The following is a 254,110-nucleotide window of genomic DNA, read 5'->3' on the forward strand; positions in this document are numbered from 1 at the left end:
TGTCCTTTACACCTGCTGGTCAAGGAACATAGCAATAGTTGAGTAGGTTAAAGGTATTATGTAACATTTCAGCATTAAAATGTCTAAAAGCACTAGACCTATGTTTTATTTGTTGAATTGTCTACTTACATTATATCAAATGTTTCCAACAATGGGCAAATTTCCCACATTGCCTAATGCATTTCCTTGCGAACCACTACTTACTATAAGTTCTGGATATGTCAGAGAGTGAGGATGGAAGTTGGTAAACGTAACAAGAATAAAACTTAATACATTAGCTTGTCCATGTCCACAAGGACAGCTGAAGAGCACACAGGAAAGGGGGTAGAGAGAGTGGGGATGGCGTGCAGCAAAGGACCAAAGGCAGGAGTCAAACCTGCAGCCACTGCAGAGGACTGATAACTTCAGTACATGGGATGGAATTGGTTTGCGTATGCTCAAGATCTGTAGCTCTGTATCCTGCCTGGTACTTGACATTGCTGCCACACTTACCTGCAGTAATCCACATTGTCATTTCTTTGCACACGAAAAGTCACCAGCAGCTAATTACGCAGCATGATTTTTATTAGATAGCTCCTCAATGGGATTTGATGTAATATATCAGTTTGTCTTATGGGCACACCTCCCCATTGTTTAGCTAATTACTATGAGACCGGCATTTGAGTGGCAGCGCAGCGAAGTAAGAGGCCAATATGTCAGCCAGTCGCCTTGTTTAGATAACAGACAGAGTAAATGATGAATGAACTGAGTTCATTAGCTGGTAAATTAAAATGAATTGATGTTATGATGAGACAGTGAACGGTCTTGAGAGATGAAGACATAATAAATATCATGTTGTACCCCTTTCGCCCCTCACCTATAGACTCAGGCATCTTGGTAATAAATGTCACATGGATTTAAAATCTCTACACACAATGCTGGTTTGTTTTAAGCTAGTTAGCAAGCTAATGAAGACGTAATTGAGTATAGCAGAAAGGAGACACTTGTTATTATCAGACAATGAGTAAATGAAGCAGAGATATGGCCTCTGCAGTGAGGCTATCATGGCCAAGACGAGTGCAGCATGCAGAGCACGCAGTCTTCTGTCATCTGCCTGATGAGAGACTGGAGCAACGCCTCTCCCCTGAGAGCTCCCCAAATGGTCCAGGCTAACAACGCTCTCCCAAGGAATTAGCTGGCTCAACCGCCCAACACACGCACCCGTCCAACACCACACACACACCATGCTCAATTGTCAGATTCTGACTGGGTCTTACATAACTGAGGCCAGTCCCTGAGCCCGGATCAAGGACTCAGATCTCTGCTTTGTTATTCTTCTAGAACTCACCAAAGGCAGAACAAGAAGCTTGAACCACAAAAGGAGCTGCTGGTGTGAAAGAATATCTCTCATATGACACCACTTTAAAGTTGTGAGATATTTATGTAAGCCATAAATACTGCAAAATCATTTTTCAGTTACTTTGTTATTGTAACATAACAGGACCGTAAACTCTGATCTGATCTGCAGCAGCACTAACCATTGACTATAACAGCTTCAGCTTCATTTTACCAGCTGCTACTGCAGGAATGGTATTGTTGTCACCTTGTGAGTCTGTGTGCGTGTGTGTCATCATGGTAAAATGTGGTGCTGGAGAGACCTTTAGCAGGAATTACCACAGAACAGGTTTTGAGTAATTTGCCAGGTGTTTATATATCTGCCCGTCTGTGTGAAGGCCAAGTTTGAAGATGGGTGTGTGGACTGACTCATGAGTACTGGACGCTCATGTAATAATGAAATAATGCCTACTGAGTGATCATGGATTGAAGCAGCAACATGCTGGCATTGTGGCTGATGTGATCCTATTGCATCATGTTCACTAGTTTAGCCACGCTGGTGCCGTGTCTCTAGGATGGTAGTTTCGTCTGTCAGTTGGTCCATTACTTTGGTTTTGACTGAAATATCTCAACAACTATGGGATGGATTGCTATAACCCATGAAATCTATGTGCAGACATTCATATCCTAGTGATTTAAGTGATGCCGTGGTATTTCCTCTAGCGCAGGTGTTTTGATGAAAGTGATGATGAGCAATGAATTCACCTGTTTGCAGAAAAGGAAGATCACTTCCACATTAAACTGCCATCTTGTCCACCGAAATTGTTAACTAACAAGTTAACACCTCTAGTATTCACAACAGAACATAATGCCTGAAACATCTGTGACTCTTTTGAAAAGTGCAACTTCAGCAAGACATCTAACCTTCAGCATACTGACTGGTTCTGTCAGGCGAGCGTCACTGTCTGTGACACTTGTCTATGACTCATAGGCCAGACACAGCCTTGACAATGATACCAACTGATTGACATACAGACAGATTTGTGTTGAATACAGACAGAACATGATAAACATATTTGTAAGTGCTTAAATAGTAATATTATAATTATTATTTTAATTGTGGTGAAAACCAGAACAATTTGGTAGTGAATGTCAAAAGCTGAGACATTTTATTGTTCACAGATACTTGAAACCGGGACAAACTGGGACATGTGGTCACTATGTGTTAGCGCTGACATTGTGAGCATTTTATCATGCTGATACTCGCATTTAGCTCAAAACACAGCTATGCCTAAGCACAGCTTATTAGTATAGCTGCACTCTCTGAATGTTGTTTTGGACTTGAAAAATGTTAGTGATATTTGTAACTACCAATAGACAAGTTTATCTTCATGATGCAATCAGCATTTTCAGCAATCAACATATTGGCCATATTTTCTGCTGTGTTTACAAAAACAACTGATGTAAACAAACATTTCACAGCATCAGAAAATCATTAATAACTGTAAGTGTTCTGTGGGCCTTAAAGTGAAATAGATCTAAGATGCAATGCTCAGCTCACTCAGGAGGAAATAAAAATAACTACTTTGTAAAAGTCATTAGTTCATTGGAAACATTTGAATGGCTTATTTGGATTTTTGTGGCCGCTGTTACGTAAATCCAAGTCTCCACCTATAGCCATGTCATTTCCTGTTTTGCCCTCCGACTCCCCAGACCTCATTGTATGGAAGAGGAAACCAGTGTAATTATTTTTCAGAGGAGTTCATTCCCAAAGAATGTGAGTCATCCAGCCTTCCCTGGACTTCAAATGAGCCATTGCGTCACTGCTGACTGGGGATTTCTTGACGCCACTTCACCCTTCCTCTTTCAACTCAGACAGACAATTTACTAGAATTCATTACTGAAACTTAAGCAAACAACAGAAAACATATCAAAGAGCCCAAATGTAGTCATAACTCCATTTCCTGCATTATGGAGAGCCTCTGTACTTTAAATAATGTCCAATTTAAGCACTAGTTATATATTGAACACCACTGAGAAAAGGGAGCAAAAACAGGCCGTGAGAAGATGTGGCTGTGTGAAGGGAAGTGACAGTGAACATAGTTTTAGCAAATGCCATGGGCTACCTAGTGGGCAGGAAAAACGATGTTCTTTATTGCAGTGTACCAGGGTAGTAAGTTGTCAGTCACACACAAGGAGGTCTCAGCGCATCTTTACAGCGGTGAAAGTGTTTCCAATGTGATAGCAGTTTCCAGTCAAGTGAATAGAAACAAATGTGTACAATTTTTAAGATCCAAAAGTAGACATGAGAGCTGCCTGTTGTACCCTGAGAGCCTTGCTGCCGAATTTTCTGTCTGTTGCACGGGTGTGAAACATTTTTGTGAATGTGATGATGGTTCTTTCCAGTCCACAGTTTCTCAAAGTGCGACTGCCAGGCAATGGCGGCCCTCAGAAACATGACGTGAAACATACACATTATATTTTAATAATCTGTCAGCCCATTTCAATATTTTTGCTTTCAGTAGCTTCCATTTAATACACTACTTGGCTACTGAGTCAAACTCCCTGCACTGCCTAAAGCTGGGCATACATTTTACAATTTTATTATTGTTGTTGCTCTTTCTGTATGAATAAATTGAAAAAAGTTTAATTAAAAGTTAAAAGTCTGAGGCAGGTTTGCTACAAATGATGCTTACAACCTAGAAACATGCTGCCTTTATCATCTGTTCTGTGTGATGAAACTCCTAAAATAAGGGAGGCACCAGTGTCTATGGACTTGCAGGTGGTTTGGAAATGGCTTGTCCATTTTGCACAGAGAAATGTAGGTAAGCTAGCTACGTTAGTGTCCATATTTTCCATCCACACGATCTGTTATGTGACGAAGCTGGCTCAGAAATTGGCTCAAGTTGTACCCTGTATGCCCTGTTTGGAATGACACCTTAAGCTGCTGGTTGCATGATAACAAGTGGCACTTTGTGAGTGTCATGGGAAATATGTGCTCTCATCAATGTTAGCTCTCTTAGCTAAAGTTTGTGATTTCAGTGGACAACTTGGCAGTTTATGGAAAGGCAACACAGAATAAAAACTGTATAGTTGAGGAGGTGGGGGGGAGATAAAGTGATCTTATTTACAGACAGGCACATCTAATGTAAAATACTATTATGAGACCAATCACAAATCCTGCGACAAGTTCATGGGTTTTCCTCTGCAGCCCTCAATCATATGCTGACTCCCTAAACTGCCACTGACATCCTTATGCCACAACTAATTTCTTTTAAACAGGAACATGATAGTAAAATATCTGACAGTAAAACAGGAACTTGAAATCTATTTTAAATCAGGATGTGTGAAAATACACTTGTTTTCAATTTGCGTAAACACTTACAGAAAACTGACTCCTATTTTGAGACGTGCTGGAATCCAAATTTGATTCCCATCTGCAAAACTATTTCATCTTTAAAAAGAGATTTGTAAAAGTTTTATGAGGTCAGGCACTTATTAAACTTTATGATTAAGTATCTGGGTCTATTTGGGTGAAAATTGTCACACAAACATCTATTCGGTTTGTCAGGAAAAAAAAAAAGGAGAATTCACTCCACAGGACTAACATTTGGGCATCACTGACAAATGAATGTCTCTGCCTCTCAGGGTAAAAATAGGCTTAACTTCAAAGGATGTTTCCAGTATTTCACAGGAAAAAAAAGGGGAGCAGATTTTTTTTTGGAGTAAGCTCAGATACCGGAGTCAAACTCGCACTGTATTTGATCTGAGAGATCTGTGAAAAGCCTGGTAGCATGGATTAGTGTTTAGGATCAAATTGGTGCCCCTGAAAGTCATTGTAATGTGATCCAAGTGATAAGATACTTTGGGGAAGTCCTCTGGGAGTCCTCTGTAGTCTGCACTGGAGCGGCACAGGCCAGGGAGTGAGTTCAGACACCAAAGGTCCACTGACGCAACCTTCCCCTGCCACCAGTAACCCACATCTGAGAAAGGCATTAGTGGACTGCCATCTGATGGTGAACTCCAGCTGATGCAACTGAGAGATAGCGCCGTCTGGGCCTGGCCTCAGCTGGCGAGGAGCATCTTTGCAAAATAGCTTTGGTATGTGTGAGATAATGCTGTGAATAATGAGAGCAGTTACAGCAGAAATGAAACATCCTAGAAGTTGTAAAATCTTGCCCTGAAACTTGTTCTCTCGCCCCACCATTGTCATCAAAACTGGACCAACTAGTAGAAAAAAAATTAGCCGTCAAAGAGCATCTCCTGGTAACAGGGGGTTTCTGGACAGGAAACAGGATAGGTACCGTGTAGAGGCTTAAAATATGCTTGTTGCCCACTGTTGTTACTCCCCTCACACACACACACACTGGGAGCATCCACGCTTTAGTCTCAGCAGCCTCAGTGGTATCTCCAGGCCATCCATCTTACAGAGGGCAGATCATTATGTAGTCGACAGGCAGCTTTAGGCCGGGGGCAGGTGGGACTGCTTGTACTAGATGAACTATAGGCTGCTTCTGTTCTTTACTGGACCTCCATAAAAACCAAACCAGCCCCTTTTACTGGTGAATCGTACATTAAACTTGATCTTCTTCCATTCTCACAGTGCTGCTGCAATTTGCTGGTCCAAAGCTGCATATAAAGGATCACAGTGGTGCTATTTTGTCTTTTTATTTTTATCAACAAATCCCATTATGGGGATAGTTTGGATTATTTGATGTGGGGTTGTATGAGGTACTTACTGATTGTCAGTGTATTACCTATAGTAGATGCCTGTCCGCATGCCGCAGTTTGGTGAAGCAGAGAGGAGTACCAGCAAAGAACTGCTGTGCACAGGCTCAGCAACAAAGGGTATATTAGCCACTTAAAAATGTCCAGCTAAAACAATCAGCATCAGTTTAAGTTTATGCTCTTATTTCTGGGCCAGTTTTGGGGGGTTGGGGAACCAACAGGGGCCAATGTGTCCTCTGTGGCCCCCCCTCCAAGAGTTGACAATAGTAATAGAATTATAATCTTCCTCCGCTGATACTGTTTTTGCTTTTGTTTGAAACAAACACTGTCACTGAAACAAATACTAATCATAGTACTTTATATTGCTTTATACTAAGCTAAAAATTTTGAAAGCCTGAACAATGACTTATTCTTTGTTTTGTCCTAGATCAAAACAACTGGCCCCAGCCTGGCTCAACAGTAAAATTTGCCTAGAACCTCCACTGGAATATTTTCACTGCTTTCCTTATTGTTAGCCAGCCTTCTCTGATGGGAAACCGCCTTTATATAAGTCACATATAGCTCTCTACAAACCAACTAAACTCCATGGGTGAAATCAGTAATTTTACATCCCAGAACATGGGGCTTGCTGGTCCACCAGTGCACACAATAACAGAAACAAACTGACAGATCAAGGCAGCGATAGACCAACAACTCACATGTTCTGCAAGCTACAATGACTGATTTTGCCTCTGAAATTTGTGATATTTGGCTTATATAACAGCAGTTTCCCAGCAGAAAAGCCTGTTTCACGGCAAAGGGGTGAAAATATTCTAAATATAGCGTACACTGAAACTGATAATGATGTTTTTTAGGTGGACCTTTTTCTATGGAATGGAATATAATATTCAAGATTATTTTTCTTTAGTGTATAATTGCCTGAAATAAGAATTGTTGTGTGGTTTTTTTTACCTTAAAACAAGCCATTTTTATCTACATAACCCAGGGAGGCCACCGAGCACTGACTCTAGATACGGCCTTTCATTTTGTGGCCATTGAGGCTTCTCTTACACGCTTGGCAAATGAGTTGGTTGAAATCGACTTTTTCACCCCTAGATGCCATTAAATGGGATACACTGGTCCTTAAAGTGGCTAAAATACCTTTTGTTGCTGACCCTGTCCACAGCAGTACATTGCTCAGCTTTCAAGCTGGTGCCCCTCTGAAGGCACACACTATTGATAAGCATGTCACACAACCACACTTTAAAAACTCCAAACTATCCCTTTAAAAGGGCAAAAATAGCACTGAATTCATCTCGCTAACAAGTACTGTCTGTGTAGCCACAGCTTGTAGCTTATGCCTCTGTGCCACAGGACTCCGTCGTCATTCAAAAACCATTAAAAACACATAAAAAAAGCCATACCATTGGGTGATACTCTGGTTTATTTTGAAACAACTCCGCCGCAGCATTTTCTCTGGACGGTATAGCTTCATGTTGGGCACACGTCACTGAGCATGCTTTGGTAGTTTGACGAGCTATGAGGGTAGAACTCCACTGTCTGTGTTCATTGTAATTAAAGAATATGTCACCCAGTGCACCAGTCTGCCTCTTGTTTGGCTCTTTTCTGTGTTAGTAATGTTTTTTTGATGACAGCGACACATACGCTACATCTGGCTGTGACTCCACAGTCGCTACTTGTTAGAAGGATAAATTCATTGTTGGTTTTGGTCTGTTTGTGGGATTTGTTGATAATAATAATAATAATAAAAAAATTTAAAATATGCCAGCCTTATCCTTTAATGCAAAAGCTGTGTGATTTTCCTTTTTGGGAAGGAACAGAGCACTCAGATACAGCACTTACACAGATGCTCTCTTGGATTGCGATGCTCTCTCTATAATCATTTTGTCGGATGAAAAATATACAAAACAGTATTATCAGGGCCAAACTTCTTGGTCTCGCGCCGGCTGAAAATGGATGTCATGTTCTATATTCATGAGAAGCACAATAAGATACAGAAAGAATAGATATTTTATTTTGATTACTCCAGTTTGCGCGATTATAAATACATTCTATGGACATAAACATAGAAGTAACAGGGCATCTTTAGTAATCTGTACAATGACACTGAAATAACAGATTTATCATGACGTATTTGGGCTTGAACACTGTTGGTTTTGTTGATTTCAGTAAGTTCTTGTGAAAAATGTGTTACAGTATATGGGTTTGATGGCACCATAAAAGGATAACCTGAAACACATGCCAATGATTCATCTATGCTCTGTGGGCAGAAAAGAAAATCAAGAGTGCGTTTTTCACATGGAAATAATAGATTATTGATGTTTTGACAAAATGCAGAGTGATTTCCCTTTGGAGAAAAACAGGCTATTTGAATTCAAACTACAAGAGTTTTGGTTCAGTGACTGGTTCTACTCTGCTTCCCAATAAGTAATGTTAATTAGCTCCTTAGTCCACAGAGAAACTCCAGTAAATCAAGAAAATTAGACGTTAAATGACAGGAAATGAGTGAGTAGTCCAGATTATGGCACTTGCAAAGTAGAAGAAAGAGAAAATGGGCTGTGTGCGACAGAGGTAGAGCTGCTCAGATTGCATTTTGTGCGAAGGAGGATAAGAAAAAAAGCTGCATGAAAGAGGAAGAGGAGAGCAAAGACGAATGAGATGCAGGAAGAGAGAGATGAGGGTGAGAAGAAATATAGGTAACAACACGTCCACCGTGGTAGAAATAAAATTCTCATATCTCCACACACACACGGACACACAGACACACACACACACACACACACCTGCAGCTCTCTCCCAGCGGGTGGCACTGTGTAATTTGGCACATCCATTTTCTGGGCTGGGTTTGTCTTCAGTGCTGTCGAGGCAGTCACAAACCCCCATCGGGGTATTCCAGCCAATCCTTGAATGATGTCACTTTGGAAACACACTCACTGAAGTGCAAACAAATCTCGACTGTGGAAAAGTGTCTGCCTCATAACTGTCCCATTTTTTTTCCAACTGGTGGCGATTCTTGACACAGGAAGTTTGGACTAATTTCATCCGGCCTTCAGGTGCCTGATTGCTGAAGGAGTCTGACCCCGTTTTGCTCTCGCTGCACCACACCACTGCACTCAGTCCATGGTCTTCCCCTTTGGTCCGGCACTTAATTATGTGGCTCTTCACAGGGCCATGTATCCCAAACCGTGTCCCCGAGGCCACCAGGTCTACCCCTGCCAATACTCAGTGACATCTGCTCTGCTTTAACGGCATATGGGAAAATTACATGGCAAAAAACAAGTTGCCCTCCCATGACATTTCTTCCCTTTGATAGTTCGCTCTCAACTTCACCACTCAATTTTAGCCCTGTGCCACTGTATGTGTGTGTGTGCTGGAGCCAATGGATACTGACCTCGCACCACTGCAGACGGATTAGACGAGGGGACAGTCTACTTTGATTCATGTTCTGTCTTCAAGCATCGGTTCACCCAAATTACAAAAAAAAAAAAGGCAAACAAACAAGGCGCACTTGCTGTAAAATTTTCCAGAGATTTCAGGCACATCTCACGACCCTCATCATCAGATGACCTTTACTTATAATAAACAATGAATCAAAAATGAATTGAATTGTGGACGAATTATTGTTTGAAGTGCTAACAGCATTAAAAATGATATTTATCACCACACAACACTGCAGTAGCGCATAAAGTCCTGCCGGAAAGGGTCCTAAAACCCAGAAATGAGTATTATCACCTGTTTAGTTTATATGACTGACTTGTTAACTGCTTTTCTACACATACAGCAGATATAGAACAACACTGATATTAATTTTGACTTGCGTTTCTCACTTTTTAAACCCAATTTTCACTTATTTTTTGCTCATTGTTCATCATGTTTACCATTTAGTAAAGGAAAAGTTGAGGTTAGTATAAAAAAGTGATTAAACTTTAAAGAATTCAACAGCAACTATTTTATGAAAGAATGTCCCTGATAGACAGAATAATCCACATACCTCACCTTTAACAACTTTCTATCAAAGGAATTGTCCCTAAAAACATTTGAACAGGTGTATATTCTGTGGTTTATCTGGAAAAGGGCATAACGGTACCAAGGACATTTTTTATTTTACTGGAAATAGATTATGGAATAGAATAGTAACTTTAAAAAAAATAATTTAAAGTTTCCCTCGAAACACTTTTTAAAGTTTTTAAAGAAAATACTCTGCTATGATTAATATCTTGTTTAACATGGTTTGCCCTCATAAAAAAAAGAAACTCTGAAAGGGAAATTTTGAAACTTTGGCTCACCCTCCACTGATGCTGGCACCATAGCTTGATTTAAAGGTGTGCATCAAGATGGCTAGAGCTGGCATTACAAGAAACACTGGAGATATTCAGCCATCCATGTTAAAGCCTCAGTCAAACCCAAAATCAAATGAGGAGTCAATTGTGCACCAAATCTGGCAGCTAGCAGATGTATCAGAATGGTAAGTATAGTTAGCATGGTTTATTTGTTCATGTTGTTTGTTAGCTTGTAACTGGAAGTGGTTGACACAGTTAATACTAACGTTAACTCGCTGTAGTGAGAAGTCTGCTCTATGCCAGAAGTTTCAGGTTTCTTTGTAGATGGCATTCAGATTTGTTGCATACCAAATCTTGCTTGGCTGGGTACATTTGAATCTTAGATTTTAGAGAAGTACATAAGCATCCATCGCCTCAGTAGAGGATGTGAAAACAGCCATCTAGTGACAAACTTTGCACAGAATCAAGTCAGTATAGTCAAGGACATCTTAGTTCAACCACTGCCTCCGTGGCCCATTAGATGGCCACCAGTAGGTGTAGGTTCAGTGACCAGTTACATTTGAATATCACCATGCCAATAACCACGCATCATCATAGACAAACCCTTTTTAGACAGACACATTTTTGAGTGGAAAGGATCTTTAAAAGAAACATCATATTTCAATGCTGTGAGCACTACAAATGAAAATGCACTCACTCCCATTATACTGGAGAGGCTGCAGAAAGGGACACATTTCTCAAAATCTTGACGAATAAAACCCAAACTTCCTGCACGGTTAGATGCCACAGTAGGTTAGAGACATGTTCTTAAGTAATTTGGGTGAATCAAATATTTAAGGACATAGTCAAACAAGAACAGTCCCCATCCCTGCAGTCAGAACTATTCAAAAAACATTTCCCCTCATCAGAATGCCACCAACCATACCAAATTCTAATGTTTCTTCCTTTTAGTCAGGAAACAAGCTGATATTATTGCTACTGAAACAAGTTTGACTATTTGCATAGTCTACTTCTAACACAAACACAAGCACAGACACAGACGTTATTAAATGTTTCTGTATGTATGAGACAGCTCCAGGTATCAACCAACTGCTTGTTTCTTTCTTTAGTGTCTGCGGCTCGGTTGAAGACGGTGGCTGATTAGGACACGAGTGCCATATAAGGCAGGATGAGCAAAAACAAGATGACTCATATAGATCAGTCTCCGAGCAATTTCCCTCAAATAACCCCTTCTCTTTTTCTGCTACTGGCAGGATCGGTGATGAGCTGACCAGACTGTGCTTCTCGCTCTGCTGCGTCTCCAATCATTAAATACCAGGGGAAGTTGTAATGGAATACTTCATAAAAATGTTGAGGTCCATGTGCATGAAGTAGAATTGCAACACTGCTCTAGGATCACTGGTCAGGTCGCATTATGGCACCTCGCCGTGACGCGGGAGACAATCTGTGCTACGCCAGGATACTTAATGAAAATTGTCAGTTTTACTCGCAGAATCAATAACTCCAGTTTTCTCCTCGAGAATAACATAATATAATAGGATGCAACGTGAGTACATCAAGGCAATCTCTTCACAATCTCCCATTGCTGCAGCACTACTTTGCATGAATTACAGTAAAATCTGGAGTTATGCACGCAGATAGGCCCCAAGCTGTTAGCCTGTTTTTCTCAAAGGTTTCAGAGAGAGAAAAGGGGAGAGGGAGGAGGAGGAGAGAGAAGGAGGGAGGTAGAGAGGAAGTCCTGGGGGGAGACTTGCACTTGCTGCAAGAATATTTCTTTTTTAACTCATTCAAAATGGAAATAATAAAAAGTCATAAAAGGGAGGAAAAGAACTTTGATCAAGAGAGGAAAAAAAGTTTTGTGAAACTTTATATTCTTCATTTTTTACAGTTTTAATTTGGCACATGGCACAATCAGCATGTATGCATCTGGTATACATAAATAAATATTAAATATTTTATACATAAATATACATATAGAGCTCTTACAAAGACACCTAGAGCGTTCTTGGCTTAGGATGTTTCAAATGACAACAACGATACATAGAAATTACTTGTGTTGGTGCTTTCTTGTCTTCTGAACAGTGTTTGAATTGTTTTGTAAGTGGGAGTGATATCTCCATAGAAGCCCTATACATATATGTATGTATGCCCATATTTATATATATATTCAAAGAAATACAAGTGTGCACTGATGTAGGTTTATTCAGTGCAAACAGGCCACTGTCTGCTTTTGAAGAGGAACTCTTACAAAGTCAATGGAATCATGTCAGTTAGTTCAGTTGAATCTTTAGCTATTTTTTTCTCTTACACGTAAAATAATAGATTTATTTTGTAATCTTTAAGCAAAATTAGACATATATAACTTTGAAAATAACAAAAGTGCTATTTCGCAAAGACAGACACCCAGAGACGCAGCAGAAACACTACTGGTGGTGAACCAAAATCAACAACATGAGAACGTCCCCCACCCCCCGCCCCAAAACCACATTGTACGACCTACAAACAAAAAAACAGGTGCACGGACACACACACACACACACACACACACACATACACACACACACACACACACACACACACACACACACACACACACACACACTCTTTCTCTCACACACGCTATCGCTTGCACCCACACAGACTCATACGCTCACCACTCTTGCTTTTGCAAGTTCCGACAATGTGTCTCTTCCTTCATCTCACCCTCTTTAACCACGCTTGCAAGGAACGAGAAATCATTTTCACATGCACACAAACACACAGGTGCTCTAAGCAGCATGTGTACGTGCACACTTTGTGGAGATAATATCAGATAGCTTAACAGATAAATTGGCTGTAAAAGATGCACTTTTTTTCTTAACAAAACAATCACAGTAACATAGTATTTATCTCTGCCTTCTCATCTCCCGGCAAGAGCTGTCCCAGACAAATTATTTCTATACGAGATAAAAATTAAAAAAAAGATAACACCATTTGTGTGGCTGTTGTGTTGGTATACGCAACAGAAAGAAAAAAAAATGAGTTGCCCAAAATGGGTTTTTAAAATCTCTACATCTGCATATCCTCTAGGTTCCCATCCTGGATTCAGTCTCTCATCTTTGAGTCTCATCAGCTTGTAACACACTCCACTTGGAATAGTCTCAGGGAATAGAAATCATGACAAAAAAGAACAAGCTTTGTAAGGCATTGAAACGTAAAACAAAACAAAGAAGCAATTAAAAACATTTTGCGAATATTGACGTAGAGGCCATTGTTCGAGATGTGTCTCCCGCAGGAGCAAGGGATGGGAAATAAAAAGCACTTCTCTTTGTTTTTGTTATGAATTCAAGAAAAAATGTGTTGATATCTCCTCAGTCTGCTTAAAAAGGCTTTTAAAATGATTATTTTAGAAAAAAACACTGCAGAAAGACCCCCTCCCCTGATCAGGAGAAGAGAAGCAGTTTGATTTTGGCAGCTCTGCACAACTTGACATCCATAGAGAGCTCTCAGCAACTCTCCTCGTAGTAAAAGTCTAGTTAAATCTCTTCACGTTTTAATCCGACTCATGCCCTTCCCCTCCCCTCCCCCTCGCAGCCCTCCCCCTCCCTGTGATATTTATAAAACACAATCCTTTTCCTCCGCTCGTTCATCCTCCTGCTCCTCCTCCTCCACCGCCGCCACCGCCGCCTCCTCCTCCCCCGCCTGCGCTGGCTGCCCCTGGCCTCCTTAAAGCTATACGCGGGTGGTTGAGTGGGAGTGCGGCAGGCCGGTGGAGTTGAAGCCAGTTGTGAAAGTGTTGTAGGGGTGCAGGTTGGGCATGCCCACCAGGGAATTGGGGATCATGGTGATGGTGTTGGGGGTCATGAGGGGAATGTCGTCCGGAGAGCGCCGCAGAGTGAGCGTGTAGTCGGGCAGCGAGGCCAAGCGCAGTGCCCCCTCGTTGCTGTTTCCCGCCTCGCACTCATGGTGCGTCTGGTTCATCTGCAGCGACATGATCTCCTCCTCGGGCGCGTGGTGGCCAATGTCGTTGGAGGTGGTCTGGCGCTGCGGGCTGGGCTGCCCATGGCCAGAGTCCTGCCGCCGCTTGTCCTTGCGGTAGTAGAGGGCCGCGAAAGCCAGCACGTTGAGGAACAGCAATGAGGCTCCCACGGCGATGGTGACGCTGAGCTCCGTGGAGTAATCCCGCGGATTCTCCACCACCAGTGGCCCCGTCTCCTCATCGTCGTTCCAAGAGTCTTTGTCCTCACTGTTGTAGGCCGGGGACATGGGAGGCCGCTTGGTGTTGAATGGCCAGGATGTTTTCCCATTGGGCCTCTTGGTGGACAAGGTGTTCTGGGTGGTCTCAGGTGGGGGCACTTTGGTGGTGGTGGAGGTGTAGTGGAACATGTCGTGGAGGTTGTACAGGTGCGGCACTAGGTGTTTCCAGAAGGCCACTTTGGTGGCGCGGTAGTGGTCACGCACACGTGGCTTCAGGCCGATGTGCAGGTACAGCTGGTCCTGCGGGTTATACTTGGACCAGGCAACCTCTTCGAAGCGGTTGGCCTTGGTGTGGATGAACTTGGTGTCCTGGGGAACTGGTTTGTTGGGGTCGCTACAGAAAGAGAGGAGACAGAACAATGTTATTATTATAGTTCACTTAAATAAAACCTAAAACTGGTGTGGAAAAAAGATTTCAGTTACTACAAGGAGTTTTCAACTGGTTACGAAACAGTCTGATGCCTTAATATAACCTACAAAAGCAAAGAAGACCATCCGCATGAATACTGGCTGTTTCTATATAGTTAATTACTTAATGGCTGCCACCAGGTCAGATTCTTTGGGAAATCCAGGGTTCATACACCGTTTTCAAATTCAAATTCAGGCACTTTTCAAGCATTTTCAAGGTGCATTTTCAAGCTCTTCCAGCACCTGTATACATACTCAAAATGACTATTTCTCTTCTTAATCACATTAAATCAGATGTAATTGTGCTATAGACAACCAAAACCATGTTTCATGATAGCACTGTACAGAAGGATGACAAATTAAAAGCAAAACGTGTCACACTCTCTTCGACTTATTTCTTTATCTGTGAAAAGCTAACTGTTCAGTCATCATCCCACCACCACCAGACGAACAATAACATACAAAACACAACACAACACAACACAACACAACACAACACAACACAACACAACACAACACAACACAGGGCGTAGCTCTACTCAGTGAAAAAACAAAAGACTTTTATGGAGATATAAAATACAGATATCTCATATTTAAGTTATTACACAGGAATGAATAAGTCCAGATCAATATGAAAATCAAAATGGCCTAATAGTAAAGTCTACAGGCACTCCAAAAATCTCTAAAAGGTTTCACACTGCTTTCATCATTCTACAGCATCATTTCATTACAGTGAACTATAAGACATATATCTCACAGCAGACATGTAATTCAACTATTATTCTTCTTGTAATATATGCGATATAAGATCCTTTACAATTGTATACTCTTTAAACTTATATACTTGCTAGCTAATTATCGTTAGATGAGGAGGTGTTTTACTGATATTTTAAAGCACTCTACAGTTTTCTTGAGAGAAATGCTCATGGAGGCAGTTCTCTGTAACCACCTCTGTACATTACAGTGTTCTTCAACATACTAGATTTCACTATGTGTGGCGTAAATCCTCCAGCAGCCAATGTGGTATGGTAATTATGTACAGCTGAGCTTAGTTTCTAAAAAAACCCAAAACAAACAAACAAACAAACAAACAAACAAACAAACAAACAAAAAACAGTAACACCTCCTGCTAACCATCATTAATAAGTGGTAGATTTTAGTTAATGAAACTTTAGTTCACAAGCAGTATCAAGTATTTGTTAATAATTACCAAATGATTTGTAAACCTTTAAGAAATCATTACACTTAAACATTAAACATTTTTAAACAATAGACTGATATGAGCAAACCTACTCCAGAAACTAACTGAAAGTAAACTGGTCTGAAAACAAAACAAAAATGAGAAATAAAAACAAATTAAAAAATACAAAACTATGGGCTAATAACTCTGAGTCAGACGTGACAGAGTGTTAAATGAGATTCTGACAGTACATTTAATTATTCATGCTCTCATACCCATGTGGGGATAGGAAGCACATAAAAACAGTAAAAAGAAAACATAACAGTATCAGTCACAGCTTATATTCTGGCGTGAAAGGGGTTCAGCCACTACTGGGGAATTCATTAATCTTGCTTGGAGAAACCCACCACAGAAACACACAGCAGCAACCGACAGACTGCAGTTAATAATTGATCCAGGTGTGTGTGTGTGCGGTGTGGTGTGTATTACACTCGGACTGACACTGATTTCTCCTATCAATTTATTTTATTTTTATTTTTACCACAAGATCTCCATGCAGCACAACCTCGTCGCTCTCCTCTTCCAGCCGCCTCTCTCTGAGCATAATGTGCCTGTCTGTCTCCCATCTCCCCAGATGTTGTTCTTAATTCAGTTGTGATGCAGCCCACCCACAAAAACCAGGGCAGAGGCTTTTAAAGTAAACACATATGAATAAGTCAGCAGGCTTTAGGGCTCGCGTCAGGAGGCATCTTGTTGTTGATAATCCAGCGCTGGTGGAGCCCCTCCGCTAATTGCTCTGGGAAGGCAGCACAGTGTGCATTGGCATCCAGTGTACTGATGCAAAGTGGACCATATTAATCAAGACACTAAGAGGAAACTGCAGAGCTGCGCGCATGTTTGTGTGTGAATATAAGGATGTGTGAGAGACTGAGAGCGAGAGACAAAAGGGATGAGAGTGTGAGACTGAGAGAAACAGAGATTGAAAAATATATATTTTCTGGATGTAGTTCCTCTTTTGATCCACAGAGTTCACTGTTCCACTTTTCAGCTTCTCAACACGTTGCCTCAACACTGGACGGCCAACCATTTCAATTACAGTGAAGCTATTGATTTATTGAATGAATTAACATATAGCAATCTCCCACAATCACACAACTCCTTGTTGCCTTGTTGCCGTACAATGTCAGGGAATGGGAGTTCAAGCTATTGCTTTCAGAGCTGATGAAATGACTTTCTGTGGAAGAACCCTGAAGAATGGCGCCGCGGCCTTGAAAACACAATAATTGATGTCGGAGCTGGGATGTTAAAACTGTGTTGTTGCAAGGAAAGCCAGGCTGTGCGCGACATTTCTCTAAATGTCATGAAATATCCCTTTGTGGGTCTGATTGCGATGTCAGTGGCAAGCAAAGTTCAAATTTAGGGGATACGGCAGCTACAGTGTTTTTTTTTTTTGGCACAGCACTGAAAAACCTCCAAACACGGCCAAGAGAATTAAAAGCCATGCCAGAAGAATTCACCCTCCATCCTCTCTCCTGTTCGTTTCTCTGCTGTCAATTTTTCTTTTTCAGGTCAGTGCTTCTGGGAGAGGTGAGAGAGAGGGAGAAAGAGAGGGAGAGAGAGGGGGGGGGGGTGAAGCAAATTGAGATGGCTGGAGCTGAATCCCTGGACCTGGGCCGGTGTCAGCAGAGCAGCCCGTAAATAACCTCTTTTATTAGGCCCGTAATGATCCCCGATGAATATTGACAGCCAGACTATGATGACTTTGTAGCTGAATATCAGTAATTAAGTTTCAAAGGAGTGGGTGGTGGAGGTAAGGTCATATTGATCTCCCCCTGCGCAACACGCCAAAGAACAGGACGTCAATGGAGCAGCCTGAGACGTGGTTCTCTGCAGCCTGTGTGCTTCATGAATTCTCACAGCAGGATTGTGTGCATGCCATCACACACTCGTGCAGGCAAATTTTCCCCCCTTCTCTCTCTGTATCGCACCACTTTAAAGAAGCAGCAGGGGCTCTGGGGTAGGAAGCTAAGCTAATGCAGCAAGAGGTATTTAAGCAACCTAAGGAAAGGCACCTAAAACAATCGATATCAGTTCAAAGGAGCAATATGTAGCAGCTGAGCATCCAAAAATGAGCACTGCAGTCCAAGCCATAGACTGTATGTTAAATAAGCAAAACCCCTTTTTAATATACTGTCTGTAGTTGAAGAAAATTGTTTCCCCTTACCCCCTCCTGTCAAGATGCAAAGAAGCTCAGGCAGGCTGCAGGAACACTGCAGGAGCACAAGACCAGTGCAACATCGCAACTTTGTACACTGACAATAACAAGTGTCAGGAGTCCTACACTGTATGTTGATCAGCTGTTTATAACCGTCAATGTAAAGCTAAGCCTGTTATCCTGAAAACACGGTGTACATTTACATTACATGAGCACCAAAACCCCCAATAATTTGCTACAAAATTTCCTGATTTTACTGAATTCAAAACTATTTTTTTCTCCTCCAGAGGCTGTGATCAGATCGGTACCCAGAGCAACTATGTGTTCTTCATAGTAACAAAAGACTGTTGTAATTAACTAATCGAGTATTTAATGAAGCCGTGTAATAGTAAAAGGTATTAAATGTATTGTTTTTGTCTAAATTAAGTTATACTGACATGATTCCAGTGCATTCACATGCATTCACAAGAATCCAGGCAAGTCCAAGTAAATGTTTGTACCCAAATTGAAGAAATTCTGTCAAAGCATTCTTGAGATATCACCATCACAAGAATAGGAGCAACAGGAGGTCACAGTGACCTTGACCTTAACAAAATTGAATCAATTTATCCTTGAGTCATGATAGATATTGTGCCAAGTTTAAAGAAACCTGCAAAAGCGTTCTTGAAATATTGCAGTCACAAGACTGGGGCGTATGTATATATGGACAGACAACTGGGTGTGGAGGCATGCTTAGCATCCTTGCTGGTGCTCCTCTCTGCTTCTACAAACTGGGGATGTGCTGACTATAGCAATATATATTTATATATGCACGTAGACACCACATCCACCTTTGGATCATACGTCAACGTTACTGGCATAATGGAGCCTGAGACATGGTCATCTGCAGCCTGCGTGCTTCATGAATTGTCACAGCAGTCATATGCATGCCATCACACACACGTGCAGGCATATTCCCATCTCTCTCTCTCTTTCTCACACACATATACAGCACACACAAGCACACATGACAACAATGACGGAGCTCGGAGCAATCTCGGTTAATGGGAATTCCGGGCATTTCCATAACACTGCAAATGCTCTCTTTTCAGGAGGGTCAATTTGCTGGATTGTGATGGCGAAAATATTGAAAAGGTGCTTGGATAAATCTCACAAAACAATCAGTGTGTGCAGGGAGCGAGGGAGCAGCGGTGTAGAGGAGTTAGAAAAGCTCTTCGGTGGCTGGCTGGCTGGCTGGCTGGTTCAGTGCAAGTGAAGATGAATAATTTAAGGAACACAAAGAAATCAATGTGGCATCTTTAGTTAATTTGATTTGCCGCATTAGAGAACAACTGGCTGCCTTATCTAATTACACACACATATGCTTGGGTAATTGTTGCAAAGTCAATAGTAAACAGGCTACATTCCTTTGAACAATTTCTACCACTGGTGCTCAACTTTGGGCTGCATGCTGGCTTTGAAGTCCTGCCCTGAGCTGCAGAGTGAGAGAGAGAGGAGTGATCTGAGCTTGGTGTGTGCTGCTCAATGTGCTGGTGAAGGCTACTAGGTTACCCTGCTCTATTTGTACCAGAGCGCATGGGCACTGTGTGATGCAATGTAGTTAGATCGACTTTATAATGTTTCCTGACTGCTGTGTGGCTGTCTTCCATCTGAACATGAAAAACTAGTGCTGTAATTGTTGCTGAAGTTTTCTGAAGGTGGTTCACTTTATAACACCTGCACAATACAATCTAATACAACGGTCTGCTAATAAATACAGAGAGAAGCTAATGATTTACACTTTTTGTTGAAAAAATCGTACAAATATTTCACAGATGTTATTTTGTCTCTCACTTGCATATGCATATTAGTACAAAATATGAAAAACATTACTGCAAACTGCGTTTTTAAATTGGGGTTGTATGAGGTATTTATCTGTAGTTGGTCAGCAGCAAATTGCAATTTTAGCCATCTAAAACAATCAATATCAATATAAAGGCATACCATGCAGGATCTTCCTAAAAAGCAACGTATAGACTCATATAATAACCCCTCAATCATCACTTATGACCCACTGGAAGTGTGTGATGGTGGCTGTATCTGCCTCTCTGGCCTCTACCTTAATTTCCCCCATTTCTCATTATTTTGCTGTGTTCAGGATGCTTTACTAACCCAAAGCTTTGGTGTTTGATGACCCAAGAATGAGACTCCTGCATATTTTACCTTTCAAGTGTACGCTATATTTAGAATATTTTCACTGGTTTACATTGCTGTCAGATCGCCTTTACCAATGGGAAATTGCTGTTCTATAAGCCAAATATCACTCTTTTCAAACCAACTAAATTCCATTGGCAAATCAGCCATTTTACGGTCTTGTGGAACATGGAAATTGCGGGTCTACCACTGCCTCCTCTGGTTCGCTTGTTTGTGTTATTGTGTGACTGTGGTATTTTAAAAGCATAGCTCGGATCTGCTGAAGTCATGCAGTAACACAAACAAACTAACAGATCGAGGCTGCAGTAGAACGGCAACTCGTAAAATTACTGATTTCACCTATGGAGTTTGGTTGGTTTTGCAAGAATGATGTTTAGATTATACAACAGGTTTCCAATTGGAAAAAAGTTGCCTGATGGCAAGGTAAAGCAGCAAAAATAGTCTAAATATAATGGGCAGTTAAACTGATATAGATTTTTTTTTAGGTGGACTGTTTTTATGTGGCTAAAACATACTATGTTGTTGACCCCATCCGGTGCATTGCTTAGCTTCCATGCTGGTACTCTGCTATTCTTCCTCATATAGTACCTCATATAATACAGTACCTCATATAACACCACTTCAAATAATTCAGACTATCCCTTTAATATATACTTAGGTACAAACAACAACAAAGCTGACATGCAAAAAAGTTATAAGCTTTACAAATTATTATTGTGTTCACCCTTTGTAGATAATAAATAAATAAATAAATAAATAAATAAATAAAGTTTGAAGCTGTTCTACCTATAGTCTGCAGAGTGTCTTAATCTCTACAGTGAGCTCTGTGAGTGTGTGAACAGAGACATTTTGTTTTGGCTCTGTTCTCTTTTTATTTTTGTATGAGGAACAATGTAATGACCATGAAGTCAGCTGAGACTATAGTCACAGCTGAACACTCAGAGATACAGACAGAACAAAATAGAATTAAATTGGCTGGAAAGCAAAACTTGACGATAAGATATCAACAGTCTGCTGATCTTGATGGGCCGGAGTCTTTTAGAAGTCACTGTGCAGTAAGGGATTTTCATTAAAGATAAAAAAAAAAAGCCTAAATTTAAACCATTTACTGAACATTATCTTAACCTGTCAAAAAACTTCTGACGAGCTGAAATTAAGGGGACTGCATTTCCTTGCCTGTTCATTTGATGTGCCTGAATAACCTCAAATTAAAGCTGACACTGGTACCTCTTGGTCTTCATGTCATTTTACACTCAAATATTATAACACTCCGGTGATAAAACAGTGCGTCGTTGTCCAAACACTTCCCAAACTCGCTGCTGTATGTGTTCAGCTCTATAGCAAACGGCTTGTTGCGACTTGTATGAACAGCCCCAGCATAATGTGATGTTTGTGGTCCTGTTGGGCTCTCACAGCTCCCCTGCATTAGCTGATAGCCTGCCTCCTGTCAGACCTCCCACTTAATCCGGATGGTCATTGGAGCTGTGGCTGGACTCCCAGGCAGAGCACAAGGATTATTACACCCATAAAAGCAGGCGTTTTAATGGCCTTTCAGATTCCCTCTGATGTGTTCATATGGCTGTGCTACTATAAACCATCGCCTTCATCTCCTCCTCAGACCCCCACCCTCCTCTCATGGTGACCTGTTGACCCCCGCTAACCTTGGCCTGCCATGCGTGTTTAAGTGCTCCGAAGTGTTTGTATGTGTGATTGACTGGGAGTCTGTGAGTGTGTGTATATGTGTGTGTGTGCTTTATCTCCTGTCAGCTTGTGTACCTGTGTGTCTGAGTGTGTTGATGCATCATGGTGTGATGACCTCTGGGGCCACTCATGTGCAGTACTTGTGTGCCTGCGGGCTTGGTGTTACATAATTAGTCGAGATGGACCTGAATACAAATACATTATTTGGGAGAGCACAAAAAATACCTGTACTTTGAGTTTTTTTTTTAATTATTTCAATTTAAAACAGAATCTTTTGATTTAAAACTTTTTTTCAATTTCTTATTGCTCATTGCACCCCAATTCAAGGCGGGGTGGAGGGGTTCAGCTCATAAAATTTATTTTAGTTCAAGATTAAAATAAAAAAAAGACAGAAAAAAGTACTGGAGAATGTGGAAATATATTTCAGAATTATTAATATACCAATATTAGGTCAAGTTAATGCTTTGAAGGCACCACAATTACCAGAGAATATTTAGTTGAAAACTCAAATGTGCCAAATTTAACCTGACTGCCAATATAAACCAGATAGAGACACAGATCATTTTGTTTGTTGAACAGATACAACTAATGGTGACTATGTGCACCTCTAATAATTAGGATATAAAAAGTTACATAATTCAATTATATATACATTTAGTATGAATGTGAATTATTAGGATTATAATTTTAAAATGCATTTTAAACTAAAGAACAATATACTACCATGAGCAGTGCACACATTACAACATTTCACAGGTTTCACAACCACCCTGGTCTGAGACCTTAATAATTTTACAGTTGCCAATTGATTATCATGGTCTCTGAAAAAAATGCTTTCACTGGGTGGAAATTTTATCATTCTTATGTCTTTAACACAAGAACCGCCAGTGGTCACTGTGTACCTAAAACAGCCAATGGGTAAAATTTACCCGCTATCAGAATGCATTGATTTTCAAGCTACAAGCAGTCAGTGATTTGTTCATTTTTAACTGGGGGGGCGGCTCAATGGGACCAACCCCCTGCCCCCACACCACCAGCATTTTAAAAATGCTTATGTTTTTAAGCACCCTGTAGTTCTGACAGTATAAACTTTCCCTCAAATTATGCAACTGTAGCAGCTGAGTACGGTGCGGTCAGTGCACGTTAATTTCCTCAGTCACATTACCTGCTCCACTGACAATGTTACACCCTTATAAAATAAATAAAACCTCTGTCATGCTCCATCAGCAGTAGACAACAGGTGTTGCTAATAGCAGCACAAAATGTTTATCTCTAGTGTAAAATCAGTAGTGTGAGAATCTGGACATTTTTTAAAAATAGCACTTGCTACATAACACACTTTTAAGAAAAGTCAAAGGCTGTTGGACTGGAATATTTTATTAAAACTAAGTTACATATTATTAAAAAAACAGCCATGGGTATATTTTTTTAAGTGTTGAATCAGAAAAGGGAAACAACCTCACAAAACAGGGCAAGTTCTGCCTTCCAGCCAAGAACTCGACATCTTATCTCAAGAAGCACTGACAGGGGAGACCAATCGCTAACACAGAAATCCAGTTAAATATCTTTGCTGTCAGTAGCATAGACAAATGTTGATGCAGCATTGGGTTTTCGATAGTATGTCAGTGTCATCACCATATTGGACAAGCAAGACTGGCCTGTGAACAAATACATGTAAATGGCAGAGCCACATTTCTTCTGAATAAAAAACTATATAACATTTACATTTCTCAACCAATTTCAATGAGCCATTTTTATATTCAAGGGTTGAGAAATGTAATTGTTGTAGTACTTTTTTATCCCGAAAAAGAGCAGCTCCTCTGTTTATTTGTATTTACTAACAGGCCAGTCTTGCATGTCCAATATGGCGGCAATGTTGACCTATGGCAGCAACGGGCCAAAGGGGTCAATACGGCCTTCACGTATGTGTGTACTACTGCTGCTACCACTGACAAATATTCTGGGACTGTAGGTGGTGATGCTGGTGTCTGGGATGGTTTGTGGGTAAAAAAAAGAGCCTGAATAAGTTTATGGCAGTTTATGTGAAGTTTAAGTGTGAAGATTGAATAGCGTACTTTAAAATAGCACATTTAAATGTACATTATTACCACTATTAATCTAATGTGCATTCACACATAATAAAGGAAGGGACAGCTGGACAAACAATTAATAAACCTAACAGCAAACAAAAAACATTATATTAGGCTAAACAATTTCACATTTGATATTGAGGTAATCCAAAAGTAATGGAAAGTAATTACGTTACATTACTTAAACATTGTGATACTTACTTACTAAGTACATTTTTAGCAGGTAATTAGTAACTGCATCAGAATACATTTTTAAAGTAATCCTTCCAACCCTCCGTGGATGTGGACCAGTGACAGTCCTGTGTAGTGTGTGTATTTATGCACTGTGTTACTATGTGTCTTTTAACAGCAGATACTGTAGGTGTCCAAGACAAATTTCCTACGGGACAATAAAGTCTGTCTTATCTTACTTGAAGACAAGCCATGTCACATTTCACAGAGCCGCACAGGCTTTGTAGTGGTGACTACGAGCCTCTCCAGGCTGATGAAAGACAAAGGCTTCAGCGAGTGTTAAACTGCTCTTCTATAAGATGCTGCGCCACCTGGATGACAGACGCGACTCCCAGCTCTACCTACATATGTGGCATAACGGGGCCTTGAGCTCATTACCTATTCCAAGCCCTATCTGCGAGCACTGATGTAAAAGGTAGATAAGGGGGGAGAATGAATATCATTTTCTTTCTTTTTTTCATTTCCCATGTACCTCCTTCCCCTTTTCATCCTGATGTAATTTGAAGCGCTTGAATGATCATAGACCTAGCCATCACCAAATCTGAAAAGACATGTTTAGGTGCCCTAAGGCAGAAGACAAGAATCTATTTTCACTACAGTCAAGGTCTCTGAATCCTGAGCAGAGTATAGCTTCTCAATATAAAACAAGGAACACGCATTAATTCAGTGGCACTGATGCTCATTTTGCTAAGCTGCTAAAATATGCAAAGTTGAAGCCTGTTTTTTTTTCCCAGTTATTGTTGTTACTGTTGTGTAACAAATTCATCCCCTGCAGTTGTTTATCTACTTACCAGGTAACACAAAGTAAGCAGCTAATTGTAATTTTGAACTCCAACAGAAGGTTCTCAGCACCTTTTCACTTCAATCTGTGTAAATTTTTTATAAACGCACTCAATCTAATTCTGTTTGGAGAGTTTGTCTTGGTGCGGTGTCTGCACTGAGCGGGCGAATTATCAGGCTGTGCTCCTTTACCCTTCATGTGGTCTCACACTGGGGCAGGGGGCTGAGTGATGCGTGGTTCATATCTAATGGCAGCCTTCGGTTCAGCGGGCTAAGTGATGCAGGGCGAGGCGCTGTGACTTTGGGGCGTGCAGAAGCGTTGGAGGACACAGCTCTTGGACTGCTGCTTGTTATGGATGTTATTGATTTGTTTGATTAGATGAGTGGCAGGAAACAAAACACCTTCTCTACATTCCCCTTCTGTCTCTCTCACTTAATTTTACTAATTAGCAGCTTTCTACCACTTCTAAATTGCTTTTTTAGTATTTATGTCCAGCAACCACTTACTTATGGACAGGCTTGGGAAGGTTACTTTATAAAATATATTCCAATACACGTTACTAAGCCAGTAACTAATATAAGGTTTATGTTTGTTGCAAGTTTATTAATTGTTGGTCCCCTTTGTTATGAGTGAATGCACATTAAAGTAATGGCAGTTATTATGTACATTTAAATGTACTTTGTTAAGCAGCTACTCACACATCACACTCCAACTACAAGTTAACTGAGAGAAACTTATTCTTTACTCACAAACCATCCTGGTCACCAGCATCACCACCTATTTTTCAGTAGCAGTCGTAGTACTAACAGATTAGCGAACTACTTTTACTAATGTTGGCAACTGGTCAGTGTAGCTAACGTTACAGGTCGGTCTGTGTAGGTAAACCTAGCGGTTAGTGTTTGTGGTCGTTTTATCGTTTTAACGTTTTAGCATTTTTTATTTTAAAATTGTAATCCTGCTAATAATCCCAGTTTTTACTAAATGTGTCTGTCATCGGATTATTTATTTTCTCTGTACCTGTAACAGAAGCAGTTACCTTTTATTGGTATCCTAATTATGTAATCCCATTACATGTAATCCGTTTCTCCAGAAGCCTGTTTATGAATGTACACATGCAAATCTACATCCTCTCTCCTCCTCCTCCTCTCCTGCTGTCCTCCTCTCATTACATTCAGCACACAGCATGGACACCGATCAATTGCATCCAGGCCCCTTAACAAGCCACACCAGTTCCTTACCTTCTCTAATGCAAATCAGGATATTGGCTACAAATCTCCTATCAAGTGAGTGCCTATTTAATGGAGTAGGTAGGGTGCTGTCCGGGGCTGTGCTGCTCCACAATGCCGAGCCTTCACACTGACTTGTGGCGCAGGTTGAGTCGGCCCTTAACGAAGGAAACTGAAGGGGATAATCCACAGAAAGGACAAGAAGGGGGGTAAAGGATGAGTGATGTAACTACTAGACAGCTGGAGTAAAAAAAAAAAGAGAGGCTGAAACAGTGCGTGAATGAGGTCAGACGGGAGAGACGGTTGATGTATACGTGCTGTTAAACCTACAGAGGAGGGCTGTTCGATTGACAAGCGGGAGGAAGACAAAAAAAAATCAACAAGCAGGGCTGTAAATCAAAGTGCTGGCTGTTAAACTGCACTATAGACACACTGTAGTTGCTTCTATCTACATTTGTTTGGTCGACAGCCGTTGTCACTAAAGACAAAGCAATCAATACTGCATATTTTAGCTCATGTTGTGAATGTAAAACATGAGTAGACTTTCTCTTTTTTGTATAGAATAATGAGAGAGAGGGTGGATGGAGGAGCAGCGGAGGAAAGAAATTCAACACATGACAGCGCTCTGCTCTTTAACTACCTAGCGAGGCCCCTGCACAGCGTGGGGCACAGCTCACACACACAGAACAGGGGAAATGAGCACCAGCCAGCAGGAAAAAAAACAAGAACAGTGAAGACGGACCGACGTATTTATAGCACTAATGATATATAATGATTGATCTTTTCTGGGCTTTTCATCATTCTGTCTTTTCTGAAGTGTTCTGCCGGAGTTGTTTGTGTATCGCCAAGCTGCTGTGCTCGCATTTGTGTTTGACAAGGTGTGGAAGTCGCAGTATGTGGACTTTTGGTAAAAGTTTTGGGGGTAATTGATTAGCAAGGTTATTATGAATAAAACTAAACTGCAAACTGAAACTAGGTGTGAAAAAAAACATTTTATTTAACAGAAGTAAACATGAAAATTAACTGCTCATAAAAACGAGATAAAAAGTTGAGAAAAATCAAAATTAATAATAATTTATTTGATAGATTTGAGGAGTTTCAAGCCCGAATCAAACTGTTAAGTTCTGAAAAAGTTTTACCACCTCATAATGTTCTGTTGAGATAATTTACTTTTCTTCTTTAGATAAACTTTCATCAAAATGTTGAGTGAACTCATTTAAGTAAAAGTGAATAATAGTTAATAATTCAGTATTTTCAATTGAAACTACTTAATAATAATGACAAATCAGGTTCACAGCTCACAGTGAACAGTTTGATTCAAAACTCAAAAATCTAGTGAAAGCAGTTGCCTTGAAATTATGTTTTTTTACAGACTGATGTATACTTACAAAAGTGGATAAAGATATCCAAGAAATGTCTTCAGTTTAGTGTTTGTCAATTTGGTAAAAACTGTCAACACAGCAAGCATGAGGAGGCATTGGTGCATAAGTTTATTGACACTGAGAAGACTACATCCGAGGCTGACATTTCTTTCAGGAATCCTGTGGGACACAGGATTCCCGTGGGATGGTAGTCAATTTTACTGTTCGCCATGGGACTGGGAAAGGATAGGGAAAAAGTCAACAGGAGCGTGAATCATAATAACAATAGGTCTGTTTTTTATCTAGAAATATGCAGCTCTAATATGAATGGACACTCTTTACTTTGAACATACTGCTAGTTGTACTGTTGTATTTTTCTATTCTTTTTTCATTATCTCCTGTCTGCCCTCACGTCTGGTTGCAGCATGACAGTACATGACATATTTGGACTGATGGGAACAGGATGGGACAGGAGTCATCGTTCTGGGACTGGGATCGGACAGCAGTGAAATTACACTCCTGTGTCCCCCTCTAGTCTACATGATTATGAGTCAACTATCTTCATAAGGTGTTGTGTTTGTATTGTGAAACCTATTCTGAACTTATTAAATTTTGCCCCAGACAAATAACCCCAATATAATAACAAAAAACTCGGGCTGTCCCTGACTTCAGTGAAGTCAGATTTGGTTGTACAATATAAATATTCAAATATTGATTAATTCTTTTTCATTTCATTGCATCACACTAAATTCTTATATCAGCCTACATGAGTATGTTTTACCAGTAAGATTCACATTTTCATGCCTTTTTTCATCATCTGTGATGTCAAAACATCAGATTATCTCACAGTCGGAGAAAAGTAAAATGTGCGCCCTCCTATAATTTAGTTATAAAATCCCAACGCACCGCAGAGCTTCTCTCCCAGGGCTGTTGACAACGCTGTCAGCCACAGTGTGGCATCACCTGCCCTGCACACTCCACATTCCTTCATGCTCTGAATTAAAGGTTTATTTCAACCAAATCTGAGTTGGTGATTGTTAAAACAGTGGAAAGACAAACGAACATGTTTTTGATTAATGATGATGATGTTAAAATGACAAAGGGTCTGGTTTGTTTGGTGAGAGCAATAAAACAGCTGTTTCTGGTAAAAGGAAACACATCATTTTTAGGGGAGCCCAAAAAAAAGAAAAAAAGAAATGGGTAAACACACTTAGGGAACTAATGGAACTAAACTGAACTGAAAACAAAAAATAAGAATGAAATGAAAATAAAAACTGAAACTGAAAAAACTAAAAGAAAAATACTATAATAACTCTGCTGTTCAGAAGAAGTTGTTGTGGCAATAAAGTGCAGGACAATTTTGCCCGTCAATAGTAAAACAAATGTTGCATCCAAAAAATAAAAAAAAATCTCTGAGCTGAGTAAATCCCCGGCTTCCGAAAAATCCCTAACTCTCAGGAAAGAACAGCCTCATAGTGTAAACACACACTGTCACAATCGCACTCACACACATGCGCACACACACACTAAGAAGATTTGACAGCGTGCACTCTCTGTATGCTTTTATGCTTCACTGACACTGATGGAGGAAAGAAAAAAAAGCGCATGGGGCAGGGATTTGCCCCGTAAAGATGACACATGAGAGCCAGGGACAGGAAGAGCTTTGGGGGGCAACGCTGCTATGATACACAGTGTTGACACGCAGCCCAAGTGTCTCAACATCGTGTCACACATGTTTCTACAGCCGATTTAGAGAGGGGCCAGGAAGTGCAATCTGGGTCAGTTCATTACGAACATCTGGAAGGGGAAGCGAGAACAGCTTTACTGATACAGGGAAGATGGTTGTTGGACGGACGACGAAGATGGCAGAGTGAATCCAACTGTGCCTTAATTAAAAGGATGTCCTCTAGAACCAGATTGGGTTGCGTGGTGTGGTGTTGGAGGAGAGATCTATATCCCCTAGTATGATCTAAATGAGGAGGATGAACTTGAGAATCTATGGGAAATATCTAACATCCTCAGCCCCCCTTCTCCTGAGGAGTTGATGGTATAGTCCTTTACTTGGACTGGGGTAAAATCACCCTTTGGAGCAGCACACTGAGTTTTCTATTATCCTGGCATCTAATCCCAGGCTTTTTACCATCTGAGTGCCTAATTGTGGTCTGCATGTAATCCTTCAGTCTGGAGTTACGCCAAGGCGACACACCATAGCATGGAAACTATACCCGTAACACTGTGAGGGTGGCAGAGGGTGGGGAGTAACAAAGTACAAATACTATATTACTGTACTTAAAGGTACTACAAATAGTTTTTAACTGGTTATGCAAAAGCCTCAATTTAATACCGATGCATCTATACGACCTTCATAAGCACATGAGACTATCAGCAAGATGACTGGCTAAATTTACTTACTTTTACTTTTACTGGGTTGGATTCTCAGTGAAATCAGATGAAACAGACCTGTTTGCACATTTGTCCAGGCAAAGTTACAGTGAATCAATTAAAAGAAAGAAGATTTTTAAGATTTATGTTATATATTGCGCGTATGGTGGAGAACACACTACTGCTTTTGTCCACAGGGGCCTTCAAAATCAATGGAATATTAAAGTTTTGTGTTGTAGCTTTAAATAGGGTTTTTCGTTATCTGAACTTTATTTGAGCATTTATTTTATTAATAACATTTTATTTTTATTCCCTACATTTTAACTTTCTGGGACTTACATTTTCAAAACAGGCTTGTTACTTTAGTTTTAATGCATTTGAGAGGAATTATTGATTATTCTTATTTTGCATCTTAGTAAAACTCAAAGATCAATTTGAACCTAAATGGATGGGACAACAACAGAGAGAAAAACCGATTCCATGGACTGTCCATCAGTGCATATCACACATGGCAGATCTTATAACACAAAACAGTCCGTTTTCATTCCCAATTCATCAAAAATGAGCATTTTGCCATTGCCCTTTAGCGACTCAAACAGACAGATAGATCCAATAGCTCAGATCACATTGAAGTCAAGTCAAAGCCTTTACTGTCATATGCACAGTTATAAGCAAGTTTGCCTGTACAAAGAAATTCTTCCTTGAACGTTGATTCTTCGTTGAACAATGAGACAAATATAAATTCAGAAGTGGTCTAGGCTGCATATGACCACATCTTTTTAGCACTGTGTGTGCAGTGTGTCCTGGGCCACACTGAAAGGCTGCCTACTCAACTGACATCGTGTAAGTCCATCAGTTAGTTCATTACAAGAAATTGTGCCCATTTGAGAGTTGTTGAGTGAAGACAAACTTTATAAACTTTAAAAAATGCTGTCTATGACAAGTTTTTAATTACTTAGACCCCTCTGTAACTTTGGCAGATGTTATACATTAAGTTATTTCTTTCTTTGTGGAGAAAACATTGTGTCTGTTTGTCCCAGTTATGGTTACTACTGTTGAGCCACTGGTTAAAAAAAAAACACATTTTGCAAATTTAATTAATCATTCCTGCCTTCTTGTAAATTTGGCATTAAATGCAGTACATTATGTTGTTTCTTTCCTTGTAAAAAATATTGTATTGTTGTGCTTGTGAAGAGCAGGCAGAAAAAGAAGAAGAAGAAGAAGAAGAAGGAGCTCTGTGGTGCGCTGGGATGCACACATTTCCTTACTCTGATTCTGTCATTAATGCCTTTCTTCACTGTCCGTGATGTGAAAACACCAGAGTTCCACACAGTCAGAAGAAGTAAAAATGTGCAACATCCTGCATATAGCTCAGTTATAAAAGTGCAACACAGAGCGTGTCTTCTGCTGAGCCGCTGACAGCGCAGGTAAAACATGAGGCTCCTGCAGGCTGATATAGAGGTTTGGTGAAGCAAAAACAAGGAACAAATAGTTAGAATCGAATCCTTGTATTGAACATTCAAATGGACATTCAACTGACGAAACAGCCTTAGTGTTTATTTGTATAGAACAGTCACTCAAGACACATCTGAAGATGCACTGTAGTGCCAGGTGGGAACTCACACACTCAGAGCTGTTCACTTGTGATTGGATCACCCAGGACGCATGTTAATACCAGGTTGAGAGCCGGTAACTTTTTCACTTTTACTTGAGTAAAGAAGTTGAATCAGTACTTCTACTTTTACCAGAGTAATTTTACTCGAGTGTCTGTACTTCTTCATGAGTAAAGATGTTTTTGTACCTTTTCTACCTCTGCAGGGCAGATCTAGAACAGTCCCGTCTACCGTGCTTCGCTCTTTGTCTCAATCAATCAGTGATGCGGAAGTCTACAAAGCAGACATGGGGTCAACAGTAAAGTGCAATTTGTTTCTTCGACTTCTGCTGCTCGTCAGGGTGAAGGCCAGGTTAGGGTGAAGCCCGGCTCAGTGCCTGTGGCGCTGTGTTGAATGTGAGCGTTTGTAAGTAAGATGGGCAGCCTGTCATCATCTATCAGAATTAATTTCACTGACATCCAAAGATCCAAGTAGGGAGTGATTCAGTGATTCAGACACACTGTGCATTTTTACCTTGAGGCCTAAAACTTTTTCCATCATAATTAAACACACCCTCTCCTCTTAGAACAGCGGATAATATTCTCAAAAGGATAAATAATAAATTCTAGCTGTATCTACATATTGCAGCTTTGTGTGTGTTGACACAAGATGGCTGCCAGGCAAAGTAGACAGCTGTTTAGTCCGAGCATCACTGATGAACCTCAGTGGTTTCCTTGAGAAGCCAAAGCAGCCGACATCAGTCCATCTGCACTTGTCTGCCATTTAGCGGTTCAAGGATTGAACAGAGCCGGAGGCCCTGGGACTGAGCCTATCAGCTAGAGACGACTGGATGTAAATGCCACCTGATTGGATGGCTGATGATATAGAGACAGATAAAAACAGAACAAGATTTCAGACTGCATCCCCATTCAGGAAGGGATCAATACCTCTCTGGTAACGGGGATTGTCAAATTAAATTTCAGTTGTTAGAAATGATTACTAGTAGTCATACAAAATGGCCAGGCTCAGTGATGGGTGGGGGTGAAATTGAGCATTGTGGGGAGCGGGAGTCACCCAGGGCACGAGTGATCGACTTGGTCCACGCTGAGGGAATCGATACCGCTGAGGGCAAGAGTTTGATATGTCTGCCTGATAAGTCTCTGTGTCTTTTGAGCCTTGGTATAATAGAGCATAGATAGTATTTCCAGCCAAACACACACACACAAGCACATACACACACACACGCAGAAGTATACAGAAAGGCAGGCAGCCATGCACACACACTCAACCCAAACAGGCAGCCAAGCACAAAAAGCACAGCACACACTCTGGAGGAACATTTAATCTTCCTCAGATTCAATATGTCTCAGGTTTTCAGACGAGGACCCAGGAAGTCCAGGCAAAAACCGCCTCTGAAAAAAATGTCTTTGTTGAAAAATGCCTTTTCTGTCCTATACCATCCATTGTAGAGCTTCCCTTCTCCTGCAGCTTTCTTTCTGCGGCTCACAAGTGCTTTTAATAGGACTCAGACAGGATTTCTCACTGTGACTTTCTATTAATAACGAATAAGTTTGTAATTGTGTGATCGCAGGTTTTACTAATTTGCAAGCACTGTTGCTTGACTCATTTAAAAGACAAATGAGTAATATGTGTGAATATGTTGTGTGGTTGCTATTAACAGACGATTAAAAACTCACAAATACTCATTTAAATTGGGACTGGAGAAGGATACTGTGGACTGGTGGTCTGAATCATAATATTATTAAGATCCTGCATTTCAATACTGTTATCAGTATTTGAATCAGGGTTGAGTAATTATGGACAAAATAAAATATCACAATATTTTTTGACCAAATACATCAATATCACTGTTTATCAATATTCCAACAATATTGTAGGGATGACTGTTGATGCTTTCACAAAATATTAACACAATAAAATTTTTGATTAAAAAAAAACATTGTTAATGTGGATATGTGATAAAGACAAATAACAGACCAGTTAGAACAGTTTGGCAAGTTCAAAATAATCAGTTACTTTAATGTAATGTAGCTTTCAAAACCAGGAAAAGACAACACTTCCGCCAATCAAAATATAATGATATCAAGACGATATCAAGTCTCATATCATGATATTGATATAATTTGAATGTCACTCATTCATTTGTTTAACATTCAACATTTTCAGTTGGCCTACTGTTAGATTAACTTTTTTCCTGACATGTAGCCATCTAATAATGATGATGAAAGTGTCCCTTTGCATTGGGCAACTACATTATTGTTGTGTTTACATTTTGCAGTACTTTGCAATAGCTGGTGGGATGAAATGACAACCCAGTGTGATGAAATGTCATATATTCACAGTATTTGACTTTCTAACCAAAGCAGCTGCTGCTCTACTGTCACTGCAGCCAGCCCACTCCTCCTGGCTCGAGTTAGCAACTGGCTTCAATGCCCAGAGTAAAGCAACAAGTCTACCTCAAGCCAAGATAAAACTCAGGTATCAGGCAGGACTGGTCAACACACCAATATTATAGTGATATCACCATATCAGACTAGATATTCCCTTTAATTCCCATTTAATATTTATCAAAAATCTCATTGTGCTAAAAGGAAAATTCTGCACTTTTCATGTGTATGTCCAGTCAGTGTTGATGGTAAAAGTAGTCCACTGAAGCAGTAAATTCCTCAGTACATGCTATATTGACCAAGAAAGCTGAGTTCTCATGGAGATGTACCAGCAGTGCCTACATGCACCAGAATGCATTGCACACAAGCTCTTGACCCCCACTCCTGTGTTGGTGTATAGCACCACCCTGGCCTATAGCTCTTACGTTGTTGGTCACAATGTAGCTCTAGGTGACAAAAATAAACATCTAGCCCCTGATTACTCAGAGGTGGAGACTAGAAATCCAAGCTAAAATAACCTGTAGTTCTTCCTTAACACCAACTACATCACTGTGACATCACTGGATGCAGGAGCAACAGGAAGAACAGGTTTTTCAGCTTTCTCTGTCAATGTAGCACACACTGATGAATTTATTGCTTCAATTGACTACATTGACCATCAACAGTGACTGGACAGCCAGATGACACGAGCAATTTTTAAAAAAATATTTTGTGAAAGCATCCCTGTTGCAATATTAATAAATATCTATATTTAGGTGTTAGCTAAGAAATATTGAGATATTTCTTTCAATATCACCCAGCCCTAATATGGGAGGAAACAGCTACAGAATTATTAACACTGCCAGTTTAAACAAAACATTTAGCTAGCAAGTCCATCCATCCATCCATTGTCCGACACTGAGCGAGAGGTGGGGTTCACCCTGGACAAGTCGCCAGTTCATCTCAGGGCTGACACAGAGACAAACAACTGCTCACGCTCACATTCACACCTATGGGCAATTTAGAGTTATTGATTAACCTATTACGCCCACGTCTTTGGATTGCGAAAGGAAGCTGGAGAGAACCCACACGGACACGAGGAGAACATGTAAACTCCACACAGAGAGGTCTGGCCTCAAGCAAGGTTTTGGTCTTAAATGTATGACATACATTTTAAAATGATTCCTTGCAGCTGTTGTATTTTTGTAGAGCTTGGATACCCGTGTGCATTTATTGAATCATACTGAATCAATTGAACATATGTCAGAGATGATGTTGTTTTTCATTTACCAACCAACCATATGTGAGGTAATCAACCAGCCATCGCTCTAGATCTCATACAGGAATCTTGCACACTAATTTTCTCCTCCTCAGGATGAACAACAACTAGCAGTATACCACTATCGTACTAGAGGAAAACACATAACAACATATAGACCAATAAATTTAAGGAGGTGTACCAATAAGAGTACCAAGTATCAATATTGATAAAATCCTCACAATACCCAACCCTAAAAGGTTTAACAGTTAAAAACAAGATAGAGCGAGTTTACTCACCCAGTCTTGGCAAAGTTGGTCCAGTAGGTCATGACCACTGCGCTGAGCATGACATCGTTCTTTGAGAAGTTACAGGGGAACAGGTCGGTGGGACCAATCATAGGAATTCCAAAAACATAGGGCACCTCGTCCCCATGGGCGGCGTCTGACCAGGCTGGCTTCATCAGGCTCTGGCAGTGGTGGTAGAAGGCGTAGAAGTAGGTGGGTGAGCCGTAGCGAGCGTGGAGATCAGCCGTGACCACTGATGGCTCCACCCACTGGTGGTCAGTGAAGAGAGCCACTAGTGTCTTCCGCCTGGTCTCTGGATTGTCTCTGTCCGCCCAGTCTGTGTACATGAACTTAATGGTTTCCCTTAGTGTGTCCTTGCCCTCCGGGTACCCATACAGACTGTCCACAAAGTCCGACACGGAGAAGTCAAAGTCATTTCCGGACACGCCGTCCTCTGAATCCACCACGTTCTCCACGAACCGCAGCCCCTCACCCTGGTTGACCCCCAGCATGATGTCATAGTTGAGGAACTCACCCTGCTCCATCAGGATCTCGGGGTCGTCAGGGATGACGTCGCCGTCGATTACAGGTCCAAAGGCCACGTGGTACCTCGCTGGTTGTATGTCCTGCTCCACTAGCTCCCTGGAGCTCTTCTTCCTCAGACAGTCCACCATGTCCAAGGTGTCCAGGACATTACAGCCCACCTTCTCCGCCAGGAGACGAGTGTACTTGACTGGCTGGTAGTTCACCGCCCAGCTGGAGAGGGCCGACCCGCTCTGAATGATGGCTCTGTGGAACAGACCTGCACAAGGACACAGGAAGAGGAGACACGATGATGTTTAGTATGTCACCATTATAGAGGATAATTCAGTTACGTGCTATACGACATGATAGTTTTTAATTTTGTTGCTGCCATGATCAAAAGGGGGCTGTCAGCTACACAGCTGATAAGAATAACAAAGGCCAGCAGAACAAGTCCTTGTTGCCATACAGAACAATAATGGAATCATGGCTACGATAATGAATGTGCAGATGGCCTGGTCTCACAGACAGCTCGCAGACAGAGAAGGGAATCAACTCTCTGTCTGTCATCTTCTCTTCTTCCATCCATCTCTATATGCTCTCTCGCTAATCATCTCTGTATGTTTGTCAGGAGCAGGAGGCTGCCAGTATTGCTCTGTAGGCTTTGTTGCAAATAGAGGGTGCATTAAAAATGGCGAAACCAGACTACAGCACACAAAAACTAGAATTACTGTCCTGCCATCCCTGGTGAAAAATAAAGATGCTTAAGTATATTAAATTTTAGCATACTTGGTGTACTTGTTGTTAGACTTATTATCTGTATACTTCAAATATGTTAATGATTTGTTAACTTGAAGTTTGCTATTTTAGAACAATCAATTTTGTAACAAAGTATATTTTAGTTTTAATCAAATTAAAGAATAGAAAATCACAATTTTAATTGTATTCAGTGTACTTTGGTAAAGGGCAGCCACCTTAAGCAAGGTAAAGTAAATGACAGTATATGACTGTGTGTGTACTAATATGCATGCTTGATTAATTAAATTAATTTACCTTGTTTGTGCTACTTTTTCAAAGTACAATGAAGTACAGCTTTTTAATGAACTTATATTGAAGTGCATATTGAATTTTTGTAAGCATACTTCAGATACACTTTTAATGAAGTGAAATTAAAGCATCCTTTTTAAAATACACTTTTAATATACTTAAAATTAAGCAAGAATACAAGTATAATTTTGTGACCTAAATAAGCGTAAATAAATGTATGTATTTCTTAATTTACCAGAGTGTTCTAGCTTTTCTATTATTTGCCTTTATCCACTTAGTCATTACATCCATATTAATTATTATTTATCAAAAATCTTTTCATGTTGATATTTTGTGAAAGCACCAATAGCCATTCCTACAATAGTTTTGCAAAATCAGTAAATAACAATTGCCCTTAGTCAGAAATAATGTGATATTTGATTTTGTCCATATCATACAGCCCTAATTCCAGTGAGAAACATACTGCCTTTACTTACAGGCAATATTTACAGAGGTCTGATCACGTCATAATTTTATTGAAATAGGCATGTGTGTGAAATTTTGTCACAAACATGAACTATATATAACATTGAATTCTTGAGTTATTGCCAAAAACATGTTTTGTAAGTCCTCAGTGACTTTTGATCTTTGGCCTCCAAAATCTACTCAGTTAATTCTTGAATCTAAGTGGTTTGGACCAAATTTGAAAACATGATGTTTCTGGCCATGGCTGTGGGGAAATACATTTCAAAATAAATAACAATATACTACCATGCACAGTGTGCACATACTACAATTCATTACTATAGCCTCTAGTGAAAAAATGCTTTCAACACTACAGCTACTATGACTACTACTACTGCAAGATATTTTGGGACTGTAGGTGGTGATGCTTGTAACTGGGATGGTGTGTTGGGAAAAACACAAGCAGCAGACTGGAGTAAGTTTATGGAAAGTTACTCAAATTTTGAGTGTGAAGAGTGAATAGCATACTTAAAGCTACGACAAATAGTCTATAACTGGTTATGAAACAGTCTCAGTTCATTACTGATGCCTCTATATGACCTACATAAGTTACCAGGACCATCCAGCTATCAGTATACAACTATCTTATCCAAGAGTGGCTATTTCTATATAGTTAGTCTTTATGCCTGCCGCCGGGTTGGATTCTTCATAAAATCAGAGCCTGTCTTTACATTTTCCCTGGCAAAGTTAAAATGACTAGTATGTTAGCTAGTTAAAAAGATTTTTATTTATTTTTTAAGTTATATTTTAGTAACCAGCATAAAACATTATATTAGACCAACAATTTCACCACATTTGGTATTGAGGTAATCCAAAAGAAATAAAGTTACATTACTTTAACTTTGAGATACTTATATTAGGTTACTGAGTACATTTTTAACAGATGATTTGAATCAGAATATCTTTTAAAGTAACCTACTGAACTCTGACTACACCATACTACAAATTCATTTCCTTGCATTGAATGTAGAAATGCAGAAGGAGTCTTGAATATAGGCTATGAACCCTGTGCACATGCCCTCCCCCCGTAAATGTACTTTTCAAGGTAGCTTAAATTGGATGAACCTCAAACACGGCAATTATAGACACAGATGCTCTTTTTTGCAGTCATCACACACACATGCACTCTCTCTTTCTCATACACACAGTACCTCTGTATCAGTTATGCCTTGCGTAATTTAAAAGTCATTTTTTTACCTGAAAGATCACTAAATTGCACAGGTTGGTGGGTGGATTGCTATAAATAAATAAAAATAAAAAAAACACTCCTACTGCCTACATTTGCAGAAGGAATGGAGCAGCACATATTCATCCGACAATACAATGCAACATGGTGGCACACAATGAAAGAAGACCAAGGTGAACAGAACACCATGGTCTCCTGCTTGTAATATACAGAAATAGAGACTAAGAGTCAACAGACCATCTATTATGTGAATCTACTCAGGAGTTTGTTGTTTGTGTGTGGGCGTGCTTTAAACAATATATTTTGGAATATTTTCACCGCTTAACGTTGCTGTCAGACAGCCTTTTCTGACAGGAAACTGCTGTTACGTAAGCCAAATATCCCTGTCTCAAAACCAACCAAACTCCCTAGATGAAATCAGTCATTTTACCTTGCTGAACAATGGAGCTGTTAGTCTACCACTGCATGGTTCTGCTAGTTAATTTATGTTGTTGTGTGACTTCTGTGTTTTAAAAGGATAGTTTGGCTTCACCAAAGTCACACAATGACACAATGAAACCAAGAGACTGAGGCAGCAACTCCTGTGATTTATAAGGTAAAGTTACTGATTTTACAAATGGAGTTTGGTTTATCTAAAGACAGTAATATTTGGCTTATACAAAGGCATCCCATCAGAAATGGCTGTCTGATGGCAAAGCAAAGTGGTGGAAATATTCTAAATAAACAATAGTATAGTGTACACTTGATATTGTTTTTTTAGTTGGACATTTTTTTAGGTGGGTAAAAAATACCCTTTGTTGCTAAACTTGTCCACAGAAGTTTATTGCTTAGCTTCTTTGCTTGTACTCGTCTCTGTTTCTTAAAACTGGGGATCATGCCAACTGGCATCCGCTGTAGCTAAACACACTATCAATAAGTACCTCAAACAACCCTTCATCAAATAACCCGAACTATTCCTTTAAAGAAAGTGGAGGGGGCGACTGGGGTGAACACATCTACAGTCTTATGGTGTGCTCTCACAAATTAAATTACATTCTAGTTGCAGTGCAGTATGGAGGGAATCTAAAATGACTTTTCAACACAAGGAACAGACCCCAAATAACAAACATCATTTCCTCAGAAATAATTGAATTGCGTTCCCCTCTCCTTACAGACAGTCGAGTGAAGGTGACATGACATCCTCTCTGTCTCGGGTTAGGCCTCCGTCACATCATCGCCGCCGTCTTGACAGCACCACTCATCCGTCCTCCTGATACGGTTTTCAAAATCTCAAGTGCTGTTTTACAAATCTCAGAGAAAATCAGAGGCAAAGCTCCCACCACTTGACCATGCTGCTTTATTGCTCATGGCAGTTTCTCTGCCAGAGTCAAGGAACACCACTGAACTCCTGATATTGAAAGCCATGGTGGATAAAACGGTCCCAAAATGGCACACATAAAAAAAAAAGAAAAGTCATTAGACCATTCCGCATTTAAGCCACAAAGACTCACAGAGAAATATACAGGCACGCAGACTCAGTTTGTGATATTTCAGCATCAGTGTGGGTGACTGTGTTGAAGTCTTTGTGTTTATGAGGTAAACAGCAGACTTAAGTGCCAGATATATCACTTTGGTAGTCTTAATCAGAGGCGGCGGGGGGCTTATTTCTTCTTGGAGAAGATGAAGTGTTTATTTACAGAGCTATTTACATTTATTTGTTCGCAAGTAGTAAGTAGAATTAATGTGTCTGGGTGAGTGAACTGTGAAATGTTTCCGTGGAGAGCGTGTTTACTAGTATAAGCCACAATTTGAACAAAGATTTTAGGTTTGTATGTGATTGCAGGCAGCAAAGATTTCAATACATTCCTGAATATAAGTTTTTGATTTAACCTCAGTGGGAGAAATGTGTTTCTGTTTCTGCATCATGTATCTCATTCTGTGCGGATCACGGGAACGTCGGCTTGCCGTGGCCTCGCCCCGACACTGCCCTCCGAGCTGTCCTGTGGTTGTGCGTCACTGCAGGACGGTAGCCTGCGCCGTGTCCCAGGGAGCGGAAGCAGATGTCGAGGGTTTCACCCACTTGAAAGCATTAGCGGGGCAGCCGCAAGATGAAAGATGGCCGCTTGGAGGCAGAGAGGGGGGCTGGGACTTAATCCTGCCATCCCTCCCTGCTCCTCCTCCTCCCCCTCCCTTCACTCTTTAGTGGTATTGCCTCTCTTCACATCTCAACTCAGATTGCGCTGTGCAAACAGAGCCAGTCATGGTGCAGGGAGTCTGTCCTGAATCCCAATGCCGCCAGCCACGCCACAGCCACTTTCTAAATGTCTTTGATCAGAAGTTTCTGTAGGAAAGCGTTCGCCGGCAGAGCAGCTCCTCTGATTGCTGAGGTGATTTGACAGACATACCTATATCAAATCCGTTTGCTGTAATTGAGGAGAGCGGCTTGAATGCAACTAGGCTTGGTCCCTCGATCTGTCTGTCTGCACCAAACCCCGCAAGATGGCCAACTGCTGAGGAGGCTGCAACCAGGTTGACACCATTAGATTTATCTCCCGCTTTGGTTGATGAAAGGGAGGAAGAGTGACTGAGGCTTTACTATTGTTTGTGGAGAAACATATAAATCCAACGCACATGGGCTGTCACCGGACCGATAAATATGTATTAGAGCTGCATGTGATGAGCCCCACTGTGGTAGGAAGCTCACTGGGGAAGGTCAGAGAAAGAGGAGAGAAGAGCATGGGCTCTATCACCCACTGAGGGAATCCACTAATTATCCACACTGGGAGGTGTACGTGTGTGTATTTTGAGTGCATGTGTGTGTGTGTGCATGCACTGACTTTGATTGATAAGACGCAGGGATGATGAATAGACCGACAGACGACAGGCATCATCATGATGGGGGTTAACCATTTCTGACATTGTTTTGTCTTCAGTATCGACTCTGACATCCACGTAGCGAATGATTACTCAACATCCTGATGAATTAAACAGAAAGAGCATGACGCAAAACCGTCAACATGTGTGCCACATTCATATCTAGCATGTTTTACTTTGTGAAAAGCAACAGATAGCCCTGGAATTATCTGCCCGTGTTTGACATGCGAGAACCCGACACCCAAACTGTGAGCAGATCCATCAAACCATAGCGTTGCTGGCAGATTGAGGTCACGCTGAATTATGACTGGAGCTCCGAGGTAATCACTCATTGGGTGCCTGCTAAAATGCTGTCGCGTCGCTCTGCAGCCGCCTCTGCGCTGCGGTTTGCCGACCTCGACCGCGCTGCCCCCTCACTAGACACCCGTTAAACGGGCAAGTGGTTCAGGCCCTGGTTTGGTAGACTGGCTTGTAGAGATAATTCACTGCTGATAGGGAAGAAAAAAGCTTGACCTTGGGGTAGGATGACAGTGGTGGACTCAGGCAGTCTGAGGGGCAGGGGCAAAAAAATAAAAAGTAAAAAGGCACCCAGCCATATGTGGTGGGACAGCAGCGAGTCAAAAGTCCTGATGTATTTATAGTGAAACTATTCCAGTCCCAGGTTTATTTTAAAATTATTTTATGTAACTTAAAGTACAACAAATACTTCATGTCCGTGATAAAAACACACAGGGATCTATTAACAATTGAACCATTTATATGCGAGCAGCAGCCAAATAATTTTCTAGCACATAGGCCAGCCTATATGGGACTGCATCACAGTTTCTCCACCGGAAGGCACTTTATTGTGTTTTTTCCATTGGAAGGCATCCTAGAGGACACTTTTCACACATTTTGTCCACTAAAAGGGCACCCTAAAGGGCACTGAATCGCATTTCCTCACATACAAAGAGGCTCAAACAAACATACTAGTTTAGGCCATGTTTTGACAGCATCAATATGGATGAGATGCTGATATCAACGTGCCGAGGCTGCATCACTGGAGACAGAGTAACATGATGTGGCTGTGCTTTGGATCACTGCTGATGTATTACGTGGCAACTACAGGCATGTGTGAGCGTCGAGTCCGTGTTAATGGACAAGGATGTTCTGTTGGTGATGGTGCCAGTAAGCGCCATAAATGACTGTACTTTGTAATCTGGAACAGCTGGCAAAAATCACTGAAGCATCAGCGGCGAGTTTTATCATTCTGGCCCTGAGATAAATGCGACCGTAAAGTGCATCCTGCAAAACCACTACTACCTCAACAGTGTCATCCAAATTTAAATTAAAAAAAATAAATTAATACAGACAACACCGGGGTTAAAGTGACATATGCCAGATAACCTTGAAAAGGCTGGATTGGCGAGGTCTTGTTTTATAGGTCAGTGCTTCATTTTCTTAACAATATTCCACTTTAGGAGCTAATAGGGGGTGAAAATATGTAAAGCAGCAAAATCAAAATTCCCCTCATACACATAAAAGCCATCACAAGAGAGGAATAACGTGGCCACAGGGACATGTCTTTCTGTCTTTTTTCTTCTCTTTCCCATAACTCATACTAGATCTTTTTTCCTACCCTTCAATCTTTCCTCTGCTCTGTTTTTCGGTCTCTCTCTATCACACTCTCACCGTTTCTTTTTCCGCGGGACCATGCTGAGTCCCTCCCTGCTGATTATTAGACATAAGCCTGCGTTCAGCGGAGCCTGAATCCTCTGAGCCATCTTACCTCCACCATCTCTTCACTGTAAGCAAATCTCCACAGACCCGAGGACTATGCAGAGCCCCCTCTGCTGCAAACATTCCTCTCCGTCTACACTCAAACTAGGCTAGCACTCAGTCGGACACACTCAATAAATGTTGCTCTGCCTCTATTACTGCTGCTCTTCTTTTTACTTTCTCAGTGCTGTTTTTTTTTTCCAATTCTTTCTTAACTCTCATTTCCTCTTGGGTATCCACTGCAAAAAGAGAATTGTTGGGCCAGTTTTAAAAAGAAATACTTCAGTTGGCAACACACAAATGAATTAGTTTTTTGTTTTTTTTGTTTTTTCAAATCAAGTTAACAAGTTAAAAGAATTTCTTAAGACATTGAAATTAATTTAAGTGCTGGAATCTAGTATTAGAAGTAATTAATGTCCCTCTGCTCTGTATTCTATAACAAAACATATTTATCCTATTCATGATGGCTCAGCAGAGAATTACTTTACTCAGTTCATCTCAAAAAGGCAGACATTTAAAAGTTAAACCTCCTAAGTTTACACCGGATCATGTTTTAAATTTTAACATTTTGCTGCAAGAAAAATAAATTTAGTCTAGGTTTAGCATAACAATTAAACTGAGGTTTAAATTTAATCTTTGTTAATTTTAATCTAGTATAAAAGTTTGGTGCATCATAAATTGAAGTTAAACCATAATTTAATCTTTGTTGGTGCAACCCAGTCTTCCTGTGTTATTTCAGTTTATTAAGTATGATGAATATGATATGATATTATTATATAATATAAATGAAATAATATCAGCCTGACTTAACAATAGCTAGTTTCGTTTGGTGACCTTACAAAAACTTTAACATGATTTTATGTCTAACATAATAAATTATTTGATAACAGAATATAATTTTTGTCTTGCATTAGACTTCAAACCTTCTTTCTAACTCACAAAGAGAAAATAGCGGCTCAAATGCAGGGGGTAAATTTAGAAAAGACGTAGACGTCATGTCAGCACAGGTACAATACTAAGAGAAACTGACAACTACTTCAGTAAGAATAGCATGTGAAGGGGAACGGGATGTAATTTCAAAAACAGAAAGCTGAATAGGACTCATTCAGAACATTACATTACTTCAACTGCTACTGAAATACATTTTATAAAGTGCATTTTGTCCAATATAATAAAGATACATGAAGTAGTCTCCACCTGGAATATTTAAAAGCAGCTGGGAGATGAATACTTGTAAAAATCTGCCTAATTGTACATCCTTGGCCGCTTCATAACATAGGGTTAAAGCTGCCGTCTCCATGGCTACAGCCTACAGTACCACAGCCTGCATCCACTTAAACACAAGTGCCTCTGGTCTGATCATGCATTAGTCCATGGATAATTTCACATTGGTCTGGCAGCCCTGAAACAACACCTACATTGTTTTTCTGTTCCATTACAATTTCCGCCCATCATCGAACTCGTCAACTCCAGAATGAATGATGCTGATGGAATCAGGGAAAGGCCAAGGCGAGGCTTTTCGGAGACAGTAGTAGTGTCAATGAATACACTCCCTGGATTCCCTCAGGCTACAGGGAGATATTGCAAGTTAAAGCACAAAAGCAGCCATGCAGTATGTGTGTGTGTGTGTGTGTGTGCATGTGTGTGTGTGTGTGTGTGTGTGTGTGTGTGTGTGTGTGTGTGTGTGTGACAGAGAGAGAGAGAGAGAGAGAAAGAGCATTAATCCCAAGAAGTCTGTTATTTGCGGTACTTGTTTGCTTAAACATTAAAAATGAAACATGACATAAAACAGCCCAAATGGGACTCACTACTTATGATTCACTGCATGCATGATTTGTTTTCTTACTCTTTTATTGCTGCGACTATTCTTGTTACCTGGCTTCACATGTTTCCTCTAAACCAGATTTACTCTGGAATGATTTCGTAACAGATGATCCAACAGGACAGCTGCCAAAGAAAATGCATCTCCTTCCCAGAAACCGACTGTTTTGTTTTGCATGGATCAGGACACAAAAGCGAAGGCTTGCCTAATTCCTACAAAACTTAAGTCTGTCTGAACATCCCGGGAGGTGTTGTAGCAATGTTCAAGTGAAGAGCAGTGGGCTTTGAAAAAACAGAAGAGACTGCCCTGCTCCTGTTTTCATCATGTCCATATAGAGGCAGTGTCTGAGGGGCTGGTGTTTTCATCTATCAGTGTGAGACATGCTTCATGCCAGCCCTATATAATGTTGTTTGAAGCTGTTGGTCTTCTGCTCCAGCCTCTGTAGAGACTGCCTGCTTGCCTGCAGGCTGTGGCTTAGGCCAAATAAAGAGTTTGATCCATGAGGGTGGATGGTGGATGGAGGGAAGAGGGAGGGAATGGGAAAGCAGAACAGAGGAGAGGAGACAGAGAAAGGAAAAAAGGAAAAAAAAAACAAAAACAAAAAAGATGGGAAAAGAGAGAGGAGAGGAAGGAGGAGGAAAGATGAAGGTGTGAGGATGTGAAATAGTAGGTATGAGAGGAGAGGTGGGGAGAAGAGAGGAGGATAAAAATGACCCCATTGACAGGCTGTACCCAGGTTCCAGGATCGATGTGCATCTGAGCCCGGCGAGTGTGATATCTCCTACTAATCACGACGTGACATCCACTGGTCAATACCACACACTCCAGGCCTCATCATCACACGCACGCTGGCCTCCCTCCGTCTGCACGTACAGCTCAACGGGGCCACCGCTCCTCCCTGAACTCATCAATATGGCTGCTAATCACAGGCACACACACCATACCTGAGTCAAACAGTAATTGTTGACTAATTCACAGAATTTATTTCAGGCTAGAAACTGGCGTGGGTGGAGGGTTTTACTACATCGGGACATTTCAGATTAGTTGTCATTTGCAGTAAAGCAGATTAGACTGAATTTTAAAACACGTCTCTCTGATTGTCTAAACTTTTTTGGTGTGTGTGTTGTTTTGTCCAGTACGACAAATTGGATCTTGTACTCTTAGTAGGATAACACGGCTATTTATTCTGAAAACCCTAATAGGTCCGTTCCCATTCACTTACTACTGGTTAAAAAGCATCTCATGTGAAGGTTAGGGCAGCTCTTAAGTACTCTGCTGTAGCTGTCGGTGAAAAGTGTGGAAGTGTGTGTGAGGGACGCAACAATCACAGGGTGCAGATAGACTCTTTTCTTTATCTGGTGACTGAAAAGTTCAGGGAGAATCTATGAATAGAGATGCTATCAAGGAACAAAATCTTCTCCATGATTCAAAAGTTTCAGCAATGGAAAGAGGAGATCCCCCAGAAAAATTCTATTATTTGAGCTCATATGCATTTAAACCACACACAAAAAAATCGTACAAGAATTTAGTGAAATCCACAGCTCAACACAAAGGATTGCCTCCTCACTGAAAAAAACAAAACAAAAACAAAACAACAAAAACTAACAAGGCAAGTAGACCTGGCAATTCACTTGCCTGACTGGGCAAGTAGTAAAAAAGAATTCAACTATATTGATAATTGATCAGTTGTTGAGGTACTTTTTCATCCAAAATGGCAGAAAAAGCTGTTTTCGGCCTCTAAAATATGTAGATTTCCCATTTTTCTTTTGTTTATTATCATATTAAACAGAATATTTTTGAGTTGTAGCCTGAAAAAAGTAGACATTTAAAGTATCACCTTGGACTTTTAAAAACTGTGTGGAAATTGTTCATGATTTCCTGACGGTATTGCGGCCCTAAAATGAGCATGACAATTAACTGAAGTCTTTGTTATTCTCTGTTATTATTTAATAACTGATAATAAAACAGTTTGTACAGAGGGAAATAAAAATTGACTTAGGGCAAGTAGATTTTGGACCAACTTGTCCGACTGGGATAGTGAACAAAACATGTTGAAAACTGAAATCAATTCATCTTTTCTCATTAGAGGAAAAAAATCTGTAATGTATTTACTGTAATAAATCATAAAATTATCATGATATGTCATCAGAGATCAAGGAAAGATGTTATGTTGAAATACTGGCTTCTGTGACAACGCTACTATAGCTGCAGTGAGTTCAAATTAATGCAAAATGTTTGCTGAATGAGTTAGTCTGTTTATGAGTTGTAAGAAATCATTAATAATCTTGTAGAAGGCTTAGATGTATATAACATTTAAATTGAGCAATTTGTTAATGGAGTCTGGCAGACAGTGACACAAGCAGACACTGAACTCAAACTGTATGTATTTTCAGAGCAGTGGGCTTTTGTTTTCAGAATAACAGGCTGAACTTTACATTGACAGACAATTAACAGTTATAAACAGTTGACAGTGTGGGACTCGTCCTTGCTTGTTATTGTCAAATTGCAATGTTGCGCTTGTCTTGCACTCCTGCAACCTGCTCAAGCTTCCTCCAGTCTGAGGAGCACGACTGACTTCAACTGTATATTAAACAGTGATTCAACAGTTTATGGCCCTACCATGTTATTTTGATAGCCGCACGCATTTTAGCATCTGCAGTTGTTACATATTGCTCCTTTAATGTAAATACACAAGTTTAATTTATTCAAGTTAATTAAACCTCAAATTTCTGGTATTTACTTTCAGAACTTAAAAATGTGAGTTCTTCTAACTTGAAGATCATCCAAATCAAATGAAACAAGCCTGTGTTTAAATATTCCCAGGCAAAGTCATTGAGTAGCCAGTTAAAAAGAAGCATTTTCTGTTATATTTGTGGTCATTATGTGGTCGCTTTTGTCTACAAGGGTCCCAAAACCATCAAACTAAAGTTCCTTGTAGTAGCTTTAAGTTAAAACACATTTTGAATGTTTTTTTTTTTTTTTTTTTCAGTGCATGGCAAGAAAATGCCCTTTACTGTACTTCCTATTCATTCAGCTGTTTCCTGTATTTTTTTGGGGGGACGTTATCTGTGCGTCTCATGACTACACATGCATGCAAGCACACACACTGAATTGATTTCTCTCCTCCTCCTCTCTTGCAACCTCCCTGCCGAACCAAGAGAAACAGAAAGCCTGCACGCTGAATTTTTCCATTTGCACTCATGCATGTGTCACTAATGCTGCAGCCTCTGAAAAGCACAGAATGCTATCTCCGTGTCCTCCTATTGCTAGCTCTTTTTGTGCTGTGGCATTCAGGGCGGTATTCGCCGAGCTCACTCCACACCACTGCAGTGCCTAGATTGGCCTGATAGCTGTGTATGCACAACAACAACACGCACTGTCAGCGAGCCTTGACTAGGCGTCGATGTGGAAATGGGAAGAATAATGAGTTATTACAGGGTTATCTGTGTGTATCTCCATGTCATGACTGTGTAAGCGGCTCTGCTAATCTCATTAGATGGGACAAGTTGTTAAAGATGTTTTCTGATTTCCTCTCTCTTCTCCTACTGCGTCCACAAATAGATTTCAGATCAGTGTGCTGAGAGGAAATGATTAGTGCCTTTAGCTCCTGCAGAAACTGGTTTTCATGGGAGAATTGTGCAAGTGGCTGCTGTGTGGTAACAGTGCAAACATCTGACTCCTGTTGTTTCTAAATATATGCACCATGTTTTACACCCCATCTGCATTGTATAGCAGCCCCAAAGCTTGGTTCATTTTTGTATATGCAGCAAGCGGTGACAGGCAGAGACAAAGAGTGCACTCACTTCAAGGAAGCCAAGCTCCATAAGTACAAATCAGATGTAAAATATGTCTACCATGGGAGGGTCAAAGACATAAGTCACACACAAATATGACAATTCAACCATGAAATGTGGAAGGATGGGAAGCTTCTATTCTTGGCGACATCTTGCCTGTGAGAGCCAGATGGGATGGCTCAAACTCATTTTTGGGCCAAGGAAAGCCACGGAGAGGGCGCAGTCGCATTTGTGACAAATTATCGCAAGGGGTGTACATCCCTCTGGGGGGGAATCAGAGGGATTCAGAGCAGAGACGGAAAGAAAGAGTGACAGCGAAAGAGAGAGCCGGAGAGAGAGAGAGACCTCGGTCTAAGTGCCTAAGCCTAGCAGAAACAAATTAGCTGTGAGCTGTAGGGGTACGGGAGGTGAAACTGAGATGGATACGCACATGCTGGTTAAAAGCAGGAGGTGGGTGGAAGCTTACTGCTTACCCTGGCCCTTTTCACAGTCTTCCAGTACAGCAGATCACTGGCTTACAAGCCTTTGAGTCTGGTTCAGAAAAGGATACATCCCCGATTACATCTGATTGTAGCTTGCATACAAAGCAAACAATGTGCATGATGTTTATACACACACACACACACACACACACACACATAAACATGCAGGCTTAGCTGCACATGATGTGTATCCTCTAAATATCAATTGTTTCTCCAGGGAAGTCCAAATCCTACTTCAGATACACAGGAAAATACTTACACTCTTAGAAATAAGGACTCCAGAAGGGTTATTCCTGAAAGACTAAGGTTCTACCCAGGACTATTTGTTTCTGAAGAAAGGCATTGTCAAGGGTTCTTTGTAAGCTCCATTAAGAACCCTTTTTGGATGAAAGTTATTCAAGCGTTGAAATCCTTGAAGAACTGTTTCGTCAAGGTTCTTTGGACCATAACGTAAATGCGTTTTTGGTAGAACCTCCTGGGGTAGTTTCTAAATAAAACCCTTGGGATATAACAAGGCTCTCTGTAAAACCCCGTAGGTGGGTTTCGTGCTTGCACCCTTAGAGGGTGGAGAGAACCTCCACAATGGCTTCTGGGTGGAACCATTAAATGATTGTAGAGTCTCTGTATAACCTCTCATAGGGGATTCTGGGCGAAACCTTTCACAGATGGTCCTAGATATAATGCTTTGTGCTGGGTTCTAGGTAGAATTTTCTGAAAGAGTTCCAACTGAAGCCATTATTGAAGGTTCTACCAGGAACAAAAAGGGTTCTTGTCTGCGAACAAGTTGGAAAACTCTTTATGGTTCTAGTTAGCATCTTTATTTTTATGAGTGTACAGGCAACATTTAACATCCAATAGCCCCACGCAAATAAATGCTACTAGCATGCATGCATGCATGCACCTGCACACACACACGCACACACATAATTCAAAAAGCTCATTAGGCACCACACACAGAGAACCTTGTAGGCAGCAACCTTTTTTCTCTGACCAAGAACATCAACAACTCTTTTAATCTAAACCACCATTAATGAAGCAGAACCAGAGGAGACGTTAGAAAAAAATACTCCCCTGGACACGCTGTAATTCCTGCGCCCCACTCGTAATTATAGTGCTCTTCCTATTAGAAAGAGTCCCCCTGTTACCGATGCCTTTGAGGGTCAGTGGTCACACCAGCAGCAGCGGCGGCGTCCGAGCCGATTAACTATTGTACCAGGCATGAGCGTGTCAGGCTGGGCGCTGGCTCCAGCAGCGTAAACATATTCTTCTAGCTGTGCCTGTGTCACTATGTGTGCTCCTCTCTCACAGCATCTGACACCACTGTTCCCCTCCTCTGCCCATTGTGCTAGCAGCCCTGCAGCCAGAAGCCACACAACCTCGGTCTAATTCAAGGCGGCACACCATGCAAACAGCGGACAAAAATAGGATGGATATGTGTCGCCCTCTCCTCACCCTTCTTCTCGGGCACACATTAAAGATTGAGAGCGAAAAAACTCTGGGGCCTGGGAATGGGACGGCACTCCGAAACGTGATCCTGGCCCCTGACTGTGGAATTACCTGCAGAGAGGGAAGGCTGCTGTGTTTGTGTATTTACTGAGTGTGCGAGTACATGTGTGTGTGTGTGTGTGTATGAGTGGCCCGCACACTGTTAGAAATAAAAGTGCTAACTAGAACCATAAAAGGTTCTTTAGCTTTTCCCCATAGGAAAACCTTTTTTGGTTCCTAGTCGAACCTTTTATAAAGGTTTTATTTGGAACACTTTCAGAGAGTTCTACCTAGAAACCAGCATAAAGTGTTAGAACCTAGAACCATCAGTGAGAGGTTTCACCCAGAACCCTCTATAAGAGGTTTTACAGGTGACCTCTCCAGGTTGTGATGGTTCCACCTAGAACCCACCCAGGGGGTTTTTACTGAGAACCCTTTTTATATAACAAGGGGTTAATCTAGAACCCACCCAGGCGGTTCTACTGAGACCCCATTTATTTTCCAAGAACTTTATGATGTACCTACCCTGGAGGTTCCAAAAGAAATGTTTTATTTTCCAAAAGTTTTACCTAACATCTACCTGGAAATTCTACCAATAACCCTTTTTATGTTACAAGGGTTTCATTTAGAACCCTTTCATTTTTATTTTCCATGGTTGTTACCTAATATCCACCCAGGAATTCGACAGAGAACCCTTTATTATGGTACAAAGAACCCTTGACGAAAAAGTTCAAGTGTTTCAGCATTCCTCTTTCTCTTTCTTTCAAAAACGGTTCTTTGAATGAAAAGCGTTCTTAATGGAACCCTTAGTCTTACAGAGAACCCATGATAAAGTGTTCTTTGAGTTAATGCAATGTGTGATTGGCTCACTACTGCAGCTAGCAGCTCCATACAGTCTGTGGCGGTGAAGTCAAGTGCGATGTATTTGATGGAGGCGGCTGTTCAACATGCCAAGATGCCACCAAAACAAAAGAGACGGTATTGATACTGGCATGGGTATCATAATTTTGTAAACGATACTCAGGACTTCAGGACGAACCCTTTTTGAACCCTCCTTTGTAAGAGTGTAGAGCACAGTGGAGATATAGCAGCACTGTCACAACAGCCTATCCCTGGAGAGCGTTGTGTCTGCCTTCCCTGCCTCATGCTTCATACTGTAAACTCCCATTGAGTCAATTACTGTGGCAGACTCTTTAGCCACCACGGCCACTTACTGTAAGTGGACGTTGAAACAATTGGGTTATGACATGTCCTGCTGTATGTCCATTGGCAGCAGCGGCTCCCTGAAAGTCGTACAAATCAAGTCAACTGGAACTCTCAACAATTAAGAGCTATTTGTGCGGCCTGTCTGAACTCAGCATTCAGGCTGCTGAGAATCGATCTGCTGCAAAACTGATCTGAATCAATTATTTCAAATCTTTTTATTTTGATTAGGAAATACACAGAGTTGCTGAGATGTTGACTTTAGTAATGGAGATTAAAAATGTGTTGACCAAAGTGTGTATCAATCTGAAAGCCGTCACTTCTGCCTCCTCTGAACAAAAGCGTGCTGACTGCACATTTATCTGCGCCGCAAACTAGGAAATACATCTTAGCAAGACAAACAGACAGACATATGGATGAACTGAGCTGTCGACATCTATTCTCATTGTGTCACAGACGGTGAGAGGAGGGAAGGAAGAAGGGAAGTTCACAGGAGGATACGAAAAGAGGGAAAAGAAAAGAAAAGAAAAGAAGAGAAAAAAAGCATGAAGACTCTTAAAATTCCTCAGTGGGTGCTATTGTCCCTGGAGAGTATTCAAGGCAGGCAAAGGCTCTCTGCATAGGAAAATGGCACTCCGCATGCTAACTGTGACTTTGCATTCATTGTGAGGAAGACACAGGCATCTCAATGCATTGGGTGACTCATGCAAACCATTTCATCTCCAATATGTGCTGTTCTCCAGCTCAATACACAGGCTCTAAAATGATTTCGGAGTGTGATTTGCTTGAATTAAATTTCTTAACGGCGAGATATTTCTATAAGGGTGAAAAATATACCTCAGATTCATCAGTGGAATTGAAGACAACAATTTTCTTCCTGATGTAGTCCTGTCAGACCTATTCAACAACAATTTGATTTGTATTGAATCTAAGACAATGAGAAAACCTAAATTGTTATTTGTTTATCGGGCTTTGGCAGTTTTATTCCTTGTGACAGTTTTTAAGCCCATGCAGTGAAGAAACAACTACATTCTGAGCTAGTCCACAGCTAAGAAGCTTCGGATGGCTTTCGGAACAGTTTGCTCAAAGCATTTTCATTTAACCGTATTTTGCGCAGCTCCGCCACCCCTCTATAGGGTCATATTGGCTTATGATGCTCTGCAACTGTGAGTAAATATAAGCCTGTGTATTAGATTTGGGGCCTGAGATGAAATCTAATTTCTGTGAGCTATGTGAGAGAGATTGCTTGCTGATACACATCCACACATCCAAGGCCACATCTGGCAGGCCCTATCAAATATACATGAACCCCGAGATCATGATATGGCTGCACTCCCATTATTCCCTCAAGTCCACAACACATTCTTGTTCCTTGTAAGGTTGTTTGATATCGACACTGACATTTGCTTTGATATTTACCAACTTTGCGCAGATAAACACAGCATGACATCTATAACTCAATAAAAACATAAACTCAGTACTTTTGTTTTTGCTTTGCTTGTTTTTTGTTCACATGTTTTTCTGTGTGAGTCTGTGTTAATGAGCACCTCCCCTTTACCAAGAAAATCCATTGACCTGACAGGTGTGGCATATAGAGATGCTGAATAGACAGCATTATAATTGCACAGGTGTGCTGTGTACTGGTCACTCTAAAATGTGCACCATAATCTTTAAAAAAAAGCAATTTAATAGGCACTGAACTTTGGCTATTCCACTGGGCAACAGATACCATTTTTTTCCCAGGAGGGCAAAGTCATGACCTGCCCTACTCTGCCTCTGATTAGCTAGTACTCATTACCTTTGTTGGGTGGGTTGGTTAGGTTTTGGCAAGAGGAGTGATTGGTTAGGGTAAAAATATCAGGATAAGTCAATCAGAGGCAGAGTATGGCTCGTCATGACTTTGCCTTCCTGGGAAAAAAAACTTGGCATCCATAGCCCGATGTGAAATAGTTAGGTGCCTAATAAATGTCTGTCTCCGAGATAAAACTGCCCATTTTAGAGTGTCTTTTTATTCTGACCAAACCAAGACACACCTGTGCAATGATCATACTGTTTAATCAGCGGCTCTATATGCCAGAGGTTCTCAAATAGAGATCTGGGGACCAACCAGGCATCTGTGGTACTCTGCCAGGGGTCCCTGAAAAGTTTTCAGATGAATTGATTTAAATGATCAAGACATTAAAAAAAATGTATTTATGTATTTACAAAAGGCGTTATTGTAGCCTGTGTTTATTCTGTGATTTGACTTTTAGCAGTCATTACTTATTTACACAAATCTCCTTTCCACAAACAACTTTGTAGACCTATTCAAGTTCCAGGCTAGGCTCGCTGATGTTCCTTTTTCTTTTCTGTAGGCCTATTCCATATTTTGTATTATTCATAAACTCAGTATCTTTTTCAGATTTTCACTTGTATTTTATCTAAAATAATCACAATCTGCATTGTATGTACTTAGAATTAAATTTCTTTTCTCGATGTGTGCAGGTATTCTGTGTTGACATGGAGCACATATTTGTAATACTTGTCTAAAATCCTCCTAATACATTTCTGTTGTGTTGCCCTTTCACATAACTAAGTAGAAGTGCAACATAGGCTATGTGAAATTATTCCAAGGCACATAAATGAGAGGGCTGCTCTTATAGTTTCTATTTTGTGAGGGCTCCTTGGCTGAGAAACAACTGAGAACCTCTGCTGCACCCCCCACCTTTCAGGTGAATGGATTATCTTGGCAAAGGAGAAGTGCTCACTGAAAAGGATGATAATAAATTTGTGAACAAAAATTGAGAGAAATAAGCCTTTTGTGTGCATAGATGAAATTGTAGATAATTTACTTCAACTCATACAAAATGGGAACAAAAACAAAAGTGTTGCATTTTTATCTTCTGTATTAGTGTTTGCCAACGTCTTGGTTACTGTCCGATCTCATGAGGATACCATTTAAGAACTGAATATTATAATGAAGGCAATAAAGCATGGAGATGACTTGGCTGATATTGAGAAGTGACAGTTAATTTGAGTCATTGGTGTAGCCAGCTGATAACAGATTGATAGTGTCGCAAACTGTAATGGACAAGTAATTAATATCTATTGCACAGACTCCATTTGGAACACTAATGTATCATATTGAATTTCAAGTGAAACAAAAAAACGGAATGACAGAAAACATCTCAATGTCTGGCGCCGTGTCAACCTCATTTCAGACCAGCCGGCCCTAATAACAAGGACTATATACATTCTCCTCTCACAGCGGCACTCAAGCCGTTTTCAATTTTGGCAAGTACAGAATGCAGTGTATTTTTACCTCCGGTCCTTCCTGTCAAGCTCTGAAAAGGCCAAACGGGTAGTGGTGGACAGTTTCTTCACCACCTCAATATCCAAAATTGTGTTGGCTGCTTACAGTGGAGTGGTGGTGCGGGGAGTAAAACGCAGAGTGACAGGCCGAGGTCCCAGCACAAGGGCAGAGAGCTGTGAGCTGAGCTATAGTGAGGAGCAGCACATCCCCGCCCTGGCAGTCTCATTCACTATTTATTTGTATGTCTGTATATGTGTGTCTGTGTGTGTGTGTGTGTGAGAGAGAGAGAGAGAGAGAGGGCGCGCTGCCAGCTAGCGTCATTCTATTTGCTTATGTTGTGTTTGGGTCCTTGTGCGTACACACGCGTCTGCATTCTGGTGAACTTTGTGGAGCTTGTGTGACTGCCTCACTGAAGTAAGAAAGGCATTCAATAGTTGCCTTTCTGCCTCAGCGGTCACACTTCAGATTATCAGTCTTTTACATTCAGGCCGGGCTGTAGGCAGCCGAGGAGAGAGAGGAAAAAAGAAAAGAAAAAAAAATATCACGCTCGTGTGAGAGAGTGCACAGGTTTCTTTCTCATGTTTTTGTCCTCTTTTCCATGGTAACATGCCTTTCACTGCAATCTGTCTGTTTCCATATCTTCCCCTATATTCTCTCCTCTCTGTTGTGTCTCTTGCTGCCAGAGCCAGTAGGCACACAGCTGTAACCACATGAAATCCCCTGGAGTGGCAGAGTATGTGGACTTACATGTACACATGGCCTCTGTGTGTGTTTGTGTGTGCGCGTGTGGAGATGAGCTGAAGTGAGCTGAGCATGGAGGGGAATATTTACGCAGGCCAACCTTTAACGACAGTCAATCCCATGAGCCTGGACCTGCCATAGCCAGAGCCGCGCGCGCGTGTGTGTGTGTGTGTGTGCTGTGTTCAGAATGTGTACAGCATGTGTTTGTGCAGTATCGATGTGAGTCTGCAGAGATGAGTTATGTGTGTGTACGGGCGTGTGTGTGTGTGAGACTGAGAGTGCTCGTCGATCAGTTAGGCCGCATGCTGGCACGCTCCACTTTCTCAATGTCAGGCTAACACATATTCAACAGCAACTAACGTCACAACACTTGACACATATCTCACCCACAGACATTCTTTTCCAGCACACATTCAGAGTGGCATCGGTAAGCCTATTGCCATTACTATAGAATGTGTCATTGTCAGCCTCCATCAGCACATAAAGCAATGACACACAGGTCTAGGCTGCAGCGCACAGATTAGAAATATATACTCGAGTTCTCTCTATGGCTCTCAAGTTTGAAATTTTAAATACAACAAATTATCATGATTAAGAGCTCCACAGCATGAGGGATATATGCATCTGTATAGAGTGCTGCAGCAATGAGTCCGAACCCCTAGAGATGAGTTAGCATATTAGCACTTCCGGTCCTCTCATCTTGAAGTCAATGGGTTTTTTTTGAATGGGCTTTTGGTTACGTGCTGGAAATAAGTTATATAATTTAAATAATAATTTACGTGTCTTTAAAAAGATGGCTAAATGAGACTACAGTGGTTGTTTCAGACATTCCTCGTCATAAAAAAAAACACAAGTCACGCGGCTGTGGTGTAGTTCGTTTGTAGCCAGATGGTAGCCTCTGGTGATTGCATTTATAAAATTTTGTTTGCTACAGATTTTATTTTCTGCGCTACTCCGGAATCCAATGAAAAGATCACACTGGCTTTTTGTGGAGGGAACCAGTTTAAAAGATAAGTTGGCAAGTCAAGAGAGCTGCACTTTACCCTAAAGAGAGTAAATTTAGTTTTGTGTGAAACCACTCAGCTCTTACAATACACACCACCAACACCAACATGGCTGTGACCTTGGTACATTTCCTCTTATTCTTCCAGAAACACCACTAAAGTATTAAAAAAGGTTAAAATCACTACAACTCTGGCCATGCTGGAAGCTGCAGCCATGTGAAAGCAGAGTTAGTCAGTTCTGTAAGTGCTGACTATGTGGTATTGAGTGTTAATGAGTGACGTCACTTTAGTAGCTTTTGGGTTTGTAGTCTAATTATGTATATTCTTAGTCTTATAATTCAGACGTTCAACAGACGTAATTGACAAATATCTGTGTAATTCATGGCACTATTCAAATGGGATCAAAAAATGAAATGCATATTTTTCCCATAGTGGAGGACGTTTGCCTCTCTATTGCCCTTCTAACACCAGCAAATCACTTTTGATATCAGAGGTCAAATATTATTTCTTCATAATTACTTTTACATTGTTTGCATAATCTTATGACTGTTATCATGATTTTATTTTATCCTATCATGTGATTATACCGTAGGTATATATGGAACATATAAGGCCCTGGGTCTGTATTTGTGATGACAAATGATTGCAACAGGCTTTTTTCAACACAACAAAGTTGAAAAAAGGACAGATGTAAATAATAAAATTAATGATGACTGAATTACATTCAGCTGCTTCACTGTTGGAGTCCTAGTAATGTGCATGCTGGCTCACCAGTTATTGTGACACTTGAACAGAACAGAGCCATTGTGAAAGTTATTAGTAACACCTGTGCTTCCCCAGCGTACGACAAGTCAGAATGTCTGCTGTGAAAAAGGCATATTGTTTGAAGGTTGTTGATTTTCATGTAATTAAGATCTAGAATAGAGATGTTTGTTGCAGCTATAAATCGCTTGTATTTTATTTTTTATTTCTAACAAATGATAGAAAAAATGATTACTTAAAAACAACTCCACAGACCTTTCTTACTGCACCCATATTGATATGAAATATCAGGGTAACACAGGTGTTACCAGTGAAGGTACCTTTCCATGTGGCTGCTGTGAAAGTGGTCTATTAGCTGCTTTTTAGTGTTGATGATGGTTAATAAACAAATGAACACTCGTTAATGCTGATTGGATATCATTAGTCTTTAAGCATCAAACTTTATTCTTGACTTTGGAAATAGTACAAAGGAATCCTAAATTAATGTCCACTTGTAAGCTTTTTCAAACAAGCTACAGGGCAGTATATCAATATTATATCAATATCATGATATGAGACTAGATATTGTCATACATTTTGGATCTCATTAAATCACATATTGTCTTTTCCTGGATTTAAAGGCTGCAGTACAGTAAAGTGATGTAATTTCCTGAACTTACAAGACTGTTCTAGCTGATCTATTATTTGCCTTTAGCCATTTAGTCATTATATCCACATCACTGATGACTATCTATCAAAAATCTAATTTTTGTTTTATTTATATTTTGTGAAAGCACCACTCTTCCCTACAGTATTGTCGCAGTATCGAGCTATGTAAATGTATAATGCAGCATAGGCTAAAAATAATATAAGATATTATTTCTAAGTGTATTGATGATCCTGACTGCTTGTGTGTAAAAGTGGGAAGTTTTATGTGCAGCTCTTTAACAATAAAAGAGCAAAACAAAAACGGCAAATGGTAAATCTAGTGAATTAAATACCTGATAAATTAAGACACTTCATTACATTGATGCAAAAGAAAAAGAAGTAACAATCTAATTTGACAGAAAACATTCTTGCTTATTGATTTGCAACATTGCCTACAGTTAAATATGACGGTTATGACAGTTTGTCTTACTTTACACATCATTATCTTACCCAACCTTAATTTAAATGATTTGCAATATATAAATCTGTCTGCCTTGTTGTAATCAGAGTGCTTCTTATCTTAAAAAAAAGTATTTATCAACACACATTTTTCAAAAGGTAGCACTGTAATATTTGAATGGCTAGGCCTATGTGGTATTATTATTCACAGGTGAGAATATTTTGTATTCTCTGTTCATTTCCAGCTGACTGCAGCATCTACAGTTGTTGTCACTTACTGTAAACAGCATGGAGCTTGGATCAGTTCTGTCACACATTGTCTCTCCTTATGATACTGTACACTTGCATCTGCATTTCTGTGTGGTGAATGTCTGCGTGGGGAATGTCCGCCACTGGCCTGCGTTAATTCAGTGAAATACTTCCATGGTAACATGTTTTGCTGTTTGAATTTTAATCAAACATTGGCCACCCTTTTTTCAGCCAGGGATGTATTTTGGCTGTGACGGGGAGGGGGCAGTGTTTTTGGCTCTGATCTGTAGCTGTTCCCATGAACACCATCAGATATTCACAGTGCCATCTCTGATGTCGCAGCTTTCCCTCCTCCTCGCCAGCTTCATCAGTTTTGACACAGAGAAAAAGACGTGCGCTTTTGGGCTCCTGACAAATTACGGCAGCACAGTCTACAGTGTTTGAATAATTTAACACCACACCGCTTGGGGGAAATTTGAAAACCTACACGCCGAACTAACCTCTTCTCTCTTTAGGGCTTGAAGCAAAAGGCATCATCTATCTGTCCTCTGGGATGTTCGAATCTTGTATCTTTCAGTATCTGCGAGTGTGGAACATGTTTTTTGGTATCACACGGCTGGTGGCCGTCTCACAGGAGAACTCAGATACCCATACACCCCCTGTCTTTCCCACGAGGTCGAGGTGAGAGGTCAAGATGGGCTGGATAGGTAGCTGTTCCACAGAGGAAAGGTTTATTCCATACAGCTCTTTAATAGAGACCAGAGGGAGAGGAGGAGTAGCGGAGGCTGGTAGGGTTGTAGCACAGTGGCGCCGTCTCCCTCCCATCTCCTAATGAGCATTCTATTAGCAGCTAGGGGACGGATTTAGGCAGTTAGGCATACGGAGAAGGCTGGCTAACAATGCAAGTGGTTAGCTAAACAGCTGTTCTCTCTCTGCTGCCACCTCCCATCCCTGGCTAATGAAGCCCTCACCGATGAGCAGGAGTCCCGGGACATGCCTGAGAACAGCCACATACACCCAGACAGGGAATCTCAGTCACTCACAGGCCTCATAAAAAAAACCCTGTGTGGAGGATAGCTTCACCGATAAGACAACCAAGGCTCCAATTAGATAGTGGCTCTGAGGGGAACCCTAAGAATAGCACATTGGGCGAGCGCAGACATTTTTATGAGCACTCTGTGCAGCTCCGTGTTTGGAAAGTAAACACTCCTTCGCATTGTTTTTTCCGAGTGGAAAACGGCAGAGGCCATGATGCCTTTCATAATGGATAATAAACAGATCACTGTGATGATTTTTGTGAAATGTTGCATTGCTACATTTCATTATCCTCTACAGTGTGAGTAGTGTTCACAGTGGTGGGCATCCATCAAGATTAGTGGCATGCCATATGGGTTTGTCAACATCTGAAATACTGCGGAGGATGCATGCTCTCCAAACAGCCTTCACTTAAACAAGGAGAAATGTTTCATGAGCGACGCCGATTTTTCATTTTCTAAAAAACTGCAGCATTATGTTCGGCTAGCAAAAAGCAGGATTTGTTTTAGTTAAATGTAGAGTCTGTCAAAGGTTCGATCATCTGTCAAAGGCCCAGGTCACCTTCAAATAACAGATGGGTTAAAGGGATAGTTTGGATTATTTGTCGATTAGTCAGTGTCTTAGCTACAGTAGATGGGGGGCAACATAATATTGCTCTCTCCAAACTGACCAGACCTCATAGGCGAAATCATTAATTTTACTTCAAATAATACAGGAATTGTTGGTTTATTGCTACATGGTTCTGTTACTTTGTTTGTTTTTTGTGTTTGTTGTTGTGTGGCTTTGGTGTTTTAAAAGAATAGGCCAGATTCACTGAAGTCACACAACAGCACAAACAAACTAAGAGAATGAGGCAGAAGTAGACCAGAAACACCTGATAAAATGGCTAGTTTGATCTATGGAGTTTGGTTGGATGGGGATTTGGGCTTTCCCATCAGAAACGGCTGTCTGATAGCAAAGCAAAGCAGTAAAAATATTCTTAATATAGTGTATCCTGAAACTGATGTGCCTAAAATACTTTTTTGCTGACCCTGTATACAGCAGTTGCAGTTGCTTAGCAGTAGTTGTTGTTGTTAGCTTCCATGTTGGTACTCCTGTCTGCTTCTCCAAACTGGGGGAGTGTGGACCGGAATCTACTGTAGGTAATACACTGGCAAGTACCTCATACAACCCTGCATCAAATAATCTGAACTATCCCTTCAAGGTTTACATTGCAGGTTTTCTTTTTGTTTTTGTTCAGCAGTGCTTTAAGATGAAACGTGTGGCTGCATCAGAGCTTCTGAAAGTCTACACTTAAATTTTACAGCAATTAGCCAGGTGTGAAAGCTTAGGTGTGAAAATAGGCAAGAGAGTCTAGTACTCTGCAATTTCTTTTCTGTTCATTCTTCACACAACTACGTGTGCCACTGTGTTGAATACTAAACTGCTCATCATGAACAGCTTTGAGGGAAAACTTTGCTTTTAGTGTTTGCTTTAATCTGCAAGTGTTAGCTCATGGATATCGAAGGAGTCGCGCTGGGAGTTTTGTTTTACTCCTACATCCCTGTTCTTACTTTTCATCTAACAGATAGGAGCCTCGCTGGTTTTCTGATCCACTTCATTGCTGTGCTTTGTCAGCAAAGACTTCCTCAGCACTTCCTGCAGCTGCTTCACAATAAAAGCCTTCAGGGGGCAAAATCAATTTTGTCGGCAAAACCGTTTTTTTGTTGCTTTATTTCTGAATGTGATCCTATATTCTGCTTTCTATTGAAATCCTATGGGACCAAAACACCTTAAGAAAGCCTGACCAACAGTTTGAAGACACCTATGATCTATGCGCAGATTTTTATGTGATAGCATCATAAAAATGGATCTTATGGTATATGTTTTTTAATTCTTAAACAGTTAAACAGTCTTGGTAAAAAAAAAAAAAATGTTGCTTGTTAATTATCAAAATGAAGAAGTTTTACTTACTTTGAAAATTAACAGCTACTTATAAATTTAACACTCACTAACACTCACCATTTACTCACCAGTACCAAAATACAAAATTCTTTTGAGGAAACTTCTTAGGAAATTATGAACCCCCCAAAAAATGAAGCATTACTGTTCTATCTCTCAACATAATAGTCTAAGTGATGTTTCAAAACCCTCTCCATGCTGCAAGAAATAAAATTCTGGTGAAGAGATACTAAATTATTCCTTTCTTAATCATTTATGTGTGATAAGCTTATAAAATACTTTTACTGGCTGTAAAACATTCTCCACCACGTCACAAAAAAATACAAGGACAGAACCTCAGTGTTCTCAACAGTTTGCTACGGCCTTGATGTCCCTCAGATTGGTTTTTCTAATAACCAAAATCAGAAATTTACAAATCATACACGTCAGGGCTTTAAGGTGCCCTCCGATTGTGTTTTTTTTTTCTTTTTTTCTTTTTTTTGTTAAGCTGCAGCACTAAGCATTGAATTGTAGCTCCAAGGTTTGCTATTGCAGGCTAATCTGGTAAGAATCTTAATGCTGTATCATTTCATTTCATTTCAAAATTTTAGGAAGAGGTTAAACCTCTGGAGACGCACCATCTCGTTTTCCAGGAGGTCCTCAGGCACAAAACAAACATTAACAAACATTTATCAAAAACAACTGGTGTTTTCTGAACATTTCTTTTTGGGCAGATGTTGATTTCTATCTAACTACAAAAAAACACTATACAAATCTCCCACAGTAACTCCAGAGCTGCACAGGTTCACTGCTGTTCCTGTTTAAAATCTGACTCTCTCTGCCAGACAGCCTCTCACCCCACCTTCGATGTAGCCAGTTTGGAAAAGGTGTGACTGATTCAATGTCACATGTGGCTGGATGATATGCTGTGCAAGCTAGTTTGTTAAAAGCATGCAGCACCTGAGATAATACTTAAAGGGATAGTTCAGATTATTTGATGCAGGGTTGTAACACCAATAGTAGATGCCAGTCGAACCAGAGAGCAGTGCAGAGCAATCGACTGCTGTGGACAGGGTCAGCAACAAAACGTATTGTAGCCACTTCGAAAAGGAACACCTTAAAAAAATCAACATCAATCTAAGTGTAACCTATATTTAGTATATTTTCACTGCTTTTTCCTGCTGTCAGACAGCAACAAGAAAGCACCATCATAAAGCCACATTCTCTCCAAATCAACTCCACAGGAATACATAGTAATTTTACCTTGTTGCTGGTCTACCACTGTCTCAGTCTGTAAGTTTGTTGTGTTCTTGTGTGACTTTAGTGCTTTGAAAACATAGTTTAGATACACTAAAGTCACACAAGACCACAAACAAACTAACAGAATGAGGCAGCTGTAAACCAGCGACTCTTGTGTTCTGCAAGGAGAGATCAATGATTTTGCCTATGGAGTTTGGTTAGTTTTGGACAGAGTGACATTTGGCTTGCATAATGGGAGTTTCCCACCAGAAAGGGCTGTCTGACAGCAAAGTATAGCAGTGAAAATATTCTAAATATAGTGCTAATTTCAAATAAAGTTCAAGTGTCAAATTGTATTTTTGTCTTTTCCCTCTTCCGCCTGCAGCAACAGGTAGCCTCTCTGTCCAGATATTAAGCAAATATGGACACTGTAACTTGGCATAGAATTTCTCTCCAGTAGAAGGAAATTGTCTCCAAGTTGTGAAATAACACATTGGTAATATTGTTCTCTGCCAGTTGCATTCGATTTGGAGAGTCACTCTCTTTTACCACTGAAAAGGATCTATAGCTTATGTTACCTCTCTAAGCTAAAAATCTATTACAGCCTTGCGGGCCTGAGAGCAAAAGATTTAGTCTTTTTGTCAGGTTGCACAATGTCGGCCCTTTATAGTAGAGGTTTCTGCTTGTCAGCATGTTTGCTGAAGTTCCTCTCATTGGGGATTTCATTGTGCTCAGACTATGCAAATTTCACAGCTAAGGCTAATGCATTTGCACTGGCCCGAATTGAATGTCTTGGGATGCAGGCTACAGCTTGTGACTTCATGTGCATGCACACACACATACACACACACATAGTGGACAGTAAAACACTTACAGCACATTATGTCAGTGATAGGGATCCAGATGGCAGACATGAATTCCATTCCTTATATCACATTGTTATAGGCTCTCGCCAAGCTTAGTCCTACAGCAAAGTAATTGGACTGATGTTTCTCCTATGCGACACTTCTTATCACACACTGAAAAAAACAATTTTCCTTCCAAATCACTCTGTCTGTAAGCACAGACTGTAGCAAGCAGGCTCTGTGTAAACAGAATGATATATTCCTGGATGCCTATAATCACCCAGTAAACAAGTATTTTTCCTCTCTGTGCAGATGAAGCCGTTATACCAGAATTAACTGAACACAAAGTCAGACATTTCCTATTTCAAAATAATTCAGAAGTTTCAAAAAACATCACCTGAAACAGTGTGACACACCTGGTAATGTTCTCTTCCCGCTGCAGAAGATTTATATAAATCACATGTTATGCAAACCTGTGAAATTGATGAGGAATGCGACGGTGCTCTCAAGCATGGTGGGGCTTCATTGCAGCTCCACAGTACACTTCTGTTATTCATGCAGAGGCATTGAGCACTTCTCCCTCTCAGCAGAGATAAACAGATGTATGGGTACCGAAGGACTGACCTAGCTAGCCACAGAGGTGAACTGTCAGCAACAACAAGCAAACACAGAGTGCTCGTGGTCATCACAAAGGGCAAAGGTCGGCTAATTACACCGTGGTTGTTCATCTGGCAGACAAACGTGGAAACAACAGTCTATTTAACAACACATCCAGGCATCCTAGTGTGGAATGCTTAATGAATGAAAATACTTATACAATCATGGGCAAAAAAAATAGAAATGTGCAACGAAGAGGACAAAAAGACAGAAAAGACAGAGCAAAAATAAAAAGACGGATGGACATAATGAAATGTGAAAATAGCATAAGGGAAGCATAAGGTTCTTCCAGAAGGGCTGAGGTTCTACCCAGAACCATTTGCTTCTGAAGAATCCTTTTTTGAAGAAAGGGTTTGTCAAGGATTCTTTCTATGACTAAGGGTTCCATAGAAAAACCCTTTCTTTAGAAAAAAAAAGAGTTCTTCAAAGATTGTTGAAACCATGAAGGACTCAAAGGTTCTCATTAGATCCCTCTGAGTGGGTTCTAGAAGAAACCCTCGGAGTATAAAAAGGTTCTTGGTAGAACCTCCTGGGTGGGTTCTTCTTAGCAACCAACACGGAAAGGTTCTTTGTAGAACCCATCAAGTGCGTTCTCAATAATAACCTTGGAATATAAAAAGGCTCTTGGTAGAATTCCCTGAGAGGGTTCCTTTAAGCACCTTTAAAAGGTGGAAAGGTTCTGGATACACCATATGAGGGTTATGTGTAGAACCTCTCACAGGGGGTTCTGGGTGAAACCTTTTATAGATGATTATATATAAAGCCCTTTATGCTGGTTCTAGGAAGAACTCTCTAAAAAGGGTTCCAAGCCAAACTTTTGTAAAAGGTTCTACCAGGAACCAAAAGGGTTCTTCTATGGGGATAAGCCAAAGAACCATTTCTGGTTCTAGTTAGCATCTTTACTTCTACAAGTGTAGCAAGTGGTGGGAGAAATTGGGCCAACATGTGTGGAACAACAGGGAATAAAGGGAGGGTGAGGGAGAAAAGCACGAGATGGAGAAGGTGTGAGAGAAGGAGGGAGGTCAGAAGAGATGTGGAGATAGGCGGAGGAGGAGGAGGTGGAGGGGGGAGGGACGAGCTCCCAGTGCTCAGCTGTCAGTGCTTCCTCTGCAGGTGGGGCAGGAGGAGTGCCAAGTCCCTCTCTCCCACTCACACAGACACCCATGCATCACTCTATAATGGATGCTTTACACTGGTGCCAGAGAGAGAAAAGAGTGAGGCAGAGGGAGAGCGAGACATGGTGAGAAGACGAAAGAGAGGCGTGGGGGAGGGGGCGGGTACTGGAAAAAGAAAGAAACTGCTATGAGGTACAGGGGAGAAAGGGAGCTGAAGAAAATGCCTCGGAGATTAAGGCGGCGGAGTCGAGGGGAATGGATAGGGAGGCAGACAGACAGAAACCTCCATCAAGTCATTATACCAATCAGGAGAGGAAACAGACGAGACAGTCTGGGAGCAATATGATGCAGCTATTGGTTTAATTGATCTAAAGACTAACAGGATCGAAGAACGATGGGGCACAGCTGCACTGTAAAAATAATCTACTTGCTACTTTTTTAATTTAAAAAAGTTGGTGTCATGGCTGCCTTAAAATTTACATTGATTGAATTAGAAAAAAAAAAAAACAACTTGAAGTAATTTTGTAATGATTCAAGGCAAATAAACTTAATTCAGTTTTACTTGAGAAAAAAACTTGAGAAATACGTAACAATTATGGGTCCATAAAATAGTGCTGCAGTCCAGAAATCTTATTTATAATTTATTTATATATAGTCTTATGTTTGAAGTGAGTTGTTTCCCTCCACCCCCTCCTGCAGTCATACAGAGTCCTGCACTGTAAGTTGATCAGCTGTTTATAAATGTCACTTATCTGTCAATGCAAAGCTAAATCCAATAACATGAAAACAAAAGCCCAGTGCTCCTAAAAAACACTCTAAAAAACAAAAAACATTCAGTGCTTGATTCACTCAACCAACTTTAGCCGGTCTAAAAATGCCAGGGCTGATTTTTTACCCCAGTCCACCCCTGAACGTGACTGTAGTGTTATTGTCACAAAGTGATTATTTCAACTTGGCATTTTTCCTTAATCTCTGATGTCATATCATGGTCATTTTATGATTTATTACAGTAAATATATTACACATTTCTCTCTTAAGTTTTAGAAATTCAGTATTAACCTTTGTCATTTCTTGCAATGCTTTCACTTTTTGTGAAAACAAGCAACCATGATGTACATTAGAGACACACAGCAAGTTTTCATCATATTCAAAACTATTTAACAAATGGTTTCAGGAGACTTTCAACTCTCATGCAATGCATGCTGGGAAGTCTGCTTATATGCTGATCATGCTTCTTTAGAAACTTAATTAAAAGAGTTGGTTGAACTCTGTACAGTACATTCGTTCAAGGCATCATTTCAAGACTTCAAGTTAGAAGAACTCATTTTATAAGTTCTGTCATGTTGTAAAAAATAAATACTAGAAATTTTCAGTTTAACAATCTATAGGATTTGTCTGTTCCTATGTGCACCAGAAAGATAGTTGATTGATGAGGCTCATTTTCAGGATGTCAAATACCAACACTTTGGGTTGGTAAAACATCCAAAGCACAGCAAAATAATGAGAAAGTAAGGAAACACGGGCAGAGGGCAGGATCTCTGCATATACAGTCACCACCACACATTTCTAAGTGATGATTTAGAGGAGTTATGTTTATATGAGTCTATATACAGTTGTTGGTGAATCTTTTACAGCACAGGAGCTGCAGCCACCGTTCCCCACTCTACCCCGACTGTCACTGTCCATTAGGAGGTGTATGAATACGCCCTTGACAAAGATTTATCAAGAATGATTCATAGATGGCATCTACCTGAACTAATGACTTGTCTGCATCTTCACCAGGGACTGCGGGTCATCAACAGATGACATATTCTGTAGTCGCCTCGTTCATCAGCTGCGATTAGATTCCAAAAGCAATCTTGGCGATGCATCACCAGATGGGTCTCATTGTATTGTCTCGGAGAATATTGCTGAGACAGCCCATGTGTGCCACATGTCGCTCAAGCTGCCGGTGCCCATTCGTACAGTTGTGGATCTGGGGCTACAGGTATATGCAATGCTCTGAGCTATTACCTTGGTTGATGGAGGCATGGATTTAGTAAAGTACTCAATTATCCTCTGCTTCTTTCTCTGACCTGCTGCTCGGCTCTTTAACACCTATAACTCCATGCTTTATAGGCTCAACTACCTGCTGGAAGCACAGACAGACTGATGGCTGGACTACCTGAATGAACTGCCTCCACCGTTTTCGAGCCATTTGTCAATTCTTCATTCCTCTGCTCTCTTCTGGCGAGGGATAGGTAAAGCTGCCTCCCTCTGATGGACAGCCTAACTGGATATTATTTTCTAGAGTGTTACCTCACACTGGCTATCTGACCTCAGAGGAGTCATCTTTACCCTAATAACACCCCTCCTACCTCGCATTACTCTGCGGAGCCTCCTCTTTTTTCTCCTGCTCAATACAACTTTGGCTTCATTTTCTCTTTGCAACGGTGAGTAGTGAAGAGAAAAAACCTATTTGCTGCCTGAATTAGGCCATTTCCAATTTCTTTCGAGTTCAAAAGAGAGTAATACCTTTTAGTTGGTAAATAATCCTCCATCTTTGTTGTGTTAAAAATAAAGCAATTTTGCTCTGCTATGCAAAGTCAAAGACACCCCCGCTCAAAGAGTGACTGAAAAATGCCACATGGGCCACTTGTTAAAAGCGGCCTGCTTTCTCCACACAATGACGGCCACACTATATGGCAGACAACAAAGCAGAGTAGTCAGCGTAAATAAATACAAGCATTCTTGCTCCACAGAGATGGCATCCCCCTGGTTTAATTATCGCTCTTGTCAATCGAGGTGGAAGAATACGGCACCTGACAAGGCGCGTCCCCATTCTCTCATCTCGCATAGGCCTTTTTCACACCCTGAGATGCAGAGACACCCTTCAGCAAACAGCCAAATCAAACCTCGAGATGGAGGCATTCTGTTACCCCAAACACCCAGGTAACTTTACAGTGTCGAGTTGCTGAATGCCTTTGACACCTCAGAAATGGGGTCTATTCAACTTCGACAATTGTCCCTGGTTTTTCTCAAGCACGAGTCATTTGCACAACAATGGCAGCTGCATCGTGTATGAATAACATCCCAGGGATGTGGTTATGCAGCTATCTTTCCCGGTGACTCCAATTCACATTCCCAGCTCTTGCAAGGTGCCTTTATTTGATGCTTAAAACTCCACGGGCGGCGGATGGCAGCTACAGGATGCCTGAGCCCACAGAAATGAAGTCGACACACGGAACACGGATGGATCGCACCTCCAGATCCACACAGCGAGAGCTCAGCACATAGACATTATGGAGGGTGTGCAGGCCTGAAGGCCATTCCACAAGGAGAACCTCCCATGGGTCTCGTTTCAGAGATGAAACCCACACATGTTATTTTCAAAGGTCAAAGCCAGATGTACCACCACGGCTAAAGCAGTGATGTAGTGTAACACTCACACACTCGTCATCTGTACAGCCTGTTGGCCTCCGTCTTCACTCTGTAAAATAAGGTAATTTGGCGCAGCATTTATATTAGCCTTAGACTACGTGTCGGTATGTCAAGATTCAGCAATGAATGAGTACACAAGTTGTCAAGGCTCGCCACGTCCTCGCAATTCCCAGCAGCCGTGCTACAGCAGCGTTTGTGTTGTTCCCTCTGAGGACGACTACAAGCCCGCGTGTACATGGTAAATGATTGTCAGAGCAGAGGTTAGGTGCTCATGGCAACTCAGGCTTTGAATCCCACAACAGCAGCACTGTATCAGCAAGATTGACAGAGGCAGATTGATTCCAGGTCCAATAAACATTGTTGTCAGTCTTGTTTCCTTCCTTTATAGGTCTACCAGTTAAATACATGCCAGAGACAGAACAGCAGTCATTTGCGTTGATTTGAGCGGTCAAATCACACGAGACCTTGTTCCCTAACCTGCCATGTGAAGTCTCGTAGGCGGAGTCACACACAATGACGTTAAACCCCAAAGTATTAAGAGATTCAAATACTATAATTATTAAAACGATGACACATAATTCACTGCTTCACGTCAGATGAAGATGATCATTTTAATTATCCTGATTCATCGATTAATTATCCCATATGGAAAAGAAATAGAATAAGAAAAATAGAACAAGAGTAATAGAATTTCCAATTGGCTCAAATAGTAAAAGATTGCTTTACTGTATGTCTCAAAAGATTTATGTTTAATACTATGATTTAGTCATCAAAATGTCCACTTCTGTCTTCTTCTCATACATCATAATTAAGTATGATTCCAGTAAACGATGTATGTATATATATTGTTTATAGGTAAAGTGCATGGCAAATTATGTTTTCCATACATGTTCCACAGGGAGAGAGAGGGGGAGACATGCAGCTTCATGCCCAGGCTGGAATCAAACTCAGATTCACAGACTCACAGATTTTGAGGTGTGTTCCCGCTATGTCAGCGAGGGCTTATGTCTGTCCCACTGTAAGATTGTCAAGTGCATGAGGACTCCCTTGTGGAATTTATGCACACTTTCTTTAAGAATTAGCCACACTTCATAGCATTGTGACGTTAAACAGGGGAACCCCAAGGAGCATTTTTTGTATATATATTTTGGGATTTTCATACCTGAAATACAGAGGACAGCTGAAATGAGGACAGGAAAGAGGGAGGGAGAATGGAGGGATGACATGCAGCAAAGGGCTGCAGGCTGGAACCAAACCAGCTCAGTCTTAGTACAAGCAGCACACACTCATGAACTGAGCCAGTTCTCATATTTTCTCCTTAAACTGAATTCTTGACTGAAATCAATCTGTCTATTAAACAACAACAAAAGTAAGTAAGTAAGCTTTTGAAACATTTTTACAACATTTTTCCGTGAAACCTTTGACTAAATATGTTTATATTTGTGCATATGTGAAGTCCTGTTTTTTTTTTTTTTTAAGCAATTGTGATATTTTCATTTTATGTGTTTGTGTCACTTTGATATGTTGCAAAGTGCTCCCCACTTCTGTTTATACCATTTCAGGCCCTGTTATGAAGATATATGCTTTTATATATATATTTTTCTTTTGATTATGTCTTTTATACATGACATCTTGCAGGGTTTTACACAGTACTTCCATTTCCATGTCAATAATGGCTGCTCAACTCATGCAAGTTACACATATCTGCTAGGAGTATTGTATCTAGATTCGTTGTCACATATAGTATTTATAAATTCCCAAATTACATAAATTTCAGATTACACAAATATCCTTAAGATTTCAAATAAAAAAATAGAAACATTCAGTAAAATGTATCTATTTTTTTCCATATGGGATTAGTCTATTAAATATAATAACATACTAACATAATACTCACCCATATATTGTAAAAATCACATACAGTGACACTTAAACAGTATACATGTAGTGCTCAAACTGTGCATTAAAACTACTATGTATGAAAATGTAGAAATAATTTACAGTTATATCTCATATGCTCAGTCGAGCACTATACTGTATGAAAGAGGACAAAATGACAAATGACATAACTATTACTACTCACTACAATTTAAAAATAGACCAAACTAAATAAAAAATGACGAAATCAAATACACTTTTTTCTTTCCAAGCAATCCAGCTATACACGAAAAAATGATCAAAAAATGAATAAATAAAGAAATTAAGCCTTGAAGCCTGACTTTAGTCGTCACCTCCTGAATCAGCTCCATCAGACTTGGCTGTATCTGCACGCTGCTTGCCTGGCATTTTTACACAAATGTTGAAAACTACTCAAGGCGCTCATGACACACATTTTAGATTAATGAAGTTGTAGTTGTAATGTCCATATTATGTAATATGTAGCCAAAACACGTGGTTTAATGTGTCACAAATTATTATTATTATTACTTACTTGTTCTACTACCTTGTTATTTGCCTCAGTATCAGTATCACTTCTACATCAAATATTTGTTTGGTTTACACCACAGAGGAATGAATCTCGTGTTGTCCACTGAGAGGATGGTGGGGAGGAGAAAAAGGTACAGATGTTTAAAAAAAAAAGTCAGACCAGTGTAAACTCAGTGACAAATGTTGATGTGTTTGTGACAGGTATCACAAAGTTAATAAAAGCTATTCGGTTTTCATTAAATTATCTTTGTCAAGTCAAAATGTAAGACCAAATGTATCCATTGAATTATATGTCAGCCGTTCTGTTTTCTCATTTAACCCACTAATCCTCTAATAAGTGCAGTTTTACTTTTCTTGCTTATAACATACAGTAATAATAGTAACAGTTTATTGCGAGGGTACTGTAATATAAGGTGTGTGTGTCGTTTTGTTTTATGTTATTAAAGCTTTTCTTGGAGAGCCATCTTGCCTCCAGATGACTCACTGACAGCACACACTTGACCATAAAGGACTCATGGCAGCTTGTGTCTCACTGTAATCATTACATCACAATAAGTCGAACAGAGGCTTCTGTTTCTTTCCCAACCGGCTGAAGGACAGTAATACATCAGGTCCCATGACTTCCAAGTCACATCCTGCCTGAGACTGCATGAATCATAAATTTCAGTCAGAAAATCCACAGCAAGTTGTTCAGTATGAAGAGCAGCCATTAATAAAGTTAATGTTTCAGATTTGATTGGAAGAAAATGTCCTGTCACACCCTTTGATTTCTTTCAGTCTCTCTGATCCTGGATTTCTACACATCCCAAGATGCATTCCTTCACTTAATCACCTTCTACGCTATCCTTCACACTAAACAGCTTCAAAAACTTGTTGCCCAAACTGAGCACCTGTCACGCTGCCCTCTTAATACTCATGGTCCAGGGGGTTTCAGTGTTTGCTGGGTGGTGTCTTGCGTTTAAAAAGCCTTGGTAGTCATTGCACTGCTGCAATAAAACCCAAGCATTTAACATGCACATTTATGGTCCTCAATAACCCAGAAGTCTTAATAAAAATGAAAGCTGACATTGGCATGAAGGATCCTCCACACTAGCTGTCTTTAATGTCCAAGACGTTCCATTAAAAGGGGAGCACTTCCTCAGAAGCGGAGCTTTTATCCTGATTGCTTACAGGAAGAGAGGGGGAAAAAAAAGAAACCAAACGACCTTCAGCGGCTCCAGCCATGAATAGACATGGTGTCGTGCACATACATAGACGAATGAAGCACTGACGCAGACACATGACTATAGCTATAAGGTGTGTTTTCTGTTTCTGTGAATGGAGAAACAGATTTATCGGAGGGATATATATGTACACATACACACGTCTGAGTCACTGGCTATTTGGTATTCTGCTCATGTGCAGAGAAGCCCTCTCACTTTTTATACCATAATGATTATTAGGAGATAGGGAAAAAGCCAAATCTGCATGTTCAATTAGTGCCTGTGCGATGCCAGATAGATAATACATGGGACTGGCTAATGTCCTTGCTTCTGAACTTCTTCAGCCGTTTTCTCTTTGAAGCCAGAGAAAAAGAAGATGGGGACAGATTTCCCTCTGAGGGAACACAACTGTTGAGCTACATTTAATAAGCTGGTCAAAAACACTCTCCTGCCGAGAGAGACTGTGCTTTTAATGACCATTCTGCTTCCAAAGTCTCAGATGTGAAGCTAGATTGCTCGCCACATCGCAGACAAGGCAGCCATCTTATTAATAGCAACACACCACACACGCTGCAGACTAGGGAGCCGAAACCCAGAGAGGGAGAAAGAAAGCGACAGAGAGAGGCACACGCTGGCACATGGAGGGAAAGCGTGTGTCCCTCGCATGCTTTTACTGTCTGTGAAGGCAGGGAGACAGATGGGTGCAGTGAGGAGGAGATTAGATGGAGGAGGCAGGGCAGGGACCGGGGTCTAAAAAATCCAGCCCTCACGAGAGGACGTCCAGGCCAGCCTCCACGCAGGCCAGAAGGTGGAGGGTGTGTGTGTGTATGTGTGTGTGTGATGGATGTACACTGTGACTGGAGCCCTCGGCACGCCCACATGGAGACGACACCAAGGCCAGGCCAGAGGAGCAGGCAATCAAAGAGAGAGGCCGGAGGGCTGGGATGATATAGGAGGATCCAGCTTATTAAATAGGCTTCAGGAGGAGCACGGAGCATCTGAAGTAAGTTGTCACTCTGCCACCAACAGGCATAAAAGGAGCCTCTGTTAGATCGAAAGTCTATGCACTGTAGGCAGTAATGACAGACTGTGTGTACAGTAAGAGTGGGAATACTGTCATTAAATACACCGACACACCAGGGAGCTCCAGAACAGTGTGTCATCACTGATTTACCTTTCTTTTTTTTTTTACCTGCATGGGCCTCGTTATCCTGCATTTGAGGAGCAGGTGAAGGAAAATGTTTGCGTGTAAGTCTGCAGATCTCCTATGCAATGGTATCACATTGTACCTTCTGCCAGTGTTTCTCAACCTATGGGTTGGGACCCACAAAGTAGTTGTGAGATAATTCCAGGAGTTGTCGGACGGTTCTAAAGAATAAAATAAAATATTGCACAGAATGAGAGTCAAGAAGCAACTCTCAGCCTTGTCAGCTCCTTAAAGACGTTCAACATGAGGGACAAGACACTCAAAAATATATATAACACTCATCTCACTAATGGTTAAAACTATAAACCAGTTCAAAAATGACAATTACCAACATAAAACATCATGTTGTGAATAGACACGTTACAAACACTAAACTTAAAGCTACTACAAGAAGTTATGAAATAATCTCAATTTATTACTGATGCCCCTACATGACCTACATAAGCAAACAAGACCATCCACGAGTAGATCGACCATTTCTATATAGTTATTCTTAATGTCAGCCACCAGGTCGGATTCTCCTTGAAATCAGATGAAGCAAACCTGAGTTTACATTTTCACAACCACAGTTACAGTGAGTAGTATGCCAGTTAAAATGAAGGAGGAGAAGATTTTTATTTCGATCATTTTATTTTTGACGTTATTTTGTGGTCATTACGGTGAAACTACTGCCAATTTTGTCCACAGGGTCCAAAATCAGCACAGTAGCAAAGTTCCTTGTAGTAGCTTTAACTAAGTCTAGCACTAGGCATGATGAAAAATGAGGGCTGTATTTTAGTTTCTGGAATATTTAACATTGCCTGTACCAGGGACAGATTTCTTAGAGCACAACTGATTTATCAGTCGATCCTTTATTTTAATTCAGGTTTAATCTATACATATACTTTACTTATTTTGTGTTTTTTATTCAGTTACAGTTGTATTTATAATTAAAAAAATATGATATGGTTTTCAGTAACAATAATATCCTGCCTCCATTACACATCTTTGTCATACATACTAACCACTTTTGAGAGATCACTGAAAAAACTGTTTATGTGTTTATGTCTATATTCTGTATATTATATTCTGTCTAAATATCTGCTGATTATATCTTTTTAACTCCTAATATCAGAATCAGCATCAGTCCCAAAAATCAGACACAAACACTAACAAAAAGTAACATTTGCATTTTGTAGCATAAAACAGCAAACCTAATGCATTAATCAATCCAGCACTAGGCATGATGGGAAATGAGGATTGTGTTTTAGACAGGGAAATGTTTTTTACATTACATTGTCTGAACCAGTAATATAATTTGCCTTTGAATAGATTTTAATGTGGTTGTAAGAATGTGTGTGCACATGAAGGGAAAAGCTTTCAAGGTCACCACTCGGGCCAACAAGAGACAGGACAGGAAATGAAGACTGTCCCAGGGTGGGTCACCCGAGTGTCCGACAACAGCACCATCAACTGCTGAACACAAAGCACCGGCGCTTCCAACAGAGCTCACACCAAGCTCCGGAAAATATCACCCTGACTTTCTACAATATGGATTTTTGTGGGGGTCACAAACACCAATCTGATTATTCTGGGGGGTCGTGACTCGAAATGGTTGAGAACCACTGCCTTATGCTACTCCTGAATTCACAAACGTCACATTCACTTTCACTTTCGTCACATTCAATGTGACATTCACCACTACCTCTATTTCTGCAGGGAGAGCATGATTTGTTTTTGTCAACAAGTCAAAAACAAAAAGTCAAATCAGCAAATGAGGGTGGGGCCATGGTTTATTGTTCACAATCTGGTTTCCTGATTTAATTTCCATTCTAGTGCAAAGCAGGAAACTCTACATAAGGCTCTCCTTGTGAAATGCAACAGTCAGCTAACGTGGATAGGAGATAATTACACAAATCCATTGCTAGAGGCTACCTGAGTCCAGGTGTGCCCATGTCACAGGGTATAATTCATTTGATTATAGATCTTTACTTCAATTTTCAGCACGAGCTGCTTTGAGTCCTTTCTTGTTTATTGTGTTGTCCTGGCAACAAGGACACCCTACCAGCCGTCACTCCAACATTTAAGACTATAGGAGAGGAGGAGGAGGGTGAGGAGAGGAGGAGGGGGAGAGTACAGTGGATGTTGTGAAAGCAGGTGCAAAAAGACATTTCTTCACTTGGATTTCCTGTCACATCCTGCAGCCCACTCCAGTCCTAAACTTTATATAATTACAACAATCTGTGCTCCGAGAGAGACTGTGTGAAATCTGATTGCCATTGGTAACATTCGCAGCAAGAGTCCTGGCGTGATAGAAGGCTTCCTGTTTCAATTTCCTAGGATCCCTCAAGTTTTACTGGCTCCTTTTTTTTTTATATCCCATCAGCGGGGCATACATTTCCATTCAGGGGAAAAAACAGACCCGGTAATATCCAATTTACTAGGAGGCAGAGGAGATGGTTTCACTGGCAGTATAATAACATGCTACATGGAGCGTAGCATTATGGAGTATGAATAAAAAAGGCATTTACGGTAAAAATTCAATCCAAAAGCAGTCATCATTCATCGGAGGAAATCAAGGCAATTAGTAACACTTTAATGCAAATTGGAGAACGCAAAACACATCCCAAATCCCTGGCACTGTAATGGGGAACCAAAGAAAGAGCAGCTCAAATGACCTCTTTCAAAATGCATGTTGATTTTACTCTGCCTGGTGACAAGAAGAATGAAGAATAGTGTGTGTGTGCGTGTGTGTGTGTGTGTGTGTGTGTGTGTGTGTGTGTTAGTGGTTAGCTTCCTGACCACTGTATTGCCTAAGACCAATCCTCTATTTAATGCAAGACTGGTTTCTTTAATGTAATTCACTGCCATCTAATGTACAGTAAAAGCTCCGTGTTACATTTCCAGCCACGTGTGTCTAAAGCGGCATGTTTGTGGCTTGTTAACACATTCACAAGAAGGCTACATGTGAGCGTGGCTGCATGTAAAGATTTCTCATTTGGAAGATTACCACCATATAAACAATGCAGGAAAAAAAATGTGAACATCGCCATACAACAACAACCTGTCATGTACACAACACCACTATCAATTAAGTGCAAAACAAACAGCCAGCTTTTAATTGGACAGACAAATACGTGACTGAGTGTAATAACTCCAGGTTAAAGATGATGCCTTGTCCATAAAACTCTGCAGGATGGAGCTCAGAAACACTTAAGCCAGAGCACTTCCTGCAAGAACTTACCTCCATCTTCATTCAATGATGCATTAGGGGAGCATGAGTATGAGAAATGTTTATCGCATGTCCAGGTTAAGCACGCATGCTGCATTTAGTATTAAAGACATGGCCAACATGGGCAGTAAATCATCATGAAGTAGCATTAAGGTAGCCAGCAGATAAACAACATCGCTTACAAAGTGAGCAGTGTGTGTGTGTGTGTGTGTCATTTTGCCTGACTGTGGCTGCCACTATAAAAGCTCTCCCCTGGTACAGCATGTCCTTTTTTATCTTGCTTACAAAGACGCATTATACCCACATATTTATTTCTGACATTGAGAAGGATACTAGCAAACCAGTAGACCCACCATGTGGTTGGAAATCTGCTGTGGAGTTTCAATTTCCGGATGGGAATGAACACCGCAATCATTTCAATGCAAACACCTGCTCCTTAAAGAATTTGCTATGCTGTATAGTACAGTAGAATACATTACTCAATAACTCGCTCACTGCACGGCCAGTTTCTAATATCAAGCAGCCTACACACCGGCAGGCAGGAGCCCCACAGCTGTATCACCCCCCCCCCCCCACCCCCCCCCCCCACCCCCACCCCGCCCTGCCTCCCCTCGTCTTTCTGCTGTACTGTACCTTCTGAGTGGTGGGAGAGGGTGAGCAGGCTGACGCAGGAAGCTCCGATCCCAGAACCGAACACAGTGATGCGGTTGGAGTCTCCTCCAAAGAAGCCGATGTTCTCGCTGATCCACCTTAAAGCCTGGATCTGGTCCAGTAGCCCATAGTTCCCTTTAGCAGCCTGGTCACCCGTACTGAGGAAGCCTGCGACACACACACACACAAATTAAGAAATTAAAAACTCAGAAATAAACTCAAAGAAGAAATGGAGAAGCATCCCCCTGGACTCGCTTTTGTTCTTAATGGAACAACTCTTTACAACAGACCAGTGTTGTATATTGCATATTTTGTTGATGGTTGCAAGAAAAATAATTACCATTAATTGAATGAAGCCGAACCCCTCCACAATTCACCCTTCCTGAGTCTCACCTGTTTGGGAACCTCTGCCAACTTTTTCTTTCCTGTTTGCTTTATTTAGATATGTTATATGTGATGCTCATGTATGTAAAGAACATTTTGAGATGATTAAAAGATGTTGCTGGGGACCTGTTGTTACTGTGTATTTTTGTTGTTGCTGTGTATTTTAATCCATCTAAAGCACTTTTGTGAAAGGTGCTACATAAAAAAACCTTGACTTATTTATTCAAAAAACAACATACATATTGTATATATTATCACACCTGAAATTAGCCAATGTACAACATCACTAGCTAATTAGCTAGTTAATTACATCTTATAGCTAAAGTTAGCAAAATGTTGGCTAACTAGCTAGCTAATCTACATCAGCTGTTAGCTAGTGTAGCATCTGAGGTGTATGGGCTTAAAATACACTCTTTGTGTCCAAAAACTCACACACTTGCACTTTTGGAGCACCAGGAACAATGCTGCCATTTCTTCTTTTATCCACATTGTGTATGACAAATTGACGTGCCCCATGACATCATCAAACTGCACCCACTGTCTCCTGGCGTTGTCAATCAACAACTGCTGTGTCCTGTTTCCAGTGCTTTCACAAGCTAGTTATATATGTCAGCCATTGTCAGCCAGTTTGCTAGTGTTTTGCTAACATTAGCTAACTTGAGATGTTAGTATAGTCTATGTAAGTTGCTTTAATTCATACTTTTGACATTTTTTAGTGAAGTGAAGCCCAGTTTCAAGGTGGTTTTGTTTTGTAATGTTAATTGCCTGTTAATGTGTGACATGGTGTTTTAAAGAAAATCGCTGATAAATCCCTTTGTTTTACATACTGAAAGTGCACTTGATCAAAATAAAAAGTAGGTGGTCTGCAACTTGCACATGCAATACTCCATGGCTATTTATTTTCTGTGTGCACCTGCAGGATAAAAGGTTATCCACAATGGCTGACCCCACCCAGATTTTTTCAGAGGAACCATCACGCCAGGTGACAGCAGCGGTGAAATCATGACTTATTGGATGACATGGCTGTTGGTAAAATAGAAGCGCGTGTGACCACATGTCATCTGCACCTTATGGGAAATCAATGGCACGTCTCCCCGGGTGAACACCCATCATCAGATATATTGAGCAGTTCTGATGAAAACCCTACAAATCTATGAAAACTCTGCACACAGAGAAGGAGAGAAAAAGACGTGATAATAAGATTTACAATAATTCTGAGGCTTTAAAACCCTCCGTGTGGACAGCGACCTCATTATGTACCCTATCAGAATCACCACCTTCCTCTGACATATTTCCGATTCTCTCTCACACTCTAAACACTCACAACAGCCACTACCCGCACACATTTTCCTCCGTGTCTGTGTAATCTGCTACATGATGTCTGAGTTGGACAGTGAGTCTCTCTTGGGTACATCAGAGCTCATGTTAACACACCGCCCCTCTCCCAGCTGCTCTCCGGGGCCTAAGCCCTGCTGAATGATGGGTAATCGAGAGTCGTGGGAGAAGATCAAAGGCAAGCAATCCCTGAAGTCCCCACGGTGGACTCAGTGTCCATCAAACCCCTGAGCATGCATGCGAGGTGACAGCTAGGAGACATGTGTGGAAGGCGAGACCCCCCCCACCCCCCCACACACCCACCCTCTCTTTAGTGGCAACACCACCAAACATTTCACAAGCGATAAATGTGTTGCAAGCCTGCAGTGATGGTCCTTCAGCATCTCAGCATTGTTTCTAACATCTATTTCATGGTCTATGCCTCCATATAATGATGAACTCTCTGTGTTTAAGTCCTACGGGGGGTTGAATAGTTTTGATATATAAAAAAAACCAAAACAAAACAAAAGATCTGATGTGTGTGTTTTTGGACTCCGGTCAGCACAGCCATGCTCGCTCTAGATAAACACAGATTAGAAAGCAGCTGCTCCAGGCTCATTAGCCGTTTATGGTATGTACGTACAAAAAGGGATGCATGTCTGCCAATCCCTATTTTCTCTCTTTGAGACTAGAGGGCACAACCTCCTGCCCCACCCCCCACAGCCTTCCCACCTCACCCAGAGTGCCTGTTGGCAGCGACAAAGAGGGTGGGCAGGGGAAAGGCCAGGCCTGATCATCGATAGGAGAGAGGCGGTGGCACAGGAAGCAAAGCAGGAGACAAATGGATCAACAGATGGTCTCCTTCAGACGCATCCCTGAGGATGACAGAGCGGCAGGGCACACGCAGAGAGAGAGTGAAAGAGACAGGCAGAGGAACAGAGACGGACACAGACAGACAGAGAGAGGAGAGAGGAGGACTGCGATTGAAGAGCTTTCCCTTCTCTTTTTCTCTTGCGGCTCCTCCTCACGTTCCGTCATAACTAAAGGACAACAGCTTTTACAAGCCTCTCCTGGGTGCTGTGGATAGAGAGAGTGGGGGGAGACGTGACTCTCCCAGAATAACCCTCATTTGTGAAATGGTTCACACTTCACCAAGTGTATGTCAGATGGGTTACAAAATGTCAGGAGAGCGGCATGTGAAAGGGATTCTGTGCGACTGTTTAGCCTAATTGAAAAGATAGTAAACATTATCCATTTGGCATTGTAATGTGAGGAATTACTGAATGACAAAAAGCAAATCATTAGAGTTGAATACCCAGCTGCCAGAATAAAGCCAGCTCGATGCACTGGTCTTTTGTGACTTTTTGTTTTCACCATGTTGAATCCTCTGCATCTATAAATGAAACTAGTCATTAAAATGTAGAGGTGGAATCCAATATCTTAGACAACAAGACATGCTGCAGGCACCATTTAAAAATACATCTAATATAGCTGCTGGTTATGTTTTAATTGGAAAGGTGACAGAAAGTATTTTCTTTGGAAAACAATTAAGATAGCAAAGTAATTGTTTTTATGCATGGCTATTTCTATTTTTATATTTATAGCAGACTGCTGCTTGTGTTCCAGAGGTTTTGTTTTATGGCTACATGTTTATGTCCATCACCTATGCATCACCTCTGGACTTCGGCTCACTTTGCTAGAATAAGGGCCAGGGGCCTCATTCCAGACATTTCCTAAGTCTGAAATCCTGTCTATGTCAGTTTAGGATGACATTTAGGACGTGGTATTACAAAAACATGTTTCCTAACTGTATTCCCGAAACATGTTATCTTATTTTAGGATGAAAATTTAGTTGTTATAGAACTGTCCAAACTGAAGACTTTTCAAAATTATAAATCCTCAGTCAGGACGGCATTGACCCTGTCCTAAATTCAAAATAACAGCCAAAAATGGCAGCACCACTGTTGTTAGGTCTGTGTGGACATGACCATGAAGACGGTGACCAACAGGAACACTCAAATATTAGGATTGAAAGGCTACTCAAACCATATAACAACGCTTTACATTTCCACGTAGACCATGTAATAATGGGTACATATCAATTGCCAAGACAATCAATGGGGAATTTGACTGACACGCTTACATCTACTCAAATACCTTGGGCCATCAAGTGATAAGAAAACTTCCCTAGAGGTTGGAGTTTCCTCTCCTCCACTGAACCGTAAAATGGCTCAGGCACATTGCTAAATTGTAGATTGTACATTCTTAACACAGATACAGGCGTGACAGGACGAGTGCAGACTGAAGAATTAAATTTACAGTTCTACTTAGGATTTATTCTGAGACAAGATAGGACACAGCAATGAGTTTGGGTATTGCTGTGTAGCTGTGATAGAAATTTTTGATTTATCCTATCTCTGAAACTTAAATTAAGGCAGGACAAGCAGTTAGGAAATTTTATGCAGATTCTGTCTTAACTGTTTTAGAACCATGGTAAATACAGTTAAGACCTGAGAAAAAAGTCATTTACAGATGAATAGTTCCATCGATGTGTCTACCCTTACTGAAGATAGGAAATGTGTATTACACAAGCATCCTAAATTGCTAAAATCTTAAATAAACTCTCCCAACTTCAGAGTAAAGAGAGTAAGAGTTAAGCTGTCCTAACTTCTCCATTTTCCATAAGTAGTAGTAGTAGCTTAACCTAGGGCTGGGCGATATATCGATATAAAAATTATATCGATATATTTTTAAATGTGATATGGAATTAGACTATATCGTATATATCGATATAGTTCAAATTTGCGCTGTGATCCTTGCTCTGCTGCGCTGATAACCCGGAGCTCTCTGCACTGCTCCGCGCGCCCCTCCTCTTTCGTGCACAGAGGGGAGAGGGGCAGGGAGAGACACTCCGGCACTCTTCAACAAGCATGGAGGAAGCAACAACGGCTGCAGAGCGCGCGACGGAGGAATTGGTTAGTACACGAATAAGCAGTGGCTCAGTAATTTGGAGATGGTTTGGTTTTAAAGTATCAGATGAGCAACAAAATCACGTTATATGTAGGGAATGCGCTAAACAAGTTACAGCCAGGGGTGGAAGCACTACAAATCTTTTTCACCACCTAAAACAGTGGCAAAACTGCAGTACGAAGAGTGTGTGAAGCTGCGCGCTGCAGAAGCCCCAGCTGCAAGCCATCCACAACCCGAAAAAGCTCTAGCCCCGAAACAAAGCCCACTGCGAGCCTCATTTCCCGCAGTGTGCCTTATGAAAAGAAAAGTGACAAGTGGTGTACTATAACGAAAGCGGTGTCCTATCACATTGCAAAAGATATGGTCCCTGTTGCAACTGTGGAACAAGTCGGATTCAATTTCAATAAGCCATTTATTGTTGTCAAACTAAAAAAAATGTTTACTGACTTTTCTCATGAATAGATTTATTTCAGAAAAAGATTGGCCTATTTTATTTTATAGGCTATTTTTATTTAAGATATATTTTTATTTAAATGTGCACAGAGCTTTAATTTCAAAAAAGGTACAGTATTTATGTTTAAATTTTATTATTTGAACAACTGAGCATTTTTTTCATGAACCAGGTGAAGAAACCTGTTTATTATTTATTCATTTGATTTTGCCACTGTTCACTGAAATAGCCAGTTTCAATAAAACTACTTGTGACATGTCATATTTAGCTTTGACCTTGACTGAACATTTGCTCTCACTTTGCGGAAAAAATATCGGGATATATATCGTATATCGATATTCGGCCTAAATATATTGGGATATGATTTTTGGTCCATATCGCCCAGCCCTAGCTTAACCTACTAACTAGCTAATGTCAGTGTTGAGTAACAGTAGCTAATTGTGTTTGCCAACAGTAGCTAGCATTAGTGTTAGGTAAGAGTAGCTGAACTTAGTCTTAGCTAACAGTAGCTAATTAAAGTGTTAGCTTACTCATTTAATCAATATTGCTGCTCTTTTAGTGCTTTTCCACAATGGATGCTGGATACAACGAAGACTGTCAGTTACCTTAGCCCACTCTCTGTCTTTTATTTCCCAGGTTTGTGTTGCTGTAAATTTTTCCAAAAATAACATTTTTGGATTTCTTTACAGATGTTACCAACAACTCTAACTCATTTGTCTTAAAGTTGAGTGCCACTTGCTGGTTTTGCTCCACTTTTGTATGTTTCAATGTATGTTTTAGTATGTTCCAAAGAGAAAAACTAATGAAATGACGTTGTTTAGCTTGACGAGAAGAGAAAAGAAGTGTCGGTTGCCAGGTAACAGACACCAAAATTGAAATGCTATGTTGAATTGAGTATCAAGATTGAGATAGGATGAGGAAAGATAGGGTAGATTTTTTAGAATTAGCTAGGATTTGCTTCTGTAATACCAACCCAGAAAAATCCTATCTTAGACTCTTCCTATCTTAACTTAGGCCTGATGAGTTTCCTTATTACAGTCCCAGGCCCTGACTATTTAAATAATGACACATACTACACTTTCCCCTTTCTCATGTTTGAGTTGCCTAAATTTCCAAATCTCTTCACTCAGGAGGGTTTTGGTTATAGATTTCCAGATCTAGCAGATGATCCTCGTCTCATCACCACTGCGTGGGCCTTGGCGGCACATGAACCGTGATGTGCAGTGCACTATCTGTTCACAGCTCACTCCTACACAGGACCTTGGGATTCTGGGATGCAGCTCAGTGCTTCTGAACTGGTTTGGTCAGGCTGGTTGTGTGCTTGACTGCGCTACTCAACCTGACGTTCAACTGAGACTTTTAATACACACTAGGTGCCGCTTTACAATAAGCATTTAATTATAAAGTGTAATCACATTATATCCATCTTTGTTAGCTGCCTGAATTCAAATTAATATGCAAATTTTCTTTTAAATGATCTGACCAATTAACTTTGGCACAAACACTATACACAATTACAGTGTCCCAAGTCAAGTTAATTCAACAAACATAAAATAATCATTAAACTGTAAATAGTTGTAGTTGATCTGATACTTTGAAAGTTAAATGCACACAAATTCATCTGTGCTAATTTAATTTTATCTGTCACATTATTAATCTTGCCTGTTGTGATTTCTGTTACAAACTGTAGATTAAATGCGGGGTCTTTTTTTTCACTCCGCTCTTAATAACTGAGGCAAAGCCTAATACCCTGAGGCTGAACACCAACGTCATATATGGATTGTCTAACACTTGCTGTTTTGTGCATCAAGCACAAATTGTTTGGTGGAAAATGTGTTTAGATAAAGGAGAAGTGCCCTCAAGTTGAACTGCACAGGGGACAAGGACTCACACAACTGATCTTCATTTAAGTCAACCTTCTTAAATCATGTATGCCAAATCCAGAATGTATTTAATACGATCAGTTGAGAGAAGTGGTTACATAAGCACCACTTGCAAAAGGTCATGCCAACAAATAACATCTCAAATTGTCTCAAGGCTTGTAACAAAGACTTCCAAAAATGGAATTTAACCTGTCTACACATGTCAGCTGAATGAGACATGAAATTTGCATGAGTTTCTCATTCACAGCAAACAAACTGTATGAGTTAATAACAGTGATTCTGCGCTCTTTCTCTGCATGTTAGAACTGTAATTTGTCCTGACTGATTACATGATGTGTTTTTGTATCGTGTCTCAATGCTGCTCTGCCCTGACAGTGATGTGGTGTGCACTTCAGCTGGATGAAGAACTGGTATTTTCTCCTTGTGGCAGCACAGACTCAGAGATTCAGCTGGAGTGGCAGCGGCGACTGTGGTGTGGTCGCAGGCCGGGTCAGGTCGCACCTGTCACCTTGCATCGTCCTTGCTGGGACAAAACACTACTGTGTGTGTGTTGTACAGCTCCCCCTCTGAGGAACTCGGTCGGCCTTGTCACCTTAACATGACCAGAGGGTCAGTTAATGTATACGGCATGACAGCGTCCCCTCTCTGCAGTGTTTGAGCCGCCATGCCGGAAGCAATACATGAGCTGCAGACGCTGATGTTCAGAGACCAGGAGATCAGCGCTCAAATCCAGCACCTTTCCATTTCCACACATTTTCGCACACGAGCCACAATCATCACATCACCTGAATGTCAGCGAAAGTGAGTTTATTTTTCCAAAAAAGCCAGCACAGAGCGTGATGCCACATAATGCATTTTCCCGCTTGATCATATTTTATCAATAAGCAGGCACTGCTATCTCAGTCCATACTGAGCGTCTCCGTTTCCTCCTGAGCCGCAGCAGTGATTTCCTTTAGCCATGCCTCTCAGCATTGATATTGCTCTATTGATTATGATTTAAATGTCTGTTTCCTATACGGTGGGCTATAACTCATGGTGTAGCGGAAAAGAGGTGATGATAATGATCGCTCCGACCCCAGACATCTCTCTTAGCCTGGTCTCCCAGATAATGGAATGTGTGTAAAGTAATGGCGGAGGGTGAGAAGGGGGTGAGGAAGGGTGAGGGGGAGGGCAAAAGCTTGTTATTGAGCTGAAGACCGAGCTTACTTTGGGACAGATGGAGGGAACGGATAGGGAGGAGTAGAGGAAAAGAGAGGCGGAGGATGGGAATAACAGCGGTGACGTAACTGAGGGAACGTTTTTCTGGCTTTCTGCGAGATCCATTCTTGCTTTTACTTTGCCTTTTCCCTGTTTCTTTCTCTCTCTCTCATCCTCTCCCTCTTTGGGGGTGCTGCTTAACAAGGCCCGTCTGTGTCCAAACTCTCCTTTGGTACTCCCCCCTCTGTCTCCCTCTTGCCCTCTCCCTCTATCTTTTCTCCCCCCTTCTCTTCTCTGGGGAAATAAAGGCCCACACAGTCGCAGCCTTGACAGCCTCCCCTAAGAATCCCCCACTACAAAAGAGCTCCAACTTCCCCCCCAGCCAGGCCCGGGCTGAATGGGAGCCTCTGGGGTGTGGATGAGAAGCAGAGGAGGGGAAGGGGCCACCCTCCTCACAGCCACATAAAGGGCCTGTGTGTTAGGCTCACGATGAGCAAGGGACATACCCAGCGGTCCATCCTCCGCACAGGGAGTCATTCCCACAAGATTTTTCATCCTCTTTTCCTTTTTTTGAGTGAAGATTTCAGCATGACTCAAAAAAAGAAGGGAGGGTGAAGGGAAGGGGGCAGGAGGGGGGCGTGGGCCTGAATGAAGGTGATTGCCACTTGGATCAGAGTACAGCTCCTGTTTACAGCTCACTGCCCAATAGCATGGCTGGATCTGAGAGCAGGAGAGCAAGAGGGATAGAGATGGAGAGAAGGGCAGGCAAGCACAAGAAAGCCTCTTTATGGCAGCCTGAACACTGAAGGCCATTTACCCAACACCACATCCTCGTTTCCGGTGGGAGTGAAAATAAAGACTTGGAGGAAATAAAAAACATACTTTTTGATTGTCACCCCTACAAATGAAGTTCCATATGAATGAATATAACATGACAGCAGAATCAAGCTAGAAAACAGTGAAAAAGAATTTATGCATGAGCTCCTGATGCCTGTTGGGCTCATTACGAATCAATAATTAAAGGAAATATCAGACTGACTTGAATGGAAACACAGCTGTCCGATGTTTCAGGGGCTTGCCCCTTGACACTAGGCAGGTTCAAACTGAATGATAACACACTCACTCAACTGCAGGTCTTTGCTGAAAATGTGAATAGGGCAAAAACTAAAAGAGACCAAACAGAGACCTGTGCACTGTGTGCACAGTAGGGGTGTTGCAATATACAAGTGATAAGTGATATTAACTAGTTCAACCCAAAATCAAATATACATGTTTTCCCCCAGGCCTGTAGTGCTGTTTATCCATCTAGATTGTTTTGATGTGAGTTGCAGTTTTGGATGTAAAGGCCATAGAAATGTTTGCCCTCTCTCAAATATAACGGGACTTATGGTGCTCAAAGCACTAAAAAATATATAGGAACTATTTCCACCCTAGTAGAAAAAAAGTAATTCTACATTCCTACATGAAACTGTTCACAACAAGGTCTGTGGATTATCTTGAGTAATCAGGTCATGATTTTTGGAAAGAGACACTTGTTTTGAATTTTTCAAATGTATTTTTTGGTGCTTTGAACACCACAAGCCGAGTGCCATTTAGTCCTATTATATTGGAGAGAAGGCAGACATCTCTACAGCTGATATCTCAAAACTCTGCCACTCACACACACAAAAAATCTAAATGGGTAAATAGTACTACAGGCCAGAGGAAAAATATGTTTTTTGATTACAGGGTGAACTGAAATGAAATACTGATATTATGATAATAATACACATAATAATAATATCATGTATATGATATATCACCTCTTGAACATACTGTAGGCTGTTAAATAATTTCTGTTTCTTTCCATTCTAGCTTTGTCTTCCTAAAGCCCAGCTCAGATCAAAGAGTCACTATGATTTTTAGAACGTTGCAGTGAAAAGTTTCAGCTCAATTCAAGTCAGCTGATAGCGTCGCTTGTGACTCAGCTTGTCAAGTGTTAGAATGTGGGGCTTCACCTTTTTCAACAGCCAATCAGCTTATAGCAAAGTCAGTTAAAAGTAGTTACAAATGGTCAGTAATGGCAGGGTTTTGGACAAAGGAAAGAGAGGATCCACCTCATCAATTTGCTGGAGGAACAGTCGTGTCTGGATGACACAAACCTTTAGGCCACATTCAGACAGAACCAGGTGTGGGTGTTCATTTGTGCTGAGAACACAACGGCTGTGAAACAATTAGAAAATAACATTTTATTTCTCTGACTCACTCACTTGTTCGCTACCAGCACTCTCTCACCTAATTCAGACTCTGTCTTGATAGCCCACAGCTGCACACACTCTCCCTCCCTCGCTCCACTCAACCACACTCCCTTTGCAAACACATTTTATGTTTTCGCTGTTTAATCAATGCAACTGTAGCAGTAACTCACTATCACCGTGCTCATTCATGTTTTATGATGCTAGAAATTATGTACAGCTACAAAAAAGAAAGCTGGAACAGTCGGCAGTTAGAGCTGACGAACAGAGTCGCTGCAATGGAGATGATGCAACATTTCCTCCAGTCGGTCCTGAGGTATTGGTGTAAACTGTCAGGTTTAAGTTAAAGATAATTCGACTCAAAGCGCTATTTAAAAAAAATATGACATTGCAATAATAGCGTTATGGTGATTTATTTTGCTCCTTATAATTGTGTCATGAAAATCTGATATCTTGTGTGCAGCCTGAACCAACACTGCGACTACACTGTACTCTGAAAGGTGGCTGGATGAGCTGATGCATGATGCTGAAGATAGAGCATCATGCATACTGTGCTGCTGTATACAGAGCCAGTCAAATGGAAAATGTGGTTTGTGTGCAACAAAGCACTGAGGAAAAAAAAAAACAACAACAACAAAATGTCAAGAGAGAAAATCTGCACCGCACAAACACCAAAAGCTCATCTGACACATATCTGAGCCCCTAAAACCCAGATCTCTTACAGACAGACAGACGAGGGCCTGTTGTAGCAGACAGGGCTGAAAAACAGATACTGTAAGTCGGCACTGGTGGTGCACGTGGCAGCTGCTGGTCGTCCTGCATGTGACTTCGGGGCCGCTTAATCTGATTGTGTGATGTGTCCCGGTGGCTGGGCGACACAATTCAAGGGCTCTGGCGAACAGCAGCCCTGGCAGCAGCTACAAATGAGCAGTTTGCATATGTATGACCCCTGGCATCTGAACACCACTCAATCAATCACACATTGGCTATGGCATCGGCTGTCAGCTTTCGGTTTTGCTTCTCCTCTTTTTGCTTCTCTCTGCCGTCTCTCTCTTTGCTGGATCTTGCTGTCATGTTTCCTGTCTTCCTCCGCTCTCAGTGTCTTCCTCTGTTCTCCCCACTACCTATCACCTCCTCTCTTCTCTGTATCTCTCAACATCTTCCCTCTCAGTGACTAGCGCAGACAGTGTCTTCTCAAAGACAGCGAAATGCTTTTACATTAAGGGGAGCTTTGCATCTCACAGCTGGTGCGGAGGCGGGCCTGCATGCTTCCACAGAGGGAGAGGGAGAGGCTGGTGTTGGAGAGTCACAACTGTGAGGTTAAGCAGCGCTTTGGTTCCACTCGGAGGAACATGCATCGTGGGAAGATATTTCATGAACAATTTGCCTTACTTAAGGCTGATATTAAAAAGGAATATTGTCACACTCAGCATCCTTTGTTCAATAAAAACAACACTGCATGCAGGGTGCTCTTTCTTACTTTTTTTGCCCATTGCTGCTCTAGTTCAAAGGCAAGGTGTTGAACATGACATCAAACCTTGGTGATGTAATTCGAGGGCGTGGTGAGAAAGTTTAGCACCACCCTGCTCCGGGAGGACGGGGCAGTCAGTGTGCAGTGATGCACTGCGATACCACGGAGGAGATCAGAGGCTGACTTATCAAAGCACATCAGCGGAGCAGGGCAGGAGAGAAAGGTCATCATTTAGAGGATCTTCAAAGCCCAGCTCCTCAGGTTGGAGTAGCTCTGATAGCCGGACATAATGAGCTTAGTTTGGAGTTGACCCATCCTCACAAGAACTTGTGGAATAAGCCCAGGCAGCCCGTTCTACAGCTTTTATTCCCGATACTGTAAATCCTGTCTTCTTATATTTGTTCATTTGTAAAACGCTGCCAACTTTGGTTGTAAATCAACGGCAGCAATTTAAATGAACATCTGTTTTCCTGAGGTTTAGCACTGTGGTGTATACTGTATGAGTGATGTTTTATTTGTCTTCAGACGGGTATAATATTTTTGGCTACAAAAAGTAGTGCTGCTGCCAGTGGGGTTGTGTTCTGATTTGGAACTGGCTCCAAATTTACAAGAAGCGAGGATTTGTGAGGAAACATGCTTTTTGATTCTGCTCATAGTATACTGAAAGCAAAGTTTGGACGTGCTCCGCTTTTATCTAGATTTCCAGTTACACATACGCCGATGTTGGTGTACACTGTTTACAATATACAGGAGAATAATGAGCTCAGAGTAAAGTATAAGTCTGATTATCTTCTATATATTTTTTTTTATTGTCAACAGATCTCATGAAAAGACCAAAACCAGCAATAAATTGATCCTACTGAAGGACTGTCACTGTAGCCAAAGCTTGATTTAGCTTATTCCTCTGTGCTGCAGAACTCCATTATTGTCCAGAAGCAGTAAAAACACACAGATGAGCCACAACATTGCACTGGATGATGTTCCTTCATTTTGATGAATTGATACTGTTGTTAATTTTGAATCAATCGTACCATCTCATCCTGCTGACTTAAATACCACCAAATACTTTTTATTCTTACATAACTGTTGATGCTATAATGCCCAGATGTTTCAAGAAATGATTTGACCTTCTTTTTAAGAATTAAATGAACTTGTGCCTGGTCTGTGCAGCCATGGGCAGTAGGTCAAAAAATGAAGAAAAAATGAAGCCGTGGCACAGCACATTTGCTACCTTGTCCTCGGCACACTGGAGTAAAAACCACTTGCACTTCAGACCAGCTAAAACCTGATCGAAGCACAAAGTCTCTGGTGCAATCAGTCTGTCTGCTGGCACATTTGGCTGAAGCACACACACGAATCCACAGTCACAAAACATCTTCATTCATGTTTAGTCTTTTTCTCACACAGGAGTTTGGATTAGTAAAGTATCCTATGAACATATTTTCTATCATTAATAGAGTGTAAATATTGAAGTTGAAAGCGTGTGGGTGTGTCTATCTAGTACTTGGCTCGAAGCACGCACACACATCTCCACGATCAAAAACAATCTTTCATTAATGTAAAACAGCGTGCACGTGCGTGTGGAAAATTATTCTGACTAATAAGGAATCAGTGATTATTATTACAATTATAAAGCCTAATAAATCTCAACAGACCCGCAAAGTGCACACAGGACGGGATCACAGCTGTCAGATCATCTTTAACTGATCAGTCACATGACAGCTGGAACAGCTGGAGTGTTTGTGTCTTCATATTTATGGGGATCCAGAAAAACAAGAACTGAAGAGTTGAAGCTACACCTCAGTCCAGCTCAGGTGGGTGTTCAGGTGTAGCTTTGCGGCCAATCTGACCAGTCTCTCCTCTTCCCTGATCCTTAGTCATCTCCCCTGAACACTGGCTCATTCTTCAGCAGCTTCAGCCAGCCGAGCTGCATAATAATGATGATGATGATGATGATGATGATGATGAATTATAAAATACAACATAATTTCAAGGTGCTTTAGTGTGAAACATAACCAGTTACATACCTGCATGACATTTATAAGTTTTTAAGTTTTATGATAAACTGTGACTTTCTTGATTTGTAAAATTATCTTTTAAATTGAGAAACATCATAAGTGAAATTCATGGCATGATTCAAATGAGATAAAAAAAAAAATTGTCTCTTGCCATAGACTACAGTTCATAATTTTTAGGTCCCATGGTGGTCCACCTGAAGGGGCACGAGTTTGGCTCTTTGTTAGTGACCCATTTTAAAGGATTTACATCTTCAGTAGGAATGTGTGGGTTTGGAGTTACTACTACAGACAAGGAAGTCAGACAGTATTTATGGAAAACAAACAGATTATCACAGAATATCACCAGCCTCATCCACTGAACCTCTCAAAAGACAGTTCTGATTCAGCAAAATGTAATACTTGGAGAGCTGAAACAATTAGTCGATGTCAATTAATCGATTAGTCAATCAACGGAAAAATAATGAATGAATATAGTGATGATTGATTCATCATTTAAACTATAATATGTAACATTTCCACGTTAAAATACCTAAAAGTGCTAGACTTATGTTATATATTTGTTTGTGTTGTGCACTTTTATCATCCAACGTGTTTCCAATATTGGTCAAACACAGAGAATCATTTATTTAAGGTAACAGAGCACAGAACATGTTAAATATATCAAAGTGAGCTGGCAGCGAATGTGACCAAATGTAACATGAATAACATTTTATATACATTATTTCATTATATTACCTGCTACATGAACATGATTTCTGACTGACTCACATCAGACAAATTCTCTTCAGCAACGGTGGTTATTTACCACTGAAGATAACAACTCCCATGATCCCACGCTACTTCAATGTCAGCAAACTGTTATTGTGTGTGTAAATAAAAAGCAAAAATGCTACACATTAACCTGTTCAAGCTTCTAGTTTGTGAGGATTTGCTTTTTCCCTTTGTCTTATTTAATAGAAAACTGAATAAATAACAAACTGAAAATGGGATGCGTATTTTTCACATTTGTTAGACTAAGCATTTAATGGACATTAATGACAGATTATGGCAATAATTGTTCAGAGAAAATCCATCTAACATGGCAGAGTATTTCCTGCAGCATTGTACTGTGTAAGAATGCAGTATTTTCATCCTCCCATCATAATGAATTAGCTAATATTAGAGACATGTGGATCTCAAGTATTCTTGGCCTGGTTCCCTCTTATCTGTCTACAGACATGTGTAGAAGCCAAAATCAATATGATCTTCCTTCTCATAATATTTTACAAATCCTGGTTCTGAGATTCAGAACAGAACTTGGCAAAAAAACCCAAAAAGCTTTAAGATATGCTGCTCCTTTGTCCTGGAATAATTTACAGAAGCATCTGAAACTGGCAGAGCTGATCACTGTGGGGGAATCCAAGTCGACTGTAAAGGATCGAGAAAATAGATCCCTTGGTCGATGTAATTGTTTCTAAATTTTTACCAAAATTTTAGAAATTGTACCTGAACCATAATTGTTTTTCCTTGACCTTGTATTCCATTTTAAATGGATACTGTGGTTTCACTTATTTGTTGTGTGTGACAGTTGTATATGTCTGTTTGTACTGTTGCAACGTGTACCAATGTTTTAAGCTGCCCTCTTGGCCAGGTCACTCTTGAAAAAGAGATTTTAATCTCAATGAGGCTTTCACCTCGTTAAATACAGGATATATAATAATAACTACCTAATATTTACCTTTTTACCAGGAAGAACAACAAATTACAATTTCAAATATGTTTATAAGAGCGCAAATGTAAATCAACCTAAATGTTTTAAAAGTATTTTGGTTCATTGTCTTACTTAAATAATATGACTACAATAATATTATAAGACCAGAATTCAATACAAACTGCAAATGGAAAGCAGAACCAGAATCCATTACTAATACTGCCTCCACTGTATGTGCTACCCAGTCACACCAAAGAGCAAGGACAGTTTGTGTTTGGAACAATTAGGAAGTTTATGTGTGCGACTGGTTGGGGGCCCTGGGCTCCAGCCATGTGTGTATGAGAGAGTAAATGGCAGTGCCATGGCACTGAGTGTGGGTGAGTGTGCAGCCACTGTGTGCATAAGTGAGGAGGAGGGCTTCCAACAGGGTGTGTGAGTATTTGTTTGTTTGTGGGTGTGTGTGTGTGGAGCAGCGGCAGAGTGCGAGTGCTTGGAGGGGATGGTGGTGGCGGAGGTGTGCGGGGTGTATGCAGTGCAGTGAGGGAGGTATGGATATTAATCACCAGGAGGAGCATGGTTCTGTGGCGCCGGGCGGAGATGGATGGGGTGTGAGTGCAGTGATGTCACCCTGACAAATGGACCGGCCATGTTGGCTGAGACTCGCACATCGCCTCTCATTTCAATTAGTTCCTTGCACAACAACCCACCTAACCCACAATCTGCAGGTTACACACGCAAAAACACATACACTTTGGCCACGAACACACCCCCTCCGGTGCCCCGGTCCATAGCATGGCTCTCTAACAAGATGCACTGATCTGTAAGAATACAGTGGAGCTCCTTTAATTAATCTAACTCAATTATGACAGCACTTTTGCTTTCAATCCCAGCAGCCAGTCACTCATTACCATTCATATTATCAGCCAAGCGCACTGACTAGGTCTACGGCCAGCACACTAGCCAGTGGGAACTGGCAGAGTGTCTGGGTGTGTTTACGAACTAAAGGCTGGGCACTGCCCGTGTGTTTTCCCACAATATCAATTTGATGAAGTGCCGGAACGATGGCAATGTGAGCATTCGCTTGGGCCAATGGTAATAGCATGCATTTACTCTCTGATGTGGAAAGAGGTATAAGGTCTGTATGAGCTTTCACAGTGAGCAGTGGTACTGACAAACTGAGTTCAGGTATAAAAGGTCTAACCGCCTCGCTAGCTGTTTATAGGCTCATTCTTAAAAGCTTGACACCGATAACTAACAGAGGCAGAGCTGATTTTGAAGTATCTGTCACCTAGAGAAGAAGTGTTAAACCCTGTTTTCGAAGGTCTGATGCCATTAACCGGAGGGAGTAAGCCTCAATTCAAACTCCTGCCTGTCTTGAGTGAACTTTGACACTGGAGGACTTCACTATACTGCAGACTTTCCTCCTCCTAGCCCTCAGTGCTAAAGTACCTCTCAATCACCATCTTACTTCTCCCACACCTTCTCGCTTCCTCCTCCATCTGATCTCTGTCTCATTCCGCTGCGATCCTCCTCTTCTTCACACCAGGAGGATCACTCTGGTATTAGCTGGGGCAGGCAGGGCCATGTGAGGCTGAACTGGGCTACACGGTGCACAATGGAGCGCTAAGTTGGGGATTTGATCAGAGCCTCCTGGGGCTCGAGCTCCAGTTCCAGCTTAACATCAGTGGTGGGTATCTCTTCATCTGCCCATGAAAGCATCAGGAGGTTAACCTTATAGAGACGAATGAGAGGGGGGAAGGAACTTCATTGTACTGCAGAATTAATTAGATTTAGCACATTAAAGCCACTTCAATGGTTCCTCAAAATCTGAAGCTGCAGAAAAACAACAAAGCATGTTTTAAGAGCTAAGTCCCATAATTGCACATGTTGTACTTGTACAAGACGAATGTGCATAGATGCAGCCGCTCTTGTGTGAACTGTGATCAAGAGCCTATGTTTTCATTATACAATCAAAAGAAGATATATAACTGGAGTGTGCCACCAACTCTGAAAAGAAAGCATCAAAGTGGGTGACGCTGGAATATGAATGTGTGGTTTGTTAACACTGCTCACAAACACTGAATACATATGTAATGCTCAAAAAACACCCGCTTGGAACATTGCAAAGGTAAACAAGTCAACAGGTAACAGGCGATAGTATCAGGACTGGCTATTAAAGGAGCATTTTGTGGGCAAACACAATGTTTCTCAACACCAAACTGCAAGGAATTTAGGGATTTCACCATCTAGTCAAATATCTGCACGTAGGCAGATATTGAGGCTGAAGACCAATACTGTATTCCTGTGACCTTTGACCTCTCATTTAATAAAAACCCACATAATTGTATACTACACGGGCTCAGGAACACTTTGGAAAAACATTGCTGCTGAACAGTTTGTTGAATCTACAAATACATGTTAAGACTCGACTACACAAAGCAAAAGTTATATATCAACAACATCCAGTGATGCTGCTGATTTCTCTGGGCCAGAACTCATCTGAGACGGCCTGATAAGTCCACATTTCAGATTGTTACTTCAAAGGCCAGAATTTATGATGGTATGAGGGTGTGTTAGTGCCCATGGTATTATGGGTAACTGACACATCTGTGAAGGCATCATTAATGCTGAAAGGTACACATGAGTTTTGGACCAACATATGCTGACATCCAGACAACGTCTTTTTCAGAGACATCCCTGCTTATTGCAGCACAACAATGCTGAGACACATTCTGCATGTGTTACCACAGCGTGGCTTTGAAGTAAAAGAGTTTGGGTACTAGATTGGCCTGCCTTTAGTCCAGACCTGTCTCCCTTTGAAAATGCGTTTTGCATTATGAAGTGCAAAATATGGCAACATAGACCCTGGACTGTTGAGCACCTGTCATAGTCACACATCAAGCAAGAGTGGGAAAGAATTTCACTTTCAGAACTTCAACAATTTGTGTCCTCCATTCGCAAATGCTTACAGAGTGCTGTTAAATGAAAATGTCATGTTTCAAAGTGGAAAACATGCTCCTGTCCCAAAAATAATTTCCAGAAAATAATCAGTTTAATCATTACATATCTTGTTTTTGAATCATACTCAACTGAATACAATTTGAAAAGTGTTTGCAAATCATTGAATTCTGTTTTTAATTTATATTTTAAACAGCATCTCAGCGTTTTGAAATAGGGCTTGTATGTATACAGAATTAAGACTTTAATACCAACCCTATAGAGAGGAATGAAAGAGGGGGAGGAACTTCATCGTACCACAGAATTAATTATATTCAGCACATTAAAGCCAGTTAAATGGTTCCTCAAAATCTGAAGCTGCAGAAAAACAACAAAGCACACTTTAAGAGCTAAGTTCCATAACTGTGCATGTTGTACTTAATGCAGTCGCCCTTTTGTGAACTGCGATCAAGAGCCAGTGTTTTCATTACACAATCAAAAGAAGATATATAACTGGAGAGTGCCACCTACTCTAAGAAAGCAATCAAAGCGAGTGACGTGGGAATATGAATGTGTGGCTATGTGGTTTGTTAACAATGCTCACCAAGACTCAACATATTTGATAATGCTGGTATTGGCAGTTGGATGTCATTCTGTCTCATCGACACTGAAACCACTAGGTTTGTACATATGCAGAATTTATTACCTTCTACCTTGTGAGGGTGCTTGGCTTCACATATTCCTTTGTTGATGAAACATGCCTGTTCTCTCACCCCGAGAACAGTGGGAAATGAAAAATGGATGAAAAGCTTTTGAAATAGTGTGTATGATTACCATAACACTTCTACAATAGAAGGAGTGTGCCTGTCATGTATTGTTGCATGTAGCACAAAGGCCATGCACCATACAAAAGACACTTGTACCCATGTCCTACAAAAGATGACAATATTTGCTTTATTTTCTCCCCTTTTTGATTGATATTGAAGTCCTGCTTCCAGTAAGGGTCTCCTCTGCATTCAAACAGCTGAAGTGATTCCTTTTTCATTTCACTTCACCGTTCCTCCTTTTAATCTAGCAGCACTAAAGAACTGGGTTCTAGCAACAACAAAAAGGTTAGATCTCGCTTTCTGTTTCATCTTGGCCTCCTGCGATCCCCAGGGAGGTCTCTCTGTGCTCGTCTGCGCTGCTTGGCGATGGGAGATTGTGCCAGGGCTCTGTTTGTTTGGCTTTCTCCCCCCCTCCTCATCGCGCTGAAATCTGCCTGACAGTTCGGCAGCATGGCTCAGGCCCCACAGGAGCTACCGTCAGATAAAATGTCACCGTGGCTTTGTTCCACACGCCCTATAGGCTGGCCAGATGCACTGTACACCTGAGAACCCGGTGGCAAAAGCAACAGAGCAAGAGGTGGTGTGCAGACAGCATCCAGTCTTGTTAATTTTGCTGCACGTGCCTTAACTTGCCTGGCGTTTTATCTTCATTGACAAAATCAGTTTTGATGGACCATTAGATTAGAGGATTTAACCTTAGAGCTATATGATTAAACCACAAATAAATCATATATGGTTGATTGACAGCACAAATTCAGCATCCTTTGACGTTGCGGGGAGATGTGATTGGATAAATGCCCGCTATCCTCACCCATCACTTAACATAACAGCCCCTGAGCCTCAAACTCTTGACACATACAGTCAGACCTGATCCACTTTTCTCAGCAGCACCAGACCCAGCTCCTGTCTCTGAGCCTCAGATGACTCTTCTCACTGTTTCCCTAACGAGGCTCGAGCGAAAAAGCCGACTGGTCCTCTCACAGTCAAGCACTAGGGTGGTTGCCACTGTCAGCTCCTGTTAGCTCAGCCCCTTCTCTGGTTCACGTTTCAGAGAGCACAAACACACTCATCCCAAAGGAGCTCATCCGTGCTCCTTCACCCCACCCCGACTCCCCCTCAGCCCCCGCCTCAATAAATTAATAAAAGAAGGAGCAGCTCTCGCAGGTAATTTGATTAAATACGACATCCCTGCTTTAAAGAGCGTGCTGACGAAGCAAAAATAAGATGGGACGTTGTCGGAAGAAATTGTCACTGTACTCGCACATGACCCCCCTCCACCCCCGGCAGCTACGCTAGCTCCCCTCCCTCTCTATCAGCTGAGGATCATCACATACTCCATTTTCCAAGGACATCTCTGACTGTTATTAGATGAAAAATGCTATATGCTCCAGATTACTGGGCTTGTCAGTCACCTAATTTGATGCTATCCCCACCAGATCTCTTCCCTTAATTGAGTTTCTTTTGCTTTATTTGATAGCAGATGTTTATGAGTTAATATGTTTGAACCAGGGCTGCAGGCTGCATGAGCCCATGGGCTTATCTAGGGCACATGCTTGCACTTTTCAAAACAGACATAGTGCAAACAACAACATGAGCGCAGGCATTTGTTTTACACCAAGGACGTAAGTAAGGGAAACCAATTTCTGCCAAATGTGTCGGGAGAATTGTATTTACATTTTAACAACAATAACAAAAAAAAACTTAGTACAAGGTAAATCTCATATTTTAGTTAACAGGATAGTTTGGATTATTTTATGCAGGAATGTATGAGGTACTTTTTAATAGTCAATGTATAAGCTACAGAAGATGCCGCTTGGCACACTTCCAGTTTGAAGAGGCAGAGATAAGCATCAGCACGGAAGCTAAGCAATAAACTGTGGTTTTAGTCACTTGAAAAAAAAATCTATATCAGTTTAAATATACTTTCTATTTAGAATATTTTTTTTATACTTTACTTTGCTGTCAGACAGCCTTTTCTGATGGAAAAACAGTTATTATATAAGCCAAATATTGCTCTCTCTGCAAATCAACCGAACTCCATTGGCAAAATCAGTCATTTTACCTCACAGAATATAGAGGTTGCAGGTCTACCTCTGCCTCCATCTGTTAGTTTGCCTGCGTTATTGTATGACTAGTTTGACTGATCCAAACTATTCTTTTAAAACACCAAAGTCACACAATAGCACAAACAAACTACCAGATCAATGCATGGAGAGACCAGCAACTCCAATTTTCTGAGAGGTAAAATTATTCATTTCAATAATGTAGTTTGGTTGGTTTGTAGAAAGCAATATTTGGCTTATATAACGGTGGCTTCCCATCAGAAATTGCTGGCATATTGCAAACTAAAGTAGTTAAAATATTATAAATATAGCATATATTGATATTGATTTTTTTGGATGGACCTTTTTTTAAGTGGCTAAAATGCCTTTTGTTGCTGACCCCATTCACAGCAGTACATTGCTTAGCTTCCTACACAGTGGGGACTCCAGCTGCTTTCTCAAACGGGGAGCATGTTAATCACCATCCAGTGTAGATAATACACAGACTTTCAATAAGAAACTCAAATAATCTATCCCTTTCACACGGTAACTCTAGAATTGTATATCATTATTCAAGAAACTGAATCAGTGTGAGGGGTATACATTCCCTTTCCCCCTTGTGAGCACTTCTGACTTTCTCTGAGTTCGTGTTATCCCCACTGTCTTCTCTTCACCCCTCAGGCTCGAGAGGGCTCGCTAGAGTTGGGAAGGATGTATCGAGACACGGCGTATGAATGGAATGACAAGCCATCTCAGTCAGAGGGGAAACCACTCGTTACACAGATTGCTTTGCAGTGTCTCTGGGTAGTCAAGGCCAATGTCACCTCTCCTCAGTCTGGCTGGCCACAGCCTGAATGCTGGGCATCATTGTGTGTGTGCCCCTGCTCACAACCTCCCCGAGCTGACACACTTTGTTGTTAACTCTGTATGCTTCAGAATCGCTTTGCCTTGAGGTTACGAAGGTGGATTACTGACCCAACAACAATGCCGATAATGGGAAGGAAACAGACATGTCCTAATGGAAGGAAGGCTTCTGAATCTTATTAGCAGGACATCTTGTTTCAGTCAATGCTCCAGTAACCCCTCTGGCTCCATGATAGCATCAGCAGCAAACAGCTAGCAGGTGCAGAACAGAAATAAAGCCAATTGTGTTGATCGAATCATCCCCCATTCTGCCACCCCACATCTATTCCTTCACTTCAGTGTCCACTAACTGGCTGTGCTATGGATAATGCTCTCTAATGTCTATTAATGCTCTCTGCGGTGCTATCAAGACATATGCTGATGACAATACTTTCCTCTTGTCTTTGATAGGTTAACTACGCTACAATGGCTCCCATGTTGGGAGACAGGTGGTTAACTGCTCTTCCTGTCTCCAGCCTTGGATAAGTGGGAGTGTGTTGGGGCTCACTGTCAGTAACAGCTCTACCTGTGGATGAAAACCCTGCAGTCTGTAGCAGCCTGTGCAGTGGTAGCAGGTTTGTACCATACTGAGCTCCTGAGTTGAGCCTTATCTCCCCCCCAGCCTGAGAATCCGCAGTCCTGTCCTCGGGATTGGCATGGGGAGCAGCCTTGAGTGGCAGGCTCCTGCTCTAATTAAACCAGCAGAAGCATTAGTCCCGCTTGTGAGCAGTGTGAGAGTTTTCATAATTACCCGTGCAATTCATTCATTATTTAACTTAACGAGGTAGCTCAGTGGCCAAACATACAGTGGATTGGAGGCCTAATTTGGGAAAATGCCATAAAGATATCGGATACCTGAGGTTTTTTTGCCCCAGCCCCCCTTTAAAGCTCCTGGATGATGAGGGATCAGGAATAATGACTGGATATTTGGTCTTATTAACTTTGAAAGTGTCTGCTTGTGATGTAGGCAAACACAGAAAAGCACTCTTATTGCAATGTCTATTAAGTTCAAATGAAATGTAAGTATGACCTTTCTAAGCTCCTTAATTCAGCTAAATTGGCTCCAGAGGAGGCTAATTTAGCCTTTTACAACATGGGGGGAAATGGGCATTAGAGCAGTGGTGCCACCAGCAAATGGCACTGGACCCTGACTTGTTTGCACAGAAAAATGTGTTAGCTTTCTGTCTCAAAAAGATGAGAATTTCCCTGTTCTTAAAAGCCTTAAAGGGATAGCTCAGATTGTTTGAAGTAGGGTTGTATGAGATACTTGCTGATAGTCAGAATATTAGATACAGTAAATGCCACTCCCAGTAAGGAAGAACAAACAGGGGCAGCAGCACAGAAGTTCAGCATTAAATTGCTGTGCACAGGATCAGGATCAGTGCATGCTATATTTGGAATATTTTTCATTTCATTTTCATTTCGTATTTTTCAAACCAACCAAACTCAACAGGCAAAATCAGTATTTTAATTTTACCTCGCACAACATGGGAGGTGCACCGCTGTATTGATGTGTTAGTTTGTGTTATTGTTGTATTATTGACTTTGGTCTTTTAAAAGGACAGTTCGAATTCCCTGAAGTTGCACAATAGCACAAACAAACTAAGAGATCAAGGCAGCAGCTGCCATATCTTGCAAGGTGAAATTACTGATTTTGCCTCTTGAAGTTTGGTTGGTTTGGATAGGGCTGTATTTGTCTTATATGATGGCAGTTTCCTGTCATAAAAGACTGTTTGACTGCAAGGTAAAGCAGTTTTTTAGGTAGACCTTTTTTAAATGGATAAAACAGCTTTTGTTGCTGACCCTGTCTGCGTTGTTTAGCTTCTGTGCTGGTGTCCCTCCGTGCTTCTCCTTATTTACGCCTTACATCTCACATACTGTATGTACCTCTGTATGTACCAAACTATCCCTTTAAAAGCCTTGAAGACTTTTTTCCATCCAAACTATTTATTCTCACCCATTTACTGGCATCACTATTATAATTTTGACCACAGTAGTATTGTTAGTAAATGTGAATGGGGAGTTTACATTAAAATGCAAATGCAGCACATAAAAGAATGGAGTCAGCATTTTATAATCCTGCATGAAAAACGCTACCTTATAGGAAGGCCATGCATTTGGATGCCAGAACTTGGATACCAAAGCACACCGGGCTGTAGTCACAACCCGGCCTGCTCTAGCTGGGAAGATAATTGATACACAATTCATGTCTAAAATGATGGGGGTGGATGATCAAGTTAGACTGGTGTGATACAACCCTGCAAAATTATTGAGTCAGGAGATAATCTGTTTTGATGCAGCCCTTATACCACTTATGATAATTCACATCGTTCCATATTCTCACTCATACATAACAGCTGGATCCACTGATCACAGGCACAGCTTGAGTCATCCTGGCTATGCACCGTTCATATTTCATGAAGAAAAATACAAAGGTGAAACATCCTCCTCCGTGCTGCATTTTTGTTGCCGGGTGAAAACCTTGTGTGAATCCAGCTCTGGTGATCTAGATGCGCCAAGTCAAAGGATTACACGCTTCCCCATATGAGTCAGGAACAACAGTGACTTAAAAAAATCTGAATTCAACTTACATGGTCTGACACTTTTAACAGTTAATATGATCTGTGTCATTGAATTTCTGCCACTCAGGAACCCATATCCGTTTTAATCCCTGTCAAGCATTGTTAACTTGTTTACTGCTATATTAAGCACCAGATATGCTGCCTCAGAGAGTGGTATATAGCCCGTGGCAATTTACTTCCAATGAAAGCATTAGGCTCACAGCAGTGTTACAGAAACAATGAATTAAATTACACATGTGCAGTACAGTCTGTAGACCCTGCACTTTTGATTTCATCAAATATTTATGAAACACTGAGGTCTATTTTCATGGAAATATTACTTACAGTGGTCCATGCTGTACTGTGCATATGTGAAACGATGGCCATGTTTACACTGGGCTTAGCTTACTTGTAGCTGGGTTACTGCTCATGCATTCGTATTGTCGCTGCTGTGTTTGCAGCACAGCTTGCTGTTGACTTAAGGACTACTGTCTTTGAGACAGCAAGATTAAAACATACAGTATAAAGTAAAAGCCTGCAAATCTATGGCATTGTTGCAAGTGTAAAGCAGTTCAAACAAAGCAGCATGCATGGTGTTTCCAGTGCGGAGATATCACATCACGAATCAGACAAAAGCCAGAGTAAAGCCACTTCCCTCGCCCTCCACTGCCGGGAAATAGAAAAGTATTACAAGACTTGTAACTGTGCTCCAGTGACCCAGAAACACATATTTCTAATTGTTCTAGCTGGCCTCTGGGGCTTCCTTCACAAAGCTATGACCTCTTTACAATCAGACCACAGCGCTCGGCCCATCAGGACCCAAAGGAGAGCCCGAGTGAGTGCAATCCCCTCAGGCATGGGAGTTCTCCCCTGAGCGGACAACTCGAAATGCCACCTCCATGTCTGCCTGCAAGTTTTTTATGTGGTTGCACAGACACTAGTGCTTGTACATCAAACACACAAACACACATTTTCACCCACGCGCAGAAAAGTCAAACACCCCCAGACAGCTCTATTTGTTCTCCCTATCCCCTTGAAAGTGCACCGAAGACCAAACGAAGGCGAGATGGACTGCGTATGCTTTTTCAACCTTTCTCCCTCCTGGACAATCTAATAACATCAGGCTGCGGTGATGCAGCAAGGTCGACCCCGGTCCAAGGTCGCTCTCTGCTGGGTCCGTGGCTCAGAGGAGAGGGGAGGGGAAGGGAGCGGCAAGCAACATGGCCAGTTAGGCGAGATCTGATCCCACAAACCAAAAGCCCCTCTGATTACAGCATAATACATTTATAATTGAGAGTGATAAGGTCTGTGCCATTTCAAATGTTGCAAGTGTGCCGTTGATAATTAGTGACCCTGGAGAACAGGCACGCTGCTTTTTTCACAGTGCAGTGAGAAGCGGGTGCTTGAGATCCTGATGAGATCCTTGCTGATGCCGACAAAATAAAAGCCACCTAAAGAGCTGAGAGATGAAGAATTAAGCACTTATCACCAACAATCTTATCAGCGGACAAAGTATGATTTGAAAACAGAGCCACAACTTCTTCTGCGATGCTGCTTGGGCCTTTGAAACAATAATCTCTACACTTTGGAAAATATTATCCACTAGAGTCCTCTCTATCTGTTTTCTGGGGGACATGTCAGGGGCTAATTGTTAAGAATTGAGTTATTGAGCTGTATGCCCTTCTCCAGCCCCTGAAGGACTAACACCAATACAAATAGCTTCCAAACACTATTGGAATTCCACTGGAGTGGCCCTGACTTACCCCAGCCATAATATTGTTCTAATAATTGGAGCTCACAGGCCATCAAATATCATGCCGGTTTGTTCAATTGATTCAGACAGGGTAAAGGAGGGGGGGAGAAAACACGCATTTGCAAAATTCACATTTGTAATCCGAATAGCATTCCTCCACTGTGTGTTTTAATGATGGAAAAGTCTGCGAGGCAAAAGCATTTTGTAATTTGTCCTCTGGCTAACTTTTATGTAATATGCTATGCAGGACTGTTAGGGCTTTGAGTGGACTTCAAACAAGTACACATGCAAACAGTATGCACAAATAAGCTGTAGCATTTGGCTCCAAGTACAAAGTTGACATTAAACCTCCCTTACAAATGGAAATGCATTGATGATAACAGTAGAGTCCAATCAAAATAGTGGTTTATATTGGTATCAGCACACAATGCAGATTGTTTTTATTTTTTTTTAGCTTTGCTGGCAGCATTTTGGAAAATGAAGTTATTATTAAACTGTAAAACATCATGCCTCCATTACATGTCTTTGTTATAAGTGTTTAATAACCATATTTGTTTATATGTATAATGTAAATTCTGTATAGAGATGGTAGTTGTTCTAATTGATACTTTTATTTACTGTTTGCCACAATTTGGTGCAGAAAATATAGACGTGAAAAGATGTGAAAAGATTCAACAGTTATTATTACTTATTACTTATTTTGCAGGAATAAGTTAAATTGTTGTCTGAGTTATTGCATTTAGTTGCAATTTCATTAAATTCATTAAAGTGAACCCACATTTGTGAACTTTTTGTCCTCTCAGTTGTTTATGTAACATTATAAAGACAAATAGTTGTATCATTTATCCATGAGTTTATTGATATCTTGGGTGCTGACCAGTACAGATGTACTGACACACATTTTTTCAGTCCAGATCTGATTCCAATATCTGAATTTGTATATCTGCTGATACAATATTATATCAATATCAGCACTTGATTTTCTGAATGTTTCAGATTTATATTATTTATTATTATTGTTGTTGTTGTTGTTGTTGTTGTTGTTGTTGTTGTTGTTGTTGTTGTTAGTAGTAGTATTAGCAAGATTACATGAGGCTAGAGCTGAATACTAGCCTGGAGAGCTTGTGTATTTTGTATAATGTAACTTGTGTAATGGCACCCTTCAACCATAATGGTGCATTGTATGATTCTGTCTTGTGACATTCACAAGTGCATTTGAGAGGCTGAGAGACAACCTTCATTTGCATAATAAGCATGATGTATTGCTGAGAGTTTACATTTGCTATCTTATTCCCCCAAATGCAAGTATTATTGCCTATTAGTGTTTGCAATGTGTTTTTCATGTAAGTACAGTAGATTATGTTGGTTATTTTCATTCTTGTGCTGATTTATTATGACATGAGTGAAGTAGCTAGTACATTTCTTCATGCCAGCTGAATCAATGCAATCAAATTTGACCGCAACTCCCTTGAAATACACACAGAGCAGGTGACATTTAAATCAGAATAGTTTTGCTATAGTTTTACACTATCGGTCGGGCTCTATATAGCAACATAAAAAAAAAATAATCTGTAATTGGATATATAATCAGGTAATGTAATAGGATTCATTATGATAGTGCTCGGTTCAAATTGAATAGTTGACAAAGCAGAAGTGGGGTGTCAACTGCCTGCCTGCCACATTCTGCAGCCGCTGCTGCCGTGCTGAAACGATGAGAGCTATATCACAGCCCATCAGTAAAGGCAGTGGATTACTTTTTGCGGGAGAATGCTGACTTGACACGCAGCTGAATGAGGTTGAGTGAAGGCAAGTGGCAGAGCCGGATGATAATGAAAACGGTCGTGATAAAGATGTAATGGATGTGGGAATCGGAGGTAAAAACATTCATGAATAATATCACAGGGAAGGTGTGTGACGCGGATTGACTTGGTTTGATTACACTCAGACAATCTGCACTTTAAAAATACATCCCTGCCGACTCCTTTCGCGCAGGCTGCTCTTATCACCTGCTAACAGGACGGAAGCAGCAATGTGTCCTATCAAACAGTTGTCGTTCAGAAGTGTTTGAACATGTTTTAAAGCATTTCAAGTGCAAACTCAGTTTAATTAGAAAGGCTGCTGATTAGCACTGCTGAGGATAAAGACGAGTGTCCAAAGAATATCAACAGTGCCTCAGCCATAGTGTGTGTGTATGTGTGTGTGTGTGTGTGTGTGTGTGTGTGTGTGTGCCTCTCGTCTGGCTGGGGCTCTAAACATCAAAGTCAAAAAATGGAACAAATGCTGTTGTATGAAAGAAACTGTGACTATAGTCAAGAGATGAGACTAATCAATAACATAAAAAATGTGCAGTTGATGGTTCAGTTTGTTCGCACTTTTGTATTCTTTTCAAAGCATGCTACAATATTGTGCTGAAGCCAATGCATGTGGGTGTGCATAGTGGTAAAGAGGGATATGTGTGCCTGTGAGATAAAGCAAAGCGGGCCTGTTTTTCCTCTGCATGTGGTGTAACCGGGTAGAAAACACACCATTTTTGTATTTAACGTTTTTGTCTTCTTGAAAATTCTTTGCTGGCTCCTCTCAGCAGCAGCTACGTGCTGTAATTGCTGAGTGCAAATGCACTAACTAGCTCTGCAGCCCTGATCCGTGCTCCCCGGTATACAATATATCCAAAGGGAAGCGTGAATAATAAAGACTTCAAATGACAGGCACGCAGCAGGGTTAATGATAAAGGTCAACTTGCCAGCATGCAGCCAGTGAGTGTAAAGGACAAGTGGCATGGGGTCACAACTCACATGGGCTCCTGGCCAATATATGGGAGCAGGACCCACAATCCTCCACAACCAGATGAGAACTGCTACTCTGCAGTGGACGCTCCCTGAGCGGCTGCCATGCGTCACGCACTTCACTGATGCTTTTATTAGCCTGCTACGTCGTGTTAGCGATGACAGAAACTAATACAGTTTGATATGGGAAAACACAGCAAGACTCATATCTGTGTAAACAAAACAGGAACAGATGATACCTCCGGAATATGAGGGGAGGAATCTCGGTACAGTATACGCTAGTGAGGCTGTGGATTTTTTAGTATTGCACTCACATTGCAGGAGGGAAGCAGGATATTCAAGTGCAGCGACTGTGCTATTGAAAAATATCACGGAAAGAGACAGAGACGGCGCTCCAGAGGCCCAGCGTCGGTTTGACTGGCAGCTCCACAGAGAGAATGTCAGCCAACACCTGAAGCAACGCAACTCCAACAAGACATTCAGGATTTATCAACACATTTCACTGCTATTATTCATGAGAAAACTGGCATTCGGCAGCACCTGACGCTCACATCAGTCCCGCATGATATTTACAAGAATCCCTTGAACTTTTTTTGCCTGCGAGGAACAAAGCCTCTTTCTGTTCTATGGACTAATCTCAATTAAGCCCTGCTGTTGATTAGGTACCTTGTGCACGGTTTTTGAAAATCAGTACAGAACGGACAGTGTAAAAGAAGAAAGAAAGAGGACGAATCCAACAGTGTTAGGTCTGAATGAAATGATTTTTTCTATCCCTGTTTTTCTTTTTCCATTAAATTGAATTATAGTTATGAAACTTACTTGTTTTAAATTGCTTTGTGCTTTATTTTTTATTCAAAATTGAATACCTGCTTTAATATATATCATTTCATCACCCCTCATCACACAGTCTTTTATTGTGATACTGTGATTTACAAACGTTTTATTTGTGGGAGACAACCCTTTGAGCTCTGGAGAACCAAACTCTTGAAAAACATATTTAATCCTCTGATAAACATAACAAATCAAATTAAGTGAGACAAGCTAAAACAAACAGAACTATTAATATTTTCTTTAAAGGAGCAATATGTAAAAACTGCACATCTAAATATGAGTATTGCAGTCCACATAGCAAGTTTGAGCCACAGACATGTAGACTGAAATTTCTATTTAATATATGGCCTATGGATGAAGTGAGTTGTGTCCCCTGCTCCCTCCTCCCCAGACTGCAGGAGAGCAGGATGAGTGCAACAAAGGAGAACAACTCCCACACTGTGAGTTTATCAGCTGCTTATAACTGTCAATTGTCCGTCAGTGTAAAACTAAACCTGTTATCCTGAAAACGAAAGCCCACTGCTCCGAAAATAAACACTCTGGAGTTTGAGTTCAGTGACTGTCAACCTTCTGTCTGCCAAACCCCATTAACATATTGCTCAATTTAAATGTAATTTTAATGTTAGTAACATCTACTCCTTCCAAAACATTATTTATGATTTCTTACACGGCACAAAAAGACACACTCATCTGGCAAACATTCGGCATTAATTGAACTGTAATTGACGTTAAACAGGCAAACAACAACACACGCTGTAGCGTTGTTGTAGGGGAAGCATGTATCTCAGATTTGCATGTTTGACATATCTTGGTCATTTAAATCTTTATTACAGTAAATATATTACATATTTCTCCTCTGAGCAAATATGTCTTGACTTTCCCTGGATGTACTCACACATACTGACCATGGTCTGACCATGTGCATGCCAAAAGCATTCTTCTTTTAACCTGATGCCCTTTGCATGCTATGATTCCATTTTCATTTGTTTCTCTTCATTTTTTTTCCCAGGCTATTTAAAGGCAAACCTCATTTGACTTACTTTGTAAATATGTAATTTTCAAATGAATTGTTAGATATCAACCATCTGCACTACTCCCCTTCCTCTGTAAGCTGCTTTGTCATGCTGTAATTTCATTTTCCCCCTTCAGGCTGCTGTTGATACATAACTTTCTTGTTATTGTTGTTGTTGTTTGGTCACATTAGAATCAAAACAGATCAATCCTCACGAACACGCATTAACGAGAAATTTTGAATTTTAGTCATGAAGCACCAAAGGCAGGTCGGGCCGTCAGGGTGGGATTCAGCTGCTTTCAAACTATCAACCCCAAATATTTTATTAACTAAGTGACCTAACTGAGGCTCCAACTAATGATTATTTTCATCATCATTTATTCAATTGATCATGTTCTTGATTAATGGATTAGTTGTTTGGTCCATAAAATGTCATAAAATGTTGATCACTGTTTCCCAAAGCCCAAGTTGATGTTCCAAAATATTTGTCTTGCCCACAATGCAAAGTAAACATACAATATTCACATTGGAGAACCTTAAGTTAGAGAATTTTGACATTTCTTCTCAAAAAAATCACTCAACATCAAAATAGTTGGCGATTAATTTGATAATTGACAACTTCTTGATTAATAGATTAACCTAGATCTTATGCAGGATCATTTCACATGTAAAACTTCAAATATTTTAACTTTTTCTCCAAAGCTGTAATCATGATCCATGCAAAAGTGCAGCCACTACTTCTATGAGTTAAAATCACTGAATGTCTTGACCGCTGTCCGTGGTGCTGAATCTTGGGCTGACCTGATTTTCCAGCCTGATGGCAATTAGTTTGCTCTGGCTGATCACCCTCATTGTTTGCTTCACCTGCCAAGCTCACTATATGTACCTTGTTGTTCCAGGTCCTAGTTGCTGAGTCCTGAGGACACCAATGCCAAGCTCCCTCCACTCCAGTCAATTCTGCCTCATTAAGAGTATTTTTTAGTCAGTGGCCACTTCAGTTAGTTTTTGCCTCCCCATTCTGGCAGGCGATTGTCTTGCTTTCTGTTTGTTTGAGCACAGAAAAGAAATATTAAGTTTGTTTTTTTTTAAGTTTAGATTAGAAGGTTACCATGCTCAAGTCCAATTGGGCAACATTACACTGAAACATAAAGTATGTCAGGCCTATTCAATTAATTTTTTTTTTTTTAGAAGGTCCAGGTTTTAAAAAAAAAAGTGCCAAGGGGCTGGACGTTTACGTTTCCTATGCCTGACCTGCAAAGTTCAGTACTTAAATGTACTTTTCTCTACTTTATTAGTTTTCACAGTTCGAAAAGAAACATTATGTACAGAAGTTGAGGAAAAACAAAGCACCTTTGAAATCCACAGTTAAGATATTTTCTCATTTAGTTTGACTCTCATAAATTCTCTCTGATTAAACAGCCTGAGCTCAAACCATTGAAAATAATATGTGTCTCTGTGCTTAACAACAGATTCAGTTTTCACTGAATGGGCTCAACAGCCAACTGATAAAATTATTATCTTCTAATAAACAGTATAAATACCAACAAACTTAGAATGTTATCAGGTTATTTAGATAAAATCACAATGCCTTTTTTTCCATATTTATAAATGATCGAAAGGCCACATGCCGCCACTTGAATAGACCTCATGTTGACTGAACTTAATATGTATAACTAACTTGTACAAACAACAAAATCTGACTTTTGAATGCCTATTGATGTGGTGGAGGCTACATTTACATTGTAATTCTCAAGCAGGATTTTAGAAATGTTGGTCATTTTTATGTGGTGGTTTTGAATTTTACCTGGAGATTTGTTGTGTCACTGTCGACAGTATGCTTGTTTTTTTTAAGTAATTTTTCCCAGCTTCTAACCGTTACCTTATACTTTTACACATTATCCTTTGATTATGGGCTGATTTCTACAGGTTACAGTCCTAATCTTTAAAAAAAAAAAAAACAACCAAACAAAAGACTAATAATTAATTAAAATTTTTGTTATGCAAATGCAAATAGTACCAAAGGTCTCTTGCAAAATGAGTCAGATCAAGATTCACGTCTTGTTTCCTACCCAGTCAATGCTGGTCTTTTTAAGCAAAAGCGCTTTCTTTAAACTTTACCACTAGTTTTAGTTCCTTTAAGATACTATACCTTAAAGGTACAAGTCACCCCTAAATCAACAATACATATTTTCATCTTACCTGTAGCGCTCTTTAACCATCTAAATTGTTTAGGTGTGAGCTGCAGAGTTTTGGAGATATATAGTTAGATTTCTGTCTTCTTTTAAATATGAAACTATTCACAACAAAGACTGGATTTTCTTGAGTAACCAGGACATGATTTCTGGAAAGAGACATTGCTGTTGAGTTTTTCAAATGTATTTTTTCTTGGCGCTTTGAGCACCACAAACCAAGTGCCATCTAGTTCCATTATATTGGAGAGAAGGCAGGCATCTCTACGGCCAATATCTCAAAAACTCGGCAACTCACACCAAAACAATCTGAATGAATAAACAGCGCTACAGGCCAGAGGAAAAAATATGTGTTTTTGATTTTAAGCATAATGTATCAGCCACAACAACAACCTGTCTTTAACCTTATCTTATCAGTTTAGTGTAGCTTTGTCCTACCATGAGAAGTGCCAGGTCATTAAAATGCTCATTTTGCACTGACAAATAATCTATTTTGTCATTTACGTGTGAGGTTAGATCCTGTGCTTCCATCCACATTTCCAAAAATACAACTAATCAGACTCACATAATGATGCCTTGAGACAGGCACAGGGTCACCTGAAATGACTGCAAAAGTTACATAAGCAGAACGCAGCCAGGCAAAGGTAGCGCCCACAGAATTCCTTGTATGCTGGCTTACTACAACAAAGCCCTTTCCAGTGTGTTCTAATTCTCTACATTTCCCTCCAGAGGATCTCCTCCTTCATGGGGTTGAAAAGACTGGATGGGCAAAAGAGATGGTGGAAAATCCCTCTTGGATCAATTTTATACCAATCAGGGCTCCTAAATAGTGAGGGAGATGAAGTTAGACTAAGTTGGACAGCAGCCACGGCTCTGCTCACTACAGACTATAAGGATATATTGCACCTCTGTTTCACAGCGCGGCAGAAAATTACTGTATTTTCTTCATAGTGCTTCGGTGGAAGTGCCCTCCCACACTTTTGATAGACCTCCTTGGGGTTACGACACATTCAAAAGCACATATGACCCCATAAAATTAGCTCTCATAGGAGAAAGATGGTGCTCGCTTGATGTTTAATATAACCTGTCATGGATATATTGCCACCAATTTGCTTAGCACCGGCCCTCTGTGGATACTTTGTTTTAAACATAAGCACTACAATCATACCTGGCTCTGTATTCTGCTAAACTCGTGATACTCTACTTACGGTCTGCAGGCCAAATCTGGTCCTCTACACAGTGCTGGGAGGCCCTGCGAACATTGTCTTAATTACAATAAAAATAAATTGCCTCACACTGTTTGTCCCAGGAAGAAGGGATAGATATGACAGACAATTATAAGCTGAAGTGAAGCAAAAGTTATACAGAAATGAGGATAATTCTCATCTCATAAATGTGTACTACGATGTAACGATCGTGTTTCTTTGGAAACCTAATTTGATGAGTCGAGTGAACTCATAGCTATGCATTTATTCAGCTCAATATTTCAAGTCAAAAGCCTTCAAGTCAGAACAGTAAGTTCTGAAATGGTCTGGAAATAAATACTACAAATTTTGAGTTAAACAGAATCAGTTTATGTTTATATTTTTTGTTTATCAGTCATTTCAGTGATTATAATGATGGAAGAGGTTCCAGTTTTCTTTGATGTCATAAAAAAGGAGAAATTTGTAATATATTTACTGTAACTTAGCATGACCATAACATAGCATCAGAGACTAAGAAAACAAGCTAAAGTGCAATGCTCCCCCTCTGAAATCGTTTTAGTTTGCAGGTATTACATTAATTAGAGTTCAAATTAATGCAGAATGTTCACAAAATGAGTATGTGTCTGTTTATAAGTCATAAGAAGTCATTAGTAATCTTGTAGGAGTAGATGTTTATAACTCTTAAATTGAGCGAAATGTTAAAGGAGTCTGGCAGGCAGCCACTGAACTCAAACTCCAGAGCGTGTAATTTCGTAGCAGTGGGCTTTTGTTTTCAGAATAATGGGCTCAGCTTTACATTGACAGACAATTAACACTTATAAACAGCTGATCAACTTACCACAGAGCACTCATCCTTGCTTACTATTGTCTGTTTACAATGCTGCACATGTCTCGTGTGTTCCTGCAGCCTGCCTGAGCTTCTTCATGCTTGGAGAGGATGGGGCAGGGGAAACAACTCACTTCTACCATCTGTTGTATATTAAATACAGATTCATCCTATTTACTATAAAAGTCTATGGCTCCAACTTGCCTTTTGAAATGCAAAATTGCTACATATCGCTCCTTTAAATACAGTAAAATGTCATATTCTTTTGTCAATCCTTACACCAAGTTAATTTAGTAAATATGTTAATAGGCCAGTCAATTTCAAAATAAGGAATTATAAAGAAAGATGAGTTGTGGGGCTTTTTATGTGTATTAATTTTATCTGATGAATAAAATTATTCCTATTTTTTTTATTAAATGGCCCCTGGCCTTTTGTGATTTTGCACAGGTGGCCCCCAGACAAACTAAGTTGAGTGTGCCTATAATAAAACTAACAGCACCCATATCTTTCCCTGAGCTCCAAGCAGTCACGATTCTCCCTGAACGGGTGTAATTCTCACCTCTGTCCTATTTTAATAATGCCAAACTCCTACTCAAGAGGTGTGATTAAAAGCATTGTGACCAGACCCTGTTCACATGCTGTCCCTCCCTCTGATTGGTGCAGTTCCACCCACTGTACCGGTGCATCATACGCTGTTATTTAGCTTCCCCCAGCTGTGCTGCCCACTTCAATCCATTATCCCAAAATGTCCACCTACCTTTGCTTAGCAATCTCCTTCACTACCACCTCAAGTGGCACTCTTTACCTGCCACACCCCCAGGGTCGCCACTAATCCAACCTCATTTTCCTCCCAGTTCTTCTCCTCCTCCTACTTTCACCTTGTCAATTCAACATCCTGATCCTGCACCCTCTTCAGCCTCCCGCCTCTGTTAGCCCCTGTGCAGCAGCAGCAGCAGCGCTTCGTGGTGGCAGTTGTGGAGAGTGCCTCCCACACATGCGACAACTGCTGACCTTGGTGGTTAGGCTTGGCCGTTGCTATGATTAATGCCTCTACAAGACAAAAAGCAAGTACCTCTACCTGCCCGGCCAATATATATCTCCTCACACACATCATTCCTGTCTCAGAACACACCTGAGGACGGACAAATCTTAACCTCCGTCCTTCCTCTTGCTGTACTCTTGCGCTCTAATCCTCCCCCCTTCCCACCCTTCACAATGCAGCTGAGAAGGTGTAAGAAAAAACAGAAAAGGAGGGAGTTTTAGATTCACACGCTTTTTTTTTTTCTCTCTCCTTCTCTGAATGATCAAACACGCCGCACTGGGCTCATCTGGAAGGTGTACATGCTGGCTTCCGTTCGATAAGGCTGTTACCTGTACGTATTTTGCCCTGAGGAAGAAGAAGCGCTTGTGTGTTTTTTGGTTGTGAAGTTAAAAATCCCTCAAGGACAAATGCACTAAGAAGAAAAGCTGCGCTGCCATTAGGAGCCCCACACTCCCTCCTAGAGCAGAGTATAAAGCAAAACAAAGCATTCAGGCAATGAATCACCACAGATAGATCTTTCAGGCGCCATAAACAAGAAGCCCAATACGAGTTGGGAATAGACTAAAGTTATAAAAAGTCTCAGAAATACAAATATTCACCTTCGGGTATACAATATATCTTGCCTGTGCCATCTTCTGACAGAGTGATATTTGTTCAAAGACTCCATACAATGGTATGTACTGTTTTCATTTAATTGACTTTCAGTCCCTGTGTCAATATCTCAGCGGAGAAACAAAACAGTAATTTGCAGTTCCCATTACCCAGACAGCTTTGTTTTTTTCTTTTTGTGGCATTTTGTGCCGTTCAATACGTTTTAGTTTGGTAATGCTAATGATTTAGCATTATTTAGTTTTACAGTCTGATCCATTTAGTATTGTTTTGTGAAAGTCTCTTAAAGATGTCAGCAAACAATTTGCTATGTAAAAATATAGTGGATTTATTGCATAACCCTAGGAAGAAAATGAAGTCACACTTTCTGTAAATTTGTTGTTATCCGAGCTTCTTTGTTTATCTGGGATGGCCACACATGCATGAGTCCCTCTCTGCCTTCTTAAACATGGTGGCCTGGTGAGTAACTTTCTTATATTACAACTGCACAGTACACTAAAATATATTGATGAAGACATTTAGATGAGAATTAGGGGATGCAGGAACAGAATCTAGATCCACATTTGATCATTGCCGCCTAGTTTGACAGTTTGATCTGAGTTTCAAGAGTCTCCGTTGGAAATTAGAGCCAAAAAGGCGGCTGCCTGGTCACAATGTTTCTCGTATTACATCTAAACCTTACACTAAAATATCTTTATGACAACAATTTAGGTGAGAAATAGGCGATGTCTTAACACAATCTCAATCCATATTTTATCAACACTGCCCAGTTTGACAGTTTTTGTGCTCAGTGTGTCTCAGATGACACTGTGACCTCAGGAAGTAAATGTCGTACGCATGACCTTTGATGTCTTGCACTTACCAGATATGTTCAGAAATTTCAGCTCAGTTATGATGTAGTTTAGTCTGACCCGGGGAGTACCATAATACATCAGTTATAACACTTGCACATTCTACAGCGAGGATGTTATATCGCTGATATGTTATGCAGTGACACATTAAAGGTTGAGGGGACCTTGAATTTATATCCTTGAGAAACCAAGGTCATTCTGCGATTGCTGGGTAATAAACCAGTCCAAACGCGACTAAGTGTAGCAGGTCACACAAAAGCCCCAGTTGGTGTGAATACATTTTGGGATTTACTGGTATGGCTATTAAAAGGGCATCTGGCTCTGAAAGCAAAGGCGAAGGCCAGCCGGGGATTCACACAAAACTCTGAAATGTCTATTTGTGCAAGTTAATAGCCTCTGCCACAAAAACCAAAGGTGAAAGAATAGCTTAATCACTGCATTGGCAACACCTGCCCCTGTGCATGCATTGCATTATGAATTGCCTATTGGGTACTTTATTTGAGGCTCACACTCAAATACACTCAATTTAAGGACCACTTGAAAATATGAAAAAAAAAAAGTTTTGGCAGCGAGTGGCATACCTGGAAATTGCAGCTCTACCCCTGAATCAGTATTAGGTCAGATTGTGCTGAGCTGGAAATGGAAATGCCATCTCTTGTTGCTCAGCCATGCCATGTCAGTGCGAGCGAGATAGCCGCTCACTCTGTAAATATTAGTCTTCTGTCTTTGAGGAGCCACTCAAATCTCCACCCTGGAAAACTCTAGTTTTAGTGTGACACCACACTGAATAGGAATCATGTTTACTAATGTTTAGGATGCAAATGAAAGCTTCCCGAGGATCACATCTTCCATCACAGTAACAGTAAAGGTCAAACATCCATCAATAAAGCATCTCAACCACAAACAGTGACACAAGGGCTGACATTTTCCTTCAGTGAACCGCCGTTCCATCTGAGCACTTCATATTGCCATCTTAGGGTGAAGTGCTCCATTTTTACATGAGATGCTGCCGAGGACCCCTTGACCAGATGAAAGCAATTGTTGGCTTTGCTCTTTGATGTCTTTGTAATGCATATTTACTGATTTGGTAAAAGTACTGCGATCATCTAAACATGTTTTCATCTCAGGGCAGTGCTACAAAAAAAAGAGCTTGTTTTGAATAGCGAAAAGTGTTACTGTACCGTAGAAATTGATTTCTTAATGTCACAGTTTTCTGAAATGTCATGCTTATGAAATATAATGAGCTTTGTTCCTGTTTCCATTTGTTGTAAGATGAAAAAGAAGGACAAATTCTCATTAAAAATACATCAGCAATCTGAGTGCAAGTCACAACAGAGAGGGGAAATTTGTTGTTCATTCTGTGTAGAACAACTTTACACAGCAGTGCTGTGTTGATTCCAGATGGTTAAACTTAAAGAAACAGTCCCTCAAAACATCTTGAAGGTGTTTCATATACCAGCCATTCAACTGCCACAACTGGTCATGCTTCATAGCAGCTGAATATATCTAAAAAAAAAAAAAAAACATTTCTGTTTTTAAATTGTGATGAGCAGGATCTGAAAGTTGGAAGAAATGTGAAATGGAAAACTAATTAATCATTGTGTCTGTCAGAAGTAGGTTTGGGCTGACCATGTCAAAGTAACCACAAAATCAGCCCATTTCTGAATGATCAAAGGTGAAAAAAAAGAAAGTTACTTAATAGACTGCTTTAATTCTGCTGTCTCGCTGTGTCCATATTTCACTTTCTTATTCAGTAACTAATTTTTTTTTTTTACCAGATGTAGCCAATGAGACTGTATGATAGACCCAAATAAATGAATTCTCCACAGCTGCAAGCTCAAAATAATCAGATGGTAATTATTTTTTGGGGAACATACACCCACAATATCCAATCTGCAGATGTTACCAGAACACGTTCAAAACGGATAACCTATCAAAAATCATAAAAAGACAACACCTCTTTTGTGGATTTATTGTTGATAAATAGTTGCTGTCAGACACTGTGTCTATTTCCTGTGTCTGTTACACAATCAAGCTGCAGTGTGTTTTGCTGTTGTTTTTAGCTTGTAAAGCAACATTTTTTAACTATCTTATATTAAAATACAATACAACAGCTGAAAGAAATATTTAGTTTGCCTTATATGATAAGACTGAAGGACAGTGAACAGTAATCAGTGAGGATGACATCAGTAAAATTAAACACATCAACGCTGGATTTCATGTATGAATCATTTCCTGTAAATCTCATGTGTGGGTAGCTTCTATGCATAATATGTAAGATCTGCCTCTAGGGGTCTCTCTCACTTTTATAACAGCAAAACATGTAGTTTGATGACATCTGAAGTGGTGTGGGATCATGGGAACAACCGCCATTGCAGATGAAAATCCATCTAGCATGACTCAGGAAGAAATCATGTTCACGGACAAGGTAATGTATTGAGTTTTATTCACATTACGTTTAGTCGTGTTTTTGCAGGCTTCCTTCCTCACTCTCTGACGTATCTGACATATTCCTGGAAGTTATAGCAACCAGCAGCTAGCAGGAAGCACACCGTTATCTTGAATAAATTATGAATTTCTCTGGGTTCCATTGTTGGAAACAACAACAAAAACTGCTATACAGTGAGATAATATAAATATACTGAATAGATAAAGCTGAAAAAATGCAAACCATAAATAGTATCAAAAACAATGAAAATATAAGGGATAGCACTTTAACCATATAACCTTGTAAATCTTTAAAATACCAGTCTGGATTTTGTTTTATGTCTGTCAGGGTTTGAAAAATTCTGAATAAAGGGAGTGCTGCAAGGAAACCCAGTTTGACGTTCCAGATTTTGGACTTTCAGAGTCTGAATACACAATTAGTCTTGATTGGTTTCCCTCCCTCAACAACAGACTACACACTTACAATCAGGGAGGCCTCCAGCATTTGAAATGACACACTGTCTGGATGTGGTGGAGACTGCACTGTCTGCCAATCAAAGCCCAGTAACTGCAACTGAGAACTTGTGAGAATGTTACGAGGAAATACAGGGATTTAATTATTGTAGAGAACACAAAAACAATTTCATGCAAAGTTAATGACACAGAACCTTTAAATGTTTGAGCCGTGCTATATTTGCATGCATGCATGAAGAAGATTCTAGGTCCTGCTGTGTAAGTGCTGTTTAACATCAACTGCTCCATTATTTCTGGGCCTCAGCCCCACTCAGCATTATTCTTTTTCAGTTTTAATCAATACTTTTCAAGAGTTAGAGAGGAAACATCTTCTTTGGGATGGTGACAAGCAGAGCTCTGAGAAACAATAGGCCCCATCTCTGCACTGTCTTGCACAGCCAGGCATTTGTTGCGGTGTTTCTGGCAAGAGCAGCTTAAGAGTTAATTTCCTGGCAGTGATTTGTAGGAGAGCAGCGTCAACAAGCTGCTGCAGACTGGAGCATGAAAACCATTACTTCAATCCCTCACTCCCTGACATTAATAGGATGAATAAATGTTTTTGTTCTCTGCTTAATTTGGATGAATTCATCCTAATGGCAATGAAAACAAGTAAATATCCATCTCAGCTCCCCTCCTGATAATAGAAGACAAAGAGAACTCACTCTGCCTTCGCTTTTTCTTCCACCTACTGTTTGAGAATTCCTCTGCTCGGCGCCAGGCTCATATATCAGATGATAACCAAAATGACTGAGACTGGGAACACTTACTGAGGGAGGCTCTTTATTTTAAGTCGATTCACCCTCGCCACACAGGAGGCTGTCATGTCGAATTTTATTCCGTAGTAACTCACAGAGTGATTTTTGTGATCCCAGACATCCGATGTGACAAATGAGACGCACCCAGACGGATTATATCCTGCACATGAACTTGAGCAGTAAAAAAAAAAAAAGTAATTTTCACACTCATCATTATATAAAAGCCGTGCGAGCATACAATAAAATCAGGGAGGCTAGAGCTGAGTAGTACGATAAGTATTACAAGCAAATATAAGTGAAAGATATCAATACCTCTGTGATCTGTGTGGGTGATAGAGCATTGGTTTTTGACAGCCTTTGAAGATGATAAAACTTTTATCTTGCTCGTGGTTCAGAAATACAATTCATCCATGTGTTTTCAGTTGTTAGCTGGCTAGCTGCTATTGCTAACTGTTCATTCTTGTAACTAAGCTGCTAAAGTGCAGAAGTTATTCTTTTTCTGGTGTTTTTTTTTGGCAGTTACCAAACAGCTTCAGGTGCATTTCCACCTCCCTCTGGACTGGAAGAAGGCTGACCCTGACTGGCATGCAGCCCAGGGAAACTAAGGCGGATAGCAATCAGATTTGTGATCTGGCCAAGGTATATTTGTGTCTGAGTGTAAAGGAAACCGTATTAAATCACATCCGGACTTTATCCAGATATAAAACACTTGAAATGACAAGTGCAAATTATTTAAGACCTCAGAAAGGCAGTATCCAGATGACATCCTAGATGACCTGTGTAACTACTTAACCAGCATCCAGCAGAGGTGAATACACATTCTTTACTCAAGCCGTCATGCAGATGCTTTTGTTAAAAAAAAGACTCTGGTAAAAATAGAAGTACTGATTCAACCTCTTTACTCAAGTAAAAGTGTACTCAAAGTATAAAAGTAAAAAGTCACCCTCTGAAGGACATTTCTGCAGGCTGTTTTCTGTGCAAAGCTAACTGAGCCTCAACTTTTCTCCATAGTAGAGTCTCCCTTTCTTGTCTTTTTCATCTTGTTTCATCTTTTTACATCTTGTTAGGACTTTTATGTCATTTTCATCTTGTTACGTTTGTTCATCCATGCATTCATGATACGATGGATACACCAAGGAATTTTTTCTGTGTTATTGTCCATCCATTTTGCAATCAGTCTTGATGTTGGGAAAGCAACGCACAATGATGTAAAATAAATACAATCAATTACGGATGCAACTGAAAAATATTTTCATTATTGATTAGTCTGCCAATTGCTTTGACAATTAATTGATTAATTGTTTAGCAGTCTGACTCACTGTGACTGTGAGTATAAGCCTGCCATTGGACGAATGTTTCAGACAGGTGGCCATCACTCACAGCATACGTCATATCAGCTATCTGTATTTTCAACGTCCCCTGTTGCCGTGGGAAACAACAACAACCTCCAAGTTGGCAATCTACACACTGATAATGACAAATTAGCGTGAGGGTCACTAAGGGTATGAATGTAAACAAGCTTGCAGCTGTTACCTTTGTTGTGTGGATTTAGTTTTTTGTTTTTTTGTTTTTTTTTCCAGCTTTTTTTTTGGCTTCAGAAGGGGGGCATGGCAGAAAATGTTTGGGAACCACTGGGCTAATCTTTTAATTAACTAATCGTTGCAGCTTTACAATCTGTAATTCCTCTCACATGCTTTGTTTTGAAAATGTAAGGAGCAGAAAGAAAGTACAGATATCTGAAAACCCTACTTAAGTACAGCAACAAAGTATTTGTACTTTGCTAGTAGTTTGCCACCTCTGGCATCCAGCAGAGTACAGTGTCAGGGTGAGGAGGTCATGAGTACACTGGCTCTCAGAGGAGCTCGGCAGCACTTGAGTAGTGAAAAAAACAACTATACAAACTTGTGTGATAGACTCTCTGTTGCTCCAAGATATTGTTCACACACTTCCACAAATATCCTCAGCTCCCCAAATCCCTGGCTGAATTACCAACAGTCACCATCTTTACTTTAGGAGAGGGACATGACAGAGAGAGGCAGACGCACAGAAGAAGTCTAACAATTTAACAAATCAATGCTAAATCACCTGCTGCCTCAGTGCTGACTGAGAGCACCGCTTTCACATACACTCATACTGTAGGTTTCACATGCTTTCATTAAGTTGAGGTTAATCTTTAGAATGCCTGAATAACTTTTTTAAATTTGAAATGACAACTTTCATTATGCTCATCGCAGTTACCTTCTTATATGCAATTTGACAGCATGCCTTTGTTTATCATTACCTTGTAATCAGTCATTTTGAAATACTTAGTAATTATTTGGATTATGTTTTTCATTATTTTGGCACACTAAGTCATAATTTAGAAATGCTAAGTCATGATTATGATTAAGTTTTTCATTATTTTGAGACAATAAGTCATTGTTTTGAGATACTGGACCTTATCTTACACCAGGTGTAAAGTGGTTGTACTGATGGCGTAGGTGGATTTGCTCTCTTATATTGGTGCAGTTGCCATTTTTGCCATATGTGCAAGATAGCAAATGAACTTGCGCCTGACGGCAAAATGAAGGCATGGCCGGGCGTATTTTCTATCTTGTGCTCAGCACGTTGGAATAAAAACCCCTTGCACCGCAGGCCAGCTAAAACCTGGTTGAAGTGCAAAGTCTGTGGCATAACAGACCCACTGAGTTGGTTCACCTCTGCTTTCGACCTCACCCTCTCTTCACCACTCCTCAGCCAGCAGCGCTGCATAATAATGACGATGATAATAATAATAATAATAAATCATAAAATATAACATAATTGCAAGGTGCTTCAGTGTAAAACATAACCAGTTACATATCTGCATTACTTTTCCGGCTCATTTATTGTATTACTTTTTGCAAGTGTTGATGAAAAATAAACTATTTACACATTGAGCTGCTTTGGAGACGTCTCCATATATTGCAGGCTCTCATGCTTTCACTTGTCGAACCAGGAGATCCGTCTCCTCGCTCTGAAAGTCTTTTCTCTTTGTTTCCTCCTGGTAAAGCCACTGTCATGCTGCCACCACTTGTGCTCCTGGCGCACCTGGTTCTGACAGGTGATGAGAGCCGACTCTCTGATTGATTTATTGCATGTTCAGCCTAAACTCTATGGATTAATCAGGGAACTTGGGCAAATCTGATTGGTGTATCCTCCTGTGCGCTGATGGCACAAGGGGCAGGATAGGGCAGAACACCCCTGCTCCCTTGGTGTAAGACGGCAAAAGCAAAGCACACCTTAAATAAATTAAATCCATTGTGTCTCACACTTTCAACTTGCACTTTAGATCAGCGTAAGACAGGGCCCACTAAGTCATTATTTAGAAACATTATTTTGAGAAAGTTTTTCAGTCGCCATCTTTACTTTAGCAGAGGGACATAACAGAAAGAGGCAGAGTCACTTATCACACACAGAATAACTTTGGCAGTTGAACAAATCAATGCTAAATCACCTGCCACTTCAGAGCTGACAGAGAACGCTGCTTTCACATACACTCGTACAGTAAGGTTGAGGTTATTTTGATTGGATCTAAAGCTATTCTTTAGAAGGCCTGAATAACTTGGGCACACTGAGGTGACGGTCCACAGCAGCCGGTGCCATAAAATGGCTGCGATCAGAGAGATACGGGAGATAGTCATCAAAGGTCACAAATAAACCCTGTCAGAGGTGAAAACTCCCCAAGTACACACTGTACTTGACCATTCTCCTCTTTAGAGCAGCTTTTTAGACTCTCACCTTGGGTTTTGGCAAGAGAGGCAGCCTTTGTTAATTTTTAATGCATTTGGAAACTAGTAATTAAGTCCCCCCCCCCAATGGACTGGGAAATTGACATGCTCTGGAGAGCCAGTGAGTAATTATATTTGTAAAGAGCAGTGATACAAGATACTCCCCTCTGACTGGGACTCATTACACATCATTAGAGAGGCGCGGCAACTAGGCACAAGCATGCGCCACACATGCACAGACCACACACACACACACACACACACCCCTTTACACGCACGTGGGCAGACAAGTCACACGCACAACGTCTCTTTTACTCTCACACACACATACAGATCAATGAGCAGAAATCCAAACACTGTTTCTCTTTGGTAAACAAACTCTGCTCTTCAGTTCCCTGGACCGGAGCGGAGTGTGACACGTCCTAACGGGACAGTCTGGACGGTGTAAAACTCTACTCTCCATATCTCATCAGGTGATAATCTGTGCTGTGGTGGGTCAATAAGTAATTAAAGATTAAATCTGATATGAATTCTCATTCATCTAAATAGTGAAAGGTTGAGATATGAAAGTTCCCAAATGGGGCCTCAGGAGGATTGCGGTCCACCCTTTGAAGCAATAATTACCATTACAGCAGCGTCGGGCGAAGAGCTGCAGGGGGATGATAGAACAGCACTGGAAACTTAGTGGACTCCTCTTTAATTGGAACAGGAGTGGCAGCAACTCGACACATTACTGCCTCCGAATAGAATTTGTACAACTCTCCTCAATGTTACCTCTCCTCTCCACAGTATTTCTTCTCTTTCTCTCCCATTTCTCTTTTTTTTTTCTCCCTGCGAGTATATTCTCAGTTTGTGTTTTTTGCTGTAGAATCTGCAGCTGCTCTGCACAGATTATAAAACCAGGCTGCTGAATCTATATTTCATGAACACATCAAGCACCAGCTCTCAATAATTTTACTCCTTTTGACTTGAAATCTTGAAATAGTGTTAACACAAAAAAATGGTGTGACCAAAATGAAATTAATGCAACAGATAAATAAAACATTCATTCATTGCTGACATTTGCCGAGGTTCGGTGCCGTCCAATTTGCTGAAATTTGCTGGTGAAAAATGTTCTCCATGAGCTCTATTGTTGCCTAATAGTTTAGGCCTATTATTTCTGTGTGAGGAGTTAAATATTCAGATTGTTGTGTGTATTTCAAAGGTGTTTACTGCATTATTAATGCCATGTTCAGATTGCACGAGGACGGTATGAGAGCTATATTAGTGTCAGAAAGCGTAGTTTGAGTTGCCTTGTCTGCTTTCACTTTAAACTCATTATCTTGTCTAATTCTCTCTGCCTCCATTATTCCCTCATCCCTTTAAGCAGGCTAATTAAAAGAGCTTTCATTTTTTCATTAATATTTATTTATTTATTTATTTATTTTGCATTTCTTCATGAAAAACTGCCATGTACAATCTAAATTACTGGGTTTTTTTTTTTTGTAATATTCAAATGAAGGAAGTTCTGCTGCTGCCCTGTACTCGAGTTGAAGTAAAAACTGGAGTATTTGCTGTCATTCAGCTGTCAGATGACCTGATGTTACACTGTAAAACCTCTTTCAGTAGTAGTTGAAGTTCGGGCTGCAACAAACAATTTTTTTAATCATCAATTAATCTGTCGATTATTTTCTTGGTTAATTGATTATTAATCAATTAGTGTTTCAATTATGTTCATATAACTTTTTAACTTAATTTGAAAAATCTTAATTCATTTGTGTTACCAACTGAAGCATTTTTTTAAAGCTGGTGCAACAATTCTCTTTTTTTCACTGGAACACTGTGAGTGCTTTCAAACTGTGTGTGTGTGTGTGTGTGTGTGTGTGTGTGTGTGTGTGTGTGTGTGTGTGTGTGTGTGTGTGTGTGTGCAGCAGCTAATATACAGTGTCCAGTACAAACAGTTAATCTACTCCATTTAAGGCTGTCTAGACTAGATTAACGCTGAAACTGCTCACATTTTCAATAAATAAACTGCAAACAAAAATAAAATGGAGACATGTAATTGCGATTTCTCATGTTCCGAGTATTGCAATTCACACTTTATGACTGGAAATCTTCAGACAGCTTAGTGTTAATTGGCCCATCATGGTCTGATGTCTCTCTGGCCTTGGTTTTATTTGGTTTATATGAGTGTGTCTGTAATAACAGTTTAAAGCTGTACCATGGGGAGATTATCAGACCATGCTACAGCGATGGACATTATCGCTCAACTACATGCATCACTTCTTCTCTGCTCATTTCTCAGAATGGCTGCTGGGGAGCTCACCAAGAGAGCTGCTTTGTGAAATGTGTGTGTGTGTGTGTGTGTGCGTGTGTGTGTGTGTGTATGTGCATGAGAGTGTGTACGCATGTGTGCAAACCGCATCTGTATGTGTAGTAGGTTGTTTTTGCTTGTGTCTCACTGTCTGCATTAACACTGGCATGTGTGTGTAAGCATGCACATGCTCACAGCGCTCATATGTGGTGTTTGAGGGTGTGTGTGCATGCATGTAGAATGACATTTAGCGAAATGTGGCAGCGAGAGAAGAAACATCTGACTCATAATTGAAGTGCCATGAAAGAAATATGACCATGAATCTGTATTAGGCTTACGTGCTCGGCTTTAAACCAGCGGCAGAGAGGAGCGCGAGGCGGCGTGCTCAGCCAGTACTCCGACTACCTTACCACCCTGAAGGCTGATTACAATGCTCAAAATGATACTCCAACAAAAATGACAGAGGAAAACACAGCACATTCAAGGCGAGCGTTCGTGATGACAAAATCGATAGGCCGTAGCGCTCTCATCTCCATCAAAAAAAAGAGTCTTGGAATGAATGTAGTTGTGTCTGTGTGATTCAACCACAGCAGTCATCTCAATGTCCTGGAGGATAAAGCTGCACCACTCCTCTGTCACCCCCCTGCTCTTGACACGTGGAGCTCTGTGAGCAGAAAGGTGAGGCAGACCGCTCCTTTAAGTATAAGGCTGCTTATATTCTGGAAGGAAATATAATACCAACAAGTGTGTGTAGCCAAAGCCTGATGTAGCTCAGTGTCCCCCAACCTTTCTGCCTTTAAGAACCCATTAAAACAAAGCCATATCTGGTTATGATTATAGATCCAGGTTGTTTATTTGAGTCAATGCTGCATTCACTGTCCTGTTGTATTCACTAGCAGAACAAATATGAACTAATGTGAAGCACAAACTAAATAACTTCTGACAGAAGAATTCATTCTTTTACAAGTAAAACGTGTATTAATAAGCGGTAAAACACACACTCACTCAGTTCACTTCACTGAAGGGTTTTGCTGCAGGAGTCTTATTTATTCTGGTATGATCAAGAGATTACAGTAGCTAATGCTGAATAATTCTGGCAAAGTTTAGATAGATATAGATAGATAAGTTTATGGGTGTTACCATGTTTATAAAGATCATTTTATTAGTCAGCTAATGAGCCCATTAATTAGCTATGTCAGCTGTTAGGCACAGGGACACATATTATTTCAAAAAGTCTGGCTGTTTATGCAGAGAGAATTTAGCAGTCAAGTTGAATGAAATAATTTGTTGAAACAGTCAACTTCTAAACTGTGATTAGAAATGTGCATTTTTTTTTTTTTTTTGCTGTATTTATATTCATAATGTTTCTTTTCCAATTAGGAAAACTAATAAATTTGGGGGAAAAAAACTTGAAAGGTATACTGTCTTCAAAATGCAAATTGTCGGCCCCTTGAACTGGCCTCCACTTTAATAACGCTTTCATTTTGAAAACACACATTAGTTTTGAGTGTATAAACTTAACCTCAAATTATGTAACTGCAGCAGCTGAGTGCAGGGCGGTCAGTGCAGGTTAATTTCCTCAGTCACATTACCTGCTACACTCACAGTTTACACCAAATATCTACAGTAAAAATATATATCTGTATTCACGTCTCCCCTAAAATGTTTTGTTACAGGGGTGGCTCGGCCTGGTAGTGTATTTTTAGCAGCACAGACACTCATGGTTACACAAGGTAGAAATATTACATAAATATTACAGGAATATTACAGGCAGCAGTGTGTCCCTATGATCCTCTCACTCTTCCACGACTGTATGTTGCTACTTATCACTTTGATCATGAAAGTCATATTACTATGTAGAGTTTTTAGGCTACAATGTAGTATATAATATAGTATTTACAGTATATATTGTAGAGAATATTATTGATCCAAGATGGAGCTGACCAATAGACACTCTGTTACTGCATTGAGCAAGTATAATGTCTGATGTGCATTTATAACTCTTTCTCTCATCCATACTAAAGGTTAATCTTTGACTTAAGATGCAGTTCTGTCACGTAGACCAAAGGCGTTGCCATTAGCAACATAGGATAAACATTGTCAAAATCTGGCCCCTCTAAAAACATAATTGATTACAGGACAAAGTCAGTTTGCTGACTTCATGACATCCCTCTAATCGTGTTGCACTACCTTTTCACTTCTACCATTATTCTATAATCGCCACTAGCTATTTAGCAAATATTCACTTTAATCTGTGCCTAAAAATTGTCCCCAACAAATGCAATATTTACCTGTCTCTGAGTAATGCTTGCTAAAACTAATAGTGCCCATCTGTTTTACCAAATTACTTGGAAGTATATTGGGACCAATTGCTTGAGGCTGTCTGAAATATATTGAGGAATACTGAAAGTATTGAGAGACAGATTTATGAATTGCTGGTTTTGGTGCTTTCATGGGATTTGTTGACCAAAGGAAACTTATGGAATAACACATTTTATTTGTTACCAGCAGCCAACAATAGTCCAAATCTGAAGCAATATTCTTAACAAATGCAAACAACAACATGGAAATTTGATTTTATATTCAAAGTGTTTGTACCCGGTACACAACCACTCTAAATGTAAAAAATGTGCGAGGAGGGAAATCAGCTGTGTCAGAGAGATGGATGGAAAAGGTACAAAGCTCGGCTAGTGTGCTAACAAACTCCATTTTGTGTTGCTGCAGCTGTTTCCATGGAGCTCTCTCTGCCTCTCCATTCCCTCTCTCTCTCTCTCTCACACACACACACATGCGCGCACACACAAGTGTCTGAAAGAGGATTCAGCTGTGTGAGTCAATCTGCAACCAACCACAACTCAGAGAGAGAAGCCCTCGTTCACTCTGACACACTCTTCTCTTCTCCTCTATCTCTCCAGCATCACGCCCATCTCATCATTTTTTTTCCAACCTCATTACAATAATTTCTTAATTTATTCCAAACCCCAGTCACAACAACAAACCCACATTCAGCACACTCAATTACTGTGATTCTGATACATGAGCACCACATCAACAAGAAGCACGGGAACCAGTCCGCATGCCTTCTCCCCCGGCCTTATTTGGAGTGCATGTGGCAATCAGCGGCGCTCATTACACCTAGCTGCCCTACAAAGATGGCCCAGAAAAATGTCCTTGAAGGAGGAGGTGAAGTAAAGAAAAAAAAGAAAAAGATGCTTACCGAGGACGCCGACGCGGTAGTTGAGAGTGATAACGATGACATTTCCATAGCTGGCCAGAACACTCCCATCGATCATGTTGCCCGTCCCCTCCATGTAGGATCCTCCGTGGATGTAGACCATCACAGGCTTGGCCCCAGTGTCTCGTATGTCTGCAAGAGTGGCCATCATTAACACATTCACATTGTCGTCCACCCACTCCGATCAAGGGTCAGCTCAGATTCAGATACAGCAGATATACAGCACATGGTGGCCACAAACAGACAAAGCTGACGGTCACCTCTCAGATACCAGCTGGATGGACACAGTCTGCTGGACAGCTAATGGAAATGGAGACAATAGTCTATTGCAAGGGTCTCAAACTCAGATTGGCTTGGGGTCACAGACAGTATTGTTATTTCATGGAGGGGTAACTTTGTCATTTGTGATTTGGTTATTAATACCCCTGATGAAAGTCACTGAGCTGAGTGAGCTGAACAAGCATTGTTGGTATCTTTGTGCTTTCGTTAAACGCCTTAGAGTATATGTTGAAAACTCTAGCTTTGTCACTTAATAACTTGCTACTTAGCTCTGCCAGTGTCTTTGCTAATATAGAAATATTGTTGTACAAGCTATTCTTCTCTGGGCAAAGAATATCAAATATATCACTTGCATTTTTATTACAATTGACCCTACTTAAGTCCTGCCTGCTTTTGGTGCCTTGGTCAACTTTCTCGTTTCTTGTTTTCTGTACTTGTGCTTGGCTTATCAATTTTTAAAAGAAAGTTAGCAAAATACTAGCTAACTAGCTGACTAATCAGTTATTACCTAGCTAATTATGTCTTATTGCTAATGTTAGCAAAACCCCTGCTAACTAACTAATTTATATCAACCATCATCTAGCCAGTTAACTAAAAATTTTTCCTAACGTTAGCTAATGTAAGGTGTTACTCATTACATTTTTGCTATTACATTTCTTATATTAACGTTGACGGAGTTTCAACCAGGTACCAAGCTTGTTCAGCTGTTATTGGAGCACAGAGCAAAAAGGGGCAAGACTTAGGAAGAGTCAGTTGTATTCAGTTGACCCTTCCTAAGTCACCCCCCTGTTTTCTGTGCTTCTCTGTGCTAGGTTTTTCTACAGTGAAAAAAAAACAAAACATTTTGAAGATTGTTCATAGATGTTGCTGGGGGACCAGTAAAAGTGACAGTCACATCTTAAATTGCTCATTTTCGGAAACACAAGTTAGCTCGCTAGCTAATCTAGATTAAGATTTTTTTCTTTGCTAGTGTCATGCTTTGTAGCACAATAGCTAACATCAGTCTACATCAGTTGTTATCTACCCAGTTAGCTAGCTTTTTGACGATATTAGCTTAAGAAGGAGAAAGTTGACCAAGGTTTCACTGGGTACCAAGCTTGCTCAGCTGTCACTAGAGTACAGAGCAAAAGGAGATGGGACTTAGCATGGGTCAACTGAAGGGTAATTTAAATTGATATGAAACAGCTAGAAAAAATCTAATTCAATTTTTAAAAAATTGCATGCCAGATTATATTATATGTTTGACATCATGCTGTAGGCTGGAGGAAGGGATAGAGGGGGAGAAATGGCTCCCAGGCCACCAGTTTGAGACCCCTGCTCTATCGTATCCACTCTGTGAGTAATAAATTAATGTTCACTCATTTTGTTGAGTTCAACTCTATTATAATAATGGCTGAAAATGTGGCTTGTCATTTTGCATAGAAAATATTTATCTTAAAAACCTACACTATTAGGGTTTGTGGTTGGTTTTGTTGCCTTCCAGGAGGGAGGCAGACCCACTTCCCAATATAGACATGCAGGAAGCCATTAGGGAGAATAAAGAAAGAGGTACTCTGACACATCTCCTAACCAGGGACAAGGCTAATCTGGCTTGACAGTGATAGGGAAAAACGCATCGGCTAATTAAACAATGCTACCGTGCGCCTCCTTTTTACACAGGCCTATCTCTGTGCAACAATTTATTTGCACGCTCTTGCTCAGGCAGTTAAATTTACGCTTCAGTTTTTGGTGAAAATGTTGTTTATTCTATTCCCAAATCAGGGCTTGATACCCAGCTGGAGCGACACTCCAGCCAGATAAAGCACATCCAGAGGTAGAGGGGAAGAAAAAAGCCTCTGTCTGAGGAATAGACTGAATTACTGGCTGGCTAGCTCGAGCTGGGAGACAAGACAAGAAACTCTCTCTCATTTTCACTCCTGCTCCCCCCGCGTTCTGTGTAGCTTCTCGCCTTCCCCTCCCTCACTTTGTATCGCTTTCACTCACAGACTCTCCCCTGTCTCTCCCTGTTTCTCTCCCGCCTCCCCTCCATCTCTGTCCAACTCCCTGCCTCTCCTTTTTTTTTCCCCTCTCTAAGCCCTGAGAGTGGTGAGAATGAAAGGGGGGTGGGAGGGCAAAGACTGAGGAAGACAGAGACAGAGAGAGAGAAAAAAAAGGCAGACCGGAAGGAAGGAAGATAGAAAGACAGAAAGAAAATAGAAAAAGGAATAAAGACATTAAAAAAAAAATAAAGAAAAAAGGGGGAAGCAATGGGCTCAGATTTAAAAGGGTGTTATTGTATTCTGGTTGCTATGGTGACTGAGAGCCAAAATTTAAAATCCTCAAGAACAGCTAATCGTAGACCACATCCTGCACAACCCGATCGGCATCCATCTGCAGGCGCAGCTCGTCGTTATGCACCCCATCACATTAGCATGCTCAACACCAAGGACAACTACTTAAATGCATTTTGTAGGGACACGGTTTTTCCTGCAACCCCTATAGCAGAGCTCAGCCTTGATTCACAATTTTTTTTTTTTTTTTTTTACGCATTATTCCCTCGGTTATTCATGGCCCCGTTAGGTTTAAAAGCAAAGCAATAACTTGTATATGATGTGGCCTTATTTATGGCTTTCTTTATCTTGCTGGTATCTGAGAAGGCTACACAGTGAAATGTGATTTATAGCTGACACTTCTCTATGCACACACTTATCTTAGACAAGAGGAGGAGGGGATGCATGGGGTGAGGAAGCATGGAAGATACAGAGAGGGGGGGGGGGTAGGGAAGGGGGGAGAGAAGGGAGGAGAAAAACAGTATATCCTACACGAGCTACTCAAACAAATGGGCCACAGATACAGAGAGAATGGCAAAGAGGAAGAAGGAACAGGGGGCAGAAATAAGAAAAAGAGATTAGTCATGTCAATGTTATCAGTCACCTCTTTTGTTGATTCACATCGGGTCTCCATGACAACAGTTAAATCCCTTTGGGAGAGCGATACAAGACATTGAAGCTCCACTTGTTCTAATCTATTTATTGACTTGATCTGATGTGGGAGGTGTCACACAGATGTGATATACAGCTCGTCTCACTGACACTGTGATTTGTGTCATAGAGGAGAAATATACATGCAACAGATCCCAACTGGACTTTTGGTTCACAGTGGGAAATAATAATAATCCTGTCTAGATACATCCAAGTCTGCATGACAGGGAGATAATGAGGTGAGTGGCTCTTCTTAACCAATCAGATCGGAGTTTTATCGGCTGCTGTGGATGGCCTAATCTGGTGAAACAGGTGACTAAGTGGCTACCTCGAAAAAGCCGCATCCTGATTCATTAATTCTCTGAGGCAAACACATCATTACATCAACACACATATTCATAGCATCACAATGTAGCACAGTGGCTTTGTGCTAGAAAAGAAACAGAGATAGGTTCATTAATGCACAGACTAAGTGTATTTGCAATAAAAGCTCCATGCAGTTGAAAATAAAGAAAAGACAAACAAAATCATGTTTTGAAGATGAAGAAAAAAAATATATGTGCGTGATAGAAATGTAGATGAAAGCTGATGTGCAATGAAGAGTGAGCTGAAAGAAAAATAATTTATATAACACATCATTTTCTCATATTTCACTCAGTCGCACAAGTGAGATCATGCAGCATCTACTATACACTGATATATACTATTAAACGAACAGCAGATAACTGCAGCACAGTACAGAAAATAAGTGAAATATTGCCAATGAATGAATAAATAAATGAAAGAGCTTTACTGCACTTCACTCCACCTAAATAGAAAGGCTGGAGACAGTCATACTTATACTCCTTTTTCATACACACGTGCTGGTTTGGCTTGGCTCGGTTTGACTCTGCACGTCTCCCAGCACAGCAGGGATTTGCATCTTCATTACAGCAAGGCTACCTGCTTGAAGGTGTGTCTTTTTAGTAAAGATGGACCAAGCTTGAGCAGTTGTAAAACCAACACGTCCTAACCAAGACAACATGCATGTTGGTTGAATGTGAAAGCATCTTATTCTGATTGATATACCTGTTTACTGTCACATAGCAACCTCTAGGGGGGCGTTACTTTCAACCCTACAGCGATCTGTTTCTAAACCTAACCAAGCAGTCTTATTCATAAAAAGAAACTGCAACTGTTTTACAAAGTTAACCACATGTGTAGTATTTGTAAATCTTTTGCAGTGTGATTAAGGACTGGTAAGCCTGTTGCTGCCGGTACTTTCCACTGGTAATGTAGGGGTCATTGTGGGAGTCATTAGCCATCTCCTATTCTGTCATGTAGGTATGAGGAACCAGCTGAAAGCAAACATGAAACAATTAAATAAAGCAGGTGCCTGAAAATACAAACTGCAACACAGGAGAGAAACTAAACTTCAAACCACAGAGATGCAGTTAGAAGCTACAAAAGTACCGACAGCTGAACACACGGAGGCTTATAAAAACACTTTTTTTTCTCTGTTCTACTGCACATGAGTCTTGCAACAAACACTTGTTTGAGAGGGAGAAAAGGGGGGTGTAATGGGTTAGTCACAATCGGCAAGACATCAACACATCTAGAAGAAGGTCCATCTGAGTTGCAACGGAAATTAAGGGTGTAACGATACATTGATCTAGACTAATATAATGACTCAGGGTTGAAAGATCCGATATAATTTTAAATTTTATTTATTTTTATATTATTTTTTGTTTTTTTATTGGATAGCAACATGTATCATTTGTGATATCAGCAAACTTTGAATTGTTGTCCAGTGAATATATATAATATCATGTAATGAAACTTATGATTTACATCTCTAATGAAAATGCATTATTAGCGCTGCACAGTTTGACTCGACGCAGCCAAAAGTGCCAATGGAAAAGCCACACTACAGATACATCACAGGGCATGAATTTCAGCAGGACCTGAGGAGCACAACTTTTCATAGGTGCATTACAGTGGTTCTGCACTGATTGGAGTGTCAGTGGGAGGCAAAGCCCAGCCCCGAGCTGAGCCTATAAGTGTTGCTGCTGCAAGTGAAACCCACCAGGAGGGCTGGGGAGCACTCATTCCTTCCTGCTCTATCTTATTTTCTCTCTCCCTCTCCCCCTCCCATGCCTGTCCCTGCACCTCCACCTGCACCTTTTTGTCCTTTGGCTCTCACTCCATTGAAAAGAGTCCGTCATATATATCTGACATTAAGCGCCCCCAGAAGTGGCCTTGACACTCTGGAGTGGGACAGGACAAAGGCGAGCGGAGATAAGTGTCGTGGCATTCACTGTGTCAACACTTTGGTGAAACATGGTGGCTGTCAGCGGCTATCAGTGAAGTCTGAGGTGGGGGAGGGTGGGGGGGAAATGGGTGACAATGTCCTGATGTGGCAGGACATGACATGCACCCTACTGTAGCGCTCGTGTCAGGCCAGGCTTCACGCTTCACTCATGACAAGTCCATTACCGGCCATGTTCATGTTCAAGAACTGCATTTAGTTGAACTGGGGAGCTCCTTGCAAAACAGGCAGTGTAATTACGCCGAATTATACAGCAGCTTGTGCCACTGTACAAGCCGCTGACAGTACTCTGAATGTCACTGAATGTCCGCTTAATATTCCCTTTATACTGAATCAAATGAAGTAGCACTGTGTCTGAGACTAGGCCTTGGAGGAGGGCGGGAAAAAAAAGGCTGAAATGAAGGAACACACGGTAACAAGTTTTCTATTTTGGACTCAGAGAAGACACTGGAAGAAACGCTGTGAAGAAAAAAAAGTTGTTGCATAGCTGTTGCTATTTTAAGCCAGTGGACTTCCAGGGTCTGCACATCATCAGGAGTGATGGGATGGGCAGGAAAAGAGCACCTTATAGTCAGAGTGTGTCAGCCTCTACTGTGTTCTCCACTACACTTGACATTTGCGAGGGTAACTGAGGAATGTCTTATGTATATAAAGGAAAACTGAACATTGGCTATATGAAAAGGAGATAAGTGTCAGAGTGTGCGCCTCTGACTATGAATCTTGACATCGCTACCGTAAATGTAATGGAAGGAATGACCTTTGTGTGAAGGTGACTTTTTGCTTTCCTGGCGAGAGGGTTTGTGTGTTAAATACGATGTTGGCAACGAGGCAGAGGGAGAGTGGTGTGTATAAGGACAGAGAATAAAGCGAGACAGGGAGATGACATGCTGGGCGGAGGAGGAAAATAAAAGGGAAGACACGGTGAGAAGCCTACAAGGCTATTAGCCAAAGCCCCCTACAGCTGGCCTGGATCTAGATGAGAGGAGGAAGCGGCAGAGGTGCTGTCATCCTTAACACTCTCAGATAGCTGTTTGCTCCTCGAGTGAACGAAGACTAACCCTTTAGTCTTTGAGGGAAGCCTTCTGCCCTTGGTGCGGGCCATAAATGCTGATGTTATAGTATACAAACCTGCTATAAGGGTTGACAACAGCACAGCAATATTGACTGTACACCAAAATTAGTGTGTATATACAGTTTTTTAATATGGGGCTAAAAGTAGGCAATTGACCTTTTCCCCATTAGCTGTAGATGGTCTTGCAAAGACTTAACTCGTGTGTGTGCAGGAGAGCAGAGAGAGAAAGACAATTTCAAAGTGTCTGTGTGTTCAGCTCTCAGTACTTTTGTAGCTTCTAACTAAATTTCTGTGGTTTGAAGTTCTCTCCTGTCTCGCTGTTTGTATTTTCAGGTATCACTTTCAGCTGTAAAGGAGTCATGTTAAACATTTCCTGATTTTGCAGCATCATAATAAAAGCGTTTAGACAATAAAATAATGAGAAAGTTTTATTGTGATGAATTTATGGGAAATAAAATGTTTATCCACTGCAATTCTTGACTAAGGATGAGTGCATTCAGTTAAATACACACCTTCAAGTAGGTGCAAACTCTGATATGCTGGGCTGACGTATTAAGTGGAGCATTTTTCATACATGTATTGAAAAAGAAGCTTAAGAGTCACATAAGTTATTCACAGAGGCGACAAGCAAAAATTAGCATGTCCACCCATGTGTCATGTTGCAATCAGTGTTGATTGGAGCTGGATAAGATAATGCTTGTGCTGCAGGACTGTACCCTTTGACATTGATGGCAAAAGCCAGATGTTGGTGGGTTTTTGACCAGTAAAAGGGGTTCAATAAACAGATGGTAGATGTCCACATGACACAAACCCTATGGCACTGCATAAGGAAAGTGCCTCTGTGAACTAATTCAAAGCCCAATATTGATCCATTCTCTATTTTTTTTTTAAAGCAGCATGTTTTTTACATTTTTTTGACTTGCCAATTATTTTATGCCACTCAAGTGTAAAGGACAAAAATATACACATAAATATATAGATGACAGTACCAGCCTCGCTCTTCCATCCTTTGAAATTGCTCAAACGATGCCCTTGTGGATCAGCCATTAGCAGCAATGCTTATCTTGGAAAAGAAGCTGAGCAGCAGCATTCCAAATATCTCTGCTGCATAAATGGGTTTCAAGGGGGCATGATTCCTCATCCCTGCTACATCACAGAGAATAGGATAGTGGCAGAATGGAAAGAATGGTGTGTGAACTGCCCTCACTGTCGATTCACCAGTCTCCAAACTGCCTGAGCTGAGCTGAGGGCTTTGCCGGATGGGGATCCAGTCAGGCCTGTGCAATGGAATTAATGGTAATACCCAGGCAGGTGGAGCTCAGCTCTGCTCCCTGGCACGGCAACGATGGAGAGCTTCTCTGGGGGAGGGGGTGTGTATATATGTGTGTGTTGTCTTCTTCGGTGCTTGCTTCTAGAGCTTGGAAGCAGGCATTGTGTGTGTGTACAAGTGCGTGCATGTGTGCATGCTTCACTGATTTAATGTGTATGTGTGTTTGAGTGTGTGCACATTCACACTGGGTGGAAGCATTCCTCCTGATTAGAGCTTGAGTCTCAAAGTGCCAAATGACACACACACACACACACACACATCTATTTTTCATCAGTGGGAGAGGGCCGCAGCAGCAGCAGCGGCGCGAGACACTCTAAAGGTGGAGTGGGGACGGCTGCCTCTCTCTGCCTAACACTGGGCACAGAAACCTCGGCACCGCTGCCATGTTCCACCTGGGAGATTTAGCTCCTACACAGCCTCACTTCCTCTATTTACATGCCCACCTTTATCTAACAACAGCAGGTAGGTGATTGAAAGCTCCCTTTAACAGTGCAATAACAGCCTCTGTAAAATTGAGTCTTGATTGTGGGCCGATGTAAATCACAGCAACTTGGCCCGCATGCTAGTGCTGCTGGAGGGAGCGTTGCGCTGAATTTGAATGCACTTTTGGGGGGTGCCAGGGGGTTGACTGTTGCTCAGATGGACAGGCGGACACACAAAGGGGACGGATAGAAAGACAAATTGACAGAAAAGCTGACAGAAAGAGAAATATAGTATAAAAGGAGTCATTATATTCTTCACTGCATATTTCATTTGGCTTATCTCCTCGTCTCAGCTGAATGTTTTTATTGGCCTTTTTTATTGTAAATTTATATATTACTATTCCATTACATGTGTTACTTACATTTTGTTGGCAATGTGAGAAATCCTTTATTGTTTCAATAAAACTTATTTGAATTAGAATTTAAGAGCGTGTCTGGAGGGTTAGAACAGGCAGAAGGGCGGCTCAAATATGGCGGAGGGAGGAGGGAATTAGCCCACGATAGACAGACTGCCAACTGAGACAGCATGGTAATGTTGGGATGAACAGACTGAGAGATGGAGGGGGTTAGACAGAGAAACCAGAAAAGACAGCAGCAGCTCTCCGGACTGAATGAGAATATGTGGATGAGAGGTGCATCCGCTAAAGAGGCAGAGAGTGGGAGTTCTGCTTGTATTCTGGTTCTACTTGCCCTTTAACTTGAATACAAATGTTTGATTTTCATTGCTAATGCATGCAGTGCGTTTACTGTAGACAAGGAGATTGCTATTACCCACAATAATAGTCCAGCCACTTGTGAGAGCAGTAGTATGTAAGACAGCTTACAAGGGCTTTGTGGTTTGTGCAGTGTGCTCGACCATCCTTCAGTGAGGTCTGGAGTCTTTTTTATCGCAGAGGTAACACTTCTCTCTGGGGGGGAATTACAGAGGAAATGAACCCCAGCGTCAGATGTCAAGCCATGGCTCTTCAAAACAGACACATTCACCAGAACAATGAAAATCTTCTGGATCATGTTTAGGGATTGATGGCCAGCTCTGTCACACATGCATTAGTTACAGTGCAGTGGCAGAGATACTGCTGGGACCGTATTGTGCTTCTACGGTGATGCTCCGCAAATAGCATTAGTTGCGCTCAGTAAAGAAAAGACTTGTCACATTTTCAGTGAGGCTAGTCTTGCACAACAGCTTGGAGACCAAGCCACTGTATACGCATGCAAAGACTTGCCAGACAAAGGGATCGGCACTTGTCAGCAATTTTGAACGGACTTAGGGCTACATATACTGACGCATGTGGGCTTGCTTCAGGGGGAGACAAACAAACACGCGCGCACACATACGCGCTGTCAAGCCGAAAAACTGAAGGCAATTTGGCTTCAGTTGCAACAGCTTGCCCTGGGCTTGAATGAGAAACACCTGTGTGTCAAAGTGGTGCCATGGCAACGCTTCCTGTGCTGTGATCAAGGCCAGCGTGAGGCTGCTTTCTGAGAGAAGAGCCTACTGGCAAAGAGGAAGGAGCTTAAGTACAAACCCTTAAACATCTGGAGAGAACCCCGGCCAGCCGGCCTCAGCTGGGTTTAAACCTCGACTCAGGACCCCCAGCATTAAAGCTTTAATTGTGCCAGCATTCAAGACAAATAAGTGAGAGGATATGGCAACTTGGTGTGACAGCTCAGTTTTCCTGCCAAATAGAAGGTCCATATGCCCTAAACATGTGCTGAGGTCCCAAACAGTGCCGCTCCAGGCATACAGATCAATCTTGTTCCTCAAATATACACATAATGCGCAAAAATCCAATCTGTCCATAACAAACAAATGGGGCATAAATCAAGGGCTCAACCTTGATACCCGACATCATGCTTGCATCACCTGCCTTATTACTGTGGCGAAGGGAAGACGAGGGCGGGGCCATATCAAGGGTTTGATTTAGATTCAGAGACTTAAGCCGTTTCTGTTGCAGCACAAGAATCGTCTCTCATTCTAATCTCGGCAAAGATCCACCCTGAGCCAGGAATATCCCAAGATAAATATGGAAAGTGAACAATGCGATTGCTGAGCAGCAACTTCCCATTTTCTACACCTCTCGCCTCTAATCCTCTCCAGCAGCACTCCTGAACTGCCGCTCCTCATCTAAATCTGCTGGCAGACCTGGTGAACAGGCTGATATTACACTTCTGCATCACTTTCCCTCTGCCATTATCACCACAAATACAGCTGCTGGCCACACCTTAAGACGGGGGATCTCACCACTGCCTCTGCCCTTGTAATAACAGTTGCTCCAGTCACTATGAGAGATAGTAAAATGACTCAACCCAGGCTTGGTTATCTAGACAGCTACTAGATCCCATCTGACTCTGAACACTCTACTCATCAGCTGAATTTAGATGCTTAGGAAGGGAGACCTCACATTCACTCACACACACACACACACACACACACACACACACTCACTCCTAACACTTGATCAAAGATGTCATTCTTCTACAGATTGTAATGTGATAGGGGTGCTTGATGATTGCATTTGCAATTAGAAACAAAAAATAAATCAAACAAAAACCATAAATGATCGGAAAACAGTGACATCTTTAGGAAAAGAAAAAAAAACCTCATGCACCATCTTTGTTCACCATGGAAAATACCTTCATCTTCATCACCGTCGTTATCCGATAAATCCTCGCCCTGTTTTTTTGCATGGGCCCCTGTTGTTGAAGTAGGGAGAGACATAGAGAGGCACAGGGAAATTCAAAATAGCATGTTTGGCAAGACACAGACGGGAAAAGAGGCAATTCAATACAAAGCAGAAGAGTATTTGAGACCACATGTGAATAATAACAATGTAAATTTAAATAAACAATTCACACTAGACAATTTGTCAAGGGCTTTTTTTTTGTTAACACTCACAGCATATACAATCAGAGAAAAATAAACATCTTTTTAATAGTATACAAATAAAAAAAAAATGAAAACACACATTGTAGAAGGTAATTTAAACAAAACACTGTTATAGAATATTGGGGAGCAGAGTCATACACCACTGGCAGTTTCAGAAAAAAACATTTAAGATGTATTAGGAAACCCATCTGAATTCACTCATAAAGTTTGGGTAACAACATTATCAGCTCAAAGGATTGTTGTGAAAATGAGCAGCTTCATCACGATACTTTGATTGGTTTTAATTACATTTTGGAAATGACTTTTTCACCAGTGTTTAAACAACACTTTAGTGACTCTCTGTTCTCTCTTGAATATGCACCTAACATCAACTTTTAACAGTCTAAGAGACCATAAAAATATAATGACATTAACGGAAAATGTGGTTACTGGAAGGCTAAAGAATATAAAAATCAGGATGCAGAAGAAGAACAGGGTTCACAGTACGAGCAAGAGCATGTAGAGGATTGCAACTTCCCTGGAGGTGGTGAGATTTGAATAAATCACATGACTGCATGTATCATGTATACTCAGTGATGTGTGCAACTACTTCAGCTTGTCTCTTTGCCCTAAACAGTAGGTACGCTGTTGTCCTACATGTGCAGTAGGAGTATGTATTCCCCTAGGGCACGTGTGTACAAATACAAGCCTTATCTTGACCTACCACTTACAAGGCAGTATTTTAAACTGGTTAGAGTTTGACAGCCGTGTATAATCAGTTTTTGTGCCGACGAGCAGCAGGGCCTCATGATGCCAGTGTTGCTTAGTCAGCTGGTCCATCAGTCCATCCACTCAACAGTCCATCATCTTCTGACAACATTTTAAAGAATTTTGGTGATACTCTGACCTTACTTTAGCACCGTTGTCAGCACAGATTTTCCTCCTGAGCAATGTTTGATACAGTAAATCCTAATGAAATTGTGACCTTGGATTTCCCTCTATTATAATCACTAAGCCAGTAAGTATGAATATTAGTGCTGTCAATCGATTGAAATATTTAATTGCGATGAATTGCATGACTGTCTGCAGTTAATCACAATTAATCGCAAATTAATTGCACAGATTTTCATTGTTCAAAATGTACCTTAAAGGGATAATTTTTAAAGTGTTTAAAGTGTAATTCAAAGGTGACTTTATTAAATGAAATACATTAACGAAAAACATTGACAAATATTGTCCAGAAACCTTCAAAGACACTGCATTTGGCATAAAAAATAAGCTCAAATAATAACATGACAAACCCAAGTCCATCAGGCACAAATAAGCATACTGACCTGCTCAATTTAACATTAAAGCCAAAATACACTAAAAACATGAATAGAAAAGTCAATTTTAGCTTCTATGGTTCACTGCAGGCTTTAGATTTAAAATTCCAACACTACAGAACCAGCAGTATTTTAGGAAAAAGTCGCTATTTATATGTATCTGTTTATTTCTTTAGTATTATTATTGTTAATAATAGTGAATTTCTTTTTTAAAAAAAGATATTGTACTCTGAGGAGAAAAACCCTCACCTTTATTCAGCTTAGTCTATATAATGACAAACGGTGCACGACAGCAGACAGCAAACTGCACATCGACACACACCGAGGAGATGAAGAGGAGAGACAGAGTCTGGATTCTTCATCATGACCTACAATAATGCAGCACAAATGTTTTGTGGAGAAGATGAGTGTCTGTCAGTTTGGCCTTTGCAGTGACAGATATTTTTATCTGTAGTGTTTAAACCACAGAACTGTACGGTAACATCAGGATTCATCATCGATTAAGTTTTTATATCGGTCAACACACTCGCTCCCCCTCCCTCCTCTCTGCAGCTCGTTTCTCCTCCCTCACTGTTGTGATCAATCAGCATGAAATAATTAAGTATTTAAAAGTAAACAAATCGGACTTGGAGTAAAGAAATCACACACAACAAAGGTGTACAGTAATATTATGATTCAAGATCATAAAAAGTTTTTATATCAAGACACATCTGTCCATATTCTCTCTCTCTCTCTCTCTCTCTCTCTCTCTCTCTCTCCCTCCCTCCCTGCTGTGGGTCAGCCTTATTTCTAATTTTACCTGGTTTCAGGTGGAGCTGCAGCTCGATCAGCACTCTCTGCTCTCCATCCTCATATACTTCTATTTCTTTGCTTTGAGTCAGTTGCTTAAACAGACAAGCCTGTTTATGTTGTCGGGTGACAGAGAAGCTCGCTTCTGATTCAAACTATTGGTCAGGCCAATATAACAGAACGTACGTTAATCATACGTCAAAAAATAAGTGGTGTTAAAAGGAATTTGCGTAAAGGCGTTATGAACGTGTTAACTTTGACAGCCTTAATGAATATGAATTAATGTCAACATCAAGGGGGCTGATTGTCATGGAAGGTATGGAACCATTTAAGATCTCCGTATGCTTAACAGTTATTTTACACAGCAAATGCCATATATTTAATGAGTGAGGCTGCTGTTCAAGCCATCATCTACTAACTAAATTCACCATGAGGCAAGGATCTTACCTTTGCTTAGAACAAATTATCAACTTTTGCTTCAAGACAACTAATAGTGTGAATAACATTAAACTTGCAGTAGATATTCATGGTCTCTGGATGATGATCCAAATGACCACAATCAGGGCAGTTCATCAAATTTGAAATTGTAGGTCAGATCAGGCCCAGAGACACGTTGAATGATCATGTCAACATCTGAATCAGTAGATTCAGTATTTACTCTAAAGTCACTAAGGCTTTGTTCATACTGCCAGCCCACATCCATTTTTTTGCATATTGTACCCAGATTGATTTTAGAAAGTCTGGACAGTGAAAAAAAACACACACATGAAATGCAATTTTTGTAAATTGCCACATTCAGAAATGATTTGAAATGCAACTGTAATCTCATTTTTGTACGGATGTGCCCCATTCCAGATGCTCTGGAAACGTGTCTGGAAAGTGTCTTTCATGACACTCACAACGTGACTCACAACAATGTCAAAACCAGAGTGACATTAGAGCATCAGAGCGGCTCACCAGAATCCATACTGCTACTAGCAGAGCTATCCAGAGCAGCGGAAGAAGACAAAGCTCTGCACTGTGATGTGACAACAAGATTGTTTGGAGGGCGCAGTAATCGATCTTCATGTCTTATGCTTATGCTTTGGAAAGCTACATCACCAGCGTACAAAGTTAGCGATGCCTACGTTACAACAGCGACCCATAAAGACAGGTTGGTGATGTCTGGACAAACAAATCTGATCTGATCACTGTTTTGACTGCAGTCTGATCAAAGCGAAAGCTGGGGCAGTTGGGTGGAGTCAGAGAAAGACACTAACATTCACAAAGTATGGACACAGAAGTCGGGAACATTAAAAACCTCTCTGGCATAGGCTCCAGTTAAACAGCTTTTATTTGAATGAATGCGCCGCCGTGTCTGAATACCTCATCCATTGTTAATTGATAGATGCAATATACTGCATAATGCAACAGGCTGAGTGTCATGACATTTACTGAGTACGTTCAAGCTCTCCAAAGTGGAGGAGCCTTTTGAACTTGTTGATTCCACATCTGCACAATGACCTTGTTCAGTCTGTTCATTAGTATATAGTTGGGTGTAATGAATAACGCAGTCTGTATGGGCTGCAATATGATCAGCTACCTTTAGACATGCAAACATAATCATATGACTACAACATCTTCAAGCTTATGTGCATAATTTCTGCATCAACCTGTTTGGTCGTAAGATGTTATTAGACCAATGTTGAACTACAGAAAGTTGTGGAAGTTGTTGTGGAGTGTTGTGTGGAAACAGGAGCGAGCTTTTAATTTGTTTTAGGTGAACAGCTTGTCAGGTGTGGTAGGCCAAAACCTCATGCACAGTCATTGGCTAATATAGTCAATATTTCTAACTCATTAACAACATACCGTATAAAAACCTTGCATGCAATCAAACCAAAAAAGAGTGGAAATCCATCATGTGGATATTGCTGGGTGAGTTTTATGTATGAGAGAAATGTAAGAGAGAAAGAGCAGAAATATGGTGTTCATGCAAAGTAATAATAACAGTAAATGAACTTGCACTTGTTTTCTGGACAACATTGTAGTAAATGTCGAGCCATATTAAAATTTTTCACCAGATGACCCATCGTATACTTCTGACACCCCACACTATGACAGCACAGTGATCTCATTGAAGTGAGTAAGGGTTGTTTGACAAAGTGCGTGACGGCTATCAGGCTGGACGGCTGTGGCTGACATGCGCGTGGTGACCACACCAACAGCATTTCTCCTCTGGCACTGCTACTGCCAGCTCCTATCTTTCTACACTGAGTTTGCAGAAAAGTTCTGAAAAGGACAGAGTTGTAACCAAAAAGCAGGGTGATTGTTTTGCTTCTGTTCAGAGAGAGAGAGAGAGAGAGAGTTAGGGAAGTAAGGAGAGAGAGAAAGAGAAAGAGAAGAAGAGAGAAAGAAAATTAGTGTGCTGGAAAAAAGCCGTCCTTCACCCATTTGTGTCATGTCTGTGACATACTCTACAGATATAGATACTGAAATTGTAGTGAGAGGTGACATGTTGCTGGTATGATGTTGATATGACTATTAACATCATACCAGCATTTTTGTCAGTGCTTCAATGATTGATCAATTTTTTTTCTAATCAATTAATCACCAACTGTTTTGATAATCAACTAATCATTCATCAATCATTTTTCAGGGAAATAAATCTAAATTGTCTGATTCCAGCTTCTTATACATGAATATTTTCTGGTTTCTATAGTCCTGTATGACAGGAGGATGATTATCTTGGCATTTGAGGACGTCATCTTGGACCATATCTTGGGTGCTACTGATTTTCACCATTTTATGACATTTCTAGATCAAACAACTAATAACTTATTCAAGAAAAAGAGTTTTCAGATCAATTGAATGAATGTTTGATTACTGAAAATAATCATTAATTGCGGCCCTAATTTTCACTGTGTATTTTTGCTGCAGACAAAATAGGTGAGATACAGAATTGATCAATCTGGGGCTGCTCTAACCTGTTAATATGTCAAAATGTGTGACAAAATGAAACTCAAGAGGTTCCATGACACACATAAACGCTGCTCACTCAGCCAGTGTGTCCAGGGCGTGAGTCCTTACCACAGAGGCCCTGGTTAGATTCTAGCCTGTGGCCCACTGCTGCACGTGCCTCTCTCTCTCTCGCTTCCCCCTTCCCTGTCTATACTCAAATAGAGGTGAAAAAAGGCCAAAAAATTACTTTAAAAAAAGGCCTTGGAGTTTGCCAAGTACATCTGTATAGCACTTTAAAGCTGAACAACTTTCATAGCAGCAGCAGTTCTCAGTCAGGAGCATCTTCATCGTGACTGCCATTAAGTTATCAGATGTCACGTCTCTCTCATGTAGGTTTCAAGGGAATCTACACAACTGTTTTAGGAGAATAAAAGCCAGCATTCGTACAAAAGCGTTTCACCTGCTTCAACAGCCTTCTTTATGGCTTGTTAGCGTTTACACTTACACTAGCGTTCACTGTGCCATTAACGTGGTAAAACAGTGAGGTTATTGAGTGATACTGCTTCAGACAGCCATAGATTGGATGGCAGGTGTCGACAGGGAAGCTCTGTCACTTTGAATTGTGCTGTCTGTGAGCCTCAGTGTGTCAAATGTTGGATCTATAATAGGCACTGCAAACATGCGACATCTGCAGTGACTCAGCAAAGTGAGCCTATATTTGACCTTGAGTCTTTTAAAGTGATGCCGCAGCGAGCGGGTGTGAAATTAAAATAAAACCACACTGAATTGCTGAGTTTCTTTGCACAGCCGGCCCCCAGGAGCCGACATTTGCATGGCCTCAAAACAGGCGGCATCTAGAATAACAGCTATTATTCATGTTCCCTGACAAGCAAAATAGAAACCTGTCGCATTTATCAAATCAGGTTCAAAGAAACCACATTTGATGGGCTTACTTGTTACATAAAGGGTATTAAAATTTAACATTTCAGCAGGATGAAATTGCAAACAAAAGACACTCTGGTAGTTGGCTGTAGAGTTTTACATGAATAAACCCGAGCGTGCACACGTATGTACACACACACACACACACATTCACAGATATAGAGAGTGCTCTCAGACTCTAGAGACTTCTTGACTGAATCCAGAATTCACTCAATACATCGCAGAAGGGCTAAATGTTAACTGCCTTTCTTTTGCTGGAAAAAGGTTCGCTGACAATAGATGGGCCTTGGAGTTAAATATCAGAAAGGTCAGAATGTGGAAAGGGACTTAGTGAAATGTGAAATGTTGCAGCCTTGACAATTTAGAGCAGTTATATTCAGTCTCCAATCCTCAGGTGGCCATTTTTCTCTTTCAGAGTGGCTGGATCTGTCTCTCGTCCTGTCTTTCCGCTCTTCCTGTCTGTCTCTTTCTCTTTTTTTTCCGTCTATCTCCATCTCTCTCAATCTGTCTCCCAGTGTAGAGGTTAAGGAACAGCTTGGGAGGGACACATAAGAGAGAATGATGGAGAATGCAGCTAAAAGGTTAAGGAGGCTGTAATCCTGCAGTAAAGGACAGCCAAAACTCACACTGCGCTTCAGCTGTCCCCCCCCCCCCAAAAAAAAAAAAACACACACACACACACACACACACACACACACACACACAAAAACAAAAAAAACACAAAAAACAAAAGGCAGCCAAGTTGTCTTCCTGCCTGTCTACAGCTCGATAATGGAAAGAGACATACTTAACAGAGACCACAGGCTTCTGGGTATGGTGTCGAGCAAACACACTGGGATCTCTTACCTCTGCTCTTGATTCCTAATGAACCATTTATTCCCCATATTAGGTAAAAAAGACTACACTGCACAAATATCTTACAAAAGCAATCAAGACTCACCAGGCTTTGGTCTCCTTAATCTGTCTGTCATTTAAATAAGTGCCGCACCACAGTTAAATATGTATCATTACTGATTTCCGAAAGCCAGTACAATGCAGGTATGCAGACTTCAACAATTAAACCAGGAGAAAATAGACGCACGGTGCACAGAGCGGTTTTAAAAATTTTTGGATTATGGTTAACGGCACCCTGTGGGTTTTTTCCCCCCTTTTTTTATACCAATAGTAGTGCTATGGAACTATGTTTTTACGAGTGGGTCCCCATTTTGTTTGGCGGCGAGATTCACACCCTGCTGTTGTTTTCACGCTGTTCTACTGATTGACAGTTGGTGGCAGTGACACACCAAGAAATGTGGCAGAGCACCAACGAAGGCAGTGAAGAAGAAGACTGCAAGCAAGCAAGCAAACATGATAATAATGTACGATTTAAAATATGAAAAAAAAACAAATCAGCTTTTCAGTTTTAAGAGGAAAGAAATCCACTCAAAATGCCCGGTAAAGATAGGATATGCAGGATTGTTTGTAAATGCACAATATCAGCACAATTAAGTCCCGCCCACAGTGGAAGAGAAAACAATTCATCACTCTCATTTCCTCCTTGGGACTTTCCTAGCAAACAACAGATAAATCTGCATCTGTAATGAACTACCAACCCTGTGAAGAACCTAAAATTAGTTTTTTATAAGCAGCCAAACTGAAAAACTAAACAAAAGTGGATATACACATGAACAATCAGCTAGATGAACTGTGGGATCTTGACACTCAGTAATGTTTTGCCTGAATTACAATTTGATTTAATCAAATACTTGTAAATATTACAATATTTCACTTCTGGCCATACTGAGGCAATACTGAGTCTGTCAATGTAACTCTTCCTCTGTGGCAGACAAAGGGTGCTAAAAAAAATCCTCTGACATGCTAAAAACTAATGTTATCTAAGTCTAACCTGCCTCTGTGTATATTTGTGATGTATCTGTCAGCTCTCACAGACAGAGAGCAGAAGACAGAGATGGAGAATACAATGTAACAGCTGGCTGTTGCGCTTTTATAGCCCCAATCTCAAAATCCACATCTATTCAACTGACAAAATTATCTGCCTCCATATCTGTATGTGAATATAAGACCAGAAGTGGGCATGGTTTACACCAAAAGTGACATTAAATAGGGGAAATGTTTTATTTTCTAACTTAATATTCCTCGTCAATGCAACTGTTGTGCCTACAAGGCATCAAAACGATTAATATCAGAGTTTACCTAATGATGAAATATATCATACTGTAATTTTCATCTCTCTCTCTTTTTATTTTTAGATATGTCTGAGGAACATTAAATTAAATAAATCAAATGATTCTGTTCAGATTATCTACAGTAAATATTTAAAGGTATATACAAAATATCCTTCAGTTAAAGGGAATAATCTGGTTGCATTACATTGGTGATTGATTAAGGTACATGGAAAGTTTTTTATGCTAAGGTAATCATGTAGCTGACTTTTTCCGAGTACTAATGAGCAACAGATAGAAGAAATATCCATTTCCATTGGATCATTTATGCTTTCCCAAATAACATATTTGGATTCAGGTGCATCCCTCCCCTGCTGCCCAAAGGCTGAAGCGAAGAAATATCCCAAATACCAAAACATGACAAGATAAGAAAATACAGGCAAAGGGCTGTTTGCAGATACAGACACCACCACACACTTCTCAACGGTCGTAAGTGATGACTGTTTTCATGAGTCATACACTATTTTCCAGAAAATCTTGTATGGTATGCCTTTAATTCTCAACAATGCAAGAAATGTGTTTTGCTAACTTTTGTTTGTTTGCCAGAAACCTCCAAAGGACACCTTTAACCTCTTCATCCGCGAAATACACTGACAGATGCATCATTACAAATGCATGATGTGTAGCAGAGCTTTCTTCAAAACCACCGATTTCAAAATCCCAAAGTTTACAAATATATCGAATATGTCAGCTTGAATTTCAGGAAATGTGTATCAAATGTTGCATGTTATGGTGCAGCCATAAAAACACAGATTAAGTCTATTTAAAGGAGAGACTTAAGGGTTCAAGAGCCAAGGTCTAAGCTAACAAAAATACCAGAAGCAAAAAATAAACAGTGTTTTCTCCTTTAACTGGGCTTTAAGACTGCACAGGCTGTGTCCTCTATTCCTTTTTAGCTTGGGATAAACAAAGAACAGAACAGTGATATTGAGCCTTGGACTGACTGTGGAAGCTGGACAGCACAGCAGCAGGAGGCCTCTGAATAGGAACTTCCTGCTTAGGTCGCGTCTTGCATCTCAAGTCAGTGTGACTGGATGTGCCTCTGGCTCGTTCCGTTCCTCACTGACTGGGGTCATCAACTGTCCCAGATACATGATCATAGAAGATTAGAGAAGTAATTTTCTGTCAAACAAAAGTTGGCATCTGCTCTGTTTTCAAACCACACATGCCAATATTTGTTCTTGTCTTCTTGGAAAGTTTTTGTGCTGTCTGCTCAGCGTACAGATTTCCTCGGCAGCACTCAGGGAGTAGCCCCTCCTTCCCCGAGGCAGGGTTGAGTCGGCCAACCAACGGGATTACCATGGTGTGTTACTGTCTGCCATGGCCCAGACGCAGTCTAACCAGGATTGGGGCTCTTTCGCAGTTTTCACAGCTCTCTAGCATCTGGAGGTCATCTGGTATGAGGAAAAAGTGTCCTGCGTTTCTGCTGGGGTAGTTAATCTACAGGTTTGGCAACTGATCGGGCTGTTCAGTACTGGCACCGGGCTGCGTAACACATGGCAGCTTGCTGCCTGTGAGGGCTGCATAAGAATGATAGTTGAGTGGTCCAAATCAAGCCAAAACGTACAACAGATTTCGCTGCAGTTATCTCAAATAGACTCATGATGAGGGCTGAATTTAGGAGTCAGGAAGGTTGATCTCAGAGTGTCTCTCAGAAGCGGTGTTATTCAGAGAGAGACCAGTGTGAAGGACTCTAAGGACGGGTTTTACAAGCGGGTTACAAGCAGTGAAGCAGTGAAAGAGACGCGCTGTAAAACCCTGTAGAAAATCATGTGCATATTGTATAAACAGGTGGCACGCAGCACAGTGAGTGCACCTTATCACCACAACTCTGCCTCAATGAGGATCTCATCAAAGGCATGTGATTTTACAGATCTCTTTTAAAGTTTGTCAATCAATTTAACAATGTAAACCTCTTTTAAAAGATAAAGATTGACCTCATCAGGGTTTGTCCTCACAAAATTGACCCATCTCGAACCAATCTAGCACTCTGAGGCTGAATAGTGCTTAGCTGTGTCCCTGCACATCATTACCCTTCTCTTCACTCCATTCACTCTGACTCAGAGCAGAGAAAATGACTGAGTAATATAACCGAGGCTCCAGTGTCTGCAGCTTTGTCACTGCTCTGTGCCCTGTGTGCACACTATAATGCTACTTCAGACAGAGCACTGGACTACAGTGCTGATCTTGCACATTTGACCACCTCCACATGACCTCATGACTGTACCTGCTCAGACATCTTGGTCACGCTGTGCTGCACCGGTCTAGCAAAAGAAGGGACAGTCGCTCCCTAAATTTGATTTAAGCCATACATCAAATTGTTTCTGAACAAAGAGTGATGTTCTGTTCTCAAAATGAGCTGCACAACAACACTGGTTCTGAATACAAACCGCCCATACTGAAAAAAGGAACATCTGACTACATTTTTGTCTTCAGCCTTATATTATTTTTGGAATAAAGATCTTTGATCTTCTCTCAGGGTACTGCTGCGTGTTTTAAGGGCTTTCCTCCAGTTTAATGGAAGAAGATGAGGCCCATCTTTGACATCAGGGAATCAAGTCTTGCACAACGCTCAGTCGGAACAAGATTCATTCAGAAGACTTTCTCAGTAATTTTCAACCTCTTGTTTAAACCAAATTCTTCATTGTATATTCTTATAGCATGGTCTGGGGGAATACTTGATTCTGACTGGCTGCAGGGTGTCCATTAATTCCTGATAATGGACACCTACTAAGTACGTCTAGTGAAACTGTCTGTTAACTGTTGTAAATTAATGAGTTAGAATGAGTAACCATAGGAACAGGGACACAGTCAAAGCCCTCATTTTCAGCTTACTGCAACATCTAATTACAACAATGAGTGACTTCAACATTTCTTTTAACCTTTTTGGAGAATGTGGCAATTTTGGTGACGGTAATGCAGCTGAAGAAAGAGAAATTTTGAGACAGAGAAGAGAGAAACAGCACACTGATACTTGAACTTTGTATCACATAAGCGATCACTGCACATTTCGTTCACTATTCAACTTACTACTTCAGGCTGTTGCCAAGAGTACACATGGCCCTGTTTTTGGTTCCCCGGATAGAACTGTCCCTGAAAATGTCCACGTTTTTTACAGTAATGTCTAGATGGGAACAAAATTTGCAAAACTCTAGGAAGATTTGTACACATTGTTTCTTCATTGTGCACGTTGTAAAAATTTATCATTTCTTATAATGTGACAATGCTGTGGATAAGATCTGCTCAGGTTAAGGGACAAAAAACACTCGGTTATGGTGACGGAAAGATCATAGTTTTGGTTAAAATGATCACTTTTACAAAATCTTTCATGATCTGGGGTTCCCTTCTAAAGACAGTGATGGCACTGTAAACTGTGATTCTCTGTCAAGTAACTTAATACCCAGTTTTATCAGTCGGACTGCACCAGAGTTTATTACAGTACTGAAATCAAAATACATGAAACAATTACGCAAAGGCAGGCAATTACCTGAGACCCCAAGCTATCAAGGCCCTCTAAAAGGCCTCATAAACCTGGTTAAGAATGCTATGTCTTTCTAAAAACCCATGTGATAAAATGGCCAGCTCGTGTAAACAACTGTGTAAGCAACAACTGCTTGGTGTGGTGTACAAACTGTTGATAAATAAAGTGAAGCCACCCCAGCTGTGCTAAAATACCCGCCCCGGCCACAGCCTGTTCACCCTGCCACCATCTGGTAAGAGATACAGAAGTATCCGCTGCTGTCACACCAGACTTCAGATCAGCTTCTTTCCTGAGGCTGTGAGACTCTTCAATTAATACTACGCATTGAACCATAACTTATTATTTATTCAAGGATTGAAAACGGGAGAGAAGACGGGCTGCAGAGGGCCCCATGCCTGTGTTTGCCTTGCCTAAAATGACTAAATCCGGAATAATGCTCGGACGGTTCGGGCCCCTGCATCAACTGTTAATTCCTAATAATGGACACCTTGTCAGGCATTATTACCTACTTATCACCACTCTGCTAGTTTATACTTAAGATTGTGTTCTATGCTCACGCAAGCTCATAGCGCCGTGCAAATCATAATATTCGAACCTCATGTTGCATAAAAACAGAAGAATCTTACCAAGATCGCATGTGATGCATTTTACAGGCTTCACGGGCAATGTATTTTTCTCACTTGATAGGCATCGACATTGCAACAAGGGTGGGTGCTTCAAGCTAGGTAAGAGGGCCATTTACTCTGCTTCTGTCACAACTACATACTGTTGCTTGGCAACAATCACACAAGCATTTCGTCAAGAGTCAAATAACATACTTTTTTTTCCTGAAAATTAATCACTCTTTCTTTCAGAGGAAGCACATTCACAGATACAGATGGTAAAATTGGTATTGGAGGTGTTATGAGTACTGAATGTGCACAGTGTGTATGACTCTGCTGCATTGTACAGATGTCTATTGAAAGCTTTGCGAACATTTAAATAGAAAAAAAATAACCCCTTTGAGATTAATAGTTTTATGTAACCGATCTAACTATTGAAAAGTCACTAATTAAAAATCTGAAGGGAGTGACAAACTGTTAAACAGTTTCCCAATTCACTGTGAAGTAGTCAAATAAGACTTTAAATTTGTGTTGGAAACGTTTAACCAAAACCAAAGTATGCTTCAGAGGTTGCTTTCTACATTGCCTAAGAAGGATAAATTATGCTTCATTTGCACTGCTAATTCAGCATAAGCCAAGATTAGTAGAAGCAGTTTTAAAAAAAAAAGGTGCAATTGAAATGAAGAGAGTTTGCAGCGAGACTGAAAATTGCAACCTTTGTGTTTATGGTAACAGAGCAACAATCATCTCCTCTGCACAATAATGTGTCACAAAACCAACATATGATAAACCATTTTCTCATTACCAAACATGGGGAAGATAATTGAAAAATTCCAAGTGGAAGGGGAATATTAAAGAGATATTTCTGTGTATATTCCACAACTGGGACTAATTCAGAAGCAGAAGTGCCTGGAGGGCCAGTCTGTCTCTAACAAAATTGGTTTACCAAAGCAGAATGTACGAGAGCACAGAGTGAGGCCAATAGCTGCCTGCTGCCTCCATGGAAATCAACAGCAGAGGTCTCCCAGCTGAAACTGAATCTTTACTGTGGAGCGAGATATGCTCAGGATCACAGTCTCAGGGCGGCTAAGACGGTCCTGGCGCCTTCAGGCAGGTTCGAAAATTAGCCCTACATTGTCACCAGCAGTGAGATTTTAGCTGCTGCTAATGAAATTGGACTGTGTGTTTGAGCATTTGCCACATGGATAGATGAAAGCTGTCGTGCCAATAAAATACCCCCCCCCCCCCACCACCACCACCCCCTTATTTGAACAATTGTGAATAATAAATTTAAGAGAGAGGTGGCCCTCCACTTTTTTGTGTAAATTTAATCAGCCGCTGAGGCTCCTGTGCTTTCAGGTGTCGCATTTGACAAATACTTCCAATAAGCTGGTGTCTTAAGTGCTGTCAGAGCAGTCTGAAACATGACTAAAGTTCTCTGCATACCAAGTCAAATTTTATCTCATTTCAAAGCAGCACTCGTGCCTCTGATTTAATCCAACAGTTGTATCAAAATGTAAGAATATCACACTTTAAACATGATCAAGCCATACAATAATGTAAAATAAATAAATAAAGACATGTTATTCTTAGACATCACGATCTATTGCTTGACAAAGCATCATTATTTATTTAGGGACCTGCATTCTCACTCCTTGACACACGCTCATAGTTAAACCACACAGCACAAGCACTCGCTCATCTCTCACACTCATGTCAAGGTTGATCTGAGTCACAAGTCCCATGTTCATCCCAATTAGCACTTTGATTTGGGAGTTGATAGGTGGTGATATTGGCGGCTTTGGAAGGATGCACCCATCACTCTCTCCTCTCTCTTTCACTCTTTCAATTCCCCTCTTTCTCTCCGTTCCATGTTGGCTTTTCTTTTTCTTTTTTTTTTTGTTTACATACCTCCTTTTCTACACATTTTCTTGTTGGGTTTCCTGGCACATTCCTTGGATATTCTTTTGACTGTAAAATGAATGGAAAAACTACAAAATAACAGAGAGATCTGGAAAAAGATCGCATGTGACATGCAACAACTCAGACTGAGTCAGACCCCCCTTTCTTTCACCCCCTCTTTCCCTCCTCCTCCCACGCCCTCCCTCCCTCAGTCATCATCATCAACAACAAAAACAACAGAGGACCTGTTGAGAAAGTAACTGGGGGTGTTGCTGCAGAAATATTCCAAAATGGTGGAATGAATTTGCTGCATCCTGGGACACAGGAAGCCCATATTCACATGCACTTCTATTTAAGACCCATTACAGCCACACAGCAGGCAGAGAGAGGCTGGATTTCCAAAAGTTTTTGCAAGTTGCATCGTCATCTGATAAGTGAGAGTGTTATTTGACATTGCCCATTTGATTCTTGGAGCACTTAACATTTCAAGCCCATTTTCCTGTGTGGGTCTCCTTCAAGTGGTGAAATAATGGGGGCCATTTAAAGGAGTCGACATCTGGAAATCTCAAACTTTTAGTCAGCCCAATCTATGTTTGCCTTTTGCACAAAACCCTCTCAGCTTTGTGCAAGGACAAACAGGATAAAGCAAGGAGAGTAAAGGGTCTTACATAGGTCAGGCTGATGCCACAGGCCTCTCGTGTACCAGACAGAATATTTCACCAACCCTACAGTAGTAGATCATTCACTTATGAGGCAGGCTACTAATCACTAATGGCTAATAATCCCCAGAACAGTCAAGACAGTGAGGGTAGGAAGGTGCACCAAGTATTTCCAATCTGCTCCTTGTATGATTAGATTTTTTTTTTGTTTTTCTTTTTGAATTCGGTCATATTAAATGAGTCATTTAGTCATCAAAAGAGGAACCTCTAACAGTGGCATGGAAGGGGAGAGTTGATGAAAAGACTAAATGAAAGATCAAGTCAAAATGGGAGGTTGGAGATGATGGGACACGGACACAGCATGCGCCAGACAACAGGTCATGCTCCGCGCAAAATACAGAGGTGACACGAAATCTTAGAGAAGAGAGAGCAGAAAAGGAAAGCAGAAGAGACAGAAGAGGAGGAGGAGGAGAGGTTTGGTTTCACCCTGTTCACTCGACACACTCACCATCCTCAGTTGGAACATAGATGTTTAGATAAAGACAATCCTCGTGTTGATCCTGTATGTATGTGGTAACTATATCCAGGTTGAAGGTGAACCATATTGGCATCATGATCTCTGGCACAGCATTGTGAATATTTTGGGGGCAGACGGGGGCAAAGTGAGTGGCATTCTTGATACCCGACCAGGAGGAAGGAGGCTCCGGGGGCATGAAGCGTTTTTCTCCCACCGGAGAGGCGGCGTATGGCACCCCAAGATACTGGTCCACAGGCCCCAGAATCTCGCTAGGCAGGGGTACCCTCACCCCTCGGAGTTTCCCGTATTGCGTGTTCACAGTGGGGTGGTAGCTCTGACCTCTCACAGCCACAAAGCACCAACAAAAACTTAATACCCACAAGGACACGCTGAAATTGGTGCAACCGTGGGCACCGTGCCAGTTCTGCGAGGGGAGACGACTTCTCCTTGGAGAAAACCACATGGTCCTCGTGAGCGAGTGCAACTGCAAGTGACCAACATACAAGCCGGGGCGCTCCCTCAGCGATCACACAGGCTTCCCGCTCAGCCCTGCAGTCCAGCCACCTGAGGGACAGTCATCAGCCACAATACTGGAGCCTGCCGGCCTGCAGACGAGGAGGAACAGTCAGAGTTACGCAGTTTCCTTTCTGTGGCGAGGTCCTTATTCACCGTCCTCCTGTCTCTGTCTCCGCTCGTCAGATCCTCTAACCCGTGCTGCAATAGAAGAAGAGGACAGGAAAATTAATGATATTTCCTTGACAGCCCACCAGTTTGCTCCCATTTTTTAGTCAGTCATTTTTATTGACTTGTGGAGTCCTTTTTTGTCGTGACATAAAACGGCTCACATAAACATGACAGAGCCCCTCATGCTATCATCAATCCACACATTCAAGAACCTGCCTTTCACTTGGATATTGCAATTAACTGTTGAGCAACTTGTCAAGATGAGCCTAATAATGGTAACAGGAAAAGTGAAATGTGGAAGGCATCGACTTTCACTACGTAATTATTCTACTCTAAAGGCCAATGTATACAATATAACAATGTAAAAAGTTTTAAGTCTGTCTTAAAACAAAAGTAAGGTGTCCGTATGAACAGTGAAACAGTTTTTGCTCACTGTAATCATTCCTCATGTTCATCCCTTCCTAACCGATAATCCACAGTCCTTATTCTCTGTAAAAATGTATTGACTGTGTCTCCCTTATGAGCTGCAGTAGAATAATACTAACAAAAAGACTAGACTTTGTAAGATACCACTTGATTTCACCATAAGTTTTAAGACGGACATGCAAATGTGTGAACCTATCCAGTCCACAACCCCTTGGGGGTCCTCAGAAGAAAAAAATTAAACATTAAAAAATTAGTAATCACATATTCCACCAATTATTAACATTATTAATTGGGAAATTGATTAATTGATGGCAGAAAAACTTAATTTATTATAAAAACTTTTAAATTGTAAATATAGAAAAGAGAAAATAAGAGAAAAATAAAATAAAAAATAAATTAATTAAAATAAACATCTAATTAGTTTCCTTTTCAGAAAAATCTACTTTTTTTTACTATACGATATACTACAAATCCTCATTATAGAATACTATAATACACATCATACATACTTATACACTATACAGTTAATAATACCACACTCTGTAGTCTCAGGTGATGTACCGTCCACTGCACTATCTGGTTACACACACAAGTAATAGCATTCAGCACTAAAGACTGTGTTACAGACAGGCAAAGAGACAGAGCTGCTCCAGGGAGTGAGGAGCTGTGTGTCGAAGGGAAAGCAGTAGATACTGGAAAAGTTACAAAAAAACATCACAATCTTATGATCTATTTCTAGGATGACAGCTTGCCCTGTTTCCCAGTTACACCACTGAAAATGAGGAAGTCACACCCTTTCACTCAATGGAGGCGAAAGCAATGGCTTTTAAATCAGTTGCTCTTGCTTTTTTTAAGCCTCCGTGGCACATGATGTTGCACTTCAGAGTAAAACTTAATATGCATCTCTCTTGTTTTTTCTTTCTTGTCTCAAACTCCGAATCAAGAAGAGCAGATAATTATGACTTCAAAGGTAATAGTGGTGGTAAAACTTTATTTCACACTATGATTTTTAAATTTAGTCCGTAGTGCAGAGCCGTGATCACAGACCAGCTATGTTCAGTTGCACTACTACTGCGCTGTATATGATTACATGGATTAAACAGCTTTGATGCAAAGAATTTGCATGAATGATTTTTAGTAATCAAGTTACATGAGTTTCTTGCACAATCATGTGAGCTAGCTAACCTATTAAATCACCATGTTATAACTATCCATAATAGTAAACTAGTGAAGAGACACTACACTTGTAACTTCACCAGTAAGAGACTCTGACCCTTCACCTCAGAAACCACCTGCGAAAGTGCAGAGGGTGACGCTAACGCAGCTAACATTAGCCATGCTACAACTGCTGCTGACGTAGCAGCCAACAAGAGAACCCCCCCACCTAAAGGGTCCACAGCCTGAAAAACACTGAAGAGCCCTGCTTTGAGGAACAGCTATATTTACAGGAGAACCACTGCCGAAACGCAGCCATAAAAGTCATGCACAGGAACATAATAATGTGATGAAAATTTAATGTCTTGCTTAATGTCATGCAGCAGTTTCTCGATATCTCCCTTTGGTATAGATACAAACGAGGTAAAATTTAAATTTCATCTCCCTTGTTTGCACATACATGAGATCACTGTTAGGGATGAAGAGAAGAAAGGCCAGAGGAGGATGTAGCTACAGGCGGCACGGGTGCCTCCAGTGACAGCGCTGTAAATGCTAATCTACAGTCCCTGGGTAAACTGCGGGTGCCAGTGACAACACCTTCCCACACTGCCTGATCAATTTTCAATTTCTGTGGCTTAGGGTCCTCCTCAGCCTAGTGCGCCTACTGCAGTGTTCGCTCTAATAACAATGGAGAAGAAAAGCCAGCATTTAGAGGAGGATATTGCATTCCAAAATGACTGTGTAAATGATTTATAATGTATCAGCAGCCGTTGGAGGGCCACTAACCACTGTGAGAAAGCAATCCTGACGTTCCTGGAGGTGCTGTTATCGCCGGGCAGCTATTCCTGTTTTCTGCAGCTGTGGATCAGCTCAAAGTCTGCCAGTGGAAGTTGTACACAGAGGCCTTAACTTCATATCAAAAACACATACATGCAGTACGTGTTGTAAACACTGCAGATGAGCCCACCCTCACTGGTACTTGCAGGGATGAAATGCGTGTGGTGGACAATTCTGCTGAGAGACTCCGGCACACCGAGCACCTGCTAAGTGATAATACATGAAAAGCCATCCATATCCAATCTGGGGACTAAAAGGCATGCAGTGCTGGGGGGCTAAGGGTTGGCAAAGGCCTAGAAATGCTAGAAAAGTCTCCCTGCTCACTATGGATCACTGTAGCAGAGACTGAAAACCAGGCAGACATTACTGCCAGATCCCCACATTTAAACACGATATAAACCACAGAGTTAAAGGTATTTCATTCCTGTTTAGTTTGGATACAAGACAAGTGCATAGCATCGATCAACGCCACACACCACAGCATTTATAGCCTCAGCTACTGTGAAACACTTGAACCTAGGTAGACCTTTATACTGTAAGAATACACACCACTGAGCAAGAAAACACCCACAAACACCAAAAAAATACAACCAGTGTTAGAAAGCAGTTTATTAGGTACACCTACCTAAAACTAATTCTGTATAATACAGCATCATTGCATTAAATCCAACCCACATGAGGTTATACATTTAAAACTGTTTTAAAGAGGTGTAGATTAAAATTCATGGTAATTTTAGAGGCTGTAGTTTTTGTACTATTGAATTATATATAGAGGATTTCTAAAATTTTGACAATGAAACAATCTATTTTCAGTACATCAGTGACTGAATACTGGAAACATTGTTCAGCATAATGCATTACAATTCAACAGAACCAAAAGCTACAAACTAAAGCCTGCAAAATCTTCATTAAGTTAAATCTCTAAAACAGTTCCGACTGAATATTTTAGAGTTGCAAAGTGGAAGGAGTCATTGTGGGTCCCCCTGGTTCTTAAAGTAAAAGTCCTGTTGATTTTCGCCATTGTCAGTGTTAAGATAGCACCATTGCAGCACTAACTCTGTCGGAACATGTCTGTGCACACAAAAATTCCAAGGTAGACATGAACTGCGACTCCCAAGGTGCATTTCATCAAGAAAAATCCAATAACAAGCTTAAAATTCTGTTACATGCATGACTAACTAAAGATGTACAATGTCTGTAGCTTAAACTATTTCACTTAAAGGACCAGTGTGTAGGATTTTGTGGCATCTTGTGGTCAGCTTGCAGATTCCAAACACTTCATCTCATTAAGGTTGGACAAGTGGACAAATATATTGACTATCCACAATTAGCTGAGTTTTATAATGAGTTAACAAGGCATCTTCATTCAGTAAAAGGGAGAAACGTGGATTCAGAGGGTGTACAGTGTTTTTCTCTTTAATTAGGTGTAAGAAAATATCCTTTCTTGACACTTTGTAAGTTTATTTTGTTTACTGAATGTATCACACCTTCATTCGTATGTAACGAAGCAAACTCGCAGCTTGCACACATCACATCTGCTAGCAGAGACTCAGAAGGACAGGAGAAGGAAACAACTGCCCTACTCAAACTACGGTGGCTGCAAAACGCACACAAAATGCAGAGCACTATCCAGAGCCACTGTTTGGTTTGTCCCTTCTGGGCTAAAGTAAAAACATGGCAGACTCCTTGGAAGAGGATCCATATCCACCGTAGATATAAACGACTCATTCTTGGGTGATGAAAACACAATGATTCTTATTTTCAGGTGAGTATACACTAATGAAAACCTACTTATGAATATTATATTCCATTTATATCATGTATTCCCAATAAATATCTGTAAAATCTTACATACTGGACCTTTAAATTCTGGGTGAATTCAGCAGCTATGGTGCTGTGGTTTGTTCTCAACTGAAATGACTTTGAATTCACTGCTGTTTTGATATGTGCCCCGGGCTGGCTTCCTCTCCACAGCCGTGGCAACCAAGGTTCTCGGATATTATATAGTATTTGGACCACTCCACTGTGTTACAATTACAGACAAAAACATGATTTTTAAGAAACGAAGCTGAAGTAATTAAAACTGGCAGCCCTAACATAAACCTATTATTACATCATCCAGGAGAGTCCTGTGTTTTTATGTGCAGTAACAATAAGGACATAGTTTAAAGAAAAAACTGAAATGGGAGCACATTATGGAGAAACACTTTGGCAACTCTATAACTTTCATAAAGGTAGGATTTATTGCAGAGCTGCTTTACTGGAGTGCATTTGTTTTAACTAGGCGTACCTGATAAACTGGCAACTGAGTTTTAAAGTACATAAAATAAAATATAAAGGGCACCTGATGAGCCATGACCACATTTCTGACCCCTCTTTTAAAAACTGAAACAACTCAAAATTAAATTGATCGCATTTATGATCCATTGTGTGTTCTGTGGGGGAAAGAGTTCCACCTATTGATCCCCTGAAAAGAGAAAGATCTCTGCCCAGAGGAGTTTTTTTTTTTTTGTAAAAAGGCACCTTTCCCTATCGACACAAGGTTTTCAACTGAAAATCTAACTGAAGCCTTTTTTTTGTTTAGATCTGCACACACAGCGAGAGAATAGGTGTGATAACACTAATTCTAGTGCGAGATAAAATACATCAGGTCAAACTTTTTAATCAGGACATAGCAAGGACATAGGACAGTGTGATGGAGTGTGTGTGTTTAGAGGACACGCAGCACAGAGGACTTCATCAGTCTCCCCTCCAACAGCATCTCAGAGGTCCTCTCCGCTTTGATCTCTCTACCTGCTGAAGCACTGCCAAGGGAGGAACAGAGAGGCAGAGAGAGAGATTGCATGAGTTCTCCCTCATCATCCCAGAAATATTGATCGTCTCATCACCGTGGCCTTGCAGCCCATAATAAATACAACTGGGGTGATGGAGGCGGGAGGGAGAGGAGGAGGAGGAGTGGGAGGAGGAGGAGGGGTGGGGTGGGGTGCTGTGCTGAGTATAAGGGAGGTTATTAGCCCTTAATGCAAGACGGCACTCCACCAAGTACACGCCGTTAAACACCCTCCTTCCCAATTCTCCGGTCCCTGATTAATCGGACATGTTAAATTCTGCTGGTCCAATCCCTATTCATCAATATTCAAAAGCACCTGATGGTACGACACGTGAGTTGTTCCCATACAAATACCATATTTAGAAGAAAAACATAGATTTTCTTCCTCTTTATTTTGGTCCGAGCCCACAGCCGGGTTCTTTTACTGTAGAAGACCCTTTGTTCTCCTACAGCGCAGAGATCTCTGCATTGCAATAAAAGTCTGAGCACAGAGCCAAATGTACTCCTACGCCCCGACATCCCTTAGAGAGAGGCTGAATGGACTCTGATAAAAAAGGAACCAATAAGAGTTCTGTGTAGATGGAGCTTCTGACTCTCCCCACTCTGTTATTATAGTAGCTAGTCTGCAACAAAGGCATTCACAAAGCTGCATTAGTCATCTGGAACATCTAACTTCAAATGAAGTGAGCTGTCCTGACCTGAGAGAGTGTAATCACTGATTACAAATGCTTCTGGTGCCACGACATTATAACTACAGCTGAATGTGCCATTATGGAAACAATAAGAGACAGACAACAAGACAGGAAACACAAGACAGAGTCCTATGTTACCCCAGATGAACTCATTAAAATGTGAGAGGCAACAGCAAAAGTTTAATTTAAGATGGGTTGCACCAACAAGGATTCATTTTTAAATCTGATTCAATCATGGTTTAATTATGTTGCAGCAAACTTTAAAACACACTTAAAACTAAGAAAGATTACATTTGAACATCTCTTTAAACTTCAGATTAGTCATTTAAACCTACACTAAATTTAACTTGGTTGTACCAGAATTTTAATTTAAACTGTGATCCAGTCAAACTCTAAAATTGCTACTATTTCATAATGGACTGAGCAAAATAATTGAGTTCCTCTGAGAAAGTTAGGTGACAGACTCCATGCAGTTGAGTTTTATGATGCGTTTCTTCTTACTTTTACTCCAGCTGATAATTTGGCCGACAAGTTTTTCTCAGAGGAGACGAGCTTCTCTGCCAAGCAGGCGAACTGAATTTTAAGCTAGCAAGCTAACAATGCAACATTTTTTGTTAACTTTTTAGCTAGCTAGAGATGATTGTAATTTTTTTGTTAATTATTTGGCTAGCTAGCTTTTGTTAACTTTTTACTGAGCTAACAAACAATGCTAACTTTTGTTAACTTTTTAGCTCACTACCAAACAACACATCGTTTTGTTATTCGTTTTTTGTTTTTTGTTTTTTTGTTTTGGCTACCTAGCAAACAATGCTATATTTTGTTACCTTTTTTTCTAGCAAATAATATAATGATTTTTGTTAACACTTTAGCCCACTAGCACACAATGGGTTTTTTGTTTTACATCACTAAACTTGGGTTTACTAAACTAAGATTAGTTTTGAATTGTTCAATAGAGATCATTTTAAATCCAGATTAATATCTTTTAGACCTAGTTTTACTAAACTTTTATTAGAATCTTAGAGTAAATTAATCTTCATTGGTGCAACCCAGTCTTAGTATCTTCACCTCCAATTTGTGCTGCAGAAAGACACTAATCTACATTAACGTGAAGGCTTCAGTTTGAGACAAGCTGTTCTTTTATGATAGGATTGCTCTCTGGCCTCCACGTGTCAATAATGTAGGAAAATATATCTGTAAATTGTCTGTTTACACGTGTTTATGTCAAATAGGCAAACATGGATTTCAACACAGCAAAATCAATAATGCATGTACAGGCATACAACCAGTCTCCTCTCGCAGGCACGTGCTTCATATAAGCTCCTGGGCTTCACGAACAACAGCACGCCATATTAAATCAAGGAGATTGGCATGTTTCAGAAACAACATTCATGAAAATGTCAAAACCAAACCGCTGCTTCATAAGGCTCCTGCTGGGAATCAGTGCCTCTGCAACAGTGAGGGATGAGGGCCCTCTCTTCCCTTCCTTTGCTTTTTTTCATCAGACACAGAGCCTGTGCAGTCATTATTACTTAGGAGATTTGGCATTAAATCAAGGACAAAGACGCAGCACATTCTGACTGCTAATCACCACGGTGATGCTGACATATTTTTAAAGAAGCAAACGGGAGATGGCGAGGTTTGACGGTGCTGCTGCTGTGGCCGCCTGCTAAGCTCCACCACCGCTCCTGGCTGCTGGATAAATGCTGCCGCGAGTATCATTATCAGCCAAACGGCCAAGGAAACACGAAGGGGTGAGCTTGGCAGGCCAAATAAAGACAGATTCCAGGTGAGTGCATGTTGAGATGAATTCTGTGGCTGCACGGCAAATAAATAATGGCTATTCTGTTAACTGCTGACGGTGCTTGAAACAATTGTTTGTTCTTCGTGCCTCAAATGATAGGGACAGATCTGATCTAGAAGTCTTACAGCTGCAAGTCGAGGCAGTGGAGCTGTTCCTAAATCTATATTGTCTCTCTTTCTCTTGACTGGGGGTGCGTGCCAGATAGGGTTTAGGCAGTAATACGATACGTGAAACAGTATGTGGGGGAACAGGTTTATTAATCAAAGCTAACTGATTCAATTAGATGGAAAAACACATTTTAAAAAAATGATAAATAAAGAAATTTCCCCAACAGTTCATCATCCTAACTCCTATTGATCCACTGCAGAGTCCCACCAGACACTCCTACAGAAAAAAACTCGAAGTAGCTAATCACTCAAGCAGCCCACAGGGATTCTTTGAGAAACCGCAGGGGCAAGTACTGGGTCTGTCTCTAATCTAGCCATATGTAAACACATTAAGGCTTTACACATGGCATGGTCATTATCCGCCCTCCCACAGATGCCGTTTGCGGGGTGGGATCTGTTCTCTTGACGACGTCATTTGTGTTTAATTTCTATCACCCTGCCAACACAACTCCCACCAAAGTGCTGCTGATGAAAGAGGACAAGACGGGGATGGCTTCTGTCACGTCCTCAGGAATGACAAGATCACTGACCATGAAGAAGTAAAAAAAAAAAAAAAAAAAAAAAAAAGAACAAAATGTAATTCATGTTGGGAAACCGTGTTTATTCTTCACATCTCAGATCATCTATTACCAACCATTTACCATTAGATATCTATGCAGGAATCATATGGGTTCTCTGCCATAGTATTACACATGAATACTATCAATCAATCATGGGAAAATTTTTTGGCACACCAGCAGTGTGGCTCTACAGGTGGCAATGTCAGTAAAGTATCTCTATTGACCCCTGAGAAAGAATCTTAATGACTTTGTCATCTCCTGACTTTTCATTTAGCCAAAGATGCTTTATATAATAAGATAATGTATTATAAGCTGCACCAGTGGTATGAAATGCAGTACACTTACTGCGTCCTAAGAGGGCATGGTCGTGACTGTCGAATTTTTTTAAAAATGTTGTATGGATGGATAAAAGCATACACTGTACAAATTTAATGTTTTGCCTTACTTTGCTGTTTGTTTTTATTTACTAGCTTATTATGATTAAAGGGACAGTTCACCCCAAAAATCAAAAATGTATATTTTTAGGGATGCACCAAACGACCGGAACCAACCGGTTTTCTCTGTGTGTGTGTGTGACTGGCCAGTCAGTGTAACATATCCGATTCTGTGCCTTTCAAATTCGCACACATGCTCTGCACAGTGGTCACTTGATGAAACATCAAATTTAACTTTACAAGAAAAGTTGCAAAAATGATTGTGAATGCTGTCAATTATAGTTCTTAGAGAATCTGAAGAATCAGCCAAAATTGTAATTGGGAGGTAACACTGTTGAAAAAATATTAAATTGGAATCGACCAAGGAAATTGCAATCTGTGCATCTCTACATACTTTTTCTCTTACCTGTAGAACTACTTAACCATCTAAAAAAATTTGTTGAGTTTGTTAGTGTTGGAGATAGTGGCTGTGGAGATCTTAGCCTTGTCTTTGATACATGGCACTCAGCTTGAGGTGCTCAAAGCGCCAAAAAAAAGAAAAAAAAAATTTAATTTGTCAACAGCGCTTTCCAAAAATTATGACCCTGTTACTCAAGATAATTCACAAACCTTGTTGTGAGCAGTTTCATGGTGATTTGAGCACCACAAGCCAAGTATCATCTAGTTCCATTATATTTGAGAGAAGAAGGTATCCATGGGAAGATATCTCCAGTACCCAGCTACATACACCAAAACTGGATGTGTGGATAAATAGCACTATAGGTAAGAGGAAAAATATGTATTTTTGATTTGGGGGTAAAAAATATCCCCCTAATGTTGTTATTGAGCACATCTGTGTTGTACCATGCAGTACCATGAGGTTGACTTTTGTGGTTCTTAGTAAAATATCTTGACAACTGTTGGATGGACTGGGTAGAAAACTATTCTACTACTACTATACTATATTGCCCTCAGGATGAACTGTATTAACTTATCTGATCCCCTGACTTTTTATTTAACACAATCACCAGAACTAGATTTCCATTTTCCCAATACTTTTATGTAACCTTCTCCAAATATTTGCAGAACTAATAAAAATCCCCTCACCTGTTTGTTTCTTACCTGTGTTTAGTGCTGATAAGCATGCCAACACACTAAACTAAGATGGTGACACTGGTAAACAGTTGACCTGCTAAAAATCAGTGTTGAGAAAATGACGGGTTGTGGGAGAAAAAAACTGCACACTTGCAGCCACGCTGCAAAAAATAATATTTTAAGTAATTTATTTTAGTATAACTACTATAACTTTTACCAGTGTTCCAATGTGACCTTCTTCAGGATAATGACGGACAAAGCAGTTCAACAGACATTAAATAGAGGTTAAGATACAGGTGTGGTCCTTCACGAGTGTCCTCAATTACATTCACATCATGGGAGCAGCAGAGAAAGACCAAGTTCATCAGAAACATCCCAGGAAAGCCATTCAGTTCATGTATGTTAAATACAAAAGGCTTTCATGTGGAAATTAAAATATTAAAATATTTTTTGCATTACGAGTGTGCAACTGTTTTCTGCCACAGCAATGTCATTGTTAGCATGTTAGCATGCTGACTTTCCTCACAGAGCTGCTAGTGTGGCTGCAGACTCTTAGTTTTGTTTTCATTTCTTTTCCTTTCATTTTTGACACACTTTCTACTCCTGCTCATGAGACACTAGGAAAAAGGTCAAAAAAAGAGGTGTAGACCGACTGAGTAAATATTCTCAAGCATCGTCATCAGGCTTATTATTATCACACAAGTGTCAATGATCATCTAAATGAGATATTCAATCTATACACAGCATAGATAGCTTTCTAAATGTTGTATTTGCTAGTTGTTTGGTCAAATCATGCTACATCTGTGAAGTGGCAACACATCTGATTGGACTTGGTGAGCATATGCGAAACATGATTGAATTCCTAGAGAGGATACACTTGAGCATACCAAGGAGAATTCAGCAGACATTTCTAGCAGCTCCTCTCATCTCTTCCACTGTGAGGACAGCACGTATAACATGGCAGCACTAACATCAATTTCTGGCTTACAGTGGAAAGGAGGATGGATTTTTAGCCTTCTGGGATGCATCCCTAATAAAATTCAGGCAAGTGCAAGGAACCTGAACAGCGCTGGCATGGCACTACGTATATAAAGCAAATCAAAGTTTATGACAATCACTTCAAATGTGAACTGCTGTGTATTACTCCTGCTGCACTTGGTCTAAATGCTGCTTGTCGTAGAGCTCCCCGCCCGTTATCAGAGTTACTGCCGGAGAAGAAAACTCACTTATATTCACATTGATTGATTACGGTGTGAGATTAACGAGGGTATCATTTGGAATAAATGGGTTATTTCCTATTTAAATTCTGCATTGAAGGCTTAATGTATGCCATTTTAAGTAATGTATCTAACAATATGCAGTGCATTGAACACTGATCAAGCGCTACCAAAGAATTGACAGGGGCAGGACTGGGGGAAACATTTTTCTTAAAGCAGCCATTAACACTTCACAAACATATAGAGTTGAACTGAAGGTTTACTGTGAGTTAATTGAGGTCTGGCTGGATGGCTGGATGGTAATTACAACAGGGAGTTGATCTCTCACAATCAGGGTACCAAGTTCATTGGCACTGCATTATAAAATCTTAGACAGATTGGCTCCTATGGCTAGTATTGACTCTTCTACTCTGGGTTAAAGAGGCCGTGCAGTTGTCCTTGGCCTGAATAACCGTTTGCGGAGCCAGACTCAAATGCAGATATGCAACTAAGAGAAACCCACACTGGAGAGCAATTAATTAAAAGGAACAAAATAGTTTGTCTGTGCCAGAATAATAATAATGGTCCTCGCGATAATGTGATTTGGAGCCATTTAACACCTGAAAGCCTGACCAAGGATGAAACCAAGGTTCATGTTTTTGTTGCATTCTGTATATTTGAATCGGTTAGTTTTGGTTTCATATTGCAAATATGCGAGTGCACAAAGGAACTATACATGGCATACAGGTCAACAGTGAGGTTCTGGAAGTGTAAAGCCCATTCATATTCTGAATAGAGGCTTGAGATTATTAGCAATTATGTCATAACATCTGAGTAGCTAGTAGCTATGAGACTGTGAAACAGTAGTATATTTTTCTGTAGAAGCCACACGTCTGTATGATAGCAACCTTGTGTTTGAAAAAAAACACAAAAAAAACCAACAACAAAAAAAACCCATATACATAACGAATACATTTCCTACAATCCTAAAGCGTAAGAGTGAGGTCACTGATTGGTGGAGCTCACTGTTACTATGGAAATGCTAACTGCATTTTCAAATGGAAATTTGTGCTTGGCAGGCTAGTTAGGCAGCTAACATTAGCTAATGGGAGTCATACTCGGGTCATTACATAAAGCCACATCATAAACTGAAACATATCACAATACTGTTATTAGCAGTATAAACACTTATGATGTGGAAGTGGTATCATTTGCAATGGTTTATGGGATGACTAGTTCATACACTCTTAAATAATTATGTTCACTGTCTTCTACCTTTTCTTTTTTCCATTTTTCAATCTGTTTTTGCTGTAAATCAAATGTTTTATGGTCACAATTCATCTCTTAATTGGTTGGCTTGGTTCCAAGCTTAAAAACTAGATAAGGATTGTTTGAAACATTAGCGGAGTGAATGAATGGGAAATTCACTTCCGGCAAAAACTGTTGAGCTGTATTACATTCCTCTCTCTTTCAGCCTCTTAAAAAACATTTGAAAGATGTCGGAATTTTGGGCTTTTTTGAGTTCTTTCCAAATTAATCTTCATTAAGTCGTCAGGCCAAATGTCAATTAAACATTTGGTCTCTCCCCATGTACAGCCATGGCTCTTTTTTGTAGTGTTATTTTTCCCTTTTCTGGTTCTGACAATAGCCTGCCAGAACTTCCTGTAATAGACCTTTTTCACAGCACCCACACAGGCGTTACCTATGATACTAATTAAGGCCCTGATCCATTTAATGGACTAGACCTTTTCCAGTAAACCCACATGCACAATAGCGGCACCCTGAGTCTTTTTGACCTGAATGGAACATAGAAATGTTTACCCTACAATACGGCTACTGTGATAAAGGTCAATTGGTTTCAAAGACTGAACTATCCAAAGAACGTTTTCACACCACAAACAAACTGAACCATGGTTCAGTTTGATCCGGACCAAGACATCCTCGCTCAGTCGGAACAAGGTTCAGCTGTTTGGTTCAGACGGTGTGAAATGTCAGTAAATACATACCAAACCAGACAGATATTGAAGGGCCCTTCGATCGTCTTTGCAATGAACGGCGTACAATATGTGTCTACAACTGAGATTACGTTTCATAATGTACAATGCTGTAATGTCTACAATTTGGTGGGCATTTCCTGCAAGGGATAGAGAAAATTAATTCTTTTGGTTGTAATGTCTCTGCCACCCACCAACCCCCCATTACAGGAACTAAAACACAAACAGAAGTATCCTCATAAACCATACAAAGCCAGGCCTTTGAAGAGCTGATCATCCTGAGGACAACACTTAGCTATGCACCATTTCAAAAAGCAGTGAAGCCCTGCACTGAGTGCATTTAATTCACCACTTTCATCCACTGCATTTTGAATTATGTTTTCTGCAGATTAAAAATTCAGATCAACTTGTCCAGAAGAACGTGGCATTCATTTTTTTTTTTACAATATAATGAAAGCTGTTGAGGTTCTCAGTGTGAAATCTAATAGCCTTGTGCATTCATATGTGTAAGTGTGTGTGCACATTTACATTTATATGTACTGTAAGTATGCTGAGAAAATGAATCTTCCCATGGCCTAATAAGCTAAATAACAGCTTTAATTTAAGGTAAGTAGGCTGCAGTTCTCAGTGAAAACTGAAAGGTCAGCTTTATCATTCAGTGTGAAAGGGCTCCACAGAATCATACATACACAGTACCGAGCGCTGACATGACCCAGATGCTGCCTGTGAAATTAATGAGCTAATAATGCATTAGGTGCCTTAGCATTTGCAGCAGTTACAGTAATGTGCAAACACAGAGATAGTCCACATTCAGATAAAATATGATGTTATACTGCCAGACTTAATGCAAGAACAGGAAGCAATTAATTTGTTCTGATCTAAAAGTATCACAGCGTGCCTCTTGTCTGACTCTGTTGCATCATATGCAGCAGTTTTCCAGCTTCACCTTCTCCCCAGAGGCACGTGCATGTTCTTCTAAAACCATCCTGAATCATACGCCTAAGAGTCCTTAATTGTGATTGATGATCAATTAAGCCGAGATGAATTTTGAGAAAATAACGTGTTAATGAACGCAGCAACGCCCAGCACATTATTCTGATGTTTCTTTTCAAAGGCCTCGACTGCCTGGCTTCCTCACAGAGCATTCACAAATGCCAAAAGCACAGTGGTAGAATGATGCTATTGACATGCAAATGCCTGGTAGTTGCAGAGAAGTGAGAGGTGCCAAAGAGTATTGTTGTGTGACAAGCAGGATTTCTGAATACATAGCTGAGAGCCGAGATGTACAGGAGCACGCTTGACACAGCAAAACCCACAGCATCTATTTTTTATCCGCACAAAAAGAGGCATAATGGATTCATGAGCATTATGGTGTGGGCCCTATTTACAGGGGGAGCACAGGGTTACAGTAGCCTAATGACAACAGATTAAATGTGGTCTGTCCACTGTACATGATGCCTGGAGTTTTATAAGAGCATAATTAAGTTTCCAACCGACCCGACAGTGATGTGCTTTTAACTAAAGGTCAACAGTAAACAACGATGTGAGCCACACTTGATTACTATGTATATCACAACATCAAAAAAGATGCTGCTGCACTAATGAGGGTGTGACCTTCATCTTCAGTGTAAACAAAGACCAAACAAGCACATGCTGCACCACATGGCCTCTATCAGCCATTAATAAGGGGCAGTTAAGTAATTAATAGTGCTTTAATATCCAGAGGGACTATATAACAAACAATATTTGACATTTCAGAGAAGATTTTGCTGTGGAATGTATTTTGGTCTTGATTGGGAGATGTATTGTGGTGGTTAAAGGTGTGCTTAAACTGTGTGTGTTTACCAGTACATATTTGGCAATACTGTTTCTACTGCAGGAGCTATTCTTGCTTTATTTCGTACTATACTCTTCATCATGTGCGAATATCATATGATCTTGTGAATCAAGCCACTTCACATGGAAATGTCAGTTGGGCAGCAGGAATGCTCGCCGTGTTCTCATGTGACGTGAGAGTGACAGCTGGCGGCATTAATGCACCTCTAGGTGGTTTGCCACAGAGCAGGAGGCATCCCGACCCGGCTGGTATTATTTGATCCATTGACCTTACAAACCTACACGACCTTTAATTATTGTTCTCATTTGTGAAAAAGCTTCCATTTAAAGGGAATGTTAGTTTTACTGTTTCGAGTCTTTTGTTTGTAACTCAACTGTTGTCTCCTGTGAGGCAATTGTTTTTGTTTGAAGTTCTACATAAAAGAAGAAAATCATCAAATGTGAAGTATGGTATGGCCTGGTTGTTTAAAAAAAAACCTGAATATGCAGAAGAATTACTGAATTTTGACACATACCATTACCATGATATAAAATTACAGGTTTTGACCATATCGCCCACACCTTCTACAATGTAATCCTTATGGGCAACTGCGCACCATCAAAGTAAGTCCACTAAAAGTTCTGTTTTTGGCACTGACAGGCTCAGATTGTTATTCTATGTGTTCCTTTTTTAAAAAAAAAAGATTATGATACATTTTGGTGAACCAGAAACAGATGTTATATTGTTTTTTCCCAAACATGCCACACACCATTTAAAGAAAAAATTATTTCATCATTGTTAAAACACACTTCATTGAAATTCAACAGAAAGAAAATAGCATCTTGGCTCGTCTTTCCACTGCTCAAACAACCACCAAGTCTGGTTTTGTTGAAATAAACCCATAATTCACCAAATTAAACGTGAAAATATTCTGGCTTTACCACTGTTTCTCTCCACTGCTTCTCTGATGTCTGACGTTCCTCTTGTTCCTCTCCCGATATTTACTTCAGTGAATTAATTGTTTATTTCAAGCAAACCAGACTTGGTGATTGTTGGAACATTGGGAATATGAGCCAAAATTTCCCTGAGTTCTATTTTGTTTCTGTTGAATCTGAAGATGATGATGACGATGGTAAAGTTTTTGTAAAGGCAGTTTGGTGAGTTTGCCAAGACCAATAAAACAGCTGTTTCTGGTTAAACAAAAAGGATTTTACTCTTTAAAAAAATGTCTATATCTGTAATAATCCTTTCCATAATCTTGTCAGACACTATAATAACAATCTGTGCCTGCCACACACAAAAACAAGCACTTTTAGCAGGCTTACTTTGATGGTACACAGTTGCCCGTAAGAATTATATTGTAGCTTAGTTTGGCTTCTGCCAATAATGGACCATTTTCAAAACTTGTTGTCCCTGTCAGTCACTTAGACATAAAAAAAAAAGTAAAAATACAGAAATTACCCTTTAGTTTATGGCATTAGTAAAGCCAGAATACATGAATGTAAATAAAAAAATATAATCCTGACTCCTTTCATTTCAGCCCAATAATAAATAATCCACATTTAAAACATGACAATCGGAAATGTAAATGTGGTTACAGGCATTTACATCTTAATTCATCACATTACAGGCTCATTCAGAGCTGCAGCCAGGTGGATTTAGGAGGAGATGTAGAGGGATTAGTGAGGTGATATCAATCACCACAGCTCAACCATCCCCTGATCCAGCACCATCACAGCCGCTGGCTGCTTTCCCCATCGATCCTGCTCAGGCTATAGGGCTGGAGCTAAATGCTAACCTATAGCCTTAGCTCCAGGGAAACCTGAAGCTTTGGAATATAACTCATTTCATATCAAACTCTGATGGGAGAGTCAGATTTCTCCTCACATTTTGTGAAAGATCATGGAGTCCAGTTATTTGAAAGTGTTTAGATTAGATAAACAGGCTCAATTGACGTGGCTAAAAAAAAACACCAGAAATATGTCCTGAAGGGAAAGAAAGCAGCTGTTTTTCCTGCAGTGACTCTCCCAGTTGTCACTTTACGAAAGCAGCAGTCTTATTCTGCTCATTGCATGTTCACATTGATATTCTAGATATTATTAGCCGAGCCAGAGAATCCAGATGATGATGAGCTCCGAGGGACATTTTAAATGACAGTGCCCTTTCTTGAAGGGAGAGAGTAAACAACAGAGGCGACCAAAACTGTCTTGTTACTAATACTCATCTGCATTCTCTGAAGAAAAACCAAGTGCAACTGAGGGGCAAGCAAGGCCAAGAAAGGAAAGGAAAGGATGTGACTTTCCAAATATAAACGGAGGGGGTGGGGATTGGTTGTGTCAGGGGTGAGGCAGAGACATGCCTCAATATCACACATGGAGGAGGGAACACTGTCTCTTGACAACAGTCCTTTCGGCTCGGCCTGGCAGATATGTCTACGCTCCATTCACTATTTCTAATCCTGTCTGAAAGCCTATCTTGAATGTCAGGCTTCTTCCTAAATTGGCTCGTGTTCTTAGTGATTGATTAAAGTACTGTAACCCAGCTTTATCAGACCGCCCTGAACTCTGTATTTCTGCCAAATCTATTAGGTAATGCATCCTATGTTATTGCACCAGTTGGTCTTTTCTCTTTTTTATTTTTTTCTCGTCTCCCTCCCCTGTCTTTAGGAAACGCACAGATCCATTTACTATGATACAGAACAGTGACTTGTACGTGGCTCTATGATAGCACAGCTGCCTTCAGATCAAACAAGGGGAGCAGCATTAAGCTCACAACAGTTTGTGACAAATGTGGCACCCTAATTCAATAAAGCATTATTCAGCAAAATTGGCTTAAATTTATCACCAGAGTCCAAAACAGAGCGCACGCAGGGATATACTTAAAGCACATTTCATAATCCCCCATTTCTTCTTTTCTCTAGCTTTTGACTGATGCCACGGCAGAACCAGAAACACGTCGGTGTCCCCTGACATTGAGCTAACAATATGGCTATAATTCATGCGTTCTAATGCCGTAATATCCCCAATGCCATTGCACACAGAGGAGAGAGGAGAGGTTGCCCTGATATTACTGCTGACGCCTGAGTCCTAGACGTTGCACTTAGAGTGTCTCCTGCAGGACATTATTCAAACACACACAGGCACGACAAAGTCCATGAGACAAGAGTAGGCCACTACGCTACCGCACACGCACATCCTCAGACACTGCAGCTTGCTGAGGGTACTCAAGGTCATACAGTAAGGCGCCACACATACAGGGTGTCACCACTTTCTATACACTCAAAAATGTGCTGGTTTGTTTCTGTAAACACACTATTTGGTTGCTCATGGTGGATCAAAAGGGCTGTAAAAGGGGTTTATTCACAGCTAAGAAGCTGGTTGAGTTACTCCGACCCGGCTGCAGGTTCATTCATTTTCCCGCTCGTCCACTGTTTCCAGAAAATTCTCTTTCAGTCAGAGGTTAACACAACACACAAGATGCTGGATTTAATGGTAGGCTGACATGAATACTTGAACTAGCAATACTCTCAGCAAGTTGTGGTAACAGCATGGTGTTTCTAAAAGCTAATTTCATTATAAAGATACAATCTGGGATCATTGGAGGAGTGGAAGTGATTTTTATTCTGTGACATTCATTAACTACATAGTTAACTAGATATAGCAATGTTTTTTTACTAGATGTGAGCTGGCTACCTTTAACAATTGACCTTTCCTCAGTCCCGTCCCTTCTGAAACCTCAGTCAGCTTTCTCCTTTCCTGTTTCCCAGACTGATAGATACTATGTGGTAGGCTCATCTAGCACATAGCACAAGAAAATAAATAAAAAAGGGAAAAAAAGATGTCATGGGGGAACCTGTATAAACTTTATGACCACATTTCAAGTTAGCTAGTGTTAAAAAAAATGATAACCATGTTATATTTGTGGCCTTTTGAATTTTACAATTTAATGTGTGGTGGTCTCCAGGCTCTGTCATTTCACTGGTTTTACTGTCCCACTACACATTTTCTTCCAAACTTTTTTAGGCAACATTAGCTTGCTAGCTAACAAATATCTTAACATATATAACGTACATGAAATTGCTAAATTAAGGCAGAGGAATGCCGAAATTGGTAGCTAGTGTTACACTGTAAAAAAATAATGTAAAAAATGTTTTGTCATTGTAAAAACATTCCAGTATATGCATAATATTTAACCAAGCAATAGAGTTAATTTCACTCACTATATTGGGTCAGTGAACAACTCAGTATTCTGGGTTAAATGGTAACACCCTTCAGTTGGATCAAACCAAACAGTGTGTGTTTTCTCCCATAAATGACCAGTGGTTGGGTTAAAGGTGGGTTATTTTTCAACCCAGTGCACACAGCATGATGAACTACAAAGAGGAATGAAAAGACACAGTTGAGACACTCTGCATACGCAACTCCGGGTATGAATTAAAATCCCGCTTGTGTACTTTAAGCAGAGTAGAAGACCACATTAATGACTGCATGCTTAGAAGTAGGCCATGTCCAAACACTGCAGGCAGATTTGGCCTCGGGTTGTCTGCACTTCCTCAAAAACTGCACACAACACGCACTGTGAGCTGCTACTGTATCTCCCTTCCTATTTTGTGTGCCTGCTTTGCAGCAAAGAAGCCCAGAGCAATGAACACACACTGTAGATACTGCATATGTGCTTGAGCACTTACACACCACACTGCAACATTTCTACATCAGTTTCGCTTTTCTTTTCATCTGCCTCTTTCCAACGTTCTTCCTAATGTTTTTGTCGGTGGAGCGAGTATAAACATCCTCCCTGTTCTATGTTTCATTAGCAACCTGAGGGAGGAAAAAAAGGGGGTTTCCGCCAACATCTGGATGTTAGCTAGCTTGAGTGAAAAGTCATATCAGATCAGATCCTGCTACATCAAATGCAACTTGAGGGCACATTATTTATTCATTTAGCTGCTGACATCCAAACCATGCCCTAAACGGTGACACTTTGAAAACTATTCCTCTGTGCCTGAACTGCGCCGATACGAATGCGACTAGCAGGGGCTCGCAGAGGGAAGAGAGTTTTATGTTCCTTTCACCAGGCATGAACGCAGATGAGACGGAACAACAAGGCCGTTGTTGTTCTCTAGCTGAAGAGCCTCGGAGCTTCTGCGAGGACTGAACACAACAATGGAAATGCCTCTATGCCTGCTGTAAAATGTCATGTGACTACAAGGCCTTCCCGCAATTTTCATACACACTAAAAGCAAAGCCCCAAAAGCCAGAATGCCATGTCACCTATTACCAATATTTACCCCTGTGGTGAGCAGAAAGCCTGGCTCGCATAAATACTGGCCTGTGTAGGTGTGTGTCTAGTTTGTGTTTACGTGTGTGTGGGTGATTTGTATTGTTCTTTTCATGTTTTATGAGTTGGCAGTGAAAAAAGGTGAGATAAATCAAGAGAAAATTTTCACTCAGCAGGAATAAAATCCAGCTTTTATTCAAAGCTTGCTAGTATGACAGCAGCAAACTGCAATGCTTTAACTTTTCAGGAACAAAAGCATTTGTTATTACAACGAATTTCTATCTCCCTGCTCGACATTTTTTCACCACCGTAATCCATATATCACTTTTTTTTTATCTTGTGAATAATTTAAAAAGTGTCTGTATCCACATCCTGGGGAATAACCTAAAGAGGGGGCATGATGGCGAAGATTGCCCTCTAACTCTGGCGGATCAACGTCAGCAACTTGGTATTCAGACAAACTCTATGAAGGCAATCCATATGTGATAGATACAAAGACGAGGTTTTCAGTAGAAGACGAGAGCTGCCTCTGTGCAGGATTAAGTGCTTTAGATCTAATGATGAGAGGGGGCCTGTTTTTATTTGTTTTCAAACAGGCATTTTGCTCTTGATGGAATAGCGGCTGTGTTCTGTCTCCGGAGGGTACAAATGCTCATCAAAGACCTGGCTTTGTCAAACGATCCATAAACTCTTAATGCCACATAGCACGAGATACTTTGCTAGACAAGTTCAGAGAAAGAGTGAAAAAAAAATCAATGAGAAAGCAATTTATCCCAATTTACAATGTGATTATAGTACATAACATTTTATATCATATACTTTCTGGTGTTTGATTCCCAATCATTAAGACAGCTCATGTTTTGGGGAAGTTAGCCGCCCTCCAGCTCAGAATTCCTTGGTGGGATTCTCGCTCTTCCTATCAATATCTGCGGCGGTGGCTGCCAGAAGATTTGGTAGCTCTGGATGCCCGGGGCTATAAATCTGGGCCAGGGGTTGTGTGGGATGCTCAGATAAATGGGTTGGGCTTTGTTTTATTGCAACACTGCATGTCTTAACTTCCTGTGTCTACCAGGGATTTAGAAAATTTGCTACTGTCCTTGGGCCTCTCTCTGCAACAGCGGCTCTGAGTCGGGTTTGAGTCAGCCCTGGTGCCCCAAGATTACATAAATATCCTCTATGAGCCATTCACCACTATATCCATGCTCTGCTGTTCTGGCCGCTTCTTATCTTCAGCAGTGTTTTTGTTTTTTGCGTGGGTACGGGGTGCAAGTCTCAGATTAAAAGGGAAACTGAGGATCTTCATTTAACCCAATTTGACGAGTCCCTTCACACTGTGCCGAACAATTAAACGCAAAGAGTAAACATTTTCTCAATGGAGGATGTTCTGCTCTGCTCGGGACCCCTGCTAATGGATTCAGCTAAAAAGACCTTTTTACATGTGATGCAGCTGTTTGTCATTTGTGTGCAACAAAGCATCACTGTGAAGAAAAGTGGGCCACCGAGACACAAAGCACAATTATCCCTGAGGAAATATGTCACATTTCTGAACATCTTTTGTGATAAGGTTTCTTCATTCGTGCCTCCGAACGGCTTCTTTCAGAAAGCACAGAAGGAAACAAAGGCAGAGATATGCCTTATTAGGTCAGTTCTGGATTCCCTTTTACACACTGATCATGGATCTGCTGGATAAATCACATGGGTATCATTAGAATCAACCCCGAGGAGTCTTCGGGTGCAGCGTGTAAGAGTGTGTGTACGCTGGCTAATGACTTTGCTTTAGGTATTTTTCAACAGCTAATCAAGTAAGATGATGTGTAGCAGCTTGGCAGAGTCTTGAAATATATTTTACACTTCTGATGCTGTAAAATACGCAATACTTCTTCCCTTCAATTATTTATTTCAGACTTGGGAGATAGCTTGGTCATACAAGAGGCTTGAAAAATGTAAATTCAATATCCTGTTTGGTGAATTGTTATTCTTGAGCAGCAATAGCAAATAACTCCATTCGGCATTCCACTGGTTAACATATTACTTGGCACCAGGCTACCAAAAAAAGCCTTAACAATAAATGCTTATTGTCACTGTTTGCTTCGGAGTCGGGGCTTCTGTGGAATTTTAAATACATGAAATGTGTGTGAAGCAGGTTCGGATTGAAAGAGGATGTGATTAAAGAGAATAAGAGATGAGAATGCAAGTAAATTCTGGGGTGTCAGAAAACGTTGAATCATTTAGTAATTTTCAACATGGCAGGGAGATCTGCCACAATCAAAAATCTTCACATAAAAGTGAGGGAGCGCAGAAAAACTCTGGGATACAATTCAGTAGCATTTGTATTCTGCTTGTTGTTTGTGTGTCGCCGTGGAAAAAAAAAATTACAAAGATAGTAAAGCCGTAGTTGTCCACAGCATGAATAAAACAAACTTGGCAGATTTTTGTTTGACTGGCTTTTCCCAGCCCAGAGCTCACTTGTCAAAAGGCTTATCCAGGCTTACCTTTCTCCAACCTAACCATTTTCCTCTTGTTTCTTTTCAATCTCACCTCTTCCTTCTGTCCTTGCTCTTATCCTCTCTGATCCCCTCTCCATTCCTGCTACTCTCACAGAACCATTTCTATCCAACAGTATCATTTCACTCTTCTGCTTTAGGACTGAACTGCCCACCACTATTATGTCATTCAACACCTGTACTTAAACCCGGTTGAAATTCACAGTGGGTGCAGGCCAAAGGACCTACAGAGAGAGAACAAGTACATCTCTGGAGTCTCTCGTCCCAAATCTACCTTACTCTTGGGGTGACAAGACATATCACCAAAGACGTTGGAAGTATCAACAGCTTCCCTTTACTGCACCAAACCGCAGCAGCCCACTTGATGTTGGAACAGCAAATCTGATTGGTGGTTACACAGTCCCAATGTTATCAATAGGTGACTTATACTGTAAAACAGCTGCAAGAAGTGGTACCATCATTAGAGATGCACTTTTTTTACAGTTCTGACTGTCTGAATTTCTTTATCTGATGATACTGACATTATACAGATACCAGGCCTTTTTTCTTAATAATAATAATAAGAATTATAATAACAATCATCATCATCATCATCAAAATCAGTTTTCACCATCTGGAAAGCTTGTTTAGTTTGTGTAATGTAACTTCTGTAATGGCATCCTTCGAATATGGTGGGGCACTGTAGAATTTTGGCTTGTGGCATTCAGGTGAAGCTCATAGGCTGAGAGACGGCTCACAAATAATATTTCCATCATTCTTATAATGAATTACTAAGAGTTTAAGGCTATTTTATGCTTCTAAAATGCAAATATTGCATTTTGTTAGTGGTTAATGGTGGTGTATTTTGGTAATTGTTATTGTCATTGTCATTTTTGTAATGGTTTATTGTTACATTGTTATTCCTTCCCTCCAGCTGTATATCCTCACCACAACTTGTGGTCAAGCAGGATATAATCAAATCAAGACAGAAAGAGTAGACTTAAAGGACCTAAAAAGTGCAAAGCTGGAGTTGAAAAGGTCAGAGAGAAAAAGAAGATAAAAATCTTGAGGCTAATGTTAAGACATTTTAACACATCTTTTTTGCTATTACCATAGACATAAACTTGTGTTTTTGAATGTTATGACTCTTTGATCAATCAGCTGTAGACGATAATGTTATATAAACTGGGTGAAACAATCAGTTTTGGTGGACAATCAGTTCTAAAAAAAAAAAGAAAAGAAAAAGAACAGGGACTAGTATAGGGCTCATTGCGATTACTTTAAGTGATTGCAATTACTATCTGATTACTTAATAATATACTACTAGAAATCTTTTACATCATTATTAGTCATTTTTATTGAAAAACACATTAAAATGATCACGGTGTGATTTCTGGCGAAAATCTGAGAACTGAGAACGAAATGACCAATACACTGGACTTTGATGATCATGGATGATGAAGCTAAGCCAGGAAAAAAGGCACAGTATAAGGTTAAACTAGTTTTCTTCCTGAGTTTGCAAGGATATATATGACACCATAGCTTGCAGTCAATTGTTATTATGCTTTTTTTTTTTTTAAATTTGCCCATATTTACAGCACCCCCTCCCACAAATAGTTCCAGCACCCCTGTCCTTTCATATTCCACTGGGCTACTTTTAGCCCACGGAAATATAGTATATTAATAATCATGGCTGCATCCCACATATTTGAAGCTTTCTACTTCATAATATGCGATTATGGATTTTGGAGCACATAATTTGGGCAGTTGTAGCAAAACCCTCAAATCTGTGCTACTTAAAGGATCAGAAAAGTGCCTAGAGGATCCCTCTAGTCTTATGTGTTCGCCCACATCACCAAACTCCTCCGAAACAAAACTTTTTCTAGATTAAAAACCAGCAAGAAACTCATCAAAATCTCCAGTTCCCCCCCTCTCAGCCTCACAGTTTCACTCAAACTATTGTCATAGTGACCTACAGCCACCAATTCATCAGAGCTGCCATCTTGGGAGAGTAAGCCACAAGGCTATTTCTGTAATGACCCAGATTTTCAGGTGAATCTGGATCCGTATCAATGTAATGAGCTGCAGCAAGTCAAACATATTAGGTCAAATAAATTCTATTTAGCATGGCTTTCAAAGCTTGATATGCACTGTGACAGAATATCTCAAATAATCAATAAGCTACATGTTCTATTATTTAAGCTCCAAGAGGCCTGCAAAGTGTGCATCTCGCCTTTAAAACGCAATCAATTCCAGAGAAAATTCCCCACTCTAATTTCCTTTCTTGGTAATTTTGTCAGATTAATATCAAGTCAATTTCCTGGAGCCTGTTCTTACGCCGAGCGATGGCATGATGATGGTATCATTGGAAGAAAGCTGTAATTGTGGGGGATGGCTCCTTTTGGGAGGAATGCGGGCACAGATGGGGCCTGAGTTTGATGGAGGAATTTCTCTGTCCTCAAAGGCTATCAGGAAGCAATGCCAAGCTGGCAAGAGATATAAATAGACTACAGTCAGGAGCAGGTCTCCATGCACGCACTAAAATAAACCAATCCCAAAGCAGGTACTATCCTATTAAGGTAGAGGGTTTGCAATGTCATTAAGGCACATTTAAATGGCTTCCACACTGTAAAACACAAAGTTGTTAAGACAATCTGATTAGATCTGGCAGTTAAGTATTTACTGATCCATATATTGTTTTATTCATGTTTACCTGTAAAGCTGAGTGGAGACTTGGACACAGTGGTTGTCCATCAAAGGGCCAACAGACAGGCATCCACTCACACTCACACTTTATACCTACAGGCAAGTCAGAGTCTCCAGTCAACCTGATCTGTATGTGTGTGAGCGTGGGAGGAAATGTGAGCATCAGTAAAGACAGACACACACTACTACTGTTGCGGGGAATTTGCAGGCTTTAGTTTACATTTACATTTTTTGGTTTGTTTTTGGTTTTTTTAGCTGATATTTTACATTTTAGGATGAAAAAAATAGCTAAGCTGCATGGATTTATTATTTGTCATTTCTAAATTATAACCCCTGGCTTTCGGGAGGAGAAGGCTCTGAAACAACTTTTATAAATATATGGAAAATATCTATTGCAGTTCTTCTCATTTGCTTTTGCTCAGTTCTTGAATGAGAATATTTTTTTTCCCAAATCTCTGAACAATTAGTTTGTTGTTCACAACAGATTTGAATTTCTCACATGTGTAACAGAGTGGGTACAGTTGTCCACAATTTTCACACTTGCTAATCAAAACTGATGAGTTGATTCTCTGTGAAACTGTCAAATTATTCACAACTTCTACAACTTCTTTCTTTCTTTGAGCCGTCACATGCAAAATTACTCATTAATCTATCGTATTCTGTCAGGTTTACATGTATATTTCATCAATATCTATGACATGTAGTGTTTGTTTGAACTACCTGCCTGCCTGGCAAATTTTCAGTTCACTGTATAAGACTTTACTGTACATGAAAGACCAAATGTAAAATTTCTGTTCACAGTACATGTAACAGATATACATGAATAAATTTACTACATACATAAAAATGTGCATAACTGTTTTCTGTGTATTACAGCAGTGCACAGTATTGCTTTTTCCTTGTAAACTTTTACTTACCGTTTAATTCTTAATCTAAAATGCTCAGTGCAACACACAACACAGCATTCAGCTAGACAAAACTGACATTACTGAATAATACAGTTAGCAGTCAGTGTCAAAAATGTAGAACAAAACAAATATTTTGTATTTAAGAAACGTGTTCAGGTTTGACAAAAACATCTAAACATTTTGACCAGTACGACTCGCACAATGACGAAACAACTTTTTTATTTTCACTGACCAATTTACTGACAAAATACCTCATTTTGAAGCTTAAATGAAATGTTTTGGTGAGTTACTACCTTTTGCAGGAATGTTAATTACTTTATTGCAGCTTTTCCCATTACAAATGATCAAGTTTATCACTTATGTCATTCATACTGCCACATTTATACTGTTTTTGTTTTTACAGGCAGAGTTAAGGAAATAAAAGAAGGAGAGAAAAAGAAAAAAAACAGAAAGAAAGAAACAAAAAATGGGGGTGGACCTTCTGTACCTTCTTAAGTATATTTAGTTAGGTTTTACTATTCCAGTCCGTTTCTTTGACCCGTTTACTCCAGTTTCTTATGAATTCATCCTCACTGTTTCTCAACCTATAAGTGATTCTTTCAGTTTAATGTCTTCAAACTTTCATTTCCAGGCTTTAATAGATGGTGACTTAACATTCATCCAGTTCTGTGTAATTTGTTTTAAAGCAGCTAAAAGTATTATTGTACAAATATTTCCTCTCCTGCCCTCTGTGTTTCTGACTCATGGGCGCCTGTAGCAGCTTTTTTAAATTAAAAATATTTATGGTTTTCGCTTGAAGTGACCCCCAAAACCTTTTCAACACAAAGGAAAAGTAAAAAATAATGCTGTTCCCCACATTCCCTCCATCATTCAGTGCTACCTGATAAACTATTTTGATATGATTTTTGATGTTGCAAAAAAAAACCCTGTTAATTTTCCAAGTGCATTCTTTCCAATATTTTGATTGTGTTGTCGTAAAGATTCTTTTACTGGCATCTTCCCAATTTCCTTTTATATATGTTATTGCCATTTCTGTTTCCCATTTCTCTTTGGTGCTGTCTGCGTTAACCTTTGTTTCTCATAAAACATTATATAGCTTTGAGATTCTGCTGTTTTCACTGTCTCTGTTTTTGCTTAGAAAATCCAGTAACCCATGAATCTCCTGACTCTGTTCTTCTCTTTATGTTTAATGAGATAGCTCCTCATTTGTAAATACTTGAAGAAATTATTGTGGGGTATATTATATTTACTTTTGCTAGAATGTTATAGAATTGCTAAAAAAAAAAACCTGTAAAAACTGCAAATAGTTGTGACAACTGGACTTACAATTTAGAAAATGTAAAAAACTCCTCTTCACTAAAATGAAGAGGAGTGGGGTTGCATTGGGAGAATTTCAGTATTTCTAAAATTTTGGCTGTGCAGTAAAACAAAAACAACACAGTCCACACAGGGATAAACCAAAGCTCCGTTTGCTGTGAGGCAAAAATGACTGAGCCTTTACATTTATGATACACATAACATTTTATTTGGTCTCCAGGATCCTCAGCAGCCAGAATAGTGAGATGAAAAATAAAAGCTAAATAAGAAATAACTCAGTCTGCCAGAGCTCTGAACAGCTCACATCTGGGCCTAATGCCTTCTCTGTGTACTGTGACAAATACAGGTGAAAAGTGAGGTGGACAGTCTGAGTCTGAGTAAAAACAGTTTCAAAGGATATAAATAAACGCTTCTACATTATTTACTTTTTTGCCTCAAGAAGGAAAGAAAAGGCAGAGACTAGTACCCAGGTGTCTATAGCAAACACTGCTATTGGCATCCAGTGAATAAATACCCAAAGAGGCTATTTACACCCACATGCATGACAGAGACAAACCACGATCTTTCCTTAAACGTCTGTTGCCTCAATCTAACTAATCTAATCTACATACTTTTGTTTCATAACCTACGTGGTTGCATTGCCCTAAACTTAGCCACAACAAAGAAAAAGGATATACATATGATATACATAAAATGTTGCGTATATAACTCAACATTTTTTAAAGATAAACACATTCTGTACCGCAGGACTTTTTCTCGAAAGGATATAAATAAATGCTTCTACATTATTTACAACTCTGTCTTAAGAAAGAAAGAAAGAAAGAAAGAAAGAAAGAAAGAAAGAAAGAAAGACAGAAAGAAAAAAGGAAGAGAAGAAGCAGTATGACACTCGGTCAGCACTGATTTGGCTGAAAGAAAAAGAAGAGGCTTAACAAAAGTGAAAAAAGTGACTGTAATTCAAGACAAGAGTCTACTTGTGGGTCTGTGTGCATTCGATGGCCAACCAGTGGCAGAGAAGTGTTTGCGTGTGTGTGTGTGTGTGTGTGTGTTTGAATGTGAGAGAGGAAGGATCACAATTAATCTCTTGCATTACTGCAGTCATTTCCACTCTCTTCATCACCAGCAGCATGTGCTCTGTGAGATTTAAAATATTTAAATCTGTAATCTGTCAGCATTATGAGGTTAACACACACTCGCAAGACTGGTGTCCTATCCGTCACCGCGCTTTTCACTTCACACGGCCCCCACATACATCACAAGGCCCTTGACGTGGCCTTTTGTAGTTCTGGCTGGAAAAGACTTTGCGGCCGATGTCTGTAATTTCTCAACAGGCGGTACAGACATGCTGCCGGACCCTGGAGAAAAATTAAGGGAAATGCACGCAGCTGAAAAAAGACAAGAAGAAGAAGAAAAAAAAAAAAGCTGCGGCACTGCGAAGCGCGAGGAAGCCTCTAATTGTTTCCCCAGAGTATGTGACCCAGTGACTCTGGAGGAGTTCTTCCTTGTTCTTTTACTACGGGTAAACCAGCATTCATTATTGATTTGGTGGCAGAGACTCTTACACAACACGGTCTTATGAGTGGGCCTAAGTGTTTTGCCAGTTTGGTTTGCAGCTGCATTAGAGCCCAGCTAATACAGCCTCATTCACCTTCCTTACACATGGTGCCACATTTCCTAAAACTCTGAATTAAAAACTAAGAATGAATACATTGAATGGGATTAAAGCTTGAACGACAGTGACCCGTACAGTATGTGAATATTAGGTTGATGGAAGACACTCCAACGTAGCCCATTTAGCCAGCTCCATGTCATGTCTTCATACGACAGGCTTTTACTAAGCTCCTTAAGAGCCTGCCCCAGGGGATCTATGGTAGGCTGGAGGTACTGACTCAGGCCTTATCTCCACTAATTTACCCCATGAATTAGACGGGCCCGCGCTTCTGTGTCCTGCCAGACCTACACAATACTGGCTCTGTGTTAAGAAAATGAGGAGAGAAAGGGGCTTAGCGATTGCTTAGCTGGATAAGAAGCTGTGGAATTGACGGGGGAAAGGCACACTCTGCCACATCAACTTTACCTGGACAGTTAACGCTCATCCGCCGGATTTAAAAAAGTTGATTTGCCGTCACTTGTCTGTATATTTTCAGGGTGGATTAATGCAATTTGAATCATACGGATTAAGTTGAACTTTTCAACAAAACAAACAGGGCTTCACCTCTGTCAGCCACCAAGAGAGGACAGACTGACTGTTGCTTTGTTCGTTTCATACCTACCTTAAATATTTCTGACAGATGTTTTAAAATTCAAATGAGTTGGCAAGCTACAGACTAGAGCTCGACCAATACTGGATTTTTGGGCTGATGCCAATTCCGATATTATGGAGTGAAAAAATTCTGATATTGATATCAGCTGATATTCTTTATTTCTGTATATAAAATCCAAAACGACATGAGGGCACAGAAACAGGAAACTTCCACTGGTGTTTTTAATAAGACAGGTGCTATTGGCACCCCGGGATGGAAAAGTCAATGTATGCATGGCAGAGCATTGCACCCTCTTACTAACAGTGAATTTGTCGCTCTTTATCGCTAAAATAAGGAGGGTGGGTGTGAATAGCTAAATAGCTGTTGTGTGCCTTTTCTTATCCCAGTGCAAATAGACTCTCTGCTTTAATATTATTATAATATATAATAATTATACAAATAAACTATAAATAAAAAAAAACATTTTGAATTAAGAATATTAAGATATTCATAAAATGCTTCCAAAACGCAATGAATAAATATAGCTGTGCTAGGCTGTATGAAAATAGACTGCCCACATACGTGCGCCCTTTATGTTGCCATGGATACATCTAATAGAGGGCGCCACTGAAGAAGAACAGTCAAAAGTTTCCAACAACAACAGACATAGTAGCGCTGGATGGGGTTGTAATAATGTATCTCTTGAGAAAGAGTCCAACGTGGCGGCAGTACAGTAGACAGCTGTTTGGACATTAAATATGTCACAACATGTGGACAGAGAATTTCTCTTCACTAACGAACTGTTGACAACGCTTTGACACGGCCCCCATGACCGCCTGTGGTACTGCTCTGTTTCATCTCTATCCATAAGCTTCTTGAGAACATGCAGAAATACGGATGAAATGCATGCAGTGTGTGGACAGAAGGCTCCGTCTGTGTCTACATGTGTATCTAACACTCAGCATAGATGAGGCTTTAAAGCACAGAAACTGCAGGAACATACAGAAATCTACACGTGAGTCTGAGAGTTTGTTGTTGTCATCACATCATATATCACGTATAAGAAGAAAACATTCACAGTCACAGTCTGCAAATGACTGTGACACTTCCACAAAGTAAAATCAATGGCATGTAAACAAACACACTGCTTCAGCGGATTGATTCCTGCATGCCAGAGTTGAAAAGGTCACTCATATTGTTTGTATGTTCCACATGAATGAAATGAACTCAAGTTCATCCCAATCTAAACTCATCTAAATCCGAGGTGCGGCTTTGCATCCGAGAGCCTCCGTCTCACCCACCCTCCCTATCATGATGGTCTCCCGCCACCCGCCACCGCCGCCGCCACCCCACCTCTCGCTGACTCTCTCCGTGTGATGCATATTTAAAAAGTCTCCTCCAATCAAAAAATAGCTCCTCACTGCTGCTGCACATTTGGTCACGTCGCTGATTTTAACCCAGTCGGCTTCATCCTCGGTCCGCGTATTATTGAGTGTAAATTGTCTAATTAATAAATAAATAATAAAGAGATAACTTCTGGCAGACAGTGAGTGGAGACATACTGTGTGACATCTGCTTTGTAGTTAGGATGGCGATGTCCAAAAGAAGCTTGTTTACTAAGCAGACATTGGTCTTTGGCAGGGAAACCTGTTAGTCAAGGGAGATGTTTTTGGGCCATGAACAATGTAAAATCTCTGTTAAATATGTTATGTGCAGTAGTCTTGAGGCGTATCTTTGTGCCTGAGGCCAAAACCATTTTGTTAGTCAAACAGGGACTCTTTCATCTTTTCACAGATTTAACAAATACGTCTTATTCATTATTAAAATGAATATGACACAAGTGTATCTTGTGAATTGCAGCTCGTTTTTAGTAATACTTTAAAAAAAAAAAAAAAGAAAACAATCAGGGTCTTTTTCAGCAATCCTTTCACAAAAGGTGTGATTTAATGATTGTGAAGGCGCATCCTCCTGAGCAAATATGAAGAGACAAGTTTATCCTCCTTCATTAGTCACTGTGCGTCTACGTCTATGGATAGGCAGATTATGAAAGGGCTCAGCTGACACGTCATGATGCACAGTTTGCTTTTTGCCCCATCAGTTTTCTCTGCACTGTCGCACATGTGTGGGGCAATTAAAAACCGGAGGGCCTTTTGAATTATTTATATTTTCAATGGTAAAAACATAAAGAAGGGACCTGTCCTCTAAATGAATCCCTTCCCCAGCACCAACAAAAGATGTGAAGTCTGTCAACACTGTGTCTGTTTGGTAAGTCAAAGAGCTGGACAATCTAGCAATCAATGTTATATTGATTTTGTGATGAGAAGAGATGTTGTCGTAGATTTTGGATATCATTATATTTGTGATATGGCATATGTCTTGCCTTATCCTGGTTATAGCGGCTGCATTACAGTAAAGTGGTGTAATTTTCTGAACTTACCAGACTGTTCTAGCTGATCTATTATTTGCCATTTTCCACTTAATCATTATATCCACATTACTGATTATTATTTATCATCCCACTGTGTTAATATTGTACCCTGCCCTACTGTTGGATAGTTTAATAAACCTGCAATAATTTAAGGATTAAAAGATTGTTAAATTAATTGCCAACAGTTTTGACAATGACTTAACTGTTTTGAATATTTTTTAAAGTCAAAATTTGAACATTTCTGCCACTCAAATGTGAATATTTTCTGGTTTCTTTACTCCTCTATGATAGTAAACAGAATATATTTGGGCTGTGGATAAAATAAGATATTTGAGGACGTCTTCTTGGGCTTTGGGAAACACTAATTGATATTTTTCAAAATTTTCTGACATTTTATGGAACAACCAACCAATCAAGAAAACACTGGCAGATTAATTAACCATGCAAATAATTGTTCGTTGCAGCTCAAGTTCAGTCTATAATCTGGATTTTCAAAGTCTGGCCCCAAACTGTCTCTGTAACCAAATCACAAAACCGTGGGCTATTCAGTGCGATCGCCTCCTGATAACTATTGTAATAACTAAAGTAAAACTGCAACTGTTAGTGTATTGATTGATTGATTCTTTATTCCTCTATGACAGTAAACTGAATATTTTTGAGTTATGAACAAAACAAGACATTGGAGGATGTCATCTTAGGATTTGGGAGACACTGATTGACATTTTTCACCATTTTCTGACATTTCTTAGACCAGACAACTAATTGATTAATTGAGAAAATGATTGACAGATCGACAATGAAAATAATCAATCCTTTTAGCCCAAGTTTAATCTATAGCACTAAAACTGTGTGCCTTCCCCCTCAAAGCAAAGCTTAGAAGAAGGTCCCGCCCTCTTAGTTTACTTGCTTAGTTTTTTCAATGCCTGGTTGTCTATGAGAAAATGATTATGTTATTTGAGTTAATAGACATAACTTCATACTGCAGTAATTACAAAAAAAGGTCTGTCTAAAAACATTTATAAGTCTCTGACTCTGGGAAAGTGGGAACTATCTCTTTATCCAAATCACACACATTAAAGCTGTTCTATGCAAACTCCTTTTGATAACTAATGTAACAGTTTTTCACTTCGATTCACTGAGCCTCCCCTGAAACTGTTTAAATGCCCCTCAGGAGGCCCGCCTCACACTTTAGAAACCTCTGATCTGTAATAATGCATCATATTCTATAAAAATCATCATATGTTTGCACTATTTGAGAATTTACTGTATGATATTACAGAGACAATGGAAATACAGAGATATATATCACATATTGCAGCATAAAAATTCTGAGATATTATTTATATGCCATATCTCCCTCCCACCTTAGTAAGATGTTTCTAAACTGTGTGTCTTGGTGATTGTCAGCCATCAAGCTCAGTGCAATCCTCTTGTTTGCTCAGTAATGTGGTGCAAAACTAATCTGCATTAAATCCAAATTCTCCACAACTGCCTTTTTCTTTTTGTGCATGTGACATTGCAAAGTTGTGAAAACGGTGCTGGAACAATGACAGGCTTTTCCTCGGGTGTGGGATCGGCGGTGATAGGACGTATTTTTCAGAAGGTCAGAGGTATCCATTTGGGAAATTATTCAGCTCCTGCTCCTGCTGCTCCAAGACAACACGTCAAACACAATGAAGAATATTAGAAAACACAAATAACCTTCCGCAGCCTCTCTCATATGTGCAACAACACACCTCTGCATATACACCGAGGAGCGAGCGCACACGCTCGCACACACCTCCTGTCCACGCGTCTGGATGTGAGAGCAATAACGAGGGCATGCAGGAAGAGAAACTGAAGGCTAAAGAACAAGAGGCCTCTCGGGCCAGAGACCAATGAGTGGCTCATCCATGTTAAGTCAGGCCAAGGCGTACTCAGGTGTATTCACTTTAGGTCAGGACGAAGCCTCGCTGACCTTTGCAGCAGACAGGGAGTCTCATGGAGCTTTTCTTGAGCAGTCTTGAGACTTGCAGGGTAAACAACAGACTCAATGCTGCACTTTGAAATGCTGTGCCTGGCAGTGATCACACGCTGACCACTCCTCAATGGCCACAACACTTCCGGCCTAAAATGTCTAGCTGAATTCAGCGGGACACGATTTTGGTAAAAATTTTTCCCCAACAGCTGAAACTGAAAGCTCAGAAAAAAAAGCTTCAGAATGGATATTAAAACAGCAGGGAACTTGAAAAATAGCACTTCGCTGGACTGGAATACAAACAAGCAGCAGCAGCAGCAGCAGCAGCAGCAGCAGCATGCATAATCCTTCACATGATATTAAAGACACACATACAATATGAATGAACACAATTTCCCAGCAAATCAAATCCAAAGAGTCCTAATCAAATTTCATAGGGTGGTTTTTAAATGCACACAACAAAATCTAGAAATTCTATGTGTCTGTGTTATTATTACCCATTAAGGCCTTTTTTCATCAATGGTGTGGTATGCAAGCCAAATAAAAAGGCTGGATCATTTCCTAAATGCTTAGGTTTCAGGGACACATTGCTTATTCAACCAATCACCATGACAACTCTTGCTTGACATTTTCACTCCCTCTTCCCTTTTTTTGCAGTTCAACTCTCATAGTTAATTATTCTTTCTACTATTGACTACAATGAGGCTATGTCCAGGCATTTCAGATTGTTAAAAAAAAAAAAAAAAAAGAGTAGATGCAATAGGCCTGAAGGATCATTCCAGTGGTTTAAATTTAGCACCACAGCCAGCAATTTGTGCTGTGTGGTTTCTACGGCTTTCATAGGAATTATAAAAGGAGGATAAATGAGGATATTTGCTCCAAAACAAACTAGCAGAGTCATGGAGTGAGATCAATGCTATCACATAATGAAAAGAGGTAGATTTAAAGCTGCAATGATTAATCGATTAACTGCCAAGTATTTTGAGAAACGATGAATCAGTTTGAGAAATTTTTAAAGAAAAAAGCAATCCAAAGTCTCTAATCCAGCTTCTTAAATGTGAATATTTGCTAGTTTCTTTACTTCTCTTTGGCAGTATCTTTGGGTTGTGGGCAAACAACACATTTGAGGATGTCACCTTGGGCTTTGGGAAACACTGATTATCATTTTTCACCATTTTCATATGTTTTATGGACCAAACAACTGATCGATTAATAGAGAAAATGACTGACAGATTAATCAATAATGAAAATTATTGTTATTGTATAGCCTCTTGATCTACCCTTTGGTAGATCAAGAGGCTATAGGAGTATAAAAAATATTGGTACACTTGAGTATTGCAATATTATGTTTTGTGATATCGATTCTCAAAAACCCTGTATCATATCATACAGTGACACATGCAAAGATTCGTGGCAGTGGTTCATTTTGTGTTGGGTTTAAAACCCGTCCACCAGATAGCAGAGTTGTTATCTATCTGCGGTGTTCAGACAGCATGAAAAGTAAACTTTTGTTTAACTCAGATTTTATTCATCTGGTGGTGCGTTCTTTGGGATGTTAATGATTAATGATTGATCAATTAATCGCTGTTATTTACCCTATTTTAAATGTATTAACTGATCATTGATCAATAATCTAGAAATGGCAGTAACTGTAACGCATTTGTTGAAGAAAAATAAAAATGAGAAAAAAGAGAACAAATGTGCGATCTTATCTTATTACTTATTCATGATTAATTGATTACTACTTTATATTATGACAGTTTTCCAAAAACTACATTTTAAAAAATAGCAGTATATGTCCTTCTTTAGTTTTGCAATATATCGCAACAAATTGAATCATAACCCCTGTATCGTGATCAGAACTGCAACCGATGATTATTTTCATGGTCAATTAATCTGTCAGTTATTTTCTCACTTAATCGATTAGTTGTTTGGTCTACAAAATGTCATAAAAGTGTGAAAAATATCAGTTTTTTTTCCCAAAGCCCATGAAGATGTTGTCAAATGTCTTGTTTTGTCAGCAACCCAAGGATATTCAGTTCACAGTCGAGATCATGAGAAAATGTTTGCATTGAAGCTGAAATCAATGAATTTTGTTTTTTTTTTCTTTATAAAATACTCAAACTGAAGAAAAACAAAATCGTAGTTAAAATCGTATTGTATTGCAAAATGTTCGCCAATACTCAGCTCTTTGGGCCACATCAGACAGAATATCAGTGATGAGTAGGCATGAAAATAATTTTTGCACCACATTAATAAAAGGCATAATAAAAGACATTCATCTAAATGTCTAAGTTCACTCTTTCTGCCACAGAGAGAAATTTCCTTAATTACAAATTCTCATTGAAGCTCATGCATTACAATTAAGCCTCCAATCTGAGCAAACGAGCTATTTTTTCATCCATAATCTCCCAATCAAATCAATTCATGTGCAAAACTTCGAAAACACACGAGGAAATGGGGATCCCCACGTCTGCATGTGGCAGATGATCCTGCCCCTCACCTCAACAGATGGAGGTGTATATCTGCCTACAAACTGGTGGCAGCAGCTCCCACTCACATTATGAAATCTTTGATCTGATGTCATCCCGGTTGATGCGATTCACTCATTCTTCATTTAATTTCCGTTCAACTTTAGAGCCTGTGATTGCATTTGCCTAAAGCAAGTCACCGGGCTATTTCCTTTTCTTTTCCCTGTTTTTTTTTTTTCTTGTAGGGGAGAGCAGAATGAGAGGAAGGGAGAGGGAGAGCTTGCGCGTCACTGCTCCATCACGCACACAAGATGTCTTTATGCCCAAGTAACAAGTGCCCTGAACAATTACCACGAGCGTTTATTTTCTGCATTGACGTTTGAAGCGCAGAGGTGTTGTTACATGTTAAATATGGCAGTGCGGGCAACACACACACACACACACACGCACACACACGCACACAGTTAATCCAGCATCCAGAGACAGACTCGGGGTAGTCCGTTCAAGTCACAAAAAATCCAAATGCGTTTTGGAAGTGTACGTGCCGGTTTACTGCGCTGCGTCGATGTAGCATCACCCAACACAGCTCTTTGTCTTTACAAGGAAAAAAAAAAAAAGATAAGTCGTATAATTTGAGCCCAAGTAGCCCGATGAGCCCATTCCTCCCCTGCATCCCCCCCTAATTCACTCACCACGCAGACAGCCTCAAGATTTCTCCCTTCAGCCGCTCATCAACTATCATGAAATGACTCACCTGCCTTGTCGAGGCGTAAATCCCCCCATGCCTTGCTTTTCTGGAAATTAAAAGAAAAAAAGAAAAAAAGCCGGAACAATGTTTCAGTGTTTCGGGGTCTTCACTTGCAGTCGGGTACTCCAAATATCCGTATAGTCTGCGCACTGCTTGTGTTTTTCGTTAATGACCTTCCTGTGAAGCGGCAGCGGCTCTCGTTATCCTCACTCCGCTGTCATTTTAATGAATTTCTCCCACGGTGTAGTTGGGGTATGTTTTTTTTTTTTTTTTCCACAGGGAAGCTCTCCTCCTAGTCCTCCTGGTGCGTTTTGATGCTTTTCTCTTCACTCTCCGGCTCAACACGAGCTTGGCGGGAGCGCGCTGCGCGGCCCCGGCTGGAAATTCGGGAGCGCCGATTGGAGATGGAGAGGAGAGTTACTAAGGTAACCAAGGGCACACGCATCATACATGAAAAAGAAGCGGAGGATTTATGCCTTCCAACTATGAGCTGCCCTTCTGCTCTGCCTGTCGATGACAGCTCATCAGAAAGTGGTCTTTTTCATTTTTCACCGATGGACCACACTTTAGTGTCTCTCACAAAAAAAACACAAAACCCCCTAATTAAGGGCACTACTCCTCACAGGACGAGTTGGTCTAATTGGGAAAATCTTAAATTCTCAGTTATTACACTGTAAAAAACAAACAAACAAACAAACAAAAAAATCTCATGTATCTATGTATTTAAAAACACGTTAATTAAATGTAAAACTTTCCGCATTTATTTTCAGAAACCTTCAGAATGTATAAACATGGGTTCTGAATTTAAGTCTTTTGATTAGAAATTATGAGTTGAATGAAATTAATGTACAGCATTCAATCAACTCGTTAAATTAAGTTTCTTAAAGCTATAACATGTGACATTTCTGCATTAAAATGTAAAAAGCTGAACATATTTTTAAGTTGTGTATTTACACCATCCATGTTTCCAACAAGCTTCACATACGGAGCAATCTAGAATTTATTCAAGTTAACCAAGCATTTCCTTCTAGCTGTTGCTATTTGCTATCAAAACATGGGCTATGTCAGATATGTCAGAGAGTGAGGAAGGAAGTATGCAAATGTAACATGAACATAACTTCGATATTATGAACATGATTTCTGCCTGAGTCATGTCAGATTTTCAGCGGTCCCACACCACATCATGTCTTCAAACTACAAACTTCTTTTGTTGTTGTCATAGAGACCCGTAGATGGAGAATTAATATATTGTGCATTTAACTTAACTATATATGTTTTATTTGTTCAGGTTAATTAAACTTAACATTTCTATAACACTTCAGAACTTATTAACATGAGTTCCTCTAACTTGAAGTCTTTTGATGTGAAATGATGAGTTGAATTAATGTACAGCGTTCAATCAACTCAGCCTTCCCTTACATTTAAATGTTAGTAAATTCACCTGGAGCAGTTTCACATGTTGCCTTTGTGCCAATGCTGGAACATATCGCTCCATCAGCTGTGAAGTATTTGTGTGAAATGAAGAACTGACTCTTCAAACTGAGAAAATATAGAAGGAAATCAAATTTGTTTGTAATGTTTGTCAGTATGCCTTACGAATTTCAACTTAATACCTTAAGTTTACTGAACATCTTTTGCAACTGAATTAATATCAGTTTTATTTGACAAGAAATGTTTGTTTTGAACCTAAGTCAAGCTAAAAATTCAAGGCATCTTGCAGACTAACTTTTTCAAGTGAAAACAGATAGTCTTTTTGTTTTCAGTGTACATTTTATGGGAGTTTCCCTTTTAAACCAATATTAAATACTTATAAAGATAAGCTATTTAAAAAGATAACAAACTGCTAGCAGGGAAGAGGACCTTTATGAGGCTGGAGGAAATTCATGAATGAAGAACAGAGTGATGCAGAAGTTCTTCGAATGCTGAATAGACTGGCTAGAAGCCTAATAAACTACAGAACAGGTCTTTGCAGGGATGTGGTTGATGTTGTATTTTTCACTCAATAAAATAAATTAACTCTAGGCTATTAAAGCAACTTCACAACCTCAAGCCCATGGTCACGATTGCGAGTCAATAAAGTAATAGTAAGAAATATAAGGGTGGTGGTTGCTGCTGTGACACATCATTAACAGTCCTGTTTAAAAAATGTCCAGACCTACTTATACCAGTAAAAAAAAACACGTCTCCAACTGATTAAGTTAACTTAAAATAAATCTGCCTGTGAGGGAAACTTGAGGCTTTTAAGCACCATCCAAATTGGTATATTACTATAAATATGGGTGTAAAAGAGGGCTTTCACGTGTTAACTATGTAATTATGTACTGTGGTTACCTGTGTGGCTAAAACAGTTGGTGAGCAGTATTTTGATCCAACCAGTGACAACATGTGAAAAAGGACCATCATGCTTTGCAGCTCAGCCACACTTCCCCAATAAACCTTATTTCTATCTTATATTTTCTAACATGTTTCCTATAAACAGCTGAAACTCCTCGATGGATTTGTTTTTTAATGCAAACAGCTCTCACTTGTTTGTGACTGTGGATTTAGAGTATGTTTATTGAAATGACTCTTCGTGCTTAGACCTACAGTAGCTATATGATGCTACAGAACAGTTTATCCCTCTGCATACAGTAAGTCTGTTCCCTGTGTTGACATTTTTAAATCCTGGTTGAAAACCCATCTCTTCTCCTTGGCCTTTAAATCCAATTGGGATCAATACAGCATCATCAGTGCTTTGACTTTCCGTGTCATTCCTCTATTGTCCTTGTGTCTCTGCTGTTATGTTTATATTGTCTGTGAGTTTATCTGTTTACTGGACTTGTGCCGCACTTTAGTCAACAGTATTTGTTCTTAAATGTCCTCTATAAGTAAAGGAAGATGTGGATTTGAAATTTAAATTTCCCTTATCATTACAAGGTACTGTATATCAAGATCAAGCTAAAGTAAATCCCTTTATACATTAGAATAAAGTACCAAATGCATTTTAGGGCAGTTTAAATGCAAATAACAACACTGTTTTAAGGTTTAAACACATAATTCAACTACTAAACTGTAAATGAAAAGATACCACAGAAAATAAGTACAGCTGCAACAATTAGTTGATGAATAAAATATCAAAATAAAATCAGTTTCATTAATGTTTCAACCAAAAATGTCAACCATTTGTTGTTTCCAGCTCCTTAAATGATATGATTTGCTGCTTTTCTTTGGCATTTGTGATAATAAACCAGAGCAGTGCATCCTATTAGACATTTGTGTGACATTTTGTCATAACTAGTGAATGAATTATTCAGTTATGGCTAAAAATGTGTATTGTGAGGTCACAGTGACCTTTGACGACCAAAATCTAATCAGGTCACCCTTGAGTCCAAGATATTGATTTGGGTTCTGGAGAATTGTGATGAGTGTTTAATATTTGGAAATTTTATAGACTAAAAGATTAATCAAGAAAATAATAATTGGGGTGGCTGTTTAGCTCAGTTGGTAGAGCGTCCGCCCCATGTATGGAGGCTGGTTTGACTCCCACCTGTGGCCCTTTGCTGTCATCCCCTCTCTTCACCCCCCTTTCCTGTCCACTCTTCAGGTATCCTATCAAATAAAGACAAGAAAAGCTCAAAAACATAAGTTTAAACAAAAAAAAGAACGAAAGTAATGATCAGATTACTCAATGATAAAATTAATCATTAGTTATAGCCCTAGAGAGAAATGATAATAAGTGACCAGTGCAGGTCTAAATAAGGTCACTATAAACATTTAAATGCAACACTTACAGCCACAATGCAGCAGCCACTCATCAGTGGAATCAAATGAAACCACAACTGTTCATTGCACTCTGTGCAGAAACCACTTAATAACACAAAGTGAAGTATGCAGTGTTAACGAGTGTCACAGCTCAAGTGCAAGGGGACTGACACTATAGAGTTACCATTTTTTTCTTACTGACATTCAACATTTACAATACAGGAGAAAATAGTATATACATATATATACATATAGATTTATATATATCATGAAGGAGGCAGAGACACTGATACAAACCTCAGAACCTCAGCAATGCAGCCCTGAGACATTGTGCTTTGGCAAGAGGCTCAATCATGACACACCATTACTTTTGTGAACTTGGTAGATATTGGCAGGCTATAATATCACAAACTAACACTGCAAGAGTATCCAAAAGTGGTCTTTAAAGGAACAGTTTGGATTATTTGATGTTGGGTTGTGTGAGGCATTTATTCACAGTTAGTATATTACCTACATGGTGGTAGACACCCCCCCCCCAACCCCCCCCCCCCCCCCCCACTGTGCTGGTGCCAAAAGGGGCACCAGCACAGAAGCTAAGCAATGAACTGCTGTGGACAGGGTCAGCAGCAAAATGATATCCACCTAAGAAAAAAATCATTATCAGTTTAAATGTGTACTCTATGTAGTTTCATCACTTTACCTTGCCAGCAGACAGCCTTTTCTGACAGGAAACCACCATTATATAAGCCAGATACTGCTCTCTCCAAAGCAACCAATCTCCTTAGGCAAAATCAATAATTTTACTGATGTCTTGATCTGTTTGTTTGTTTGTGTTACTGTGTGACTTCCAACACATCCGCATACCTAAACAACAGAATAGGCTGACTGTCAGACATGACAGTGGAGATTACCGACAGGCACAGGCTTACCGCACCTTAACTATGTTAGGTAAGTCACGTGACATAACTCATTACACGTGGTTTCCACTGTATAATAGTCACAGTTTGGTTAGGTTTGCATTGGTTTTGGATCATGGTTTGCATTACAATAACTGACAGGCGTCACCTTGCAATAATCAAACTTCTCAGTCGGAATAAGCGGCTTGGGCTTACGACCAGCTAGTTTTCCTAGTGAGGAAGGGCTGATTCTTCATAATGATCGGTATCACAGATGGGTAATTAAATTTGTAGTGTTGAAGGAATGTGGCTCCCTCCATGAATGATGCTGACGAATCATTGCAAACAGCAACTTTGCTATCCTTTTCGGATACTTCAAAAAACCTTCACGCCGCAGACATATTTGAGCTACATAAGTGTCATCTTACTAGCAGAAATGCTCATTTTTGAGCCAGAACTGACTGACTTTATACCTTTTACCTTTTTACTGATACAGATGAAGACCTGCACACATCGTCATTCATGAGACCCTACATGAGACATTTTGTGTTTTAGCGAGATGACGAGCAAACTAACAAAGTAAGATTGCAAGACTGTCTAAAAGTGCATGGTCTTCAGTGTTGAGGGGTAACATATGGGGTGTGTTGAAGTTTTACAGGTGGGTACAGGCACGTCATTCAGACTCACAAGAACATGGAAGGATTCTTCTCACAAGGAGAGCATCAACTGAGTTGCAAACAGATGAATGAAGCGCCTAAGGTGACTGGATGGGTTAGTTCAAAAGCATGCCGGGGAATAATATTTATGCCTTAGGTGTCAGTGTGAGCATCACAATGTCAAAATGCAGGCATGCCAGCCCTCCATTCACTGACTGTACCACAACCTTTCTCTGACAAATACTGGAATCTGGTATTTTAAAATATCAAGGGTTTTAACATGCTGAATCACATCTAAAGTCTAGTTTTCTTCAGTTAAAATTTGCTGCACATGAAGCCCAAATTCATTTGCACCAGGACTACAACAAACATTTAGTTCAGTCATTTAGCCTATAAAATCAAAAATTGTGAAAAAATGCTCATCACAATCTTCCAGACCCCAAAGACTGTGAATTAACTATAATAAACAACTAAGAAAAAAAGTAAATCCTTACATTTGAGAAGCTGAAACTGACATTTTTTTCTTTTTTTAATTAATCAGCTGCTGATTAATTTTCTTTCAATCGACAACTTGATTAATCAAATAATCTTTGCTGCTCTAATTTGCATATATTAACCAACATTTTCAATCATTGAATATTACTGTGCACAACATCCATGAGGCTAGAATATTTAAAACAGGTGGATTTAACTACAAAAAATGATTTAGTCTCTTGAGAGACTAGTGTGAAAATACTTACTTTTAAGTACTTTTATCCCATGATCATTTATAAACAGTGTACAAATTTACTGCCAGGAAAATAATTTTGTCAGCTATATTCCATATTTGAATGTGATTTATTATAATTTTTCATCTTGTTTTTAGGAGCAATGGCCATTAATGAACAATAAAAATGTAAATGAGTTGGAATTACCTAAGACCTAAATGACAAATCTTTCCAGTTGTCTCTCACCAGATGTTAAAAAGTACATTAAAACGACTTGTGTTTTTAAAATGAGCAGTAGTCATGAAACATAAAAGTACACCAAACCACAGACTACAGGATGAACAGACCAGTAGAAAAGCAGAACACCGAGTACAAAAAAAAAAACCCATACATGGACGACAGAAGCTCGTATCTGTCAAATACTGTACAGTCAAGATTAAGGACGAAATGTCAAGCAGGAGACGCAAGAAGGAAAAGATAAATAAGCAAGACAGGCCAGCAGGACAAGAGAGTCAGCAGAACAGTGAAGAAGAAAACTGACATTATGATTACCACAACTGTATATCAATACAGAATCATTCCAGCTGCTTTTAAAGCTTTTTATGGGGGAACCATCCAGAAACACTGTCGTCTTAGAGAAACAACCAGGCAACAACCTGATGGGCTATCTAATAATAGTATTAACATGTTCAGTGAGTCACTTTTAGGTTCAGCATTTTCCCAAAGCGAGCCTTGTCTTCTTCTGTTGTACTAAATGATTTCTTTTTAGAACGTCTTGATCTCAACAAACGTCCTTCGAGAAACCGTATCAAAGCATTTAAATACAAGTTAACTTCTCTTGTACTACAGAAAAACATGGAGCTTTCAAGCGTTTTTTATTTAACCTTCACATTTAGCTGATCTGCAAGAGGTTTCCAGTAATTCTCTGTTCCTACATCAGTAATGTTATTCATTTTAACTACTGTATTATTGTTGTTCTGTTATGTGCCTTATATTTTACCCAACAAAATCTTCAGCTGCTGAAATAACAATATTTCTTTTTAAAGAGGAGCAATAATTCAATCTGCTAATGCTGCATGATTGTTATCTTTCACAGCCTCTTTCATGTAAACAGCCCTATAGCAGCCTGTCCTCAGAAAAATGAACAAATGTGCAAACGGCTGATTACGACCCATATTTAGGTTTACTGTCAAGCGGTGACCTCTAGTGGCCATAGTAATTATAACAGGGCGACGTAGTACAAACCCAATTCCAAAAGAGCAGGGCTGCTGAGTAAAATTTTTAGAAAATTACAAAAACAAAAGGCAATGACTTGCAAATCCTTTTCTTTCTTGTATTTCATGGAATATGGTATACAAACAATTTCATGTTCACACACTGATTAACTTTAATGTTTTTTGTATCATTTTGTAATCATTCTGAATTTGATGCCTGCAACACATTCTGAAAAAAGCTGTGACAGGGTCATGTTTACCACTGTGTCACATTAACTTTTCTTTTAACAATAACATCAGTGTTTGGGAACAGAGGACACTAATTGCTTAAGTCTTGAAAGCAAAATTCTTTCCCATTCATACTTTATATACAACTTCAGTGGCTCAACAGTCCAGGGTCTATGTTGTTGTGTTTACTGGTTCATAATGCAATCACAATGAAAAACAGGTCTGGACTGCAGGGAGGCCAGTCTAGTATACAAACACTTTTACTAAGAATTCACGCTGTTGTAACACAAGCAGAATGTGTCTTGGATTGCTAAAATAAGCAGAGACGTCTCTGAAAAAAGACGTTGTCTGGATGGCAGCATATGTTGCTCCAAAACCTGTATGCATTAACAGTGCCTTCACACCCCCACATCATCACCAAAACTGGCTTTTAGCACTGGTAACAATCTGGATAGTCCTTTTCCTCTTTAGCCTGGGCGACACAACCATGATTTCCAAAGACAATTTGAATGTGGACTCATCAGACCGCAGCACACTTTTCTGCTTTGTGCCAGTCCATCTCAGATGAGCTTAGGGTCAAAAAAGGCTAGAACATTTCTGAATGATGTTTATATATGGCTTTTTTTTTTTTTGTTTGGTTTTTTTATCTTGTCCTTGAGTCTTAACTTGCATTTGAAGATACAGTGACAAACAAACAGCAATTTTCCAAAGTGTTACTGAGTCCATGCAGTAGAATCCTTTCTATAGTCATGTTGGTTTTTGATGCAGTGCTGCCTGAGGGGTCAAAAGTCATGGGCAATGTTGGTTTTCAGCCTTGCCCCTTATGTGCAGAGATTTCTCCAGATTCTACAGGCTGAGATGGATGGATGGGTCAAACAAACACAGATTCACCCTGGAGATTTGGTTCATGTCCCATGTGAAACCAAAAATCAACGTTGAGTTATTTTAAAATTTAAGTTGCTGAAGTTACGTCACATACATGAATGTAACATGCTTATTTTAACCCAAACCAATTTTTTTTCTTTACCTTGCAAGGCAGCTGGATTCGCGAGATCACAAGATCATGAGAGAATCCATCTTGCCAGGCTCCAAGCTATCCGTTTGTGTTCGCGCCAGAGGTGGTGCAAGCCAATCAGTGTCCTCGGAGGGACTACAGGCAGCTACAGGCATGGATTTAGGTGCATCTGATAGCATCAGTTATATCAGAACTGGAAACTATTTTTTTATTGAAAGAACAAAGAACAACACTGAAGGCTTTTCTCGACAAATAAGTTTTTCACTCTTCCTCCTGCCAGCTTCAACTTCAGTTTGCCGATTGGTTGAAGTTAGCCCAGAAGTTATTTTTGTTGTCGTTGTTGTTGTTGTTTTAAAGCACCTGCCTTTTCCCAAACAGTTTCTTCTCAGCTGGTTCTGGCATATCAGGTTTATCTTCTACACCTAACTAAAATACCTATGTCACATGTCTGAAGGTGTAGTGCGCCTGTCATCGCTGGCGCTCTCCAATGATCATATAGGTTGCTTTGGGAGTCACTGACAATTTATTCTGTCATATAGGTATGAGCACACGCTGGCCGTAGAGCTGGATCTGAAAATCCAGAAAGAACCAAATGTTAGTGTTGGGCTTAAAGGACCAGTGCACAGGATTCTGCAGCTTCTAACGATGAGCTTGCAGATTGCAAACACCTCATGTCACCCTCCCCTTTCAAGCATGTAGGAAAATCTACAGTGGCTGCAAAACTCATGCAAAATGTGATCGCCTCTATCTAGAGCCAGAGTTTGTTTTGTGCTTTCTGGGTTACTGTACAAACATGGTAGTCCAACAGACTCTGTTGAAGAGGACCCGCACCCGATATAGATATAAACAGATTATTCTAAGGTAATGAAAACACAACAATTCTTATTTTCAGGTGATTATACACTCATGAAAACATACTTATGAATATTACATTCCATTTCTGTTATATTCTACTGTACATCTTACACACTGGATGATGCCACATTGAAGCCAGACAACCCAAAGAGAGTCTGGCTAAACTGAAATCAAAATGATACTGAAGTAGATATCTGGTTGTAAAACCCAGGAATAACAAAACAAAGCCCCACTGTGATATTTTTAATCAAGAAAAACATGTTCTACCTAAAGAAAGCATGCATTCCTCCAAATCACCAAAACACGTAGCGTGTTGCTGTTTCTTCAGCCTGCAGATTTTTGCCCCTTTATTACTGCCCATCATTAGCACACAGTGGGCATAAGCTAATAACAATCATCACTTGCCTCTTCAGTGAACCAATCACTGCTGAGAAATTATGAAAAACTTGTTAGAAGCATGTTTTATAGTAAGAGTGGGCCTGTTCATCTGACATTTATTACATCCCTGATGAATTATCATGGAAAGCAAAGTGATTCTGGTGCTGTATTTTACAATGCCCAATGCACTAGGCTTCTTGTCACTTTAATGTGAGTGCAGTGCCTTCATCCATATCAGAGTCTTGCAGGAATTATTAAGTTTTTCTAGACAACCGGTTGCTTAAAAAGCATGGTTTTCCTGTATTTTGGTCCCTGCTTTACATCACCTAACCTGATTGAAAGCAAGTTAGTTTCAAAGCATTTCATTACACCAAAATAAAATTTGAGAACAACCGCAAATTATGGCCTAACCAATCTGATCTGAGTTTATTAGGCTGTTATCTTGTTAATCTTTCCTACTATTTTTCAGGCTATTTTACCCCCTTTGTTAATTCATTTGGTAAGAGAATCCCTGCTATGGTTAAGACTACACTTGCATTATTGTGTAGTTTTTATAGCCAGCCCTGTAGAGAGTTTATTCTGTATTAAACCTGTAATCTCACAATAGAGTTTATTGCTTCAAGCTCTGTCTTGTGCCTCAGTCTTGTGATGCCTGTGGCTTTCAGTAAACCTTTTTGCTTTTAAATATGTATCTGCCTCTTTGTCTCTCTGTGCTGGTTACCCTCACTTCACATTCTTGACATTTATTTGAATGGTTAACAGTGACATGTCTGCCTTGATAGGACTGGTGAATGTATCCATTTTCATGCAACTCAAATATGGCTTTTACAGTAACATTGTGGAAAAAGACCATGAAAAAATGGATGGTAGCCTCTGGTGTGTCCGTAGTTTTAATTGTGTGAAACTCCTTTTTTTTTTTTTCCCCAGAAGCTCGTAATTTACTTCAGCTTGTAATAAAATCATTAAAATCGATATCTTGTGTGAAATGATTAATATGTTTGATAAGTAATGAGGAGGATAATGCAGCTTCAAATTGCTAGTGATCACAGATAAAGCCCTTGGCTCGTTCTGTTGTGTGGTCAGGTGCTCTCAAAGGACTTGGACAAATGCGTTCTCTCAAACACAGTAATATATTTGGGATCCCCAAAGACTGAGAGAGGCTCTGTGTGTGGATGAAAGCGCTCAAGAGAGACAGAGCACATTTACAATTTATACACCCTTTGACTGCTAAAACAAGTGATCATGACCTGATCATCGCTGTATGTAAAGTCCATTTGTTATCGCTTTTGTAGCCTGTAGTCTACGAGCAGAACAGATCCGCAGCCCAACACGTCCTCAGAAGGGTGCAGTCACAGCGCCTTGTTTTATCTGCACATGTGATTTCTTTGATCACAGATGCAAGCTGGGGACCATCAGATAACAGTCATACACAACAAACAAGATAAAACAAGCCTGGTGCAGTCAGAGTACAGACAGAGCCTGTGGGGCACCGTGTCACCAACACAAATCTGTGACCCGTGACTCTTTGTCCATTAATGGCTGTCAACCCTGTTTTTCCAGGAACTTACAGAATATACACTGATGCTTTTAAGGTATAAGGGAACCGCTAAGTTCTCTGACCCAAAACAGATGCTGTTGGGTAAAATAGGTATGGATTTCACATATTAGTGTGTGTTGTTCATGAACAATTTGTTAAAAAAAAAGAACAAAACTGAACTGAATCACGCACTGAAACAATCTGTTCATTTCTCAGTCAGATCAGTTGAGTTCTCAGTAAGTTAAGAGCGAATATGCAGGGATACACGTCTTGAATCGCTCGCTGAGCTTCATTGTTGACTTTATGAAGGATGTTTCTTTCAATGTACAAACGCAAGTTAAAAATCTACCATGCAAAGTGAAGGCTCCCCAGGACAAAAATGATTTGCAAAACTTTGCATTCTGTTTTTAATTACATTTTACACAGCATCATAACTTTTGTGGATTTCTTTTAATCTCCATTTACTAATAACTATTGATAAGACTACTAAAACCTGCTGATTTAGGTGTGCCCTACTGTATTATACTCACGCAAACTGCTGCTTATGTATTTTTGTATTTAATTATAATTTATCTTTAATTAATTTAGATTCCCTAGTAAAGATCTTTCTTCACTTTGACATTTTCTGTGGATCATTGCCCAAAAAGCCAAACTCTAGGGGGGATGAATGCTTTTAATAGGCCCAGTATACTCCAGGAATAATCTCGCTCATAAACTCCTTCACTGTATGTATTAATACAGGATTTACTCTTTAGATAATAATAATCATCAGCTCATCAGCCTTTTCTTCTTCTCCTATACTTACGCAAGATACTACTGAGTTCTACGATACTCAACTCACACTAAAAACACACAAACACACTGTATGGCATTTTGCAGGATCAAGCTGAACACAAAAATAGAAGTCAGAGTAGAATTTGACTTTGGGATACTTGACAGGATCTATTTTTAGTAAAACCTGTTACAAATTAATCAGGATCTCCTGATCTGCTCTGAGTGCTTCTGTTGGTTATCTGTAACAGATGTTCGCTGCAGAGCGTTGCTCAGTTCTCACACGGGCTGCATGAAATACTCCCTGCTTTATTTGGAATAATTCGCAGCCTGGTTATTGTAGCATTTCCCCAGAGAGCAACACTGTAATCTCCGTCAGAGCTTGACCAACTTACTCAGCACCTTTCATGCCCTTCAACCTTTGCTTTGCAGATCGAATATTAAAAGTAGAAAGTGAAGAGGGGGCAGATGTAACACTCTTCATATTACTTCCTTATCTTGCTGTGAAATTATGTCAGTGGTATATATATATATAGACAGCTATTATAATAAGATTTCCACTTTAACCGACAATCTTCCCAACCTCTTAGTAGGCCTGAAAATGTGATGGAATGATGACCGTGTAATTTATTTCTTTTCCATTTACTTTGTTGTTCTCCTGTTTATTTACCTCAATGGATGCCAAACCCCACACTTATTAAAAACATTTTGGATCTATTAACAGTCACCTGCACAAGCCCATAATTCAAAACATGGTGGTGGTGCGGCTTATAGATAGTAAGGTCAAAACATTGGCTAAGTGAATAAAGTCTGAGGCAGAGGTGGCTGTTTTTTTCCACATCCAAAATGCATAAAGAGTGTGCTTTGCAAGTCAGAAAATTCAGCTTTTCACTCTCCAGACTTTCAGGAAATCTTGATGGTTTGGTGTAATACTTTCATGCTTTTACTCACAGTTCATGTCCACAGTCAACTCACGTTAATCCCCCTGTAAATTGTACATACCCTTTCATCATTTCTCCTCGTAAACATCCATTTTCAGCTTGGTTGAACTCCTTTTTGTGGCTTTCGGAACACATTTATGATATTTTGCGGCCGTCTCCTCTCTCACAGTGATTGGGTCTCAGGCAGAGGCTGATTACTCCATCCCACATCAGGCACTTTTCCCAGGTAGCCTAGAAAAATCAAGAACTCTCCCCGGGACCTAAATAGTCGAGGAAACAAAGAGTTTTTAATCAAGCTGTTGATGCATGTATTTAATACTAATGTGTTCATCAGACACACTGGTTTACTACCATACTGTATTTATTAGGACACGGTTTTCTGTACAATAATCTTAACGGCATTATCACGCAAAAGGGTTAGTCACAGCATGTGTCACTGCCCAGGGTGGGAGAGGGGATTTAGGGATATTTCTGTGCCAAGCGCCCAGGGCTCTGCTGGTCTTTCCCTCTCACAAGTCTCTTAAAAAGCTAAATCTAACATGCAAAATCTGTTGTGCACAGACGATTTCACCCTCTCCTGTAGCCATTATCATATAATTGCTGAAAAACAAAGTGGCGCAGGTAACCAGGACTGTGCAAATTGGAAATGTTTAATTTTTATGAGTAAAATGTTCTCTGAGTGATCATGTTGGAGTAAATAGTTGCCAGTTGCAAAAGCCCCCAATCTTACTGTTTGCTATCAGTCTGTTTATGCTGAAGTGATACTTGACTAAACTGTGCAATAGGCAAAAAGCAGCTAGACAAGAGCTTGGCTCTCATGCTCAGATTTCCATATTTATTGCCTGAAATCCTGCGGGGAGTTCAACTGAATGCCAATCGTAGAGCTGACTCACTGAAACAAATATGCATCTGCAGTCGGCACACCACAACACAGACCCCATACTGTATGATTGATTAAAATCGAGCTACCTTTTCAAGCTAAATGTTATGGTATAAGTAGCTCACTGTGTCAGCACCGAAACTGTGATAAAACCATTGACTGCTGTTCTGCCTGTGTCATAACAACAACAAAAACAACAGTCATAATCATCTCTACAGAGTACTTTTCAAACCAGAAGTTAAAAAAAAAGCTTCACAGAAGGCAGAAACAAATTCTAAAATCATTACATTTATATAATAAAACTGACAAAACAAATGCTAGTAATTGAAGACAAAATAAACAGAACAACTCCAGTCAAATGAGGATAAATTCTAAGAAGTATATTTTAGGAAAACATTTAAAAGACAGTGGAGACTCTTATTTCCACAGGAAGTTGGTCCAGATGAGATCAGTGTTTGTGGTGAAGACATGAGTTAATCAGAACAGTGGTTCCCACCCTGAGGGTGTCAAAAGATATATATTTTGGTGTGAGATGACTAATATAAGAAGGAAGCAGAGAAAGGATGTTAATTGTTAATTGTTATGTTTAATCTAGAGTCTATAAAATGCCAAAAAATAGTGAAAATGCCTATGCCAGTTTTTCAAAGCAGGGCTCAACAACAGGGGCAAATAAAACCCCATGTTGGGCAAGTAAATCTGGAAACTCACTTACATGACAATGCAAATGGTAAAAAAGAATTGAACTACTTTGATAATTGACAAATCATTAAACTAATTTTTCATGCAAAATGGCAAAAAGAGGTTGCTTTCAGCCTCCCATATATGGAGATGTCCCGATTTTCTTTGTTTATTGAACTGAACATGTTTGGGTTTCAGACGGACTAAATTTGACATTTAAAGACATCACCTTGCTCTATGAAAAACTTGAAAAAAAGCCATTGTCATTCATCTATTTATTTTATGACATTTTAATTAATTATACAAATAATTGCAGCCCTAGCTTAAGTATGAAGTCGCTGTTAATTTGAACAACTAATAAAAGACCCAATTGCCAAACTGGGCGAGTCAAAAAAACATTAACACTGAACCCTGCAAAATCCAAGACGGTGTCTTCAAATGTCTTGTTTTGTCAGACTGAAACCTAAAGATATTCAACTTAATATGATAACAAACAGAGAAAAGAGGAAAATCTCCATATTTGAGGGGCTACAAACAGAGCTGAGCTGTGTTGTGTGTGTGTGTGTTTGTTTGGTTTTTTTTCTGGGCGTGGGCAATAAAACAATAGTGATATGTACCAGCAAAAAATACATCATGAATAGCAGCAAGAAAATTGTTCAATAAAATGTTCTATAGTTTCACTTAAATGCATTAAATGCAAACCACAATGAAAGCACATGTGGAACACGCCTTAGCTAATCAACAGCCTGTCATTATAATAGGGCGGGCTATGAGTGACATACAAACAGCCAATCATTTAACAGATCTTTTTTTTTAGTTACATCATCAACATGCAACAAAACAATACAGCTGCAACGATTACTCTATTATTCAATCAGTCAATCAAAAGAAAATTAGTTGCTAACTATTTGGTAATTGGTTAACTGTTTTGAGCCATTTTTCAAGCAAAATATTCTCAAATATTTGCTGGTTCCAGATTCTGAAATATGAGGATTTGCTGCTTTTCTTTGTCATTTATGACAGTAAATGAAGAGTCTTTGGGTTTTGGACTGTTGGTTAAACAAAATAAGTAATCTGAAGACATCACTTTGGACTCCTGGAAATTTTGATGAGCATTTTTCACAATTTTTTGATTAAACATTTAATTGTTAAAATAATCAGCAGATTAATTGATGGTGAAAATAATTTGTTTGGTACAACCCTGCACAGCAACAGAAACAGCATGAAGTGAGAAAATGAGTGCAGAGTGCATCTGATCAGTACTGCATTTTTGTCTATAAAGTCTATTACCTGTGTGTCTTGATAAACAAATTGGTTAAACTCAAATTAAACTCAGGCAGTTAAATTCAAAATAAATTGATAAATTCAGTCTTTATTCTCTTTGTTAAAAATCCATCATTAAAAATTATTCATATCAACTGAAATGACACATTATATCGTGATATATTCTTCAGCTTTATATCTCCCAGCCCATTTTTTTTATTTTGAATAAGCACCGCTCCTTCAAACAAGAAAAAGAAATAAAGGAGCAGAAAGTACATGGAGAAGACGGGAAATCAAACAGCTGCAAGACAAAGCAAACTAACAGACCTGCTGAACCTTGTCAGAGTTGGTGCCGCCACCATACTTACACAAGATCCTCAAAGCAAACTTAGTTCCGCCCTCAACACAGCATGAAGGATGTATCGAGTCCCTCTTTTGTCTCCGTACCTGCAGATACAGCGGGTATGTATACCCAACACACACACACTCTCAGAAACACCTGAAAATGTCTAATTCTATCTGATGCAAATGTATGCATTGCCATTGTGAACTACGAGTCAATTACAGTATAATGCCATGGTTATTCTGAACGGGCTGAAGGTGGAGGCACCTCAAGACATTAGTATGCTGATGTGTTTAAAGGCCAATTTCACCCTGCATGCCTCTGGAACAAAACCCTCAAAGAATTTGCATTTCAACAGAATATCACTTTTCACTGCCTGTTTTTGAATCTGCGTCCCGTCGGTGCTCCTATTTCACATTTCCTAGCCTGGATGCATAATCACTTTTGTGTCAAATTATCTTCATTGAGTTGTAATAAGCAGAAAAAGATGCCAGTGGAAAACAGTTTTTTTTTTTCAATCATACTTCCTCGAATTGTGCTGAGAGTTGGTGTTCTTGTTACTTGTGGGGATTTCCTTAAGTGTACGATGTTTTTTTTTTAATGCATTATATATTCCTCATTAAACTCAAGATAACAGGGATGAATAGGCAGTATTCATCGCTCTACGGACTTAAACGCTGGTCTCCTCATGCTGCACAAGGAATTATTGTAAAACTCAATCATATGTTTCACACCATTCAAAATGGATTCTCAGCTCTGCTAATATAAAAGGGCAAATTAGAGCATCGTATCCCCTGAGCGGCGCTCCATCCTCCCCCTTTTATTATTGGTAGTAATGACAGCTTTACAGAGGGAACTAATTAGCAGGTTTTCTTCCTGTCAGTGCTGCCACCAGATGAGCATAAGCAAGGTCTCACAGGTGGAGAAGAAAGCAAAGAATCTTATTTTCTCTTTGTTGGTCTCTCACACTTTCGCTTCCTCAACTACTTTGTTTTTTCTCTTTTTTCAACTGTTTGCTCATTTAAATGGCCTGCTCACGAGGTGTTACTATCCTTTGAGCGTTTAAATGCAATTAACAGCACAACAAACACGTACAAATATACTAATACCTGTGTGTATAGATGGATCCGCTGAAGAACTCACTGCAGCGAGATATTAGCTGAATAATAGATCAGATTCCTCCCCGGACCTGAAACCTTAATGTGACTTTAAAATGAGAAAATCTAAACATTTCAAAGGCTGCACTGAAAACCGTTTTGAAATTGTATGCTGTGTGTATGTCAAGCAATTCTATTGAAAATGCAGCACTTGGCAGAGCGAAAAAACGTTTTCTAAAAGACAATTTCTCACTTTGAAATGTTTCTTGCCTGGAGCATACAATAAATGAGGCTCCGGTGAGCAGGCAATAACTTTTGTCAACAGTACACTAAATGTTATGAGCTGTAGATGTGCAGTATGTAGTTTAACAATATCCTACGAAGCAAGCACACAAAACGCCTTTGTACTGACAATAATGCAGTGTACCAGGTGGTACAAAAAGAAGTTAAGAGAAAGGCACTAATGCACTGTTGTTTTTGTAAATTAGCAATACTCGTGTCATGCCAGGCGCACAATTTTGTTTTCATGTTTATCTTCATTTTCTTCCCTTTCTGAAAATAAAAAATTGATTGAACTATATGTGAATATTAAATTAAAGCGGGCTGTCACCGTGAAATCAGCGACTGTGCTGAGGTGCACTCTACACTCAGCAGGAAAGGAGCACTATGAGTGCAGACTTTTACAAGGTTGGTGAAAAAAGCATTAAAGCACAAATCAAAGAAGAAGAGCATGTCAATTATTTATCAAAGTGAGGAAAAACCACAAGGGCAGATAGATGCGTAAACAAAGGTAAGGTTCTGCAGCGTGGTGCTGGAAACAGAAAAGGGCAGGACGAATGGAGGCCAGAGCCCTGCATTCACAAGCACACGAGAGCAGTAAAAAATATATATACAATATGTTAGATATTCTGACAACAAATCAAACAAGTCATTCTGTGAGCCAGTTCAAATTATTTCTTTCTTTTGTTTGTTTAACCACACACTCATGCCAGAAGCATTACTGTTCCTACATGTGTATACAGATTTAAGTGTTCTTTCTGACCCATAAAAGCTGCGGGGTGTAGAAAACCAGCAGCATCAGAAGCTTTGTTTATTTGTAGGAAAAGGTCAGCGTCTGCACATTTACAATGTCTCTGGTATTTACCTCAATTTGCAAACATGTAAGCACATGTGCAGGAGCGGTCTAACTTGATTGCATCTACTGTAATGCATTCTAAACATACACAGGCCTGTGTTTGCATCCATAAAAAGCACAAAGAAAGAACTCCTTGCAGCAGCTTTGAAGTTTTAAGTTCCTTAGCTTTCGTTTTGTAAGTGACGTCACTTATAAAATGTTACATACTTATTTTAACCCAAACCACAACCTCTACCTTAAGCTAACCAAACTGTGACTGTTTCAGAATGACTAATGTGACTAACATCACGTACGTAAGGGCTGGTATGTCTGTTGCTGGTGTTGTCCAACAGTTTTGGGTTTTTTTGCAGAGTCATTGGCAATCGACCTATTCTGTCATATAAGGGGACGTGTTGGTGGTTTCTAGCAAGTCAATGTATTTGCCAGTTCTAAAGCATATGCAAATTTGCTACCCTATTCTGTTGTTTAGGTGTGAAGATGTGTTGCTGGTTTGTAAACTTATATATTATATATGCCCGTTCTAGAGCACATGTCACTGTTAATTGCTCTTGTCTTCTGTTGTATGTTAGTGTCACTCAGTAAGTTTGCCTTAGCTGCATGTTTTTGATTACAGACTTTTATCTTAGTGGAAATTTGCACCAAACAACAAAGCTTCTCCTTTCTTCAAGCTACTGGTCACAGTTTTTTTTTCCTACAGTTTAAACCTGTGGGAAAAAATATGTCTTACTTGAGAATAAAATGGCATATTAAATCTTTAATCTTTAATATCTGACAGGAGAAATCTGTTCTGTACTGTACTAAATCATAAAATGTATCAGAGATTAAGGAAACAGGCTTGAAATACTCGCCTCTCTTACAACAATGCTACAGCTGCAGTGTCCTCCTTTGAAATTTCTATTCTGTTCCCATTTCACGTTAATAAGAGTTTAAATTAATTTGCCGAATGACTTAGTGTGTGTATCTCATAAGTCATAAAGAAAATCATAAAATGCTTGCAGAAGGAGTAGACGTTTATAACAGTTTAACTGAGCAGCGTTAACAGAGTCTGACAGGCAATAAGACAGGCGGTCACTGAGCTCCAACTCCAGAGAATTGTGTATTTTCAGAGCAGTGGGGTTCTGTTTTCAGTATAACAGGCTCAGCTTTACTTGTAAGACAACTGACAGTTTTAACCAGCCGATCAACTTATCTGTGGGACTCGCTTGTCTTGCACTCATGCAGCGTTCCTACAGCCTGCCTGAGGTTCCTCGAGTCAGGGAGGAGAGGGCAGGAAGAAGCAACTCACTTCCACTGTAGACTACATATTAAAGATTTCAACCTTTTCATATACTGTCTGTGGCTCCAACTCGCTATTTAGACTTCTGCACTCATTTTTGCGGACAAAATGCCTACATATTGCTCCTTTAAGAATTTCAAAAACACAAATAAAAGGTTTTTAAGTATTTTGTTACAAATTACATCTCATTTTTTTCTTCTCACTAAAATACTAATTACAATATACTCAAAAGTAATTTAATGCACATTTTAAATCATTTAGTTGAAGTACTGCACATTTCTCTATAAGAATAATTATCTATTCTGTTTAAATGTGTACAAGAGTGGGTGAAAAAAAACCGAGTGACCAAACCACTGAACCATGAACTTGGTTAGTGTCGCCTTTGCAGGTCCATTTATCACCCTCAATACTGTGATATTAGGAACCCTGGAGAGGCTGGATATAAGCAGCAGACATACAGCTCCTCCTCTCCCGGCCTCTGCCGAGAACAGAAGCCTGATTCTCCCACCTGCAAAGTCTCCATCTGCTCCCCCAACACGGCACAACAACAAAAAGCTCCATAACCCAACACACAGTCAAGCCAACCTTGACTGTAATACCCTGTGACAGTTTGTATTTGACACAGGCATATCCGCTTTGCAGTTATTTTCAGCGGCTACAATTGTCTCTAGAATAAATGCATTCGATGGTGCTCTAAGATATTTTGCTGTCTTTCCAAATTACATTCTGCCCGTGTTTTATATTGTATCTCAACTCTTCAAGCTGGTGGTCTGCAGTGCATCAGTGAGAGGTGGTGCAGCAGCACAAAAAGAGCTGGATAGCAGAGAGGCCGGGTGTAGGTTTGGGTACAGTATTAGTTATTCATGTGTGTCTGCCCTAAAGACCAAAAAACCTTCCTCGCGATCCCACAATAAAGCAAATGCGTAGTAAAAAGCAGCGACGTGGACCCCGACAACCTCTGGAGAGGAGATTTATGGGACCTCCATGAAGTGAATCTTCCAGAGGTGATGGAGGAATGAGGGCACTTTAAATCCCATTACTATGTGATCAAAAGTTGTTTCTCACTCCAGATTATCCAGTGAAGGCGCACAGTGGGATCCTGTAAAGACGACCCTGAAAATCCTGAGAGGTAAAGTATCAGCGAGTAACAATGGTGAGAGCATGTGGAGCACATATTTCTCTTCATTAAGCGATAAATAATGCAGAGGAATCATATGAATAATTTTCTCCCTAATGGATATTGCATGCTGAGAAAGGATTTCCAGTTCCACTTTTTAAAAATTTAGCATGTGAAATGATGCGTCGCTATGTGACAAAGTGATTTTTCGGGGCAGGAAGAGAGTAGCGCAAATGCATCAGAAAGCTTTCGGGAAAAAAAAAGTGAGACTGAAAGAAGAGAGAAAGAGAGAAACGCACAGGCTGGGACTTTTCCCATTGAGTTCGACAGCATCGAATTACTTACCCTGTCAGGCCTCGCCTCAGATATGCTGGTAAACACCAATATATTTTATCTAATTGTTCAACATTAGGGGTGCTATAAATCATTTCTATACTGCTCTACTTTTCCTTTATACTGCAAGGTCTAGAGCCTGCACAAGTGAAACAAACTATAGCTCTCATTGCACATATATTTACATCTTTTGTTCTTTTATTTTTCTGTATTGATTCATTTTGTGTCTGTGATTCAAATCAGGTGCAAGTCGGTTAGAAAAGCCAAAGCTGGTGGATGACCATGAATGAAATACTATCCGACTATCCACAAAATGATTCTGGACGCAGGGCTGAGCAAAAAGGATTGCCCTCTTGCCCGTGGCAAGTAAATGCCACGTCCGACAGGGCAAGTGGTTAAAGAGAATTCACAAATTACAGTATTTTAAAAATCGATTAATAATTCTTAAGGCAAAAATGGCAGAAAATGGCTCTCAAATTTAGAGATTACCCACTGAATATCTTTGGGTTTTAGACTGACAAAAGAAGACACTGGGATGGACATTTTATCACTATTTTCTTTGACATTTTGTAGACCAAATGATTGATTCATTGATTGATTAATCCGGTAAATAATGGGCAGATAAAAGCAGAAATCTGTAATATATGTATTGTAATAAATCATAAAATGACCATGTTATTTTATAAGAGATTAAGGAAACATGTCAAGATGAAATACTCACTTCTCTAACAGCTGCAGTGTCCTCCTTCCAAATTTCTATTCTGGTCAGTAACTTGTGTTTTTGTTTGCCAGTATCTCATTATTAAGAGTTCAAACTAATGCAGAATGTTCACTGAATGATTTAGCATCTGTTTATGAGTCGCAAAAAATCATAAATAATCTTCTAGAAGGAGTAGATTTTTATAACAGTTAAACTGAGAACTAAATTAATAGAGTTTGGCAGGCAGTAAGGCAGGCAGTCATCGAACTCAAACTCCAGAGTGTGTATTTTGTTTTCAGGATAACATGCTTAACTTTACATCAACAGACAGCTGACATTTATAAACAGATTAGCTTACAGTGTAGGACTCGTCGTTGCTTGCAGCACTTAAATCAATATACCGTCTATGGTTCCAACTCACTATTTGGCCTGCAGTACCCATTTTTGTAAGTGCAATTGCTACATATTGCTCCTTTAATAAATATTGAAAATTATCATTAGTTGCAGCACTAGATTAAATGTGACACTTAAGTCTTTGTTGTCATTTGACAATTCGTACAGGGGGAAGTAAAAATCAGGCAAGTATATTTTCCGACAGGGCAAGTGGAAAAAAAGAAACCCTGGAAGGTGCCACCAGTTTCCGAAGATGATGTACTCATAGAATCCCAGTTAAGTCTTTGATTAGAAATCAATACTGAAAACGCTGAACATATGGTTGTGCAGTGGGGAAATTGCATTTCCCATCTGTCTGAATACAGCATTCCTCATACTTTATTCTCTTCATCAAAACTCAGAGATGACATATCACAGATTGCATGTACATTGGAAATGCGGTCTGTCATCACTGGATAGGATAGGAAGCATGACAACCTATGGAAATTCAAATAGCATATCCGATAAAGCATGCAGGCTCTTTTCATACCGGTGCGATGGGTTGGATGGATGAGTTTTAACATCACAATAAAACGTCTCTTCTTGCTGTCAGAGTGTTTCGTAACTTGCAGTGACACATCTGTAAAGATATGAAGGAAACATCAGAAGCATATGACAGATTACAAAGCCCGGGTATAAAAGGATGTGGACTTCTTTCAGACTTTTCAGCCCCTGTGATGCTACCTGCATCCAGCAGCATGACATACAATATGCATATGTTATCAAAGTAAAAATCTGGCATGAAACTTTAATGAACAGAGGAGTGGAGGGAGCGGTGCAAAAGAGAAGCTGATTTGCTGAAGGCAATGTGGAATTGTTTTAGTGAAGCGTAGCGGACAAGAAGCAGGAAACCTGGGAGAAGAACAATCGCTATAGGCATTTGCATTTCACATGTGAATGTAAGAGCCACCACTGCAATTATACATACCACTGAGTAAGGACATGGCTGCAATCCACAAAGCAAATTTCCATGCTTTGAACAGAGCCACAGCTTGCCTAGGGGACTTTGCAGCTCAGGTGGCAAGCATGGTTAATCCACCATTTGGGAGAACTTGTAAGCTTTAGCCTACATGGTCAGCAGCTAAACGTTACTTTCCCATCACTTGATGCTATCTGATTTGTTGTCCTTGGACTGAAGTCTCTTAATCTTCTTTTAATTGCAGCACACTTCCCCCAAGTGAGCTCCATTTCTCTTTTTAAGATAAAAAAGCACAACAAGAATCCAGCAGCGATTGGGAAAACTGTCCTAAAGCATCAGCAAAGTTTGACCCCCGCCTACATGCAACCTATTTTGAAATCAGATTGCCCCCCGATTTACCTCCACACACCAGACAGCATTAGTCCGCACCAGGGCTGGAGTTGCTAGGCAACTGAAGACACTTGCTGCAGACTGAAATGTTTCTTTGATTCAAGGAAAGATCTTATATAATGCCTTACAGGGGAGATTTTTTTTTTTATAATTGCATAAAAATTGTCTTAGTAATTAGAATTAATGTAATGTTATGTTAGTTGGCACAACATACTGAGTAGCAGCATGATTTGACTCCACATGAAACAATCTTCACTGAAATGAATTTGCCTTCAAGTTGGTTACTGTACATAAAGTAGTTTTGCTGTTATGAATAAGAATTGTAGAAAATCTCATAGGAGACACACACTTCCTAATGATTTATTGAATATTGTGTTAACCACAAGAGCAATTAGGAATTAAGTTACATACATTATGTTAATAGAAGCAAAGGAACACACATAGTAATGAGTTCATGTGTGTAGATTGTTTCAGGTCAGAGAAAAACGATTATGAGCAAGTAACGCAATTATTTGCTTTTCAAACTATGTCCTATATTTCCATACATTTCTATTACCATACAGTGAAATTGCTTTGATACACAAGCCGTCAATCGTTGTCACTTTAGTTTGCCAAATGCTGCAGTGCTGCACTGCACCAGCTATCCACAATGTAAAACATGAGACTATTTCAGTAATATGTTAATTGTGGTTCATCTAGTTAACATAATATGTGGGTAGTCTGAGACAGCAGTAATTACCATTTTCTATATGCTTCTCTGTGCCGCAAGGGCCCCTGGGAAATTACTGGGGTTAAAGGTCGAGTGGTGGGCGAACCATGCTGTGGGTGACCTAGAGAAGCTTTCAGGAAATGAAGGCAAAGTGGCTGCAAGGAAATACGTAACTTGTATGTGCTTGGATTATCTAAGTCATGAGTGAAGAAGCTCATAAATATGCATATTCATTATCCAGTGCTGCATCCCCTCTCACTGAATCTATCATGAAGATTAATGAATATTATTCAGTCATTCATGACTTACTGTAAGCAGCAGTTTCAATCGTGAGCAGAGAGCACCACCTACTGACGATGAGCAGTATTTCAACAGCAGGAATGCCAGTTATCCAGCATAGAAGCTCTTTTATGAATCGTTTTAAAGCCCCTATTATTGTTGCTGCAACTCTACTTTTAGCTACAGTTTCTATATTTCATCATTTTTGTGGCCTCTAGTCCAATCTGATCACAGGCTGAAAGTGGTTAGACTCAAATTAATTGTGCTGCAACTTCTGCAGATATCAGAAACACATACAAAATTTACAAGAGTGCATATTCTGAACTGTTTACCCTAAAGATGTTAGTAATCAATCATTAATTGATTAAACACTGTTAAGAATGATGATGATGAAAAAGAATTGATTGATAATTAATCAATAGTAAAGGAATGGCAGTAATTGTGTCGCATTTGACATTGTTTTGTCTGGCAGAGGCATTTAGTGAATAAGGAAATTTCAGGAACCTTGAACTTTAAAAAAAGGACACGAAGACATTAAAATATGGGGAGAAAAAAAACAGAATGCATTTTTTAAAATCTTATTAATTATGATTACTCAACTGCCCACATTTTGCAACACTTGTTTAACCATAATATTTGATATCATGATCAAACACCTCCAGTGTTGAAGTAAATACAGTCTAGTAATTCACCACTAGATGTCACTGCATACCCATCGGTCAAGCACGGGCAGCGTTTCAGTTGTATGTAGTTGTATAAAATCCAATGGAGGTGAAGTCATGAATAAATAATAATGTTGTTCTGATGCATATGAAACACTACAAGTCAGACATATTGATCCCAAACACATTGGCTGTAATGTTGGTCTCACAGCGACTTTGAAGGAGATGAATTTACAGTCTGACCTACATTCACCCTGCAGCAAACACACACACACACACACACACACACACACACACACACACACACACACACACACACACACACACACACACACACACACACACACACACAGGTGCAGGTTCATGCATAAAAAATGACACTACAAACAAACTATTGTGTTTACTTGTTCTTGAATATTTTTATTTGATGTTTGCTTGTTGTTCTACTTCCACATTTATCTACCTCAATGGCGAAACGGAGGTCAACTTAATGATGTCTTTATAACCAGCTATAAGCAGTTCATGTCTGTATCCTAGTCTGAAATTTACTGTAATACCTTCTAAGTTCTTTGCACATATAAACATACAGTCTAAGCATATAATAAAAAGTTTGACCTCATAAACTCATACACCATAATCAGTTAGAGGTGAATTGTCTCACTCTCTCCAGCTGTCAGGTCGTTGCGCTGCTCGTCTGTCTTACTGACTGATTTTTTTTCCATGCAGTGGTTGGCGGGGTGGCGTTGCAGCAGTAGCACACACTGATTCCTCAGCTCTTTATTCATACACAGCAGGATTATGGGGCTGGAGAGTAAAGGCAGGTCCAGCAGCAGATCTCTGACAATCTCCTGACACACAGACTGGTGCTCCATCAGTGCAAACACAGCACCTAAAGTACATTAAGTATGATATAAGAGTAATCAGTAATTACTGCAGTGCCTTTAAATAATAGTCATTTATATTTTGTAAAATAGAACTTCTAAGTCTTTTAAACAGTTTTTAACTTCAGATGTATATTAACACACTATGAAGACCTGTATTAACTCCCTAATACAGTCTAACTTAGTCCTCTATGATCAGAAAAACCAAAACAAATATCTACTTTGTTGATAAATAATCACTTTCTGGAGGAGACATTCCTAATGAATACAAATTATCTTAGATTTTTGATTACAGCTAATCAAATTACTTGTTCTGTGAAGAGTAAAATTGACCTTATGGCAGTTTTAATTCCCAGTCCCAGCTGTTCAAATGTTAAGGACAGCATTTTTATCAATTGATTTAGTTTGCAGTCTTTTTTCACAAGTTTCATCAAACAAAATCTCCCCGTTTGAAGATCAGAAAATCTAAACACCGTATCTCTAAATAGCAAGCTGATTTATCGGAAAATAGCCTTTGTGCTTATGGAATTACACTGCAAACAAAAAGCTCTGAAGTTTCTGAAATTTCAAGACACACAGTTTAGTCACTTCCTACAACACTGGTCTGACTTGACCACATTCAAAGCATCCTGTAAATTCACATTTTTAGTTCATTTCAGTATAGTGTTCCAAATATGTAATAGCTTCATGTTGGTTCAAAACATGAATTAGTCAATCTCAAGTGGACTTTCAAACGATATTCAGCTGGAGTTTTAGTACATTGAAACAGTAAGTTGAAATAGTGAGCTGTTTTACACAAATATTACACAAATACTGCTGTAATGCTGCATACCTCGGTAAAACATCAGGGGAGTATGACTGCACGAAAAAAGAGATACTACCCAAACCTAATGCACACTAATTTTCCACTATTATTCAGAACATGCTAATACACTGAAGTTGATATGGATCGTGTAAACAGCACATTCCATGTGGATATTCTGAACTAGGCCGTATTCTGAATTTGGCATTTTACATTGAAGCATTCTTTGGACATGTATACTGCTCATTAAGAATGTGCCTCAACTGAAGCTTTTACCACAGTTTGTAAGGCTGTGATGGAGATACTATATAAATGCAAGTGTATTCCCTTACATGGTCAAAAAAGACTGCCACCAGTGGAAAACCTTGAAGAAAAAATCTAATTTTGAAGCAAATAAGTAAAATAGCTCAAGCGGTTTCAGCTCTTCCACTTCTCCACAATATTCCACATAAGAGCATGCAAATGGGAATATTATGACATAATCATTTTCACTAGCCATGTAAACAGCCAAGTAGAAATATTATCTTTTTTGGAAAAAGGACAAAAAAGGGAATATTTTGTGCATGTAAACATAGTCATTGTAAGTGATGAGGTCAGAATTCAAAGTCTTTGTTCTGTGCAACAAATATATGGAAAAGTTTATTGACGCTATTATGATAGATATTAAAATTAGTATTAGTTACAGATATTTTGATACTAAATTCCCTCTTCATGCTTTCATGGACTTTCCTTGCTGAGCTACAGTGGAGGGATTGTACCACAAACAGAATATTCAAATTCATCAATTCTTTTAACATAAATATGGGAATATGCATATTGTTCTGTAAGGAAGACTTTAAAATATGAACCTGTCCCTTTAAGTTAAACTAGTAAAGTAACATTTACCTACCAGGTACGTGTGCTGTGAAGGTGATGACAGATATGACGCTGAACACTTTGGCCAGGTGCATGTTGACTCTCTGGCTCCTGTGCATCAGCTTGGCGCTCTGGACGATGGTGTGCAGAACGTGAGCGTAGAAATACAGACTTAACGGCAGAAACACTGCAGTCTTCACCAGCAAAAACACCCTCATGACTTCATCATTAATGAAGGAGAAGCAGGTGAGATTGACAGGATCCAGGTGATCCACATGGCTGCCCAAGAGCCACAGGGTCAGTTCCTTCAGCCCCACTGGCAGGAGGGGGAAGAGGAGCTGCAGGGCCAGGAAGACCCTGCTGTTTACCAGGTGTCTGCAGCCACACACCACCGTCAAGTAGATGGAGAAGCTAATGAAGGAGACATAGTGGAAGGAAGCAGAGCTTGTCAGGTGTTTAGCGCTCACCATGACTTCACACAGACGAGAGCCCAGCAGCCAGCGGCCGTGCTGCCTCCAGTGAATGGTCATGGGCCACAGGCTCAGGTTGACAAGGTTGCAGCTGGTGCTTCCAAGGATGAACATTGCCACGTTGCTCCTTATCTTGCTCCGCTGGCTGAGCAAACACACCACCAGGGAGACCAGAATGAAGATGTTCAAGCCAAAGGCAGGGACCAGCAGCAGGACTTTAGAGGTGGCACAAAGGTTCAGGTAGACGGAGATAGTGCACAGGGAGGAAGACGTCTCATTCATGGCAAACAGGTAATGAAGATGACAGTGAATGCAAAGGTAGACAGGAGGACAGATTTCCTCTGCTTTACTATAAAAGAGCCTGTAATACTCTTGGGTAACAAGGACTGAGATACAGTTTGTGCAACATGTGAAATGCAGACTCATAAACATGTTTTCCTCCTATACGTCCAATCACCTTGACTTCCGCTGCTTCTGAAGTTCACTGTTTCTAAGACTTTCACCCAGTGGACCTAATTACAAAGGATTCAGTTTATAATCCCCTTCCTCTACTTATAAGCCTCTAATAAAACTGAAAATCTTTAGCTACTGAGCACCATCTTGACAAATGCATGGGACGTGACCTCATATACCTCTTTTTTCCCACTGATTTTACATCAGATGATGATGATGACAATCACAAAACACCTTTTATTTGTAATATTTTATATTTATGCTTGCTCCTACCTCAGAGGGCATTTATGTTTTTACTGGTGATTATTCATCATTACCCCAGCCTTTATCACTGTTCTTCTTCTTCATACATATACAAAGGGAGCTTTCACTGAAGTATCCTGATGAGACTGGGATATGCATTCACGCTTCAGTCATAATATTCTGTCCATGAAATATCGAGGTTTGTTAATTCTAGGCTGCGTCTAATTTATTACCTTGTGATCTCAAACGTCATTACCCAGCAGCTTCCTCCCGCTCTACCAGTGCGGAAATAGTCCTAATGAGAGTGGAAACAGTATTTGTTTACTTCTCTGGGGCTTTATTAATGTGACACAGAGTCTGGTTGATTAAGTAGCTAACTACTCTGACACTACCTAAAAGCAACATATAAAAATGGCCTCCCTTACGTGGGACCAGTGCTTTTTAAATGTGTGAATCAGCGTTTGATTTAATGCACTTGCTCTGCATGATCTTACTGTCCTGTGGGAGAAGGTGTGTATTTACTTATCACCATGAATGCTCTGGCAGACTCTCACGCATGTGGAGAAGGTAATCCACGAGACAAATTGCACCAGTTTGTCCAAATTTAAATCGTTTAAAATGAGCATTTTCAACACTTGTAATTCAGCATATGGATGTTAGGTTGGGTCCTGTATCGCCTGAATGGCAATGTCCGCCTGTGGGTCTATTCATCCACCACTCTGGGGCAGACTGAAATATCTCAACTACTGGATGGACAGTGATTTTTACAAACATTCATGGTCACCAGAGGATGAATTCCACTGACTTTGGTGATCCCCTGACCGATGTCTACACCAGCAGGTCAACATTTTAAATTTAGAAGCTCAAAGCTTCAGTGAGAATTACTTGTGAATATTCAAAGCTTCAACTTTATTAATATACTTTTCTATAATTGTAATTATGAGTCTAGGAGAGACAAGGACAGGAGGGGAGTCATCAGCCACAGAGTGTATAAAAGGTCAAACTTGTATCACGTGCACATGCCTGGTTTTTATGTGGGCAGGTTTAAGAGGAATTAAACTCATTATAAGAGCTCATAGCATTCAGGTTAGCTCTACTAAGTGCAACAAAGGACAATCATGTCTGCCTCAGCTGCACGTAGTGTTAATTGCTAATCAGCAAATGTGCCAGCATGCTAAACAAAGAAGGTGAAAATCGTACATACCAGCTAAACATCAGCATAATAGCCATTCTGAGCACTGCTATGCTATCATTAGCATTTAGCTCAGAGCACCACTGTGCCTAAGTACAGCCGCACACTGTAGGTAGACTAGCTGTAGACTTTAAGTCTTCCTCTTCTTTTTTTAAATGATCATTTCAGGTGTTTTCTTTCTTTATTCGGACAGAATAAGCTAAACTGTCAGGAAAGGATGGAGACAACATCACACAGCAAAGGGCTGCAGGTCAGAACTAATCCCTGGCTGCTGTTTAGGACTCTGTACACAGTCTACGAGCTACAAGGGTGCCACTTGGACAGGGGGTTAATGACATGCATCAAAGGTCCAGAACTGAACCTGGGCCACTGCATTAAGGACTCAGCTTTATTAACACATGATGCCAACAGTCTACCAGGTGAGCATTGGGTGGTCCAACTTTAGGCCCTTTCTGATTTAAAGGGTTTTGTCACAGTACACAGGCTCAGAATATTATAATCTACTGTAAAAGGCTGTCCTCTATCATAACATCAATGTTGCTGAAGCACTGTTGTTTGCACGCTAATCATTAATACAGGTGCAATTTGTGGACCTGCTCATCACAAAGTGCTTTTTATTTTAAACTCTCATTGCTTTTTGGGTCTCATCAGGGATTGTTTGTTTGTTTGGCATCGCCGCCTGAGTGATTCCAGCAGGCGATCTGGTATAATTGGTCAGTACGAACAGGCCTGTCTAATGCATCAAAGGCCACTGTGCTGTTCACATGGCATCTAATCAGGCTGCAGGAGAGATGTGGTCACTGAGCGGACAGAGCTGGACACTGCTGCACTGATGTGTAGATACATGCCAAAGACACACTGGGATGAATTCTTCTTATAAAGCCAACACTGATGTCACTTGCTTTGCGTTTAAGTTTTTTTTTTTCCAACCTTACAGCCAAGTTGAATATACAGTATACTTAAAATAGTATTGAGGGGGAGGAGGGATGGCAGTGGTCCTGGAGTATTATTCAGACTTGTATGTAAATGCTGAATGCTCTCAGTTTATGTCTCTGATGGATTGATCTCCCTCTCCCTCAGGCAATGGGCGCTCAGAAGACTGACAGACATGCAGACAACAGTGAGGGGTGCTGTTCCTGAAATTGATTGAAAATCAGAGATGCTTGCAGGAGCAGTTTGATCTAAACAGACTGCAGAGCAAGGGGTTGGAGTGATCGAAAAGGGAGATAGAGGAATAGAGACAAACAGAGGGAGGGGAGGGAGACAAGCGAGAGGGAGCGCTGTCAGTCAGTCGTGAGAACAGATCGGCCTCAAGGTGACAACTCCTTCCATGAGATGGTTTTCCACCGAGGGTAATGGAGCTTGGGTCTTGTCTCACAAAAAGCAATTTATAGCTAAGCCAACTGAGGTCTGAGAGATACAGAGTCTCGCAGAGTGTCAAATATTTTCTGCAACAAATTGTGCTGTGTCAGGCCTGTAGATTTCTACCTGAGGCCCATAACACTCTGCTGAAAACATGCCACTTGCATAAGAAATTCAGATTATTAGAAGCTCAGAAGCAGATTAACCGTGGTAAACAAATGCTAGAAGATGCTCCTCTTACAATCAATGTACCCACAAGCTCTATTAATCACTCTTCCTCAGGAAAATCATTTCAAATACCACAAGTTCATTAATCACAAGCAGAGATGCGGCTGTCATACAGTATTACTGCTGTGTTCTATAGCTGTAGTAAACTCAACATGAAAATTAAAGGGATAGTTTGGGTTATTTCATGAAGGGTTGTATGAGGTACTTAGTGACAGTCAATGTATGAGTTACAGTAGATGCTGGTCGACACGCCCCCAGTTTGGAGAGGCAGCAGGAGCACTGGTGTAGGAAGTTATCCAATAAACAGTTGTGGACAGAGTCATCTAAAAAATGGCAAACCTAAAACACAATCAAAATCAGTGCAAGTGTATGCTATATTAAGAATATTTTTGCTAGTTTTGGTTTTGGATTTAGTTGCAATGACAAAGATAAGCCAGCAATCACCGATGCCTACTGATTGGTCAGAGATGAGATGAGAACAGAGTGAATGTGAGAGAGAGCCAGTGGCACGATTACTGTCTATGGTGGCAGTACATTGCTTAGCTTCCGTGCTGGTTTTCGTCTCTGCTTCTCCACACTGTGGGCGACAAACAGCTACTGTAGGTAAACCACTGACTATACAAAAGGACCTCATACAACCCAACATCAAACACTCTGATCGAACTTTTCCTTTAATATAACCAGAGTGCTGTTAAGTATCTCATTAATTAACATTTACCCTAAATCAACCCCAAAGACTCAGATCCCAAAAGGAAAAACAGGCTGTAGGGGAAATAAACACTATGCATTTCAAATGTAAGAAACTAGCAGTGTATGCATTTAGTGCCATCTGGGGTCGTTGGAATGATGAATCTAATTTTGATGAAAAGATTATCATCTTGCACCTTAAAACTGGATGGCAGTAAGCCAATAAATCCTGATGAGGGTTACAACTGGTCCCCTTCCAAATTGTTGTTTGGACGAAAATCCAAAAAATATGGCTGGCCTGGCTGAATAGGATTTAATGTTGCTTCCAGGGGAATGAAGAGACTTGTGCGGAAATCTCTCAAGCAGACACACCACTTTCCAAATCACAGACTAGTTCGTTCTTTGATCTTCTTGCCAATTTACTAAGCTTTTGTTTTGAAAACAGACAATGTCGTATGAAATCTCACTCGAGCAGAAGATGGCAGTAAACTCTCAAGAAAGCATCTGCAGCAAACTGATGGCGATTTTTTAAGTGAGTGGACCACATGGCATGATTATGTGTGGATGTTTATGACTGAGAAATACAAAAACTGAATTATGGGACTATATTGTGCAGTGCAGTATATACATTATGATCCTAAATAGTCTTTTCCCCCATGCACTGCAGCCAAATACTTTATCTCTTGTCCGAACTGAAGAACTAATTATCAGACAGAGGACTCCTCGCTTTATCTGACAGCAATTACCAGACTCCGTAATGTGTATTGGTGCTGTTGCAAGTGTAGATTATACTGCTGGTTGAAATGTTTAGAACTATCTGGCAACTAAAGCAGACTCACTGCAGCACAGTTTCTCATTTGACCTTCAGTCTCTTTTCATCAGCGTCTCTACAGTCTCCTAAGCCTGGCATGTCTTACGGATTCAGGCTCCGGGGTGTCTGCCTGTGTGGGCCGGCATTAAAACCTGTGTAAAAACTCAAGGACAAAGGCAGGTAGAGAAAACCAAGACCCCTCACACATTTTAATAATCATCTCTCAAGCGTACAAAGTGTGGATAGAGAATTTGTGTGGCGTGAAGATCAGGTCGAAGACAAACGGGGAGCATCAGGCTAAACTCTCTTCTGATTAAACCATCATCTCTGATTAGAAATGGCCCCCAGAGATTATTATGGCTACTGTATACTGTGAGAGCAGAATGCTGCATGGTAAATGGCACCTAATGCAGCCATAATGGGAAAACTTTCATGGGCTTGTCATGGTGTTAAGCCCCCTTTCAAAGCAAGGGAACAGATCAATGATCAGTCCGTCTTTATGTTTGTATGTGCAAGGGTTTGTCTGAGTCGCTCCTCTGTACGTTCTGAGTTCAAAAATTCCTCTGAATTTTGTCTTAATTTTAACACGTCCTGATTCCTTAATGGTACACTCTTAGAAATAAGGTTTCCAAAAGGATTCTTCCTGAAAGGCTCAGTTTCTACCCGGAACCATCTGCTTCTGAAGAACCCTTTTTTGAAGAAAGGGTCCATCAAGCATTCTTTGTAAGACTAAGGGTTCCATTAAGAACTGTTATCATCCGAAGAGCCTCTTTTGAAACAAAGACATCTTCAAGGATTGTTGATATAAGGTTATCAGTAAAAGTAGTCCCGGGGAGAACCCTCCTAGATTAGTTCTTGTTTTCAACCTTAGAAGGAGGAAAGGTTTGGCTAGAACCTCCAGAAGGAGTTCTAGCCTAAACCATTACATCATGGAAAGGTTCTCTGTTGAACCTCTCATTGGGGCTTCTTGATGAAACCTTTCACAGATGTTGCTTGGTATAATCCAAGTTCCAAGTGGAACCTTTATAAATGGTTCTACTAGAAACAAAAAAGGGGTACAAACTGAAGAACCCCTTATGGTTCTGGCTAGCACTTTTATTTCAAGGAGTGTAGAAACAGATAAATTGTTGCTTTCCAAACTGACCTACAATCCGGTATAAGGTTGTTCCAAATATGACTCCCTGATGAGAGCGTTCTCTCATCGATTAACTCTGTGTGGTTAAGTTTAGACAACTAAAGCTTTGTGGCGAAGCTTATAACAATAACCTTGTGGCTAAAAAGGCCCTTTGTTGACAATTCTTAGGAAATGGGATGGAAAGCACAGTCTAATCAAATTCACACACATTGTTGACAAAACCATCCACCGTGACCACCTCCCCAAGAATTTTGTGGCGGTGTACCAACACCATGCCACTTCTGTCTTTGTTACTGACTGTAAACACTTCTCAATAATTTACAGTTGCTGTTTTTCTGGAGTACTGACTTTCCAAGCACTAAATTTGTATCTTATATTTTTTTTACTTTCAAGTTTAAAGAAACACGAAAAAGCCACATCTTAAATGTGCAGCAAGTGATTCTAAAGAAAAACAGTTGATTGTTGAGTTACATTCCTACGTTGTCAAATACACTTTGACATGCTTTAGAACCGAGACACCAACCCAAAGTGTTGGTATCTGACGACGTGGGAATGAGACTGTTGCTTACCAACAGAGCAGAGAGGAGGTGCAGAAGTTTAGTTTTCTCTCAGACCACTTGAATTAAAATATGCGTAAATCAATGATTTTTTGCCCCAGGCCACCAAAAGTAAACTGTCTACCCAGCTTTAATTGCAACAGCATTCCTCCACAAACCTCACAGAAAGCTGTCAGTTGTAAATTTGTGGCAGTGTAGCTGTAATTTTAATGTTAGGTGGGTTTATTTTACAAGCCCTCAAGGATTTTGTTCATCCTGCCTGTGCGTTTTTAATTCTATTGTTTATTTCTTTTATTTTATTTTTTGTTATGCACAAATAAAGACCTAAGCTGCTTTTTGGAAACTTAACGGGCCTTTGTAAAATGACCCGCTTCATCAATTTTCCTCTTCTGGCAAACTATCCAATACATAGGTGGATTTTGCCCACACCCTCTAGCGCCACCCATCTAAACTCCTGATTCCAGTTTAATTAAAATGCTCACTTGCACTTCAGCTCATAAACTTTGTCGCAGCCTGCCACCATTTTTCCATGAGTGCTCGATCGGTACTGTATACGTGTAACTCTCAACAGGAATGAGAGGGGAACAAGGTTGCTTAGCGGCTTCCATCATCAACTCAAGAAAAAACAAATTGTCTAATTCTTTGTCCAATCAGGCAAGTGAGTTGCTAGATTTACCAGCCTGATGTGGTATTTTATTTGGCCTGGACAATCAGGCTCATAACATGATAATATCCACATGTTTCTAATGACTCTACACATCTGGACGTCCATTGGAGGGATGATCAACATGCTTCCTTCATTTAGTGTTTTCATGATTTCATTCATGAGAGCGTTGTTTAACAAGTCACTTTAAAATCTCCCTTAAGTGCTCAGCTACTGTCTGGTGACTGTGAAGGCCATAGTAAATGATTCACACATTTCTCATACTCATCAAACCATTCAGTGACCTCTCCTGCCCTGCATTGATGCATCTGCACTTGTTACATTTCTGCGCTCATTTATTCAGGCCTTTCCTTTCATTTGTCACCTGTCTGTGTGCTGATAGAGAACATGTCAAATTAAACTGATATCCAGCTGGACAAGGCCACGGGTGCAGTGCAGCTGTCTCTCAAAGCTTTTGTTCCGAAATTTTAGATAATAATATGTGGAATATATGAACTATAATAGTAGAGTATGTGCAGCACTGCCATGAGACCTCTCAGTGATTGTATTCAGCAGTAATAATTGACATATTGAATCTATCTTGACTACCATCTGACAGATTTGTTTTTCAGTAAATACAACATGTCAATGATAAATTGTAACTATAACAAAGCAATTTTTCAAGTGGATCCAGCAGCCGTGATTTGTGTCTCGTGTAAACAGCTTTGATAAATGCACTCCGCTGTGTTTGTCATCCTTTTGCTCAATCATTTTCATGCTTAAATGAAGCAATTTGTTTCTCGGAGCGCAATCTGTTGGAGTTGATTATCCAAGCTGGTGATGTCCACCTCGATAAAAATAGAGAACCAGTCTAGCCACCCACTCCTAATGCCAGTAGAACTACAGCAGCCTTTGTTTCTGCCGAGAATCTGGAATGATTGCAAAGAGTGACTTCTGTGGAGGAATGTGAGAAAACAGAACTTTAATTACTGTAATGAATCTTTCTGGAGAGGTATTGAAAGTGTGGCATTCGTGTGGTCTCAGCGAGAACTCATTCTGGCTTCCAGCACCATGGTCATTCATCATCAGCGGAACAATACAGTGCGTGGTGGGGAGAATGATAAGAAACATAAGAGAGGAGGAGGGTGGCAGAGGGGTAGAGATGCTGTATAGTTTCTATCCAAACTAAGGAATCTCAGATGTCCACAAAATCTGTTGTCTACTTCATAAAAACCCACAAATTACTATAAGTGCTGTAACAAATCCTATAGTAATTCCGAAAGATGTCTCTGGAAGCTCCAGAGGCTAACAGAGAAAAAAAAATGGTTCTTTAATAAACTTTTTGGCCACTCAGAAACACAATTCAATCTTTCATGTATTAGAAAGTAACTGATGGATTCAATTAGTATGTAATTCAATCTTGTAGCTACACTGGTTTGAATTCTGCCCAAGCTACTTATATCTTGAAGCTTTTGTAATATATATGCAAATTTATTTTCTGACACATTTCTACAAGCAAATTAAGAGTGCTAGTTTCTCATAATGGCCAATCAATTCCTCATTTGGAATATTCATTTCAGCAACAAGCAACAAGCCTTGCCCTCGCCTGGAGTACAAACTCTTCCGCTGAGTGATGCTTTTGCACCTTTAATTTCTCACTAAGAAATCGAATGCGCACCATTTTCTTTCTTTTCTAATTCGCTGCTTCCGTATATTAAGCTTCTGCTGACAAATATTTTTTGTGCTACTGAGCAGATGCACTGCACTGAACAATGTTCAATAGTTGGAAATGTAATCTGAGAACAGATTTGCACGACAATCTGCAGTTGAGAGCTGAAGGAGTTTTGGTTGCAGCCACTGAACCAACTCATTGCTACTGTACCTTGTGAAGTGTCAACAGAGTAGTTAAAATATAAAAGGAAAATAACCTGTCATGTATAATTTATGAGTTGTGTCTTTGCAAAATTGTATTGCTTCTCGTTTTCTTTTGAGTGCCTGCCTCAGTGCCTGAAAGGATTTCTCTCTGTGTGTTTTTGTACACATTTGTATGCTTGTGTATGTTTGTTGTTTTTTGACACTTAAATGTTATTACGGGATAGAAACATTGTATTTGTCGATGTACAGTGACACATTTTTGAAGGGGTGTGCATAAGACATTACACTGTCATAACCATGTCATGGACATGACGGAGTCTGACAGAGTTAATGATTGTTGTCGTTAAGTGTCATTCAGTCAATCGTAATTTTTAAAACCAAGTTGACATTGTTTGAAATGTCTTTGTTATAACAATTTGACATTGAGCAACACAACATAACCACCAACTAATTAACAACATATACTGTATTAACTGTCATCAAACTGGCCAATACACTACCGTGGTGAATTTCTTGCTGGGTTTGGCTCTTGGCAACCAGGAGCAGAGTCAGGTATTTATGCGGTTAGCTCTACTACTAGCTAACTAGCTTGCTCCAGCTACATATAACAGCAGACAGCAGTTAGCCAACTTTAGCTACAAGTAAACTAGCTTACCACCATTTGTCCAGGTAACTCTGTTAGCTAAATCACCTTGGTACTGTACTCTGTCGTCAAACAAGCCTTGCACCATTTAAAGATATCTTTATGGTCTTTAAGTCCAAACGGTATCACTCTAGTTGAAATCCAGGAACTTATTCATTACACTATTACAAAATCATTTGACAGTGGAAAACAACTTAATAACTTGATCTTTATGAAAGGTCCAAAATGTACCACTTTACTGGAGGTCAAGGAAAACACTCATCATAAAAACTGACCAGTGAAAGTTTAATGTAATGTTAAAACATAAGGCTAAACAGTTTCTTTTTGTTGTCATGACAGAGACATTGACAGGTTATGTTGTCTTGATTAATGTCAAGTTGTCATAACAAGGACATCTCAAATGATGTCAACTTTGCATTAGAAACAACATAAATGACCAAATCACACTAATGACAACAGTCATAAATATTCATAAAGACTTCCTTATGTTCACGACAGGTTTCATGAAATGGTTATGATGTATTCTAATCTGAACTTTGACCAGAGCTTCAGATTTCTAAAGGTGAACAAGGATCAAGCAGTTTACAAAGTTTTGTAGAATTTTCTCCACAAGTCTTAACTTTAAGCCCCATTAGCAGCACTTTCAGTTTGCTGCTGGTTTTACACTTTGTTTGACCTGATATCATTTGGATGGAGCACAGATGTGCACATGTCTGTTTTGTGTCTGCCTGTGTGCCTGAATTTTGCAACAACACATGCAGCTGTTCTTTTGTGAGTCACTTTTGTGGGCACAACAAAACATAATTACTCTGATGAACACTGAATGGCTGAGTGGTTTCCTGAGATCACAAATCTGGAGAATCATGAACCCACACCAAGCTAGTTATTTCACGTCTATGCAGACATAAAGGCAGAAGGGGTGAGAGACCTGAAGCGCTGACCCCAAACATTATTGCTTATATGGCACTATACCCTATTATAAAACTTGTTCTGTCTTGCATTATGAAATGGTCATATCACTGCCAGAGTTATTATCATAGTTTTTTGGCTTTACTTTCTTACTTATTTTGTTTTCAGTTCAGTTTAGTTTCAGTTAGTTTCCAGAGTGGATTTGATTGTTTCAGTTTAGTTTTACAGTTGAGAATTAACTAAAATAACCTTGATTACCACAGCTATTTTTGGAAATCAACCTACAGATGACAGACTGGACATTATTTGTGTTTAATATATTGTTGCGGCATTACAGTGCTCTTTCACAGAGCTGTAACACTAAATTGATTAACTAGTAAATTAAATAAATTGTTAAATATTTTGACTTCGATTAATCATTTTAAATCATTTTTTTAAACTTGTCTCTGATTTCAGATTCTTAAATGTGAGATTTTTCCTGTTTCTTTCCTTCTTTGTGATGCAAACTGAATATCTTTGGGTTGTGGACCAAAAAAAGACAACATTTTATGGACCAAACAACTAATTGATAATGAATATAATCGTTGCAGCCATAATCTTTATTATACTTTGGATTAACAACAAAAAATGACTATAATAAACATCCTACTGCACTCTAATGTAGATGTAAAATACTGAATTAAAGAGATGCAGAGTGTATTTTCAATGGGCTGCTTTTGTAATGTGATAATAATGTATGAACTGAGGTTTAATCAGCTGAACCACTCGTGCTCCCAAACGCAAACTGCACTTTTGTCCTGCATCAGACCACTAGGTGGCACTGGTCTCCTAATCTGGAGTGTGTGCAGCTTCTAGAGAGTCAGAAGAGCATAACCGCCTACCTGCAATTCACATTTACATGTCTAATAGCACAGGGGTGCCTTCTCTTAGAGTGAAACTGCTTGAAATCGTAGAAGAGCATTTCCCACCCACAGAGCTGGAATACCAGTGTGCCCAATATACACTTTACATCAAACAGCCACAGAGTTAAACATCCATCTAAATGCAGAATACTTTATATTACAGCATATGTGATTAATTTTGGTGTTTTCCAGCAGCTGCGTGTCATGTGGTATAAGTACTGCCCTTTCCAATGCTGAAACCACAGTATAAAAGGGAATCCTCATGACATACTTTTTTTTTCCAAAAGGAAAAGTGAGAAAGGTCGCGTGCTGGCGGTGAAAGATATCTGTGTTTCATTGATGTCACCTGGCAATTCATTCTCATGATAATGCCCATGTCCTTGATTCAGACAGCAGCTATACTTGAATGATAATGCGCTGATGGGTTTGAGCCTCAGTCTGCCATGAAACGAGCATGACAGAGTGATGGGAATGGAAACGTGCATGAAGCCGCCCTGCGCCTCCCCATTACACACCTACCAATCTGTCCTCTTTAGACGTAAATGAAAATAACAGGGCCTATTCTGAAATGGATGCCCCCTTTGTCAACCCTGTTATTCGGGAGGACCTTACCACAATTTCACCATTTTTGACTCACATTCATCTTTCATTTTCTCCTCGATGGAGTGCTTCCCTTTCGCTGGATTGCAAAGAAAAGTCATTGAGACTGACACAGCTCTGCTTTTCTGTATACTGTATCCTCACTGTAGGTCACACACACACACACACACACACACACACACACACACACACACTCTGAAAGTCCATTGTGTTACTCTGAGCTGGAGAAGAACGATTATGGCAGCGTACATAAGACTGTCCTTCAATCTACATGGTCAAAAGCAAAGCTATGTCCTTTTACACTTGTTGTCCTGACAACCGCTAACACCTGAAGGTATCAGCCACAACAGGACGTCTGCTATTTCAAATCAGCTCTGACAATTTTACACATACAGATCAGTTTACTGGTCAGGTATAGATTTTTTTTCTTTAACATGGTGACAAAGCAACATATTCCCACAGAATGGCGGTTTCCTGCAAACGCCTTGATAATTACATTTTACTGAACATTACCGAAGCGTACAGTCATAATTGTAGTATAGCTCCTTTAAGGGAAAGGGCAGTGTGTTCAGTGTGCGCAGTGTGCATGTGAAGGAGAGCGAGCAGCAGACTGATGTTGCTGCTCAGAGTGGAGCAGAAACTTAAACTAGTCCCGAGGTAAGCTAAGTAAGAAAGGCTAACATTTAGCTAACACTAACGCTAACGTACGTTTTCAACGTTGCCAGACTTGTCAAACAATCAGAGGCTGTGTACCTGATTTAATTAATAAACTAGTCAGTCAATGATTTCTCTGTTGTCACAGTATTATTCACATTTCATCTTATATCACTGGAAAGCCTTTTCTTTTCGCTTTACAATAATGTCTCATTTGCAAGGATCCTGCGCTTGTGGGATGAGCGGCACAGCTGATTCTGTGGGTGGGGTTCCGAGTCAAATGTGCCAAATTTTCCTCCAAATCTGTGTCCTCCTGTTGGTATTGACTCTGTCGTTTTGAGCTGTTTCAGGGGACTGGCTGATTGAACTCTCTGTCACTAACAAGGAACAAACAAGATATATATTGGTCATTTTATGCTTTATTCATTGAACTAACAGTCAGGAGCCTGGATAGTAGTAGTTTAGATCAGTGGGGGTAATGCTGGCAGGGAGCGTCACCGGAATGAGCCCCAGAAATGGCAAGTGGGAAAATGAACCAAGCTCATCAGCTTTCTGGAGAACACAGTCATACCTGGACCTGAACACAGCCTCCCAGTCCGCATGAGTCCAGTTATATTACAAGGAATACAGTACCGAGGTGATTTACAGTGACTCTGCCTCCAGGGACAATACAGACATGACCAGGGACAGGAAAGAATCATCAGAACAGAACAGAAAGCCTTTACTGACACTGTACACTAGTCACTGATCAGTGCAATCAAAAGGACATATATACAAAAATATAGAAATATAGATGAAAATACAGAGGAACAAAGAACAACCACAGCTGAATAATAGGTAAAAAACTAAACTATAATTATAAGTAGAGCAAGAAGTAGAATACCAATATAAAACTATTAATCTAGAATGAAGAGGATAAATAAATACAACTCTGAAGTTTATATTTTAAAGGCTTGTTATCATGGTTTTGTATTCTTCTGTAATGTAGCACAATGTTAACATTCTCTCTCACCCCTGGAAATCAAATCGTTTTCTAATGCACCAATAAAGAATATATTTACATAGTTTAAATAATTAGATTAATATCATAATCCTGTGATGAGTCAGGGTCAGCTCTAATGGGAGGTGCAGTGTTTTTGCTCTGTGACCTCTTTGACCACTGATTTTTCTTTTTTTTTTTGTAATGTGTGTCTCTCTCTCTCTCTCGTCCTTATGGAAGTTTAATACTAAGATGCTGAACTACTCATTCAACTTTGCTTGACATGAGATTTAGTGAAAGCATCTTATCATCGCATCAAACATTACATTTTTTGACACCAGAAGTTTACAGTAACGGATTTTACACGACAAAACATGTGAAGACATCGATTTTTCAAAGTGGTGACATTAAACTCAGGCCATGCTTCTCGCTTGACTTGTTTGAATCTTATCAGCACCTCCTAGAGGTTCTGGGTGTGTGTGTGTGTGCATGCGCTGCAGATGTGTGATTGATTTGTAACTACAGGGACACAGATTGATGGGCAGACAGGTACCAGGCCACCAGCTCTGTCTAAGGAGGAATATGAAGGGAGGATGTGCCTTATTATGGCAACATGGCTGTTAAGGGTGTCATTCAGGGGAGCAGTCAAGCCCAACCAAAACAAGCCAGAATACGACAGACTACAGCAGCAAGGTTAGGGAGTGTCCCACCCCTCAATATATGTGATGATTTAATTTAGGAAGCACTTGACCTGTGCTGTGGTGCACAAACATCTGGGCAAATGTTGAGGCAAAGTCTACAATACATGAGAAATGATCCAGATATTATGTTTTACAATGAAACCCAATACAGTGTGATTGCAATTACAATGTCCTTTACCCACGCAGCAGCAGAGTGTGAAAAATGGAAGCAGAGAGAGCGCTGACTGATTTACATGCAGAAACAATATGAGCAATCACACAGACTTAATTGGACTTCAAGAAGAGCACATCAAGGTTAGGATTGTCATTACTGACAGATTCTCACTAACAAATTAGGCTAACCTTAGCCTATGCAATGATCAACCGATGGTTGAATTCCAATAGACTATTTTAATTATATTTCTAGATTTATTGTGTTAATGATATGCTTAATTATCGAGTGACTGGTTTTCATCACCATGTAGACTGACCTCGCCAAGGAGACATTTTCCATTGTGCTCCATGGGATTACTGTAATGTATTATTAGTATTCAGATAATATCCACTTATGTAGATCATTCATGCAAATACATATTAATATAACTTCATATCCTCTCACTTGGCTCTGCATCGCAACTGATTTTATGATTTCCTTAAGAATAAATAGTTTTCCTTTGAAAAGCTGCAGTAATTGCTTTTGGCGTTGACATAAACAATGGCGTGTACCATATGAGACTACATGATTTCACGTGAAACGGGGCCAGAATTTGCTCAATTAAATTTGGATTCAGGCGAAGGTAGTTCAAGGACTTGACTTGGCACAGATTTACAGGGCCTCCAGGCAAGACAAAATCACACAGTAACTCAACATATGTTCATGCATTTCCAGAGTAAAGAAAGTAATATACAGCACTACTGCAAAGAATGAGTAATGACTGAACCCTGCAGCTTCTGCCGGCCTTCTTCATCTGCAGTTTAATGGACCACCTGACAATTTCAACCTACTCTAGTTTAGTCTACACTGCCCATGTCTGTTAGGGAAGTGATTTACTGTTTACTTTTATGGCAGTTTTGATACACACAGGTTAAAAGGATAGTTTGGATTATATGAAGTGGGATTGTGTGAAGTTCTCATTAATAGTCTGTGTATAAGCTACAGTAGATGGTGGTTGACACACCCCCTGTTTGGAGAAGGAGAGAGGAGTACCAGCATGGGAGCTAAGCAATGAACTGCTGTGGTCAGCAACAAAACAATTTTTAGCCACTTAAAAAAGGCCCACCTAAAACTAGAGTTACCGCCCTCATTGTTGTATGCCTGCAGCCACAGGTCAAGTTGCCGTTTACATCCATGTCCCTCCAGACTCATAACATATGCACTGAGGACACACTGTCTTCACTAGAGACTGTTTTTAGAGAGGAGTACAAAGGACTGATAGAGAGCTTCAAATGTTTTTGCAGACCATAATGATGTCACAGTTCTGGATATAAAATATCATCACCTCATCATTTTATTTGACTTAACATTTGTGTGAACTTTGGTCATGATTAATGTATGAACTCTTGATTTATGGCCAAAAACATGCTTTGTGAGGTCACAGTGACCTTGACCTTTGACTAATTTAATCAGGTCATCCTTGAGTCCAAGTGGACATTTGTAGCAAGTTTCAATAAATTCTCTGACGGTGTTCTTGTGTTAGTGCATTCACGAGAATGGGATGGACAGACAGATAACCTGAAAACATAAATGCCTACAGCCATGGCTGTTGCCAGAGCGGAGGCATAAAAATCAATACTGGTTAGTGTATACTATATTTGTATACTATAGTGTATACTATATTTAGAATATTTTCACAACTTTATTTTACTTTGCCTTTTCTCATGAGAAAATGTTGTTATATAAGCCAGATATCACTCTCCCCAAACCAACCAAACTCCACAGGCAAAATCAGTCATTTTACCAAGCACTGAAACACTGAAATCATATTATAATAGGGCTGGGGCGATTTATCGATATAATCAACATCATCGATTATGAAAATACATCAATTTGCATGTCGAGCGTTGACGCGTTGCTATGAACTGAATTTACTGGATTTACAGACAACAAACAGGAGAGAGTAAGAGCCGCTGCGATCATGTAAAGTGTGGTCGTATTTTAGACAGAGATGCAACAGTTTGGCTCTCTTTAGCTCCACAAACAGGATGAGACATATCACAGCGGGACAAACTCCTGCAGCTGCTGCATCGTCCTGTTTGCTTTCCATCAACCCAAACATGATCTATGAGGATTATCAATACGTGGAACATGTTTCTGTCAGTAGAAGTCACTTGCGATGTCTGCACTGCTGCTGTTACCTTTACACCACACTTCATCTAATGGAGTTAGTCTACTGTTTTATACTTTCTGTTCACTTTGTCAGTCATGTATGAGACAGAAATGGCTAAAAATAATGTCATAGGCTGTCTGTAATCCGTCTCAGTCGGCAGAAAAACTATGAAATTTATTCTTTTTGGCCCACAATGATGTAAAAATATACTGCCAGTGACCATCTCACCTGCATATGACTCCAGTGATGAAATAACTCCATGTCATAACCAGTTTAAGTATGAAGTCAAAATACTGATGGTCCAGTTCAGTGAAGGGTTGACACAGTGATTAGCTGTTAAACTCATATGCATCACAGCTCATCTTGAATTTGAGGCCCAGTTTTTTTCTGATCAGGCATCTGAGTCAATTTAATAGGGTGGGAATTACACAAACTTTAAAATATGCCTCTTCTATTGTAACATCCAAGCGTGGTTAACACCCACCTCTAAGGGCCAAAGGACGAAACGTGAAGATTGGGGATTTGAACCGTCAACCTCTCATAACACTTCCAGCTGCAGTATCCATTCAGCTAAAGGCTCATTAGCAAAGAGTCATAAATATTAATGAGACAAGTTTTTGATATGTATTTCCCATCACAAAAAGCTGTCTGACAGAAAAGTAAAGCTGTGAAAATACTGTAAAAAAAATCCTTTAAAGCTCACCCACACACAAACAACAAACTCCAATGTTGATTCACATAATAGATGGTCTGTGGACTCCTAGTCTCTATTTCTGTATTCTACATGGAGGAGGTGAGGTTAAATTATTGATTCCACAAATTAGGTGATATTTGGCTTATATAATGGTGGTTTCCCATCAGAGAAGGCTGTCTGACAGCAAGGTAACACGGTGAAAGTATACTACATATAGTGTATACTTTTTTTTAGGTGGGCCATTTTTTGGGAGGAGGCTAAAATATGTTTTGCTGCTGATCCTGTCCTCAGCAACTCATTACTTTGCTTCCTACACTGATACTCCTGATCCTTCTCCAAACTGGCATCATGACGACCGCCACCTACTGTCTGACACACTGGCTATCAATGAGAACCTCAAACAACCCTGCCTCAAACAATCTGAACTATCCCTTTAACACTGTAATGGAGTACAGCATTATGGAAATGCACAAACACTGGACTTAATAAGAAAAAAATCTGAATCCCATTATCAATCATGTCCTGATGAATTCCATATATTCTTGTGCCAAGTATAACAAGTGTTGGAAGGAGTGGGTCGACCACTGAATACCACTTCCTAGATTATCAGTCTTATGTCCACTGATAACTTAAAGGCTGGGCGGTAATGGAGGTGACATCCAATCAATTCTTGTTAAATGAAAGAATTATCTTACAAAGCTTAACAGACATTTACGGAACAGAAATGTTACGGTCACTAAGTCAACTTTGTGAGAAGATGACAGGGTGACATTTGTTGCTACTGAAGGAACATCCAGCGAAAAAAAAAGTTATAGCAGCACAGCTGATATTTCCTGGCACATATAGTTTCTGTTGTGGGTCCATTTTGTTTTACTTGAGTATGAAAAGACACTGAAGAAGTGCTAAAAGCCTTTACATGCGCTGACCTTGATGTGCTTTAGGCTGAAGTTAGTGATGTTGCGTGGGTTTTGGTAGGTGAAATGCAAACAAAGCTCTCCAGTCTTAGCTTGGGTCCAGGTCCAGGAGGACAGAGGCGGGGGAGTTAACTCTGCTCGCTTTGGAGAAAAGGCTGCAGGGCAACAGTGATTAATCCTCCCTCCTCTCTCCCGCTTTGCCTTTGTCCCTCTGCCGGTTTGCAGTAATTCCCCTTATGATCCATTCTTACTCATTTGAGTACAGGATCATGTTTTAAAAAACTGACCATGTTTCTACAATTTTCTGACCACAAGAGGGTTTCATTTGCAGAGGAGATGGGGATTCCCGAAGTAATAGTTTCCAAAGACTTTTAGTAGTGCTGCAACTCCCCAGAATTTTGTCAGTCAAATCAGATTTGTCTGTCCTGTACAAATATTTTACATGTTTTGTTTTGTTTTGTTTTTGGTCAGTTCAGTGCAACACACTAAACTCCTATGAGTATGTTTTCCCAGTAAGACTCGCCTTTCGTTGTCATCTGTGGTGTGATTTTCACTCAGTCAGAGAAAGTAAGAGTGTGTGTCCTCCTATAGTTCAGTTAATCACCACATAGGTTTTCTTCTCCAGCTGCAGCTGTAGCTGCTGTCACCTGCCCTGCCTGCTCTACGCTCCTTCATGTCATGAATTAAGGGTTTATTTCAACCAAAGCTAGTGATTGTTGGAACAGTAGAAATATGAACCAGGACGTTTTTTGGGGAGTGTCTGTTGAGTTTGAAGGAAGCTGACAATGAGATTACAGATTTGCAGGGGGAGTCTGGGAATTTGGTCTGGTAGCTATTTGTGGTTAAACAAAATATATCTTAGTCTTTAAAAACAGTAAAGTGTAATGATAGTTTCCATGATAAGAATCTGACTTTGTACATGAAAAACACAAGCACAAGCAGTCGAGCAAGGATCACTGTGCAAACAGTTGTGCTCCGTTTCTATCACTCTTGTCATTAGTTTTGTGGTTTGTAGTGATTTAGAGATTCGTTTGTAAAGTTTAAAGGCTGCCATGCTGTTGTTGCATTGCTCTGTGTACATTGACGCAGCTAAAAAACCCAAGATGTCTCAAAACTTTAATGAGTGCAGCACTTATATATAAATATATTTGATTCTCCTCATTTATAATTACGTTATTGTAATGCACAGTGACTGACAAAGCAAAAAAAAAAAAAATCAAATTCAAATCTGCCACTGTCAGGGTTCAGCCTGTTTAAAAACTTCCAGTTTATCAGAGTCTGAGGTACAGTATCAGCCTCTATGCTGGCTATGTTGGCTGTTTTAGCAGTGACTTTGAAAATTAATGGCAAACATTTGCTTACCCAGCTCTGTCAAGCTGCTGTTGTGGGTAAATAGGTGGAATGGAAATAACTTACCCAGTTAATAACATGGTTGCGTCAGTAGACTTTGGAAAAGTTTATGACCCACACATGTGGAGCTTTGCCTTTGGCTACTTGTGGCATATAAAAACACATAACAGATGTTAAACATATAGACATCGTATTCATAACACATAACAGACATAACTCGCATGGGCATCACATATATCACTCTACACTTGTCTTGAAAGAAAATATAAATGAATTAAAAAATAAAAGTGTGAATTCTCCAGGATGTATAAACAGCTATATTGCACATTACATTCCAAGTTTTGGAAACTCAAAAACTGCAAAGCCTTTCTGGACAAAGACCTTGATTTCCTTAGTGGCTCTCAACATTATATTACCTGCCTGAGGGGAACTATACAAACTGCGAGAAAAGGGGACATGTCATCAGTTTTCTTCCTGATTTACACTGTATGTGGGCTGCATACCAATTTGTGAACAGGGAGACAGAGAAGTGATCAAAGAGGAAGTTTTATTAGACATCCATATTTCAAGAGATACTGTATGTACTGTATCATCAGCCTGACAGATGATATTAGATCCACACGTGTTTAATAATCTGGGTGAGACGTACCAGCAACTTACTCTTCAATAAAAATATACTAAATTACCCTGACATACGGTTACAATTATAGACCTGATAATTCTTGTAATATATTACACTGTATTATCTCCCTGCTGTATGTTGAGCAGCCTCTTCAAAGTCTGAAGAGGAAATAAAAGCTCTGTCGCCTGTAGGGAATCAGCATAGTCTCTCACCGTGCTGGCTTTTCTCGTCTAAACACGGCATCATGGCTGACTGCCCATCGCCTTTTCACCGGGCACGCCAACGGAGAGGTGCGCCCATGTGTGGACGGTTGCAAGTGGGGCGTAGGTTGGTGGGAGTGCTGGGGGTTGGGGGATGGAGGATGTCCCTTGAACCTATTAATAGCTCTCTGACAAAGCACCTCGGGGAGATATCACACGCTCTGCTGGCCTCCTGCACAGTGAATCCTCAGAGTGGCTCTCCAGAGATGGGCATTCCTTACGGACACACAGGAAGCACAACCCAGATGAAGGGCATCATATGGTCTTTGAGGAGCGGGGAGCTGAGTGCGCCTGAGTGCAGTTCATGGCAAGTGTGAACAGATGACTTTGTACAAATATACTGTAAGCACATACGTATGAAGAGGCTTCAGATGTTAAAAACATTTCACACATTTACTGGATAAGCTGAAGAGCTGACATGATTTTTATAGAGGTTTTCAGAGGACTGACTCTTCAGCCATTCTGTGAGGCTATACACAGCAGTGCTTTTAGCTAAGTCCTGAAGTCAGCATGCTAACATGTTCACAATGACAATGCTAACATGCCGATGTTCAGTAGGCAAAATGGATGCGAAGTTCACTATCTTAGCTTAGCCTGTTAGCATGCTGACATTGGCTAATTAGCACTAAACACAGAGTGCGCTGAGGCAAAGCCACCAGCTTTTTTTTTTATGGGATTTTGGTTAGATTCCTGAAATAAGGTCTGTTGTTAAGACAAGCTTTTCCTCAGGTGACCATGAATATCTGTTGTTAGTTATTAAGATATTTCAGTCGGGAGTGACTAACCAGCTGACAATGCCATTCACAGAGTCACACTGCTAGCATGGAAAAAAAAACTGTATTCTATGCTTCAATACAATCCAGTTTGGGGTACGACACACTGCATGAAGCTGCAAAAACCATGTGTCAAATTAAACATCAGATTACAGTTTTTGTGGCTCAAACATTAGGGAACAGTGTTCTATTATCCAAGCTTTTCTATCTGGTCACTGAGTTACACAAAAAATAAACAGGGAAATAGTTGCACACGAGAGAGGAGATTAAAAAAAAGAGAAAAGCAGGGCAGTGAAAATGCTTTACAAAGAAAGCTGCATTGAATTGTCAAGTGGGCTGTCAAACTACTCTTAAATGATCTCAGGACAGATAACCTAACTAGATGTGAGTGAGTCAAGGACACCCTCATTAGCATTCAGATCCTCCTTCATCAATGTAGGACGTGTTGATGAGTTTGACCCGGGGCTGGTAGATGCCAATGATTTCCTTCATTTCTCTAGGAAAGTAGTCTCAAGTCTCTAGAGTCAGGAAAGAAAGTTGCTGTATGGTTCTTCCATTATTAATACATCTAAGAGGAAAATTCTGTCTTCAAGCTTGTATAGTGAGGTGAAGTTTGCCAAATTATGCCCACTTGAAATTCAATGAATAACTTATGGCTCCATCAATATCTGAAATACTGAGTGCCTTCTATTTTTTGCAAAAGTTGTTACAGCATATAAAAGATATTAGCCATAAACTACGTTTAAAGTATTTTAACAGAAACTATGAAAATTGCACAAATACAAACTCCAATTCCAACACTGTGTATAAGAATGCAATGATTTGCAAATCCTTTGAATTGTCTTTGTACTGTATTCATTCAAATACAGTATAATACATTTAATATTCAAATTGATTAACTTCAAAAAAGTTGGGATAGGGGCATGTTTACCACTGTGTCAAATCACCTTTTTTTTAACAACACTAAGTAAGTGCTTGATAACCGGGGACACTAATTGTTGAAGTTTTTAAAGTGATGAAGCACATTTTCCACTTCACATCAGTCCATCTCAGATGAGCTCTTGTCCAGAGTTGTTCATATATAGCTTTTGCTCTGCATAATAGAGTCTTCACTTGCATTTGTAGATGCAGCAACAGACTGTATTTACCAACAATGGTTTTCCAAAGATTGCAGATAATAAAATCCCTAAATTTCTTGCAGAGAAAACTGTTGAACCTCAACTGTTGGCCAATGTCATGTTGCACAAAGAAGTGAACCTCACTCCATCCTTGCTTGAACAAGCTTCTCAAGGATGTCCCTTTAATAACCATTCATTATAGTATCATCTGTTACCAATTAACCTCTTTACCTGCGGCATATTCAAAACATGTGTTTTTTGATTCCACAACTTTCCCAATCTTTTTTTGCCCCAAACCCTGGAACTTAAATATCTTCTTTGTACTGTATTCATTTAAATATAGGTTTAAAATATTAGCATATTATAAATAAGTTTTTATTTACACAGTGTCCAGCCACAGCTTTTTTTTTTTAGAAGGGTTTGTGCTTTTCCTATGTTATATCACATGGGATGAGCTGAATGGAACGTTTTTGCAGAGAGGAGATGAGTATTAGACAGGCACGGTGATGTAAAGGCGACAGAGGACTCAACCTTTAACTGCTCTTTAATGAACTGTTTATAACTTGAACTCTGTCATGACCCTCAGTTAATGCTATCATAAATTTGATTGGACAACCACCTTTTCCCATTATGACCCATTAGAGAAGTTTACAACAGGATAGAGACCAGAATAATAGCTGAACTTGATGTTAATAACAGCTAACTATATTTATCTTATAGTCTATAAAAATGTATCTGATAACACACTGGAGCACCCGAGCCTGTAACAATGGGCTTATCAATAAAAAAAGTCCCTTTGGTTTTACACGACTATTAATACAGATGTAGGTAATGTTGATGGTATTAAGGACAGAGCAATTTGTAGTGTCGCCGAAGTGTTTGGGACTGATTGGACATTAATTTGATGCAATACGGACACCTTCTAATAAATCATCCATTTTATTATCATTGTAAAGTCGCTCTGGAAGTGGCCTTGTAAACTCTAAGCCCTGATTCGGGGGCCCTGACCATCTGGCCTGTGTGTCTTGCCTGTCAGCTCAGCAGAAACCCGGGGATAACTAGGAGCAATCAGAGGGCACAGAGCCATGGACTGCCACTGTGGCTTACACCATGCATGTGACTTTTAGCTAGACAGGTGTACACGCTAGCAGGGAGCAGCTGGTGATCATGGAAATTCTTCGCTGCAATGGTAGCGGTATGCTAATTGCCCATATTCCTCCTTTTCTTGCAGTGCCATCACCAGTCATAATCCGTTACTGTGCTTGATGTCTGTAGCTGTCAAGCTATCAACATGATTTTGCGTGAACACAGATGCAGAGGAATAAAGAGAAGCATAACAGAACATGTCAACGGAGATGTGATGAATTTAGATTTCATGGTGAAGCAATTATGAACTTGAGTTTGCTCGAATCACTGCATGGCATAGACTTCAGCTCTCCAATCAGGCTGATTGCCTCTCACAATTATTTAGCACAGGCCAGAGCTTTCTGTTGTATTAAAAAAGAAAACTGTGATTTGCTTTTATGAAATGATTCCCTCTAAGTTTCTGATGACAAACACTGACATCTGCTGTTTTCTGTTATGATTGGAGCAGGTTTTATCTTAGCAACAAAACACTTGACACTGAACATGTGTCTCAAGTAGAAGGTTTGCCACACTATAAAAGAAACCTTTAACATAACAGTAAAACTGTTTTAAAAGCACAATATGTAAGTTCTGCCGCCAGGGGTCTCTCTCACATCAAAACAATAACAAGACATAGTTTGATGACATCATGAAGAGGTGTTGGATCATGGAAGCTCTTATCTTTGCTGTTTAACAACCACCATAGCTGATGAAAATCTATCTGACATAACCCAGGCACAAATCTTGTTCATGGACAAGATAAGCCTCTGGAAACTCAACTCCACAATTAGAGTCTCATATACATAACAGTAAGCATCTAAAAAGTGTTAGAAATTAGTTATCAGTCCAAATTCAAAATATTGTCATTTATGTGTTGTTCACTTTCTTGATATTGGGTTGGAATTGGGCTTGTTTGTGCTCAGACATTTATTAAAACAATTATGTAATCAATTCCACAGACCAGTCATCAAAAAAAAAAAATCCACATCAGTTGGTGTCTGACAAAACTTCTCTGATCCCACTGGCTTAATCTGCCTCTCTTGAGTCAAAGCCAACTTAACAGTGGGGGGCTGAAAAAAAACAGTAATTTTACCTCGCAGGACACAGGAGCTGCTGGTCTGCCAATGCCTCGTTCAGCAGTGAGTATCATTAATTTGGATCTGAACAAATATTAAAACACCAAAGACAGACAATAATACAAACTAACTGATCACTGCAGCAGTATTACAGCAACTCTTTGACAATTTTTGTCTAGTGGCAGAGCATCCTGGTACTGATGCATTGTCCTGTACAATATAGGCATAAAAGGCTCAAGTTCACTATATCATTCTTTCATTTTCTGTAACTGCTTATTCTGGAAGGGTTGCGGGGGGCTGGAGCCTATCCCAGCTGACATTGGGCAAGAGGCGGGGTATAGCATGGGCAAGTCGCCAGTTCATTGCAGGGCTGCCACATAGAGACAGACAACCACTCACACTCACATTCACACCTACGGGCAATTTAGAATCACCATTTAACCTAGCATGCACGTCTTTGGACTGTGGGAGGAAGCCGGAGAACCCGGACAGAACCCACGCAGACATGAGGAGAACATGCAAACTCTGCACAGAAAGGCCCTGCCCCAGCAAGCCGGGGGATCGAACTCAGTACCTTCTTGCTGTGAGGCAGCACTGCTAACTACTGCACCACCGCCCAAAGATGTTTTTGGGCCTTTTGCCTTTATTGGATAGGACAGCTAAAGAGCAGACAGGAAACTGGGTGAAGAGAGGTATGACATGCAGGAAAGGGCCGCAGGCGGGAGTCGAACCAGCGGCCACCGCAGAGGACTAACAGCCTCAGTACATGGGGCAGACGCTCTACCAACTGAGCAATCGCCCATGTACTGAGGCTGTTAGTCCTCTGCGGTGGCCGCTGGTTCGACTCCCACCTGCGGCCCTTTCCTGCGTGTCATACCTCTCTTCACCCGGTTTCCTGTCTGCCTGTCAGCTGTCCTGTCCAATAAAGGCAAAAAGGCCAAAAAACATATCTTTAAAAAAAAGAAAAAGCTACATGTTTTCCAAGAGTATGTCATTTCAGTTTTCCTTTTACTGGTGCGCCATAACCACAAACAAGCACACAACTCCTGGGGCAGCCCAAAAATTAGATTAATAATGATCAAGTGGGGAATTTACTTATTTCCCGTATTGTCATTTTGTCTTTTATTAAAATCAACAACTCTAGGAGACACAAACTAAATCATGACGGCAGCATCTTGTAGTCAGCTGCAGCGGACAGACTGTGCTCTCTGCTTGCATGACCACAAATTTAAACATGAATAATTCAAAACAGCTCGAGCTGAAGTAACAATACAGATGTTTCATTTCAAAGAACCAATTCTGTCTGTTTTTCATGTCTTAAAAAATCTTTTAGATCAAAATTGATTTCTTGTTTTGGGAACATGGTGCTGGTTGTTGGCTTCAATAATGATAAATGATCTAATTTTGTCCATCTCCTGAAGTTGCTGAAGCATCAGCTTCTGTTCCTGTGCATGCTGTGGTTGAGTATAAATACAATCTGTACTCAATCAGTCACCCCCTGGAGCACCGACCAACACTGCTCAGGTTGTGCTGAGCATCTCTGGGCCTGGAGCCAAAGCTCTCTAGACACAACATTGACAGACAGCTCCAAACAATGCCACTCTGCATGGCAGCTGCCATACAAGAGCCAAAATCCCAGTATAGTGAAGTCAAAGCCCATCAGATTTCATTCTCAGTGGCTAGAGGATATGACTGAAGAAAAACATGCACAAACTGTTTGGAATACAGCATATCAGAGCAGTTTTTAATTCTTTTGGATCAGGCCCAAAACAAGTCTAAAATCATGCAAAACAACCCCAAATCTCGAGTCTTCATTTCCTCACACAATGCACAAAATACAAAATACATTTTTTTTTTAGGTCAAAAGTGGTGTATCAGACATCATGTTGCAAGTGATATTTATATGAAGTTTTTTTCTTATGTGTCAAGTAATTTTCTTAGAACACTGAAAGCAAATGTTTAAATATGTTTAATGGTGCAAAAAACCCTGTGGTGTGTTTCTGTCGGTTTGGAACACAGCAGTGTGTATACATCAGTGCTCCTGGGTTTACACCCCAACACCCCCCCCTCCGGTCTGTCGTACACACCCTTAAAAATAAACAAGCATGAAACCCGTCCAGGCCTACGGCTCCTGTGTGCATATTAACTTCATGGCTCATTTCCAGCTCAATACAACACACTGGTATAGCTAGGCAACATGACTAAAACAACAATATCTTAATATTTGTAAGCTTTAATGGTGTCAGGCCTCGACAACACAAACATTACATGTTACTAGAATCCACTCATTGTTTATTTTGGCCTTTTATGGGATTTTTTTTTGACAATATGAAAAATATAGAATATATATACACTTATACAACAGTTACTTCCGATCAAGAAATTTGATTAGACAAGAGGCATGTGGGGATACGTAATAAATACCAGAGCCAATAAATTATCAGCCGATATTGGCCAATCACAGCTGTATTGGTCTATATGGCATCAGTATATTGGTATATTAGCCATTCAATTTTGGCGATAATAATACCTGATTTGATAGATTAGGTCAAAGCATTTAACCAGAACTCTCAGGTAAAATGTTCTATAAAAGCCAAAATAATGTATTTGTTAAGCTTTTTGATGTACTTTTATAGAAACTACCAGTATACAGGAAATTACTAGCTTATTGGCAGCTGGGTTTAATAGTTATATTAGTCAGCTGCCTCCTTTGATAACAGCTGACAAGAGAAATCTAATTAGCAGGCTGAAAGACAGGAAATGATAAAAGTTAAGGGAAAAAGACAAAAATGAGAAAAAATGTGATTTTAATTAACATGTGCAAATCTAATTTTGATTACCACAGAGCAAACAAAGTCTTAGGGAACCCCTGGAATTTCTGATGCCCCCCAAAAGGAGGCCCTGACCCTAGGTTGGGAACCTTGCCTTAGACTGCAGTCTGTAGATGTTAACTTATTCATATTACATAAGCTCAGTCAAAAAGATTGACTTTCACAAAGCTGTATTGGGTCCAGTAACACATTTCCAAACCGAAAGCTCACCATCTTGCTTTGCCTGTGATTCATACAACCCTGTGCCGAACATGTGCTGCAGGTGTAGCCAGTAAAAAGACACATTCCTTTCAGACTTGGCTTCTCTCATAAAATTTAAACATGGACATTTAGTCTGTTAAGAAGACCGAGCTGAATACAGTCATGAAGCAGGTTTTTTCAATGCTGCAGCTGCAATGTCCCACTTTAAATTTTCCATTCTGGGCCAGAATAACTGTTTTTTTTCCCTGTTTTGTGTGAATGAGAGTTCAAATACAGCCAAATGTTCGCCAAATGAGTTAGTGTTTCTGAGTAGTAAGAAATCATTAATAATCTTGTCGATGTTTGGAACAGTTAAATTGAGCTATATGTTAATGGAGTCTGGCAGGCAGTGGGACAGGCAGCCATTTAAATCAAAGTCCAGAGTGTATTTTTAGAGCAGTGGGCCTTTGTTTCCAGGATAACAGGCTTAAATTTACATTGACAGTGATAAACAGTTGATCAACTTACAATGAAGGACTCATTGTCACTTGTTATTGCCAGTTTCCACCTGTGGAGCTCCTATAGCCTCCAGAGCTTGGGTCTGAGTCTATATGATCATATATTAAATAGGATTTCAACCTATTTAATATACTATCTATAGCTGCAACTCTCTGTTTGGACTGCTACACTCATTTTTGGACACGCAATTATTACATATCGCTCCTTTAACTAATAAATGACACTTGCAGAACTGTTGTAAAAAAGCAATATCACACACAAGCTATACATTGAAAAACACAATAGTAGGACAAACTTTGTATTAAAACAAGGCATACATCATTAAATATTCATAATTTCTAATATTCCTTGCCATAAGAGTTGGGCAATTTCATGATAAACTGTAATAAGACAGAAATTTGTCAATCTGCAGAAATCTGTCTACTTTTTTATAACAGGTTAGAATTCATTTTCTTGATGGCTGAGTGAGTCGTGCTACAAAACAGTGAGTAGAAATAAGGTACTTTCAAGAATTTATCTCCAATGTGATGAAGTATTTGGATTTTTCGGGCATTTCATAATATAATATACACTTGCCAAAAACAGACATCCCCATCTACAATAGTTTCTGAATTTGATTTCAGAATTCATTAAATCATGACACCAACGTAGCAATATTTAATTACCTGTACCATGGTATGCGATTGTATCCATAATGCACAGTTTACCCAGTATGTTACAATATACAAGTGATAACATATTAGTAATATAGCATGTTGAATGGTGTAAACAAATCATCATTATAGAGACATGCAAAACAACAACAAATATACCTCTATGCATACCTATTAGCAGGAAGTAGCACATAAAGGATGAATCTGTGCATGAGATTTTGCTGCAGTGATTAACATACATTGTGTATATAAGGGAGAAAAACTATTAAGCTGCTCATTTTATGTAATCAATTTTATAGTGATGGGTTAATTTCTCTAATCTAAATGTAGAGTTGATGCCAGCTGCTGCACATGCAACCATTTATTTTTAGGCTATGGAAGCATTGGCATGCCCATCCCCATTACAATATCAATTTTTCATGCACTGTTCATAACGGCAAAACTGCATGTGCAGCACTTTTTGATATTTACTGCTCTGGGCTACCAAATCTGATCAACTTTGTGGCTTCGAGTCTTAAGTCAACTGTTTGGTCAGTCAGTGTCATAGCCAAGTCAAGTCTGGCAGGTCAAAGTCTCCGGCTCTGGTCTAAATTGCATATATGTAGATGCAAAGAGAGATGATACGACAGTAGATGATTTGATGAACTGACTAAAAGATGGACTGTCTGGAGGACTGCAGGTCTCTGTTTCTGCTCTGGTTGTAGCTGTCTGTCGTTTTATGATGGATATTATGAACGGATTTTTTACCATTGTAGACCTATAAGTCTTTCCTACAGTCTGAATTATCATGGTAATAAAGCAATTAAAATGTAAAATAGTGGAATTTAATCATAGATGTGTGAGGCAATGTAGACTGCAATGTCAGAAGTAATGTCTCTAGATTAACCACGCGACAGCCCTCAGGTCACAAGTCAAAATCAGACTCCCTTCCCTTCAACACCACCACCCACCCCCACCCCACCCCACCCCTCGCTCTGTCTCTTTTTTTTCTGTAATGTGTTGAAACACAGTGAATTGATGAAGATCTTCAAGCCCAGGGGCTTCAATTGTGCCCATAGATTATTCTTCCTTACTCCTGGTCAATATGTAGTTAATCCAGCATGAAATTATATTTTGTTCAAGATGAAAACAGAGAGCGCTTGTCATCATTTTTGAATGTTTGTGCCATCAAAATGTAAGGCTTTATAGATAAATACTTGCTCACAGCAGGGTTGGGTTTACTTTATTTCATAGCTGTCACAAGGCATTATGCACCCTTCCATCACTGCGGCGGATATGCTAAAGCTAATGGATCAACACTATCTAACATTTAGGGCACCACACCATCCAGTACTCCCATCTTTTTAACCAACTTAATAACATGGCTGCAACTTACAGAAATTGTTTAATCCTTATCATTATTATAAATACTGCATGTAGTAGTAGTACTAGTTATACACATACATCAAAGTATCTATCAAGATACTCCAGAAAAACCTTGATCATGAGCACATGGAAAAGCCAAGTGTATTCATTTTATATGCAAATAAAATATTTTTGATACAACAGGCATTATTGATGAGATCTATCATTGCATCTTAAATGAGAATCTGAAGAGCGTTTCTCTTATGGATCTTAACGATTAATCAGTAATTGATTACTGACCATTAAGAATTTAATCAATTAAAAATGTATTACTGATAATGTTTTGTGTACAATTTGTCTGGAGCTCAGAGGTGTCAGGGACAGAAGGACAAGAGCAGCTGTTTCCTGTGAGAGCCTTATTGATTTATTATTCTGATTATTATTTTTTTGTTTCACATTACTAATGTGCTGCTAGAATTGTTTAGATAAAACACACAAAAATTATTTTCTTTGTTTGAAAATAAATTTATTTTGTTAAATGATTACTGTGATTACATTATCCTTTTTACAGCATTGGTCATTTTTGCATTCATGAACATCAATTCTTTCTATAATATCTGACATCAGCCGAGTTAAACAATGCAGCTTTGTCTGTGCTGGGACTCAGACAGTTTTTACTCTAGGTTTTGCAGTCTGTACAAGTCATCTGATAAGCTTCAGCAAACAGCCTTAGAGAAGCCCCACGTGCCATTCTTCCGTATTATCATTCTGTCCACCACAACAAACAAACCGGCCAGGGACAAGGAGAACAAGAAAGGCTTTTCAGTGCTTATTGTAACCCCACGCCTTTTAATAACTAACAACCAAAGTCTGCACATCCATTCCAAAGTCTTCTAGCAATCTAGCTGGTGACACAGCACAATAGTGAAGAGGTAAGTGATAAATGGTTGGACTTTGCTGGGCCCTACAGTATTCCATCTCTCCTGTGCATCAAGTAAAGCTTATACAGAGCTAGAGGTGCTGTAGGTTTTTTTTATTTTATTTTCTGGGGTTGAAATGAATGTTAATAAACACCTCACCTGAACACACTCACCAATCCTGTTTAACATGTAGTGATTAGGCAAGCTTAGCTGGTTAAGCCTAATCCTCAGCGTTGTAATCCTTACTGTATTTCAACATATCAAACATTTAATTTCCAGCATAGTGCAAG

At 40.1% G+C, this 254,110-nt stretch overlaps 2 protein-coding genes across 3 annotated transcripts; both read right to left on the minus strand.

Moving 5' to 3' along the window:
• Positions 1-12,172: 12,172 nt before the first annotated feature.
• On the minus strand, positions 12,173-194,738 carry nlgn3a (neuroligin 3a). 2 transcript variants are annotated; one of them, XM_084719414.1, is made up of 8 exons: positions 194,408-194,738; positions 156,189-156,911; positions 155,031-155,090; positions 140,590-140,649; positions 129,507-129,656; positions 78,552-78,737; positions 35,863-36,652; positions 12,173-14,892 (listed from the first exon to the last, which is right to left on the minus strand). In XM_084719414.1, the coding sequence occupies exons 2-8, from the start codon at positions 156,658-156,660 to the stop codon at positions 14,034-14,036; spliced, it is 2,577 nt and encodes an 858-aa protein (XP_084575540.1). In that variant the 5' UTR covers positions 156,661-156,911; positions 194,408-194,738; the 3' UTR covers positions 12,173-14,033. The 2 variants fall into 2 exon arrangements, with proteins under 2 accessions (XP_084575540.1, XP_084575541.1); XM_084719415.1 differs by lacking the exons at positions 140,590-140,649; positions 155,031-155,090.
• Positions 194,739-219,991: 25,253 nt separating this feature from the next.
• On the minus strand, positions 219,992-222,843 carry LOC146327032 (uncharacterized). Its single transcript, XM_084718286.1, has 2 exons — positions 222,126-222,843; positions 219,992-220,442 (listed from the first exon to the last, which is right to left on the minus strand). Exons 1-2 carry the CDS (start codon positions 222,841-222,843, stop codon positions 220,195-220,197), a joined length of 966 nt encoding a protein of 321 aa, XP_084574412.1. The 3' UTR covers positions 219,992-220,194.
• Between the last annotated feature and the right edge of the window lie 31,267 nt (positions 222,844-254,110).

The sequence above is a fragment of the Lutjanus erythropterus genome, chromosome 5 (assembly GCF_056507025.1).
Source record: "Lutjanus erythropterus isolate fLutEry1 chromosome 5, fLutEry1.hap2, whole genome shotgun sequence".
Taxonomy (NCBI): Eukaryota; Metazoa; Chordata; class Actinopteri; order Lutjaniformes; family Lutjanidae; genus Lutjanus; species Lutjanus erythropterus.

Coding starts and splice junctions, on each gene's coding strand:
- nlgn3a (XM_084719414.1), bottom strand. CDS start 156,660: ATGTGGTTTTCTCCAAGGAGAAGTCGTCTCCCCTCGCAGAACTGGCAC. Junction 155,091..156,188: donor CTATGTTCCAACTGAGGATG/GTGAGTGTGTCG, acceptor TTCATTTTACAG/TCAAAAGAATATCCAAGGAA. Junction 78,738..129,506: donor CTACCGCGTCGGCGTCCTCG/GTAAGCATCTTT, acceptor TGTGTGTCGCAG/GCTTCCTCAGTACGGGTGAC.
- LOC146327032 (XM_084718286.1), bottom strand. CDS start 222,843: ATGAATGAGACGTCTTCCTCCCTGTGCACTATCTCCGTCTACCTGAAC. Junction 220,443..222,125: donor CTTCACAGCACACGTACCTG/GTAGGTAAATGT, acceptor AATGTACTTTAG/GTGCTGTGTTTGCACTGATG.